This window comes from Ascaphus truei, chromosome 3 (genome assembly GCF_040206685.1).
Source record: "Ascaphus truei isolate aAscTru1 chromosome 3, aAscTru1.hap1, whole genome shotgun sequence".
Taxonomy (NCBI): Eukaryota; Metazoa; Chordata; class Amphibia; order Anura; family Ascaphidae; genus Ascaphus; species Ascaphus truei.
The window spans coordinates 215088307-215376664 of NC_134485.1; positions in this window are offsets into that span (position 1 = coordinate 215088307).

Genomic DNA, 288358 nt, shown 5'->3' on the forward strand with positions numbered 1-288358 from the left:
TGGAGATCCTAAAACACGTGATGTTCTAAAAAATGCAAGTTCGAGCTCTTTTTGAGCTCCTGCTTGGTGTGTTTGAGCAGGAGCGAGACCCTTCTGAGAGATGCACTTCCCGAATGAGTTTGGTAGATCATCAGAGCTATCTGAATAACAACCTTGCTAAATCGTTCGGAAAGTGCTCAAAAAGCTTGATGACTTATTCATCAAAGCTACCTGAATAAGCCCCAAAGTATGATGTAGTGTATGTTTCCTTAAATTCCTCCATAGTGCCTCTTACTGATATGCCAGGAGTTGCAAGTTGAAGTTAAAACACGTTAGCTCTCTTAGAGCTCGTCCAGGCTGAGAGCGAGCACGCATGCGCGCTCGCTCTCAGCGCGATCAAACACATTGAGACAATGTTTGACCAACGTGCGTGTGCATGTGAGCGCACGGTGCTCAGCTGCTTTGAGAGAAAAATCAATTTGATTTGGTCATTTGCTGGCGCGTCACGTGAGTGGTTCGCCCAATGAGGGCGAACCAGCTCTGTGACATAATAGCCACACACCCCCGGCACAGCCCCGAGCATGCAACTAGCTGGCCAGGAATCGCCCTGCATCTGACGTCACAGCGTTTGAGTGCCAGGGAGTGCCCTCCCACCCTGGACGAGGCCTTAGGTCCTGATTTACAGAGCTCCGTTATTGACTTAACGGCAGGCTAACTTAAGTTAATGCATGGTTAAGTGCTAACTGGTACCTTCAAAGTTCACTGATGGAGTGTTAAGTGCTGTCTTCAGAGGGCATTGCGTTAAATGCAATAAATGAATAAATAAATCCCGCTGTTGTTAAAGTTAACGCAGGGATTTAACAAGACAGTGAAGGGAGACAACCAATGAATGTAGCTCTGAGTTATATGAATCTAAGGCACAAGCTGTGATGGGAGAAACAAGCAGGATGCTAATGCAGAGATTTTGTGAAGACAAAAGAAACATTAGAGAGCAGCGCTTCCATCTCAACACAGCTTGTGACTGCTGCAGAATGGGGCACAAGGTGTCCTACAGCACCGTAATGTGTCTTGAGACTTGGCAACACTTAAATATGGTCCCAAATGTTGATTGAGGAGAGTAAATAGAGACAAATTGTTATTGCAACCGGAACATGGTTTCAGCAGCTTAACACAATGGCCCCCAAGGATCTTGCCGAGTTACAAGACTTAGGTGCCTTCTGGTTGAGATGTGATACTATTAATTTCCCATGGCACAGTGAGAAAACAATAATTTAAATGTCTATATCACCAGCTCACTTATAACTGGCCAGTTCAATTTATTCAAGTGCCTGCGATGAACAAATATTTGCTCCTTCAATCATTGTAGCATCACAGCAGTCATTTCCTCATATTCTGTATCTTTGTATAAACACACTAGTATATTTGGCAGAACCTTTAGATGTGTTTTTTTAATAGAAGTGTGTCAATATGTTTACATATATTAGTAAAAATGTCAATTGCAAATAATATGATCCAGAAATATAACAAATTTCATATACAGTGCATTTGTTTTCATACATATTGAATTTTCATGGTATCCAGGTTGAAATAACATATGGAGAACAATAACCAAATATGTGATTGAATATATTGTACATATGTTCAAGGACTGTCCCTTACCAGATCTCTCATAGTCACATTACTGCCTTGTACATAACATACAAATCCCTTTGTCTCATTTTCATAAGTGTTTAGTCCCTATGGTACAAACTTTCATTGTCTCTTTCTCAGTGTTTTATATTTTCACATACAGTACTTGCTATGCACATCAATTCTGTTTAGACAATATTGCTTAGATTTTGAGACACCTACTATATATGTTGATGCCAAATGATAATTCCTATGTCTTCTCTGGTTTAAAGGTTTGTGTGTTTATTTCCTGAATGTGATCCTTGTTTTATTATAGCTGTATCACAATTGGATCATTGTGTTAACATCTTTATTGCATACTGTACAGTATTGGAGGCTGCCGAAAATTGTTTGCTTATATTAGCTGCAAGTGCATTTTTCACAGCTGTAGAGTTTTCTAACTGCAAACCAATTCAGAATGGCCGTCTTCCAAGGCTGAAATTCTTTGCAGCATTTTTATCATTCTCATAACACACAAGCATTACTTAAAGCACCATGGATTGGAAACATTTTTGGGTAGTCCTGATGATAATAATAATTGTTTGTTCTTGTATAGCTGCTAGTTTTACGTAGCGCTTTACATAGACATTTCTGCACTGCTTCAAACTCATGCCAGTCAGTGTCTTTACTGACTGAGTCACTCCTTCTGGTGGTCTTTATTAGAACTACTACACCCTGTCTCAATAAAACCTTTTTGTGTACTCACTTTATTGTGAGTGTTGCTAACTGTATTTGTTCAGCTGAATCCCTACCAAAATAACTGTGCAAACTAAAAAGCGTATACATATATTTTTTTAATTATATCTAGAAGTACATTTAGTGAATTTAATTTTGTATTTGATTAACGAGTCAGACCAAACTGCACTTATTAAAACAAAAACAGATTTTTTTTATGTGCAGCTATTCATTATCTTTATTTAAAATGAATTCCCTGAGCTCCTGTTTGATTCATTCTCCCGTGATTGATTGGCAAAGAAACTTTCAGTTTCAATCAATCTTTCAGTCAGTGTAACTCTTGAGGAAGCCGTTAGAATGTGAAACGCGCAGGGTTGGGTATCTGCATTTGTGCAGAACATGATTTTTTTTTGTCATTTGACAGATTTTATACAATATATGCAGTGCGACACGTCACTGATGTTTGCTAGTTTTCCACTTTTGGGTGTAATATGAAAAGGTGTTCGCGCTTCTCTCCAAAGCAAAGGAAGTTGAGTATATTAAAACTCATTAAAATGGCATTGAGTTTAATACACTAAATAAAAAAATGCTGTAAGTATTATCTAATACTACAAAACTGATTCATTTAAAAAAAAAACACACACATATGATATTGTTTACATTGCTCCTTTAGTGCGTTTCTGTATGCCACAAATAAAAAGTGCACCAGAGGAAGTAGTACACTTCCAAACACTAGATGGCAGTGATGATTTATTCAAATATAAACAAAGTACAAGTTACATTCTACAGTATGTTACATTTTGCTTACTGGTCTTTAATTACCTAATATTTATATCCAAATAACTGTTATTATTATTTTCATTTATTTATAGGGTGACAGCATATTTAACAGTTTCACAATGGGGCTGAAAGACAATAATATAGGGAAACACAAGCCCAAAAGAATTGTACCAGATTTATAAAAGGAAAACCTCACTTGCTTACAATAGAAGCCCTTTAATTGTCCTATTTGGAAATATGGTGCTCTTCTTTACACTGTTTTGTGCCAATTTTGTAGAAAAGGGACTCTGCATACCCCGATAATGTTAGAAATGAGGAAGATTTCTCCCTCTTATATATTTTTGCTTGTTCGCTATGTACACTATTAAGAATGATGCACAAGTGAGTACATAGTAAAGTAATTGCCTTTTTGCTTTTATTCTGTTTATTGTAAGCTCCATGGCAATGAAGGACAGCGGGCATCCATCTCCTTGATCAAATTTTTGAATTGGCATTGATTTAGTGACTTTCCTGACACAAGACACTGATATGATGACACCAACGGGACATGCTGTGATTTTCACTGACAATAAAGTTGAAGGGACCCGCCAGGTGAATTTAAAGGACACCTAGTGGCCATATTTTTTAAGCCCTGACGATGTCCCAGCTGGGACAGAAATGCGTTGGAAGGAATGATGTTATGAGTCAATAAACCAATCTTTCACCATTTTTGAGTGCCCACATTTCTACTTCATGCTAGATATGGGGAGCACCCTGATCCAATACTGCACATATGGGTGTGTTTGTGTCATGGGCTGTGGAAATGCGCCAGAAACATTAATGCGTATCAGATGTATTTTTGCCCAGTAGACTTTTCTTTAACTTATTTTTTTTAAACAATGCGTGTTTTGGTAGTTTTTTTATTACTAAGTAATATGCACACATATGAAGGCATCATAATTTTTTCTTAAAATAATATACAAAAAGCATGTAACATGCAATACACTCATGTTTCTTCTTTATATTTGTTTATTTTCTGCTGGGGTTTTGAGTAATATGAAGACAAAATGTATGTCTGTATTAATAAATAAAACAACATAACTCAATACAAGCAAATGTCAAAAAGGGGGTCTGTACTGCATCCATTTGTACTAGACTCAGAAAGCAAAGAGGCTGTGAAAGAAAGATGCAAAATAAATCTAAGGTGTCAATTTGCAAGTCACAAAAAATGCAAGCTAAAGATACAAATCTGCTGAACTCTTAGAACTGGAGTAAACTTCAGTTGGCAGCTGTGAAGACTAAAGCTGCTTAATGAACTTTCACAAGCTTCATTGCCTCTCTGGGAGCCCAAAATATAAAATCTCACATTCCTATTTTTGGACAATACTTTAAGGACACATTAATGCAAATGGTAACAAGTCTTTGTTATTGAAAAAGGAATACATAAACTGTCTGAGATTTTTTTACAATATGACACAAAGTAAGTTATGGTGAGTAAAAATGTAACAAAATCCTTAACTGTACAGCAAAAAAAAAACTATTATGAGCACATTCACATCTCCGACCGGTCCACAAACCTGCTTTCCCCATAGTCCCTCAGCATAAAATGCTTCAACTGCAGCCAAGGTTTCTGGGTAATGAGATGCAAATGAGCACACACATTGTGTCACTTTTTGTTTCTTATCCATTTTAATATGGAAACCAATAAGCTTATGCTTGCTGTTTAACACAACGTATGTGTCTTTGCAGTATATCTACAGATGTAGCAACACTTACTGTCCTTGGCTGGACCGCCGACAGGGGGGGACAGCCGGTATTGCTGTCCCGGACCCGCCCAGTCAAGGGGCCCAACCTCCCTGTCGGCAACACTACAGTTTCAACTCTGTATAGGCAAGCTGGGACATCCCTTTCCTGACTGCCACCCCCTCCCTTCTCCTTGCAGGACTGCAAGGCCCTCCCCTTCCCTCAGCACCTCTCACCTGTCTCCTCCTCTTCTGCAGGACCCTCACCTTCCCTCAGCACCACCCATTCCCACCCTCCCCAGGCCTCTGCGGGCCTGCTGGTCTCTGCCTTGTGCTGGCCATACATGCTCCAGCAGGGCCATCCAGGACCCCAGGAAAGCCCACATGCCCCAGGCCCCACTTATACCACCCTGTCAGGCCCCTTACCCTCCCAAAAGGGGGAAGAGGGTTTATTGTTATGTGTGTAAAGGGGAGGAGGGCTTTATGTATGTGTGTGTGTCACTGTGTGTGTGTGGCTGAGTGTCACTGTGTGTGGCTGGGTGTCACTGTGTGTCACTGTGTGTGTGTGTGTGTGTGTGTTTCAATGTGTGTGTGCCCTGTGTTTGTGTCACTGTTTGTGTGTGTATGTGACACTGTGTGTGCGTTTCTGTGTCACTGTGTGTGTGTGTCACTGTGTGTGTCACTGTGTGTGTCTCATTGTGAGTGCGCATATATTGGGAAGGGAGGTTATAGAGTGTGTGGAGGGGAGAAAAATACATGGGTGGGAGAGGTGGAGGTGTATGGGAAGGGGGGAAGGAAAGGGTGTCCGAGAGTGTGAGGGGTGAGAGGGAGGAGGTGTGTGAGAAGGGGGGGGTTCTCGTAAGGCCGCTGACACCTGGGTGCGGGTCCCCGTTGGAAACGTTAGTTCTGGGCCCCGGGAAAGATTTCTGCAGCCCTGATCCTTGGTGCCACGGACGAACAAGTCTGCAGTGCTGGCGACAGTGTCTGCCATGATGGAGCTGTGGCGGGTCCATGCTTCTGATGGGGCCCCCTGCAGCCTTAATCCTTTGGTGCTGTGACTGGCAGCAGCACTAAAGACACTTAGGATGGCTGCATCTGTATGTTATGTTACCCACTCGTTTTGTTGTGCACTGTTATTTATGGTACAATATATATAGAGTAGACCGCACTTTCTAGAATATAAAAATGAAATTGCAGGGTGCCAACGGGACTAGGGGGACCCAAACCCCCTAACCAATACTACCACACAAAAAGCCCCGGCACACACTGTCTGACCTCCATGCTGCCAAAGACAGAGGTCATTACACTCTGCTCATGTTACTCGACCTCTCTGCAGCATTTGACACCGTGGACCACCCTCTTCTCCTTCACATTCTCCATACTCTTGGTATTCGGAACAAAGCTCTATCCTGGATCGCATCCTACCTCTCCCATTGTACTTTCAGTGTCTCTTCTGCTAACACCTCCTCCTCCTCTATTGATCTCTCTGTGGGGGTACCCCAGGGCTCTGTCCTGGGACCTGTTCTCTTTTCTCTGTACACACTCTCTCTAGGTGACCTAATAACATCTTTTGGGTTTAATTATCGCCTCTATGCTGACGACACACAAATATACTTTTCAACACCTGACCTTACACCTGCTGTACAAACCAAAGTTTCTGAATGTCTCTCTGCTACTGCTGCGGCCGAGTTTATTCGAGCATTTGCCCGTTCTCGGCTGCAGCAGTAACCTGGCGCGTGCCGGAGGGTGCCGGGCGCGCGCCGAAGCCTCGGAGGAGAGGCCGCCGATCGGGGCTTCCCCCTCTCCTTACCGGGTCCGCCGAGTCCCCCGGAACGTCCCGCCGCCGTCGTGACATCCACGCGACACCAGGGCTCCCTCGGGGAGCCCTGGGCACGCGTACAGGCGGCACAGGCACCCGATGATGCGTGACCGCGCATCGGTGATGCGCGGCACGCTGAGGGAGTGCGGCTTGCAAGCCGGGACATTTCCCGGCTTGCGGAATGAGCCGCACTCAGATAAAGTGTGCCGCCTGTGTATATCATCCTGGATGGCCCTCGTCGCCTTAAACTCAACATGGCTAAAACAGAGCTCCTCATACTTCCTCCAAAACCTGGCCCTACTAACTCCTTCCACATTACTCTTGGAACTACGATCATTCACTCAGTAGCCCAAGCACGCTGCCTAGGGGTCACACTCGACTCCTCTCTCACATTCGCCGCTCACATTCAAAACATTTCTAAAACCTGTTGCTTTTTCCTCCGCAATATAACAAAGATACGCCCTTTCCTCTGTTGCTCGACTGCTAAAACTCTGACTCTGGCCCTCATGCTCTCCCGTCTTGATTACTGTAATTTCCTGCTGTCCAGCCTTCCTGCCTCTCACCTGTCTCCCCTACAATCTATCCTAAACTCTGCTGCCAGAATCACTCTACTCTTTCCTAGATCTGTCTCAGCATCTCCCCTCATGAAATCCCTCTCCTGGCTTCCGATCAAATCCCGCATCTCACACTCCATTCTTCTACTCACTTTTAAAGCTTTACACTCTTCTGCCCCTCCTTACATCTCAGCCCTAATTTCTCGTTATGCACCATCCAGACTCTTGCGTTCTTCTCAAGGAAGTCTTCTTTCTACCCCCTTTGTATCTAAAGCCCTCTCCCACCTTAAACCTTTTTCACTGACTGCCCCACACCTCTGGAATGCCCTTCCTCTCAGTACCCGACTAGCACCCTCTCTATCCACCATTAAGACACACCTTAAGACACACTTGCTTAAATAAGCATATGAATAGCACTGTGGATATTCTGAACACGATACATAAAGCTTAGCCCCCTGCAGACGCACTTACCAGAAGTCCCTCCTACTGTCTCTGTACGTTCTTCCTACCTAACAATTAGACTATAAGCTCCTCGGGGCAGGGACTCCTCTTCCTTAATGTTACTTTTATGTCTGAAGCACTTATTCCCATGACCTGTTATTTATATTATCTGTTAATTATTTGATTACCACATGTATTACTAATGTGAAGGGCTATGTACATTAATGGCGCTATATAAATAAAGACATACTATACAATACAACGAAGAATGGTACTATGGATTATGTCACTGAAAGATATTTAATGTGAACAAAAGATAATGCAGAGAGTGATGCAATGCAGTAGTAACATAGTGCAACAACAATGATAATGGGGTAAATACAATAGGGAAAAGGGACAGGGGGGTGGAAACAGAAACAGTAACAAATAAATACACCAGGGGTAGGTTCACAAGGGGGCCACGTAACATTTCGGGGGGATACCCTTTTCTCAAGCCCGTTCCCTCAGGTCTGGAATGACCATGAGGTACTTCCCTTTATCCCTACTGCCCCAATGTCTAATGAAGAACTCAGAACAAAAGTCAGTGGACTGCTATAAACTAGCAAGGTAAGTCCTGGCTACACCAATAGTAATGAGCAAAAAATGAATGAAGATCAGACCATCAGGTGACACGACCCTTTCTCTCTCTGAAATCAGCTCTCCTCCTTCAGTGGTGTGCTGCTGACTGTCAGTATGCCTGGATATAAAGGGCTCCTCTCCTGATGACATCATCAGCATGGGACCGCCTCGGAAGTGGTGATTGGTCTGTGTGCTGTGATTCAGAGCTCTCCAGCTGATCCGAAATTACCACCAGGGAATGTTAATCAGGACATCAGTTCCATCACAGGGGCTATCACAGTGTGATTGTGATGAAATAAACTTGTAGTACCACAGTCTGACCAGCATTTGTGTCTTCTTTCCCAGTGATCATCAATTAGCAGTCACCAGGTTGGTGGAGGATGAGCAGGTGTAGTCAGCCTATAGTGACACTGAGTATCTCAACAATAGAGAGAAAACACACATATGTAAGTGAAAATAAAATACACACATAATAAATATGAGTAAAAAACAGTATATAGTAATTACATATACCTTAGGGGTGACAGATTCCAATTGAGAGAAAACCATACTAAGCCAAATTAATAGCAGAGACTCTGAGTACCAGAAGGTGGTGTAAGAATAGAGGTGATTAACATTAGACAGTGTGTGCTGGGACATTTTGTGTGGTGTTATTTATGGTATCCAGGCAACAGTCAACGCTTGAGAAACTGTACATATGTTTCAAACTTAGGTATGCTAAAGGGATGTTGTATTTCCGGTGACATCTCTGGTGCGAGGTACATGAATTCTAAGATACGTTCCATTAGCAGAAGAAAGTGACATGGTAGTTCCGGTCATGTCACCACGTCAGGAGTGGTTCAAGCCCTGCTTAAGGGGCTTGGGGATCCTCCATCTATAAACACGATGAAGGGCCCAGGGAGCCGAAAAATGTGGGTTCTTCTAATGTGTAAGTTAATTCACTAGATCAGTGGTTTCCCATCTCCAGTCTTCAAGGGCTGCTACTGTAACAGTCCAGGCTTTAATGATATCCTCTCATTAGCACAGGTGGCCCAATTATTTTGACTAAACCACCTGTGCTCATGCAGACATATCCTTAAAACCTGGACTGTTAGCAGTCTTTGATGACTGGAGTTGAGAATAGGGATGGGCGTAAATGTCAACATCTGTTCCCTGGAATTTCCTGGGCTTTCCTTGCAAAATCTGTTCCGTGGTGTGAAATCTGTTGACAGATCTTTGCAACTTCAATCCATACAGATTATTTCAAATCCCCCTATACAGCTCGGTTGTGCGGCTTTAAAGTGATCCCTCCCCTTCGGGATCTATGTAAATCCGTTCTGCGGATTATGTTTAATTCTAATCCGTCGTTGTATGCTAAAAAAAAGAAATGTGTGTGTGCCGAGCACGCACCTTTTAAGTGAAACTTCTTTGTTTTTTGTCACTGTTTTGTCACAGGAATTATATTTGTGATGGTGATGTTTTTCCTAAAAATGTAGACACAATTTTAGGGACAAAACGCAAAGAAGTTTGACTTAGAACGCGCGTGCTCGGCACCCCCCCTGCTTTAGCTATTTGCACTTTTATATTTATACTAACTGTGAATTCCTCGTGTTTGTTTGTGTGTGTGTGTGTCCCTGTGTGTGTGTGTGTCGGTGTGTGTGTCTGTGTGTGTGTATGTATCTATGTGTGTGTCTGTGTGTGTGTGTGTCTGTGTGTCTCTGTGTGTGTATCTCTCTGTGGTGTCTGTCTCCGAGTCGGCAGAGTGGTGTTGGTGCTGCGCCGAGAGCCGAAGGCCTCTGCTCAGGCACGCCGAGCGCCAGAGGCCTTAGGCACACTGAGTGCCAGAGGCCTCTGCGCAGGCGCGCTTGGCCAAGAATCCTTCTGCGCATGTGCAAAGGCCCGAGGACCCTTTTTCCGACATCATGACGTCATTTCTGTGATGCGTTTTCATTACCACATATGACATTTTTCCCATCAAGACTCTGTAAGAACCAGCAAAGATGTTTCACTTAAAAAGTAAGCAATTTGTCGTTAAAAATCACAGCTATCTGTAACGACAGCATGCCAAGCTTCTATTTATAAAATAGTGAATATGCAGGGTTGTTGTTATTATTATTATTTTTAACACTTGTGTTGATCCCTTAAATGGTCATTCAATCTGAATTTTCACAATCATGAAGAACGATCACAGTGTCATCATTTTTGTCAGAAAGATTATCCCGTTCATCTTCATTGCCCAGGGTACCACCACTAATGCCACTTCAATCACAGTCTTTAACATTATCAGCAACAGCCTCATAACCAGAATCCTCCTCATTCATAACAAATGATATTTGAACAGTTGAATAAATCAAATACACCCCCTGCACCTCAAAGTCACCAATTCCATGTGATTTAATTTGTGATGACTCTCCCTCTTCAACATCTGACTGTTTTATCAGCTCTTTAGGGTCTAATGATAACAATGTCGGCACTTTTTTGGCACTAATTGCTTTTTTTGGACTGTGACAAGAAGGATAAGCCTTTTGAAAATGTCAATAGTGGCAGCGGGCATGATGTTTGTATTGACAGCTGTGAATTTATTGCTAATAAAGTGATGTTTAGACCTCAACAGGCTTTTTCAAGAATGAGATGCCACTCATTCTTGAAAAAGGCCTGTTGAGGCCGAAACGTTGCAATTAGATTGTAAGCTCCTCGGAGCAGGGACTCCTTCCTTAATGTTACTTTTACAGTATATCTGAAGCACTTATTCCCATGATCTGTTATTTATATTTGTTATTTATATGACATGTATTACTACTGTGAAGCGCTATGTACATTTTATGGCGCTATACAAATAAAGACATACATACATACATACATTTGCAATAAATTCACTATCTAAATCTGTAGTGCCCTGCTTCTACTATTTATCCATATTGATTTGAAATACCACACAGATCCCTGGACCAGGAGCACCGATAGTTGCATCCATTTCTTTGATTTGTGTTTATACACTGGCGACACACTTTATTCGAGCTCGGCTAGTCCCCCGAATTCGGGTATACCCGGGTGTATTGAGGTTTGTGACTGTTTTCTGCCCGAGTGCATTGAGGTATTTTCCAGGCAGGGATTGAAGCATTTTATTCCCGCTGGCTGCAATACTGCACAGTATATATATATATACTGCATTATAATTCATGAATTTATGCCATCTGGTAGACACGCGAAGCATTGCAGCCTATTAAATCCTAATCATTATCATTTAACAGATCAGCCGCCCGTCAGCCAGGCATGAACCCAGGCTGGGAAGGCAAACGCAACGGGGCTTGTCAGAGGTGAGAAGCGGCGCATTCCAGGTATCTGCCAGGTACATACTGGGTATTTGCTCGAATAAAGTATGTCGGTGCAGTAGGTGTGCAGCATTCCCCAATTTTACCCAAAAGGGGTATTTCATGGGAGGTCGGACTTCTGCAGTGAGATTATTGTGAATGTCATAAATTGACAGTCTCATAAATGTCCTTCCGCTTATACTTGCTTTGACTGTTATTATGATGATGACTTTGAGCACTACCTGTAGCTGGATAATATCACCAGTATCAACAGCACCCCTTTTAATTAATTTAACTTGGTCAAATTTCGTACCGCCATCCCCACCATAATGACCTCCACCAAAATTATGTTCCCCACATCTTTGTCTACTTTCCAAATATTTATTAAAAATACTATAACTGGTATTTCTACTATTACACATCCTAATCTAATTATTTTGTTGCTGAGTGTTAAACCAGCGCCATCTGTCGATCTCCAATAGTGAATGGGTAGATAATGAGTAATTACTAGACTAGAAAAAAAAAAGATACAGAACATGCACTGGATACATTTGATATCTTATTAGCGCATAATTAGCTCAGAATTACTCTGAACATGCTCTAGAACTGCAAGCTTAATAGTTTATTCTTGGGACGAGTTTTTCCACACAAATATCACGACTTGGTCTTATAATAATAGTATAACTGCTGCTCTCTCCATATATCCCAGTGAATAATAGACTATTGTACAATCAAATCAGTAATAATAATCACTGAAAGTAAATCATTTTTTTTAACTTTCCAAAATATAACATAATAGGATAATACAGCAGCAACACATCCACCCACCAGCCCACTCCTAAACCTGCAGTAAATGGCTTCAGATTGAGTCTGCACAACTATTTATAGTCCTCCTCGGCTCCTTCTTCTTATCCAGGGATTGCAGATTACGGATTTTGGTTCAAATGATTAATCCGACCTTTGGATCTGTCTGTGATAGAAAAATAGTATCTGGGAAAGATGTATCGCCCTTTTTAAAACTGCAAACCAAATGAGGCGACCGATCTGAGGTGGATCGAAATCTGCTAGAATATCTTGCCCATTTCTAGTTCGGAATCATTGCACTAGATCATCCATTGCAGTACTCTGGGTTCCTCATACATGGCAGTCTAACAGTATTGGCAAAGTCCACACAAAACAATCACTTTTTAAAGCAGCTATTCAAGCTGGCGATTTGTAAAAGTTTTTTTTTTCAACTTCAATATTTTCATCAATACAATTAAAACATACCATGTGAATAGCAAAGCTGCCGATTGATCTGTTCTCCTGTGATCGATCGGTGAAGATCGGCGACATTCTACCAGGGAGCGATCTAATCCTCTGTGTTAATTCATTCAGTAGAACGCATATGCATATTCATATGCGTTCCACTGATGTGTGTCTGCTCCCGATCCCAATCACATGGTGCAGCAGGAGGAGAAGCAGACAATGAGTATCAGCATAGATCGGGGGAAAACAAGCGCAAAATACTGTGAGTAAAAAGGATACTTATAGTCCCAATAGTAAATATAATTTCCTCCGATGGGTGCCGCACCGGGTTGCAGGTGGGTTCGTTCTAAACCACTTGAATAGTAGAAGAGGAGTATTCCAATGCGCACAGTCTCCTCCAGATTGGAAATATATAAAGAGAAGAAGAACACAATAGTGTGATACTGTATAAACCGATACAAGGAAAGATGGTATTACACTCACGTTTAATGAGATCAAATGGGCATTTCGGTTAATGAGTTTAACCACGCTGATATTGCAGACTCTTCGTTATCAGGACACCTCCGATGATGTGCACACTCTCCAACAGCAGGACTCCCGATGCTGTGCAGGCTCACCGATAGCAGGATTTTCTCAATAGAATAGATAGAGCACAAATAGTGTGATACTGTATATATACGTATTAAATGTATACTAAACAAAATATACACTCACATTTTGTGTTATAATCATTCGCTTGTGGTTGTTCAAGTAACCAACTTTGAAGGGTTTTCTGGAGTCACAGGATACTTCCAGTAGAAAAAGGGAAAGGCCGCAGGAAAAAGGAAAATTAATCTTTATATGAAAAGCAGATTGCAGAGCTGCACACAGACAGCCAAAAAGATGCACTGAAACGACTGAGTCCCCACTCTCAATAAACCCCAGTGATGGCCATACACCAGGGGATATCACATGGAGGGGGTACAGAGATCCAGACCGCTCCAAGGGGTCTAGTGCAGTTCTAGCAAGAGAGAAATGTGAGTCCCAACGCGTTTCGTCTAATAACACTTCTTCCATCGCTTCTCATCTCCCTGTAGTAAGTTGTCTGTGTGTGTTTGAATTATGTATTGAAGCACTACGATTGGTCCATCCCTCTGCCGAATCAGTAGCTCAACTGCAGCGGCAGTACCTTGACAAAACTGCAGCGGCAGTACCTTGACAAAGCGCTCTGTGCAGCGTGAAACCTTGGTGGGGCTTTCTGGCCCTCTTTTTTCTACATGACCATTAAATAACTATTTTTTTATGGGACACACACTCTCCTGATAATTTATTTGCTGGGTACTTGTTGTAGTGCTCTTCCTCTTCTCCTCCTTTTTGTTACTTATGAACATTGTGAACTGGAGGCTTGTCATTGTGCTAAGTATTGCCTCAGCATTTCTACAAATAGATTTGACTGTTCTTATATCTGTGAGCACTTGTTGCTGCCACAGCCTTGACCACACTTATAAACGGATGTCAAGCATATTATAATCTGTTCCCATCTCATGTACACTGCCGCTAGGCAGACCAACAGTGTGACAGTTTTGCAGCATTGTTTTCAGCATTTGCCTATATATTCATAGAGGCTGTTATCTCTGACATCATTGTTTCTTATGTTAAACTTCTGTGTAGAGCTCTTCTCTGTCATTAGATGGGATTATATACATTCATCTCATGTATATTGTTCACAGGGTGTATACTCCTGGTTTCTGCAGGGCCCTTGGTATAATTGATTATTTGAGCTAGGGTTTATCATCAGTTTTTGCTAGTCTAGCAGCTTTGATTTTCTGACCGGCCGGTCTAACAGGTGGAAGGCTAATTACATGCCTCACCACTCTGTGGATACTGTGTTTTATTATAAATAGGGCATTTAATACTGATTATAGCTATTGGCGTTTATTTATACCAGGGTTTTTATGTGGTTATGTTCCACACTTTTGAAGTATATGAGACTGTTTTATTATGTGTTTTCTGTGACGTGTTCTTTAATAAATTTGTTATACTTTTTGTATATCAGAAAAAAGGGAAGGGAAAACACAAAATGGATGTGCCCCCTAAAAGAATTCACTTAAATGCACACCAACAAAGTGTAAAAATTAACTTTTAATAAATTCCTTAAAACATATATTACCAAAGTAATGTGTAATGTGAATTAAAAATGTATTAAATCATCGCTATCAAGCAACCGTGTCATTAATTATAGAATCATACTATCCCAATAAACCAGTGAATATTGGTGGGATGTAGAGGACAGGGGATGCTATGAGTCAGGGTATTAACCCCTCTGGAGCAACGGTGAGACCAGATAGTAAATAGTATATAGATATACACAAGTAAGTGGCCAAAGGATTAAATACCCTGCTTTCCTGCTAGGTATAACTTCACTGCACACTTACATAGAGATTAATCTAAGTAGTAGAGCTGGCACATGCAGTGATGATGATGGTATATTAACTGCGTCATGAGACTACCAAGCACAGCAGTGCTGGGGTGAATTCACAGTAATAGACTGTGAAAAACGCCTCACATGAAGTGCAGGGATTGCAGGCACACTGACTATGAAATAAAATTATTAAGTAACTAACTCATACTGTATGGTCTACACAGTTAGGACCAGGAGACTGCAAACACTACAATAAAACAGCTCCAAGTAGGAGACTGACAACATTGCGCGACCAACGCGCGTTTCCCTCCAGCAAAGGAGCTTCTTCAGGGACAAATTTTACTGGGGGAGAGAAGTCTGAACCCTTTTATACCCTTACAACACCCTAATTACAAAATCAATAGATATCAGCTGTTGCACATGCGCATCAAGGTCACATCCAAACTGACTCCAAAAATTGCTCAGATGTTAATAAATACAGTTTCTGGGGAAACCTTAGTGTTATACCTTTATTTTGCCGCATCCGCGTCATTATCCAATCGTTTATAAAGCTTATAAGGCCATAAATCATAAGCGCCGCATAAAGTATCTAATGCGCATGCGCACGGACTTGGAAAACATTTCGGTTAGCCCGTACAAACTGCGCATGCGCGCGAACTTAGAAATAATTCCAGTCAAGTATCTAATGCGCATGCGCAGGGACTTAGGAAACATTTCCATTATTGCCCGTGCATATGGCGCATGCGCGGGAACTTAGAGGTAACTCAGTATAGTTGGATGTGAATCGCGCATGCGCAGGGACTTAGGAATAATTCCATATATGACCACATTTGTTGCGCATGCGCGGGAACTTAATCATTGAGCCATCCTGTCACATGCGTATTGCGCAGGCGCGGGGACTTAGAAATTTTGACAATTTCTGCCCATTCTTTACGCGCATGCGTGGGGACTTAGAAATAATTTCATTCGAGCCCATTCGTATTGCGCATGCGTAGGGACATAGAAATTTGCCGCGATTTCTAGCCGTTGATATTGCGCATGCGTGGGGACTTAGAAATCTTTCCAGTTCGGTCCGTATGAGTGGCGCGTGCGTGGGGACTTAGAAAATCTTCGCGATTTCTGCCCGATGGTATAGCGCATGCGCGGGGACACAGAAATTTTTGTGGTATCTCCCCAAACACAGGCATTATACATTATGCCCAGGTAAAGGCATATAATCAGCAGGAGTGGACTGATGCTGACAAACAGTCACAAACCTGCTGATGGCACAAGAATATAATTGTAATACAACGAATATACCGGGTGCTGGCTATAAAGAGAAGGGGGAGAAGGGTATATACGACCTATGTTGCACATTTTTTATATAGGGTGATTATACAAATAAAGTTGGTTATATACAATCCACCATAAATATATTTTATTACACAATGTGTCAACTTAAAATGCAGTGAAAGATAAGTTGATTTAACAGTTCATGGGGCATAAATGTATATATGTACAAAATTCATTATCTATAATTATTATGTACAGCACATATACACACCTCACACAAACACTAAGCCCACTGTTGGGCTTAGGACTTTAGTATTATAGTCACTAATCTAAATAATAATAATATTGCTAAAATCTATTTAATTATTTCAATACCAAGCGCTGGAAACTGTCATAGTGGACAGTGAAAATGACATAGCTGGTTGTCAGAGAGACCAGTAAACTATATATTCACAGTATGTAAGAGAAGGATACTCATGTCCAAATAAATGACCCCCAGATCAAATAAAGGGCATAAAAGTGAACCCCTCATTGAGGCCATTGGGACTCCTGGTTTTTAACTTATAGATCCATTCCGCTTCGATACGAAGCAAGGATTGGTCAGTGTTTCCGCCTCTCATGGGACATTTCAGTTGATAAATGCCCATGAATTTAATTACACTTGTATCGCCATTATGACATTGTGAGACGTGTCTAGCAACCGATGTCTCTGCAGAGTGTTTGATGGAGTTAATGTGTTCAAGAACACGTCTGCGTAATTGTCTGGTTGTTTTGCCAACGTATCTCTTACCACAGTTACATGTGATACGATAGATAACGTTGGTAGAGCGACAATTAATGAAGCTGTCCACGCAAAATTGTGAGGTATTGTCATGATTAGCGAATACTTTGCCAACGTTGATATGTCTGCACGCCTTACACCCCGGGCAGCGGTACATGCCTTTAACGGGACTCAACCAAGTTGTGGTCCTAGCCCGCTGGAAATGGCTATTCACTAAAGAGTCCCGTAGGTTCCTAGACCGTCTGCTGGTGATAGTGGGTCTAGGGCCTATAACTTTCACCAGATCGTCATCTGCCTGAAGAAGATGCCAGTGTCTAGCAAAGATCTTTTTAATAGCCCACCATCTCTTATTAAAAGTGCCAATGACTCTGATTGTCTTGTCCTTAGCTTTTTCCTTATTGTTGGACAGGAGTGAGACCCTATCGCTATGTAGTGCCCGATGATAAGCCTTATTCAATGTTTTGATGCTATACCCACTGTTGAGGAACCTGGAACGAAGTTCTTTAGATTGAATAATAAATTCTTCGATCGTAGAGCAATTTCTCTGGAGACGGTGGTATTGCCCTATTGGGATACCCGCTATAAGGCTACTGGGATGCTGGCTCTGTGCCAATAGCAAACTATTGGTTGCTGTGCTTTTCCTGAACACCTTAGTTTGGATGTTTCGTTCACAATCAATATAGATATTCAGATCTAAAAATGTTATTGATGTGGTACTCAGCACAGTCGTGAGCCTCAGATTGAGCGTGTTTGTATTCAGCTTCTCCACAAATTCGTGCAGAAGTTGACTGGGTCCTTCCCATAGGAGCAGGATATCATCTATGTATCTGATCCACATGGAGATGTGGTCAGTATACATAGATAGTTCCTCATTAAAGACGTGGGTACGCTCCCACCAGCCCAGGTACAGGTTGGCATATGTGGGTGCACAGGCCGTGCCCATAGCCGTACCTTGGGTCTGGTGGTAATAGAGCCCGTCAAAAACAAAGTAATTATGTGTTAGAACATAATTCAATAGGTCTAACACAAATGAGTTATGTCGGTTGAATCTACAGTCCCTAGTAGTTAGAAAGTATTTGACAGCAGTAAGACCATTCTTGTGAACGATGGAAGTGTATAATGACTCGACATCTAGACTTACAAGAATGGTCTGGGATGTAACGTGGATACCGTCCAGTCTCTTCAGTGTGTCTTTCATATCCTGAACATACGATGGGAGACTGATGACGAAATCCCTCAGGACCTTGTCCAGATAGATACTGCTGCCTTCGGACAGACAATTATTGCCCGAAACAATTGGGCGACCGGGTGGGGACTGTAAACGTTTATGTACCTTCTTTGATTAAATTCATCCTTTTCTACACGTGAGTGCTGCGGATTCCATTTCTTATATATACACATACATACATACATATATATATATATATATATATATATATATATATATATATATATATATATATATACAAATATATATATATATATATATATATATATATTATATATATATATATACAAATAAGACTGCGCCTTGTGATGTGAACCAATCCCCAGCTGAATGGTATATCAGCCAACAACTATATAAACCAATTAATGTGGGGTGTGTTGGATACCAATCAGATGATGTGACAAGAAAGATCCAATTTTTTTTTATAAAATTATAAAATATTATGAAAGTAAATATAAAGTAATAAAAAACTTAAAATAAATAAAAAATAAATGTATGTCTATATGTTGCTGTGATAAATGAAACTGAAAGGAGCAGCATATAATACCAAAGGAAGGGTTAAGGGAAAAACAGAAAACAGAACAAAGTGGGACAAAAAATAAATGATAAATACAAATGCATAAACTGATGAAAAAAAGTCCAAAGTGTATGGATCAGTGGTAAGATCTTGCTGCAACCAGGAACATGCTGCTTTCCACGGGGAACCAATGAATTCCAAGCCAATCTGTACAAAAACACAAAAAAGAAAGCGCCCGATCCTAGTGCAATATGTCCAAAAAAAAATCCATTTATTTCCCTAAAAAAAATCCAACAAAATGCTAACTCACAAACAACAGATTAAAACAAGCGTTTTATGAGATATACTCATGCACCGGACGAGGATACAGCTACTCAGCTCACTCCGTGTCGTCACCGCATGAATCTGCAGGGCTCCACTGGGTCTCCATTCAGCAGGAACTCAGGATCGACACTGTGGTTCAGATAGTCCTCCGGAAACAAGGCTGGTGTAAGACAAGTTCCGGGTGCAATTGTGTACTGTGTCTGAGCTGGAAAATAGTTGCCTATTTCATATATTGAATCCAAGATGCAGAAGGTAAGTGTCCACTTCAGCAACGCAACATACACCCTACGCGTTTCTTCACATTACGTGATTTCATCAGGGGATGGATCTAGGATGTAGCATCATTAGTATATATAGATAAAACAGTCCAATCAGAAGAATCTAGCTGATTAATTTGATTAGTACCAGTTGAGGAAGACTCATGTTACATAACCCTTTGTATACCATACAAAGATCATGCTAGTGGGTTCACAGCAATATAATGTGACAAACAATGAATGACAAATAAAGAAATATACATTAAATAAAAAATATATAAATAAAATCTATCGTTATATAACCAGTCAAATAAAGGCAAAAAAATATATAACAAATATAAAGATATGGAAAAAGTGTAATAATGACTCCATAGTGTTTGTATGGAATCTATATAAAAACTCTCCCTCTCTCTCATGTGTTTGAATGTAACTAAGCAATATCTATTTAGTCTGTGATAAATTACATTGCTGTTAAACACAGAGCTATATGAAGGTACAGTATATATAAAAAAGGAAAACCTCTTTAGTAAAATGAATATAAAAAATAAAAAAATATAATAACAATGGCAACACTATTTAAAAGCAGCAACATGCCAAAATGAGAGAGAGAGAGAGAGAAAAGGAAAGGGGGAAGGAGGACTAGAATGAAATACAAACATGTATATAAACACAAAATTTGTATATTAAAAAATGTATGAATATATAATGCAAAGAATATTTTCATATAACAGACATTTGTATTTCGTAGTAAATAATAAATATAATAAATGTAGATTAGAACAAATTGTCAAATTTGGTCAGCTCAAATATAAATTAAAATAACTAGATGACAATAAATACTATTCATTTGAGAGGGGCTTGTATGAGAGAACCAAATTAGTATAACCAACCAGGATAAGATAGACAGATGGTCCTAAACTGGTTCCAAGAGGTTTAAGAATTAACAAAAAACCTACTTTTGAAACTGATGATCAGTTTAAATTAAATTAGAACCAGACTTTAGAAAACTGTTCCTTTTCTTTAATTCGACTTCTTATCACATACCGTGAAGAAAAGTTGATAACTATTGCAAAGGAAATTAAGGAAGTACAAGAAACCCTCACTCCATTTGTGGAGAGTGAAGAATTTAAAGAATTGGACAGTTTGGTTGACAAAGGAGTACTTAAATATGAGGAGGAAATTTTGGAACGTAAGGATAACAAATTTGAAAGAGTATTAATGATTACGCCACAGATAGAGTGAGAGATTGGAGGGGTAACAAAAGGGATGGTTCTTATCATCATACTCCACATAGGCAGGGACGTAAATCAAGTAAGAAAAGAGATAAAAGCAAGGAATCAAGTTATACTAACACCTCCAAACCCAAAGTTTTTAAACACTTTGTAAGGGCTAGTAATAGTACGAATTCCAATTATATATCTCCTAAACCTATTATAATAGAGAACAAATTTGAGGTTCTAAGTGAGGAACTATCCTCTGCAACTATGGGCCCTGAATCTAAAGATAAAGGTCATACCAGTGGGGCTATATCTAAATCATTACCCAAAGATTTGAGTAGACCATTTAATAGCTCAAAAAAAGAAAGAAAGCTCCCTATTAGCCGCACAAGAGAACACCTATACCTATATTAAAAATGACTATTTATTAATAAATGATTAAAATATATTTATTGCAGCAAAAAACAAACGTGAACCAAAGTGATTAAAATAAAATAAATTAAAAAACGGAGGAGGTAACTATATGCCTAGTTCAAACTAACAGTGTATGCAAGGAATAACTATTTTGAATCAGAGTGTCCCACTGCTATATGATTATACTAACAGTGGTAGTTATACCAATACAGTTCTATGTAGTTTGAGGACTACACCTAAATGGAGAGTATAGCTTAATTTAGTGTGTGCGCTCAAAATAATGTGGTATATTTGTTGAGCCAGCTAATGCTAGTATACGGATATATACACACACATATATACCAGACCAACAGGTTCAAAGGTAAATGAACCTAGAGGTCTGTCATGATTAGCAAACAGCTATTTCAAGATCACAAAGTATGTGTCTTGTACTCGGAACCATACCAAATAGGAGAGTAGTCAGAGTGTTGTGCTTCCTTTAGGAGGCTCCGAAACACTCTAAATTAGAAAAGGCAACAGACCTCTCCGTTATAGCCAGCGCACTAGGTGGTGATGACGCTTAGCCTGCCTAGTAGCACACCTGAGAAATTTAGTCTTTTTGTAGATCTGAATAGGTATGTAAGAAAGATAACCCTCATGAGACATTTTGCAATGAAAAACAAAGAAAAAGAAATCATTTTTACTACACAGGAATTAAACTGTATCAGAATTATGACATCGCAAATGTCAGGCACCACACAAATGAGTGGAGACGAGTTGTCATTGGATGTTGGTATCTTGGATGTTCCTATGGTGCCACAACCAGATTGTAACTATTTTTCACAATATTCCACACAGAATCTGGGTACTGAGGATTTCGTTCCTATGGTGCAAAAACAAAATGTGGATTGTGTTTTACAATATTCTACACAACTGTCAACAGGAGTTTTGAATCCTCCATTGGCACTAAATCTAGGAAGTCTAACTACAGATAATCCATTGCCAAATGAAAATACATACGAAATGAATACACCTAAAATTGTACATTCTCCCTTTATTCCCAAATCAACTTTTTCCCTTACCACTCTAAAGTTGGTTTTATAGACACATTCTATACTTTAGTTGTAAGGGATTTCGAAAAATTATGCACAAATGTACCCACCTTACAGAGAAAAAATCTACATAAAAATGAGTTACGTATTTTAAAAGATCTTAGTCAACACAGTGACATAATTATTAGACAAGCGGATAAAAGAGGAGGAATCGTATTGCAGAATAGGGAAGATTATGTGGCGGAAGCCTACCGCCTTCTAGATGATAATGCATTCTACATTGTTTTGGATCCGGATCCAATACTAGATTACCAAAAACAGTTTAAATTACTACTATTGGAGGCACAGTCCCTAAGCATAATTGATAAAATGGAATTTGATTTTTTGTTTAAACGACATCCTAGAACACCGGTATTCTACCATTTACCAAAAATCCATAAGGATCCGATAACACCACCGGGCAGACCGATTGTGTCGGGGGTGGAGTCAATGACGTCCAGCGTGTCACAGTATGTAGATTATTATCTACAGCCAATTGTGGCAAAACAAAGATCTAATATTAAGGACACGCTGCACGTCATTGACTCCATCTCTGAAATTCCATGGAAGTCCACATACATCTGGGCCACATGCGATGTGGCCTCTCTATACATGTGCATAGATCACAAAAAAGGAATACAATCGGTCAGATATTTTTTGCAGATGGAAACAAAACTGGACATCATTCAAAGAGATTTTATTACAAAAGCTATACGGTTTATTTTGGAGCATAATTATTTTTTATTTGAGGACAAATATTATTTACAGGTCTGTGGTACAGCCATGGGCACCAGGTTTGCCCCCAGCTATGTGAACCTATACATGGGGCTGTGGGAGAGCACCCATGTGTGGGGGAATGCTAGGCTGGGGGCTGGACTGGTGTTCTATGGCCGCTACATAGACGATCTTTTGTTTATTTGGGATGGAGAGGAACAAGAACTAATAGATATTTTTCAAACTTTCAACATCAATAATATGGGACTAAAATTCACATTTGAAGTTAATAAACACATAATCAATTTTCTCGACTTAGTTTTGAGTGTAAATTTGGAAAATAAAATCCTAACTAAAACTTTTTTTTAAAAAGTAGCCACCAACAGTTACCTACATAACACGAGCAACCATTATAAGAGCTGGTTGGAGAATATCCCCAGGGGCCAGCTTCTCAGAGTCAGGAGAAACTGTTCCCTTGACTCTGATTATATAATCCAGGGGGCTAGTCTCGTTGATAGATTTGTGGCCAAAGGGTACAATGGGGCCACTGTGACAGATACTTTTAGGCAAATAGGGCTACTTGACAGGAAAGAACTGTTGGAGAAATCAAAATTAAAAATTAAAGATAGAAGTAATAAGTGTATTGATACAACAACTAACAACTATAAATCTCTGTGCTTTATTACTCAATATAATTGTGCTCACTCCAAGATTAAGTCTATTTTGAATTCTCATTGGAACATCTTGCTAAACGATCCCATTAATGGTAACAGATTACCTTCCAGGACGCCAGTCGTGTTTCAAAAAGCTAGGAATATCAAATCCCAGTTGGCACCTAGTAGACTAAAGGCCGCTGATCAAAAATTGATTACAAATAAACAACCATCTAACGGCAATTTTCTTTGTAAGCGTGCAAGATGTCTAACATGCAAGCATTTGAAAACATCAAATTCCATCTCATCTCATTCCAATGGTTCTTCACACTTAGTCAAAGGACACATCGATTGTCTAACCTCCTTCGTGGTCTATGCCATTTCATGCCCATGTGGTATTCAGTATATCGGAAGAACTGCACGCCCCCTAAGTACACGGTTCCTAGAACATCGGAGAAACATTCTACATGGGTTAAAAATTCACAGCTTGTCTCACCATTATCTATCCAAACACAATCAGGATCCTACATCATTGGCAGTTATGGGTATTTGTCAAGGATTGGACTTCGGCTGAAGTGGATCCCAGTGGCAGGAACAGCAGGGAGCGAAGTAGGGGTCACAAGCAGAGATCAGAGGCAGGCGGCAGGTAGTGAAGTCAGGAAACAAGCAGGGGTCCGAGGCAGGCGGCAGGTAGCGAAGTCAGGAAACAAGCAGGGGTCCGAGGCAGGCGGCAGGTAGCGAAGTCAGGAAACAAGCAGAGGTTGGCAATGAGGAAACTGGAACAGGATGATAGCAATAGCTAGCACAGCAGTAAACACAGGAACCTTGCAGGAGCTAAGGAACCAGTATAAACAGGCAAGGAGGAACAGGAAAGGGAGGTTTATATAGGCAGGCTGGGAGGTGGAGCACAGGTGCAGAGGTGTCAGGTATCAGGGTCAGGAATGTTCCTTAGTTTAGCAGCAGCAATCCCAGTGGACAAGTATAGGTACTGCAGGCTAGAACAAGACATTGAGAGTGGCAGCAGTCCCGGTGGCCAAGCATGGGTACAGCAGGCTAGAGAATATGACATTACTCCCCCCTCCCAAGAGCGTTCTCCGGACGATCCTTGCTAGGCTTGTCTGGATATCGTCGGTGGAAAGCTTTGACTAGTCGCGGAGCATGTACAAAATCTTTGGGTTCCCAAGATCTCTCCTCTGGGCCATAGCCCCCCCAGTGAACCAGGAACTGTAGTTTCCCTCGGTGTAACCTGGAATCCAAAACTCTTTCCACAATGAATTCCTCTTCGTTATCCACGAGGACGGGTTCAGGGGGAGGAAGTCTCCATCCAGGAAACGGGTTCTCACTGAAAGGTTTCAGCAGAGAAGAATGAAACACAGGGTGTATTTTGATGGTCTCACGAAGCTCTAATCTGAAGGACACTAGATTTATTAGTGCTGAGATGCGAAATGGCCCGATGTATTTTTGGCTGACCGAATTCTTTCCAATAGTTCAAGAATCAGAGGTAATGGGTACCTGTTCTTCACCGTAATCTTATTTAGTTCCCGATAGTCAATGCAGGGGCGTAGAGAACCGTCTTTCCCATGAAGAAGAGCGCAGCGCCTGCTGGAGAAGTAGAGGGTCGGATAAAACCCTTTGATAGGTTCTCCTGTAGGTAGTCATTGAGGACCTTCAATTCCGGTTCTGAGAGGGAATAGATTCTTCCAAACGGAATGGCAGCACCCGGTAATAATTCAATGGGACAGTCATAAGAGCGATGTGGGGGAAGCGTATCTGCGTTCTTCTTGTCACACACATCTAAAAACTCAGAGTAAGGAGCCGGCAGAAGATTTTCTTGAGACGAGGAAATCTTATGTATTCCTACACACTCTGGTATAGGAGTTTTAGGTAGACAGGCTAGCTGACAGTGCTCCGAGGGAAACGTGAGGGTCTTTGTCTTCCAGTCAATTAGTGGGTTATGGATCATGAGCCATGGAATTCCCAGAATCACTGGAAACAAAGGTGATGGAATGAGACCAAAAGAAATCTTCTCCTGGTGATTGGGCTCCCTGATTAGTGTTAAGTTACCGGTTTCATGGGTAACAGGTCCAGAGCTCAAGGGAGAACCGTCAACGACTTCCATCCTTTCTGGCGATTCCTTGGCTACAAATGATACCGAATTGTTCTTGGCAAATTCTATGTCCATAAAATTCCCTGCCGCCCGAGTCGACCATTACTGTGGTTGAAAAACGATGTGTTCCTTCCTCGATTATAATAGGAACCAGGAGGTGAGGGTGTAGCGAAGGAGGGTTATCTTTCCCTTGAGAAGCAGAGAAAACAGTCTTTGAAATAGGGTGCAGCTGATTTCTCCTAGGGCTCTGGAAAGAAGACCGCCTGGACTTGTTTGGGCAATCAGCGAGATAGTGCCCATCATTTCCGCAATATAAACAGAGATCTTCTGTTCGGCGTCTATTCCTATCCCCGGTTGAGATGGGTCCCCGCAGTGTATTTACTTGCATCGGCTCCTCCTCAGTCTCCCTGAAACGTCTTGGGGTACTGACATCTCTAAACCCGGGGTTGCTTGGCATGAACCCCTGTCTCTCCAATCGTCTTTCCGTAAGCTTGCAATCAATTTGGATGCATAAACGGACAAAGTCCTGAAATCTCTCTGGGGTCTCCACCCGGGCTAGTTCGTCTTTAACTTGCTTCGAGAGACCCTGCCAAAAATGATATTTCTGCGCGGCCTCATTCCAATCAGTATCGTTAACCCATCTGCGGAATTCAGCGGAGTATTCAGCTGCCGAGCGTCTTCCTTGACGAAGATTGTTCAGAGTTGCCTCAGCGGTTGCACTACGATTTGGGTCATCAAAAATAAGACTCATGGCTTCGATGAACTCCTCCAGGTCCCTTAGTAGTGGGCTATCTTGTTCTAACATAGGGGAGACCCAAGCAAGGGCTTCATCCTTGAGCAGGGTTATGATCAGTCCAACCTGGGCTTCTTCGGTATAATAAATGATGGGCTGAAGCTTGTCTGCATTGATTAAGGAAATTCCGGAAAGATTGTTTTATCCCCCCAAATTTTTCCGGAAGCGATATACGGTCTGCGGTTAGCATAGGCACAGTGTTTTGACCAGACAAGGTGATTAAGGCTGCACATAGTTCACGATTCTCAGCTTCCGCGGTGGCGGCTTGTTCTTCCAAGCGGCCAAGACGATTAAACATGTGTCTTTGTTGTTCCTGGTAACCAACCATGATATTTTGTAAGTCATGAAGTGTCTGAGCCTGGGCCGGGTCTGTTCCAGCGGAATCCATGGTAGGGCCTGTTTATTCTGTCAAGGATTGGACTTCGGCTGAAGTGGATCCCAGTGGCAGGAACAGTAGGGAGCGAAGTAGGGGTCACAAGCAGAGATCAGAGGCAGGCGGCAGGTAGCGAAGTCAGGAAATAAGCAGGGGTTCGAGGCAGGCGGCAGGTAGCGAAGTCAGGAAACAAGCAGGGGTCCGAGGCAGACGGCAGGTAGCGAAGTCAGGAAACGAGCAGAGGTCGGCAACGAGGAAACTGGAACAGGATGATAGCAATAGCTAGCACAGCAGTAAACACAGGAACCTTGCAGGAGCTAAGGAACCAGTATAAACAGGCAAGGAGGAACAGGAAAGGGAGGTTTATATAGGCAGGCTGGGAGATGGAGCACAGGTGCAGAGGTGTCAGGTATCAGGGTCTGGAATGTTCCTTAGTTTAGCAGCAGCAATCCCAGTGGACAAGTATAGGTACTGCAGGCTAGAACAAGACATTGAGAGTGGCAGCAGTCCCGGTGGCCAAGCATGGGTACAGCAGGCTAGAGAATATGACAGTATTCTGAGTCATTAATCACAATTTACTAAATGGAGATAGGCATAAATTTCTCAATTTACGGGAGATCTATTGAATTTATGTTTTGGGGACTTTGGCTCCAGATGGCCTAAACGACTGCATTGATATTAGTACAGTAGTGTAGCTGGCGATGGTAGCCATAAGTGTTGACATGACATAGAGGTCTGGTTTGGACATGTTCCCATGTCCCCTCTGTGTCAGTCTCGTGAGGGTCTCATCTTGCACATCTATTCAGTATCAATATATATTTTTATGTCACTTACACTATTCATGTATATATATATATAGATTATCTCTTCACCATATATTCATTTTTTTGGCACTTCTTATTATTTTATAACACATGTAAATTTATAGTCACACTTATCCTTCACATATCTAATAACACATCATTAATTATACACATTATATATATGGTCTTTAACTTCATTTATAATATATAAGCACCACTACTATAGTCTCTTCCAGCATCTATGGGTTGAGTGGACTGTTTAGTATGGTCTGGATTTACTTTAATTTACTTTTGATCTCGGATACAAACCCTCGGTTCATTTACCTTTTTCTTTCCCTGTCCCCCCCCCCACTCCCCTCCCCCCTTCCCTGTCTGACCACTTTTATAATATTCTAGTGATTATACTTATATCCCCTTTTATCTCTTTTCATTGCCTGTATTTTCGGGTTTTTGACATCCATACATTCATGTGATCTCACTATTTGACATCATCTATATTAGATTATATATTTAGTCCCTTTCTGCAATAATGGTCTCTCTTTCACTTGACAGATTTACGTAAACCATCTGTCTATCTTATCCTGGTTGGTTATACTAATTTGGTTCTCTCATACAAGCCCTCTCAAATGAATAGTATTTATTATCATCTAGTTATTTTAATTTATATTTGAGCTGACCAAATTTGACAATTTGTTCTAATCTACATTTATTATATTTATTATATTTATTATTTACTACGAAATACAAATGTCTGTTATATGAAAATATTCTTTGCATTATATATTCATACATTTTTTAATATACAAATTTTGTGTTTATATACATGTTTGTATTTCATTCTAGTCCTCCTTCCCCCTTTCCTTCTCTCTCTCTCTCTCTCTCTCTCTCTCTCTCTCTCTCTCTCTCTCTCTCTCTCTCTCTCTCTCTCTCTCTCTCTCTCTCTCTCTCTCTCTCTCTCTCTCTCTCTCTCTCTCTCTCTCTCTCTCTCTCTCTCTCTCTCTCTCTCTCTCTCTCTCATTTTACTAAAGAGGTTTTCCTTTTTTATATATACTGTACCTTCATATAGCTCTGTGTTTAACAGCAATGTAATTTATCACAGACTAAATACAGTAGATATTGCTTAGTTACATTCAAACACATGAGAGAGAGGGAGAGTTTTTATATAGATTCCATACAAACACTATGGAGTCATTATTACACTTTTTCCATATCTTTATATTTGTTATATATTTTTTTGCCTTTATTTGACTGGTTATATAACGATAGATTTTATTTATATATTTTTTATTTAATGTATATTTCTTTATTTGTCATTCATTGTTTGTCACATTATATTGCTGTGAACCCACTAGCATGATCTTTGTATGGTATACAAAGGGTTATGTAACATGAGTCTTCCTCAACTGGTACTAATCAAATTAATCAGCTAAATTCTTCCGATTGGACTGTTTTATCTATATATACTAATGATGCTACATCCTAGATCCATCCCCTGATGAAATCACGTAATGTGAAGAAACGCGTAGGGTGTATGTTGCGTTGCTGAAGTGGACACTTCTGCATCTTGGATTCAATATATGAAATAGGCAACTATTTTCCAGCTCAGACACTGTACACAATTGTACCCGGAACTTGTCTTACACCAGCCTTGTTTCCGGAGGACTATCTGAAACACAGTGTCACTTCCTGAGTTCCTGTTGGACGGAGACCCAGTGGAGCCCTGCAGATTCATGCGGTGACGACACGGAGTGAGCTGAGTAGCTGTATCCTCGTCCGGTGCATGAGTATATCTCATAAAACGCTTGTTTTAATCTGTTGTTTGTGAGTTAGCATTTTGTTGGATTTTTTTTAGGGAAATAAATGGATTTTTTTTTGGACATATTGCACTAGTATCGGGCGCTTTCTTTTTTGTGTTTTTGTATATATATATATATATATATATACAAACATGTGTGTGTATGCGTGCACCCCCGTGGTCTGACACAGAAGTATTCTCTTACTTCCGGTGTCTGCCACTACTACTGCGCAACTCCACCCTCATGCCCTCATGTGCCGCTCCTGCTCCGTTCACATGGTCCTCTTCTTCCTCCTCCACCAGCTGCTGTTCTCTGCCGCTGCCGGCTGCTTACCTTAGCTATTGGATGCTGTCCTTCTCTCCCTTCGCAGCCATTGACAGCTACACAAGCGTATTCGGCGATGACGGACGCTCAGTCCAATCAGAAGGGAGCGTAGCCTGGCAGGGCTGATTCGTGATTGATCAGGGATGATAAGGGGGTGAGGATTACAAAAAGAGGAGGAGGCGATCGGTGGCTAAGCAAAGGGCGAGCCTGGGATTTGGGAGGAGGGTGGGTTGGCCGGGGTCTCTTAGCAGGCATCGGTAGCAACAGGTTAGCACGTGTTACTGGCCAAAGTGCTGTGGTGCCAGGCAGTAGATTATGTATATTAGGGGCACAAGACTCTGTGCTGGTCATAGAGTGATCAATGTTAATCCTTCAGTCCTCACAAGGAGAAAGGAAACTGGACCCATCTTGGCCGATTTCACTCTTCATGCCTTTAACAGAGCTTGGCACAGTACTGGCAACATGAGGGCCCTGAGAATATGTGCTGGGCACATGATTATGACCACGAGTTTTGGATGCAGGGTGACGGATAGAAGGCCGGGGGTGGGGGGAGTCAGGAGTGAGGGGGGGGCAGGACATGGAGAATAACACACACACCACACAGACAGAGAGAAAGACACACACACTGACTGACACACATATGCACACTGACTGACTGACACACAGACTGACTGACTGACTGACTGACTGACACTGACACACACACACACACACACACACACACACACACACACACACACACACACACACACACACACACACACACACACACACACACACACACACACACACACACACACACACATACACACACACACACACACACACACACACACGCACGCACGCACGCACACACACACACACACACACACACACACACACACACACACACACACACACACTGACTGACACACACACACACACACACACTGACTGACACACACACACACACACACACACAAACACACACACACACACACACACTGACTGACTGACACACAGACACTGACTGACACACACACAAGGAAATCAGTTACTATAAATACAGAAGTGCAAATAGCTAAAACACGCGTTCTAAGGCAAACTTCTTTGTGTTTTGGCACTAAAATTGTGTTTTGATTTTTAACTAAAAACATCACCATTACAAATACAATTTCTGTGACAAAACAGTGACAAAAGACAAAGAAGTTTCACTTGAAATGCACGTGCTCGGCCCACACACATTTTTTTTGTACATTATATTGCACTATTTATTTTCATTTGCACCTTGGTTGTTTAGTTTAGTATAATGGCAGCACACTGAATAAAAATCCTCAACAGAGGTAAGTGTGGTGCACGGTAAAGGGTAAATAGTTATAGTCTGTGAGGATCCTTAGAGATCCAATATACCAGCACAGTACGAGAGATTATCACATAAAAGTGTTTTTTTTGGGTCCAAAATGCACACATATGCCCTAAAATAAAGGTAAATGGAGGGTGCATATTGTCCCAGAAAAGATTATTAAAAAAAAATAAAAAAAGGAATACAAGACAGGCGATACTCCTATACTCCGAAAAAGGGGATACATTTTACTATTATGCATATAGGAGTGCCTGACATACATATATACATACATACATACATACATACATACATACATACATACATACATACATACATACACTTCCACTGCAGCTAAGGATTCTGGAAACAGATTATATATTATATATAATCTATCTATATCTATATCTATATATATATAATTTTCCAGAATCCCTATCAAGTGTGTGTAAGTGTGTGTATATATATATATATATATTTATTTATATATTATATATACTGTATACAATATTTATATTTATATATATATATATTGTGACAAACAGCTTACTCCGGGGCTCCGCCGTTTGTCCGGGACTGTTAGAACACGGTCTTTTAGGGTAGGTTAAATGATGAGGCGTCACATGCTGTTCCTTTAAACAGGCTATGACTGGTTTATTCAGTCCCAGGCACTGAGACTGCCACAGTGCATACAACAGAAACACATCAAAACAAAAAGCTGCTCACCTGAGCGATAACTTAACTTAGATTTTCCCTAACTCAGGGTGGAAGTGGCTTTTCCACTTCCAACAACAAAACAAGGTACTTTTCAGTTTTAGACAAAAAGGAACAGAATCATTTAACCTGTTTAGGGAGAGGCTTTTCCCCTCTCTGCTTCCAGGAGCCTTCCTGTCTCCAGGCTCTTGGGGAGAGGGGAGAGGTAACAGGAAATTAGTCTTAAATACCTGATTTCTAATTAGCATGACAGGTGACAGAAATCAGGCAGCAGACAAACTCTGGCTCCCTCATCCCTCAGTTCCAGCACTGCCAAACTGTGGGATGGAGTGCATGTATTATGAGGCTGCACTCCCAGGCCAAACAGGATAGAAACTGTTCAGTATCCTGGGAGCCCTATATATGGAATTTATTACCATCCCCTGGTTTCTGTCACATATCCTCCCCCCCAGCTCAGACCTCGGGGGATGAGCGACCATGGATATTAGGGAGTGCATCCTTGACAACCCGTCAGCATTGCCATGTTTGAGCCCTGACCTGTGTTCCACAGAAAATGTAAAGGGTTGTAGGCTTAGGAACCACCTGGTCACTCTAGCATTCTTCTCTCTGTTTTGACACATCCAGGTAAGGTGTGCATGATCTGTGACAAACCGGAATTTTCTCCCCAACAGATAGTATTTGAGCGTCTCTACAGCCCACTTTATTGCGAGACACTCTTTCTCGACTATGGAGTAATTTTTCTCCTGGGGATTTAGTTTCCTACTTAAATAAAGGATGGGGTGCTCCTCAACTTGAGACTCCTGGGAGAGTACCGCCCCCAGCCCTACCTCAGATGCGTCGGTTTGGACTACGAACTCCTTGGAGAAGTCAGGTGTGACCAACACTGGTTGGGCACAGAGAGCTTCTTTCAGGCTTCTAAAGGCCTGTTCGGTTTTGGGGGACCACTTTACCATTAGCGGTCCTCTTGCTTTTGTGAGGTCGGTTAGTGGGGTTGCCTTAGTTGCAAAATTGGGAATAAACCTTCTATAGTACCCAATTAACCCCAAAAAGGTCCTTACTTGTTTTTTTTGTAACTGGACTTGGCCAATTTTGTATCCTCTCTACTTTGAGTGTTTGGGGTTTGAGTAAACCTCTGCCAATAGAATACCCCAGATACTTGGCCTCCTCCAGACCAATAGTGCATTTAGCGGGGTTAGCAGTTAGTCCAGCAGACCGAACTGCGTCGAGCACAGCTTGGACCTTTGGAAGGTGGGATTGCCAATCTTTACTATGGATTACCACATCATCCAGGTAGGCGGCAGCGTACCGAGCATGTGGTTTTAAAATTTTATCCATCATTCTTTGGAATGTGGCGGGAGCCCCATGTAAGCCAAAAGGCAGCACCCTATACTGAAAGAGGCTGTCTGGGGTTGAGAAGACTGTCTTTTCTTTTGCCCTTTCTGTGAGGGGAACCTGCCAGTACCCTTTTGTTAGATCTAGGTTTGTGAGATATCGGGTTTTGCCCAGTCTCTCTACAATTTCATCTACCCTGGGCATAGGATAAGTATCAAATTTTGACACCGCGTTTAGTTTCCGGTAGTCATTACAAAACCTTGTTGTACCATCTGGCTTTGGGACTAAAACTATAGGGCTGTTCCACCCACTTTGGGATTCCTCAATTATGCCTAGTTTTAGCATTTTTTTAACCTCTAAACTTATAGCCTCTCTTTTGGCCTCTGGGATTCGGTACGGTTTAAGGTTAACTCGGACACCCGGTTCAGAGACTAGGTCATGTTCAATTACGCTAGTTCTACCTGGCTGTGTAGAGAAGACTTCTTTGTTTCTTCTCACTAAATTCTGAACCTCTCGTTTCTGATGAACGGACAGGGTTTCAGCTATGCTAACCTCTGTGTCAGTTTCTCGATTCTTTGACTGGCCTGGGGGTACTAGGGTTAACAAGACCTCTCTATCTTTCCAGGGTTTATATGGTAAATTTGCTCAGGTTTCCTCCTACCTGACTGTCTCAGCTTATAATTTACTTCTCCCACTCTTTCCAAGAACGCATATGGCCCATGCCACTTAGCAAGGAATTTGCTCTCTACGGTGAAAACCAGAACTAGCACCCTATCGCCTGGAAAAAAAATTCTGACCCTAGCACCCTTATTATACGAATTCCTCTGTGCTTCTTGAGCTTTTTCCGTGTGTTCCCTCACTATAGGTAGGACTGCAGCTATGCGGTCCTGCATCTGGGCAACATGCTCTATTACACTTCTGTAAGGGGTAACCTCGTGTTCCCAAGTCTCTTTGGCTATATCCAGTAAGCCCCTTGGGTGTCGGCCATACAATAGTTCAAACGCGGAGAAGCCTGTGGATGATTGGGGAACTTCCCTAATGGCTAATAACAGGTATGGTAACAAACAATCCCAGTTTTTCCCATCCTTATCGACCGCCCAGCGTAACATGCTCTCTAAGGTTTTATTGAACCGTTCCACTAAACCATCTGTTTGTGGATGATAGACTGAGGTTCTGAGATGCTTGATTTTTAGGAGTTTACATAACTCTTTTGTTACTTGGGACATAAATGGTGTTCCTTGGTCAGATAAGATCGCTTTAGGAATTCCGACCCGGGAAAACAGAACTATTAACTCTTTTGCTATGTTTTTTAGCAGAGGTGCTACGTAGGGGAACTGCCTCCGGATATCGGGTGGCATAATCTAATATTACCAATATATGCTGATGTCCCCTAGCGGACTTTATTAGGGGTCCTACTAGATCCATAGCAATCCGGTCAAATGGCACCTCTATTATGGGAAGGGGTACCAATGGGCTACGGTACGCTTTGAACGGGGCGGTGATCTGACATTTGGGCATGAGGAGCAATCATTTGTCATTTCTGCAAGGACCCCAGGCCAATAGAAGCTTCGGAGAACCTTTTCTTTTGTCTTTTCCACCCCTAGGTACCCCCCCCCAATGGGTGACTATGTGCGAGGTGTAATACTACATTAAGGAATGTCCGTGGTACCAACAATTGTTTAGTTGTTACTGATTTCCTTTTATCAACCCGATATACTAGGTCATTCTCTACCTCGAAGTAGGGGTAGGCAAGTGACCTATCTGGTTTGCCAGGAGTACTATTCTGGTCCCGTATATTCCCCCTTGCTACCGCTAATGTGGGGTCTTCCCACTGGGCCTTCTTAAAACTCCCAGGACTTACCTATAGGTCAGCAAGGGTCTTATCCTGTTCTGGAGTGGTAAGTGCCTGTTCAACATCTTCATTTGGGGTATTCCCTACCAAGGTAGCCATGGGGAAGGGAATTTTACAGCACTCCTCCTTTTCCCCCTTCTTATTTGGGCCCTCGTCAACCTCTATTTCTGAAAAAGAGAAAGGATTTGTTTCTTCTGTTACTTCGTTATGGTCCGCTATTGAACTCTGGGCGCTATTCTGAGAGGAGGACCACATTTTTAGAAAATGGGGAAAGTCGGTCCCCATTAACACATCATGTGCCAGTTTGGGTACAATACCCACTTTGAAATCTGAAGAACCAAACTCTGTTTCAAAAAAAACATCAACAGTGGATTATCCCTACATGATTATCCCCATGTATACAACAAATTGCCACTCTTTGTGAACTGTTTACCTGTTTCTTCTTAATGGGCAACAGGTATTCGGACACTAGTGTGACTATGCTCCCAGAGTCAAGAAGTGCCCGAACCCTCTTACCATTAATCTTTACAAATGCCCACAGATGGTTATTCAAGGGGTCCTCTGGGCTAGGGCCCATACATTGGGACCACAGCGAATAAGGTTCAACGCTGTTGCATTGCATGGGTTCAGCATTTAGTGGGCAGACTTTTGCGGTGTGGCCCCTCTCATAACAATTTAAACATTTAGGTACATAGTCTGTGTCCCACTTAGAGCCTTTTTTTGGCTCCCCATGTTGGCTGTTGCCCTTAGTGTGCCAGCCACTGTTGCTGGTGCTGTGTGAAGGCGGTCATCGCTCTTCAGCCCCCCTTAACCCTGGTACCCTTTTACCGTCTCTGGAAGAGTCCCGGAACCTTGGGTAGTGGGGTTGCTCCATGACTATGGGTTGCGGGTGCTCTTCTGCTGCATTGTACCTTTCTACGAGGGCCACAAGCTCGTCTGCATTGTGGGATCACTCTGACTGACCCAACGGCGTAGGGCAGAGGGAAGTTTCCTCAAGAACTGGTCCATGACCAACCGTTCCACGATGTGGCTTGCTGAGTTGATCTCGGGTTGTAGCCACTTCCGAGCGAGGTGGATGAGGTCATACATCTGGCTTCGGGTGGCTTTATCCATCGTGAAGGATCATGCGTGGAACCTTTGGGCACGAACAGCTGTGGTTACGCCGAGGCGGGCAAGGATCTCGAACTTCAATTTTGCATAGACGTTAGCTTCGGCTGGCTCTAGATCAAAGTAAGCCTTCTGGGATTCGCCGCTTAGGAAGGGTGCGATTAGACTGGCCCACTCAGCTTCTGGCCATCCCTCTCTCTGTTCCGTGCGTTCAAACGTGAGAAGATAGGTTTCCACATCATCCGAGGGCCCCATCTTCTGAAGGTAGTGGCTTGCCCTGATCATTTTCGGGACTGGGGCTGCCTCTGCCAGTGGAAGGTTACTGATAGTCCCCCTCAGGATCTCGAGTTCCTGCTGTAAGCCATGAGCGAACCGTTGTTGCTCCTCTCTCAGCAAGCGGTTTGTCTCTTGCGGGTTTGCATTCGCCTCTTGCAGGGCTGCATTCGTCTGTTGCTGGTTTGCATTAGTCTCTTGCTGGGCTATTAACAGCTGTTGCTGGGTTGCACTCGCCTCTTGCAGGGTTGCATTCGTCTGTTGCTGGTTTGCATTAGCCTCTTGCAGGGCTTCATTTGTCTGTTGCTGGTTTATTAACAATTGTTGCTGGGTTTCATTCGCATCTTTCTGGACAGCGACATTGCGTACCAGAGCACTCACCACGTCTTCCATCTTGTTTGGAGAGAAAAAAAATCCTTTATTTTTTTTTTTTTTAAAGTTCTTTAACTCGTAGACCTTTTAGTGTTCTGCCCGCATTCTCCACCATATGTGACAAACAGCTTACTCTGGGGCTCCGCCGTTTGTCCGGGACTGTTAGAACACGGTCTTTTAGGGTAGGTTAAATGATGAGGCATCACGTGCTGTTCCTTTAAACAGGCTATGCCTGGTTTAATCAGTCCCAGGCACTAAGACTGCCACAGTGCATACAACAGAAACACATCAAAACAATAAGCTGCTCACCTGAGCGATAACTTAACTTAGATTTTCCCTAACTCAGGGTGGAAGTGGCTTTTCCACTTCCAACAACAAAACAAGGTACTTTTCAGTTTTAGACAAAAAGGAACAGAATCATTTAACCTGTTTGGGGAGAGGCTTTTCCCCTCTCTGCTTCCAGCAGCCTTCCTGTTTCCAGGCTCTTGGGGAGAGGGGAGAGGAAACAGGAAATCAGTCTTAAATACCTGATTTCTAATTAGCATGACAGGTGACAGAAATCAGGCAGCAGACAAACTCTGGTCTGGATCCCTCATCCCTCAGTTCCAGCACTTGCCAAACTGTGGGATGGAGTGCATGTATTATGAGGCTGCCCTCCCAGGCCAAACAGGATAGAAACTGTTCAGTATCCTGGGAGCCCTGTATATGGAATTTATTACCATCCCCTGGTTTCTGTCACAATATATATATATATATATATATATATATATATATATAATCAAAAAATAAATAGATGATACCGTTCTGTGGCTAACGAAATGCTTTTATTTGTGCGAGCTTTCGAGATACACTGATCTCTTCTTCCGGCGATGTTACAATGAATGAAGCAAAAGGTATACTTAAAACAGTGTCTCTTGGAATGTTATCTGTGCTGTTCCTTCCCCCGGTGTGGATGTGTTTTATGTTTTATGGCCATAAAACACATCCACACCGTGGGAAGGAACAGCACAGATAACATTCCAAGAGACACTGTTTTAAGTATACCTTTTGCTTCATTTATTGTAACATCGCCGGAAGAAGAGATCAGTGTATCTCGAAAGCTCACACAAATAAAAGCATTTCGTTAGCCACAGAACGGTATCATCTATTTATTTTTTGATTATTGAAGCTCGGCTAACACGGTACTGATACCTCTACATGTACTGTATGTATATATATATATATATATATATATATATATATATATATATATATATATATATATATGTGTGTGTGTGTGTGTGTGGCCATGTGTAAAAATGGTATAAATCTCTCATGCTGGCAGTAAACATGGTAAGTATGCAGGGTTGCCAGCAACAATCATGGAGCTTTGCCCTCACACCCTGGTGAGGTGTCATATGTAACAAAGGAACTGACAACATGCTTTGTGTCCACTGTTAGTGACACAGAGGTGGGTCTGCTTCTAGAGTCTATATAAGACACAGAACTGCCTAAAGTTAGGGGTTCGGTGATGTTCTAGTTCAAGGTGAAGTGTCTGCAGTAGTTCAAGGCTGTCAGATTCAAGTGCTAGCTGACTACACACTGTGTTCAGGGACCTGACAAGATGGTGACCTCCCTTAGGGGAGAGGTGAGCCAACTCTATTGAGAGAGGAGGAACCTTCTGAAGGGGGTACTTCAACAAGATGAGCGGCTGAGCACGACCGCGATGAGGGACAGTCTTCTTAATCAGATGCAAATAAAGATGCCCTTGTTCACTACATCCCTTCTGTGTGAGTGTGGAGTCATTCTGCAGAAGGAGGTACCACAGAGGAGTTCCCCATCAGATACATCCCCCTGCGGCCGCAGAGATCCTGATGGGGTGGAGGCACTGCATCGAATGTGAGTAAGACTCAGAGACACTACCTCAGATGCCTGTCATGGTGATATTCCCCATACCAACCAAGCGGGAGACTCAGGAGTCCTGTAAGCCAGCAGGTGCACCACAACATACACAGACATGTAATGGGGGGCAGTAGACAACAGGGGCCAATGTGAGATTGGGGAGGTGTCTAACCGTTACACACATATATATATATATATATATATATATATATATATATATATATATAAAAATTACACACAAACACACTTAATTTTAATAACACATCGAATTCCACACATTCACAGATACACAAAATTAAATATAAATATTTTTTACAATATGATATATTCACATTTAATATTAAATTAGTTGTTAATATTTAACACTAAATACACACGTACAATGGAATAAACACTGGCATAAAGTTTAATTTAGCTATCTGAGCTACTCTGCATCTTTGATCGTATTCTTCTGCGCTGACAAAGTTCTGTGGGGAAGATCATGTGACCAGGCAGTAACTAGATACAATTGAGTTAGTGCACTGCTAGAGAGAGGGCAGGCCTCAAAAAGGGCGTACCAGAGTTTATTACAGAAAAGGGGAGCTGTTGTGCCTTTGTAAATGGTTGCAATAGGAACAAAAATGCTCGTTACATTAGAATACATTAAAAAGGGTCTTTCAAAATTGTTAAAAAAAAAAAAGGCTACATGTATTTTCTCATAGTACAGAACTGATTTATTTTAAAAAGCACACATGCAAGATATTGCTTGAACTGCAGCTTTAAAAGTTGAGTGCCCAGAAGCTTCTACCAAGTGAGTTTCAAAGAGACTCTTTCAATCTCCTTACGAATGTGAACTTTAATTTTAACAAACCAATGGCACTCTGAAAAAAGAACACATTTTAGTATAATGCCTTCAGAAATGTTCAATTGTCTTCATTGACACATGCTTTTACAGCCTTTTAATGATAGTTAGAATAAGAACATACAACATTGTACAACTTTTAATATGCAACAGTGAACCATAGCAAGCAATGACTAGATCAGGCTTCATTTCAGGACAGGAGAGCTGAAATGAAAGAGAATACCTCTCTTCCATAGTGCTCCAACATCTATATGTACAATAATGGCCAGAAATCTTACTATGCACAGATAATGTTATTTTATTAAAGTTATTTTGATGAAATGTTAAAATAAAACAAAATGTTCCTCCCTCCCCCCGACCCCCCTTTTTACAAAGAAATTACAAGACATGAAAGAGGGTGTACGCTGTTGTATGGACATTGAAATAACAAGATATCAAAGAAACCAAATAAATTATGAAAGTCCTAAACAATAATTCAACATAGGAGAAGTTATAACCACAATAAATCACTATTTTGACGAGTAACATCAGTAATTGATCGAATAGAGTGATTAGTGAATCCACATTATTTTCATGTTGAAGGTTGATGTCTTGTGGTGCTTATTTACTGTTCTCTTCTGCACTCATGGTCCAGCTTGAGGATAAAAATATCAAAAGTATGTCTCAGATCTGAGATCCCACAAGTGCAGTTTTTAGCTTTAAACAAATATATAGTAAGTTTATGTTACTGAAAGATCATTTTTGCAGTTACTAAACAAGCCACATGATACACCATTTGAGTTGTTTTCGTCTCCTAAATAAACTAACTAAAGCAATGGCAATGAGAGAATACTGTTAATGCATTCATTACTACTAGATTGAACAGGTCTCAGTTGAAGAATTGATTATTTATAGATTTTTTCTCTTTAATGCAATAACTAATTACCTTTTCCTTCCAACCCCCTGGTGGCAGGATCATATTCTTTCACCTTATGAATGACTAGGGTTTTAATGAGTAGTATGTTTTTACTTTGAAGTATCTGGTCCTTCTAAAATAGCTGATTGCATATCCATCTGACCTTCTCCTTACCGATAGATGGCAAGGAACCCAAATGGTTGGCATTTCTTAAACAAAAACAGACTAATGTGCCTTAAAACTACCCAGTGACATCTCTCTTGCTTTTCTCTCTCTTTTACTGCAAGCTAGAAAGGAGATTGTTTTAAAAGTGCCCAGAACAAAGCTATGATGTAGGTGAACTGACAGTGACAAGTTAAATGTAGCTGATTGACGGCTTAAAAAAAAAATCAGACCGTAAGTGTAGTTTAAAATCATTTTTAAACTTTTTTCATTTGCATGATAAACAAAGTGTTTGAAGGTTTTTCTACGATTTTTGACACATTTTCGTCTCCCCAAACAACACTATATAGTTATCATACTTGTTACCTTAGCAGTGTTCCTTTGTTTACAAAAGTAAGTATGGGGCCATCATTAGTCAGAAAGATAAACATCAGAGCTTATATGCTTACATCCATATTCACTTTTACAAGGTAATAAAAATACCACTTATGGGTACATTTGCATGTCTCAAACAGGTCAACAACCCTATCTAGACCAGACATAAATGCAGGAACAACACTTAATTTTGTTGCGGAAAAGGCATACATGTTTGATAAATGTACATCTCTGTATGGCTATACTGTACTTCTGTACAAAGACACTTGTATCCAGGCTTCGAATGGTGCTCTCCAAAGAAACAGGGACTAGGGGCTAGATTGAATAAATTCTAATGTTGATATCTCTGTGGGTTAATGTTCCAAAAAAAGGTTATTTTTATTGTCATGCTTTTGAAAGTTTTAATGCTTACATAATGCAGCGATACCTCTCATTTTATCGCAGCAATAAGTTCGGGCTAAATGTATAACATCAGGATTGCTAATTAGCATGCAAATGAGTATGCATTACCTATTTACATATGCAAGAGCAAACAATTTAATGACAATATTGCAAGTGCTGCACCGACACACTTTATTCGAGCAAATGCCCAGTTTGTACCTGGCAGATACCTGGAATGCGCCACTCCTCACCTCTGACAAGCCCCGTTGTGTTTGCCTTCCCAGCCTGGGTTCATGCCTGGCTGACGGGCGGCTGATCTGTTAAATGATAATGATTAGGATTTAATAGGCTGCAATGCTTCGTGTGTCTACAAGATGGCATAAATTAATGAATTGTAATGCAGTATATATATATATACTGTGCAGTATTGCAGCCAGTGGGAATAAAATGCTTCAATCCCTGCCTAGAAAATACCTCAATGCACTCGGGCAGAAAACAGTCACAAACCTCAATACACCCGGGTATACCCGAATTCGTGGGACTAGCCGAGCTCGAATAAAGTGTGTCGCCAGTGTGAGTATGCAACTGAAGAATTAACGGTTATTTATCTATTCACATGCCACTCACTAAACCTCGATACCTGGCCATATTGGGCTTCCATCAAAAAATATGATCAATTTTTATTACCTACCCCAAGCTGGCGTTCGGCTGAGTGTTGCGCGATCAAATTACAAAAAGAAAATACTCTTAAATAGTGTGGAAATACATGACTAAATAGTGAACTAGTGAACTAATAAATATTGATAAAAATAAAAGTTAAAAAAGGAGAATGTAAAAAATCATTATAACTTATAAAAATGCAATTACGTATAAGTCAATTAGCTGTAAAGTAGTCCAAGCCTAAAGTTGATAAAAATTCACAGTATCCAAACTGTCCAAGCAATCCAATAGATTTCAAAAGATTGGAATTCCAATCCAATAATTGGCTGCTGCTCTCCAAAAGAATTACTTAGTTTTTTCTTACCAATATGATCTTAAGTAAAAAGCAGACAGAGGCACACGCCATGGTGAAGTATGTCTTTACTATTGTAATGGAAAATAGGGTTAGCGATGATGCACTGACAAACTTAATCTGTAAACTCACATATAACATGATAATTGTGCCTTCATACGACTGGGACTGAGAGCAGAACGTGCTTCTCTCAAGAACTCGCTGGTACAGTAAGTGCTTTGTGTTTAGTGATACCACATGGTGCTGTGATAACTTATATGGCCAAAGGGTACGGGAGCCTGAACAGTTATTAATGCTTTTTGCGCCATACACAGTCGCTTCTTCAGAAGTGAATTAACTGCTGGTTCCAAATTCCTCTCTACAGTATATACACTGGTGATCACCATGACAACTAATTGTTAATTTAAAAGAGTAGTATCCAGATATTATATTTCTTCTGTAAAAGATAACAATTAAATATAAATTGATAGATATGAATGTAAATATAAATGATGACCACAGTGTATATATGAGAAACATACCAAACAAATATAATATTAAACTTATGCGTCCTTGGAATCGTGTGTGGAACAGCGTGTGGCTTTTTATCCATCTGGAAAAATTTATATGACCGCACAATTCTCATGTGAGTTTAAAGATTGTTTGTGAGTGCATCATCACTAACCCTATTTTACATTATAATAGTAAAGACATACACTTCACCATGTCATTAGACATCTTATATATATATATATATAAATATATAAATATAAATATATATATATATATATATATACATACACACAGTGGTCGACAAATCACCAAAAAATCTACTCGCCGAACAAAAAAATCTACTCGCCACCTAGTACCACATTAGCAGCCCCTGACGAAGCCCAAGTGGAGAAACGCGTAGGGCCAGCGTTTTTGGAGCAGAAAGAGAGACGCCGAGGCACCAAGCAGAGAGACATTCTCAAGGAGCTATGGCAGTGATTCCCTGCACTGACAGATACCAATTCCCGCGAGAGCCGAGCCGCGTCAGACCGCGTCACATCACGTGATACGGAAGTAACCGTGGACGCGAGGAGGACTGGTAATCAGCGCCTCTGTACACGAGTGTGAGAGACTCGCTAAATCACTCTCTACTGCCCGAAATTCACTCACAGAATGTGAGTTGACTACCTGTTTTTACTGTGAGTTTATTTTTATATTAAATATGTTTTACACATATTTGTTCCTCCTTATATTCCCTTCCTACCCCCCCTTGTGAGATCCATCCATAGAGACAAGTAGTTTCAAAAGACCAGACCATCCGTGATTGCTGCAGCCGCTGCTGAGTCCCGTGGACTAGTATTCGGAAGATCCAGAGGCCAAGGAGAAGAGCTGCAGTAGCTGTGTTCGTGAGTCCCATAGAGGATTAAATGCTTTGAATTCATTTACCTGTGTAAGCGCATCCCTTACCTTAATATAGTCTATATATATATATATATACACAGTGGTCGACAAATCACCAAAAAATCTACTCGCCGAACAAAAAAATCTACTCGCCACCTAGTACCACATGTGTGCTGCTTGGGCCAATAGGAGCTCGCCACGATGTTAAATCCACTCGCCCGGGGCGTGCAAATGTATAGGTTTGTCGAACACTGTATACATATATATACACTGTATATATATATATATATATATATAAATCAACATTACCATTCTCACGTCTAGTAAAAGAAGGGTGCACTCCGATCAATGTAAACAAAAAAGTCTGTATTAGGCATAAATACAAGATAAATAGGCCGCCTAGTCCGACGTTTCAGTCCCGGAGTGCAGTCTTCCTTTACCCGACGTGAGAATGGTAATGTTGTTTTATTATTATTAGAGACTGGCACCTGTTGATGTTCCTGAGTACATTGAGTGCAAGCTGTGAATTGTTTATATATAGTAAGCTCTTAATGGGAACCCCTGAGCCCCATCAGAATATATATATGTATATGAGTGTCAAAAAGGAGAGCAGTTGAGCGTGGCACATATATATATAGAAACAACACAGAAGCCCAATGCTACATCCTAATGACAAAAATACACAGTAAAATACCTATATACTCTCTTGAAGTAGAGTCATTTAGTTTAACCCTTTGGCCAAAGCGTTGTAAGCTTGCGAGCCGCGACAAGGCAGACACCGTTCGCACGTCCTAACACTACCAGATACAATACTAATATATATCTCTATTAGGATTAAAATTCTCATTTACCTCGATTAGGAGGGAGAAAGACCAACATTGGATCTGTATCCAGCAAACTGAAAGGACCTGCTCACTTGGAAAACCTGGGAAGGAGGAGCCACTAACCTCCATCAGCTGAGACAGCTAAGAATAAATGAACACACAACTCCAATAAGCTCTTACGTCATTGTGTGTGTATATTTATATATATGGCCAGTGTAAACATACAAGATGAGATAAGTCAACCTAGAATGAATGATAAAAATACATAATATAAGTAATCTTTAACTTATTAATATACAGTATTAACTTCTTAGAAAGTTACAAGGAGCTTAAAATTTGCACATGTGGATTTTGTGCTTTTTGTGTGTGTGTGTTTTTTTTAGAAGGTATTTATCTTGTATGTTAAACCCTTTGGTGTCTGAAGGTTTTCCTTTGCAATAAATTTGTAGCCCCAGGCATCAAAGGGGTTAAATAATTGTCTGCCATAAGGGTTTATTAAAATGCCTATTACTATTACTTAACCCTATGGCGGAAAAATGGTATCTCCAATCCACAGCCCTCTTCTCCTCAACCCCACACAATTAAATATCTAGCGCTGGTTAACGATTATCTGTATCGCTAGTGTTATTTAACACTGAGTTCCCGCTTTTTTGGTGTATGCAAATGAGATCGAATATTCCAACCCACTTATGAATAATTGTGAGTTAACACGGCGGAATTCCCCAATAATATTGCGGCTATCTCAATATTTTCTAACGCAAATTCTTGATGAGGCAATATCGACCTTTAGTAAATTTAGGCCTTGTTGGGAATAAGTAGGTTCTTTTGGTCCAAAAATGCCGTTTTACTGAAAGGCTCCAATAGTCTCACATATAGTCTCACACAAAGCCTTCCAGTTATCTGGTTAAATTCCAAACCTTCAAAATGAACGAACCATATACACATCCTGCGTGATTAGCCAATTGCTTTTTCTTACTGCGGGCATATAAATAGATTACAGGCATACCCCGCATTAACATACGCAATGGGTCCAGAGCATGTACTGTATGTAAAGCAAAAATGTGCTTAAAGTGAGGCACTTTCTTTTTTGAACTTATCGATGCTTCGGTACAGGTAGGGAGCCGGTATTGCTGTTCAGGATGTTCTGACAGGCGCATGTGCGAGCTGCCGTTTGCCTTTTGGGGGCGAGGGGAATCAGCGCATCACTACTATGGCAGTCTGTAGGGCAGGATAAGTGTCCGTATTTGCGAAGCGAGCGTACGGACACAGGGGTATGGTGCTATTGAAAATATGTCCTTACTCGCGAGTGTACTTAAAGTGAGTGTCCTTAAACCAGGGTATGCCTCTATACTATCTTCTGCACAGCACACTATGAAAGAAATATGAGAAATGTGTATTATATGATTTTAACTTTTAGAATAGTCTTATAAAGTAACGCATTGCTGTTTATAGCTTTATTCACTTAGATTTGATGTACTGTACTGTAGGTGGTGATACCTGTTCATGAACCAACAGCACTCTCATAGATTAAGTTACAGTGTACTGGGGTTTCAAAACCTCATAGGTTTATCTTCAAGTGTACACTACATAGCCTTGTTCACAGAATAAATAAAACAGTGTGTTTAGGACTAAGTATAAGAGTTTATAGGTTAGTCACATTGAATCATTTTATGAAATGCATGTTAAATTTGCAATTTTTTTAAATTATTTTCTCTGATTGCAAGTTGGTTAGGTACATAATCTTTTCAGGCTTTTTAGATGCATAAACTAATTAAAGCTTCCGGCAGTGTTAAATGAATCCTTTCTATGTTTTCACCTTGAGATAGCATCAAAGTTCCATGTAATTGAAAGGGATTTAGCAGGGCTGATGAGATTAGGATGTACAGTACATATTACTTAATTAATTAAAATTGTTTATTTCTTTTTAACAAGTTAGAAATGTTTTATTTTTTTTAATTATCATCTCCCTCAAGGTTTTGTAACATTAAAGACAGATTGGCTATTATAGTGCAATTAAATTTATCATACAATATTACATATGACACATAATAGAAACACAATTACGTTTACATAATAGGTAACAGAAACTGATATTGAAATCTAGCAAAAACAAAAAAAAATTGTTGTACTAATGGCAGAAAATATATACAAGTCAGACAGCACTTCTTAAACGAAATATGGTATTTAAGAGTTGTGGTGCATGAATCAAGGGTCCCCCTTGAGTCCAAAATAGTCAAAGGAAGAAATAGGTGGGGTCCCAGCACTCAATCAACACAGTAATGAAGTATAGAGCTATACAGTTTGAAAGAATGCCTTCACTACCCCTGTCCGCTAAGCCAGAGTGAATGGGGTTAACAGGATGAGGAAAAGAGAAGCTTCAAAGACACCTGGAGCTCATCAGTCCCTTCCCCGTGCATGTCTGCCGTGAGGTCCAGTACTGTGCTATGCTGCTGTTTCATTCTACCAAAGAATCTCTGGGACATAACATTCGAGTTGCCCCACAGGTATCTGCCTTTGCCGGCAGCCGCAGGGCAGCCAAACAGTGTCAGCATTTGCCTACAATAAATGATGTGTTATAATGCTACAGTTGTTCTATTGCATTTTGAAACTAACCAGTCGTCTAAACCCCGGTGCCCAATGTTTCAACCTACCGTGCCTATAGCTTATAAGCTACTTGAGGCAGGGCCTCTTCTAACAGCACATTGCAGGCGTATCCTACCTCTTCTAACACAATTGTAATACTTCTGTAAATCTTACTTATGCCGATAATCATATCTCTAACTGTCCATGAGATGTCTGTAAACTGAATGTATAACCTTGATTCATTTATTGCAACCATGTACTTTTATAATTCTGGCTTTTCCTGTCTTTCTCATGTGTAACAAAATAATTATATTTAATTATACTTGTTCTCAAACTGACTATAAAGTATTGCGATGCCCGCATAAGTGGAGGCCTGCATTTATGTAAAAAAGAAATGATGATGATGATATACCTAGAACATGAAAGCCCCGATTTATAAACTGATCCGTCTCCAGTCTTCCTAATCTTTTGTCTACAGTCGGGTCGAGCAATTCGATCTTAGTTCTATAGAACGTCATGGTGATACTAATGGTCTCAAGTGCCTGATTGAGATGTTCCACAAATGTAATCAGCGGCCACAATGCCTGATCATACTGTAGTAGGAACACATCGTTAATATATCTCACCACATACAGTATGCCCATCTGCTTCCTACAGGGAAGGCAGGGAGGGATTTGAGGGGAAAAAATTGTCAGAATTATTTGGAGGGGGAATATCTTTTTTTTTTGGAGGGGGGTGTCCTTAGTAATGATTGCCTAAGAGCAGCACATAGCCTAGGGATGGGCCTCGTTTATAATATAGATTAAGTACCTGCCACTGTGGAATGTCCGGAGGGATGCTCCAGATTTTAATGGATCTTTGAGAGAGTATAAAAGACTGGGGTTATAGTGTCTTTTTAAGTAAGGTACTTTCGTTGTTTGCTGATGATGACCTGACCCTCGTCTGCCTCTTTCATGAGTCATTCAATTTAAAAAAAAATCTCTGTATAAGGGATTTGTGGGAAAACAGGTTCCACTTAATATTTAGAGATTTATTATACCCAGGGGCTCATTGCCATCTAGTTCCATTGGTCCCTCTATGGCTATGGCCACAGTGGTCACGGCTACACGCGGATTGTCTTGCGCCGTGTGCACCCGTTTCAGCTGCAACCTATGGTCTGTGGCTGTGCTTGGAGTGGAGAGGAGATTTAATGGGGGGGGGGGGGCTGGTGGCTATGACCTCACGTGGCTGGTTCACCCTGATTTGCCATGACTTGGTCAATGCTCGGTCGCCATGCCAAAAGACAAAAATCTTGTCTTTTGGCCAAGGCAGTCGTGTATTGCGGCTTGTGTGCGCAATCATACACGCTGACTGGGGCCTGTCCCATAGAGTGCTGTGTCTTGTGTGTGGTGCGCACACAGGCCTGGCCTTAGGCTAAGGCCCCGCTCCCTCAGTCAGCGCGCCTGCACTGCAGACAGGCAGGGCGCTGACAGACACAGACCGCGATATGCGGTCTGTAGGGAGCGGGAGCCGGAGCGGGAGGGGGGGGCATGGCTTGAGCAGATTGACCCGCAATTCCCCCCCCTCCCTCCACGGGCTCGGGCTGCAGGAGGGAGCTGCTGCTGGAAGTACAGTAAGCAACAGCAACAAAACACACACACACACACACCCTACCTAGCTTCCTGACAGCTCCCACTCCCGCCCCCACCGCTGATTGGCTCATCAGCGCACCACGTGACGCGTCACTGCTCGGGATCACAATTTTCTTGCATCTCCTGGTGGCTGACACGTCACAGCGTGTAGTTAGCCAGCAGCGAGGGGGGACTGGGATCGGCTCGGGAGGATTCACCTGCTGGTGGGGAACGCTCACGCGGCTGCCCGCGCTGCCGGGCGCAGCGGGTCCCAGCCCTTAGTCTGTTCGTATCTTGATATTTTTATTCTGACCACTAGTGGATTGTCCTCTTGAGAACATCTTATATTGTTCTCAGTAGAACTGACCCGCATTTGTTTTCCATTCTCTTTTTATAGAATTAGTCCTCTAAAACAGATTCAGCGGGAGATGTCGTTAGATGCAATTGTTATAGCATCTAACGACATCCCCGCTGAAACTGTTTTAGAGGACTAATTCTATAAAAAGGGAATGGAAAACAAATGCGGGTCCGTTCTACTTTTGTTATAGCATTTAGTGCATGCATTATACAGTGGATGCACTTTTCTTTCGGTGTTTCGCATATTTTAAATTTTTATATTTTTCTCATGTATAGATGGATCAAGTGCCTCATAAGTGGCTCTGATGAGATTTACTATGTTCTTGAGGCCACACAAAGTCGGAGTAGAAACTCCTAAACGCCTCCTGACTCTTCCACTGTGGCACTTCCTATTACTGGCAGGGGATACTGTGGATACCACATGAACACCTGAGGTTTCCGTTGTCATGGGCATTAATGAGCAAAAAAACAGACTTGCAATTTGCAGATTTTGGTCTTCTTACTCATGGATAAATTAAAAAGGCTACTATATCAGGGAAGTACCACATTTCTTGTTGTTTTTTTGTGGGAATTGGCCGGAAGAAGGACTAGTAGTGCCCTAAAAAGTTTGCCCCTCTTCATCACATTATTTTGTATACCCTGCACCATGTCATTGGTGATAATTCACGGTGAACTTTGTTTTCACCTAGATGCACATATAATTCGGGACTTGCTCTTGGCACATACTACATCAGGGGTGTGCAAACTTTTCTGTCTACCCCCCCCCCCCCTGCCTGCTCTCCCCCCTTGCATGCGCCATCCCCATATCTTTTCTCCTGTATTTTCTGAAATCCCGACGTCATGTGATGTCGCATTGCCATGGCAATGCGTCGCCAGAAGCCGCCAGAGACAAGTTAAGGGACTTAAAGAGACCTTGCGTTCTTTCCCAGAATTTAATTAAAATGCTTTGGGGAAGAGCGCAAGGCTTCTGTAAGTGCTGCACCCCCCAGTTTGTGCACCCTTGTACTACATATTGCCTCTTCATTATATGCTAATTTCCCCATAATGCATTTTCATATTTGAATTTGGTAAATCTACAATGCAGATGTGACATATCTCTTATCTTTGCATCATTTCAAACTGTATAGCTACTGTATATACTTCATAATACTGTATCTTTAATGCAACATACTTGATTTACTTTGGATCAATCGCTTTATGTGTTGATTGAGTGCTGGAACCCCACATATTTCTTCTAATTGCAAAAAATGTTTGTCCCAAAGGTCTTTTATAAAATTGTCCAGTTGCTATAAATAATGATTTACTTTCAGTTAAAACAAAAATGGCACAATAAAGTTCTCAATGTAAAGGTTTCGATATATAGTTTTGACCTATATAAATACTCAACACTCAGGCTGATTTATGGAGATAAAGTTTATAGTATTGAGCAGGATAATTCATTTAATAGCCTATGTACTAAGATTGTCCATAAAACGGACAATGACCTTAGAAGTTCTATGAACAAATGTATCCATTACAATTTACAAAGGTACAGTATGTACTAGCCTTGCCTGTGATGTGATGTGAGAAGTATTGTGTGGCAACAATCTTGGGTGCCTTAGGTCTGACAATGAGTGCTGGTACAAAAAGAAAATGCTCTAAATAATTATTGATTTAAATGTGGTCTAAAGATAGGCCTCCTAAATGGACAAGAAGATTAATTTGTGATCCCTGTCACATGCCATCCTCGGATGGGGGTCCTCACTGTGCACTATCCAGATCTATTTACCAGCTAAATACAAAAGAAATTGTCTATAGTTTACAAGTTACCAACCAGCAGTCCCTTATCGCCCAACATCCCTCCTACCAGATCCTTGCAGATTGCCGAAATAGCCTTCCACCACTTGCCTGTGATGTGAGAGCTAATATAGTGAGCTCAGGATCAAGCACCATACTGTAGATCCAACCATGCTTTAACACAAAGTTGTTGGTACTGGATCCTTGGACGACTAAGTCAATTTGTTCCCATAGGAACTGATCTCTCAATCTATTTTTACAATAAAAATACATTAACTGAAAGTATAAATATGAGGAAACATCAAAGTTTTTATTTTGTACATATCAAGTACAAAGATTACTTCAGCTTTGTACTGGGGACTTTTTTTTTACTTGTAATTTTATTAACATGTTCAATATTAACAACAAATAATAATACAAATAAATAAGGGATCAGGAGAGAGGGGGGATACAGACATTAAAAGGGATAGGAGTGGGGACATAGGGGAAAGGGTTGGGAATTTTACTTTATCATCTTTACATTCAGATATTAGATATCATAACAATCTAATCAAATCATATTCTTAAAATTACCCTTGAGTTTATAATAGTAATAATCCTAATGAAACCATATTGTATCTCATCCCCTTTTCTCCGTATAGACTCTACCATGATTAATTTCTGGTTGCCTTTGGGTTTTAAGAAAAGGGAATGGACTTTTCTCAGTTCTAAATATCTATCCAAGGATCCCACGTCTTATTAAACTGTATGTTTTAGAAAAATAGTAAGTTTCTCCATAGTCATAATTTCCTCGATTCTCTGTATCACTATTCGTTGAGATGGGGCTGAGTGACTCTTCCATTCGGTCGAGATTGCACACCTAACTGCTTTTAAAATGTGTGATATGTCTTCAAATGTTATGATCTATATTCTCTATAGGTTTAGCTAGTAGGTATATTAGTGGGTCTAGAGTTATTGTGATCTTGAATGTATCTTTTATACGTTTTTAAATCATTAGCCAGTATTTTGTATTTTTGTATAGCATTCCTGCGGCTTTTCTAGGCAGGGGGGACAGTAAGCCTGGCTACAGCTGCAGGTTTGTCTCCTAATATCAAATTAAGATGACCATCTGACTTAATTAAACAGGCTAAACAGACTGAGGCTTACCTTTTAATATGGAAGAAGTGCAAAGACCATATGTTGATATGTCAGGCTTTTAATTTACCTATTCCAGTGTGCAAAACATTAATCTTTCACTCTTGAGCCAGGTGAGTCTACGTGCAAGAGTCAATAGAATTTATGTATTACGTTAAAAAAGCCTTTTTGGTCTGAGTCTGTATGAAATATATGAACCTTAAGCGTGTTGCATTTTTCATTGATCATCATTCACGGGGTTTACACCAAGTCAAACTTGACAGAGATTTTTAATATTAAGGAAAGGGAAAATAATTTCAATTTGTATGTGTCACGCCTGTATGCCCGCAGACCTGGCAAGACCCCAATACTGAGGTGGGAACGGTATTACCACAAACCCACAGCAGTGGGGGCAAGCCCGGAGTGTGGTATGGCGTTGCTGGGCCTGTAGAAAAATAGTTATTATACTTGTGTAACCAGGTCCCCCGCTGTGGTGATGGCCCCCCCCCCCCCCTCGCGACACTCACCGAGGTAGTAGCCGCTTGTGGGGAGATGCGGGGGCGTATGCGCGGATAGCGCGACTCCTTGCAGGAACCGGTTGGCAAGGACCCCGTCGGACACGTTGCTAGGGCCCTGTCGGGTCCCGGTGCAGGGTGCCGCCATAGGCGATTGCGCACGCATCCGCAGAGGACATTCCGGAGGGTGGGGGCCGAGGAGGGAGCAGCGCCTCTTCTCCGCGAGCGGGCCGGTTGCCGGGGACGCGATCGGGCCGTCGCTAAGGCCGCGGTCGCGTCCCTAAGGTCCCGGCGGCCGGCGAAGAGGGTGCCCCCATTACCCAGCCAGTCGCGCATGCGCAAGGGAGCCTTGGGAGTGTAGGAACAGGCCAGGGAGATCGCGCATGCGCGAGAGGGGGGATGACAAAGCCTGCGAAGCCCTAGCCTACCAGGGAAGGCTCTTGAAGAGGACTACAAGTCCCATGAGCCCCAGCAGCGCCCCGTGACGCCAGGGAGCCAATAGGGCTGAAGAATCTCCCTGGAGAGGAGATTGATACATTTCGCGGGCAGAGAGCACATTGGCAGTTGGTGACCGGAGCAGCTAGGGGAAGGAGGTAGGGTGCAGGAGTCAGTGACTCTCTGCACTAGGCCAGCAATTCCCCTAGGCCCCAGATAGCCCTGAGTCACCCTAGTTGAGTGTGGTAGGGACAGGCCCTAGGTTAGGGACCCTGCCCCATTAGTTATTCGCTAGTTAGGGATCCAGCGGACGCTGTGCTTCCCGTCACGAGGCTTGGGCTTAAGCCCTGGCTGTTAAGAGAGCTGGACTATCTTCAAGGAGGCCAAGCAAGCCGGGACTCGGCCTGCTGGCAGCAGACAGATCCTCGCCAAGGTATAGACGGTGCGGAGCTGTGGTGATATTATCCACGCCGGAATTCACCCCACGCGTAGGCGGATATCCCGGCGACCCAATCCCCGTGGTATAGCAGCACCCGTGGCTGGAGCCCGGGCAGGTAACCCACAACCTCACGTGCACCAACAAGGCCTATCATCAGACATAGTGACTGCGCAGTCATACACACACTGGTATAGGAATTGGGAGTGCGAGACATTGGGCTGGGTTTACTGGACACGGGGTGGGATCCCTCTGTGATGGTGTTAGCGTCCGCCGTGACGCATAGAGGTTAGCGTCCGCCGTGACGCATATGGTGTTAGCGTCCGCCGTGGCGCATAAGGTGTTAGCGTCCGCCGTGACGCATAAAGTGTGGGCCCCCGCCGTGGTGCAAGTTAGCGTTAGCGTCCTGCGAGATGCCGTAGTCAGGTTACCCTTAGCGAGGGATACTTGTTGCTATGTGTTGATGTTACCCGTTCTCTGTGCATGTTAGTAAAGGCATTAGTTATTATCCAATCTGTAGTACGTGGTTATTGTGTATTGTCCTGCGAGGAACCACTCCCCCTATAGTGGGAGCCATCGCAGGTGGAGGCGCTGTACCGAGTAAGTTGTTGTCCATAGCATTGTAATTGCCCCAGGTTCCCTTAGCGGAAGCTCAGCCCTCCTGTGAACCAACAGGTACCGCACCACACACATATGGTAACGTTGCATGTTCCACCGCTCCCACACCATATCTGCGATTGGGGGGGAATACCCGTTACACTTGCAACGTCCTTGATGGTAAACGTAAGAATAGTCATGTCCGTGCGCCAAAGTCCAGGGGGTACAGAAAGCAGAGTAGTCAAAGTTCGTAAGCCAGGTCCAAGGGTTCCAGAGGTCAGCAAGGTAGAGTTCGTAGCAAGGTTCATGGGGTACAGAGAGCAGGGTAGTCCAGGACGAATAGAAAAAATAAATAAGTGGGCACTAAAATATATACTTAATACAAAGTGTTAATTGTGATGTCAATTTAAATTAAAAAAAAACACACCCCACCATGTGGAAAAGGTAAATAAATATATACCAATGTAGATGAGCGTCTGCTGCTGTGTAAAGGGTAGCCCAAGACCCTAGAATCTAGTAACAAAAAAACAAACAAAGCGCACAACACTCATCGTGAAAAATGTAATAAACTATGTTTATATATAAGGTGTTTCAAGGTTATGCGTACATCAAGGTAGATTAATCAAGCATAGAGCCACAGAGTGGCAGTTACCAGCGTCTACAACAAGGAACCACCAGAGCTTCACTCTCCTTTCCACCTACAGGTAGGTGAAATGCCAGATAATTGATGACTCTGCCACAGTCTCAATGTCCTGTAAATAGCGTCAATACGCTTAGTGGATCCTGGGGAGTGGTTGTCCTTTGCTCGCAAATAGTACACAGGTTCCTCTGCAGACCTCACTGTGTTTCCCGATCAGTCAGGCAGCGTGACGGCGTGGTCCCGCGAGCCCTTCTGTGACGTCAGAGCGCCCGCTCTGCTTTGAGTAACAGCGTCTGCCAGTAATGATTCAGACCTCACTTGGCAACCACAGAGGCAGGCAACAGCGCGGCACATGCGCAGAAGAAGAAATCAACTCGGTGTTCAGCAAACCGTTTGACAACAATAAAATACATCTTGGAATATGAATAATAAAAGTATATAGGTTGAATGTACAATAATGCAAAAAAGATATGGTGAGAAATAAAAAAAAAAACAAGGATTTGCGCCTCTTTTTTCATCACTATACAAATGGTGAAAGAAACCTGGGTAGTCAGAGCAGCATTCCCAACAGGATATGTATTGATTTCATTTAAACTTATTATTAGAATGTGTGTTTTTGCATTTTTGGTTTTGCCCTTACTGCTTTTGCTAGGGGTTGTTGAAGGCTTATACGTATCTTAATCAAGAATACAGCAGTGAAATACAGTGACATATTTAAATTGATGGAATATGCATCTTTATACTTTGTCTCCGATTTTTGTATTAGAGGACTTTCCAAACTTCCATAAACTCTTTTGGAGGGGAGAAAGTCCACATGACTTCTGTATATGGTTAGATGAAGATTATTAGCTTTACTGCCAATAAGAGTGCTATCTAATTTGGTTACAGGAGATAGACATGCTAATATAGTGCACCCTTTAACTAATTATACATCAAAGCTACAATTGAGGCTATGCATTGTATGCTAATACAAATAGCTTCAAAGTGTGTTCAATAATTTAATATATCCTTTAAAGAATTACCTGGGGACAACTCTTTCTTTTGCCTTCTTTTCCATTGGTAATAGAAGCAGAAAAGAGATGCTTTTATATCAGTGTTTCTGATGCAAAAACAGGGGTAATATAATAATTAGAAAAGGTATTCACATTCAAATATATAAAGCCTTATTCAAAGAAATATAAACAAATCTTATGGGAGCAGCTCCGATGGCAATTTTAGTTAGATTGAAATTAGGACATGATTTAAACAAGGAGCGAGAGAAAAAGATCTTGTAGAGAACCAGACACCTGGGAAGAGTTAATTAGCAGATAATGGAAGATCTGCATGAACTTGCTGTTTGAGGATTATAAAATGTCACCAGCAGCACTGAGATAAATGCTGAGGCCTCCTGGGAGAAGTTATTATCAGAAGCTGAAGAGATTGGCCTCTAGTCATTTCTTGCTGTTTAGTGTATTCTCTTTAGCCAGTATCAGTACACATTGTTACCCAATGTTAGACAAATTCTCTTACCTTAAAAAAAATGTTGTTTGTTGTTTTCATTGCCTTACGTCTGTTGTATTTTACTTCCACAACATTCTAGGTTTGCTTAACATTTGGATTGGTCCTGCTTTAGCACATCATTGCATTCAATGTAAAGTAGCATTCTCTGCTGCTTATTTTTTTTTATTTACTCCCCGTTTTTGAACCACACTATTTTCAACTCGATTCCCGAGATACTGACTGGTTAAGGTACTGCCATTAAGTCCGTTCCAAGAGCTACTGCTGGTACCTTGAGCGGTGGGAATCTCAGGAATTGGAGATCCTTTTAGTTGAAAAAAGTGTGGTTCAGGTCTGGGGACCCCCTGGCTCCCATCCTTTAATAGAAAAATGGAGGCAACAGGGCACCATTGCTGCTTTAAACTTGTGTTATCTGGACAGGGAATGGAACAGATAAGCCTCAGTGCCTGGAAGGTTTCATTCCATGTGAGATATTTAGAATGGAAAATAATAATAATAATAATAATAATATATGTCCCTTTGCTAGCAAGCACTATTTGGTGCCTTTATACGTATGAAGAAATCTAGATCGCTAATAGACTCCTCTCAAAGCACTGTCTTATCCCAAGGTTGTTGGGTACAACATAGAAAACTTTAAGGCAATGCAATGCCAGTTATGATTTATGGTCTCGGATGTTAATTTACAAACAACACCTATAAGGAACGGTCATATTAGTTTTATAAATGTATAAAAACTTCAAAAAATAATTCAAAGCATTTCTACTTTTACAAGTCATGATGCCACTTTTTTAAAACTGTTTTTCTTGATTGTAACTTTGTTGATAAGGGAAACTGAATAATACATTGATGGTAAAATGCTTCAATATTTTTTTATTTGTTGATTTACAAAGGGGCAGAGCATGCATTGCAACAAGACAATTTCCAAATACCTTATTTGAACAATGCCCTTAAATTACAGCTACCCTCAGACTTCCTATGCCATTGAGACTAATGCCGAGAATTGTTTTTCTATAAAATACACACACCTGGTATTGCCAGGAAGAAACACGAGATGTCCTATCTCATACAGGTGGTGAGTACCGTGACTAGAATTGTGGGATTTAGTAAATCCTCCCTATAGTAAATTATTACCTTCCTTATAAACTCATTATTTTAATGCAATCCAATATTATTTTAATAGATTATATTTCATCATGCAGAACTGATTTACATTGTTTGCAAGTTGACACATACAGTATTTACTAAGTTGTGCTGTTCTATAAAAGAAACCCCTGGCCCATTCCTTTGAATATGCCAGAAACAAAAAAAGGGTCTTACAGAATATCACTACTTAGTATATATGGCCCATTGCATTTAGGGAAGCATTGCAAACATTTTAGTCCGGCATTAAGAAATTCAATTACATAATGTCACCATATAATAAATCTCAGTGTCAGTCTGAGAGCCAAATATTGTGATACATGGAAACCATAGACAGTCAGTGGGAAGAAAATGGATCTTAAATCCAGGGCTGGAGAATCACCTTGTGTCTGTACGAATTCAGATACCGTTTGTAATTAATTGGCACATAGCTCATAAATAATAGTATTGCGTTATATTTTTCAAGACAGTTATAATGAAACAAAGTAACAATATTTATATGGGGTTCTAAGCCATAAGATTCTTTACGGCCCTGAAAGACACCTTCTGACTCTTTCACCATGTGCCATTAAGTTCATTGATGGGCAGTGTAGGGTCACAATTACTGTATGCAAGGTGTGCTATTTCTGTAGCAATGGCCCCACTGCATTTTTTAAATCGCAAGTAAGGTATCTCTGCACCGCTTAGTCAATGTACGTATTATTCTTACAGTATCTACTATTCACTTAATCTTCATACTGTGCAATATTTCTTGTACAGTATTGCTGACTTGCAGAGCTAGTTACAAAGTCAATATGCGAGAAGCCCTTGTAGGAAGTCTCAGTAAGTGCAGGGACAGTGGGGACGGCAAATGGGAACTGCATATTCAGTCTCTATACACTTTTGCAACAATGAGTGAATAAATTACAACCAATTGACACATTTTTCATTTGATTAGTGAAGTGTGCCCTAGTACTACATATAGCTAATGGAACATGGAATTGAAATAAGGAATATAGATTTTTATAGTCAAAAAATTACCCTGTAGACTGCAGAAAAAATATGAAAAAAGTACTTTACTGGAGAGAGCTACCTTTTCTAAACCAATACAGTTCTAATTAAAATTCTACTCATGATTGTAACAAGATATCTCCTGCTCTGATTAAATGATTAAAGTAATTACTCATCATCATCCAATCTGCGGCATTGTACATACTGAGCATGTTCTTAAAGCATGAATTCCCCTTTTTGTACCTTATCTTTTATTATTAATTGTAGGACCCGTTACACACTATAGATCCTGGTTCAGAATGATTATTGATTTTGTTTTGCTTGGGAGGTTATGCCAGCACAATATGGCCGCTGCCAGAAGCAACAACAGTGAATTTGTTAGAAGATTTGATCACTGAATGGAATATATTTGTGTTCTACAGACAGCTCCAAAAACATTGCTACTAGCAATTTTGTCAGCCATTTTAGCCACCCTATCCCACGAGGGAAACAAATGCAATTATTTGCTACAGTGTGTTTCCCACATGCAGTCATGCAATAGTAACCTCCCACTGGGATTTTATGAAAATAATAAAAAATAATAATGTACATTACTGCCCTTAACTACTTTTTTTTTGGAAGAATAAGCTTGCTGCAGAATTTAGTTAATTTCCCATGTTCAATAATGTATAAAATAAATATTGACTGATTCACTAGTAGAGAGGTGTGGACCTGCCAAGATTCACTTTGCCATTGTTTGGGTTGAATTTACCTTGATTTCCATTCCTGGGAAGCCTGGGATTATATATCTCGAGGTACAGCGCCTCCACCTATGAGGATCCCAGCGTAAACGGGATTACTCCACATAGGAAACAATAACTACTATACAACTTGTATGGCTTTACTGTATCACAGTATAACACAGATAACAATATGCAAATATCCCATCAATACACCACAATAACATCAATGGTGTCCCCCAAAGTACTGAGGGTGCCCTAGGCACATAGAACCCCGGTGTCCGCTGAAAAATTCCACTCAAATGTGAGAGCGCTCTACCCCCTGTGAGTGTAGGTGCACGGTGGTACCTTCCTGGTCAGCGGTCCTGACCAGGGAACACTTGGGAGGCAAGGTTGGATCAGGTCCCACATAGCCGGGCCTCCAACATAAATCCCCTCACACCTTACATCCAGGCCATGCACGCAGTGCAGTCTCCAGCTGGAAGGTATTACTTCTGGCTGCCACATGCGGCTCCATTTGACGAGTGTAGGTCATCATGCGGACGTCTGTGCTGCGGTTTCAGTTCTACTTGGAAGGGTCTCAATCTAGGGCCTTCCCGGAAATACTACTCTCAAGGGTGATCATGGCCTTGGAGCAAAGTTCTGGACTTACTAGCACCCTGGATACATCCGTTCCTTTTGCTTACTCTGTGCAACGCTTGCACTCACCACGAACAAGGCTGGAACCCAGTACTTAGGTGTAAACTTAAACATTTACTTAAACATGAGTAAATAAGTATCATCTTCGGGTAATGTCATAAAGGATCTAAGAGTGCTGGCCCTTTTAATGTTGTTGGCATGTCATAAGACTATGGGGTAATCTGATATCTTACATTTGACACCAGTCTCTTAGGAGCTGAAGTTAAAAGTCACATAAAACTGGCACATTTAATTGACACCATGAGAAAGGTAATGAGAAATCTATATATTGTTGGACCTGAAACACCCCTGGACTTTACCCTAAGTTAATTCTGGGTAAAAAGAGAGACTGTTTGTTTATAAGAAGAACATACTGTGTTTTGCTTTAATACTTGACCAGAGGAACCAGCAAAGAATTGTTTAATATTCCAAGACCAGGAGCATGGACAGAGAATGCTAGAAGTTAGAAAGATGTACAGTAAGTATAACGCCCTGAATAAGATTCCTTTGTCCATCACGAGAAGAGAGCTATAATATTTATCCTAATTGCTTGCTGTTTAAATCAAATGAAACCTACTATGAACTCAACTTCCTTCATAGATGTCTATTTTAATGCTGGTCGTAGTATAGTGTTGACTATCTCCCACCCTAAATCCTCCTGTAACCACTCCCTAAATTGCAATAGTCAAACAAGAGCAAATTGACATGAAGGGGGTTATGTACGAAAGTGAAAGAAGGGAAAAAGAGAAAATGGTCTAAAAATCCTAGAGTACCTTGTGCAGTCGCCAATCGGCATTAAATGCACCAACTTCTGCGTTTGCGTTGCTGTGCATCAGGTAACTCTTCTAAAAACATCAAGGTGTTTACATCACACAAAAAAAAAACACGTTATTAATAGCTACAAAACTGATTAAAGCTCACACCTATTATTAGGAAAAATAAGGGATGTCCCCATGGGACTGATGCTACAACTTTGTAGGTATAGTGTGGACAAGTGGAGAGAGTCAGTAAGAAACCACCGCAGCAACAAGATAATCAATAAGTCCATAAACATATGATTGTAGACCTCTATCATTGATGGGGGGCGTTTAAAGCACGGCTGGTAGAGATACCCCGGAGCCCTATCTGGACAGAACTCAGGAGTAAATCACAATTCCAGCTACTGCTAGCCTCACCTGCATCTTGTGATCGAGAGGTAAATCCTGCCGGTATACATCATTCCTTGAACTGAAGGACTGCCGGGTGCTGCTGTGAAGGAGCGTTGCTTGTTGCTGTGTGATGCGGTGGTGTGCTCCTGCTCGCAAATGGTGTAGAGAGGTAGGCAAATGGTGAACTGACGGCGGTCACTGCTTAGGCAAATTCCAGGAACACGTTGCTCAGGGCCAACAGCAGCCATCCACGCTCTCTTCTAAATAGCATACCGAAAGCCCAATTTATTAGGCTTAAAAGACTCGGTTCTTGTAATGATTCATTCATCAAACAATCAGGGGAAATGGCAGCCAGGTTTAAAGCTAGAGGCTATACGGAAGAGATCATCAATACTGCATTTACATATGCTGACTCGATGGATAGGGCCAAATTATTGCATAAAAATATTAATAAAAAGCGACACACTATGTTTAATTCACCTATTCATGACGGGTGCCCCACTTTTGTGACAACATATAGTAGACAATCGAAGTCTATTCGTGATATAATCAACAAACATTGGGCAACAATAAGCCTAGATAAAGACATTTCAGATGTTACTAAAAAAAGACCTAGATTCAGTTATCGTAAAGCAAAAACATTAGGTACATTTTTATCACCCAGTCTCTTTGACTCCCGCTCCAACTACAAGATTCGAAATATACCCCAAGGGTTCTTTTCATGTGGTCACTGTTCTATGTGCTGCTATGCCCAGCCCACTAAAACTATTATGTGTGATGTTGATAAGAAGAAGAGTAAGATCACGAGCTTTATTAACTGCAATAGTAGTTATGTGATTTATATGCTGTCATGTGGGTGTAAAAAGTCTTATGTGGGTCAAACCATCAGACCTTTAAAGACCAGAATAGCAGAACATGTGAGGCTTATCAAGAAATGTGATAGTGTTCATCCAGTTCCCAGACATTTCAGCCTTTGTCCTAAGGGAGGTATAGCGAACTTTTCATTCTGTGGAATTGAACATGTACCGTGTCACCCGAGAGGAGGCGATAGGGTTAATAGACTCAATAGACAGGAGATGTTTTGGATCCACACCTTAGGTACACTTTATCCCACAGGTATGAATATAGATTGGGAGCTAAAACATTTTCTGACTACGTAGCTTTCTTTCTTTATTTCCTAAGGGTTACACTTACACTTAGTAAATGATGCTTTAATTAATAGTGATGTGAGTGGATAGCTTGTTCAGATAATTCATATTAGTATCCTCAAAACATTACATTTTAATTAGAGATAGTTTCTGCGTCCTGTCCATGGTTCAACCTGTTTTTATAAACGTGATTTAGATGTTAATTAGTCCATTATGCATTTAGGGTAGATGTTACTTTGTATGTTAGTCCTGTGCACTTACAGAATCAAGAGTAGTTTTGACTCCTCTAATAAATGATTATGATATTTGTAGCTGTAATAGCTTTCTATATATGTAGTAATAGCTGTATATTATAGTATTAAGATATTGGTGCCCAGGCAGGATATACATTGTGGCAACTGCCCTTTAAGACCCACATGTCTTCTTGCTTTTAACTCCGTTTGTCATTAATCATTATGTTTCTATTTTGTAATATGTTGTATCAGCAATAAGTTTACATTGTTGCACTATTTGTTTATTGTTAGTATCCCTACGCCCCCCCTAGGATTGCGGATGTGTCTCAAATTTAAGTGGCACTTAATTCGCTGGTGGGAGTGTTTACACGTGACGTTGTTCAGCCAGTGAGGATCATTTATGGTCTATATACAGGGGGGAGTACGGAGTAGAAGGCACTCTTTGATAAAGTTCTGTTCCCAGAACGAAACGCGTCAGAGTGTCACTGACATGAGGTTGTTCGTTTTGATTCATTAAAGTTTTTTTGTTTTACACGCCTGGTTGGAGAGTTTTTTCAGTGGAGCAGTGACCGCCGTCAGTTCACCATTTGCCTACCTCTCCACACCTATTATTAGTCCGGTTTTTTGTCCGCCACCTCAGAGATGGTAGTGGCGGTAGTGGCTCATTAGTCCCCAAAGCATTAGCCCCATAGATTAATATCAACAATTAAAAGGTATGATTGCATTTATTAGTTTAAACAAATTGGAGACAAGAGCATTGCTTATGTTATATAACAAAGACGCATGCCTCAGCATGTAGGCATGAACGATAAAACTGCCTCTAAGTTAGTAGCGCCCAAATCACCTTGATACATTGGGGGCTTTGTATTAAAGTCTCCCAACTGCAACATTAATGAAGTAAAACTGCACCACCAACCATTTTTCCTTGATAAATCTGGTGCTTTTTTGTGCTCTAGATTTGCAACCTTTCCATTGATGGAAAATGCTGGGTAAAAATGATGCAATCTTGCACTATTTTGGAGCAGTGATGCTGCATTTCTAAGCACTGAAGATACAGTAATTTTAAACTCACAAGCACATGGAGTAGAGGTGGTAACTTATTGAAGTTCCTTAAATGCAAAGCAAATCCAAACACAGTGTCCGATTTGCTAAAAGTATAATTATTTTTGTTCTCATTTAAATACATTTCTTTAATAAATCAGATGCTGTTTATTACTGTTTTGCTACTGGATATTCCCACATATGGTTTATGAGATCTAGTATTGGACTCGTGAGATTTGTTAGTCACATACGGTACGTGTCTTTAACTATCTTGTAATTGAAAAGTTATCTAATAATCATAGACAAATACACCTTATGTTGTTCATTCAAATGTTAAGTTAAAAGTCTGTAACTCAAAATGTCAGTATCATAAAGATAATACAACATTCCATTAACAGGGATTTTTCATTTAATCATACCGTTATAGAAAACTAATTAGCGAAGAGCTTATATTGCTTGCTGAAGGCTGTTATATGTTGAGTCTAAAAAGTAGACAAAACGCATCTTATTTCATCTGCTAATTGGTTTCATTTATTGATTAAAAGCTATACAAATAGTTCAGATGAAGAAACAATTGAAAATAGAAAACATTTTATTCCAGTTTGAGTTTGATTGCAAAACTTATTTAAAAGCTTAGGATCCAATCGATTGTTTACCAGAACTACTCAGGCAAGAAAGGAAGGTAATTAGAGCTTGGCAAAAGCCACCTGCTAAGCAAGCTCTTTCTTCTTTTGTGTTGCAAGCTTTCACCCCTAAGGAAATGAGAAAACATAGAGGCATCATGATTGTGACCTTTATAAAAGATAACACCTATGATCACTTCCTAAGCTGCTGGTGAGCAGTTCATGGCTATGCATGCAATTCAATTTTTTCATGCTTAAATACGCCTGCTTTTTCTCATGCATACGTATTAACTGGAACGTTGCACAGCTTCAGAAGTTCTTACTCTGATCACACGAAACAAGTAATTTTGAACGTACCGGGTTCTTTAGAATGTTCCATCCAGGATGGACAAAATATTCACTATTTCCATCCCATGTTAAATTCTGCACTGAAGTTGTTTGAGTATCTTTGTACACTGATGTAACCCCAAACCATTTTCTTAGTTAGGGTAAGTTTATAGACCTTGCTACAGCAACGGCGACCCTACAAGTGATGTCACTCGTCACCGTCGCTGTAGCAAAAGTTGCACTCTGGGGTGCGATGTAGCTTGCTGCAAGAGGCGGCGACGTCAGGTAGGGGGGAGGCAGAGGGGCGGTGTCAGCAAGGAGGAAGGAAAGGGGGAAGGCAGAAACGGACTGTTGCAGTAAAGGCAGCAAAACTATCTCTAAAGACTTGATATTAAGATCGATATATTTGTCAAAGGGCTGATACCCCAAACAAGTAAACAGAGTCATAGAATGGCTTTATACAATGACTTTGAGAGGAATATGAGATCCATGTTTATGATGGATAAATCCCTACCTCGGGATGATTTGTTTTTTGGAAGACAAACATATGTCCACCAAACATACTTGACACATACACACAAGACACACACACACACACACACACAAACAGCACAACTTGACACACATGCAGCACACAGTGTCACACAATGTCAATTTAAATGCAAGTACCCAGAGATAAGCAACTACAATGTACCACAGAAACCAGTCCTGTTTTCCCCAACAACATCGGTGGAGACACAGATCTAATGTGAGCCAGCAGGTATGCACCAACCTACACAATGTAATGGCAACATCTCCCAAGGGGTGGGAGAGACACGTTACACATATAACACAACTGAGAGAAAAATATGGAGTATTCGTATCAAAATAAATGTTTCTTTGCAAAGCTACATCTACACCATAGTTGAAAATGTATTGTCTTATCTTCAAAATACAATTGGAGCATCTCTCCATACCACAACTGGAGCTACAGTACATGTTAATCAAGGAAACTATGCCATTGATAGAGATTGTAGGCCATATTTACAGTACTAGGCACCTTTCTAGTTTCTACTGGAAGCGCTGGAAAGTATCTACTTGCCTAAGACTGCTTAGTGAATATGAACATTTTTCTTTTTTTTATGACATATTTTATTGAATTTCCAAAATAAAACATTTCAGTACAGTCAAAGATGTATACAGTCATTTGTATATAGTTGGGCAGGGAGGATATAGGGGGGGGCACAGAAAAAGAAAGCTTGGGGCGGTGGGAGGGGGATGAAACTTTGTTGCAATGGCTTCACAAGGTATTTTTGTTTTAAGTTGAGGTCCTCATAGTAGAGGCTCCCATGTCCTCAGAAATTTGTACCACATGTCATTAATATAGCTGGTCATCCTCTTAATTTCTATAGCAAATAAAACCCGATTTTTAACAACTGAGAAGGTGAAAGGGTCCTGTTTCCATAATCTGGCGATTACATGGTAACCAGGAAGATTTGGGAGAAAAATCTATTGTGCGCCCGATTTGGGTTAGAAGTAGAGATGGGTGAATCTGCCCAAATGTGTTCCCAGATTTTCTTGCATATATCCCCCAAAATCCATTTTGCTGTGTTAAATCTGCAAACGAATTTGGTTGGTTTTAATCCATGCGGATGCATCAAAAACCGCCATTGAGAACAACCTGTGGACGGATTTGTAGAGCACAATTCATGGATTCAGCAATCCGTTGATTGGATTCTACAAATCCACAGGTTGTGGAATCCGCAGAGTATATTATTAATAATGATAAAAGATCCACAAAACACGAATCACCCTTTTTGAGATTGTTCCGCTGAAATACGCAGACTAAAGGAATTTTACCTAAGATTATTATTAATGGGTCTATGGCAAGAGTGATCATGGTTGGAGTATGTATTGTATGTATCTAAGTACTTGCGTCAACAATTGGTGGAGCCCAGGACACCTATGCAAAATGTGTGAGTGTTCCACGTTAGCCTTAATTTTTCCAGCACAGAGGTGAGGATTTTGGATATATTACCTATAGCATGGTCAGGGTCAGGTACGAACGGTACTGTACATTTATTTCTCCTTTATTATTGTCTATAATGAGCTGGTGGCCGTTTTTTACCTCAGGGTTGAGCAAACTTTTTAGGCCGAGCCCCCCTTTTCATCCATGAAATTTCTCGGTCCCCTCCCCCCCGCCTGATGTAATCAAAATCACATGACGTCAGCGTACGTGAGCTGGTTCAGCCAATGAGGGCGAACCAGCTTTGTGACGCCCCGCCACGCGTCTACAAAAAAAGTATTTATAACACAATACATCACTTAAAAACAAATATTATGATATTTGTCTAATAGCGTCTCCATTTATGCTGTATTATTAATCTCTCTCTTCCCGCCACATTAGGACCTCTTAGGACCTCTCTCCCCTCTTCCACAGTCTCACACTCCTCTCCAAGTCTCTCCCTCTCCCAGTATTTATCACTCCCCCTCCAGTGTCTCTCCTTACCTGTTGCTATTCAGCCCTCCATCTTGGCACCAGCGCTTGCACACGCAGCTCTTCTAGAGTTGCCTCAGAGCTTGGCTCCGCCCCCCCTTCATGCACCGCGCATCTCGCGTCAGCGGCGCGCTCACGTGATGACGTGCACCGCTCCCCAGCTGCGTGACAAGTAACCAGATTGCCACTTGTCTCCTGTGTCTATCGTGGCTTCCGCTGAGGCTGCGCCTTCGCTCCGCCCCCTGTCCTATTGGCTGCTATGCCCTTCTTATACCTTGCTCGAACTCTCTAGCATTGCTCAGCATAATCTCTTGTAGCCTTGTGTGCCTCACAGTTCTGTTGTGCTTTGCTCCTGTTCCTGTCTTGTCTTTCAGTTTGTCTCCTCGTTTACTGACCCGGCTTGTTAGTGAACCCTCTCTGGATATTGACCTCGGCTTATCATCGACTACGTTTACCTCTCCAACCCAAGATCACGGCTACACATACTTCGACGATTCTCAACTCTACTATCCCAGACCACGGATTAACGACTTCAACTACGCTGCTCTCTATAACTCAGGACCCCGGAGAGTATATGGACTAACCCACTCTCTCCTACCCAGACCCGGCTATGCTGACAATCCGCCTTCCAGGCACGCCTCCGCTGCTGTCGGTGCGTGGTTTCATACCTTCCCACCTCAGTACCGGGGTCTTGTATTGTTTGTGGGAAGCGCAAGCGTTACAGGTATATAATGGAGGGGAGCTTAGTTTGATCAACTGGATTCTGGCACAGATGCTCAAAGAAGGAGCCATAAGGGAGCTCAACCACTTTGAAGTCTCTATTAATAGCAGCAAAGTTTTGGTCTGTGCTCATGCTTCCTAGAAATCCTGAAAAAAACACATAAAAGGGGGAGCAAGGGATTAGATGGTCAATAATAATAAATATGAATATATGCAATCTCGACCAGTGGGGGTAGGGAAAATAGCACAAATATATGATCTTACTACTCACACGGCCATGTGTAAGTAAATACACAACAGAGGTATCTTTACTTGTCTTTACTTGTCTTTATCTTGTCTTGTCTTTGTCTTTACTTGTCTTGGCTTTTGACTCTTCTATGGAAATCCTTGTCCAGATGGTCCTCGGATCCTCCCAATATCATATACACAATGTGTAGGGAGCAAAAGATTAGACTAAATACTTTTGCAATATAGCAGGGGGATCAGTCAGGGGAGGTTTAGAGTGAATAATGCTAATAATATCACAATACTCACACGGGCATGTGTAAGTACATACACAATGAGGGGTTTCTGTTCCTTTAAAGTGGATCCAGAGATCTCTATCCCTTCAGTAATGATATTCCTCCAGGTGCCAGACACAAGATTCAAGCAATGTAACTTCAATACATAGTTCTCTCCTGGTTAGCATCACTAGAGGTCTAACCTCCTAATTTAGAGCTAGGGTTAGCCTCAAAGTCAGTAATTCAAAGGCTCACTGGGTCCCGAGAGTGTATGGTGGAAAAGTGACGTGAAACACTATGGGTTAACATCCCCCTAATGATCGCATGGTGATGTTCGAGGAACCTGATACACAGTGAGTGTTTAGTACGACCGACATATTGAATATTACATGCACAAGACAAGACATAAACTACATGTGTAGTTAAGCAGTTGATGGAACTTTTAATCGGGTATGTGGATCCATGGATGAGAAGGACTATGATAGAGTTAGGTGTTTGTACATAAGACACCTGGACCTTCCACAACTTTGACTGCCGGTAAGGGCAGTCCTAGAATTAGTGACAGATCCCTTAATCTACTGGGAGCCAATACATTTTTAATGTTGGTGGCTTTACAAAAAACAACCGCCACCTTGGGTGTCAGATATTTTTTCAAATATGGATCATACATCACTATACTGTACTCCAGTGTCGATTCAGCCCTTCTATAATCGTATTAGAATAACTATTATATTTAGTGGTAAATTTAACACCGCTATTGGCTGATGGATGTGGATCCTTCTTTTTGCCAGATTCTTTGTCAAGAGATCTAATCTTGGATTTGTTCATAAGATCTTTTCTATCAATTGCCCTCACTTTGTTAAAAGAGTCTTGGATTAGATCAGTCATATCCCTTTATAGTAAACTGGGACATCAGTCTGCGTGATTGATCTTCAAATATGGAAGTGGAGGAGTAGATACATCTGAGTCTATTAAATTGACTCAGGGGGATGTTTTGTATCCATTTAGGATGATGGCTACTCCCTGCATGGAGGTAGCCATTAACTGCCACATCCTTAAAATGCACTTTGGTCTGAATAGTGTTATTAATGTTGACTGATGAACCAGATCTAAAAATACTATTTCAATTGGGTGACTCTGAAAAGTGAATTTAAATCCAAGATCATTATTATTGAGGTCATCAAATACCTGTGTGAGACTGTCTTCATCTCCATCCCAGATGATCAATAGATCATCAATGCAGCGCCCATAGAATAGCAGGCTCGCCCCCAGCTGCGCATTGGTCCCAGAACCCCATATAGAGGTTCGCGTAGCTGGGGGCAAACTTGATACCCATGGCCATACCTCAGGTCTGGAGATAGAAGACGTTGCCAAACAGAAAATAGTTGTTGTTAAGAATGAATTGAATGAGAGAGAGAACAAATTTACATTGAATCGGCTGGAGTATCATCAGCCAAAAGAAAGTGCTCTATTGCCCTGAGACCCTTTTCATGCTCAATGCACGTATATATAGGTTGTACATCACAGGTAGCCCATCTGAAACTGTTTCCATTCAGGAGAGGAGATGGAGTCAATGACATTGAGGGTGTCTCTAAGATATGAGCGAAGTTGGACCACATACAGTATGGCTGTAAAAAGTTGTCAACATATCTTACCCCCAACGTCATTGAATCCACCCCTGATACGATGGGTCTACCTGGCGGGTTCACAAGGCCCTTGTGCACCTTAGGAAGATGGTAAAATATGGGAATCCGCGGATTGGATATATATATATATATATATATATATATATATATATATATATATATAAATATATATATATATACTTAATTTCATCTTTATTCAAGATGTTATCCTCTAATCCCTGTTTTAATAGGGAAAGGAGTTGAGATTGGAATTGAGGTGTAGGATCACTGGAGAGGATTCTATACTGTATGAATTAGAATCAGACAGAGGCCTCATAACCTCAGAGAGATAGTCACTTCGGTCTTGGAGAACAATTCTCCCTATCTTATCGGCCTGTCTGATTACTATGTGATCAAGCTTTTTAAGCTCGCCCAGAGCCTTATTTTCACCGTGACTTAGATTACTCCAGATAAATGGTGATTCACTACATAATTTTTCTAGGGCCCCTGGACACAACAGCTGCATGCTAAACTACAGATGAGTATCCGTTTGTTGACAGCAGCCACCACAGTTCCTTTGTGTACTAACCAGTTGATGCGTCCCTCAGCTGTTCTGAACAGTCTACAGATTGTCTCCAATGTGAGTGCATGTCCTGTTGGCCACTCCAGCTTGTAATAAAGATTCTACTTTTTATACAGTATTATGCTATGCAGCTGGCGTTTCTTTTCTTTTTTGTATCTATAAATGTTTGCGTACTATCCCAGCTTGTTGATTTATAATGAACCCTACTTGATGTGGAGGAATAATCGTTGGTAAGATTGGGTTCAATTTATTAGCTAGGATTTTAGTATAAATCTTAACGTCTGTTTTCAACTGAGATATGGGCCTGTATCTACCATAGTCCAAGTTATCCTTGCGTTCTTAAGGAACCATCACTATGTGGGCCTGTGTCATAGATTCCATCCCATCCATCCCATGTGGATACCGGCACCCCATTCCGAGGCCTGTATCTTGGGAAGGAGGGGTTCACCGAGGCTAAAATCAACTTTGTTCAGCTAAGAAGACCTCCTGCGCACGCAGACTATGACTAAAATTAAAATGTAAGCAGCTGGTAATGATTTTTTCTTTGGTGGGTGGGGGGCTGATACTAGTGTGCGGAAGCGGGTGGTCTTCTGAACTGAACAAAGTTTATTTCAGCCTCATGGACCCCCTACTTATTAAAATTAAATAAAACCCCTGTGAACGCCTGTTAGAGGTGTGCAGGTAGAGTGACTGATTCAGCCTCTCTCTTACTGCGTGTCCCTTCCAGACAGGTACAACCCGGTAGGATTAACATAGCAGGGACCCCTGCTGTGTTAATCCAATGGGCCATTTAGTCTGCAGAGGACCATCTCGGACCACCACGCACTATAGTACATTTTTCAAACTGAAAAATTGTCAGATAACGGCCGCTTCATCTGTATCACTTTAATCATTAAGAACCTTACTACTTGTGGCGTGGTCCTGGCAGTGTTATGATTGGCAGCTGCGGTGCCACGTCGTTGTGTGCGTTAGGTTCAGTGAGGACCGTGACAGGAGGTTCCTGGTTGAGTCAGAGATAAGGAGACTAGCGCTGCCCCCTCCCCTCCTGTCCTCCCCCCAGTGTTGTAACTTTCCCTCCCGCTTCATAATACCAAATATCATTACCTGTATGAAATTGCAATGTACCAACATGATTATTGTACTAATCCCCTTGTCCACCCATTTTCCCCCTCTACCCTGCTAAATATGCTAAAAAATAAACCGACATTTATATGAGCCATAATATATATCTTTATATCTAACATTTGTAATGAGAGGGTTAAATCCTATACTCAGTACATTACTTTTAGGCTATTCCCAGAAATAACTGGATGTAGTCAATGTCAGCTTTTGGAAGATCTTACATTTTGCAGCATTTTTCCCCATGCGCTAACATGACCGGGCGGTCTGAGGATTTCCGCTGTTAGGTAAACGACTCATTACCATATGATTTACATATGAGTGAGCCAGACATTTGTTAAAATGTCTCGATGCAATATTTTGGGCATTAACTTGAGACTATCATGACGCAATTCCCCTTTGAGGATACGAGTTACGGATATCGATACGTAAAATGGCGATAACCTAACAATAAAAAATGTACGTCATTCTGAGGATTTATCCCCGTGTTTACAAACTAACTTTAATCATTATTTTATAATACTTACAATTGTCAGATTTTTATAACAAATGCATCAATAACTCAGATTGAACCCTTTAAACATGTCACTGCCATTAGTTCACTTTGGTCCTAGGACTCCTTGCCTTATGTATTTGTTTAGCTAAATGTACTGTAAATGGTTGTTGGAACCAATCAGTGCTATGCTTTGAAACACTATTCCAGGTGCCGTAATGTTTTTTTATGGTCTGAATATGATAAGCAAACATGTAGTCATAAACTAAGTTTATACTTCCTGTACTTTGAAGAAAAATAAGCTAAACTTTTGGTTGCTTGGAGCTACAGTATATATTATAATTTATAAAAAAAAAACATAAGCAAAAATAAAGCATTTCATTACTTACTAAAATGCCACTTACGCTGCATGAATTTCTAAACACTTTGATCTGTGAAAACTGTTTCCTGCTGTATAAGATTTCATTGCCAATCTTTTGCTATTTTTATAGATTTGTGTGCACGCTCTGCAAATAAAAGTCTTTTTTGATTAAATTTAAGCTTTAAACCCTTACCCATAATGATCATATTACTAGTGATTCTTAGGCATCTTAGAGATTTTTAGACATGAACCCTTCTGAAACGTATGAAATGTGATTCATATTATATTTATTATCAGTAATTCTTGACTGCCCTATTTCACCAGCTGTATTTCCAAGAATCTCTTTACTTTCTAAGCGAAGCAGTTATGGTGTTGGCCTAGATTAATACATTCAGATGTTTTTAGTAAGAGTGGTATAGATCTAGCTAGTAAGTTTTGCGAATTGTTGTCAGGTGCATTTGATTAGTAGGGTAAACTTTTTGTCTGACAGCGTAGTCCATTTATAATTCAATGTTACCTAATCATGTAAAGTCTTCAGCTTTTGGACAGGTTTTCAGAAATGCACTTCTACTATTTCATCAGCTCAAGCATCGCATTTCTTCAAGATCCTTCTTTATTTATTCATCTACTTTGAAGATATGTTTCATTATCTGTGGTTTCAATGGGTGAAAAATGAAGACAAGGGATGCAATTTAATGACTTACTGTAACAAGATATTCATTAATGCTTTTTCTTCCTGCTAAAATATTTTTAAATAAACCATTTTTTTGTGCCATAAAAAATAAGATACAGACTAAGACAGCTTTTTAGTAAATATTATATTTATGTTCAAAAGAGTAAGGAAGAATCGTGCCAGTCATCAACATAACTATTTGTTTTCAAATACTTGATTGAAAGTTGCTGCAGCTGCAACATAAAGTTTAAACATTATTTTGAGAAGACTCCCCCCGAGTTTCTCCCGAGGCACATTATTGATTATTTCATGTCAGGTTGCATTAGTCAACTAGTTTGGACCAAGACATCACGGAATCTCAAACAGCATGGATCGTACCACCTGGTGTGATGTGTCACATTTAAGCACTTCACAACTTATACAGAAGTATGAAAAAAAAATTGCGAGGAAAAAGTTTTATTCCAGACACGACACTAACAGGGACGCTTTACAAAACAATTTAAAAGGCCATTAGACTTTATTAGCTATTCACATATTTCAAAATATGTTTCCCCCACCATTGTGATTACATCTGTATGTCCCTACAAGCAATGTCTATATATTAGTTATCCCTTACAACATTCAGCAGCATGTATATATTTAATCCTTATTAAGTACCACTTTATTAATACCACCAAATACTTTATCCCCATGCTTTGTTTTTATTCAGCTCTTGTGATATATAAATGACACTCCCAAATATAAAGGACATGCCATAACTTGCTATTGGTGGCAACTGTGCAAGATACAAAATGGATCCCTCACCTCCAAATGATGCTGACTCAGCCTTTATCTTGGCACCACATGTAAAGATAAACCATCATTTAATTTGCCCTATATATCACTCCGTATGGTTCACTCTGAACCATGTGCTCCATGATAAATGAATCGAGGGAATACAGCTTGACACGTGCTGTGTCAAATATTATAGTTAAATCAGCCTAAGAAAGTCAATACACTGGATACAGCACTTCATCTTCAACTCTGCAGCTGTTAGTATTTACCTTCTTTAATGCTCTTACAATATACAGTGGTGTGAAAATGAAAGGACGCCCTCTTTGAATTCTATGCTTTTACATATCAGGACATAATAACAATCATTTGCTCCTTAGCAGGTCTTAAAATTAGGTAAATACAACCTCAGATGAACAACAACACATGACATATTACACTGTGTCATGATTTATTTAACAAAAATAAAGCCAAAATGGAGAAGCCTTGTGTGAAAAACTAAGTATACCTTATGATTCAATAGCTTGTAGAACCATCTTTAGCAGCAATAACTTGACGTAATCATTTTCTGGATGACTTTATCAGTCTCTCACATCGTTGTGGAGGAATTTTGGCCCACTCTTCTTTACAACGTTGCTTCAGTTCATTGAGGTTTGTGGGCATTTGTTTATGCACAGCTCTCTTAAGGTCCAGCCACAGCATTTCAATTGGGTTGAGATCTGGACTTTGACTGGGCCATTGTAACCGGGGCTCGATGCCAAACTTTCTTCTTCCAAGTAATGCCTCGTGATAAGTTATATTCTGCACTAAGCAGACGCACAAATCGCGATGTTTTACTTGTAGACTCTCGGATTCACACCCTTATGGAGGGGTATTGTGAGATTAATTTAAAGAAAGGTCACTCAGAGTTTGTTTAAGATAAGGTTTGTTGTTTATTGTATTACAACAAAATAACCAGAAATATCACAAGCAAAATTGCAAAGATAACAAGCTAACTTTATGACCGAATAGCTAACAGTAACAATCCATTTCTAACTATGCAGAGATTATTATTTAGTTAGTATGCCTGTCATACTCACGAACCCAAAGATATTATGATAGGTCACGCCAGTCTCAGCTAGGTCTCGTCTCAGTGTGGTCTTGCCACTTCGGTTCCAATCAATAAGGTGTCACGCTGACTTATATTGTGTCTATTGTTTACTGCGTACGTGTCGGAGGTGTGACATGTGACAATCTTCTGTGGCTACTGACGTGTGTTACTGGCATTTACAGTTTGACCACGGCGTGTTTACAACTTGACCCACTTCTGCTTTTATGCGTAAGTCCCTGTGTACCAATGAAATATGTTTCAACACTACATCCTTGCCATTTCCCAGCAAAAATTCTACTAACCTGAAAAATAGCTAACATTCTGATAGTATACTCTAAGCTGTATTAAGACATATGTACCTGTAACCTATAAAAATATGCTATATATGTCGTAAACTACCTATAATCCATAACACCCTGTCCTACACATAATTATCATATTTTAGCTAATGCAGAAAAACAAACAAAGCAGAAAATATTAATTATGTGAACTTTTGTATGACAGTGTCACTGCTCTCTGATATTGATGAGCCTGAACCTACAGGAGTTTGTGATGGAACGCCAAAACACCCACAACTGCGCATATGTGCACAAGTGATCCCACGATGGGAAGGTGTCAATCTGTAAAAATCACCAAGTTGCAAAGCAGGTTGATTTTTTCGTTCATACATACTCAACATAGTAGTATTCCACCGTGCCCCAAAACAATTTTGATGCTTATTACCAGAACACGCAAACAACGTGGTACAATTATATGACCCGTGGCAACTATGCTGATATGACCTTCTTCAATTGTATAAAAAGACATTTGAAATATTTGACGCTGAATGTCTCTGCACTTGAAGTTGGGTTGATCACCAAAGACAGTAAAGATTTCACTTGCCAAAAATTACATAACATCAGCAAGCTACGCAGAAGCAATGTCACATTAGGAGTTAAAACTGTAAACGGTCCTGAGGAAACAAGAGAGTCCTGAAACATAAAGTCTCTCATCGAATCATGAACTCCATGCACTTTGAGGGGCTTCCGATGTGGCATAACAAGTTCATCCAAATACATTCTCATGGAGGTTTGATACGACCGTGGTAGACGCAAAATTTGTGAAGTATCTTTTTTTTCGTCTGTATTCTTGCAACAAAGCATGCTGTAGCAGCTTAGATTTGACCTGTGTGCTTAAAACAGTTTATTAGTATCTAGGTAAAAATATACTAGAAGTAAAAATGCGATTAAGCTAATTGCCTCTTCATCTTCGGAAGAAAAGAGAAAACACGAAGTAAAATAACAAGGATTATTATCCCTAAAATAAAAAACAATAGTGGTTTCAAATACCCTAGGATTCCAAACACATTTCCTAGTCCACTAAAAATACCTTTACCAGTAGTTTGTAGGCTGGTGCCTATTTTTAATAAAAAATTACCTGTCATTGGCCAAAAAGTTTTCAGTGACACACCTAGTGTAGTTAACCACTGTGGAAAATCACCTGGGTGTAAATCAACACGTAGTAATTCACTGTGAACTCTTTGTAGGAGAGTATGCACCATATCATGTGTGAATCCTATGGTTATCTTCATTTTCTTTAAATGTGCCAAAAAGGCTGTCATGTGAGGAAGTCTCAGTGTGATAGCTGGTACTTGGAAATGTACAGCAGATGTAACTGTCTTATGTAACAGAGGTGGAATTAAGGTAGTACCAAAACACCGTATACTTCTATTAACTGTGACAAGTGATGCCTGAAAAGGAGGTATGTCGCAATCCTCTTCTGTAGACAATACTATGTAACTCCCATTATCTAGACTGTGAATTAATGTAAAATGAGTTTGAATTGGTGTCGCAGTTATTGGGCAATTGCTACCTTGCATTTGATCATTGCAGGGCATGTGCTGTATGATGTCGTCACATACTAAATAACCTTTATCAACACATCGTATAGTGCTGATGAGAAATTCATGATCACATTTCACAGACATGTATTGAAATGGTTGAGCAACTTGCACCCTTGCGAAATAAGAACCTGTGTGTGTTAAGTGTCCAAAATTAAGCAGTTCCCAATTTCTTGTATAAACATCTCCTGGGATAAATAACTCATAGTACAGAAAAATTTCCCATAAAGAGTCATCAGGATTAGGAACTCGTCTGTGGTTTCTTTCTCGTATGTCATAAACTGTGGTTTGTGAAACATATGCTAGGATCTCAGATTCTTTCAGACTTAAATTGAGATTCTGTGCGATCCATGTGAGATTTAAAAGTGATATGTCAACCTTGTGACTTTGCAATGTTAACCTTATAGAAGTGATGTGATTAAGAATAACCAAAGCTTTGATATCTTCAGATAACACTGTAATGTCTGAAATTGTGTATGAAGCAAATGTTATCAGATGATCCCTTAACACCAAAATACCTCTCCTCAATTCATCATCATTTGAGTCTGAGATTTGGCTTATAACAGAAACAGAATCACTCAGCAGGTGTCCTGTGGTAATAAGAATATCATCGTTAGTAAGCAATTTCATAGTAGATGATTTACTTGAAACCTTACATTCATTCATGAAATAGGTATCATTTTGATAATACACTATGGTATTAATTGTAGCATTTGTACCCCACATTGCCTCTGAGTAGGGCATGTTAACAATATTATGTGTGGTGCATGTGTCATATTCACAGGGTTTATCATCTGGAGCTATTTGTACATTCATCAAATCGCTCATTGCCCTGATTACCGTGTCTACATTAATATGTGACGACATCATACAGCACATGCCCTGCAATGATCAATGGTATTTTACCAGTTGTTGTATTAGGAATATTATTTAGACCAATTTGGACCGTAACCAAAAGTGGGTACCACTGTGTAGGACGATTAGATAGCATTTTGGTTAAAAGTCGTTTCACCTCGTAATTTTGACGTTTAACCATTCCAGATGATTCGGGATGGGACGGCGAGCTGTAGGCCCACTCAATACCTAATATTGCGGCCCATTCCTTGGTTTCTGTTGCTGTGAAAGCAGGTCAACCATCGGAATGAAAGGCCTTGGGCTTAGCTACGCTTACTAAGGAGTTGAGACAATTAATCGTAGAGCTAGCTGTCGTGCTACGAATGGGGTATAACCACGTAAACCTTGTACAAGCATCAACACAAACCAAAACATGTTTGTAGGAATGTGATGGAGGTAATGGTCCAATATGATCTAAATATATTAAATCAAACGGCTTGCTCGGTATTGCATTAATAATAAATGGCGGTGTCTGATGATTAGGACTGTTTACCAATTGACATGGTTTACAGTTTCTTAAAACTGACTTAACCGTTTTTCTCAAATTTGGCCACCAATATTTGTGTTTCAGTGTCAACAAAACGTTTTCTCTCCCTAGGTGAGGGTGTCCCACACTGTCATGTGCTTGTGTAGCTATCTGCATTCTGCTTTCTACAGGGGGAACAATGAATTCATTAGTATCAATTATAACCATGCAATTATTGTTGACCAGTTTAAATGAGTATTTCTTAGGATAACCAGGTGGATTAGGCCTGGTAGTATCCAGACAAGCATACAACTCTGCATCGAGACTGGCTGACTTTGACTGTGCCCTTGTCAACACTTTGTTAACGGCAAATTTTTGACTTACAGTTTGCGCGAGACTATTTGCAAACTGCTTATCCATAGTATGAACCGAGGAACCAAGCGATCTATGCGCTGGCTCATGTACAATTTCAATATCAGGCTTTTGATCAAAATAGGCAGCAATGGCCTTCCACTTAGCTATGTGAGTTAGTGGTTTTCTTTTGGCATTCAAAAATCCATTTGATTTCCATATTGGGAGATCCTGCAGTGCCGACCGTGCTAAGTATGCGGAATCTGTAACTATAAGTACATGTCATTTAACTGTAAGTGCTTCTTTCATAGCAAAAGCTAATGCGTGAATCTCTGCAAAATGTGCAGAGTGATCTCCTATAGGTAATTGCCAACTGTGCAGCAGATTCATATCTGCATCATATTTAGCAATTCCTGAACCTGCAGATTTGTTTATTCCTTCTTTGCTTGAGTCTACAGCTGAACCATCTTTGTAAAAATCGTTTGGATGTGTTTGTGTTTCCCACGTCACTCCTTCAAAAGATAATGGCAAATCATCCAATGTCATTAATGTTTTGTCATGCACAAAATGTATTTGTGGATCTTCTATGATAGTATACCACTTCAACCAGAGGCTTCTTAACGCCTTCCTGTCCGGAATGGTCTGTTTCTGTAATGTTGCTAGTGAAGCTACTGAAGTGTATATTTGGATATCCTGTCCCTGTGCCAAGTCTCTCGATTTTAACATAGTAAGTGTAACCTATTTTCTGAAATACTACCAGTGCCATGCGCTACCGCAGGGAGACAGTCAGAGATCAGGGAGGTTAATGCATGGCTAAGAAAGTGGTGTAGGAAGGAGGGGTTTGGGTTTTTAAAGCACTGGGACTCCTTTTCTGAGAGGTGCCATCTATATTCTAGAGACGGATTGCATCTCAATGAAGTGGGATCTTCTGTGCTAGGGGGGAGAATGCTAAAAAGGTTGGAGGAGATTTTAAACTAGGATGGAGGGGGGAGGGGAATGAAACAGATAATGAACTAAATGGAATAGATGAGGATACAAGGTGGTATGGAGGTAGAATGGGGGCAAGTGCAAGTTTGACAAGCAGTGAGATACCCATAGTAAATAAAGATAATACTAGAAAACTTCTAAATACTAAACCAAGTGGGAGCAGAAAGGAAGGAGCAGATAAGATAATAGTACAGGCTGAAAAAAAACTTAAATGCATGCTTGCTAATGCAAGAAGCCTGACAGATAAAATGGGGGAGCTTGAATTAATAGCTACAAGGGAGCAGTATGATATCATAGGCATTACTGAAACATGGTGGGATGGAACTCATGACTGGACAGTTAATTTTAATGGGTATTCTCTTTTTCGGAAGGATCGAACAAATAGAAGGGGAGGTGGAGTAGTTCTATATGTTAAACCAGATCTAAAACCTATTATAAGGGATGATGTCTATGAAGGGAATGATGAAAATGTAGAGACCTTGTGGATAGAAATTAGCAGTGGAGGTAAAAGTATAAAGAAAATGTTTGTGGAATATGCTATAAACCACCAAATATCTGTGAGATTGAGGAAGCTAAAATGCATTTGCAAATGGAGAAGGCATCAAAACGGGGTCATGTTTGCATAATGGGGGATTTTAATTATCCAGACATAGACTGGGGCAATGAGATTAGCGTTACAACAAAAGGAAACAGGTTTTTGGGGGTGCTTAAAGATAATTATATGACCCAAATTATTGAGCAACCAACCAGGAGAGGGGCAGTTCTGGATTTGGTCATATCAAACAATGTAGAAGTAATAACAAATATTCAAGTCCTGGAACATTTGGGTAACAGTGATCATAACATGGTCTCATTTGAAATAAATTATCAAAAAACAGATTTCTTGGGTTCAACAAAGACTTTAAACTTTAGAAAGGCAGATTTTAATAAACTGAGGTCCAATCTAGTAGTAATACAATGGGATGATGTTTTTGCAGGGAAAAATGTAGAAGATCAATGGGCAGTCTTTAAAACATTGTTAGAAAAGCACACTTATCAGTGTATACCCTTGGGTAATAAGTATAAAAGAAATAAGTCAAAACCAATGTGGCTAAATAAACAGGTAGGGGAGGAAATGGACAAGAAGAGGAAGGCGTTTAGATTCTTTAAGTCAGAAGGGACAGAGACATTGTATCAGAATTATAAGGAATGTACCAAAAATTGCAAAAGGGCAATTAAATTAGCAAAAATGGATAATGAAAAAAGTATTGCAATAGAAAGTAAGGTCAACCCTAAAAAGTTCTTTAAGTACCTTAAATAACAAAAAAACGAGAAAAGAAAATATAGGACCCTTTCAGTGTGAGATGGGTAGGCAGATTATTGGAGATAAGGAAAAAGCAGAGGTATTAAACAAATTCTTTGCCTCTGTGTTTACCAGGGAAGAATCAAGTTCAATAGTAGCGCCAAAGGAGGAAGCCACAACCTCCATATTAATGACCAATTGGTTAACTGAGGAAGAAGTTCATAAGCGATTTGAAAAAATTAAAGTAAATAAGGCACCTGGCCCCGATGGCATACATCCAAGAGTTCTCAAGGAGTTAAGCTCAGTAATAGCAAAACCATTATATTTAATATTCAAGGACTCCATTTCCACAGGCTCAGTACCACAAGATTGGCGTAAAGCAGATGTGGTGCCTATATTTAAAAAGGGAGCTAGATCACACCCAGGGAATTACAGACCTGTAAGCCTGACTTCAATACTGAAGGTTTAATACGGGATAATATTCAGGAATACCTAATGGAAAACAAAATTATTAGTAATAGTCAGCATGGATTTATGAAGGATAGATCTTGCCAAACTAACCTTATTTGTTTCTTTGAGGAGGTAAGTAGGAATTTAGACCAGGGTAATTCAGTTGATGTGGTCTACTTAGATTTTGCAAAGGCTTTTGATACGGTTTCACACAAGAGGTTGGTGTACAAAATAAAGAAAATTGGACTCAGTAATAATATATGCACCTGGATTGAAAACTGGTTAAAGGACAGACAACAGAGGGTTGTCATAAATGGAACTTTTTCAGGTTGGGCTAAAGTCATGAGTGTAGTACCTCAAGGATCGGTACTGGGACCCCTGCTTTTTAACTTGTTTATTAATGACCTTGAGGTTGGGATCGAGAGCAAGTCTCCATCTTTGCTGATGATACTAAATTGTGTAAGGTAATAGAATCAGAGCAGGATGTAATTTCTCTTCAGAAGGACTTGGAGAGACTGGAAACGTGGGCAGGTAAATGGCAAATGAGGTTTAATACAGATAAATGTAAGGTTATGCATTTGGGATGCAAGAATAAAAAGGCGACTTACAAATTAAATGGAGATATATTGGGGGAATCCTTGATGGAGAAGGATTTAGGAGTGCTTGTGCAAAGGCAAACAAGATCTTATCTTGCATCAAACGGGCAATGGATGGAAGGGAAGTAAACATAATTATGCCCCTTTACAAAGCATTAGTAAGACCACACCTTGAATATGGAGTACAATTTTGGGCACCAATCCTAAGAAAAGACATTATGGAACTAGAGAGAGTGCAGAGAAGAGCCACCAAATTAATAAAGGGGAGATGCTGGTGTAGCCCTGGTGTGTATCAATAAAGTTTATTTGGAACTAGCCATCCGGGAGCCTTTCTTTGGACATGCGCAGTTGCGCCGCACTTCTACCCATTCTCTGATGGACAATCTAACTTATGAGGAGAGGGTAGCTAAATTAGATTTATTTACATTAGAAAAGAGGCGTCTAAGAGGGGATATGATAACTATATACAAATATATTCGGGGACAATACAAGGAGCTTTCAAAAGAACTATTCATCCCACGGGCAGTACAAAGGACTCGGGGCCATCCCTTAAGGTTGGAGGAAAGGAAATTTCACCAGCAACAAAGGAAAGGGTTCTTTACAGTAAGGGCAGTTAAAATGTGGAATTCATTACCCATGGAGACTGTGACGGCAGATACAATAGATTTGTTCAAAAAAAGGTTGGACATCTTTTTAGATGGGAAAGGTATACAGGGATATACCAAATTAGTATACATGGGAAGGATGTTGATCCAGGGATTAATCCGACTGCCAATTCTTGGAGTCAGGAAGGAATTAATTTTTCCCATTAATGGGGTTTTTTGTTTGCCTTCCTCTGGATCAATAAGTAAGTATAGATATAGAATAAAGTATCTGTTGTCTAAATTTAGCATAGGTTGAACTTGATGGACCTATGTCTTTTTTCAACCTCATCTACTATGTAACTATGTAACCGCTGATAACAACTTCTCAAGCGGCAAATATCTTTTCTCTGTATTTGTGAATACATAAGATAGAAGTGTTATTGGTACAGTTTCCATGGCATTGTAAATTCGAATGTATGCAGCTAGTGGTGAAATGTTTACATATGCTGACAATGATTTTGTTGGGTCGCGCTCGCTAAGTAGGAAGCATCATTTACTGCTGCTAATAACTTTCGCAATGCCTTATCCTCAACAGTTAACCATTTAAAAAGTGTTTTCGGCCTAGTCTGTTCTGACTTGATCTCGCGTGATATTGCGTGATGCAATGGTTCAATCAGTACATTAAAATCTGGGATAAAAGTCATTGAAAAATTCAGTAACCCAATAATGCTCCTTAACTGTTTCAGTGTTTTAGGAACACTGATGTTAGAAACGTTCTCTCTGTAATTACTAGAGAGGCCTCTGCCATTTTCAGCTATTTCAAAGCCTAAAAATGTCACAGTTTCTCTTGCAAGCTGTGATTTTTTTTTAGGGAAACGAGGTAACCAGCCTCTGTCAATGTAAGCAATACTTCTGTCAGGACTTTAAAATGTTCTGATTCTGTGTCATGTGACAAAAAGACGTCATCAACGTAAATTTCAATATTGTCAAACTTAGACAATAGTGAGACTACGTCTGCTGTGAACAAAGCTGGACTATTTACGAAACCTTGTGGTAAACGTGTAAAAATTAATTGTTTACCTTTCCAGGTAAATGCCGTTAGCCAATAACTTTCAGGCGTTATTGGGTGCGACCAAAAGCCATTACTCAGGTCACATGTGGTTTTAAAGCGTTTACGCTGTAATCCGCTTAAGATTGAGGGTGAATGTGTGTTCTGTGCTGTCACTGAAGGTGTCACTTTATTAACTTCCCTATAATCTAATACCATTCTCCATTTTCCATCTTTTTTAGGCACAGGATATACTGCAGTATTCATTTGACTGAACTATTCAATCAGTACTCCTTGTTTAAGCAAATCATTGATTACAATTTGTATGCTTGGTAAGGCGGCATGATTAATTTTGTATTGGGCCTGTATCTTTGGAAGTGTAGAACATGTATTAATGTCATGTACAATACCTTTCATTAAACCCACTTGATTTTCCCATTGTTGAAAAATATACTTGTGTGTCATTAACCAATTATATAACTTTGCTTTATCAATAAAAGCACTGTTATTAACTTGATCTGTGATGATTGCGTCCAAGTCAAATTTCACAGTCAACTCTGCTTGAGGTTTTGTTGCCACTTCCTCTTTTATTTGAATGAAGGAAGCGACATCCTTAAAAGCTATTAGAAAATCACAATCTAATTTAATATGTTCAACTAATTCAATAAAAACCTTTCTGCCATTGATTTTTAATTCTAAATAATATGAAGGATAAGTACCCTGTCCTTCAACTGTCTGTATCGTGATGTCTTGTACATAATCCTCATCAATTAAAATATCAGTTCTTACAAGGGATATTTCTGCTTGTGTCTAAAAAGCCGTCATAATCTTTTCCCTTGTATTGAATGAGTAATTTTAAATTACTCATTCCTCGTAAGGCTCTGTTGGCAGTTGTGTAACTTTGCCAACAGATTTCTTTGTGGTTGCGGGAGTGGCAGCCTGCTTTTTAACCTCGCGTTGACTGTTAGTCAGTCCAGAGGTCTGTGTACTATAACCTGTGCGTTTGTCACGAAATCTGACTTCGCTAGCTTTGTTCTGACCGTACCTGTCAGGAGTTCTAGTGTACTCTCTCAGATTATATCTGGATGCTCCACCCTCATAACGATGTGGCTGTTCATAATGTGTAGTTTGTGGTGTTTGTGCAGTAGGAGTGTCCTGTCTCTGCGTTTGAGCTTGATAACCCCTATTTTCTGACTTCCAATCTCTCTGAAAATTACTTTTTCTGTCCCACTGTTCGTCTCTAGGATAAACTGGAGCCTGATATTGATTGTATGATGCTCTCCACTTCCTGTTTAGTTTAGGAAAATTTCTCTCCTTGTCTGTATCAGTTCGCTCAGACTTTCTGTCACTGGTTTGCGATTTAGGCGCTCCTGTGGTCTCTCCGGTTAATGTTTTACCTACGAGAATATACCTATTCTTTAATATTTCAGGAGCCCTCTCTGCTTTTTGTTCTACTGGTAAACCTTGTATCTGTCTCTCAAGGTCTAACAGCAGGCCTTGGCCCTTAATCAATGCCTTAAGACAACCCCAAACAATCTCATGGTTATCTTGTGTAAAACGTAATCCTAAAATATAAGCAGCTACAATTCCACTAGTCTTATTAACTTGTCCTAGCGTATCTGCCAGTGATGAAATACTAACCTTCACGTGGGTTTTCTCATACACATTGCTGATGACTGAATCCCAGTCTCGTGCTTCAGCCAATGTGATTGACAAACCTGCCAGGAGCAAAGAATTTACCATTTGTTGTGGTGTGGGTGTTGGATAAACTCCATCTAATGAATGTGTTCTTTCATTAAGCCACAATGCAATGTCTTTTGGATTAGTTGGTAATTGACCAATTGTTGCTTTAATATTGGCCATAGGGATACAGATTTGTACCCAAGCTGGCGCGTCAATTAACGCTTGAGTTCCTCTTGTTGCTAAGAAGACATTAATAATTTCTCTTAGCAGTGTGATTTCTGCAATAGCATTAACACGCTCTGTTGCTACATCCCGTGCAGCTTGTGTTAACTCAAGTAATGTAACTGGTGTAAATAAGTGTGTGCGATTCTCTCCCCATTTTGAGCCAGAATTAATAGGACCGTGTCTGTCTATGCCTGTAGCAATTACAGGCTGTTGGCCCAAAATGACAGTCGCTGCATTATATGTCAAATTAATGATCGTATGTGTCAACGGGTTATATGCCTGTTGTATGTATTGATATGTGACTGGGTCAGCTGTGGTGTCTACTGTTAGATAGGAGTATCTCGCACCAGGTCCCCACAGACCAAATTGAATTTCAAATGCCAGAGTTTCACCATCAATCAGATCTCTATGATACTGATTTCTCATCAAAACATTTAGGTCTGCAACTAGTGCAAAATCCATAACAGCCATGAAATACGATTGAAATTTGTACCTTCTCTATTATAAAGAGGAAATAGCATACACGTGTACTTCAAAGATTAAATGGGTAACATAAGATTTATGACTTATTTATACAACTCATGAGTATCATTCACGATTTGGGCGCCAAATAACCTGGGCTCGATGCCAAACTTTCTTCTCCCAAGTAATGCCTCGTGATAAGTTATATTCTGCACTAAGCAGACGCACAAATCGCGATGTTTTACTTGTAGACTTTACTGTAAACAAAATAACCAGAAATATCACAAGCAAAATTGCAAAGATAACAAGCTAACTTTATGACCGAATAGCTAACAGTAACAATCCATTTCTAACTATGCAGAGATTATTATTTAGTTAATATGCCTGTCATACTCACGAACACAAAGATATTATGATAGGTCACGCCAGTCTCAGCTAGGTCTCGTCTCAGTGTGGTCTTGCCACTTCGGTTCCAATCAATAAGGTGTCACGCTGACTTATATTGTGTCTATTGTTTACTGCGTACGTGTCGGACGTGTGACATGTGACAATCTTCTGTGGCTACTGAGGTGTGTTACTGGCATTTACAGTTTGACCACAGCGTGTTTACAACTTGACCCACTTCTGCTTTTATGCGTAAGTCCCTGTGTACCAACGAAATATGTTTCAACATTACATCCTTGCCATTTCCCAGCAAAAACTCTAGTAACCTGAAAAATAGCTAACATTCTAATAGTATACTCTAAGCCAGCGGTGCGCAATCTGTGGGGCGCGACCCCCAGGGGGGGCGCGAGAGTGCCGACGGGGGGCGTGGGGTTTACAGAGGCCCCGCGCGCTTCCCGAAGGCACTTAAATTAAGTGCCGGGGGAGCTGCAGGGCCTCTGTAAACCATACTTACCCGTGGCTCCGGCGGCTTCCTCCCGGCGTCGCCATGGCAACGCGGCGGCAAAATGACGCTGCGAGGTCATGTGACGTCACGTTGCTATGGCAACGTGACGTCATTACGCCGGTGCGAGGGTAAGTTGGGGTTGGGGGGGGCGCGGGAGTGAGGGGACAGCCGACAGGGGGGCGCAGGGAAAAATGTTTGCGCCCCACTGCTCTAAGCTGTACTAAGACATATGTACCTGTAACCTATAAAAATATGCTATATATGTCGTAAGCCATAACAATTGCAACACCTTGATTCTTTTCTTTTTCAGCCGAACTGTTGTAGATTTGCAGGTGTGCTTGGGATCATTGTCCTGTTGCATGACCCAATTTCAGCCAAGCTTTAGCTGTTGGACAGATGGCCTCACATTTGACTCTACAGTGGCGACAAACTTTATTCTCGCTCAGCTAGTCCCGCGAATTCGGGTATACCCGGGTGTATTCAGGTTTGTGATCGTTTTCTGCCAGAGTGCATTGCGTTATTTTCCCGGCAGTGATTTAAGCATTTTATTCCGGCTGGCTGCAATACTGCAATGTCATGTAAAAACACATGGGGGCGCTTGCGAGCTGTTCTCTTTGAAGCCGTCCCCTATAATGAATTGTAATGCAGTATATATACTGTATATATACATATACTGTATAACAACAACCCCTATAACCCCTAACATACAGTACTGTACACATACAGTACTGTATATGCACATACATAAATGATACTACTGTATGGGCGGCGGGGGCGAGATGTGTTTGCAGCAGAGAGAGATCCGCTGCTCTCTCTCTGCGCAAACATCGGCACATTAAAAATTATTTTAAATACATTTTTATTGATAGTGTAGATGTGCAGGGGGTCTCCGGAGCTGAACCGCACTTAATTCCGCTACGGTCGTGAAGGGGTTAAGTGCACCCGCTACCCCCCGCAAGCCCTAAACAAGCACCTTTGGGGCTAATACCCCATTCACCCACCCCAGCTACCCACAATAAAAAAACTCACACACAGCAGCCGCCAAAAAATAAATAAATAAATCTAAATAAATAAATGACAATAAATACATTTGAAATACATTTTTATTGATAGTGTAGATGTGCAGGGGGTCTCCGGAGCTGAACCGCGTTGGTTTCAGGTCTTGGGACCCCCTGCTCCCCGATATACAGCCCCCTTTATGAGGTGCCGGTATCCCTCTGCTTGGTTTAAAGGGCCCGATCACGTGATCGCGGCCTGTAAACCAAGCAGAGCAGAGGGATACCGGCACCCCCTAAAGGGGCCTGTATCTCGGGGAGCAGGGGGTCCCCAGACCTGAAACCAACCCGGTTCTGCTCCGGAGACCCTCTGCACATGTACAGAATAAATAAAACACATATATAAATAAACACTCGTTCTTTATCTTAGCGGCTATGCGCTAAGGTAAAGAAGCAGCATTTCTGTATTTTAATAATATTGCACAGTGAGCAGGGGGTTCCCTGAGCCAGAAATTAATGCTCAGGGACCCCCCTGCTCCTGCTCAATATGATTAAAAATACAGAAATGCTGCTTCATTACCATAGCGGATAGCTGCTAAGGCAATGAAGGGGTTAACCCACCGTGCCCGCTTTATTGTGGGTAGTGGGGATGGGTGAGGGGGGTATTTGGCCCTTGGTGTGAGTTTAGGACTTGCGGGGGGTTGCGGGTGCACTTAACCCCTTCACGACCGTAGCAGTTAATACCGCTACGGTCATGAAGGGGTTAAGCCCTCCCGCTATCCCCCCGCAATCCCTAAACAAGCACCGTTGGGGCTAATACCCCATTCACCCACCCCCGCTACCCACAATAAAAAAAAACTCACACACAGCAGCCGCCAAAAAATAAATAAATCTAAATAAATAAATAAATAAATGACTATAAATAAATACATTTGAAATACATTTTTATTGATAGTGTAGATGTGCAGGGGGTCTCCGGAGCTGAACCGCGTTGGTTTCAGGTCGGGGGACCCCCTGCTCCCCGAGATACAGCCCCCTTTATGAGGTGCCGGTATACCTCTGCTTGGTTTAAAGGGCCCGATCACGTGATCGCGGCCTGTAAACCAAGCAGGGCAGAGGGATACCGGCACCCCCTAAAGGGGCCTGTATCTCGGGGAGCAGGGGGTCCCCAGACCTAAAACCACAGCGGTTCAGCTCCGGAGACCCTCTGCACATCTACACTATCAATAAAAATGTATTTTAAATGTATTTATTTATATTCATTTATTTATTTAGATTTATTTATTAATTGTGCTGCTGCTGCTGTGTGTGAATTTTTTTTATTGTGGGTAGTGGGGGTGGGTGAAGGGGGTATTAGCCCCATCGGTGGTTGTTTAGGGCTTGCGGGGGGGTAGCGGGTGCACTTAACCTCTTCACGACCGTAGCGGTATTAACTGCTACGGTCGTGAAGGGGTTAAGTGCACCCACAACCCCCGCGCAAGTCCTAAACTCACACCAAGGGCCAAAGACCCCCTTCACCCATCCCCGCTACCCACAATAAAAAAAATTCACGCACAGCAGCCCCACAATTAATAAATAAATCTAAATAAATACATGAAGAGAAATAAATAAATACTGTATATATATACTGTATATATACAGTATATATAATAACAATCCCTATACATATACAGTATATACTGTGTATATATATATATATACTGTATATATACACACATATATATATATATATATATATATATATATATATATATATATATATATATATATATATATATATATACATACACACAGTATATACACACACATGATGAACCAATATACAAATACATGTAGAATGGTTATCAAAATCATACTGTCCTACAAATAACGTTTCTCCATACAGACAATAATAATAATCCATTTAATAATCCTAACTGATCTTACAATATAAAACATAACATTCCAATCCACACAGTACATTGCATTTACATTGTATAAATGATGCATAAAATCTATGCACCATATACATTCTGCAAATGAATGTTAACAATATCATTGCAAGCTACTGTACCAGTAAATACAAACACATCAACTATTTTAACCAATCAAGTAAACAAAAATCAATATATACTGTAAGTACCAACCAGAAAACACAATTTAAAACCAAAGCTAACCCTTACAATACCAAGGATTACATCTATCTAATTGTAAAAAACATTATACATTATACACACATTGAAGCATTGCAATAAACAACATACAGTACAGTACATCCCCTGAATCTCCCTGCCTTCAGTGTAATCTGTTTAAAGCCCCCTCCCCCCTAATGTTTCTGTTAAACAGATTACACTGAAGGCAGAGAGATTTAAAGCCCCCTCCCCCCTAATGTTTCTGTTAAACAGATTACACTGAAGGCAGAGAGATTTAACAGAAACATTAGGGGGGAGGGGGCTTTAAACAGATTACACTGAAGGCAGAGAGATTTAAAGCCCCCTCCCCCCTAATGTTTCTGTTAAATCTCCCTCCCTGCCTGCATTGCTGTGAGTGCAGTGTATGTAAATGTGGGGAGGGGGGGGGACCCAATGTGCATACTGTGAGGTCTAACCACCCTCACCCCCTATCCACATACCGTTACCCCCCCCCATCCTGGCCATGGCCCCTCCGCTTCTGCAAAACAGACACAAAAATGAAAACATCCAAAGTAATGTCCCCTAACCCCTTAATCACCATAGCGGTTATTAACCGCTACAGTCATTAAGGGGTTAACCCACCCTCACCCACCACTCGGGATGCCTACATACCCTCCCACACTAACCCCCCCCGTGAGGCCTAACCACCCAGTCAGTACCCACAAGGGAGGCCTACCCAGATACCGTTGGGTAAACACCCCCCCCCCACCCCCAGTACCCACAATAAAAACAGTACAATGACCCACAATAAACAGCATTATATTTATTAAATACATTACCCACCCCCTGTGCCCCCCCATAAATACAAGATTTATTCTTTTACATACAGGGTTCATAACGCAGCCCCACGCGAGTCCCCGGTAGGCTGGCAGGGCACCCGGACAGACCTACAGTTTACCAGCAGCCCTTTTTACACAGGTTCTGGAGGCCTGCTGGTGGATCCTGCCAGCACCATGGCCCCCAGGTGGTCTCCTTGGGACACCGTGGGCCACAATTGGGTCCCCATGGTAGGCCCAAGGATGTCTGGGAGCCCCGGGTCAGACACACAGGTGTCTGCGGGGCCTCGGGTGGTTCCCTCGGGGGTTTGGGGAACTCATGGGTGCTCACTACGGGTCCGCGGTGCCCCCACAGAAGTGGGACTACACATCATCATCCCCGCACCTACGGGTCGGCGGTGCCCCCACAGAAGTGGGACCACACATCATCATCCCCGCAGACTACGGGTCCGCGGTGCCCCCACAGAAGTGGGACCACACATCATCATCCCCGCATGTGTCACCCGTGGAACCACCAGCCTGATACCCTTGGGATACCCGAGGATACCCACAGGTGGTCTCCAGAGGTCCCACGCAGAACCACGGAACCAACCCTGAATGTAAAAAAAATAAACCTGGCCTATACATTCAATACATACACCCTCCCCCCCAACACCTACAGTACAATAATGTGCAAAATAACTATTATCCAGATATGGATAATAGATTAATTGCCCATTATTAAAAACATTAACTAGCATATACAAATAAATAAAGTACTACTGACCTCATCAATACGAAGTGTCCGTCGCCAGCGCCTTCCTTCTCTTGCCCACACAAGACATAGCCAATACCAAGCCAATACATTGCAAGTACATTCAGATATCAATTAACCCCTTAAACACCTTATCGGATAATAACCGCAAAGGTGATTAAGGGGTTAAGCCACACAGGCCCGATACCCACCCTTCACCCATGAATTTGTACTGTGGCTTCATCATGCAACTATATATATATACTGTATATATATACAGAGAGACAGAGAGAAAGAGAGAGAGAGAGATATATACAGTATATATATATACACACGTTATATACACACCCATGATAAACCAATATACAGTACAAATAAATGTAGAAGGGTTATCAAAACCATACTGTCCTACAACCAAACACTTCTCCATACATACACACTAAATTAAAATCAATTTCCTTTAATATTCATAACTGATCTCTCAATCTAAATCATCACTAAACCTCTGAAAAGCCATTTAAACAACTTACATTCCAATATAAATGATGCCTAAATATCTATGCACCATATACATTCTGCAAATTAATCAACCAAGTAAACAAAAATCAATTAGCAATCATTATTTACATCCCTAAACAATTCACACTACATCCCGAACATGTTGTAATATTGGTTTATCATGAGTGTGTATATAACGTGTGTATATATATATATATACTGTATATATCTCTCTCTCTCTTTCTCTCTGTCTCTCTGTATATATATACAGTATATATATATATAGTTGCATGATGAAGCCACAGTACAAATTCATGGGTGAAGGGTGGGTATCGGGCCTGTGTGGCTTAACCCCTTAATCACCTTTGCGGTTATTATCCGATAAGGTGTTTAAGGGGTTAATTGATATCTGAATGTACTTGCAATGTATTGGCTTGGTATTGGCTATGTCTTGTGTGGGCAAGAGAAGGAAGGCGCTGGCGACGGACACTTCGTATTGATGAGGTCAGTAGTACTTTATTTATTTGTATATGCTAGTTAATGTTTTTAATAATGGGCAATTAATCTATTATCCATATCTGGATAATAGTTATTTTGCACATTATTGTACTGTAGGTGTTGGGGGGGAGGGTGTATGTATTGAATGTATAGGCCAGGTTTATTTTTTTTACATTCAGGGTTGGTTCCGTGGTTCTGCGTGGGACCTCTGGAGACCACCTGTGGGTATCCTCGGGTATCCCAAGGGTATCAGGCTGGTGGTTCCACGGGTGACACATGCGGGGATGATGATGTGTGGTCCCACTTCTGTGGGGGCACCGCGGACCCGTAGTCTGCGGGGATGATGATGTGTGGTCCCACTTCTGTGGGGGCACCGCCGACCCGTAGGTGCGGGGATGATGATGTGTAGTCCCACTTCTGTGGGGGCACCGCGGACCCGTAGTGAGCACCCATGAGTTCCCCAAACCCCCGAGGGAACCACCCGAGGCCCCGCAGACACCTGTGTGTCTTGACCCGGGGCTCCCAGACATCCTTGGGCCTACCATGGGGACCCAATTGTGGCCCACGGTGTCCCAAGGAGACCACCTGGGGGCCATGGTGCTGGCAGGATCCACCAGCAGGCCTCCAGAACCTGTGTAAAAAGGGCTGCTGGTAAACTGTACTGTAGGTCTGTCCAGGTGCCCTGCCAGCCCACCGGGGACTCGCGTGGGGCTGCGTTATGAACCCTGTATGTAAAAGAATAAATCTTGTATTTATGGGGGGGCACAGGGGGTGGGTAATGTATTTAATAAATATAATGCTGTTTATTGTGGGTCATTGTACTGTTTTTATTGTGGGTACTGGGGGTGGGGGGGGGGGTGTTTCCCCAACGGTATGTGGGTAGGCCTCCCTTGTGGGTACTGACTGGGTGGTTAGGCCTCACGGGGGGGATAGTGTGGGAGGGTATGTAGGCATCCCGAGTGGTGGGTGAGGGTGGGTTAACCCCTTAATGACTGTAGCGGTTAATAACCGCTATGGTGATTAAGGGGTTAGGGGACATTACTTTGGATGTTTTCATTTTTGTGTCTGTTTTGCAGAAGCGGAGGGGCCATGGCCAGGATGGGGGGGGGTAACGGTATGTGGATAGGGGGTGAGGGTGGTTAGACCTCACAGTATGCACATTGGGTCCCCCCCCTCCCCACATTTACATACACTGCACTCACAGCAATGCAGGCAGGGAGGGAGATTTAACAGAAACATTAGGGGGGAGGGGGCTTTAAATCTCTCTGCCTTCAGTGTAATCTGTTTAAAGCCCCCTCCCCCCTAATGTTTCTGTTAAATCTCTCTGCCTTCAGTGTAATCTGTTTAACAGAAACATTAGGGGGGAGGGGGCTTTAAACAGATTACACTGAAGGCAGGGAGATACAGGGGATGTACTGTACTGTATGTTGTTTATTGCAATGCTTCAATGTGTGTATAATGTATAATGTTTTTTACAATTAGATAGATGTAATCCTTGGTATTGTAAGGGTTAGCTTTGGTTTTAAATTGTGTTTTCTGGTTGGTACTTACAGTACAGTATATATTGATTTTTGTTTACTTGATTGGTTAAAATAGTTGACGTGTTTGTATTTACTGGTACAGTAGCTTGCAATGATATTGTTAACATTCATTTGCAGAATGTATATGGTGCATAGATTTTATGCATCATTTATACAATGTAAATGCAATGTACTGTGTGGATTGGAATGTTATGTTTTATATTGTAAGATCAGTTAGGATTATTAAATGGATTATTATTATTGTCTGTATGGAGAAGCGTTATTTGTAGGACAGTATGATTTTGATAACCATTCTACATGTATTGTATATTGGTTCATCATGTGTGTGTATATACTGTGTGTATATATATATATATATATATATATATATATATATATATATATATATATATATTGTGACAAACGGCTTACTCCGGGGCTCCGTCGTTTGTCCGGGACTGTTTAGAACACGGTCTTTTAGGGTAGGTTAAATGATGAGGCGTCACGTACTGTTCCTTTAAACAGGCTATGCCTGGTTTATTCAGTCCCAGGCACTGAGACTGCCACAGTGCATACAACAGAAAACAGATCAAAAACAAAAGCTGCTCACCTGAGCGATAACTTAACTTAGATATCCCTGACTCAGGGTTGGAAGTGGCTTTTCCACTTCCAACATCAAAACACGGTACTTTTGCAGTCTTACACAAATGAACAGAAAGATTGAACCTGTTTGGGGAAGAGGCTTCTCCCCTCTGTAGTTCAGCAGCCTTCCAGCCTCCTGGCTCTTGTGGGGAGACCAGAGCAAACAGGAAATCAGTCTTTCATACCTGATTCCTAATTAGCATGACAGGTGACAGAAATCAGGCAGCAGACAAACTCTGGTCTGGATCTCTCATCCCTCAGTTCCAGCGCTTGCCAAACTGTGGGATGGAGTGTATGTATTATAAGGCTGCACTCCCAGGCCAAACAGGATAGAAACTGTCTAGTATCCTGGGAGCCCTATATACGGAATTTATTACCATCCCCTGGTTTCTGTCACATATCCTCCCCCCCAGCTCAGACCTCGAGGGATGAGCGACCATGGATATTAGGGAGTGCATCCTTGACAACCCGTCAGCATTGCCATGTTTGTGCCCTGACCTGTGTTCCACAGAAAATTTAAAGGGTTGTAGGCTTAGGAACCACCTGGTCACTCTAGCATTCTTTTCCCTGTTTTGACACATCCAGGTAAGGGGTGCATGATCTGTGACCAACCGGAATTTTCTCCCCAACAGGTAGTATTTGAGCGTCTCTACTGCCCACTTTATTGCGAGACACTCTTTCTCTACTATGGAGTAATTTTTCTCCTGGGGATTTAGTTTCCTACTTAAATAAAGGATGGGGTGCTCCTCACCTTGAGACTCCTGGGAGAGTACCGCCCCCAGCCCTACCTCAGATGCGTCGGTTTGGACTACGAACTCTTTGGAGAAGTCAGGTGTGACCAACACTGGTTGGGCACAGAGAGCTTCTTTCAGGCTTCTAAAGGCCTGTTCGGCTTCGGGGGACCACTTTACCATTAGCGGTCCTCTTGCTTTTGTGAGGTCAGTTAGTGGGGTTGCCTTAGTTGCAAAATTGGGAATAAACCTTCTATAGTACCCAATTAACCCCAAAAAGGTCCTTACTTGTTTTTTTGTAACTGGCCTTGGCCAATTTTGTATCGCCTCCACTTTGAGTGTTTGGGGTTTGAGTAAACCTCTGCCAATAGAATATCCCAGATACTTGGCCTCCTCCAGACCAATAGTGCATTTAGCGGGGTTAGCAGTTAGTCCAGCAGACCGGACTGCGTCAAGCACAGCTTGGACCTTTGGAAGGTGGGATTGCCAATCTTCACTATGGATTACCACATCATCCAGGTAGGCGGCAGCATACCGAGCATGTGGTTTTAAAATTTTATCCATCATTCTTTGGAATGTGGCGGGAGCTCCATGTAAGCCAAAAGGCAACACCTTATACTGAAAGAGGCCGTCTGGGGTTGAGAAGGCTGTCTTTTCTTTTGCCCTTTCTGTGAGGGGAACCTGCCAGTACCCTTTTGTTAGGTCTAGGGTTGTGAGATATCGGGCTTTGCCCAGTCTCTCTACAAGTTCATCTACCCTAGGCATAGGATAAGTATCAAATTTTGACACCGCGTTTAGTTTCCGGTAGTCATTACAAAACCTTGTTGTACCATCTGGCTTTGGGACTAAGACTATAGGGCTGTTCCACCCACTTTGGGATTCCTCAATTACACCTAGTTTTAGCATTTTTTTAACCTCTAAACTTATAGCCTTTCTTTTGGCCTCTGGGATTTGGTACGGTTTAAGGTTAACTCGGACCCCCGGTTCAGAGACTAGGTCATGTTCAATTACGCTAGTTCTACCTGGCCGTATAGAGAAGATTTCTTTGTTTCTTTTCACTAAATTCTGAACCTCTCGTTTCTGATGAACAGACAGGGTTTCAGCTATGCTAACCTCTGGGTCAGTTTCTTGATTCTCTGACGGACCTGGGGGTACTAGGGTTAACAAGACTTCTCTATCTTTCCAGGGCTTGAGTAGGTTTATATGGTAAATTTGCTCAGGTTTCCTCCTACCTGGCTGTCTTACCTTATAATTTACTTCTCCCACTCTTTCCAAGACCTCATATGGCCCATGCCATTTAGCAAGGAATTTACTCTCCACGGTGGGAACCAGAACTAGTACCCTATCACCTGGAGAAAAAATTCTGACCCTAGCACCCTTATTATATGTATTCCTCTGTGCTTCTTGAGCTTTCTCCATGTGTTCCCTCACTATGGGTAGGACTGCAGCAATGCGGTCCTGCATCTGGGCAACATGCTCTATTACACTTCTGTAAGGGGTAACCTCGTGTTCCCAAGTCTCTTTGGCTATATCCAGTAAGCCCCTTGGGTGTCGGCCATACAATAGTTCAAACGGGGAGAAGCCAGTGGATGATTGGGGAACTTCCCTAAAGACAAATAACAGGTACGGTAACAAACAATCCCAGTTTTTCCCATCTTTATCAACCGCCCGCCGTAACATGCTCTTTAAGGTTTTATTGAACCTTTCCACTAAACCATCTGTTTGTGGATGATAGACTGAGGTTCTGAGATGCTTGATTTTTAGGAGTTTACATAGCTCTTTCGTTACTTGGGACATAAATGGTGTTCCCTGGTCAGATAGAATCTCTTTAGGAATCCCGACCCGGGAAAACAGAACTACTAACTCTTTTGCTATGTTTTTAGCTGAGGTGCTACGTAGGGGAACTGCCTCCGGATATCGGGTGGCATAATCTAATATTACCAATATATGCTGATGTCCCCTAGCAGACTTTATTAGGGGTCCTACTAGATCCATAGCAATCCGGTCAAATGGTACCTCTATTATGGGAAGGGGTACCAATGGGCTGCGGTACGCCTTGAACGGGGCGGTGATCTGACATTCTGGGCATGAGGAACAATAATTCGTAATTTCTGCCAGAACCCCAGGCCAATAGAAGCTTCGAAGAACCTTTTCTTTTGTCTTTTCCACCCCTAGGTGTCCCCCCAATGGATGACTATGTGCGAGGTGTAATACTACGTTACGGAATGTCCGTGGTACCAACAATTGTTTAGTTGTAACTGATTTCCTTTTATCAACCCGATATACTAGGTCGTTCTCTACCTCGAAGTAGGGGTAAGCAAGTGACCTATCTGGTTGGCCAGGAGTACTATTCTGGTCCCGTATATTTCCCCTTGCTACCGCTAATGTGGGGTCTTCTTAAAACTCCCAGAACTGACCTCTATGTCAGCGAGGGTCTTATCCGGTTCTGGGGTGGTAAGTGTCTGCTCAACATCTTGATTTGGGGTATTCCCTACCAAAGTAGTGATGGGGAAGGGAATTTTACAGCACTCCTCCTTTTCCCCCTTCTTATTTGGGCCCTCGTCAACCTCCATTTCTGAAAAAGGGAAAGGATTTGTTTCTTCTAATACTTCATTATGGTCCGCTATTGAACTCTGGGCGCTATTCTGAGCGGGGGACCACATTTTTAGAAAATGGGGAAAGTCGGTCCCTATTAACACATCATGTGCCAGTTTGGGTACAATACCCACCTTGAAATCTAAAGAACCAAACTCTGTTTCAAAAAAAACATCAACAGTGGAATATTCATGATTATCCCCATGTATACAACAAATTGCCACTCTTTGTGAACTGTTTCCCTGTTTCTTCTTAATGGGCAAGAGGTATTCGGACACTAGTGTGACCATGCTCCCAGAGTCAAGAAGTGCCCGAACCCTCTTACCATTAACCTTTACAAATGCCCACAGATGGTTATTCAAGGGGTCCTCTGGGCTAGGGCCCATACATTGGGACAACAGCGAATAAGGTTCCACGCTGTTGCATTGCATGGGCTCATCATTTAGTGGGCAGATTTTTGCTGTGTGGCCCCTCTCATGACAATTTACACATTTAGGTACATAGTCTGTGTCCCACTTAGAGCCTTTTCCCGGCTCCCCATGTTGGCTATTGCCCTTAGTGTGCGAACCACTGTTGCTGGTGCTGCGTGAAGGTGGTCGCCGCTCTTCAGCGCCCCTTAACCCCGGTACCCTTTTACCGTCTCTGGAAGAGTCCTGGAACCTCGGGTAGTGGGGTTGCTCCACGACTGTGGGTTGCGGGTGCTCTTCTGCTGCATTGTACCTTTCTACGAGGGCCACAAGCTCATCCGCATTGTGGGGGTCACTCCGACTGACCCAACGGCGTAAGGCAGAGGGAAGTTTCCTCAAGAACTGGTCCATGACCAACCGTTCCACGATGTGGCTGGCTGAGTTGATCTCGGGTTGTAGCCACTTCCGGGCGAGGTGGATGAGGTCATACATCTGGCTTCGGGTGGCTTTATCCATCGTGAAGGACCATGCGTGAAACCTTTGGGCGCGAACAGCCGTGGTTATGCCGAGGCGGGCGAGGATCTCGAACTTCAATTTTGCATAGACGTTAGCTTCGGCTGGCTCTAGATCAAAGTAAGCCTTCTGGGGTTCGCCGCTTAGGAAGGGTGCGATTAGACCAGCCACTCAGCTTCTGGCCATCCCTCTCTCTGTGCCGTGCGTTCAAACGTGAGAAGATAGGCTTCCACATCATCCGAGGGTCCCATCTTCTGAAGGTAGTGGCTTGCCCTGGTCATTTTCGGTACTGGGGCTGCCGCTGCCAGTGGAAGGTTACTGATAGTCCCCCTCAGGATCTCGAGTTCCTGCTGTAAGCCCTGAGCAAACCGCTGTTGCTCCTCTCTCAGCAAGCGGTTTGTCTCTTGCTGGTTTGCATTCGCATTTTGCAGGGCTTCATTCGTCTGTTGCTGGTTTGCATTCGCCTGTTGCTGGTTGGCATTCGCCTGTTGCTGGTTGGCATTAATCTCTTGCTGGACTATTAGCAGCTGTTGATGGGCTGCATTCGTCTGCTGCTGGTTTGCATTAGTTTCTTGCTGGGCTATTAACAGCTGTTGCTGGGTTTCATTCGCGTCTTTCTGGGCAGCGACATTGCGTACCAGCGCACCCACCACGTCTTCCATCTTGTTTGCAGAGGATGAAAAAAACTTTTTTTTTTTTTTTTTTTTTTCGAAGTTCTTCAACCCGCAGACCCCCTAGTGCTCTGCCCGCATTCTCCACCATATGTGACAAACGGCTTACTCCGGGGCTCCGTCGTTTGTCCGGGACTGTTTAGAACACGGTCTTTTAGGGTAGGTTAAATGATGAGGCGTCACGTACTGTTCCTTTAAACAGGCTATGCCTGGTTTATTCAGTCCCAGGCACTGAGACTGCCACAGTGCATACAACAGAAAACAGATCAAAAACAAAAGCTGCTCACCTGAGCGATAACTTAACTTAGATATCCCTGACTCAGGGTTGGAAGTGGCTTTTCCACTTCCAACATCAAAACACGGTACTTTTGCAGTCTTACACAAATGAACAGAAAGATTGAACCTGTTTGGGGAAGAGGCTTCTCCCCTCTGTAGTTAAGCAGCCTTCCAGCCTCCTGGCTCTTGTGGGGAGACAAGAGCAAACAGGAAATCAGTCTTTCATACCTGATTCCTAATTAGCATGACAGGTGACAGAAATCAGGCAGCAGACAAACTCTGGTCTGGATCTCTCATCCCTCAGTTCCAGCGCTTGCCAAACTGTGGGATGGAGTGTATGTATTATAAGGCTGCACTCCCAGGCCAAACAGGATAGAAACTGTCTAGTATCCTGGGAGCCCTATATACGGAATTTATTACCATCCCCTGGTTTCTGTCACAATATATATATATATAAATATATATATATATATGTAGAGGTATCAGTACCGTGTTAGCCGAGCTTCAATAATCAAAAAAATAAAAAATAAATAGATGATACCGTTCTGTGGCTAACGAAATGCTTTTATTTGTGCGAGTTTTCGAGATACACTGATCTCTTCTTCCGGCGATGTTACAATGAATGAAGCAAAAGGTAAACTTAAAAACAGTGTCTCTTGGAATGTTATCTGTGCTGTTCCTTCCCCCGGTGTGGATGTGTTATATGACTAGAGGTGTCAAAAGGTTACTGTGAAAGCAAGTGAAGATAGAGTGTGTATGTGTATCAGTGTGAATAAAAATGAATGGAGAGTCCACAGTATATACAGTGCTTTACACAAGGTGTGTGTGGAGTGGGACTGGATATAAATGGTGTGGGTGGGTGTGGAAATGTGAGAGTTAGTAGCACAACTAAAAGTGTGTGTGGATACTTAGTGGTCCCTATTGGTGTATAGGGATGGAAAAACAAGGAGTATTAGTATGTGTGAGAGACAGCTGTGTGTGCATACATATAGCACAGTATGTACAGACATGGCCTTTAGCGCTTATGGGACGAGAGTTCACTACTGTCAGTAATGACTCATAAAATTTCGATCTCTATTTAGGCCACTGCTAAGTGTCCCGAACAGTTGCATAAATTTGTATTCATGCAACCGTCTCTCTTTCGGGGTTTTAAGATTACCTTTGAGTATGGCAACCCTCAGATCGGAGACAGCACATAAAACACAGACAAAGCTCAGTTTTAGCACATCCAGTGAAAATCATACACGGTACAGTGCCTAAATATATATGTATAAATATCTATTAAGTAAAATGGTCTTTTAGTTTGACATTTTTGGCCAAAATTGTTGTAAGCCCCTGAGCCAACGTCACGGCAGACCACAATTCAGGGGTCTCTAACGCTAATATAAATTCTTAATAACCTGTGTAATAACAGGAAGAATGATTTATAGTAAATCTGTCAATATTAGTTGCAAAGTTCTAAGTCTGATTGAAGCCTTTATTAACCTGTACATTACCAGGAAAAGCACTCTGTATTAGAGATGTCACAACCATCCTGCAAGCAAACAAGTTCCCCTGTGTGGAATCGACCTGATACCAGCTAACCAGCTAACCCAGCTAACCCAAAACCTGGCACATTCTACATGCTCCCTAAAATTCACAAAGAGGGCAACCCTGGGCGCCCTATTATCTCTGGACTCTGACTCTGGCCATAAGATGAACGATCTGAGGGTTGCCATACTCAAAGGTAATCTTAAAACCCCGAAAGAGAGACGGTTGCATGAATACAAATTTATGCAACTGTTCGGGACACTTAGCAGTGGCCTAAATAGAGATCAAAATTTTATGAGTCATTACTGACAGTAGTGAACTCTCGTCCCATAAGCGCTAAAGGCCATGTCTGTACATACTGTGCTATATGTATGCACACACAGCTGTCTCTCACACATACTAATACTCCTTGTTTTTCCATCCCTATACACCAATAGGGACCACTAAGTATCCACACACACTTTTAGTTGTGCTACTAACTCTCAAATTTCCACACCCACCCACACCATTTACAGCACCGACAAAGTTTATTGCAGCAAATGCCGCCGGTTCACTGGGATTTACTCCGGCTGGTGCTGAGGAAAGTCAGCACATCAGCCGCATCCAGCCGCGTCCCCTCCGTTCCCCCCCCCCTCCAATCCGCGCGCAATTTAAACATCTTCCCGACCCTCTAGCTGCACCTGCTGTGCCCCTCTGCTTCCCCGCTCCCCCGCTTACCTCACTTCAAACCTTCAGGGGAGTCGGGGAAGCTGGGGAAGCCGGGGAAGCCGGGGAAGCCGGGCGCTCGCTTGACTGTGACGTCACCGACGTCACGCGAACGAGCCGCTTCCCAACGCTTCTCCACGCTGCCGCCACGCATCCTGCCGAGCGGCATTTGCTCGAATAAACTTTGTCGCTACTGTATATCCAGTCCCACTCCACACACACCTTGTGTAAAGCATTGTATATACTGTGGGCTCTCCATTCATTTTTATTCACACTGATACACATACACACTCTTTCTTCACTTGCTTTCACAGTAACCTTTTGACACCTCCAGCCATATAACACATCCACACCGGTGGAAGGAACAGCACAGATAACATTCCAAGAGACACTGTTTTTAAGTTTACCTTTTGCTTCATTCATTGTAACATCGCCGGAAGAAGAGATCAGTGTATCTCGAAAGCTCGCACAAATAAAAGCATTTCGTTAGACACAGAACGGTATCATCTATTTATTTTTTATTTTTTTAATTATATATATATATATATATATGTATATATACAGTATATACTGTATATGTATAGGGATTGTTATTATATATATATACTGTATATATACAGTATATATATACAGTATATATTTATTTCTCTTCATGTATTTATTTATTTATTTAGATTTATTTATTATTTGTGGGGCTGCTGTGCGTGAATTTTTTTTATTGTGGGTAGCGGGGATGGGTGAAGGAGGTGTTTGGCACTTGGTGTGAGTTTAGGACTTGCGGGGGGGTTGCGGGTGCACTTAACCCCTTCACGACCGTAGCAGTTAATACCGCTACGGTCGTGAAGGGGTTAAGTGCACCCGCTACCCCCCCGCAAGCCCTAAACAACCACCGATGGGGCTAATACCCCCTTCACCCACCCCCACTACCCACAATAAAAAAAATTCACACACAGCAGCAGCTGCTTGGTTTACAGGCCGCGATCACGTGATCGGGCCCTTTAAACGCAGAGGGATACCGGCACCTCATAAAGGGGGCTGTATCTCGGGGAGCAGGGGGTCCCCCGACCTGAAACCAACGCGGTTTAGCTCCGGAGACCCCCTGCACATCTACACTATAAATAAAAATGTATTTCAAATGTATTTATTTATAGTCATTTATTTATTTATTTATTTAGATTTATTTATTTTTTGGCGGCTGCTGTGTGTGAGTTTTTTTTTATTGTGTGTAGCGGGGGTGGGTGAAGGGGGTATTAGCCCCAACGGTGCTTGTTTAGGGCTTGCGGGGGGGTAGCGGGAGGGCTTAACCCCTTCATGACCGTAGCGGTAATAACTGTTGCGGTCGTGAAGGGGTTAAGTGCACCCGCAACCCCCCCGCAAGTCCTAAACTCACACCAAGGGCCAAATACCCCCCTCACCCACCCCCGCTACCCACAATAAAGCGGGCACGGTGGGTTAACCCCTTCATTGCCTTAGCGGCTATCCGCTATGATAATGAAGCAGCATGTCTGTATTTTTAATAATATTGTGCAGGAGCAGGGGGTCCCCTGAGCATTAATTTCTGGCTCAGGGAACCCCCTGCTCACTGTACAATATTATTAAAATACAGAAATGCTGCTTCGTTACCATAGCACATAGCCGCTAAGGTAAAGAACGAGTGTTTATTTATATATGTGTTTTATTCATACTGTACATGTGCAGAGGGTCTCCGGAGCAGAAACGTTTTGGTTTCAGGTCCGGGGACCCCTTGCCCCCCGAGATACAGGCCCCTTTTTGGGGTGCCGGTATCCCTCTGCTTGGTTTAACAGGCCGCGGTCACGTGATCGGGGCTTTAACGCAGAGGGATACCGGCACCTCATAAAGGGGTCTGTATCTCGGGGGGCAGGGGGTCCCCGGTCCCGAAACCAACGCGGTTCAGCTCCCGAGACCCCCTGCACATCAACACTAGGAATAAAAATGTATTTCAAATGTATTTATTTGTATTTATTTATTTATGTATTGCGGGGATGTTGTGTGTGATTATTTTTTATTGTGGGTAGCGGGGGTGGGTGAAGGGGGTATTAGCCCCAACGGTGGTTGTTTTGGGCTTGCGGGGGGGGGTCGCGGGAGTGGTTAACCCCTTCATGACAGTAGCGGTATTAACTGCTGCGGTCGTGAAGGGGTTAAGTGCACCCGCAACCCCCCCGCAAGTCCTAAACTCACACCAAGGGCCAAATACCCCCCTCACCCACCCCCGCTACCCACAATAAAGCGGGCACGGTGGGTTAACCCCTTCATTGCCTTAGCGGCTATACGCTATGGTAATGAAGCAGCATTTCTATATTTTTAATAATATTGAGCCGGAGCAGGGGGCCCCTGAGTTTAGATTTCTGGCTCAGGGAACCCCCTGCTCACTGTACAATATTATTAAAAATACAGAAATGCTGCTTCTTTACCATAGCGCATAGCCGCTAAGGTAAAGAACGAGTGTTTATTTATATATGTGTTTTATTTATACTGTACATGTGCAAAGGGTCTCCGGAGCAGAAACGTTTTGGTTTCATGTCGGGGGACCCCCTGCCCCCCGAGATACAGGCCCCTTTTGGGGGTGCCGGTATCCCTCTGCTTGGTTTAACAGGCCGCGATCACGTGATCGGGACCTTTAAACGCAGAGGGATACCGGCACCTCATAAAGGGGTCTGTATCTCGGGAAGCAGGGGGTCCCCGGACCTGAAACCAGTGCGGTTCAGCTCCCGAGACTGCACATCTACACTATAAATAAAAATGTATTTAAAATAATTTTTAATGTGCCGATGTTTGCGCAGAGAGAGCAGCGGATCTCTCTCTGCTGCAAACACATCTCGCCCCCGCCGGCCCATAGTATCATTTATGTATGTGCATATACAGTACTGTATGTGTACAGTACTGTATGTTAGGGGTTATAGGGGCTGTTGTTATACAGTATATATATATATATATATATATATATATATATATAGTATATATACTGCATTACAATTCATTATAGGGGACGGCTTCAAAGAGAACAGCTCGCATGCGCCCCCATGTGTTTTTACACGGCATTGCAGTATTGCAGCCAGCCGGAATAAAATGCTTCAATCCCTGCCAGGAAAATAACGCTATACACTCCGACAGAAAACGATCACAAACCTCAATACACCGGAGTATACCCAAATTCGCAGGACTAGCCGAGCGAGAATAAAGTGTGTCGCCACTGTACACAGTGGGACAGACTTCACTCAAAGCATCTGTACTTTAGTTCAGGTGGGCGGCCATTTTAAAGCCCCGCATTTATTTGCAAACCCACAGACTTTTTAGTGTTGACCCGCATTCTCCACCATATGTGACAAACGCCCCTCTTTTGTAGTGCTGACATCTGTCTTGGTTCTTCCCGACACAGTCTTCTAGGGTTAATTATACAACAAACAGGATCATGCAAAGTATTATATTGCTTAACTCAGGCTTCTGCCTGCTTTATTTTCATCCCAGTAAGGGACTGCGGCTTTAACATGTGTAGGTTAGAGGCACTCAGATATTTTCATTCAGCGGTTTACTCATATCAGGTTATAGCATTTCACACAGTGTCACTTTTAAGAAATAAAAACCAAATCATATAAAGAAATCCTATCCCTTTCAGGGATCTAACTACACATTAGAATCAGCCTCTAACTACTGCTGGCCAACTAACCTGGTTCCCCAGCTTAAAACAATGCCCTCTCATTTAGGGTCACTAGATACAGCACAGTCTTTTAGCAACAGCAATAAACATTTGTTTTGTCTTATCTGTTTGTGGTGGGAACTCGGTCCCAAGTGTCCAGGCAAATCCTCTGGTACTGTGATACTTGGAGGGACCGTCCACCCCGAACTCGATTCCGGGGAGCAGCGATACCCCCAGCCTCCAGGCTTTAAGGAGAGAGACTGAAATGCAAACCTCTCTGTTCTAAATACCTGTGCAAGTGATTAGAAGAGCAGGTGAGGGAGAACTAGACCCATTGTAATCTGTGGTCTGGATTTTCCATCCAGCAGTCTGAGTTAATGTGAAGCTGTGGAATGGATCATTTTTAACTATTCCTGCACTTTCTGACCTAAAACGGGGCAGAAAGCTGCCTAACATCTTTGGACTATGTCACAATATATATATATATTATATATATATATATATATATATATATATATATATATCTATATATATGTATGTAGAGGTATCAGTACCGTGTTAGCCGAGCTTCAATAATAAAAAAAAAAATAGATGATACCGTTCTGTGGCTAACGAAATGCTTTTATTTGTGCGAGCTTTCGAGATACACTGATCTCTTCTTCCGGCGATGTTACAATGAATGAAGCAAGCAAAAGCTATACTATAAACAGTGTCTATTGGAATGTTATCTGTGCTGGTCCTTCCCCGGTGTGGATGTGTTTTATGGCTGGAGGTGTCAAAATGTTCCTGAAAGCAAGTGATGAAAGAGTGTGTATGTGTATCAGTGTGAATTAACATGAATGGAGAGCCCACAGTATATACAGTGCTTTACAAAAGGTGTGTGTGGAGTGGGAGCGGATATAAATGTTGTGGGTGGGTGTGGAAATGTGAGAGTTAGTAGCATAACTAAAAGTGTGTGTGGATACTATGTGGTCCCTATTGATGTATAGGGATGGAAAAACAAGGAATATAAGTATGTGTTAGAGACAGCTGTGTGTGCATACATATAGCACAGTATGTACAGACATGGCCTATAGCGCTCATGGGAAGAGAGTTCGCTTGTGTCAGTAATGACTCATAAAATTTCGATCTCTGTTTAGGCCACTGCTAAGTGTCCCGAACAGTTGCATAAATTTGTATTCATGCAACCGTCTCTCTTTTGGTGTTTTAAGATTACCTTTGAGTATGGAAACCCTCAGATAATTCATCTTATGGCCAGAGTCAGAGAAATGTTCGCCAACAGGACTGTCTCTTGTTCCGCGTGTGATGCTGTAGCGGTGCAGGTTCATTCTCTTGTTTAGCCCCTGCCCTGTCTAAACTATGTAGTAGCAGCCCCCTGGGCATTTCATGCACATGATGAGGTACACGACATTGCTGGAGGAACAGGTGAATCTTCCTCTGATTTTGTATTCCTGATTCCTGTGTGGTATTTGTATTGTGTCCGCTGTGTAGAGCATTGCGCAGGTTTTGCATCTTGGGTCCTGGCATGGTTTTGTCCCGCATTCAGTTGTACTGCTGAATACTTTACTCCTCACCATAATATTCTTGAGATTATGGGGTTGTCTGTATGATAATAAGGGTGCTTCAGGGAAGACCTGTTGCAGTCTTGTATCTTCCTGGAGGATGGGTAATAGTTTCCTGGCGATCTTGCGTAGGGCTCCTAGGTGTGGGTTATATGTGACCACCAAAGGTACCCTGTCGCTTGTCTCCTTCTGTTTGTATTCAATGAGATCAATTCTTGGTATTCTGGTGGCTTTGTGAATTTGCTGTTCTAAAATTCTGTGGTTGTACCCACGGTTTATAAAGTCTGATCTCAAGGCATTAATCCGCTGGTCTCTGTCTGCTGTGTCGGAGCATATCCGGTTGTATCGTATGGCTTGACTGTAGATGGTTGCATGTTTGGTGTGTCGGGTGGAAGCTGTTGTCCCTCAAATAGCTGGCTCTGTCTGTAGGTTTGCGGTATACAGAAGTCTGTAGTTGGTTGTTCTTTATAGTAATGGTGGTGTCTAGGAAATGTACTTCATCCAGAGAATGGGTGAGTTTGAGGTTGATGGTCAGGTGGAACGTATTGAAGTTGTCATAGAACTGTAGGAGGTCCTGTTCGCCAGAGGTCCAAATCAGGAGGATGTCATCGATTTAGCGAAGGTATGTAAGGGGTTTCAAGTGACAGGTGGAAAGAAAGTCACTTTCCAGTTTTGCGCAGAACAGATTGGCATACATATAACCCACACCTAGGAGCCCTACGCAAGATCGCCAGGAAACTACAACCCATCCTCCAGGAAGATACAAGACTGCAACAGGTCTTCCCTGAAGCACCCTTATTATCATACAGACAACCCCATAATCCCAAGAATATTATGGTGAGGAGTAAAGTATTCAGCAGTACAACTGAATGCGGGACAAAACCATGCCAGGACCCAAGATGCAAAACCTGCGCAATGCTCTACACAGCGGACACAATACAAATACCACACAGGAATCGGGAATACAAAATCAGAGGAAGATTCACCTGTTCCTCCAGCAATGTCGTGTACCTCATCATGTGCATGAAATGCCCAGGGGGCTGCTACTAGATAGGTGAGACAGGGCAGGGGCTAAACAAAAGAATGAACCTGCACTGCCACAGCATCACACGCGGAACAAGAGACAGTCCTGTTGGCGAACATTTCTCTGACTCTGGCCATAAGATGAACGATCTGAGGGTTGCCATACTCAAAGGTAATCTTAAAACACCGATAGAGAGACGGTTGCATGAATACAAATTTATGCAACTGTTCGGGACACTTAGCAGTGGCCTAAACAGAGATCGAAATTTTATGAGTCATTACTGACACAAGTGAACTCTCTTCCCATGAGCGCTATAGGCCATGTCTGTACATACTGTGCAATATGTATGCACACACAGCTGTCTCTCACACATACTTATACTCCTTGTTTTTCTATCCCTATACATCAATAGGGACCACATAGTATCCACACACACTTTTAGTTATGCTACTATTTATCACATTTCCACACCCACCCACACCATTTATATCCGCTCCCACTCCACACACACCTTTTGTAAAGCACTGTATATACTGTGGGCTCTCCATTCATGTTAATTCACACTGATACACATACACACTCTTTCATCACTTGCTTTCAGGAACATTTTGACACCTCCAGCCATAAAACACATCCACACCGGGGAAGGACCAGCACAGATAACATTTCAATAGACACTGTTTATAGTATAGCTTTTGCTTGCTTCATTCATTGTAACGTCGCCGGAAGAAGAGATCAGTCTATCTCGAAAGCTCGCACAAATAAAAGCATTTCGTTAGCCACAGAACGGTATCATCTATTTATTTTTTGATTATATATATATATATATATATATATATATATATATATATATATATACCTTGTATATATATATTGTGACAGAGTCACTGACTCAGTAGGCTGGAATAGTGAATGGAGAGACGCTGCAGCCAGTTCACAGAGTGTTAATCTCCTCAGACAGAAGGAAGCACACCTGCAGCCTAATTACGCAGGAGGCCTGAGAGACTGCAGGTTTAAAAGCAGGAAGTGACACACACACAGGGAGCTTGTTTTTCCACAGGAAGGTGGAGAGAACTCTCCCGGCTTGGAAGCCGTAGCAGCTGCTGCTGCTCTGGTCCCCGGTCCTGCGAGGAGCTTTGCTGCTGGGACCAGCTGGGACCCCAACCCAGGATAAAGATAAACATTGCTGCGAGGCTGGACACAGCCTGCTCCCCGGAACCGTGTTCCTGTTTGCTGTTTGGAGCTGAAACAGATAAGACTTTATTCTTATTATGCTTATTGGTTATCGTTTGTGTAGCATGTTTTGGGCATGACCAGATTAGCTGGCTGTCCAGTTAGTCTGGGCTCAAGAAGTGAGTTAGTTTCCCTAACAGGACTAGGCTTTAATTTGCAAGAAAGTAGTTTCTTAAAGGGACAGTGCACCCGTATTTATTTTGGTTGTGGCTAATAAACCACTAGTGTTTAAAGTTTCCCATCATGTCAAGCGTCTTACTGACCCCGCCGCGAGGCCGTCCTGCCACAATATATATATATATATACTGTGTGTGTGTATGTGTATGTATATATATATATATATATATATCTATAGACATATGGAGACCAGGGGACCCTGATAGCCAAAAAGAGACAGCACACTGCAGGTATGGTATCAAAAAAGTGTATTCAGTAACACAAGGCCGCCAACGTTTCAGTCCTCCCAATGGGACCTTCCTCAGGGCAGTGCGCACTGCCCTGAGGAAGGTCCCGTTGGGAGGACTGAAACGTTGGCGGCCTTGTGTTACTGAATACACTTTTTTGATACCATACCTGCAGTGTGCTGTCTCTTTTTGGCTATCAGGATCCCCTGGTCTCCATATGTCTACATACTCTCTATGGGACAAGCATCTGCCTCCTGCAACAAAACTGTGAGTGCTAATCTCCATACCTGACTATATATATCTATATATATATAATATATATATAGATATATATATATACTGTGTGTGTGTATACTGTGAGTGTGAGTGTGAGTGTGTGTGTGTGTGTGTGTGTGTGTGTATATATATATACTGTGTGCACATCAGTGGAGAGCTCATGAATATTCATAAGCATTTCACTCACACTGAAAAAGGGGGCGTTTATAAGTCACCAACTTGTAATAACGTCACCAATCTTCACTGATCAATCAAAGGAGAAGGGATTGACCTGCAGCTTTGATCTTCAGTAGGTAAATTGGTATTACACACATTTAACTATTAAAGTAAAAAAACAACACTTAAAAAAAAAAACGGCAGCTTGAACTGCAGCTTTTACATGCTAACTGAGGCCTGTAGAGTCTGAGATGTAACTCTTGGGTTTTTTGCAATTTCTCTGAGCATTGCATGGTCTGACCTTGGGGTGAATTTGCTGGGACGTCCACTCCTGGGAAGATTGGCAACGGTCTTGAATGTTTTCCACTTTTGAATAAACTTTCTCACTGTAGAATGATGGACTTTAAATTGTTTGGAAATGGCCTTATAACCCTTCCCAGATTGATGGGCGGCAACAATTGTTTCTCTAAGATCATTGCTGATGTCTTTTCTCCCTGGCATTGTGTTAACACACATCTGAATGCTCCAGACCAGCAAACTGCTAAAACTTCAGCTTTTATAGAGGTGGTCGCACTTGCTGAATATCAATTAATCAAGGGCATTTGATTAGCAGCACCTGTCTGCTATTTAGCATCTTAATTCCTATGGAAGCAGTAAGGGTGTACTTAGTTTTTCACACATAGCTTCTCCATTTTGGCATTATTTTTGTTAAACAAATCATGATGTCATGTGTTTTTGTTCATCTGAGGTTCTATTTACCTAATTTTAAGACCTGCTAAGGAACAGATTATTGTTATTATGTCCTGATATGTAAAACCATAGAATTCAAAGAGGATGTACTTTCTTTTTCACACCACTGTATATAGAACTTTTAATATTAGAATATCTTAACTGCTGTGTAACCTGTTGTGCTATATTGTCTTCTCAGGTCTGATTTATTCATTTACTATCTAAATTCATCCTAATATCTTCCATTACCTGTGTTCTCGTTCCTCCTAACTTTCTTTCCTTACCACCTGCACTGCATCTCATTTTGCCCTCCCTATTGCTCTGTTTGTTGTTACCTCACTCCTTCGTAAACTTTTCTATTCTTTCCAACTTCTTCTATGTCCTCCTATTCACATCTCCTCATCTCTCCTCCCCTCCACCTTAGCATGTGCCCACACACTGCACCATTATTTAAAAAAACTCTATCCCAGCTACTTTTGCACAGCTCAATAAAAACTCTCAACTGCCTCGACCTTGGAACTGTGACATGACCATACTTGCCTTTCTCCTGCCTCGAACCCAGAACTGGACCTGACCACTCTTGTCTGTCAACTGCCTTGACCCAGAACTGAACATCACTACCCATGTACTTCTAGGACTCTGATGTCAGGCAAAGGTCAGCATATCACTCCCAACCTCTGCCCTGCGGGTTCGTCTCCTAACTTGCTGACAGCAACGTTACACGTTGCACGGCCATGCAATAGATCCCTCTGAGGTAGTGAAGGCAGTGACCCATCAGTGCCAGCTCCTGGGGACGCATGACACTCACCTGGCTATGTTTGACCAGAAGCTGAATACCATCTCCTCTATGCTGCAGAACCTTTGCGGTCACTTCAGTGCACCCAGGTTGGTTCAAGTCCCTCCCACGTCTGTGCCTTCGGGTGCCAAACTCACACCAATGCCCGTGGTCCTAAAAGAAACCAAGACTCCTACCCCAGTCCATTATGGACTCCCCTCAGCCTGTAAAGGGTTCTTGAGCCAGTGCCAAGTCAAGTTTGACATGCAGCCTTCGTCCTTCTCTACCCATCACTCTTGGGCAGCATACATCCTCTCCGTCCTTACAGATGTGACTCTGACATGGGCTTCACCCCTTTATGAACGACACTCTCCCCTGCTGTTGCTTTAATGCAGTCTATCCGGACAATCTTCGACACCTCCAGTCATGCGGTCTCTGCCGAGTCTGCACTTTGGCAAATCAAGCAAGGTTCCCAAACCATGGGTTTATATGTAGTTGAGTTTAGGACCTTGGTAGCAGAGACAGACTGGAACTAAGGAGCTTTAAAGTCTGCATTCCATCAAGGCATATGGTGAGAGGCTGAAGGACAAGCTAAGCTATAGGCATATCCCTGCGGATCTAGAGGGCCCTTTGCAATTCTCTCAGTCTCCGAATGAGGGAGAGACATCAGGAGCAAGAGCGCTGTCATAAGCTCCAACCTGTCCTGTTGACCCTTGTGAGTAAGTCTGAGGAGGTAGTGGGGGAACCAAAGCAGTTGGGCAGTTTGCACCTCATATAACAGGAGAAGCAGCGCCGCCACTCTATGGCAAATCTTTGGGAATGAGATTTTCAGAGATATGTTAGACTCATCCGTTATTGTCTACCTTGATGATATCTATTCAAGAACCATCAAACAACATCATAAGCAGGTGATGGTAGTTCTTCAGCATCTCCTAAAGAACAGTCTCTTTGCCAAATTTGAGAAATGTTAATTCGACAAATCTAGGCTTTCCTTTTCTCGGATACATCAACTCAGCTCAAGGTCTTCAAATGGATCCTTCAAAAATTTCTACCATTCTGGATTGGCAGTTGCCTAAGATATTAAAACCTCTCAAAAGGATTTTTGTATTCTCTCATTACTATAGAAACATTATTGTGGCCTTTTCTAAAATTGTTGCACCCATCACGGCCGTGAGCAAGAAACAGGCAAATCATGTGAACTGGTCTTCAGAAGAATAGGCAGCTTTTCTAAAGCTTAAAATATGTTTTTCCTCTGCACCGATCTTGAAGCACCCTGATCAGCTTTGTCCATTCATTTTGGAAGTCGACGCCTCCGATGTTGGACCGGATGCGGTACTGTCATAGAGAGGCTGTCATGGTCGATTTACATCCATATTCCTTCTCTAAGAAGTCCTCATCTTCTGAACGCAGGTATGATGTGGGCAATTGAGAACGCTTAGCCATGAAGATGGCCCTGGAATGGTGGAGGCACCTCCTTGAGAGAATTTCAGTAGCAATCCCTATTTTAGATGACCACAATAATTTGGAATATCTTGAGGGGGCGCACAGGCTTTAGTCATCAGGCAAGATGGGCCTCTTTTTTAGCTGCTTTAATTATATCATTTCTTATTGACCGGGATCCAAGAACATGAAGGCGGATACCCTATCCCAACATTTCTCCATGGATGACATGAACGAAACGGACACCTTGGATAAGGGGTCCATCATCCCCCCTGTCTAAACTAATCTCTGCTGTGACCTCTACGGTCCTTCAACACATCATGAAAGCCCAGGCCAAGTTACCTATTGGGATTTCCATTCCCCCAGTCCAAGCTTTTAATTCTCTCTACTGTTCGGCAGGTGGTCTTAAGATGAAGACATGAATCCAAGGTCATAGGCCATCCAGGGGTTCATAAAACTCTGGAGTTCCTGGAGAGGACTTTTTAGTGGCCAAAGTTAAAGACGGATGTCCGGGACTTTGTCTCAGTGTGCAGAGTCTGTGTCTGAAACAAAGTTCCTTGAACAGTACCTTCTGGGCTTCTGCAACTGCTGCCTTTCAGTCTATGGACAAACTTATCCATGGACTTCATCATGGAGCTTGCCCCCTCTCATGGCATGACAACCATCCTCATCATCAGCGATCATTTTTCAAAGAAGCACATTTTATACCATTATATTTAAGAAGTAGCTTCCCTACTGATCAGAGCTGGCAAATAAGTGTTTGTTTGCACGGTCTGCCAACATATATTGTCTCGAACAGAGGGTTGCAATTTATATCCAAATTCTAGAAGGTGTTCTGTAGGCGTTTGGGGAGTGATCTCCATTTCTCCACAGCATACCATACTCAGTAGCATGGTCAAACTGAGTGCACCAATCAATCCCTGGGGCAGTAGTTGAGATGCTACATTAATGAGCAGCAGAACGGTTGGACAGAGCTTCTACCATTAACAGAGTTTGCAAACAGTTCGATATCACATGATTCCTTGTGCTGATCTCCCTTTTTCACTGCATTGGATTACCATCCCTGTACTTTTGCCCTTCATTCCACAATGATAGGTGTTTCAGTGTCAGACACCAGGCAAAGAATTTGCATGATCTATGTAAGGGGATTCAGCCTACTCTTCACTTGGCTTCAGAGAAATAGAAGAAGTCAGCTGCCAAACAAAGGCGGTAATCACATCCTTATGTCTTCGGGGATGAAGTATGTTTGTCCACACACAGAATATTCAGCGGTGCCAACCTTAGAACAAATTTGAACAATGCTTTATTGGTCATTACAGAATCATCTGAAAGGTAAATGAGGTTGCCTTTCCAGTGGAGCTTCCTCCATCCTTGAAGATTCCTTTGACCTTCCACGTGTCACTCCTGAAGCCTGTCATGAGGAATAATGTTTCTACTTTTTCACCACCTCCTAAACTGATAGCCACTGGTGGGCAACTAAAATATGAGGTGCGGCAGATATTAGACTCAAGTAAATCTTGAGGCTCTCTGCAATATCTGGTGGACCTGAAGGGGTCCAGTCCTGAAGAAAGGAGTTGGGTAAGGGCTATAGATGTGCACTCCTCTACCCTAGTCAAGGCATTTCATCAGCACCTTCCTGACAAACCAGGTTCTGGTTGCCCAGAAGTCCAATGGTTGGCTAATGTACCAGGACGCTCTCACCTCAACTAACATGACCACCAAATCAGAAAGTCAACCTCTCTCTGACTCTAATTGTTAGCACCTGCTCCATGGCTTTAAATAGCTTCCAGTTGCTCTAAGTCTGTGCCCATGCAAAGTATTATTATACTGGATGTGCTTCCTTGTCCTGTGGCTTCCCCTGTCCTTGTTATTGATCTTCTTGTAACCTCAGAAATTTTACCTGACTATTCAAACCTTAAACTCTGCCTGCCTTGACCTCGACCTGACCATTCATGCCTGCCGCTTGACTCGACCATGGAACAAGACCTGACCACTCTTGCTTGCTGCTTGCCTCAACCCCAGAACCGGACCTGACTACTCTTGCCTGCTGCCTGCCTCAACCTGGGACTGGATTACTGCATTACCCGTGCATTTCTAGGACTCTGATCCAAGGCCAAGGTCAATGTTTCACTCCATACCTCTGCCCTGTCGGTTTGTATGCTAACTTGCAGACAGCATAGTTCCACCTGCCTCCTCTTTCCCTGCTAAGAGTGCAAACCCATCTAATTTACTACCTATTACTTGTCTCCCTTCCTTCTCTGTTTCCTTCTCCTGTGCTCTGTGGAAAGTCCCCTGTATCACTATCAAGCCTCTGGTTGTACCAGACATCTTCTGCTCTTGCTCTCTTCACTATTTGCTCTAACAGAAACCTGTCTCTCACAACATGGCTCAGCTGTGGAGGCTACTGTCCCCTATGGTGGTCTCTCTTTCTCACACACCACACCCCAATGGCCAAGGTGGAGGGATTGGTCTCCTTTTCTCCTCACACTGCCAATATTGGCTCTGCCCAATGCCTCCATCTGTTTCTCTCTTTTCCTTTGATGTTCACGTGGCCCAGGTTTTCTACCCTCTTTCTCAGCATGTGGTAGTCATCTACAGACCGCCAACCTCTACAGCCCTCTGATTTGAAATCCTGAGTTTCTTTCTTCATTTCTTCTGACTCTCCTATCCTTTTACTGGGGGACTTCAACTATCATATTGATGATCCCTCAGTCTCCTGGGCAACTCACCTTCTCTCTTTAACCTCCTTCTTTGGTCTCGACCATTGGCCCAATTCAAGCACACACAAGGATGGTCACTACCTGGATCTGGTCTATACTAAAAACTATTTCCTTTATAAATTCAACCAACCATCACCTCCTATCATTCACCACTACTCATTCCCTTCACCCACCTACTACCTACCCTACGTGCTACTCTCGAGACCTCAGTTCCATTGCCCTCTCTGCTGATATCTACCCTAAATGCTATCCTCTTGTCTATCTCTCCTTGTCAACTCCTACAACTTTATCCTTTCTTCCTTGCTTGATATATATGACCCTTCTTGTTTCCAGTACACTAGTCCTTCTAACCAACGTCCTTGGCTAAATTCATGAACACGTTCCCTTCAGACTTGCACTCTGAATGACTATTGAAGAAATCTCACACTGGCTGATTTTCTGCACTATAAATTGTTCCTCTCCTGTTTTAACTTTTCTCTCTCTAAGGCCAAACAACACTACTTTTCCTCACTCAACACTCACAAATCCAATCCACATAGTCTTTTCTCTGTATTTGACTCCCTCATCCGACCATCACCTCCCACTTCCCATCCTTCCTTCACTTCTCGTCAAGCATAATCCAACTACTTTATAGGCAAGGTAGATGGTATCCACAAGAGATTTCGTCTGTTCCTTCAGCCTCCTCTCTACCTAAACCTCCTTCTTACACTCAATTCCTTGTCTTTGGTTACAGAGTTGGACGTTTCTAAGCTGATCTTCTCTTCTCCCTCTACCACATGCCCTCTTGATCCCATCCCCTCACACCTTATCAGATCTCTCACTTCTGTCTTAGGCCCATGCTCACCCACATTTTCAATTCTTCCCTGACCTCTGGCACGATTCCTTCTTCCTTTAAGCATGCAGTGTTCACACCTATTCTCAAAAAGAACCTAAACCCTATGTGCCTTACTAAGTACTGCTCTGTATCCCTCCTGCAATTTGCCTCCAAATTACTATATGTCTTGTGTTCTCCCATATGATCAACTTGCTTAATTCCCGTGCCCTCCTGAACCCTTTACAATTGGGCTTTCATAAAGTTTACTCCACAGAGACTGTGCTTACTAAAGTAGCCAATGACCTACATGAAGCTAAATCCCGAGGTCACTTTTCCTTACTAATCCTACTCGATCTCTCTGCTGCTTTTGATAGGCGATCACTCTCTTTGCCAGACTCCAAAAGACTATTCATGGTCCCAAGGCTCAACAAAGTAACCGGACGTTCCTCCTTCTCCTTCCGTGCACCCCAAAACTGGAACAACCTACCAGAGACTCTCAAATCCACCACCAGCTTAAGTTCTTTCAAATCTGAGGCTGTCTCACACTTTAATCTGGTCAGTAACTGTTTCATACGCTCATAATATATATTTTCTTTAACTGTGCACGCAATGTCATGTATATAATGTACACCTTGTTCATTTATGTAACTATACTTGTAACCATGTATTATTTGTTTTACTCTGTGCCCAGGACATACTTGAAAACAAGAGGTAACTCTCAATGTATTACTTCCTGGTAAAATATTTTATAAATAAATAAATAAATATTCTAATCTCTCTTGATATCTGCAACATAGCCCTATCCTGGTTCTCATCTTACCTCTCTCATCGCACATTTTCTGTCTCTGTTGCTAACATGTCTTTGTCTCCTGTTTACCTATCTGTTGGTGTACCTCAAGGCTCTGTTCTGTGACCTTTCCTTTTCTCTCTCTACACACTATCACTTGGTGACCTCATCAACTCTTTTAGCCTTAGGTATCATCTCTATGCAGATGATATACAGATATATCTCTCCACCTCTACTCTCACTTATGCAATCCAGTCCCAAGTGTCGGATTCCCTCCTGGCTATATCCTCGTGGATGGCACTCCACCACCTTAAACTTAATTTCTAAAGCTGTGCTCCTCATATTTCCCCCTAAATCTGGTCTAATACCACCCTTTTCCATCACAGTAAATGGTACTACCATCTATCCTGTCACCAAAGCACAAAGCCTAGGAGTGACATTTGACTCGTCTCTTTCATTCTATATTAACAGCATGGACAAAATTTGTTTATTCTTCCTCCATAATATTGCCAAGAGCAGCCCTTTCCTCGGTTATTCTACTAATTAATGTATGCCCTTATCCTCTCCCGTCTCTTTTATTATAACATACAACTAATATGCCTCCCTGCCTTACAACTTTCTTCCTATCAATCCAAAATTCAGCTGCTAAAATAATTTCCCTTTTTCCCAAAACAGTATTCACTCATCTCTTTCTTAAATCCCTCTGCTGGTTTCCCATCAAATTTCAGATCACCTACAAAGCTCTCCTCCTTACCTTTCAGGCTTTCCACTCATTTGCTCCTTCCTATATATCGGCTCTGATCTCTCACTATGTCCCTCCTCGTCTCCTGCACTTTACCGATTATGGTCTTCTTTCTAGCACTTTCACCTCTACAGCTTTCTAACCTTAAACCCTTTTCCCTCACTACCCCCTACCTGAGGGAGTACCCTCACACTCAGTATACGCCAAGCACCTTCCTTCCCCACCTTCAAAATAAACCTGAAAACCCACCTCTTGAATGAAGGATTCCAATAGCCTGAGCACACTAACTCCTACCAACCATTGTAGCCAAGCACTGACATCTACTGCACTTATTCCCTCACCTACTGTCTCTGTAAATCTACCAACATTCAACTTAGATTGTAAACTCTCCAGGGCAGGGATTTCCTTTCTTATTGTCGGACTTTGTTGCGCTTATTGTATTATAATTCCCTGCGCGGAGTATACAGTGGGCGCTATATAAATACAGATATACATACTGTACAATTGAATTTTACATACAATTGAATTTTAAAGTTGAAAATATACAAAATAAAGCATAATATAATAATATTTTTGTGAAGTATGCAGCATGGATCAGAAAAAGCTTATGTGGAACAATAGATATGTTGTGGACCTTCGGAATAATGGAAATCAATATGGATCTTTTAACTCTTCATTGTTGGAGAGAAAGTATAATGTCGTGGTTCAATATGCGGCTTAGTGAATGGAGGACTGTGTATTTTTTTCCCCCTTCTTTTTATGTATTTAATAAGTAGTCCTAAATAACTTTTGTGGAAAGAAACCACAAAACAAATAGAGCACAAAAAACAATCTGATGCAAACAGATATGTCTGGAGCACCATAGCTATGCTGGGACTTACTAACCATGTATAAATGCTTGATAAAAAATGACACCAGCAAGAAAATCTCTCCATAATTGAGTACAACGCATTGCTGCTTTACCAAGTCAAGTTCTCAAAAAAGGCACATTTAAACTTATGGTCTGGAAAAACTGAAAGTATATTCCCTTGTCTCACATTGGTCTAATAAAAAAGAAGAACATTCTTAAATTGCTCAGCAGAAAGGGCTATAAATCTTTTAAATGCAATGAAATAAATGTAGTTACTTATTTTTGGGAAAAAAGAAGAATTTTCTATCTGTGTGATAAAACATTATTTTTAAAATGGCATACCTACTCCATGTAATAACCTTACATTTTGAGTTCAGATGTTAATTAACACGTTAACGTTGGTTAATATGCATAAATGTATATGTATTTATCTATAGAATATTTTACCCGGAAAAAAAAAACACCTCTCGTTTTCAAGTAAAGTTGACATCTCAATTTACTGTTACAAACATGTTTAAAGTAGGAAACAGCAGAAGTTTATAATGAACTTAGAATTTGAGGTATTCAGGTAAATTGTTCCAGCAAGGTCGTCATTGGTACGTTAAAGAAGAGCGATCAGATTCTTTATTGAACCTTGTGACTATATGCAGGTTTCTGGAGGCAGATATTAGGAGATAAGAACTGTGTACATTAGGGCTGAGCAGCTTGCTTATGTAATTGGGTAAATTGTTACTTAGTATCTTCTTATCTCTTATATACATATTTTCTAAACAGAACACTGCTATATTGAAGGAAATGTATATTTCCACTAAAACTCCTTTGAAACCACCTATTAACAAAGAACAATATGGCCCAAATCCACAAAACTCAGTCTATATTGTCTGCAGCATAAATTCTATATACAGTACACCAAAGCTGCCATTTGGACCTTTTTTGGACATACTGCACCGACACACTTTATTCGAGCAAATACCCAGTATGTACCTGGCAGATACCTGGAAAGCGCCGCTCCTCACCTCTGACAAGCCCCGTTGCGTTTGCCTTCCCAGCCTGGGTTCATGCCTGGCTGACGGGCGGCTGATCTGTTAAATGATAATGATTAGGATTTAATAGGCTGCAATGCTTCGCGTGTCTACCAGATGGCATAAATTCATGAATTGTAATGCAGTATATATATATATACTGTGCAGTATTGCAGCCAGCGGGAATAAAATGCTTCAATCCCTGCCTGGAAAATAACCCAATGCACTCGGGCAGAAAACAGTCACAAACCTCAATACACCCGGGTATACCCGAATTCGTGGTACTAGCCGAGCTCGAATAAAGTGTGTCGCCAGTGTAAATCACCATTTCATAAATTGGGTATTTCCTTCTGAAACAGCCTGATCTACAGCTTCAGAGTATATAGAACTTACCTCTTAATGTGACATTAACCCAACTTAACGTCATATTAGGCACAATAATGCAATGTTAAGTCATGTTTTCTCCAGTAAAGACCATAGCGTTAATTATAACAATGTTTAGTGATAATGACATGCAAATTGTATGCAAATGAGGCATTAGAATAACAGCGCATATCCTAAAAAATGCATTAAGGTTACGAGGCCTTAGACTTTCAATAATTCTTTTTGCACTAGAATTTTGGTTGAGGAATTGTTATTTTGCTGCTGTGATCACGCATGTTGATTAACATAATTTTAACAAGTATTTTAGTGTTGTCACAAAAAGATTATTAGTTATTTTGCAATCAAAATGTTTCCAGATGTATCAATATATGAGGAATGTTCCAATCTGTAAGTGAATGGGAGTTATGGCTTAGAATTGCCAAGTAAATATCGACCCCTGACTTTTTTATCCTAATGAAAAATGTGTGGTAGTATTTACAGTATATTGTGTGCCAGTTAATAACAAAAAAATGAGAAAAGAAAATATAGGACCCTTTCAGTGTGAGATGGGTAGGCAGATTATTGGAGATAAGGAAAAAGCTGAGGTACAGGCATACCCCGCATTAACGTACGCAATGGGACCGGAGCATGTATGTAAAGCGAAAATGTACTTAAAGTGAAGCACTACCTTTTCCCACTTATCGATGCATGTACTGTACTGCAATATTCATATACGTGCATAACTGATGTAAATAACGCATTTGTAACAGGCTCTATAGTCTCCCCGCTTGCGCACAGCTTTGGTACAGGTAGGGATCTGGTATAGCTGTTCAGGACATGCTGACAGGCGCATGCGTGAGCTGCAGTTTGCCTATTGGGCGATATGTACTTACTCGCGAGTGTACTTAAAGTGAGTGTACTTAAAGCGGGGTATGCCTGTATTAAACAAATTCTTTGCCTCTGTGTTTACCAGGGAAGAATCAAGTTCAATTGTAGTGCCGCAGGAGGAAGCCACAACCTCCATATTAATGAACAATTGGTTAACTGAGGAAGAAGTTCATAAGCGACTTGGAAAAATTAAAGTAAATAAGGCACCTGGACCCGATTGCATACATCCAAGAGTTCTCAAGGAGTTAAGCTCAGTAATAGCAAAACCATTATATTTAATAGTCAAGGACTCCATTTCCACAGGCTCAGTACCACAAGATTGGCGCAAAGCAGATGTGGTGTTTATATTTAAAAAGGGAGCTAGATCACAACCGGGAAATTACAGACCTGTAAGCCTGACTTCAATATAGGGAAACTACTTGAAGGTTTAATACGGGATAATATTCAGGAATACCTAATGGAAAACAAAATTATTAGTAATAGTCAGCATGGATTTGTGAAGGATAGATCTTGCCAAACTAACCTTATTTGTTTCTTTGAGGAGGTAAGTAGGAATTTAGACCAGGGTAATGCAGTTTATGTGGTCTACTTAGATTTTGCAAAGGCTTTTGATACGGTTTCACACAAGAGGTTGGTGTACAAAATAAAGAAAATTGGACTCAGTAATAATATATGCACCTGGATTGAAAACTGGTTAAAGGACAGACAACAGAGGGTTGTCATAAATCGAACTTGTTCAGGTTGGGCTAAAGTCGTGAGTGGAGTACCTCAGGGATCGGTATTGGGACCCCTGCTTTTTAACTTGTTTATTAGTGATCTTGAGGTTGGGATCAAGAGCAAAGTCTCCATCTTTGCTGATGATACTAAATTGTGTAAGGTAATAGAAGCCGAGCAGGATGTAATTTCTCTTCAGAAGAATTTGGAGAGACTGGAAACGTGGCCAGGTAAATGGCAAATGAGGTTTAACACAGATAAATGTTAGGTTATGCATTTGGGATGCAAGAATAAAAAGGTGACTTACAAATTAAATGGAGATATATTGGGGGAATCCTTGATGGAGAAGGATTTAGGAGTGCTTGTAGACTGCAGGCTTAGCAATAGTGCCCAATGTCATGCAGTAGCTGCAAAGGCAAACAAGATCTTATCTTGCATCAAACGGGCAATGGATGGAAGGGAAGTAAACATAATTATGCCCCTCTACATAGCACTAGTAAGACCACACCTTGAATATGGAGTACAATTTTGGGCACCAATCCTAAGAAAATACATTATGGAACTAGAGAGAGTGCAGAGAAGAGCCACCAAATTAATAAAAGGGATGGACAATCTAACTTATGAGGAGAGGCTAGCAAAATTAGATTTATTTACATTAGAAAAGAGGCACCTAAGAGGGGATATGATAACTATATACAAATATATTCGGGGACAATACAAGGAGCTTTCAAAAGAACTATTCATCCCACGGGCAGTACTAAGGACTCGGGGCCTTCCCTTAAGGTTGGAGGAAAGGAAATTTCACCAGCAACAAAAGAAAGGGTTCATTACAGTTAGGGCAGTTAAAATGTGGCATTCCTTACCCATGGAGACTGTGATGGCAGATACAATAGATTTGTTCAAAAAAAGGTTGGACATCTTTTTAGATGGGAAAGGTATACAGGGATATACCAAATAAGTATACATGGGAAGGATGTTGATCCAGGGATTAGTCCGATTGCCAATTCTTGGAGTCAGGAAGGAATTAATTTTTCCCCTTAATGGGGTTTTTTGTTTGCCTTCCTCTGGATCAATAAGTAAGTATAGATATAGGATAAAGTATCTGTTGTCTAAATTTAGCATAGGTCTAACTTGATGGACCTATGTCTTTTTTCAACCTCATCTACTATGTAACTATGTAATACATGGATATAGGAAACATCATTCGTGGCCTCAACACCTCTAACATTGTTTCTTTATACAAAAAGTTATGTTCAAATAGAAGTGTATTTTTTTTCTTATCACTGAGCAGGCTTTAACAACCAAAAGCACAATTTCTATCACTATTGTCAAGAGTTTTATTATTGCTACATTGACGTCTACCAACTCTAATTAAATGTTTGCTTCACTCTCAAGTGGTTAAAGGGTTATGAAGATCTGTCATTGTCACCCACTGATGTTACAGTACAGCATATTGCACGTTACAGAATGTCAAAAAACAGATCTTATAGACTAGAGCATGCAACGCTTTGCTTTATTGTATTAGAGTATTTTCAGTAAATGTTGATTTGTTTGATGTTAAGAAATCTGAGATGTAACATGAAAGATATATCATAATGGGATGAGAACTTTTTATTCTTGCAGCAATATTCTCAATTTTTTACACAAGGTCTGTTCTAATATTAATTTTGTCTAAATAAAAAATTAAATATTAAATGTGTTTAAATAAATAAAAATGTTAACAAATCTGACACAGACTCTGAATGGAAAAAACATTGAACAGCTGTCAAGGTACACGAGCTATTCGCCTTTGAAAGAAAAATCTGCACTCACAAAATTTTAGTACAGCTAAATATTATGATGAATTCCAAAAGATAATCACAAATTTGACCTTGATTTCCAGCTATTTAACAAAAATTGATTCCTGGTGAACCTGCTCAAAGAACCTTTCAGGACAAAATATTTCTCAGAATGCACACATTACCCCCACCAATTTGTTGTTTCCCCAATAAATTGCAACTCCGTTACAACTCGCATGTGATTGACAAAGCATTTTCTACTCTCCAGAAAACCCCCTCATACTCGGGGTGGGAGTTCGCCTCATTAATTGAAATGCTTGGGTAATTTTTATTATGCTCGGACTAAGCTCTGACCGACTTACGACTTGTCTTGGGGAAAAAAAGGAGACAATTTTGTATGGTTGACTAACGCTGTCGAGATTTGCCTATTCAGAAGAGAAGTGTGTTGTTTGGCTTTTAATTTATAGAGCTATACCTTTTGAACTAAACTATAAAAGACATGACCACAATTGTTAAAGAAAATGGATATGTATGTACCATTCTAGCACACAGTTGTAACTAAACGATTAGCTGATGAATTTCAATATGGATTTTTTTTTAAATTATACAGTTCACTATATACAGTATAATTTTTTCCCTAAAGAAGTAATACCCATGTTTGTTGCCGGTTACTGGCTGTCAGACATTCCTGTAATATGATTCATTAGACATTTCTTTCTCTGACATAGGCTCCATTGCTAAGCAGAGCACATAATTGTTTCAAGTGAAACACATGCTTTCAGGTTTAAAAATAGTCTGCTTCTTCCCAGTAACTCTTAACCAGCAGAGCAGTTGACCTCTGAGCTATGAACAAGGGTAGTGATTTCCATCAGTAAAGATAGGGTCAGGACAGGTTAAACAGTAGGAAAAGCCTTAAAGAACAATGGAAAAAGTAACTATTAACTGCACCATATATTTTTCTGGGTCAAAAATGTGTGATCAATCCATCTCCATGGTCAATATAAACTTTGATTTAGCCTTTAAACACTAGCATTTAATCCAATACCCTTTTACAGGTTATCTCAGTTTTGTTCCAATTAATTGCAATGAGAAATGCTGTGTCCAAGCTAAACTGCACTTTTATAACCGACCAGGTATGACGAAACTGTAAACATTTCTCCTTCTGAAGTATATAAACTTTGTGTAAGTCAGACATGTGTACAAAAATTGAGTGAGTATTACAAATTTCAGATAAATATTTGGTGTTGTTACTGCAATAGCTCATGTTTAGACCATTTGTTTGAAAAAACATAGGATGGTCTCAGGAATATATAGGGTCCTATGCGAGTAGCTTCGATGTTATCACTGCCAAATCAAATGGTTTGGCATGACCCTACCAATCGGTCTGACATTTGTGTTATCATGTATTCAGAAAGAGTTATCGCGTCAGAAACTGTTTGGTAAGAAAATGCCATATCGCTCGGGATAGCAATGTCTTTAGCTGTGTCTTTTTCTAAGTTCTGTCCGTGCGATCTGCCTGCAGTCTGTGAGAGCTGCACAGAGATAGCTGTATCTTCCTGCACAGCTCTTAAAGGCGATCACACTGTTTTTATTTCATTTTAATAACACAGTATTGAAGCAGGGGGCTAATGCTAAACCGCATTCATTTCAGCCTCGGGGACCTCCTGTTTCCCCAGTTACAGGCCGCGGTATGGGGTGAAGGTATCCCTGCAAAATGTTAATGTTCCGGTCACGTGATGTAGGAGGTTTAAACAATGCAGGAAGATACCGGCACGCCTATACCTCAGGAAGCAGGGTGTCCCAAGGTTGAAATGATTGTGGCTCAGGTCTGGAGAACCCTTGCTACAGTACTGTGTTATTAAAATAAGATAAAAACATTTTCATAATCTTAGTGGCTAGGTAATGAAGTGGTTAAACTAGAGTACCTAGTTTGTTGGGGGTAGAGGGGGCGGGTGAAGGGGGTAACTTCCCCGGAGTGGGTGGTTAAGCCACCCAGGAAGGTTGCAGTAGGAGTTAATGCCTTGATTATCTTAGTGGTTACTACCCCCATCTCCCACAACCCTCTACCCCCCATAAACACCAATACTATCCAATACACCCATTGATTGCCAGTATGGTTACCTATGCTCTCAATGGGAGAAAAGATAACCCCAATATTAATAAATGGGCAACCTATTACACACACCCTCTACCTGCAACAACCGCCTGTCCAACACATATAGTACAGTAATGGGCAAAATCCCTATTATCCAGATCTGGATAATAGCGCAATGAATGGGCAACCTAAATAAAAAAACAACCACCAAATAAAATACATAACATTTTAATAAAAACAAACAGGGAGGGAAACATGAAGCCCATTATTCCTCTGACAACTTTTACTAGTGTAGCCAGGTTCCCCTTGTGCCCCCTTACCTGCGCTCTCTTGCGGGCACCCCTCTGACATGTCAGGAAGTTGCGGGGGCGATCGCGTCGCCGGGGGCTCCCAGTGGCATTAGCTGCAGGGCGCCGCCATGTTTAGCTGGCTCGCACATGCGCAGAAGCAACGCGGTGGCCATATTGAGATTGGCGCGACAGTTTGCGCATGCGCAGGAGATTGCGTGACGCAGCGGCCATTACAAGGTTGTACATGTGAAGAGAAGACTAGCGGCAACCATACAGGATCGCGCATGTGCGGTAGAGATCGCGCACGCGGTTCCAATAGTAAAGAGGTCCCAATGGGACTACATTACCCAGAAGCCTCTGGGGACTGCCCTTTCGTCTCTACCACCTGCTGCATTACAGCCAATAGGGCTTACAGATTCTCCTGCTGCAAAGGAGTTACATTGTTGCGCGCTGAGTCAGTGAGTCAGTCGGTGCTGGGACAAGGTAGGGGGAGGTTGTGTGTGCAGGGAGTAAGTGGCTCCTGCACTAGGCCAGATTACCCCCTAGGCCCCAACTAGGCCCCGACTCATCCTAGCTTGTGGCTGTTTTAGGGAAGGCCCCTTCAGTTAGGGAATTTGCCCCTTTAGCTGTGGGTTAGTTCAGGGACACAGTTGCAGTGTTGCGTGGCCCTGACAAGTGAGGTCTGGGACCAGACCTATCTCACTACAGATTAAAGACTATCTGTATGGGGAGATCATCCAAAGGGAGACTACCCTGTTTGGAGCAGGACATCATCGCTGATGCTTCAGCGCTGGACGCAGACGGATCCTCTTCCTGTTGTTCTGCTTTAGTGGTGAGAGCTCCTACGGAGCCTGAGGAAGCCCCAAAAGGGGCGAAACGCGTCGCTCTCACCACTAAGCAATTTTGGACTAACACAGCCACTGTCAAGGAGTGGATCAGAAGGGAAGCAGCACTATACCCGGACGCGGAGCCAGTTAGCTGCGTACCACAAGATCCACGAACAACATCCTACAGACGGGCTGTACTATTTTCTGTATTTTTCATTGTATATGTATTTTTATGTAGTGCATTTTTTAGTGTTTTAATGGTTCAATAAAATCACTTGTAGTCCATTTAGACCAAGACATTGCTCTGCTTTGCACCGACATCAAGGAGGGGCTACTTGCTATTCTTCCTACTTTTGGAAGTTAGCACCACTATCTCAAATAGAACTCAAAGATACTTTAATGTTTATTTGCTCACACGAGGCCGTGTGAGTATTATTTTATATTTATATTTTCATTTATATTTTATACCAGACCCCTATCATCCCTGTAGGTTACAAAATATGGAGATCCTATAAGAAAGAAAAGACACTTTCCCTAGGATTGCACTCACACTTGCCCGTGTGAGTGTTTGCAGTCTTTGCTGCTTTTTTATTTACAACAGTCTGAGATTTAACAATATTATTTGCATTTTCCCTTAAACATTTGTTTTTACATCCGTTCACTCTGAGGGGGACATCCTAACTGAAAACTGCCGGTGAAAACCAGGAAAAGATCCGGACCTGAAAAGGAGAAAAAAAACCACTCCAGGGAATACAAAGAAAAGAAAACCGCAAAGAAACCTTGCTGTGATAGCATTTACACAAGGCCGTGTAAGTGTTTTTTTAAATATATTTTGATTACACCCACCTTCATCTATTAGATACCATACACACCCCAAATTCCTCAACCTGTGCTCCTCCTTTTTTTCTGTATCCCTTTACCAATAAGGATCCTGGATAAGATCCTATTGGGGTCAGAGCCATAGGACAAGACGACGAAACTGAGGGGACCTTTGTTTTTAAGGTTGTAAAATTCCTTGTTATATTTCCCCGGTCACACACTTCCCAGGGAGCGCCCGGGTTTTTCCCTGTTCTAACATTTTATTCTGGTCTGTAATTGTTTCATATGCCTAAAATATAAAATATGTTAAAGTGTTCATGCAATGTCTTTGTACATAATGTATAACCCTGTTCACCTAATGGAGCGTTTCCCAAATGGGGTTCCGCGGAACCCTGAGGTTCTGTGGAGCAGTCCCAGAGTTCCCAGAAGGGAACTCCCAAAACGACAAAAACAAAAATGCACACAGAGCGCACCACGGATTCATTATAAAATGATATTTTAATACAATAAATACAGTCCAATGGACCACAAAGTAGTGTCACTAAATGATATATGCAGTCCAAAAGAGACCATAAAAAAACAAAGTGAACAAAATAAAATGAAATACAATAAAATAAAACACAGTCCCACACAGGAGGGGGAAAGCACCCAAACAGGTGAAAAAACCCCACAGAAAGTTCTGAATAAGAACAAAGCAACAGGGCACACAGATGCCAGAGAATGCAGCTAAAACAGTCACAGTGAGAGTTCTAAAAGCACCCTGGTAAGAAAGCACAATGAGGGGAATGGATACTGACCACAAGTGATAGTAGATGGCGCGTGTGATCACGGAAAAGTCCGGACAACGTGAACACACTGCAGATCTCTCCTCCACTCGCACCTCCTGTTAGTTCCCTTCTAGTCAATATGCACACGCGCAGAGCAGCCTCCCGTGACCTCTACGTGTTTCGCACCATGTGCTTCAGCAGGAGGCCACGTTAGAGGCTGCCCAATGCGCATAGAAATACCACTCGCAGCCAATGAGGCTGCTCATAAAGAAACAGGCACAGCCACTACATACTAATGCTCAAATTGGCAAGTCCTCAGTGCTAATGCAGAGCATATGATTGCCAGCAACACCCAAATTAATCACCGAAATAAACAATTAACCTGTGCTCAATATGATATATGCATACTGTACATAAGTCAGTATAATACATACATAAAGTGATAATAAACAAGTGAACATATATATAATTAAAAACCACTAAACTATTTATGAAATACATCTTAAATGCAATTAAATTGCAGAAATATATAAAGTGCATTAATAATACAATTAAAGTGCCAATGTAGAAATGTCAATATATAATGTGTGATGAAGTGATAAAGTATTAATCAAATGTTTAGGACAAATCTAAAATAAATGCCACTAAGAATATAATGATATAATGAAGACTCACTGCAGGAATACTTACATATTATATATAAATATATAATATGTAAGTATTCCTGCAGTGAGTCTTCATATATATATATCAACACATTTGGATCAAACATTTAATAAAAATGGAATAAAAATAGATACAACTAGATAAAACAAGAAAGCAGATAATAACAGAAAGGTTGTGACAAATTCATTGCTTATCTCAAAAAGGGATTGAGTTCAACCATTTCATTAGGGTATCTGGACTCAAATGTGTAGGGTATCTGTACTCAAATGTGTATATCCAGAATTGTTCTTTTTTTAATAAGAACAAATCTCTGTCCCCTTGTCTCTCTGATCTGGGAATACACTCTATTCCCATTAATCTCAAGGAATTGGGATCACATTTGTGAACATCCTGAAAATGTTTTAATAATGGTGTCAATGGCATACCTTTCTCCACCAATTTAGGAATGTTCTTAATACTCCCCAGATGTTCCAATATCCATAATTTTAATATCCTTTTAGTTTTCCCAATATATTGTAAGTTGCACTTACATTGCAGTAAGTATACAACATGGGTTGTCAAACAATTAATAAAGCTGTGAACTGGATAATTCTTTAGTGTAACCGATGAAACAACCTTTTTATCTGTTTTCATATGAAGGAAAGCCTTGCATTTCCCGTACTTATAGTTTCCAGTGATTCCATAGCATGTTCTAATATCACTGGGTACATTCTTTTTATTTTTAACCTGGCTCTGGGCCATTAATCCCTTTTAATTTTGGGCCTTCCTAAAGACTACCTCTGTTATTGATTTAATTAGTGGTCCCAAAATAGGATCTAATTTCAATATCCTCCAATATTTGCTCAAAATCTTTTTAATTGAGCCATGTGCCTTATTAAACTGTGTGATGAAAGCTGGGATTGTTTTTGAGGAAACAGCTTTCTTAGCACTAATTCCTACATAGCCAATCATTGACTCACTACATGTTTTACTTTATATTGTAAAATGGAAGAGCGATTTACTTTTCTTACTTTCTCAATAGCTGAGTCAACCAAAGTGTCTTTATACTTTTTTTAAATAAACCTATCACTCAAAAACTGAGTTTTGAGGTCAAAATTCATTTGAATAGTTCTATTTCTCTTCAGTCATAAAAACGAATTGTAGGGAATGTTTGAAATCCATTTTTGGTCATGGCAGCTTTGTAGTATACAAATAGGAGTTCACATTGGTGTTTTTAAAATGTGTCCTTGTATGAATAACAGCGTCCTCAATGAAAATCTTAAGATCCAGAAATTCTACAGTATTGATACTATTTGTACCACTGAATTCATTGTCATTCAGAAGTGATACAAATTCCAAATATGAATCTTCACTGCCTTCTCAAATAATCAGTATGTCATCTATGTACCTCCTCCACAGATTCAGCTGTGGAGGAGATACACCGACGTCATACACTGGCGACACATTTAATTGCACTGCGGCCAGATCCGCAAGCCGGGAGATTTCCCGGCTTGCTAGTGGCCGCCCCTCGGCGTGCCGCGCGTCATAGACGCGCGGTCACGCGTCTTCGGGAGCGTGCGCCCCCTGCACGCACGTCCAGGGGCTCCCCGAGGGAGCCCTGGTGTCCCGCGATCGCGGGACAGCGGCAGGGGGTTCCGGGGGACCCGGCGGACCCGGCAGCGGGAGGGAGAGCGCCCCGATCGGAGGGCGCTCTTCCGCTGCTTCGGCGCGCGCCCGTCACACTCGGGCGCGCGCCAGGCTACTGCTGCGGCACAGAACGGGCAAATGCTCGAATAAACTGTGCCGCAGCAGTACATCGACTCCCACTGTTCCATATACAAATTGGCAAACAAAGGGGCAAATGTTTTATGGGTTTTTTCCCACCTGTTTGGGTACTTTTTCCCTCCTGTGTTGGACTGTGTTTTTTTTAAATTATATTGTATTTCATTTTAGTTTGTTCACTTTGTTTTTTATAGTCTCTTTTGGACTGTATCTATCATTTAGTGACACTATTTTTTGTTCTATTCGACTGTATTTATTGCATTAAAATATCATTTTATAATTAATCCGTGGTGCGCTTTGTGTGCATTTTTGTTTTTGTCTTTTAAAAATGTATTGGGACAGTGGGGATCTTTTAAAATGTATTGGGGCGGTGGGGGTCTTTTAAAAATGTATTGGGGCGGTGGTGGTCTTTTAAAAATATATTGGGGCGGTGGTGGTCTTTTAAAAATGTTTGGGGCAGTAGGGGTCTTTTAAAAATGTTTTGGGGTGATGGGATTCTTTTAAAAATGTATTGGAGCAGTGTGGGTCTTTTTAAAATGTTTTGGGGTGGTGTTTTTTTTTTTTTAAATACCCTGGTGTTTGGTGAGGTAAAATTCAGTGTCCTGCGAAAAAATAAAACATTTTAAATTTTTTGCCACTGCTCCTGCTTCTGGCAGGCTGGGGTGTCTGTCGGGGGCCCTTCCGGTTGGTGAGGTGGTAGGCTGCAGGAGATAGCGGCGTCTGAGCAGCCGCCGGGGTTCACAACAATTCAAAAATGGCCACCGGGACCGCACGGAGGGCCTAGGCAGGGGATCAGAGGAGACCGGCAGAAAGAAGATTGGGAGCTGGGTTTCCCCCCTCCCACCCGTGCAAGATATATCCCCAGAGGCAGTACTTTGCAGCCACCAGGAGGGACGAAGACACCAACACCACTGCAGGCTCCCTTCCCCCCTATACCACGGGGAGAGAGGTAATACGGAGCAGCACAGCAGTGAGAGGCTGCAGTAGCATTGCTGTAAGGACCAGCAGCCAAAGCAGGCGAGGGGCCCCTCCAGGGCTTAGAGAGAGAAGCAGGAGAAATTATTGACATTTAAATTCACCATGAATTTGGACAGTTGGTTTAAAGAAAGAACTTTAAAGAAAAAAATTACTACTACTTCAAATTGTTCGGCATTTACAGCAAATGAGAAAGAAGATACAGTAATAAATCAAGTAAACAGGTCTGAAGCAGTTAAATCTCCTGTTCCCAAATTTGCAGAGAAAAGGGTCAAGTCGAAGGAAAAGCGAGAAGCACCAAAGTTCTACCCAATCTTCTTCTCAAACTAAGAAACGAAAATATGATGACAGGTATTTGTCATTTGGATTCACAAGTGTCGGAAATGAACATTGTCCTGAAGCACAATGCCTACTTTGCAAAAAAAAAATTGCCAAACAGTTTGTTACCAATTACGTTGCCATTTTGAGTAAAACCACTCAGAGTACAAAGATAAAGACATTGCATATTTTAAGCGAAAGCTTGAGGAATATGACAAGGCTAAACTATTCATAATTTTTTTTTAAAACTGAAAACGAAAACGCTACAGTGGCTTCTTACAGAGTGAGTTATCGCATAGCACTCGCCGGAGAAGTACTGTACACACAATTGGGTAATCACTAATAAAACATGTGCAAAAGATATAGTGTCGTGTATTTTAAGTGAGGAGTCGTGTAAAAAAGTTGAAGCTGTGCCACTTTCCAACAACACAGTTTTGCGTCGTATTCATGATCTTGTTAATGACATCCAGGCAGAACTATTTTCTTGGCTGCATCAATGTGATGGGTACTCACTGCAATTAGACAAGTCCACTGATGTTGTAGGTCTTGCAATTTTGCTGGTTTTTGTAAGATATGATTTTGACAAACGGATTGAAGAAGTCTTGCTTCTACAGTATGCAAAAGTTTACAAACTCATACCACTGGAGAGAACATCTTTAACTGTATCCATAATTTTATGAACGTGCACAGTATAAGTTGGAACAAATGTGTTGATATGTGCAGTGATGGTGCAAAGCAATGGTCGGAAAAGTGTCAGGTGTGTGACACGAATAAAAAATGTAGCTAAAAACTGCACCAATAGTCATTGTGTTCTTCACAGACATGCACTGGTAGCTAAAAATATTTCAATCTCACTTAAAACTGCTAGGCAAAGCGGTCCAGATTATTAATTTTATTAAAAGTCGACCATTACTGTCATGATTATTGAAAATTATATGTGAAGATATTGGTAATCACCACTTGGCTCTGCTTTTGCATTCAGAAGTTTGGTGGCTATCACGAGGTAAAGTCCTCGTTAGAATTGCGGCAAGAGTTGTTGGCATATTTTTGGGATCATAAATTTCAATTATCTGATCGATTAACAAACATTTCATGGTTATCCAAAATTGCATATCTTGCCGACATATTCACATAATTAAATGAAGTATGTTTCTCACTCCAAGGAAAAACGTAAAAAAATTTAATGCGAGAGATAAAATATTTTCACTGTCTCGTAAATTGCGGGTTTGGATCTCAGCTGTGGAGCAAAATAATTTGGACTCTTTTCCAACACTTAAGGATTGTATTGAAGAAACTTGAACTTGAAAATAAATTTTCAGCGACATTGCAGATCATCTTCACAATTTACACACCTATTAATTAGTTTTTTCCGTCCTTGAATGAAAAAAATAATGACTGGGTTCAAAATCCATTTGTACAAGATAAATCAGCCAGGTTTTCTGATGTAGATTTTGAAAATCTGATCAATATTACTTCTGACAGTCAACTAACACAAAAATTTAAGAAGTTTCTCGTATTGCTTTTTGGTGCGATTTACGCGAAGAATATCCAGAGTTGTCGCGGCGGGCAATCAAAGTACTAACAAACTAAACAGAATGGAAGCGATTGCATGATACATCCACGAATCGGATTGGGGGGGTGTAACATTTTTCTGTCAAATGTGACATCACAGCTTTTATACAACATAAGGGCTGTCACGTCTCATTTGAGCCACAAGAAACCGTCAGATAAAAAACACCTGTCCTGGACCTGACCTATTGGTTTAGAAAGAAGATAAGAAAGAATTTACCGGAGATTCCTCTGCAGTCAACTGAGGACCATGGACTTCTTTGCATCATGGTGTTGAGGATCATTGCATTGTGGGGCAAGAGTTGGTGCCTCATTTGGATGAGGAGCGTAAATGTTCATGCCGGCAAGGGTGAGAAACACATTGATTGGATTTTATTTAATTGTGTATTTTTTTTTTTAGGATGCACATTTACTGGCAATGTGTTTATCTATGCCCGTTTTAGGGTATAGATAAGCATTGTGACAATCAATGCATATTTTGACATATATGTTTTTATTCAAATGTCATGTATTTTATTTGGTGGTTGTTTATTTTTAGGTTGCCCATTCATTGCCATTGTGGCAATTCATGCCCATATTGTGGTGTCTCAAGAGCTGCCCCACATTAAAAGAGCACTAGAAAAACATTGACATCATGAGATTTTACTCTGGTCCTACAGTTCTCTATTTTTTTTTAAATAGAAATTAAGGTACTTTGATCAGAATTTGAATGTTAGGCCTATTGCATTAAAATATGAATCATTTCCTATTAAAATGTTTGATACTGCTCTCAGATTCATTATTGTGGTTGTCGATATATAGAGGTAAATGAGAATTTTAATCCTAATAGAGGTATATTAGTATTTTATCTGGTAGTGTTAGGACCTGTGAACTGGGTCTGCCTTTTCATGGCTCACAGGCTTACAATGCTTTGGCCAAAGGGTTAAACTAAATGATTCTTATTCAAGAGAATATATACTGTAAGTATTTTACAGTGTATTTTTGTCATATTGGATGTAGCATTGGGCTTCTCTGTCGCTTGTTGCATGCAATTGCCACGCTCAATAGCTCTCTTTTTTGACACTTATATACATATATGTTTTGTGGGGTTGTCACCTCTGTATTTTAGCAAAATAGACATATACTCCATACTTGTACAATGTTATACACAATGTACATACTAACTTTAGGTAGCCCATCTCCTCTGTAACTTGCAGTCATGTTAGTATTAAAAGTACACGATTTTTAAATAAGAGCCTGCTTAATTGTATTCATTCCCCTCCCGTCATTACCCACAGCACTAATTGTTATTGCTCCTATCCTTAACACCAGTTCATATCATTTACCATTGTTTATTGTCAATGCAGAAACCCACTCCAAAAAATAACAATTAGCAAAGAAACGAATAATTGCATTACATCACAACTAGTTTGGTTTATAAATAAAGGACAAGAAAAATAACATCCCAAACCACCACATAAATACTAAATGTGGGTCTCCCACATTAATCTAGTAGACCTGAGGAAAGAACCTCACAATTGATGATGTATTTGTACATTTTTTTCTTTAATGACATTTCTGTAAATTAAAACAATTTAGGAAATTCCATATTCACAAAGCTCATTTAAACGTTAGTGGCCATACTCTGGGAAACCAATCATATTTAGGAAAGTAAAAAAATAAATACAATTTGTAGTTTATTTCTGCTTTAAATACCAATTATGATCAGCGACTTGGCAGTAACAGGAAAGCAAGTTCACTTGCCAAATTGCATTTTATTTCACCTGAGGGTCAAATATTGTATTTCAGTTTTATTTTAGTTCCAAACTAGGAGAAATCATGTAATATGAGTGCCTTGAAGACTCCTGTGCATGAGTCACAAATGAGATGTGGAACAGGGCTAGCTACCTTTCAGAGCTATGTGACAAACTGCAGCTGCGTGTTTTCTGTATCATCCACATTTAATAATGACTGTACAAGGTTAATTATACATTCTAGCTGATATCACTGGAGTGATACAGTCACGGGAGACCAGGACAATTCACCAGGATCAAGCACCTGACAAAATGAAGGTGTTAAATAACGCAAGTTTATTTCGACCGGAATCAACAGGTACAGCACAAACACATGAAAAAGAGCTTATACTGAACAAAACAGTTGTTACAGGGGAAAGCTAGCTAGCTAGGTGATAGGATCTACTTTGGTAATCTTACCCAGGAGTACTTCCACGTCCGCAGGTGTTCCGGTCTCTCAAGAGCTCAGGGATGCTATTTGGAAAATAGCACTTTCAAATCTCACCCTCTGATCAGCATTGAGCCTCGTTCTGGGGTGTCTCAGGCAGAGCCTCGGAACATACCACGTAGATAGTTTACACTCTAACTCCAGGAATGACTGTGGAGCTCAAATCGGCTACGCTTTACATATTTTCCCCTCTCCAAAGAAAATCATGGAGTACGGGGTGCCGACCAATCACAGCGTGAATGCTACATCTGGCTAATCACAGAGCCTTTATTAGTACACTATGGAAGCATAATAAATAAACCCCCCTATTTCAGTCTTGAGAAAGCGTTTGTATGCGAAACGCGCGCATAGACTACGGGTGCACGCACGGGTCCAAAGCTTACAGCAAAGGAACAAGCTTGCAACATAGTTGCCGGCACCAGCGATCATGCTACCTATTTGCCCCTCTATACTAGATTGTCGGTTTAAGGGCGCATTCAGGGTTCACCTTATCTGAGCTGACATATTTTTAGCTATCCTTTATCATCTGCGTTCGGTTCACTACTTTGACTGGACACATTCTGGCTATTACAGTGCACGCGCTGGGTCTTATGCTTACAGCACGAAACAGACTTGCAACATAGTTGCCGGCGCCAGCGAACGTGCAACCTAGCTGCCCTTCTATACTAAAGTGTTGGATTAAGGGCGCAATCAGGGTTAAACTTATGTGTGCTTACTATCTTCACAAATAACGTTCTGTTTATTCTGACTAGACACACTCTGGGTTGTGTACACCAGGACACCACGGTCATCAACTCCGCTAAGTACTTCAACAGTGGCTATTATACTATCGTTTAAGGTTACTTCAGGTCAAGAGGTGTTTACCATACCAGTTCCAGCAGTGTATCGATCTGACAGCATACATTGTTGATTTCTCTGACAAGGGCACACACCATTCACCCGAGCAGCTCACATCTGCACAGTGGCTAGTGAGGGACTCAATATAATTGTTAACCTCTTGACTGGAGTTTTCTTCAGTGTTACCATAGCAGGTTAGTCCTGGCAAATAGAGCTTTACTGAGCCTGGATCGTGAGTATACCTACCTGCTATTATCACACCATTCTCCACTGTGGTGGACACAAGCAATCTTCAACAGCACAGCTGCAGTTCCCATCCAGATTGTTTACCCCGGAGGGACCTGTATACATGTAGGTCATCAGTTGTTTGCAACCCTGCACTGCTGGTACACTTACCAGACAACATTCATTGCCAGTTCACGTTACCCTGTTGTGCCGAGTCTAACAGCACGGTTTTTGCTACTACCTTTAGTGTTCAGTGTTAATGACTCGTCATATGGGTCATCTCTATATGCTACTGAGTATTCCGTTACTCAGGTTTATTTTACCATACCTACTGTACACAGGCTGCTTTAACACCGCTGGTTCCCACACAGTGCTTCACCTCATAATACATGGTCTAGTGTATGGTGTAACTAAGCACCACTATACACTTTGGCGATCTGACTACTGAGTTTGCCAGTGGGGAGCGCAAGGCATTTGGTTAGATTCATACACCAGCTGTCTGGCCCCGCAGCAATCATTAAAGCTGCAGTTCAATCTCCCGTGTTTTTTTTTTTTTTAGGTTTTTTTTTTAGGTTTTTTTTTTAACTTCAATAGTTTCATGTGGGCAATCTCTACTTACCTAAAAAACGGCATAGATGCTGGTCAATTTGTTCTCCGTCTATTGATCGGCAAAGTTTGGCGACATCTTTAAATATGGGGAATGTAAATCGTTTCTATAGGAACAAGCATGCTTGTTAAAATAGAATACAAGAAAATTGGTGTTTCAAAGTTGTTTTTTTTAAAACAGAAAATGCTAAAAGTATTTTTTCTTACTACAGAACTGATTTATTAAAAAAAACACACATGCAGGATATTGCCTGAACTGCAGCTTTAATACACTGTATATGTGTCATCACTAGGCACAACAGAGTGAGGGTCCAGACTTCGGCTAGGTACTGGTCCCACACATGAACACTATCAGCAACATTTAGGAACCCTTTTGTTTTGTTCTCATTTAAAGACTGTGGATATTATTTCTACACTACCAAACTGTGGACTATCTGTTCTACAGTCGAGCAGGTGATAGATTCTGTTTTGATCTATCGCTTCTACTTTGGATCCTGGACACATTAACAGTGTCTATATAACAGGATCACAACTTTGTTTAATCATCATTTTAATCACCTATATTTTAATTGGATATCATTAAAGTTATTGTTTTAATTTACTCACAAATCAACCAGGTGATGCAAGAGTGCCCAGACTAGGTTACATTTTCTCTTTATTGTACCTGTTCATTCACTTACCTAGGGAGCACCACCATCACATACTATGTATTATTAGGGGTCACCTTCTCAGTTTCTAATCAATAAACCCATTAATCTTTTTCTTCCACATCTTGATCAGTTCAGTTACTTGTGTGATAAAATTACTGCAGCTGGAACAAGGACCAGCAGTCTTTTTGAGCAATGGTTCCCAACCTTTTAAACCGTGTGCACCCCCTGCTAGAAAATATTTGTTCGGCAAACTCCTAATTAATAAATCTTTATGCCTACTTATCAAAGAATTTGTAACCAAACTGTTTGACCATCCCAGGCAATATAGTGTCCTGATCTCATGAGGGGAACATACACTTAATATGGCCCCAAACCGCATCTGTCAATTACTGCAGAGCTTCCAAAGTCACGCCTCACAATGCCTTGCAAAGCATTGTGGCGAGTGACTTTGGAATCTTTTTCTATAATTGACTTCTATGCCACTCCCACTCGGGTGCAATTTGGGGCATTACTAAGTACACATTCCCCCCAGAGGCTCAAAAACTAGCTACAGTATACTGCCTGGAATTCACCATTACATATTTTTTGGGGTGAACCCCTTGGAGACATCTCACAAACCTTTAGGGGTTTGTGAACCGCCTGTTGAGAATCACGGTTTTATATTAAAGAAAGCAGCTTACAAATTGGTTCACTGCAGCCTATTCCTAAATAGGCAAAAGTATCTGACAGCTATTATATGTAGCTCCTCTTCATATCAGACAAGACAAGGAACATTTCACATTCTAGCTCATTTACTTACGCTTTCAGTTGTTTTATTGCTAATGTCGCCTCACTCTTATGACTCATAGTGATGACAGTACAATATATTTCTCTTTATCAACTGTAGTGATACTGTAGTGGTTAACTTGACATGTTTTAGTAACATGACCAGTGGATAACTACAGTACAGTATACTGAATGATGACCAGGAAAAGGATGCAATGTCATTATCTGAAGTGTCTTAGGGGCATTGTCACTGACTGAAGCACTAGAATCATAAAACAATACAATTATCCTTTAGTATTTACTTGTAACAGGAAAAGTTTACAGACATTTTACTACAGTACTGTACATTTATTTTTTTACTGTAATTGCTTTTTTTTTTCTTTTGACCTAAATGTTACTACTGTATGTGGATCATTTACTGCGGGACCAAAAAGATAAAATCACGTTTTCCATTTTAATATTTGATGCATCGATTTAAAAATGAAGTGTAACCTACAAAACGAGATGCATCTTTTATTTTGCAAATTGCAATAAAGCATTGACATGCAGCAACAATGTGAATTATATTAGCATCAAAACTCTATTTTTGATTGAAATTAAGGGATATTTAGGTTTTGAAATGTTACACTGGCACAACACTTTGACCAGATTTTTTGTGTTAAAAAGTTTTATTGGACAGATTTAGACAACGACATAGTGATTTTTCAATTTTGTATTATAGAAGACAAACATGTTGTAGAAATAACATAGACAATGACTTGCAACCAAGTTAGGACTGTCCCACTAATTACATTGGGGAATCCCCGGTGGGCCAAGGCATCAGATAACCCCTCAAAGTCTAGACTGGCCAAATCTACCTGTAATGACTGGGAGACTCCTGAAATCGTGGGTAAAGTAGAGTGGACAAATCTCCTACGGCAGTCTGTCAGTGAGTGTGGCTGCAGAGTCAGTTTGCGCTGTGCCTGTCTATATTAGAGTGTTTATGTATGCATAAGTGCATGCATGTATAAGTGAATATATCTGTATGTACACAAGTGAATGCATTTGCAAATCTGTGTATATATACATTAGTGCAAGTCCTGTTGGAACTTTGCTGATGTTATTGCTCTATTGTGGACCCCAACAACCTGTTATCCCTTGTGGGTCCTTGATAGCAAATCCAACACTGCTCAAGACTTCCCACCTGAGGAGATTGCACAGTGTCCACAAATATTATACTACCCAACTCAATTAGATGAAGCGTCTGATAGGCTTTTTGTTTAATTGACTGCTGTGTACTCAGTAAAATTAGTGTCAACATGAGGTGCTGCAATAAACAATTATTTAACTTATCTTTTTCAAGACTTGCTTGTCTGCAATTAATGAAAACATTGTCATGATGAACATTTAGAAGTATGGATTCATGTACAATCATGGCTTCATGGTGTAGCACGTTTTATTGTCCAATTGACTGTCTTAAATTATATTGCTCTTTTACACTAATAGAGAAGGTGAACTATATATACTCCTTTGTCCATATTCCACCACCATCATATTCTGTGTATAGAAAAAATGCTATTTATGAGCACATTCACATGTTTCAGACAAGTCCACAATCCTGCCTTTCCCCATTATCTCTTAGTATACAATGCTTCCACTGCAGCCAGGGAGTCTGGGTAATAACATTCAAATTGGCATTCACAGTGTGTCACATGCTGTACACAAATCCATACTCTGTTCATGACAGAAGGTTTTTGCCACTTTTTTACTCACCATCACTTACTTACTCTGGTTATACTCCAAGTGGAATATACAGTACAGAGACCTATGTACCGTATAAAGCTGTGCTAAAAGCAATAATGTCAAAAAAGTGATGCATAGAAGAGTAATAAATGAATGCGTCTTGGTGTGCCAATGTAGAAACAGATTCTAATATACTGTGAGCAACTTTATTTTACTAAGAAAAAAATGACACCAGGGGTTGGAAATAGAGGTGGAGTTTGGAGGTTGTTTGTGGCTTAATGTGTGTAAAAAACTGCATGCGTGCGCTACTTTTCTGCGCCATACTGTAAATATGTCAAAATAGTCAGTTAGTTTTTTCTTGGCATAAAAATACATACATGCAAGTAGACGTAAACAATTCCTCATGCATTTATCATGGAACAAGAATCACATTTCTGCCTGACCCCCCTTCTGCTTGTCAGCTCCTTAAAGCTGCAGTTCAGTCTTTTTTTTTTTTTTAATTAATTTTTTTACTTCAATAGTTTCATGTGTGCAATCTCTAATTACCTAAAGAACTGTATAGCTGCAGGTCAATTCGTTCTCCATGTATTGATAGGCGAAATTTGGTGACATAATTAGAGCTGGCATATGTTTTTCTTCTGCTTCTGTGTCTCAGTGGAAGCTCATGAATATTCATGAGCACTCCTGCACCGACATGTGCTAGAGGGAGGGCAGGGCTGACAGAGGGGTGTGCCAGGGCTTGTGACAGGACATGAAGGGGCAGTGCCTTAGCAAATGGCTGTTAAAATAGAATACAAGAAAATTGGTCTTTCAAAGTTGTTTTTTTAAAAACAGAAAATGCTAAAAGTATTTTTTCTTACTACAGAACTGATTTATTAAAAAAAAACACATGCAGGATATTGACTGAACTGCAGCTTTAAGTTCAGCTGCATGCATTTGTTCCACACACACACACACACACACACACACTGTGCCTGTGTGATGTATCAATATGTTGCCCTTTCTGCCTGTGAGCAGGTGGCCAGTGAGTTGCTACAGCAACCTCTGAGATTCTTCTCAGAATGGGCTATTCTGCCCTCCCCTCTTGTTTGTTTCCAGATTGTCTGTCCCAAGACTATTCCCTTACCCACATTCCCCCTCACTTCCTTTTCCAGCTAAGATCACAGCGAGTACAGACCTGTCTGCATCCACCCCTGGCAAGGCCTTTCTGTCTTACCGTAGTCTAACCTCACGCAAGCATTTCTGACAGAGAAGCACTCTATACTCACACTACACCTACAAGTATCCGTTGTTTTCTACTTCTGCAATAAAGTTAAGAAAGACATTAAGGACTTGTGATGCTTTGGAAGAGGGAAGACATGAGTTAAAGCTAACTGGAGCTATTCATACTTCAAACGTGACCCTAGTTCCAGGATAGCATTCATACATATGAACTTGGTGCATACCATACAAATACTAAGAAAACACGCACCAATTGTAAGCACATGATGAATGCCACACCAGGACATGGCGCCAATGATTTAATGTGAGAAATTGATATTTTTTACACAACACACTCTTTTGATTAATTTTCAATAAACAATTCTTTATACATGGCCTTTATTGTTTATTTCTATCTAGAAAGCATTGCAAATGGTACCATAAGCTTTAGAATTTTTCCTGATGAGTCACTTAAATTCTAAATTCTTTTCAGCTTACCGACAAAAATCAAATAACATTTATTTTTATGCCTTTGGGTAAAATGTGTGATGTATAGTATGAATTGAAATAATGATAGTTAGATATTATAGGTTAAACTTAGATGACTGATGCTTCAAAAATATGACTAGTCTAAGGGGTCTATTCACTAAACTGTGATAAAATCAGAATATTACAAGTGACTTTGCATTGTTTTATAGCGCTGTAAGAGTTGTGCGCAGAAGTATGCGATGGAGACCATTTTTAAGGTGAAATTAAAGTAACGCTTTTATTGCGCCTGTTCCTTTAAACACTTCAAACACAAACATAAAAGAAAAACCTATTCCACTTTGGAGAAAATCACTACACATTTTACTCCAGCCCTATCCAACTGGGTGGGTAGCTAAACAGTGTACACACACACACACACACACACACACACACACACACACACACACACACACACACACACACACACACACACACACACACACACACACACACACACACACACACACACACACACACACACACACACACACACACGTCCAAAACTAAAGTCTCTTATCTGTATCTGGGGTTTCTGTAGGGGAAAGCCTCTTTGTTCTCCTGGGTCAGTATCCTTGTGTGCACTCTCGTGTCCAGGTATAGAGGTCTTGTCCCCTTGTCTTGAGAATGCAATTAAGACCCTCTTTTCCTTGTGGGCTAAGGAAATCTCTGCATTCTTCCTTTTCCTTGGTAAGCTCCCTTGTGAGCTAAGGAATCTATCTCCTGTTTGAAACAGGAGACTGCTGCACTTAACCAGATCCCTGCTGGATTTTAGAGAGAGTTTCTTCAACAGTGATATGTCCCTGTTACATAACTCCCTGTTTGTGGGAAGCTCGGGCTTACCACGGCCGAAGCCAAAGATATCTCTGTGGCTCGAATGAGGTGGATGGAGGAAGAGAACCCTCCGTCTCACGGAAATTGGAGCCCTTTCTCCAGGTTATTAGTGTCTCCTCCAGAAGGTGCTTGAGGTCAGCACTCTTCAGTCGCTCGAGGAGGACTTTTTCCAAGTACAGTTTTTCTACTGACCACGTACGTGGTCATGAGATTTCCCCTGCGTCAGGCGATTCTCTCTTTGTAGGCAGACTGTATGGCAACAGTTGCTGAACGTTTACGCAAATAACTTTCTCTCGCCATCTTTTCCATGGACACCAATTTAGCCCTAAATGTCCATTCCTTGCAACCCTTGCTCAAGTCTTGCAAAGCCTCTGTCAGCTTACTTTTGAATTCTGTCTGATGTCTGGAATGTATTTCTACTATCCTAGACTCGTGCCATTTCATGGTATCACTTAAAGAGTATTCAATAAACTATTTTAGTTTTTTAACTCTTGAAGCTCCCCTTCTGCACTTCATTTCCCAATCAATGCAGTTATCAGTTCAGCTTCTTTGGAATTGAGTTGCGATTCCACATCTATTTCCAGAGAACATCCTATCTGTTCAGCTTCATCAGATAAGGATTCTTCTGGTTTTGATTCTGCACTCGTACCTTTTCCTGTAGTGGAGACACTTGTAATTACTGGTCTTGAGAGCCTCAAACTTTTAATCTTACAATAGTTTCTTTAATTTTTGTAGCTCGTGCAGCTTTTCCTTCTTTTCTTTGACGTTATCTGTCAAATCAGAATTTTCTTCATTCAGCCTTGTATTTTCTCTTTTTGCAGCCTCTGTAATATTCAGGGCCTTCTTGTAGTCCAAAGAAAAACCTGTCCTGCTCTTCGGTGATCAGCAATAGCACCAAATGGTGTCAATATAGTCATGTGGGTTGGGAAGGAGGGAGCCAAGTGTGGCCACTAGTATGACTGGAGTGTGTGGAAAAGGTAATGACCCTTACCTATATCTCAACTCCGTTCTGGGTCCTGCTCTCCTCTGCTCACCAACTCCCGCGTGCAGCCTTCAGTAGTAGTACATGGAATGGAAGGGCTCCGGCGCAACTGCGCATGACAGACTCCAAAAAGCTCCCAGATGGTTTCAACAAACTTTATTGGCACAAAGAACACACTGGGGCTACACCACGATTTCCCCCTCTACGTGTTTCACCCTCTAAGAAGCCCTATCCTAGAGGGTGAAACGCGTAGAGGGGGAGATCGTGGTGTAGCCCCAGTGTGTTCTTTGTGCCAATAAAGTTTGTTGAAACCATCCGGGAGCTTTTTGGAGTCTGTCATGCTCATTTGCGCTGGAACCCTTCCATTCCTTCTTGTAGTCCTCCTTCCATTTACACACTTCTGATTTGAGACTTCTGGTCTCCTGGTGTGAGACTTCTATCCCTAGTTTGAGGGTCTGAAGCTCCTTCTGAGAGACTTTGAGATCCATATTAAGCCTGCTGACCTCTTTTTAAGAGATGTCCAGCTCCTCAGCGAGATTGTGAAGTTCCTTTTTAGAGACTTCCAGTTCTGTGCGGCAACTGCTGATCTTGTGGTGTTAGGCATTCAGTGTTATGCGGAGAGTATGAATCTCATTCTGCAATATGTCCACCTCTGTCCGGACACTGTTGACCTCCTGGTGTGAGGCATTCAGTTCTATGTGGAGAGTGTGAACCTCATTCTGAGAGACTTCCACCACTCTATGGCAATTGCGAACCTCTTGCTGAGAGACTGTAATCGCTTTCAGTGCCTCCTCATACTTCTTTTTCAGATTAGCAATCATTCTATCAGATTGGCTCTTCTTTTCATCCATGGCGGTAATAGTAGCGTTTGCTGTATGTAGATCTTTCCTTAGATTCTCAAATTCGGTCCCGGATTCAGAGTACATCGTGAGAACAGTCTTCTGTAGCTCAGCATTATCTTCCCTCTCCAGTTTCAATTGTTCACGGAGCAGATCACAGTCATGCCTGGCATTTTGCAGGGCATCTTCAGGGCTGGTCAAGGGATCGTTACTCATTGGTTCCGGCTCCGCTTCCCTGATATTGTTTGAGGGGTTCTCACTGTCAGCACCAGACAGACACTTCTTTGGGGAACACGACTTCTGCGTTTGGGCTGTCTGGATATTCGTCATCCGCGGGACTAACTCTCAATTTCCTCTAGGCTGCAGGACATCTTGGCCCCCCTTTTCTTCTGCGGAAGTATCTGATCCTTACATGGTAACTGGAGAACTTCATTTCTTTTTCCGCCTTTTTGCTTTGAACGACTCCGTTCCATCAGGGGTAATGGGGTATATGTCTAGGTTTGAAACTTCAGCAGTTTCACAGCATCCACCATGCTTTTCTTGCAATTGCTTTAGCTGGCAGGAATTTTCAGGATCATAGAGACCTCTTTGTTCAGTGCGTACCAAGTTTAAGCAACTCCACCATCCTAGGGGTGTTTTGTGGGTGTGTCTCTCTTTTCAGGTTCCCCATAAGAGATGTCTTCAACCTCATAGGACCAGAAGGGCCACTCTTCCGTGGGATAGGGTTCATTACAGGAACGCCGCATCTTGTACTCCATTTTGATGGTATCAGGTGTATTTTTCTTCCTGACCGTAGGAGGCGCTATTGCAGCTGTTTTCATTGTATTCGCTAGATCTCCATCTGGTAGTCCTACAGGTGTGCAGACTTTGCTTGTAGAGTTTGTAGCTCTCACAGGTGTCTCTGTAGATTTTTTCTTCTTGTTTACTTTGGTATGTTTTAAAACATCAGTTGTACTGTGCACGCATTCATTCTCATCAGTGATATTGGATGTGCACTTGCGAAGTAAAACCTCTGTACCTTCTTTGTGACCACAGTGCATTGCTTGCTGCTTCAGTTCCTTGGCTCATTGAAAAAAAATATTCCTCTGGCTGTTGCACTTTTTCTGGGCCACCTGGGGATCTTACTCATCATCCTAATAAGATCTGAAAGGACAAGTGGTGGGGTAGACTCTGGTCACAGCATCAGTCCCTTGTGTGGGTCACCGTCTATCACAGTCCTCTCAGTCAAACTGTGGCATTGTGGATTTCTCCAGTGCAGTGTAGTTTTCCTGCCTGGATGTGTAGCCCTTTAATTCTGGTCACTTCTGCACGTGATTCTTTTTTTTGTTGCTCAGGCTGTTTGTAGGAAAGCACAAAAAAATTCACAGGCAGTCTCCGGGGCCCCTTTGAAATTCAAGGGCCGCCTCTCATCTCTCTTCTGACACCATATGTAAGAGGTGTGCAGAGGTATGCAATGGAGACCGTTTTTAAGGTAAGATTAAAATAAGGCTTTATTTTGCCTGTTCCTTTAAACACTGCAAACACAAACATTAAACAAAAACCTACTCCACTTTGGAGAAATCACTACACATTTTACTCCAGCCCTATCCAACTGAGTGGATAGCTAAGCTGCTTACCACCCCAAACACACACACACAAAAATATATAAATATATATATATGGAAAACACAAAAGTATACCGCATCAACACAGTATATCACTGTTGCCCAGGAACTGTCTTAATGTATGGTATAATAACAATAGACAGTGGTGCTAAAGGAGAGTGAATATATGTAACAACGAGAAAAACATCCTTGTGAAAAAGCACACGGGCATAACTGGGAATGAATAACAAATGAATTTTATTACTGAAGGTTTAAAAACAAGGGGAGAAATTTTAAAAGAGGAGGGGGACTCACATCTACCAAACATGTATTCCTAGAGGCAAAGGTACATAGATGAGGCAAATAACACACCAAAAATATTAAACAAACAAAGGCAGCTCAAAGTCAAGCATGCCTATGTATCATGGGCACAACCTGCAGATTTGTGCACATTCCAAGGGGAGATAACTGTTTGTTGCAAAATAATACTGTAGCTGCAAAAAATGGAGGCAAAGGTTGCACAAGTATTAACGATGTAAATACATCACAATTTGAATCAAGGTGTCATAAGCCAAATAGAAAATGACCAGAGCCTCTTATCAGGGAAAAGGTAGGGGTCCCACTCCACAGACTCCCACTCCAACTCGTTTCAACTAAAACGGTCTTCTTCGGGGAGTGGTGAGGGGAGAAGTGAGCTAGCATTATATAGGGAGAGTTAATGAACAAAATTCGCGTCAAAACTGATTTGAATTAAGACAGCTGTGACAAAGGGGAGGATTCTCCTTGTATCTCAGCGTCCTAGAGTGAGTAATAACATTGCTATTGCTTTCATTGGTCTAACAAAGTCATGTGGCATACATTATGTAATTCCGCGTAAAAAATGGAAAATTACGCATGTGATGTAATTGACGCATGTGACGCATGTGCATTGCGCGTCATTGCGTACGGTTGCCATAGTGACCATGGGGGCATATGCAAAATGGACACTGGCAGCTGTGTCACTATTAAGTATTCTCATAACATATCGATGTCCCAGGTTATTAAATAACCATACTAATCCTAATAGGTCTTACACATTATTACATTACGTTTTAAAATCGCAAAATGATGCGTCTGACGTCATCACGCAATGTACCTCATTGCGTACGGTTGTCATGGAGACCGTATAAACATATACAAAGCGGCCATTAGCCAGGGGAAGATAACCAAACAAAAGCATAATTAATACATAAATTGAGATATCTCAGACATTGAAATATACAGTTCTCATGGTGACCACAAAAGTGTTTTGCTGAACAGCCATAGGCCTGGGAAAACCCCCACTTGCTATTAAATTGCACGAGACACAGTATTTACGATAGCTATAGATACAGACAGAAATAGTAAATGTCAGCAATCTGGAGTTTAGGATGGTACAAAGAACTGTCGTAACAGAACAGTGTCTAAATACATAGACATATTATGTTGTTACTTGGGTTGGCGTGTAAGGATTTTATAGTCCAAAGTTCTTCATCCAAAAAAGATGGAATAGCACAATATACCATAGAAGTGTACTAAAAATACACCAGAGTATTTCTTTCTGGAAAAGAATGTCCTGAGGGGACAACATTGCTGAAAACATGGAAATAGCTTCCATCACATAATTCCTCCTTGAAAAAATTATCTTAAGAGTACTCCATGTTATGGCAAACGTAAGGAGCTTCCATCAAATTGTCCAGAATCACGAATCTTAGTTGATAGTTGAATCTTGTATGGCTCGCACATAAAGGAGAACGATATCTCAAAAGTACCAGGAAGTCGAAAACATGAGGCGAAGTATCCCAAAATGAGATGCTGGTCCGTAGTGTATGACATAGGAAAAAGACAAAAAGAGAGAGCCATATATTAGAGCATCTCATGTAAAGGCAGAGTAGTGCAAATTATGACAAGGGAATCATGCTATAAAAACATGGCAAAGCCCAGGTAATCATTTAGCCCCTGCAGGATCATGGTACCAAGCTGCACGATCCACCAACATTCCCTCCTCAACAGAGCCCTCTCAATGTCACCACCACGGGCACCAAGAGAGACTCTGTCAAAGGCAAATGCAGTGAGGACCGCACAGTCGGATCCATGATGGCGCAGAAAATGACGGGCTACAGAAGTGATTTTTTTTTAATGAATCTAAATCACGTTGTGCATTCTTTATATTGTGTGTGTGTTCAAGCACACGAAAACGTACTTCCCTTGTGGTCATGCCCACATAGACAAGACCACAAGGGTAAGAAAGGTGGTAAATTATTCCCTTACTTTAACAATTCAGGAAGGAATTTTTTTTATAAGTGCGTGACTTGGCAGTATTGATAAATGATGATGTTTGATACATATATCTGCAAGCTGAACAAGTCCCGCACTTAAAAAAACCCGACTTGCGTTGCTGGGATAAAAAAGTGGGATTGACCTGAGGGGTATAGTGGCTGCGGATTAATTTATCTCGCAGATTCGGATATCTGCGACTGGCAAGACTGACATGGTTGCCTAATACATTTTTAAGTTCTGCATCTGTCATCAGAATACCCCAGTGTTTCTGTAAAATGCCCCTCAGGTCAGGCCACTGTTGGTTAAAAGTACTAACAAATCTAATTTGTTTTCTGCCTCTATACTTAGGTTTGGGTCGCAATAAACTCTCGCGGGCCACGTTAAGCAGTTGGTATAGCCTTTTTTGATTTGTTTTTTGCTATACCCGCGTTTTGAAAACCTTGTTTTAAGTTCCGTGGCTCTTTGTTCAAAGATGGCTTTAGATGAACAGTTTCTATTGAGTCTGAGAAACTCACTGCGTGGGATACCTGAAATTTGGTGTTGAGGATGGGAACTGGAGGCATGGAGGACAGAATTTGTAGCCATCATCTTGCGGAAAATATCTGTCTCAATCAAGCCAGTCTGATCAATGCTAAGTTTAACATTCAAAAAATCTACGGATGTAGGACTGCACAAAAAGGTTATTTATTTATTTATTTATAAAATATTTTACCAGGAAGTAATACATTGAGAGTTACCTCTCGTTTTCAAGTATGTCTTGGGCACAGAGTAAAACAAATAATACATGGTTACAAATACAGTTACATAAATGAACAGGGTATACATTATATACAAGACATTGCGTGCACAGTTAAATAAAATATATATTATGGGCATATGAAACAGTTACAGACCAGATTAAAATGTGAGACAGCCTTAGATTTGAAAGAACTTAAACTGGTGGTGGATGTGAGAGTCAGTTTAGTTTAATGTTGAGTTCATTGTGGTTGAGTACATCGATGAAATCTGCAAATGCATCACTGGTGCCACGCCAAACCACCAGGATGTCATCGATGTATCTCAACCACAATAAACCCAAATCGCTAAGATGACGATGTTGATCCGAAAACACTACCTTTCTCTCCCACCAGCCCAAAAAGAGATTCGCATAGGAGGGTGCGCAAGCCACTCCCATTGCTGTGCCTCTTACTTGTAAATAATATTTATTTTTGAAAATAAAATAATTATGAGTAAGAATAAATTGTAATAAATCTATTATAAAATTAACCAAATCAACTGAAAAATCTTGCATTGATAAATAAAATCTGGATGCTTGAAGATCCTCACGATGGGGAATACTTGTGTACAGGGACTCCACATCACAGGTCGCGAGGATGGTATGCTCGTCGACCGTGATGCAGTCGACCCTGGACAGAACCTCCATTATGTCTCTCAAATAAGATGGTAAATTAGAAACAGCTAGGCACTGGAATGAGTCAATAAAATGGCAAGCAGGTTCGCACAACCCCCCTACGCCTGAAACAATAGGTCGGTCTGGTGGGCGAGAGGAATGTTTATGAATTTTGGGCAACAAATAAAAAGTTGGAACCACAGGGAATTTGGGAATCAAACCATCATAGTTGCGTTTAGTAATGATGTTATTATCCAGGGCAGAGCGTAATATGCGATCCAAGTCTGACCTATACCGCAGAGTTGGATCACATGAAAGCTCAGAATAACATGAAGCATCATGTAGCTGTTTATATGCTTCACGTTCATACATGTGCTGTGGCCAGATTACAACATTGCCCCCCTTGTCAGATTGCTTAATTTCCACGGAGGGAATTTGTTGCAACTCCTTAATAGCCAACCACTCTTCCTTACCTAAGTTCGTAGGTCTATGTACGATGGGTAGTTTGAGGATCTCCTCCGTGACGACTGTGGCAAAAACGTCAACTGGCGAACAGCTCTGGATAGGTTTATGTATATTATGTATGGTATATTGTGTTGGTATATGGTATGTATGGTATATGCTATATTGTGCTATTCCATCTTTTCTGGATGAAGAACTTTGGACTATAAAATCCGTACACGCCAACCCAAGGAACAACGTAATATCTCTATGTATTTAGACACTGTTCTGTTACGACAGTTCTTTGTACCATCCTAAACTCCAGATTGCTGACATTTACTATTTCTGTCTGTATCTATAGCTATCGTAAATACTGTGTCTCGTGCAATTTAATAGCAATTGGGGTTTTTCCCAGGCCTATGGCTGTTCAGCAAAACTCTTTTGTGGTCACCATGAGAACTGTATATTTCAATGTCTGAGATATCTCAATTTATGTATTAATTATGCTTTTCTTTGGCGATCTTCTCCTGGCTAATGGCCGCTTTGTATATGTTTATGCGGTTTCCATGACAACCGCACGCAATGAGGTACATTGCGTGATGACGTCACACGCGTCATTTTGTGACTTTAAAACGTAATGTAATAATGTGTGCCATACTACTGTGTAAAACCTATTAGGATCAGTATGGTTATTTAATAACCTGGGATGTCGATATGTTAAGAGAATATTTAATAGTGATACAGCAGCCAGTGTCCATTTTGCATACGCCCCCATGGTCACTATGGCAACCATATGCAATGACGCGCAATACGCGATGACGTCACATGCGTCACTTTCCGGTCTTTACACGGAATGACAATGTATGCCACAGGACTTTGTTAAACCAATGAAAGCAATAGCAATGTTATTACTAATTCTAGGACGCTGAGATACCAGTAGAATCCTCCCCTTTGCAATACACTTTTGTGGTCATCATGAGATCTGTATATTTCAATGTTTGAGATATCTCAATTTATGTATTAATTATGCTTTTGTTTGGTGATCTTCCCCTGGCTAATGGCCGCTTTGTATATGTTTATGCGGTCTCCATGACAACCGCACGCAATGAGGTACATTGCGTGATGACGTCACGCATCATTTTGCGATTTTAAAACGTAATGTAATAATGTGTGCCCTATTACTGTGTAAGACCTATTAGGATTAGTATGGTTATTTAATAACCTGGGACATCGATATGTTAAGAGAATACTTAATAGTGACACAGCTGCCAGTGTCCGTTTTGCATATGCCCCCATGGTCACTATGGCAACCGTACGCAATGATGCGCAATGCACATGCGTCACATGCGTCAATTACATCACATGCGTAATTTTCCATTTTTTACGCGGAATTACATAATGTATGCCACATGACTTTGTTAGACCAATGAAAGCAATAGCAATGTTATTACTCACTCTAGGACGCTGAGATACAAGGAGAATCCTCCCCTTTGACACAGCTGTCTTAATTCAAATCAGTTTTGACGCGAATTTTGTTCATTAACTCTCCCTATATAATGCTAGCTCACTTCTCCCCTCACCATTCCCTGAAGAAGACCGTTTTATTTGAAACAAGTTGGAGTGGGAGTCTGTGGAGTGGAACCCCTACCTTTTCCCTGATAAGAGGCTCTGGTCATTTTCTATTTGGCTTATGACATCTTGATTCAAATGGTGATGTATTTACATCGTTAATACTTGTGCACCCTTTGCCTCCATTTTTTGCAGCTATTAATTTGCAACAAACAGTTATCTCCCCTTGGAATGTGCACAAATCTGCAGGTTGTGCCCATGATACATAGGCATGCTTGACTTTGAGCTGCCCTTGTTTGTTGAATATTTTTGGTGTGTTATTTGCCTCATCTATGTACCCTTGCCTCTAGGAATACATGTTTGGTAGATGTAAGTCCCCCTCCTCTTTTAAAATTTCTCCCCTTGTTTTTAAACCTTCAGTAATAAAATTCATTTGTTATTCATCCCCAGTTATGCCCGTGTGCTTTTTCACAAGGATGCTTTTCTCGTTGTTACATACACACATATATATATATATATATATATATATATATATATATATATAACACAACAGAAAGAAAAAATGGCGCCAACCTAAACCACGATATGAATGCACATAAAATGATGAAAAAAAAAAAAACCTATACTATACAAAGTGGGGAAAATTGATAATACTGTACATAAACAATGCAATAAAATAAAAATATGAATAAAAATAACAGATGAAAAGTCCAGAGAAAGATATGTATAAATAACAAATACAAATCCTAAAAAATGCTCCAATTGCTATCCAAAAGAGTCTCTGCAGCCCGAATGAAGGGAACACCACTTCCTTGGAGATATCTATAGAAACACAGAAAAAACAGGCGCACTCATAGCGTAAAAAGGTATAACAATATATTTATGGAGTCAAGGATTTAAAAATGCACACTCACAAACACAGCTTAATAAAAAGCATTTTTGAGTAAAACTCAGCCAGCCAGACGCAGGAACCCGGTAACGGATAACTTCAGTGTAGTGTCCGGTGTAGATACACTGCAGCAGCCTCTGTGAACGCCTCCGGAGCCCGGGGAGCACGAGGGATGCCGCCTTCCTCTCAATCCGGCGTCACACAGTGAGTTATCAGCTCCAGGTACAGTGAGAACTCAGTGACGTCAGTGGATTCAACCGGAGAAAGTTTCCATGAAAACAACGGGTGGACGGCTGAGATAAATGCTTCAAAAGAAGCAATAAAATGCTGCAGCAAGCCAGTGAGTGGAAATATAATAAAACTGGGTAGTACACCTCCACAAAACACTCTCTACGCATTTCGTCTCAAAGAGACTTCATCAGGAGTTACTCAAAAATGCTTTTTATTAAGCTGTGTTTGTGAGTGTGCATTTTTAAATCCTTGACTCCATAAATATATTGTTATACCTTTTTACGCTATGAGTGCGCCTGTTTTTTCTGTGTATATATATATATATATATATATATATATATATATATATATAGTCAGCCGCTATTTTGATGCTGAGATTTTTATATTGGGTAAATTGCTTTTTTTAGCATCCCGGGGAACTCTGGGTTATTAAATATGGGTGTAAGCTGGGATGGGGAGGATGCTAATGCAAATGTCTTCTTATTTTTGGTCCATATGTTCCACGTGCACCTCTTCAATCCCAAGTCAAACTTTCCTATCTGAGTCTCCCCGGTTCCTGAGGACCACAAAGCCGCTTGAAGAGACAAAGACCTCGCATAAAAAGCTTAAATTCCTAGCCAGCAGCACGTCTCTGGGTTATTATTGCATATTACTACTTGTTTTAGTCGGGCTGCTTGGTAGTATTTTATCATATTCGGGACTCCCAAACCTCCTCTCGCTCTTGAGGCTACATTATCGATCTTGCCACTCTTGGTCTTTTATCTTTCTATATGAATTGGAATATCCGATTTGGGATATTTTTAAGCTTAGGCAGGGGGACATTTATTGGGAGGGTTTGAAAATCATACAGAAGTCTAGGGAGAACATTCATTTTGGTTGATGTAATTCTCCCTATCCTGGATATTTGGAGTTTATTCCATGCTAGTAAGTCTTTTTTAATTTTATCAAAAAGTGGTGGGAAATTACACTGGCATAGAGATTTATAGGAGTTTTCAATCTTAACGCCAAGATACTTGATATATGTAGAGCTCCATTTAAAATTAAAATGTGATTACAATAGTTCAATCTATTAGATTTAGATTTAGGGTTTCAGATTTGTCATTATTAATTTTATAGCCTGAGACTATGCCGAATTGATCTAGACTCCTTTGAAGCTTTGGAAGGGATATCAGTGGGTTGGCTGAAGTTAATATGACATCATCCGTAAATAAGGAAATTTTATAGTTTATTCCATTGATAGGGATTCTTTGTATATTGACTTCCTCTCTAATTGTGGTTGGTAGGAGCTCGATTGATTAGGCAAAGATCAGCAGAGACAAAGGGTATCCCAGTCGGGTTCCATTTTTGATCGGAATAGAGTCTGTGTCATCTCCTGGAAGTTTGACATGTGCTTTGGGTGACTGGTATAGTGCTCAAACACCCTCAAGAAATGGACCCTTAAATTTGGTGCTTGTTTTGATTTAATTGTTATGTCTCTTTGGTGCTTGGTTTGAGTTAATTTTGAATTTTTGCTGCATGTTTTTATTTTTTGGTTGCCCATTGACTGCGTAGTGGCAAATCATGCTCATATTATATGGGCATGGTGTACCAATGTGCCAATCAATTGGTAGAGGGTGGGGTAGTTGTCCTGAGGAGTGTGGTTAGGCATCCCGAATGGGTAGCGGGGGTTAACCCCTTAATTACTTTAGCAGTTACTAACCGCTAGGTCATTAAGGGGTTAGTGGCCATTATTTTTTTTATTATTATTGTAATGTTCCTGCCCACAGAGGACGGAGAGGATGGGAAGGAAGATGAGGACAGCCTTCATGCTGGTAGGGGTAAGTAGAACTTTTATTTACTTTATGGTGGCTGATTTTATTTTTAATGGGCAAATGCACTATTATCCATTTCTGGATAATAATAATTTGGCCCATTACTGTACTCTATATGCTGGGGATGTGTGTAGAGGGGAGGGGGTCTATTTATGTATTGCATTGTAATTTTATTTTGAATGGGGAAAAGCACTATTAGCCATCTTTGGTTAATAGCATTTTTTACCCATTCCTGTTGTTGGTACAGGGAGTGTGTGAAGGTAGTAGTTACTCCAGGGTGGTGTTTAGGCCTTGCAGGAAGGTAGCGCACGGGATTAACCCCTTCATTGCCTTAGCGGTTGTAACTGCTACGGTAATGAAGGGGTTAACTTCTACTACCACCCTCCTGCAAGACCTAAATACCCACCCTGGGGCAACTACAAACTTTACCCACCTCATGTACTAACAACTATGCAGTGTCTGCTATTTAACCCTTTCATTACCTTAGTGGTTAGCCACTAAGGTGAAGAAACTGTCTGCAATTTAATTTTTATTGCACAGTATTGATACCGGAGATTGGCGGTAACCCCGGGAGACCCGCAGGGACCCTGGAGACCCCTGAGGACTATGTATCTCCGGGGGCCCTGCAGGTTCCCAGGGGGGGCACCGTTCTCTGGACTGCAGGTCTCCGGGGGTCCCCACCGACCTCCGGTATCAATTCTGTGCTGTAAAAATAAAAGAAAATGCTTTTGTGCATCTTGCAATATCTTTAGTGCCAGGCTTTAGCTGGCGCCAAAATATTGCAAGATTTTAAAGTACGATATGCTTATCACTGCTTAGTAAATAGCAGTTTCTGGCTTTTTTTGGCTTGTCGTATGACTTTTTTGGGTCAGAGTGTTAACGCTTGTTAAAAAGCCATTAGAGCGCGATACTGCCCTGTTATCGAAGTTGAGTGAATAACTAAACAGGCAACATTGCACTTCAAGGGCATTTAATGTGCATTAAGCCACTTATCAAAGTTTAGTGAATGAGCCCCTTAGTATTTTTAAATATTTATTTACGTTTACTCTGATAATGTGTGTAAATATTGCAACCTTTTGGGATGGGCTATATTTCACTTATTTATGTCTCTTGAGTGTCTTGTCCCCTGACTTTCAAGATCGCTACTTGACATACACTTGTACTGCAGGGGGTGCGCATACAATCTGTTTATGTTATTATTGAGATGGAGAAAACATTTATAGCTCAGTTATTTGTAAGTGAAAACTATGGAACATTTCTAGTTTTTCAAAAGTTGTGCCAGCTATCTCAAGATTTCAACCCTCATAACATCAAAGAGTTCTTGCAAAAATGATTGAAATGTGCTGCATTAGTAAATGTCGGATACATCTTTTTTTTTTCATCTTCTTAGTATGATATTTGACATATCTGTAAATCAGTCTAAGAAAATATGTTGAATATCATATCTGAAAAATATCTGTCAGAAATGTTTTGCATACAGTATTTGTCTAAAATCTTTTTTTACCTAATGTACCACTTAATTTTTTCCATACTTTTGCATTAAATCCAAGGATTATTAATGAAGATACGTTGCACACTTTACTGATTTTTATTCATGACCGTATCAATTCTGAGAATCCCCAATCAACATTGTAATTTTTCTGAAATTTATAAATGATATCCTTTGGTTTATCACGAATAAGGCATAATGTTTATATTTAAGAAAACCTCATTATTATTCTGCTAGCGGTGACCAAAAACTGTCAATGAAATTAGACAGAGTGAGTTTGAATTAAGATTTGCTAGTATATGCGGAATACATTGAATGTAGTAAACATTCATTAGTCACCACCATTGACTAAGGTCTCCTAAAAAATGTCTGACAGTATTTCAGCTTCCAGAAGAAGCCAATTGATTTCCTTGCCACTAAACTAATCCTGAAGTAAAAGACTTCCTAAGGGCCATATCCACATCATTGTGGATGTAATTAAACCTGACATGTAATTTGTTAGAAAGTCAGACAGTCTAAATTGGGCATTTTGCCTGTAAGGGAGCCGGGAGAATTCCTATGCTTGTCATAATGTGCATTTACGGTTTCTGCAGTGCTTGTCTCGCCACCAAGGAGGCTTCTTTTAACTAATTCTGTTCTAAAAATGCAAGAGATAAAGATTGTGAGCAGATTAACTTCATTTTGTACAGAAAGTGATTCTGTTGAAACAAGAAATGAACATATTGAAGAAAATAACTGGTTAAAAAGCACAGGAAGTAACACTGATAAATAATGATTACAAATAAAAACCGTGTAAAAATGTGCAAATGTTACTTTTTCGATGGCTTCCCTTTTGACTTCTTAATAAATAATAAGTGCACATTTTCAAATAAACAAAATGAATGGGGGCTCTGACCTGGAGTCACTAAGCTCCGATACCAAACATCTCACCTCAATCCCGAGATACCCGTTATCGTAGATTAGTGGATAACCCTCCATGTGTTTAGCTAAAAAAAAGATGATCTAAAAAAAAGCTTAGAAGCCCATTCTTCAAAGTATACGTCAAAGTATAAAGGTACTTGATAGCTATCAAGCTGTGCAATACAATGATAACGATATTTACACATTGCATCATTAGACTACAGATTCCAAAGCAAAAAAGGGGCGTAATAACTCAGAAGGTATATGAAAAAATGAGAAAAACACAAAATAGTGCAATATTGTAAGACAAAAAAAATGCATGACTAAAAAAAATAAAAATTAAACATTTTTAAATAATCCGGCGCCTAAAATAAGTCCGCAATAGCAGATATAGCAATTTGACTAAATAGAATGTTCAGTCCTGTTGACCTGGGAACCTTCAGGTATATCTTGAAGGATGACTCACAATATGTGGAAAGAAACACACAAACCGATCATAGTGTGTAGCTTAATGACTGTTGATATGACAATAGATACACAAACAACAACAAGTACGACAATACTAACAAGCAGATAAACCAATTTATACTAACATAAAACTAGACAACACCTACTGATGAGCTAAAATAGACTAATTTAATAGACTTATAAAAATAACAATAATAACAAAGTGTCTCCTACACAGGGAGTGATGACGTGGAATATTCTGCTGTAGTGGGGGGAAAAATTGGAATCCTACTTTCAGCAAGCAGGAATTAGAAGAGTGTAATGGATAGTTTCTACCCTTGCTGGCAGTTCTCAAGAAAAGGATGTCAGCTGCGCTTGCCCCAAAGTGTTGGTACCGCCGTCGCTTGTACCGCTGCTACGGTATCACTTCCGTTGACCCACCAGTAAAACGGAGCTTCCTCTCACAGCTGTCATAGATGCCAAGTCCCGTATAATGTTCTCGTGTTTTTCCTGGCTGCGCGCGCAGACGTGTAGGTGATAATTCCTCTCTGCTTTAACACAGCACTAGCCGTTCCACTCTCTGCAGTTTCGTCAACTCCCAGAATACCCTATGCGTTTCATGAAATAATTCACTTCCTCAGGGGTTTCCACTTTTCCCTGACGAAGTGAATTATTTCACGAAACGCGTAGGGTATTCTGGGAGGTTTTTTTCACAAAACTGCAGAGAGTGGAACGGCTAGTGCTGTGCTAAAGCGGAGAGGAAGTATCACCTCTGCATCTGTGCGGGCAGCCAGGAAAAACGCGAGGACATTATACGGGACTTGGCATCTAAGAGGAAGCTTTGTTTCACTGGTGGGGTCAAAGGAGGCGATACCGGAACAGCGGTACAAGAAACGGCGGTACCAATACTCTGAGGTAAGCGCAACTGACATCCTAGTCTTGCCAGCAAGGGTAGAAACTATCCATTATGCTCCTCTAATTCCTGCTTGCTGTAAGTAGGATTCTAATGTTTTCCCACACTGGAGCAGAATTATCCACGTCATCACTCCCTGTGTAGGAGACTGTAGACGGACGTTCACAGAGGTACACAATTTGGAGACGTTTATAAGGTGAAATTATAATAAGGCTTTATTGTGCCTTTTCCTTTTCATCAGGAAATCCATCCAAACACAGTGGGGGGGGGGGGGGGGGGGGGAACAAAGCTTCTATTCACTTGGGAGTATTTCTAGTGAAACACTATTCAATTAATTCACATTTCCCTTAGTCAAGCATTTCTCCCAGCCCCAAACATATAGCATGAAAATAAGCAGATATAAGCAGTCTATTAATAATGAAAGTCTTATCTGTTAGCTGCTGTAGAGTAAGCTTCTCTGCTCTCCTGGAACCGCACCCGTGCGTGCACAGAAAATATCAGCATCCAGGTTTAGAAGTCTTATTTGGTGTCTTGCAATCAGCTATGCTGGGCAGAGCTCAAGACAAGTGCTGTCTCCAATGGTCAGCTCTCAGTCAGAGCTAAGGAGTCACTTCCTGTCTCAAAGGCAGGCTTTTTCTACCACCTCTAATCAGGCAGGTGGTGTTAGTTAATTTGCTACCAGCAGTTAACCACCACACTGCTGGATTAGAGGCACATTTGTGAACAGGGATAAGTCCCCTGTTACATACCTCCCCTGATTGTGGGAAGCTCGGGCTTACCACAGCCAAAGCCCATCTTTCCACTCTCATTCGAGATCTTTCTGAGACTTGAATGAGAGTGGATGGAGGAAGAGAACCCCCTGTCCCGCTGGGATTGGAGCCCTTTCTCCAGTTTATTTATGTCTCCTCCCGAAGGTGCTTGAGATCAGCACTCCTCAGTCACTCGAGGAGGACTTTTTCCAAGTAAAGTCTTTTTACCGAGTTCGCGGTCATGAGATTTCTGTTGCGTCGGGCACTCCTCTTTTTGTAGACAAACTGTATGGCAACAGTTGTAGAGCAGTTAGGACTAGCCCTTAGAGTTTTCTGCTCTTGAAGCGGTCTTTCTGCAGTTTCTCCACACCACGGAGTTGCCAGTTCAGCTTCTTTGGGACTGAGTTGCACCTCCACCTCCTTTTCCAGAGAACGTCCTATTTTTTCAGCTTCCTCAGCTAAGGATTCTTCTGGCTTTGATTCTGCACTCCTACCTCTGTTTGTTGCCTGTTGGGCAGCTGTAGGTTTGGCTAGTGCTCTCTTAGGTGGCTCAAACTTCGTAATTTTGTTTTGAAGTTGCGTGGAGTCCCCAACTCTCACTGTACCCTTGTCCTCACGGGCATTAGTTACTGTGGGATACTGGTGCATGGGCAGAGCCAATACCTTTTCCCGTATTGGAGGAATCTGTAAGTTACTGGCCTGCAGAGTCTCAACCTGTTTGAGTGCATCTTGCAAGTCTCTTCTCAGGGAATCTATCTGCGCACTTTGCTTCCTCTGAGTCTGTTTCAGAGTCTCCTTCATATTGTGGAGCTCTGTAATTTTTGTCGTCAAGGTTGCCGCTGCGTCTGTTTTCTCCTTGGTGTACTGACTCAAGGGAATGGAACAGTCTCTCTGTCTCTCCAGCTCTTGCTCCAGTTTCTGAGCCTTCTCAAGCTCCCTCTCATACAGAGTCACCTGGTATCGAAGCTCCGCTTCCAATGATGCTCTGAAGACATGCAGCGTGGCCTTTAGCTCCTCATACTGCTCTGTGGGGATGTACTGGGTATTCAGACGTTCCTGCAGCACTTGTACCTCTTTAGCAGCCTGCAGTTTTTCTTCCTGTAGCGTTTGCTGCTTCTCCTCAGCATACTGGAGGTGTGTACGCAGACCTTGCAGTTGGTTCTGCAGTCGGTGCTCTGCTTCAAACTTTTCCTTGACTTCTTCTGTCAACTGAAAATTTTCTTCTTTCAGTTTTAAGTTTTCTCTTTTTATTCTTGAATTTTCTCTTTTTTCAGTCTCTGTATTCTTCAGGGCTTCTTTGCAGTCCTCCTTCCATTTACGCACATCTGCTTTGAGAATGACACTCTCCTGGCGTGAGACTTCCTTCTCTAGGTTGAGGGTCTGAAGCTCCTTCTGAGAGACTTTGAGATCTGTATCAAGATTACCAATAGTTTCTTTAGCAATGTCCAGCTCCTCAGTGAGACTGTGTAGTTCCTTTCTGGAAACTTCCAGGTCTGTGCGGCAGCTGTTGGTCTCATGATATGAAGCATCCAGTGCTCTGCGGAGTGTCTGAACCTCTTTCTGAGATACGTCCACTTCTATTCGGACACTGTTGACCTCCTGTTGTGAGGCATTCAGCTCTATACGAAGAGTGTGAACCTCTTGCTGGAAGACTGTCATCTGCTTCAGTGCCTCCTCATACTTCCGCTTTAGCGTAGCCACCATTTTATCAGATTGGCTCTGCTTTTCATCCATGGCGGAAATAGTAGCCTTTGCAGTATCTAGCTCAGTCTTGAGATCCTCCAATTCGGTCTTGGCCGCAGAGTAAATTGCGAGCACAGTTTCTGTAACTCAGCATTATTTTCTCTCTCCCTTTCCAATTCTTCACAGAGCAGATCACAGTCATGCCTGGCATTTTTCAGGGCATCTTCAGGGCTGGTCAAGGGATCGTCACTCACTGGTTCTGGCTCCATTTCCCTGTGATGGTTGGTTGAGGGTTCCTCACTGTTGGCACCGGACAGACACTTCTTTGGGGTACACGACTTCTGCCTTGGGCCCTCTGGATATTCGGTTACCCGCGGGACGAATTCTCCATTTTCTCTAGGCTGCAGGGCAACTCGGTCCCCCTTTTTCTCCACAGGATCTGCGGACGTGTCTGTTCCTTCCACGGTAAGTGAAGAACCGCTTTTCTTTTTCTTTTTCCGCATCTTTGTTTTGGATGACTCTGTCCCATCCGGAATACTGGGGTCTCCTTCTTTATTTGATACTTTAGCAGCTTCATTATATACGCCAGGCTTTTCTTGCAGTTGCTTTAGCTGACAGAAATATTGGGTAATCTGCTGCTCCCGCTCTGTCTCCTGCTGATCATATTCGTAATCAAAGGGAGCGGTCTTTTCTGTTCGTGCCGAGTTCAGGCACCCCCACCATTCTTGGGGTGTTTTGTGGGTGTGACTCGGTTCGGGTTCCCCGTAAGAGATGTCTTCCTCTTTATTGGACTGGAAGGGCCACTCTTCCGTGGGGTAGGGTTCATTACAGGAACGCTGTATCTTGTCCTCCATTTTTAGGCTAACAGGTGTAATTTTCTTCCTGACCTCAGGAGGCGCTATTGCAGCTGTTGCCACTGTATTTACTAGAACCCCCAATTGTGGTAGTCCTACAGATGGGCATATTTTGCTTGTAGAGGTCATAGCTCTCACAGGCATCTCTGTAGACTTTTTCTTTCTTGGGTAATTTTTTTTTTCTTTCAATATCAGCAGTCCTGTGCATGCATTTTCTCTTATCAGGTATACAAGATGTGCAGTTGCTAGGGAAAAAAAAGTCTATTTGCTTTACACCATTTACACTTGCTAGGTGTAATATCTCCGCTTCAGCAACAGAATTTGGTTTTCTGCCTCAGTTCAGTAATTTTCAGTCTCATCTTTGGGTATTATGGCATTCACACTTCACACTTTGGGTTTTGCTCCCAAGATATATATACTGTAGGCAGACTTTTTTACTTGCAGAAAAAAAACATTCTTTGCAGTGGACTATTTCTTTCATTCCCGGCAGGGTGACTCAACACTCAGCATTTGTTTGCTAAAAATTCCCCTGCTTCAGCACAGTCTTGAATCAATTTTCACACTTTTCTGCATATACTACATTCACAGCTGGTAGCCCTATACGGTGTGGCAACCTTTATTTGCAAAATCAGTACCACTCGTGGGTCACTATCTGTATTCACGGCTTCAGCGAAACTTTTGAAAACAACAAACACCTATCCCTTTTTAAGGGCTGACTCACTTCTTGAACCCTGACTATGGCTGAAAGGCAAAACCCCTATTTCAATGACCATATTACACTTTGTGATTGGCAAAATAAGGTTTAGCTACTTCAGCAGTCTCTTTCCTCTAGGGATTGGGGCAAAGAGTCCATCTGTGGTTTTGTAAGTTTCAGTGCAGTGTGGTTTCAGTGGTGTGTATCCCTTTAACTCTGATCTCTGCTGCATGAGGTTTTATTTTTTTTTTTCTCAGACTGTTTGTAGGCAAAAAGCATAACAAAAAAATTTCACATAAAAATCTCCGGTCCTTTTTAACTTCAAAGACACCTCTTGTCCCACTTCGGACACCATATGTAGACGGACGTTCACAGAGGTACACAATTTGGAGACGTTTATAAGGTGAAATTGTAATAAGGCTTTATTGTGCCTTTTCCTTTTCATCAGGAAATCCATCCAAACACAGGGGGGGGGGGGAACAAAGCTTCTATTCACTTGGGAGTATTTCTAGTGAAACACTATTCAATTAATTCACATCTCCCTTAGTCAAGCATTTCTCCCAGCCCCAAACATATAGCATGAAAATAATCAGATATAAGCAGTCTCTTAATAATGAAAGTCTTATCTGTTAGCTGCTGTAGAGTAAGCTTCTCTGCTCTCCTGGAACCACACCCGTGCGTGCACAGAAAATATCAGCATCCAGGTTTAGAAGTCTTATTTGGTGTCTTGCAATCAGCTATGCTGGGCAGAGCTCAAGACATGTGCTGTCTCCAAAGGTCAGCTCTCAGTCAGAGCTAAGGAGTCTCTTCCTGTCTCAAAGGCAGGCTTTTTCTACCACCTCTAATCAGGCAGGTGGTGTTAGTTAATTTGCTACCAGCAGTAAACCACCACACTGCTGGATTAGAGGCACATTTGTGAACAGGGATAAGTCCCCTGTTACAGAGACACTTTGTTATTATTGTTTTATTTTTATAATTCTATTAAATTAGTCTATTTTAGCTCATCAGTATGTGTTGTCTAGTTTTATGTTAGTATAAGTTTGTTTGTCTGTCTGTTAGTATTGTCATATTTGTTGTTATTTGTGATAGTATTGTCATATCAACAGTCAAGCTTCACTATGATCATTTTTTGTGTTTCTTTCCACATATTGTAAGTCATCCTTCAAGATATACCTGAAGGATCCTAGGTCAACAAGACTGTCTGCTATTCTGCTAGTGTGGACTTATTTTAGGCGCCGGATTATTTTTTGTTTTGTGTTATGTGTGATCTGATTGGTCATCTTCCTTGCAGTTTATCTTATATATATATAAAATCTATTGGGTATTCACTGCTAGTGGTAAATTACACTAATTATTAATTACTGCATTAGTGCTATTAGCACATTGTCATTTCTTCACAAAACAATAAGATGATAAACTCATACGTGTAGCAAAAAAATCAGGCAGTGGTTATAAAGTTAATTTCTTTGATACTGGGTTGTTGCTGGTCAGGTGCGATATCCTCTATGTACACTGGCGACACACTTTATTCGAGCTCGGCTAGTCCCACAAATTCGGGTATACCCGGGTGTATTGAGGTTTGTGACTGTTTTCTGCCCGAGTGCATTGAGGTATTTCAGGCAGGGATTGAAGCATTTTATTCCCGCTGGCTGCAATACTGCACAGTATATATATATATATACTGCATTACAATTCATGAATTTATGCCATCTGGTAGACACGCGAAGCATTGCAGCCTATTAAATCCTAATCATTATCATTTAACAGATCAGCCGCCCGTCAGCCAGGCATGAACCCAGGCTGGGAAGGCAAACGCAACGGGGCTTGTCAGAGGTGAGGAGCGGCGCATTCCAGGTATCTGCCAGGTACATACCGGGTATTTGCTCGAATAAAGTGTGTCGGTGCAGTAAGCTCAGAAAGAGACATAGTGCAATAGAAAACTTTACTGAAGCCAGTTAAAAATGATTAGTAACACTGACAGACATCTCTGCAAAAACACATGGGGTAACAGATTTTGGAGGGTCTTGGACGTCTCAGATGATATCTAGATGTTCAGACGATCCCTTGATGCTCCGGATGTTCTTGTGGCACCTCCGTTAGGTTTGCTCAGATCTCGGCTGATCAGGGAGGATGCCACTTCAGTCGTCTGTCATATATCTCTCTCTTAGATTACAGAGCCTGCAAAATTAGCATTTATTTAAGTGCCATTCAATATAAGATATCTTTATTTCCCACATTGGACAAAATATAGATCATATTTTGACCTAAGAAGTGTTTTGTAAAATGAAAATACTGTACAGCATGCGTACGTATATACAATTTTGTAAACTCTTACATATAAATACAAAATTACAAATGTATCTCATTTGTTTCATATTTGTTTTACTTCTTAAATACTAGTTTTTAGTAATAAGTGCTCTTTTATTCTTGTAGTTTCAATTAAACTGCTTTTTAGAGAAATTTGTTTTACGAAACATTATAAAGAACTTGATTAATCACATGTTTTCCCTGGAGCTCTGTTTTGCGACAACCACTGAGCTCTGCAGTAGGAAACAGAGGGAGGGAAAACCTCTCCTTTCATGTGTCATGCAGTATATTATTATAAATTGCTATGAGTAGTTACTGTCCATGTAATCGAACTGACACTTCATTGCTTCCACTTTGATCAGAAGAGATAGTACAGGTAAGGTTGGCAAGTTCGTAGGTTCGAAATCCAAACATTGAAAATTTGGTGTTTGTTCAAATGTTGAACCAATCGAGTCCTGTCAAAACCAAACCATTTTTAGAACTATACTGTAACCAAAACACCAGTGAAAGTGTCCTCCACTATAGCACATTAAACGTGCAGGCCAAGCAATATCCTACATGTGTGTTTATTTTTAAATAAATCAATTCTGTACGATGAGAAAATACTTGTAGCGTTTAAAAAAAAAAAAAGCAACTCTGAATTACATTTTGTATGTATTATAATTTAACAAGCATTTTTTGTTTCTATAGCAACCATCAACAACGTCACATTCCCTTCCTCTTCTGAAACAGGCTCTGGCACACCCATTTTTGAACCCAGCCCTCTCTCTAGCAGTGCATCAATTGCATCTAGTGACTGCCGGGTCACATGATCTTCCCCACAGAACTTTGCATATTTGCTCCTCTTTGTCATTTATAAATTGCTTGGACTTTGGAAGTGTCCACCATTACAACATGTTAAAGTAGCAGTCTGCACTGCTAGATTTTTTTTTATCTGGGGAGGGGTATTTTTTATATATATGTAACCCATATTCCCCCCCGCCCCCAATCGCAGATAGGATGCATACTGTATGAGGAGAATCTATATGTATTACCAGGTGTGGTGCTTTACCTGTTAGGCTCACAGGAGGCCTGAGCCTCTGCCAATGAGAGCCTGGGGTGTATCCTCTGGAACAATACTATCTGGTGCAGTGCCTCTACCTGCGATGGCTCCCAGCAGAGCGGGAGTTATTCCTCGCAGGACACATTCAAATGAACACATACACTAGATGTAAAATAGCAACGGTCTTTACTATAACATCTCACTCTATAAACTCTTATCACTCTATAATAGTAATGGCACAACTACCCAAAGCGCCAATGCAGGGCGCAACCCTCCACTGTGTCCCCACACCGTGTCCACTGTCCCATAGCCAGACCCCAAGTGTGTGGTGACCATATGGCCCACAAGTATGAGGATGTTATAGATGGTGCACTTAGGTGTAGGGTTACCTGCTGAGCGCTCCTGCACTCGGACCAGCAGACAATCTTCACAAAGGCTCCACCGCCGCGATGCCTTCCACGACGCTCTTCCAGGGCGATCCCACCTGGATAGATATGACGGTCTCTGCACTGGCAGAGAGTGATTCACTGCAATCACTGACCAGGATATTCCTCTTCCTGGCTGGACCCTCACTTGTCTGGGTTCTACAGGACCCTATCCCTGTCTAAGGGGAGTCCCTGTAGTAACCACAAGCTGAGGTGATTGGGGCCTAGCTGGGGCCCAAGGGAGGAATGTCTGGCCTAGTGTATGAGTCACTTGTGAAGATTCTCCTCATATGCATCCTATCTGCGATTGTGGGGGGGGAATATGGGTTACATTTGGAGGCGCTGCTGAGATCAGACCTGGGGTGCCCCAATAGTTGTAGAGTACTAAAAGTACGCAAGGAAAGATGTTACCAACCACAAGCCACAAAGTCCATATCTGGGCCAGTACGATTCGGGAGCTGCATAGTAAAGTGGAGGCATTGGGGAATGTTCCTGCTCATGTGGAGGGGCGTGCGATTCTGGAGTCCCTGAAGGAACACTTTAAAGGGAATGAGACTGCTCATCCTATTAATACACAATTAATACATAAATAAGCAGGTGCTCGGAAGGGACAAATGTATATATATATATATAACAGGTTCTAAACCATATGGTACAACCTTTATAGGGATTGCTAAACAGCAAACATTAAGGTATGATGGAATTTATCCACATATATCTACACATGATCCAGCGTGTCTAATTGGCTATCCCAACTACACTATATATACAAATAGAATACTAATCAGTACAAGGCTATGCTACACTAACAAGCCTGAATAAATATAGTGTGATAATAATTAACCTATCATACCAGGCACTCTCTACAGGATTATAACATTGTATCAGTTTTATATGAATCACTAATATGGATGTATAAGAATCAGCAGAGTTCCTATCGATGTAGATAGTTCACAGAGCAAATACTTAATATACTAGCCACCTCTGGATGGGGTATTTTAATAGGTTTGAATGATATGTATGTGTTTTTAATGAGTTTTTAGACTAATAAAACTTTATTATTTTCTTTGGACTTATTGGTATTATAAGGGTCATTAATTCCCTATACAGTTGACAATACAAGTAATTTTTCCTGTCGGATCATTGTTGTCCAGTATATTTCTTTCCAGCATTGAGTGCCGTGTGCTTTGAGGATACTTTTTTGATCCCTCTTGGATCACACTGTTATATATGTCCCTGAAGGAACTCCTGGGCCTAGACCGAATGTTGGCAGATCAGGAAATATGCAGGGAAAGTGCCCCACCAGAAGGCTACCCCCTTATCTATGCAAAGAGCCCTAGTGTAGTTAAAAGGACTGTAATCAAAATGGAGGCTCCATCATCAGGAAATGTTAACAGTGAGTCACACCTAAAATGGCGTCTCCCGCCAAGTCAGGGGTGTGCCCATGTTGCATGCCACCAGCCGGCACGAAAATGTTTTGCAGAAACTTGTCTGGGTCTGACGGGAAAACCCGAGCCCCACCCCTGCGATGTGAGTGGCTCAGCACAGAGACAGAATTCCCCCTTGATAGAATGTGTCCCTCCTTTGGATTCCACCAGGGGTTGGAAGCACAGTGATCCCCAGTCAGTAACTTCTGCCGCAAACAGCATCCTCAGTTGTATGGAGTCTGGAGAAGAAAGGGAGGGGACATATCCTTTCTGTTGTGCCCATGTTTACAAAAGGACTTACAATTGTCTGGTGGTATGGACTTTGACCGCTTTAAGCTACCAGCAGAATATCAGGTGGCAAAAGTGGATGATGAGGGATGCATACGATGTGTCTGTAACCAATGTGACTTCCCAGGTGGCAAATTGACCTGGTGACCAAAGTGTGCCTGTTGCGGAGCACAGTTCCTGAAGCCTGTGCTGCTGCGGCCTACGAAACTCGCCAAGAAAGGAGTGACTGACTTCAATACTTGGCCAGTCAATGCGCATTGCCGGGGCGGGGCTCGGGTTTTTCCCGCCAGATCCAGACCTACCTCCCTCACAGAAGTTTTGGAGGGCTCATGCACCCTAACCGTGGTTCCAGATCCGGTTCCAGAGTCGGTTCCAGAGCCGGAACCCACAGAGGAAGATGCGAATGACCTCTCTACTGGGGTGGTCAATGCTGATAACCCATCTACCTCAACCACAGAGGTTTCGGAGGGCCCGTGCGCTCTAACCATGGTTCCAGACTCTGCTCTAGAACCGGAATATTTTCAAGCTATCTTGATCAAAATGGACAGCTGCAACGCTGTGGTGGCCCCGAGTCAGTGTGCTGTAGCAGATGTTCCAGGGGGTCCGTGCATCCCGGTTCTAGACTCGGTTCCACTCTCAGGACTGCAGATTCCAGAACCGCAGATTCCAGAATCACAGGGTAAGGTGTCTATACCCCCACGTTCTCTTCATGATTGCAGCGACCAACAACCAGCCGTGGTGATGCGCCAGCTGGCGAACCACACAAGTGAAGTTGAAGTTAAAGAGACATTTATCCCATCTGCTGTGGGCCCGTGTGCCCTACAACAGCCAGACCAGCCTACAACAATGGTACCATCGGTCCCAGGCTTGGCATCAGTACCTGCTAACGATGATAAGGGTGAGTTGACTGCCCCAGGGGTGTCGGGTGTGAGCTAGCAGGTGACTGCGGAGCACGGTAGCTCCTTAAGTCTGGCCACCAGGGCAATTGGTTCACATCAGCATCGCGTCCTGGTGGAGGTATCCCCCTTAGAAGATTGCTGTCCAGTGGTGCTAGTGGACCAGTGCCCACCGCCTATCGTCCAGGTGAAGAGAAAAGTCAGCCCCAGTGCCGCGGAGATGGTACCTGACAGCGTTCCAGATTAACTGATACCCGTCAGCAACCAGCGGAGCGGTGAGGCACCAACCCTTTACTCCCTGCAGGATGTGATGGAGATATCCGGTAAAGAGGCCCTACTCGGCGCTTACTTCCACGCAATGGATCACCAAGTTCATCTGTCTCAAGACCCAGAGCTCGTGATGTATCCAGGAGACGTCAATTCAGAAGTGACTGATGGAGCAAACCAAAACTGTGCTGTGACCACTCTGGTAACTATTGCCTCCTTCGTGCGCAACATGGAGCGCTTTTTTCATCATGTGGTAGACAGAGGAAAAAGTCAAGGCCTCCCTGTATACAACATACGCGATGCGGATGGCCGGGTAAAGGTCTGGCCAAGAAACACTGTGCTGTTCCTTCCACCAGGGGGAGGAAGTAGTATGGAACCAGTGACTGTTGAACCTGAGCATGATCTCCAAGAGATTACCCAGGTGGAGGCTCACAAAAGTCAAAGTGAGATACCCCCACATTATCAGTTAGGGGCACCCCAAAATTTGTCTCAGCAAACAGGTAACACTCAGCTGGCCTCGGGTATTACTGTGGTTGTTATGTTGTGTACCATTGATGTTAAAGCACCTGTGATAAGTTGTATATATCCTGCCCTGCATTTTTATTAATTATATTGTGCTGTGTGACGCTGTCCTCCAAGCGGCGTCGTTGGTATTTTCACCAGTGGGAGAGTGTAGCTGGTCCTCACTGCAGCAAACAACAATGTATTTTTCCTCTCAGGGAAAGCTGTAAGCTGTATTGGCTCCCTGGTGTCAGGTGGCCTGTCTGCCTCTAAGCATTCTGGGGGCTGTAGTCCTCCATGGCCCTCTTTCCTATTGGGACCACGTGCGCAATCTGTAATTGCAGCCAATACTCTCCGCTGAGCCTGCGCAACCCTGTAATGGCCACCGCATCACCCTAACTGCGCATGCGCGACTTCTAGGGGTCCCTGCACTACGGAGCGCCATCTGGATCCTACCTCCCTTTCGTTAAGGGCCGCCGCATCGTGCCTACGCATGCGCGAGCCTAACGCCAAACACAAGATGGCCGCCGTGTCGCTTCTGCGCCTGCGCGAACCTCCGCGCATGCACGGACACAACCAAGATGGAGGCGCCCTGCCTCCGACGCCACCGGGAGCCCCCGGTGACGCGATCGCTCCCACAGCAGCAACAGCCCCCACCGGAGCGAGGGTAAGGTGGACCAGGGGGAACCCTGCTACATATACTACCTGAATTCTGAGCTTATTCATAGTGTGCCAACCGCCGAGTACCTTAAAAAAACTAGTTTTGCCCACAGGGCTGCAGGGACAGGCTCTCTCCTGCAGTCAATGAAGAGCTGCAAACTTAATGGGAAATGATGTTGCACCGATCTATTGTTGACCCCACAGCTATATTTGTAGGTTTACTTGTGTTGCACACTAACAAAAAAGGAAATATCTCAGGGTTCAGGTGTTTCCTGGGGGGTCAGGGACCACTAATTGGCTCCAGGGGACCCTTCAATTCATGTTAAATAATATAACATTTATATAACCATTAGGAATGGTCTACAACATTTGTGATGCTCTTTTTTTATAAGATACTGTACCAATATACTATCACATTGAATAACAATACAATTATGTTGCTAATCCAATGTATTTATCAATTTTTTATTTTCCTATCATTTTGGAGTACACCACTTATTTTAACAATATAAAAAGGTGTGACAATAGTTTCTGCGTACTGTTTAACTGCTTATCTGTACAGTATATTAGTACTAAATCTTACTACTGTAGTAGAAAACTATAATACAAGATAAGTAATATTTCACAGATGGTTCTGATCACGACAGAATTATTAAAGCACTTTATGAGCCTCGAGTTAAAAGTAGAGAAATCCTAAATAAAAGATCATAGATTAAAGGCAATTGGAAATAATCTTTGATCTGAATATTATTCTGCTTCCTAGTTTAATGCATAATTAAATGAGTAAGAAATGACAGTCAGGACCAGTCTGACAAATAGTAAGATTACAAAGGAGAAAATGATAATACTATGAAATCTGATGATAACTCAGAAACACAAATTTTAACTTCTACATAAAAAGCAATGTTGTTCTTTATACTTTATATAAACAAAGCAAATAAAGAAAGCAGTATTAATCAACAGTCTGTGAAAAGAAATAGTTTAGCTATCAGGATACCGTAAAGAGTTAGTGGATAAAAAGTGATAGAGAATCCTCCACCAACGACAATAAAAACACCTATTAATAAAAATCCAAATCTCCTGAATAGCGGTGTGACGTTTTCATTAAAGTTTGCAAATTAGGCACATATCTGCCTTTATTCTCTAGTGCAAATTTTTGCAAAGCACATCTGAAGATATTTGCACAAGTGGGATCAGGTGACCTTGCGAGTGTTTGAGTATTTTCATGAAGTTTGAGTAAGGGTAAAATAGAATTAAGAGAAATGTAGGGAATTTTGTTTTTGTAAAACACATTTGCGGACCATTTCAAGTTTCTTCTCCTAAACATGCTGCCGTATTCTGACTTCAGAGTTTAGGTGCCTTGCAAACAGTCTCATTAATGGTTGTACTTTGTAGCATTCTCTATGAGGCTGCGGTCCCAGTCACTGCCACAACGCACGGCTCGGCGTGCGCTGTGCGTGCAAGCACCGCCCCTCAATGGGGGAGGGCCCAGTACGCACCTTCCCGCTGAAGGTGCAGCCGCGCCGTGCTGCAGTGTTTTTTTCAACTCAATGAAATTGAGTTCAAACCCTGCGATGGAGGCGCGTGACGTAATGGCCACACCCCCGCAAATCCCCGACCACGCCCCCTCCCGTCGCAAGCTCCCTCTCTCCCTGTCTGACCGCATATCGCGGTTAGCGCTGTGCACGTGCCGCCCCCCTCCCGCCGGGTGCTCGTGTCACAGACATTACTGGGACCGCAGCCTCAGGCTGAGCTCAGACAGCAGGCGATGCGGCGTGCGCCGCTAACGTGCGCGCACGTCCGTCGCAAATTTGGGTTGTGCGGTGGGAGTACTGAAAACTTCACCGGCGGCAAAGTGCAGCGTTGTCGCTGCGATATTTTGCCGGCACAACCCAAATTGTAATTTGGGGCTACAGTCGTGTGACGTGAGCTGGTTCAGCTAATAGAGGCGAACCAGCTTTCTGACGCGTTCGTTACACGGCCCCGCCATGCCCCCAAACGCTGTGATCTGGCTCCTGCTGTTTGAGCACAGATCGCTGTGCTGCAGGAGCGAGCGGCGGGGGCGCGAACGCTAGCAAGCTGCCGTAGCAGCCTGTCTGAGCGAGCCCTTACTCTATTACTTCAAATTTTCAGAAGAAAAAAATGGCAAGGAGCCAAAAAATAGCTCCGCACCACGAGGAAAAACAAGTGAAGAGGGTGTAATAAAAACGATTTATTCTCAACAGGAGAAACACATTGACATGTTTCTCTTCTTCGAGCTTTCTCAAAGTGTGACAGGTAATAAAAAACACTTCATTTTTGTATGCTTTGCGAACCAGGAAGTAACATCTCGTTTTCCCGCTGCATACTAATGAGTGTTGACGTCACCAGCGTCATCCAAGACTAAAAACAACAATAACTTAATTTAAATAAACGGACACATTAAACCAATAGTCAATTGTAAAACAACAAGTTAGAAAGGCTACTTCAAATGAAATTTGAATGCTAAAACTTAAAGACATCTGATATTTAATCTAATTAAAGTGTTTGAAAAGAACTTTTACAACTAATCCTAAACAAATGACTCATCCAATATCCATAGTGTGACAAACATTGCAACCTACTGTAGTGCAATACATCACTACTATAATGATAAGTCCCAAGCATATGTCCAGAGGAGAATATATGTACAGTATTAGATAAAGTATATATTGTAAATTTACTGAAATCCATCTTATTGAGCAAAATTGCTCTAAATCATGAGTTATACATTAACTATCTCCTGTGGGAATATACCAATTATAACCTATAGCATCAGAGTCAAAAACATATAATACTTTCATATCTGTGCCATATGAACTAAAACATATTTATTTGTAAACTGCTAAAAGATGATATAAGTTCATATATGCACAATCACACTATACCAATAATCAGTTTTGAGGAAAAAGAATCGAATTGATTACAATGCCCATAAAATAAACTAATTCATAATGAGGCAAACTATAATCATAACAAATATATATCATAAATGCACACCATATACAATTAAGGATTGTAAGCTCTTCGGGGCAGGGATTTCCTTTCCTATTGTCTGATTTTGCTGCACTTATTGTATTATTATAATTCCCCGTACTGTATTGTGAAGCTCTGAGTACACTTTTGGCACTACTGCTGCGGCCAAGTTTATTCGAGCATTTGCCCGTTCTTGGCCGCAGCAGTAGCCTGGCGCGCGCCCGAGGGTGACGGGCGCGCGCCGAAGCAGCGGAAGAGCGCCCTCCGATCGGGGCGCTCTCCCTACCGCTGCCGGGTCCGCCGGGTCCCCCGGAACCCCCTGCCGCCGTCCCGCGATCGCGGGACACCAGGGCTCCCTCGGGGAGCCCTGGACGCGCGTGCAGGGGGCGCAGGCTCCCGAAGACGCGTGACCGCGCGTCTATGACGCGCGGCACGCCGAGGGGCGGCCACTAGCAAGCCGGGAAATCTCCCGGCTTGCGGTACCGGCCACACTTTAATAAAGTGTGTCGGTACTGTAACATCTTTGGACTATGTCACAGTGTACAGGGAGCTAGTCTCAACCGCGAACAAATCCTCCCCGCTGTGGGTGGAAACCGCCCCTTTGTCTTTGCGCGCTTTGTGCTTTACCTTATCTATCCTACTTCGCTTTGCCACCTTGCTCAATGCTTCTACCTGTTTCCTTATGCGTTTTACCCCTGGGGTCTCGTCGCTGTCTGCGCCGCTTCTTGCGTCTCACTCACTGCTCGCTCCTGCGCTCTCACTATCTTCACAGTCTTACCTCTGGGACTCACAGTCCGACCCTGACCTAACCGACCCACCATCACTAACATCAACATCAACATCATCATCCGAATTATTTTCCAATGCTGCATTATCATGCTCACCTGATCCTGCGGCGTGGGCACCTGGGTGACCGGTCCTGGGTCATTTGGTCGCTGCACGGCTCTTGTTGCTGCTCCCCGGATCGGCGATGCTTCCCAGCGCCATTGGCGCTGGTGCATCCGCCGGGGGAGAAGCCCGGGACACTGGGGGGCACCCCGGAGCCAGGGGCAGTGGGGCTGCCATTGACGGATCCCAGGCTGGTACCTCTGCGCCAGACGTGTATGGCGCAGGGGCGGGTGCGTGGTGCGTGGGTGCATAAGGAGCAGGGGCATGGTGTGTGGGTGCATGTGCTAGTGGTGCCGGTGGGTATGGCGCGTAGGGGGCAGGTGCGTACGGCACAGGGGCATAGTGTATGTAATGTGCCGGTGCATACGGGGGGGCTTGGGATGTGTGGGCGTAAGGCACGTGGACATTAGGTGCTAGGACGCGGCTGGGGAACTCTGATGTGGCAGTGGGTGGGGTGGAGGACAGTGTGGTGTGGCTCGGTCCAGCCATGGGGGTGTGGTCAGGTCAGCAGAGGGGGCGGGTGGGATGGGAGGCAGAGGGGGGGATGCACTGTACAGCGGGAAGGGGGGGGCAGGACAGCAATGGGGAACAAAGCCGCAGGGGTAGCGTGGCCCAAAGCAGCAGGGGCAGCGTGGCTCAAAGCTGCAGGGAGAGGGGGGTTGAAAGCTGCAGGGGGAGGGGGGGTTGAAAGCTGGAGGGGGGCCGTTTCTGCAGGGAGGGGGCATAGCAGCAGGGGGAGCTGGGACCGGAGCGGCAGAGTGAGGGAGAATGCGATCTCCCATGAAGGGGGTAGAGCAGCCTTCCCTTCCCTGCTCTGCTGTGAGCAGGCACCAGAGTGAGGCTGGGGGGCGGAGCTAGCCTGCCGAGCTGCTTGCCTCATTCTCCAGCTGTGAGAGGGCTGCTGCTGCTGCTGCTGGTCGGGCCACTGCCTCCGTGGGGCCGCCGGGCGGGATGTCCGGCGGTCGGGTGCAGGAGGCTGGATGCTGCTCGGCCTCGTGCTGCTGGGCTTCATTCTGCGATCGGAAGCCACACACAGGTACCTGCAGGGATTAAAAAAACAGGATTAGTGAACGCTCCTCGCGCGCGACGGGTTTAAATAGCCCGCCCTCTTCCTCCCCCCGCTGCTGCGCGCGCAACTCCACGCCACCTCGTGGTGAGTGGGAGTGGAGGAGAAAGCCAACCCCTGCAAACCCTGGAAGCCCGGCGGCCATTATGTGGGCGACAGATCCATTTTGGAGCCTCTGCCCTTCTTTATCTTTCTTTGTTTCTTTTTGATGATTAAGTACTTTAACTTGGCCGCAGCAGTAGGCAGCTTTCTGCCCCGTTTTAGGTCAGAAAGTGCAGGAATAGTGCAAAATGATCCATTCCACAGCTTCACATTTACTCAGGCTGGTGGATGGAAAAGCCAGACCACAGTTTACAATGTGTCTAGTTCTCCCTCACCTGCTCTCCTAATCACTAGAACAGGTATTTAGAGCAGAGAGGCTTTTCAGTCTCTCTTGTTAGAGCCTGGAGGCTGGGGGTTTCGCTGCTCCCCTGCATCCAGTTTGGGGAGGACGCCCCTTTCAAGTATCGCAGTACCAGAGGATTTGCCTGGACACTTGGGACCGAGTTCCCACCACGAACAGATAAGACAAACAAACGTTTATTGCTGTATCTAAAAGACTGTATGCTGTATCTAGTGACCCTAAATGAGAGGGCATTGTTTTAAGCTGGGGAACCAGGTTAGTTGGCCCAGCAGCAATTAGAGAGGCTGATTCTGCTGTGTAGTTAGATCCCTGAATGGGATAGGATTTCTTTATATGATTTGGTTTTTGTTTCTTGAAGTAACAGTGTGGGAAATATTATAACACTGATATGAGTAAACCGCTGAAGGTTAATAGCTGAGTGCCTCCTGTCTACACATGTTAAAGCTGCAGTTCCTAACTGGGATGAAGATAAAGCAGGCAGAATAGAAATTAAGGTACTTTGATCAGAATTTGAATGTTAGGCCTATTGCATTAAAATATGAATCCTTTCCTATTAAATGTTTGATACTGCTCTCAGATTCATTATTGTGGTTGTCGATATATAGAGGTAAATGAGAATTTTAATCCTAATAGAGGTATATTAGTATTTTATCTGGTAGTGTTAGGCCTTGCGAACAGGTGTATGCCTTGACGTGGCTCGCAAGCTTACAACGCTTTGGCCAAAGGGTTAAACTAAATGACCCTATTTCAAGAGAATATATAAGTATTTTACTGTGTATTTCTGTCATGTTGGATGTAGCATTGGGCTTCTCTGTCGTCTGTTGTATACATATGCCACGCTCAATAGCACTCCATTTTTGACACATATACATATATATATTTTGTGGGGGCTCAGGGGTTCCCAAAAAGAGCTTGCTGGGGTTCTGTGTTTTGTTAACCCATTCTCAGCTGTTCCAGCTGGTGGAAGTTAGTGGCTCCTCCTTCCCAGGTTTTAAGCCCGCCCCTCCCCACTTCCCTGGTTTGCAAGTGCCTCATTCTGCTGGATATAGACCCACTGTGGTCTTTCTCCCTCCTAATAGAGGTAAATGAGAATTTTAATTCTAATAGAGGTATATTAGTATTTTATCTGGTAGTGTTAGGCCTTGCGAACAGGTGTCTGCCTTGACGTGGCTTGCAAGCTTACAACGCTTTGGCCAAAGGGTTAAACTAAATGACCCTATTTCAAGAGAATATATAAGTATTTTACTGAGTATTTCTGTCATGTTGGATGTAGCATTGGGCTTCTCTGTCGTCAGAAGCCTGAGTTAAGCAACGTAATACTTTGTATGATCCTGTTATTTGTATAATTAACCCTAGAAGACTGTGTCGGGAAGATCCCAGACAGACGTCAGCGCTACAAAAGAGGGGCGTTTGTCATAACACACACCTGCCTAGGAGAACACAGAGAGACATAGGTAGCAGGAAGTATGTGGATATGTTTAAGCTGTCTGTAAAGGGGCGAGCAGAGAGGAAACGCGCGCGAGAGGCGGGCGAAAAAAAGGCAGGTAGTGAGGAGTAATGCAAACTGGATTCTGGGTTTCACTGTGTTAGGGACTGTTTCCTTTCAAAGCATCCAAAACAATTGCATAATGTGATGAAATACCTGAATGTGATACAGACCATACATGACGAACACGGGGTGTCAGCGTGGCGAGATTATGATGAGCAGTTCAGGCAGAGGTGGCAGGGGGATACACGGTTGAGTCTGGGGAAGATGGACATGGAATTGTGGATGAAGCTAGTGGGAAACACGAAACAGGGGGGTAACGCGCCCTTTCCCAAGGGGCTGGGCGGTCGGCCTGGGAGTCATTCATCAAGCAGGGGCAACAAAGGGGAGTGTTGGGCAAACGGGGGGCGAGTTGCACATTCAAACATGTGTGTAGCCAGTGCGGGGGTAGCCACCCCGTTAAGAAATGCTTCAAAGCCTGGGGCAACCGCAACCAGGGTAGGGGAGGCACCTAACACAGGCCCCAACACTGGTCAGCCTTAGCAGTCTGAGCTATTGGTTAACGGGGTACCCCCACCGGGAGAAAGCAAAGTTCATGGAAGGGGGGTTTAGAAAGGGGTTTCACATACCAGTGGGGGGGGGATACAAGCTAGGGGAGTTAGCCAAAACTTGAAATCCGCTACAACACACAAACACATAGTTAAAGAAAAAATAGAGAAGGAGATAAAATTGGGGAATATGGTGGACCCATTCACATCCCCCCCATCGCCCCGCTGGGTGTGGTGCCAAAAAAGGACGCGGGCAAATTCAGGCTAATACAACACCTGTCATACCAAAGGGGGGGGAGGGGGCAGTGAATGATGCCATAGACCCGGAGCTATGCCGGGTACAATACCAATCATTTGACACCGCCATAGGGATAATTAAAACATATGGGGAGGGAGCACTATTGGCAAAAAATCGACATAGAATCAGCCTTTCGGCTGTTACCTTTGGCCCCCAGCAGCTTCAGATTCACAGGGTGTAAATTTGAGGGTGTGTATTACATTGTTAAATGTCTCCCCATGGGTTGCGCCATTTCATGCGCCTACTTTGAGGCATTTAGTACTTTCTTGCATTGGTGCATAGTCGGTAAGACGGGGAACAGCACAGTGGCGCACTATCCGGATGATTTCCTGCTGGTGGGTCCCCTGGGTTACAGAGCTTGAACAAGGCAGCAGAGTCAGTGTAGAGGGAGAGGGGGGTTGGCCCGGTATTAAAGAGGTTGCACCCCATATGGCCACCCCCTAACCTCACCAGAGAGGCAAGGGGTTAACTGGACTGCGGTCCAGGAATGTGGCTTACACCTTGTCATGTCAGGAAAATGTATGTTCCCCTGTTCCCATATTTCATTATAATCCTGTATTTTAATGTTTTAAAGTGCATTTCTGTATCTCCAGTTCTGGAGGTCGCAGAGAGTTGATATTTGGCCAATGTGTGGAGTCACTGTAGGCATTAAAAACTGGCAAATTTCGACCCACTGAGCCCACCAGAATGGAACTTATTAATATGTGTAGCTATTAAAGTGTATATGTATGGTATTTTGGATCTGCTCTGACAATGCAGACTCCATCTGCTATGCTAAAAGGTCATGAAGGGCAGCCGGCTGATTGAGCCTAAGCACTGTGATCAAAAGTTAACTGCCTGATTGTTTACACTAAGTACTAATCAACAGATCAAGTACTAATCAACAAGATTCTGCCACTCTAATTGTTACCTGAGGGCAGAGAATCATCAAACTGGAGTGGTTTGTAAGTGTTATGTCTACACCTACAAACAATGCAGATACTTCATTTGGTAAACTGATTTAACTATGGGGCTACCCATAGAGTCCCAGTACACATGGGCTAATTAGCTGGGGGGCATGGGTTAATCTGTGTCTCCTCGTTAGGGATTGGATGCAGATAATTGTTCACCAATAGTCTGTATTCTATGTTAAGAATAGGGTTACACAGGTATATAAACTTTGTCAACCCTAGTTTTTAGTTTTTAGTTCTTCTTCTGATACCATCTTGAATGTCACCGGATTGCTGGAAAATTGCTAGCTGATACTTCTCCATCCCCCAACCCTAAGTAAGTGTTACCTTCTGGCCTGTTAATTGTACTATTTTGCTGTGTTCACCTTTTTTAAGGAATAAATATATTTTATTATATCTAAGCCTCGTTCAGTTCAACCCAGATATTTGGTGTTCATTATATCTTGTCATAAGCTACCGTGACAGTCAGTATGCGCAGGACCGTTCGAAATAAATTTATTTAAAGCGGCTTTCACTTTTGCCTTTTTTGGAGCCTTTAGAGTAAGGGAACTGGTAGCAGCGTCAAAAACTAGCAGGGACACTGGCCTGTTGCTAGGAAATGTGATTATAGGGGAGGAGACAGTGGCATGCCACATACACAGGTCAAAAAACTGACCAAGCAGGGAAAGGGGCCTGGGTGCACATGAGACAGCATGAGAATAGGAAGATGTGCCCTGTGAGGGCGGCAAAGCGCTACGCCAGGCAGCGATCGCAAAGGGGCGAGGTTTTCCTGACACATAAAGATTCAACTCCCCTAACCAAGTTTCAGTTCAACAGGATTTTTAAGCGTTGCCTGGAGGCAGGAGGCATAGATGCCATCAATTTTGGGACCCACTCGTTTCAGATTGGGGCTGCAACGGTAGCCTCCGAGCAGGTGCTGCCTATAGCGCAGATTAAGGAACTGGGGAGGTGGAATTCAAACGCCTACAAAGGGTACATTAGGTCCCAGCAGGGGAGTAATTAGACAATCGTGCAGTACTAACATGTTTTCTGTCTTCACAGTGGGAGAAGCAGGCGCAGCGTGGGAAGTCTGGCTGATTGGTCATTCTTTCATGTACTGGGCCCGGGAGCGGGCGGCGAGCATGCTGGGTCTGCAGTTGGGAATCCACAGGAGAGCATGAAAATACGATGGCTGGGTAAGAGAGGAATGTGCTGGAGAGATTTGGTGCCAACCACCACAAGCACGGTAGCAGTCGACGGCAGGAAGCCCTACGTGATAATTATCCACCTGGGCGGGAACGATATGGTGGCCACCAAGTCTTTAGACTTAATCCTTCAGATCCACGCCGACTGCGCCAGACTTAGAGCCCTCTGGAGAGACGCAGTCATTATTTGGTCAGAGATTATACCTCGGCTGGCATGGAGGGGCGCGCGCAGTTGGGTGGGCATTGAGAAGGTAAGGCGAGAAGTTAACAGAGACATCCGTAAGTTCATCCTCTCTTGTGGGGGGCTGACTGTGAAGCATGGGGAATTCAAAGACAGGGGGCGCAGTTGGCACAGGAGGGACGGGGTGCACCTGACGGACGAGGGCCTGGATAATTTTATTAATAACATGCGCAGGCCTCTGCAAGCGATCAGCAGTCAGGGTTTAGGGTCACAGCTTTGTGTGTGGGGTGAGTCCCCAGTAAGTGGCCTTAATGGGTCCTCCAGGTGGCAGAACTGTCAGGCCAGTCATCGTAGGGACACCATAAATACCCGAAATGGGGCTCCACCCAATGCGGATGGGCCGCCAGGTAACGGTCCCCCGGAGAAGATCGTGTGGGCTGGAGGCGTCGACACAGATGGTCAGTCGCTGTACCCCTGGCACCAATCTTAGGTAGCTGGGCTCTATCCTATGCGGGTAGGCCCAGGCGGCCATGAAAATGGTGACCTAGGGTGAACGGATGACGGGCCGTGGTAAGGGGCGATAGTGTCCCTCGCGGCGGAGACTGTGTCTCCCGGTTGACAGTAGAATAGGGCGGGCGGAGGAGGGCTCCTCCCGCCAGAAGATACCGAGAATAAGGACGCCAAAGGACTAAGTTTATGGCTGACAGTTATTTGATAGTATTGTTAAGCAATAAAGCTGTGACCATTTTTACTTCCACAAAAAACTGTGTCGTCTAAGTTTGTAGGGTGGGGTAGGCAAACCACGCAGTAGGCCCTCTAGGCCGTTAAGGAAAAGATAATGTATTTGACACAGTATACAGTGTGTTCTAATTTGTATCATCACTTCTTGTAATCCTGGACATCCTATTTTACATAGTTGCCACAGCTAATACAGTCTGTGAAAGCATAAATGATGCACCTACTGTACACTTAAAACTACAAAGAACAGTATAGTGTTAATGCAATAGCTGCTTATAAAATAATATTTGATTTAGTCGGAGCTTGTGATAATATTCATTAACTAAAATGCATGTAACACAAAATACACACGCGCATTTCATTTTTTTAGTGACATGCACATTATTCATTTATGAAAGAATTATTAGATTAAGAAGTTACCATTATAATGTTAATAATTATATGTATTTATTAATTTGTGCATGCATGGAACAAAATGCAAATGGATTCAAAAGAGCAATCCAAGCAATATCCTAAATAAATCAGTTCTGTAGTACTAGATACAGCTCAACCCCGTTATAACGTGATCCGTTACAACGCAAATCCGCTTATAAGACGATGCAAGCGTGGCTCCTAATTTTCGTATTTATGAATACTTAACAACACAATTATTGATATCTTAAATACTTTCTTTTACAATGCATACAATTGTACATTATTTCTAACGCGATCCACTTATAACACGATGTGATTCTTTGGACCCCAAGCACAGCGTTATAATGGGGTTGAGCTGTAATACTTTTTTTTTTAATTTAAAAATTTAACTCAATGTAATGATTAATGAGTTTTAATATACTGAGCCTTCTTTGATTTTTATAGTAGGCTTTAGCCCACCTCCCCAGCAGTGCAAGATATTTTTAACACTTTCCTGTTTGTGATAGTTTGTTGCCAATATTCCCAGCAGTTTGTGCTGCAAATTTTAAGAACTATAAGAATACATTGTAGTTGCTGAATTACACTGACTAAAGGACTGATTGAAACTGAAAGGCAGCCATTTTGTGAAACTTGAGAAGCAGGATCTTTGCTGATCGATCACAGGAGAACTAATCGATCGGCAGCTTAGATAATTAATTTTTAATAAAGGTAATCAAAGGCTGCAAAAAAAAAGTGGATTGCTTGATAAGCATCTTTGTTCCTTATACATTTTTTTATCAATAACAATTTATTTTCCCAGGCAGTGATACCTTTTAATATGCCAGCATGTGAAGTCTTTATAGGGGCTTATTCACTAAACATCGATAAGTACATTAATAATAATTATTAATAATAATTGATTGACACGTATGCACTATAAGTGCCCTTTTATAGCGTTATTGCTATTCATAAAGCTTCAATAACAGGGCAATATCACACTAAAACAGCTTTTTAACGAGCTATAACACTCTGGCTGTAACAAGTAGTGCGGTATGCCCAAACTCACATTTTATGCCAGCAACTGCTGTTCACTAAACACCACAATATATGCATATTGTACTACAAAACCTTGCATTCTTTTGTGGCAACCCAAAGGGTGGTGAGATCAGAATTGCAGTTTGCATATAAAGGAGTTTCTTTTATTTTTACTGCATAGAATTGGTACCAGGGGTCTCCGGGGGCCTCCGGAGCTGGCCTGCATATTTATTTCAGCTCCGGAGACCCCTGGATTCAATCATATGTAATAAAAATATAATTACAGCCAGTTTCTTCACCTTAGCAGCTAAAGGCTACAGTAATGAAGCAGTTAAATAGCAGGCAATGCTTTGTGGTTGGTTCAACGGGTGGGTGAAGGTTGTAGTTCAGAAGAAGAAGTTAACTCCTTCAAGTTACAATACAATCACTAAGGTAATGCAGGAGTTAACCTCTCGTGCTACCCTCCCACAAGGCCTAAACACCCACCCTGGGGCAACTACCACCTTCACCCACCTCCTGTACCAACAACACTACACCGCAATGGGTAAAAGTGGTATTAGCCAAAATGGCTAATATCACTTTTCCCCGTTCAAAACCATTACAGTGCAATACAATACAAATTAATACAATCCCCCTCACTCTCCCTCCCCCTCTCCCCCCAACCCCATGTCATGCTGTGCTCACCACAAACAAGGCGGGACCACGGTGCTGAGGTGGGAAAGGATATTATGCCACCCACAGCAATGGGGCGCGTCTGGAGTGTAGAGTAAATCGGAATAGCCGGGTCGGGGTTGGAGAGGTATGTGTCGTCGTTATACTTGCCGGTGTCAGAGGAGGAGAGGTACGGAACATTGCAGGTACTATTATCCAGGTCCAGGATTGGAGAGAGTAGAGTCGTCGTGGTCCGTTTGCTGAGGTCAGGTTTGGAGAAGAGCGGATGGTCGCTGAGAGCCGGGTCGATACACAGAAAGAAGCAGCAAGGCAAGACAGGAGAAGACTGTGGAGGCAGAGAAGAGGTGCGTTCAACGCACAGCCAAAGAGCCATTGGCACAGCTGAGCATATGTGTAAGGGATCGGGGGACACGTGCCTCTCAGCGGGGTCCCAGTCACCCCGGCTCCCAGTGCATCTGCCAGTTCTGGTCCCCCTCCCCGTCGGCTCCTTACCTCTGCCTCTCGGGCGCCGTGCCGCTCCTCCACGGCGCACGCCACATCCCTCCACACGCGGCCGGGGCACGCGCACGGCAATCTTACAGAGTGCGCGCGCACCCGATCTTCTTACCTGCCTTCCCGTGCCGCTGGCTCCGCCCCCCATCGGCTGCAGGCGATTTCCACTACTCATCTATCTAACTCCCTCCCTGCTCACCTGTACCTATCCCTGGGCTTACTCAGACAAGCCTCCGCTCCACCCCTTGCTTCCATTGGTCCTCCTGCATTTATAACCCCTGTCTGCCCTCTCCTTCCTCGCTCTGCATTGTTCCTCTGTGACTCCTGTGTACAGCTGTCTATGCCAAGCTCTGTTCTCTGTTACAGCTCTTGTTCCTGTCCCAGACCCTGTTGGATACCTTTGGATTTGATCTCAGCTCTTGTTTGACTACGTGTACCTCGCTACCCCTGGACGCGGCTTTGGACCTCATTATGCTGCTATCTCCTGCCCCTGACCCATGGCTCTTGGACATTACCTTTAGACTTCTGGCATCTCGGACGCAGCAAGTATATCGTTAACCTTTACTCACCAGGCCCGGCAACGCACCTTACCACACTCCGGGCACACCCTCACTGCTGTGGGTGCATGTTATACCCTTACCCACCTCAGTACTGGGGACTGTCCAGGTCTGCGGGCATACAGACGTTACAATATGTAGGTAAGAGCATCCAATAGGAAAACTGCAGTGTGAAGGTGTATGAAAAGTGAGGCTATGATAGGAGGCAGGCTAACAAGGCTCAGGTGGGCTCCCTGGGATAGAGCCTGTGTGTGCTGTTTGCGTGCCCACCTGCGTGCGTGAGTTGTGTGTTCCCCCTTCCTTGCGAAGGGACGGCTTTAAGGGGCTGGAGCAGGTGCGCAAAAAGTGAGATGGCGGGGCACGCGGTGGCAGGAGCGGGACTCAGAAGAGTATGGGCCACCAGAGCGGGGAGCACGCAGAGGACAGCGTGACTTCCCGAACCTTACACTACCCCATCTTCAGAAAGGACCTCCGGCCGATTCCAAGCCGGCTTGTGGGGATGCTTCTGATGAAAAGCCTGAATGAGTCTGGGGGCGTGAAGCTGGTGGTTGTGAACCCAGACCGTTCTTCTTGTTCATAGCCCTTCCAGTGGACTTAGTACTGTACCATCCCTCTAGAGATCTTGTAATCCACAATAGATTGGACCTAGAACTCCTGTTGACCATTTATGAGTAGTGGAGGATGTGGTGAGGTTGTATCAGGGAATCGAGGGATCTGGAAGCCAGGTTTCAGCATTGAAACATGAAAAACTGAGGGAATATTAATTGAGGGTGGAAGACAAAACCGGTATGCCACCGAGTTGATTCCTTTTATCACGGGAAACGGACCGAGGAACCTGGGTGCCAGTTTAGGTGTAGCCACTTTTAGGCGGAATTTTAGGCGGACAACCATACCCTGTCTCCTGGACTGAACTCTTGGATCTCTTGATGGAGTCAGTCTGCTTGGATCTTTTGCCTACTGGTTGCGATTCTAAGATTCCCCTGAATCTTCTTTCATAAATCCTGAAGGAAGCAAATTCGATTATCGAAGGCTGGTACCAAGGAGGAAGAAGAGGCCAATGGGAGTTGGGAAGGGTAGAATCCATAATTGATAAAGAATGGTGACCCTTGGGTGGACTCTGTAACGCGTAGCTCACCACAAATGAAGCGCGACCATGGTGCTGAGGTACGGAATTGAGAAACGCCAACCCACAGGAACCGAGTATGCGTTCTGGACCACGGGTTTGAGAAGAGAAACATGAAACACAGAGGGAATCCTCATGGAGGGAGGGGGAGCGAGTCGATACGCAAACGGATTGATCCTCTCAGACAGAGAAGGGTCCAAGAAATCTGGGTGCGAATTTCATAGAAGGGACCTTCAGCCTGATTTTCCTGGATGACAGCCAGACTTTGTCGCCAGGTTTGAGGTCCAGAGCAGGTCTACGGTAACGATCTGCCTGAGTCTACTGCCTATTGACTGCTTGCCTGATATTAACCTGAATCTTTTTCCAAAGGTCTTGCAATTCTCTGATCCTGTCACCTGCCGCTGAGACCCCTGAGGAAGGTAGAACGAGAGGAAGAGTAGAGTGGTTGAATCCGTAATTCCCAAAGAAGGGGGACTACAAGGTTGAACGGCTACGTGTGTTGATGTGGGCGAATTCTGCACAGGGTAAGAGTTCAGCCCAGTCGTCTTGGGAGTCAGACACAAAACAGCGTAAATATTGTTCAAGAGACTGGTTGGTCCTCTCCGTCTGACCATTAGTCTGTGGGTGATATGTCCTGAGGAGAAATGAAGAGCGATACCCAACTGGAGGCAAAACGAGCACCAGAAGTGGGAAATGAACTCTGAACCTCTGTCTGATACTATTACCATAGGTACTCCATGTAGGCAAAAGATCTCCCTGATGAAGATATCGGCTAGTTTGGGAGAATCAGGGCTGGGACCCGCTGCGCCCGGCGGCATGGGCGGCCGCGTGAGCGTTCCCCACCAGCAGGGGAATCCTCCCGAGCAGGTCCCAGTCCCCCCTCGCTGCTGGCTCACTACGCGCTGTGACGCATCAGCTGCCAGGGTATGCAAGAAAATTGTGATCCCGAGCGGTGACGCGTCACGTGGTGCGCTGATGAGCCAATCAGCGGCGAGGGTGGGAGCGGGAGCTGTCATCAGGCAGCTTCCTACACAAGGTGGGGGGTGTGTGTGTGTGATTTGTGGCAGAAGGGGGAGGGAGCTGCTTACCTTACAGCAGCCCGCAGCAGCTCCCTCTTGCAGCCCGAGCCCGTAGAGGGAGGGGGGGGGGAGTAGTGGGTCCCTCCGCTCAAACCACGCCCCCCTCTCCTGCTCCGGCTCCCTCCAGACCGCTTATCGCGGTCTGTGTCTGTCAGCACCCCGTCTGTCTGTCCTTAGGGAGACCCTTCAGGGGTATGAAGTGAGACTGTTTCGAGAATCGGTCCACTACCACAAGAATTGTGTTCATACCCTTGGAAATAGGTAAATCAACAATGAAATCCATGGATAAGTGTGTCCGTGGCCGGTCAGGAACAGGTAGAGGTTGAAGAAGACTCAAGGGATGGATTTTGGGCGTATTAGTCCTGGCATGCAGCCACGAATTTTTTTACGTCCTTTTGCATCCCCGGCCACCAAAATGTGCGAGAAATGAGGTCCAAGGTTCTCCTGGTGCCGGGATGTCCTGCAGATTTGGAAGAGTGGCTCCACTCGAGGACTTTCTTACGATGCAGAGAAGAAGTGAAGAGACGTCCTGGGGTGGCGAGACACCAGGACGAATGTGACTTTGTTGGCGGACAATGTCTTTGAGTGCTCCGAATGAAGTGACCAAAAGGATACATTTAGGAGACAGGATGGGCTTTTCTGATCATCTGACTTATCGTCCAGAGAGAATTGATGAGATAAGGCGTCGGCTTTAACATTTTTGTATCCAGGAAGATAGGAAATTATAAAATTAAATCTAGAGAAATATTAGGACCATCTGACTTGACGGGCTCCCAAGCGACGTGATTCTTCAATGTATAACAATTTCTTGTTATAGATCTCGTCAGGATGGTTATTGGATCTTCGGTACCCTCCAAAAGATGTCTCCATTCTTATAAAGCTAATTTCATGGCCAAGAGTTCCCGATTCCCGATATCGTAGTTGCATTAAGCCGGAGACATTTTTTTGAAAAGAAAGCACAAGGATGCAACCTGGAGAGAGGATTCTTTCTCTGGGACAGAACAGCTCCTACACCAATGTCCGAGGCGTCAACTTCAAGTGTAAACGGAAGTTTAGGATCAGGATGAGTGAGAACAGGGGCGGACATGAAGGCCTTTTTGAGAAGTGCGAAAGACTGAAGCGCAGCAGTAAACCAGACAGCAGTGCCTGCTCCTTTCTTGGTTAATTCGTAAGCGGAGCCCCTAAGGAAGAAAACTTTTGGATGAACCTGCGATAATAATTTGAGAATCCAAGAAATCGCTGTACTGCTATAAGAGTTGCAAAAGTGGTGGTTGTGGCCAATCCAGAACTGCTTTGAACTTGGCGGGATCCATGGTGAGGCCGGTGTCTGAAATGATGTATCCTAGAAAAATGGTAGATATTTGATGAAAATGACATTTCTCAAGATTGGCAAAAAGTCTGTTCTCGCGTAGGCGAAGAAGCACTTGTTTCACATGATCAATGTGTTCTTGTATGGATTTAGAAAAGATTAAGATGTCATCGAGATAAATGATTACAAAGGAGTTGAGAAGGTCCCTAAAAACTTAATTGACGAAATCTTGAAACACGGCTGGGGCATTGCACAGACCAAAAGTCATGACCAAGTACTCATAATGTCCATCTCTGATGTTGAAAGCAGTCTTCCATTCGTCACCCTGACGGATCCTGACAAGATTGTAAGCACCTCGTAAATCTAATTTAGAGAATTGTGCAGTTCTTATTGCAGAAGGAGCTCCATTGAAGGGGTTCCTTGTTGAGCCAATCCACCCGGGGGTTATGAATCTGTAACCAGGGCAGGCCGAGGATCACGCTAATGGATAGTGTGAATAACGTTGAATTGAATCTTTTCCAGTTGTTTATTCTCAATCTTGAGCGGAAGTACATCCGTCTTAAAGGAGATAAAAGCCGGCTGAAGAGGTCTTCCATCTATGGCTTCAAGAGCAATGGGTTTCCTTCTGCGCTTGATAGGAACCAGATGACATTCTGTGAGTGCTTGATCTATGAAGTTTCCTCCTGAAACTGAATCAAGGAAAGCAAGCGTAAATACTTGGAAGCCCCCCCCAAAGAGAGTGATGGGGATAAGAATGTGAGAAGGGTTGTCAGCAGAAATGGGAGAAAGAAAAAGCGTTCCCAATGAGACTCCCCCAGGTCTTATGGGAACTTTGCTTTTCCCGACTTTTGGGGACAAAAATATGCAAAATGTCCAGAAGTACCGCAGTAAAGGCATAGACCGGCATTCTTGTGCCGTAATTTCTCGGATTTGGAAAAACTAGTACCCTCTAATTGCATACACTACCGACACACTTTATTAAAGTGTGGCCGGTACCGCAAGCCGGGAGATTTCCCGGCTTGCTAGTGGCCGCCCCTCGGCGTGCCGCGCGTCATAGACGCGCGGTCACGCGTCTTCGGGAGCCTGCGCCCCCTGCACGCGCGTCCAGGGCTCCCCGAGGGAGCGATCGCGGGACGGCGGCAGGGGGTTCCGGGGGACCCGGCGGACCCGGCAGCGGTAGGGAGAGCGCCCCGATCGGAGGGCGCTCTTCCGCTGCTTCGGCGCGCGCCCGTCACCCTCGGGCGCGCGCCAGGCTACTGCTGCGGCCAAGAACGGGCAAATGCTCAAATAAACTTGGCCGCAGCAGTAGGTTCATCTGACCGGGAGTGATCCGGGATGGAGTGACACGATGATGAACCCTCTCTGATCTCCTTTCCTGAGGGCGATGATCCACCTTGATGCAAACGGTGATAAATTCTTCCAAGTTGGTAGGACGTCGTAGGTTGTCAGCTCATGCTTTAAAGCTTCGGATATCCCCTGCCAAAAAGCCGCGGACAGAGCTTTGTCGTTCCAATCGGTCTCGGCAGCTATAGTTCTAAACTCGATTGTGTATCTAGCAACAGGGCGATTGCGTTGAGAGACATGAAAAAGCACACAGGCAGCAGAAACCTTACGGCCGGGTGAATCGAACACCATCCGGAATTTCCTGGTGAAGGCACCGATATCCTGTGTGAGGTCGGGTCTTCGTTCCCAGATGCTAGAGGCCCAGGCAAGAGCGTTATCAATAAGAAGACAAACAATTTACGCCACTTTGGTGTGGGGTGATGTGAAGCGGGAGGGATTCATTTCGAATTGTATAAAGCATTGATTAAGGAACCCCCAGCATTCGTGCGGATCACCCCCATAACGGTTAGTAGCAGGTAACCGCAGTACTTGGGAAAAGTGTGAAGAGGGCATAGTGGCTGGCTCAGGAACAGCAGGAGCAAGAGAGGAACGAGGTTCTTGAAGTGAATGAGAGAGAGACCTGAAGTTCTCCTGAAGGGAGCGCATACTTTGGTCACTGGCAACTAATTTCTCCTCAATACTGGACAGGTAGCTTGCGTGTGTGCTCAGGACTCTTCCTACCTCAGCTTGGTCGAAGTTTGTGTGGCTGAGCATACTGTAACGCACCACAAACGAAGCACGACCGCGGTGCAGAGGTAGGGAATTGAGAAACGCCAACCCACAGCCACGCGGGCGCGCCTATGATGTAGATTTGTCGTGCAAGCCAGGTCAGGATTATAGATGTGAGAGTAGTAGAGGGTGCTTGCCAAATCAGGAGTGGAGAGTTGCAGATCGTCGTGGTGCGTAGCCAAGTTCAGGATTGGAGCGTAGCGGATCGTCCGGGGATGTAGCCAGGTTCAGGATTGGAGAGTAGCGGATCGTCGGAGAACTAGCCAAGGTCAGGACTGGAGACAGAAGAATGGTCGTTCGTAGCTGGATCAGGAGTAGAGAGGTGCGGAGTCCAAGGAGAGTAGCAGGGTTAGGCAACAACAGGTAATCAGGCAAGGCAAGATATAAGGAACAGAATGCAGCAAGGCACAGCGTCACACTAGACTATGCTCAGCAATGAGAGTCAGGAACAAGAAGATATATAAATTGTGATCCACCAATGAGAAGGCAGGACGGAATCATGAAACTGAATCCCATAGGCTACTTGTGCACACAGGTGTGCCCTATGATGCAGCCTGATCAGTAAGGGAGGCGGGACTGAGTGCGTGCTGACCGGCGCACATCACGGTGGTCAGGGGGCGGAGTCCGGTGCGCAAGACACTCCCACGCCGGTCCTGTCTGTCAGCAGAGCGAGGGCGGAGACCGAGGAGTGTTTCAGAAGGGAGGCTGGACGAGCGCAACCGGCGAGCGTCAGAGCGAGGGGTGGGGCCAGGACCCGTAGCAGGACAGTCAGACCGCGCAAGATCCGCGGTTGCGTGTGTAGTGGGACCACAAGACTGCACTTATTGAGTGTCAGACACAGCAGAAGGTTTGAAGTGAAGAGATGTTCTGCAGCCGCCAGGATGGCGAATCCTCACAGATCATTGTGCAGAGAGTTATGAGCAAATTTGGCCCATGGCAGAAGGTCCGCCCATTTGTCCTAGGAGTTGGAAATGAAACAACGCAGATACTGCTCCGGAGTTTGATTTGTTCTCTCCATCTGACCGTTTGTTTGTGGCTGCTATCCCGATGAAAAGTGTAACGAGATGCTCAGCCTTTGAGAGAAAGCATGCCAGAACCTGGAGATAAATTGTGATCCCCGGTCGGAGACTATGGTCTGAGGAACCCCATGTTGACAGAAGATCTCCTGAACAAATATATCTCGAGCTTGGGGGAGCTAGGAAGTCGTCTCAAAGAAATAAAATGTGTCTGTTTAGAGAATCGATTGACGTTGACGAGAATCGTGTTCATCCCTTTGGAAGGAGATAGGTCTACTTTCAAATCCATAGACAAATGGTTCCAAGGGCTGTCCGGAATCGGAATGGTTGTAGGAGTCCCAGGGGTCTACTCCGTGGTATCTTGTTGCGGGCACACGTAGCACATGCTTTAACGAACTCCTTGATGTCTGCCTGCATACCTGGCCACCAAAAGGTTCACTGTGCGATGTCGATGGCCCAACGAATGTCTGGGTGTCCAGATGATTTGGCGGAATGACACCACTCCAGGACCCATTTTTGGTATAGAGGTGCGGAGAAGAGGCGACACTCCAGAACTTTCAGACCCTCTGGGATATGGGATTGATCCTGGCGGATCTTGTACATAACATCAAAGGAGTTAGCAGAGATAATATATTTACAAGGGAGCACTGTCTCCAATAGATCTTCGTACTTCTCCTCAGCGAGGAACTGTCGAGAGAGTGTGTCCGCTTTGAGATTCTTGGATCCCGGGGAAAAGGAGATGATGTAATTAAAACGGGAGAAGAAGAGCGACCAGCGTGCTTGTCGGGCCCCTAGGTGACGAGTGCTTTCTTTTATATAAAGGAGGTTCTTATGGTTGGTTAATATAGTAATGGGATTTTCCGTACCTTCCAAGATGTGTCTCCATTCCTCAAGAGCCAGCTTTATTGCCAGTAGTTGCCGGCTCCCCACATCATCGTTTCTCTCAGCTGAAGAATTTTTTTTTTTAAATGCGCACGGATGCAGTCTTGCCAATGGAGATTTTCTTTGAGTTAAGATGTCTCCGGCCCCAGCGTCTGATGCGTCTACCTCCAGTGTAAAGGGTAATTTGGTTTCAGGGTGGGTGAGGATAGGAGCGGACACAAAGGCTTTCTTTAGATGGTCAAAGGCTAAGATGGCAGCTGTGGGCCACATGGTGAGATCTACGCCTTTCTTGGTTTAGGCCGTGATGGGAGCTACCGTAGAAGAAAACCCTCAGATAAATCTGCGATAATAATAGAAGCCTAAGAAGCATTGGATACCTTTGAGAGTGGTCGGATGGGGCCATTCTAGGAAAGCCTTGAGTTTATTTGGATCCATCGAAAATCCGGAATCGAAAATGATATATCCTAAGAATTCTGTGGAGGTCTGATGGAATTGACATTTCTCCAACTTGGAAAATAGGTGATTCTCTCGGAGGCATAACAGTACCTGTTTAACGTGGCTGACGTGTTTCTGGGTAGACTTGGATAAGATCAAAATGTCATCCAGATAGACGATGAGATTTGTTGAGGATATCCCGAAATATTTAATTGACGAAGTCTTGAAATACCGCCGGAGTGTTGCAAAGACTGAAGGGCATGACTAGATATTCGTAATGGCCACCCCGGGTATTGAATGCCGTTTTCCATTCATCGCCTTGGCGTATTCTCACCAAAGTCCAATTTAGTGAAGATAGTTGACCCTTGTAGACAGTCGAAGAGTTCCATAATCAAGGGCAATGGGTACCGATTCTTTATAGTAATCTTGTTGAGACCCCTATAATAAATGCACGGTCGGAGATACCCGGCCTTCTTTTTGACGAAAAAGAATCCGACTCCCGCTGGGGAAGATTTCCGAATAAATTCTTCTCAAGGTTCTCTTGGATGTACTCGCTCATAGCCTTGGTCTCCGGAAGGGAGAGTGGGTAAGATCTTCCTCTAGGAAGTACCGAGCCGAGCAATAGGTCGATCGGACAATCAAAGGGGTGATGTGGAGGTAGCACTTCAGAGCGTACTTTATAAAACACATCACAAAATTCTTCGTACACGTCTGGCAGAGAGTTCACCTGCTTCCCGGACGTGCACAAGCCCCCAATCTTGTGAACCGGGGTAAGACAGGATTCCACACAACGGGTACTCCACTGGATAGGCTTTTTATTGGTCCAATCCATGCAAGGATAATGGCATTGGAGCCATGGAAGACCCAAAATTACCTCAACCGCAGGGGTGTGAAAAACGTTGAGGAGAATCCCCTCCTTATGGTCTTCTCCCATCCACAACCCCCTACAAAGAAGTGAGCTCCTTTACAGGAGACTCACAAAACAGAGAAAATATTGGCAGAAGGCGCACTGAGAAGCTAAAACATATCTTTAATAAAAATACCCACAGGTGGTTAACACACACAATAAAACCAAAGCATAGGCAATGATTACAATGCAAAAGTAATAATAATAACAGTAATAGTAAATAAATAAATTAAACCTACAATTGCCCAAGAAAACAAGGGATGATGTCGGAGATCTCTGGTTATATAGCTAGGTGCAGTGGATGTAAATGGTCTGGACCAACACTGCTCGCTCATGCCGCAGACAACCTCGCTTCCCCAAACGTATCCCTCTCTACAGCTTGAAGTCCACGAAGCAGCCTCACATGACATCAGTGTGTGTATATATATATATATATATATATATATATATATATATATATATACTGCTGCGACACACTTTATTCGAGCAAATACCCAGTTTGTACCTGGCAGATACCTGGAATGCACCGCTCCTCACCTCTGACAAGCCCCGTTGTGTTTGCCTTCCCAGCCTGGGTTCATGCCTGGCTGACGGGCGGCTGATCTGTTAAATGATAATGATTAGGATTTAATAGGCTGCAATGCTTCGCGTGTCTACCAGATGGCATAAATTCATGAATTGTAATGCAGTATATATATATATATACTGTGCAGTATTGCAGCCAGCGGGAATAAAATGCTTCAATCCCTGCCTGGAAAATAACTCAATGCACTCGGGCAGAAAACAGTCACAAACCTCAATACACCCGGGTATACCCGAATTCGTGGGACTAGCCGAGCTCGAATAAAGTGTGTCGCCAGTGTATATACAGTGTTCGACAAACCTATACATTTTGCTCGCCCTGGGCGAGTGGATTTAACCCCCGGGCGAGTAAATATTGGCCCAAGCAGCACACGTTTGGTACTAGGTGCCGAGTAGATTTTTTTGTGTGGCAAGTAGATTTTTTTGGTGATTTGTCAACCACTATATATATATATATATATATATATATATATATATATATATATATATATATGCAAATATAGCTGTGTGCTCATCTGCATGTCTTAGGCTGTATATGTATATGTATATGTAAATGTATATGTATATATATATATATATATATATATATATATATATATATATATATATATATATATATATATATATATATATATTGTGGGGTAGTAGTATTATATCCTGTTATATTCTACTGGTGTGTGTTTATTATATTGTCCTGCACAGGGTTATCCCACATTGTTAGGATCCCGCGCAGGTGGAGGCGCTGTCATCAACCGGATCAGGTACACCCCAGTCTCCCAGTAGTGGAGCCTCAGGCCCCCTGTGAGCCACCGTTAATGCTTTACATACACTGTAGTTGCTATATCTCCTGCAGGGGGGGGGGGGTAGTTATTTTCAGACAAACGACGTTGAAGCTGTTTTTGCCTTTGCAATTTTTCTACTGTATGCACAATGTATTTTCAAAACATAGCAACACTTACAAAGAAATATGCCACATTCTTCTCCTTTTCAGAGATAGAGTGTTATATTCTGTTACATCACAACAAGTTTTCTCAAAAGAGACTCTGACAAAGAGACTGTAAAGACTTTGGAATTTACCTTGAAACGTCTCACTAACTATGAACTTCATACAGTATCTCCTTAGCTGAATACTGCAAGAATAAATGGAGCCCACGGAGACTGAGAATCCACCTACGTCCTTCTTTGTGCAGCAAGGGTAAAGAATTTTGTGAATGATCGGAAGGCATTCTCAATCAGTGTGTAACCATTGAGGCCTTACAAAAAGAGATTCCAACCCTAAGACAACACATCGTGGAAAGTGAAAATATCCTTACAACTACTTGGGATGGAGTTAAACTGCAGCAGCTAAAAGGTTAAATTGATTCAACTATTACTGTACATCTTAGAAATGGAGGAGAGGAAATTGAAAAATTCCAAAGTGATACATATAATAATATGAATAGGGCTGTGTATACTGTAACTTGCAGAAGAACTATCTTCATAGAGGTACTACAATATCAAAAGAAATGCAACAGATACCCTCAGATAGTTCACTTACTTAATCAGTTTGCTCAACGGACTTTTACATACCCCTCGATCACCAAAAGCTTCATCTCTAAAGAGAACATCAAGAAACCGGGAAGGGGTAGGAATAAAGGATAGAAATACATGACCACAGACAGATCGAATGATGATATCACATTGAACAAGAGGCAAACATGAATCTATAATATTTCCTCTAGACTTCTCATACCTGAGAAAATAGATGTATTGAAGAAAGTGAATTGCTTACCTACCTAAAACACTCGAGTGGCGTGAGTGTCTTCAAACAGAGGCTTGTAACGAACCCTTGGGCCTGAAAACACTGATCTGTATGAGTGAATTGAAGTGTGGTTCATGTGCAGTTGGATTAAGTGTGGAAACAAGGAAGGTGTGAAACTAGGTATATAGAAGTACAGTAAATTCTTAGTACTTAATACTCCATAGTTGCAACAATGAGCAGGATTGAAAAGGCCACTCAATGCACATCTTGCCACATATATATGCAATTGGAGCAGTTGTTAAAGGGAGCATATAATGTGGGAAGGGTGAGCAGGTGGTCTCTTTGGAGTCTTGCAACACTGAGGTATAGTATATTAACAAGCTTGACAATAGTTTAGTGCTCACTGAGCAGGCCCTGGCTAGGACAAGGGATGGAGCAGTGATTGAGGACCAGAAAGAGGTTAGTTGCCGGTGCAACAGTATAAAAAAAGGGAAGCAGGAAGAAGAAAAAAAGGTAGGCCAGTTCTCAGCTGATGAACTCAAATAGATTTGCATGATTGAGTTAAGATATTGGGGGAGTTATGGCAGGAATGACAAGGCTGGGGATACTGATACAGTTATTCGGGATACACAAAGACCAAAAAAAGGTTATGGTGTTAGGGGACTCCATTATTAGGAGGGCTGATTTGAGGGATCTAGGCCACAAGCTTAAGGAAAGGACCTCCAAGGTAGTATTCTCAGAAATACTGCCAGTACCATACAAAAAGTGTGGGTTATAGGCAGCACTCCACTGAACCATGGTGAAGTGTCAAGAAGAAAAAGGTGCACAGAAACGTGTGTAATGGTGTTTCTCTCCCCCCCCCCAGTCACAGATTGGGGCCATTATTGGGTGTTTGTGGTTCATGCCTGCTGGCAACAGGAGGGCCGAGTCGTCCGCATTAACCTTGTGATATCAGGAACAGGCTTCTGGGGTCCATACCCAATGATATACTTAGCAGTGCAGCGCCTCTATCTGCCGTAGGCTCCAGGGATATGGAGGCGATCTCCCACAGTAGAATCGTAAATCTCCCCCCCAGTTAGATCACACACCAGGCAGAAGGTATATTGCAAAACCGGAACGGGTTTATTACTACTCAGTGCAGTAAGGTACAGGTACTCAGCAGTCACCTGCCGGATCACAGTCTCATATCAGCTCTCAGGTATCACCGAAGATAGTCCCTGGACTGTCCCTAGGGGCCTAGGGCACCCACAGCCATCCTAGTTCTTCCCCACCTCCCTAGCGGAGGCAGAGGTATAGTCACTCTACTCCTCCCCGGAAGGAAGAGCACATGGGTTGGCCCCAATCTCAGGCTCCCAGTCGTGACCTGCCTTCTTCATGGGGAAGAAACACCACCCAATTTTAACGTGGTCCTGCCCTTAAGTACAGCCAGGTGGTGGGCATTCCGTTGGCCCAGCCACAGCAGGATATGCCATCCCCTGCTGTCACTCAAGCGCAGCACCAAGGATGAAGGGGGAAAACCCCATGATAACTACTGCCAAACCTGTGAAAGCCAGGGTTTACTGTGAGCCCATTGGGTAGATTTTGTAGCCAGGGGATACCCCGCTACACTTGGAACGACCTCAAACCTTCCTATCAAAGCAACACGTGGAGGGGGTCCCAGCACCTAAGATAATGAAACAATGACAACAGGTTTAATGCTGAATGGAAAATAATTTGTATTTTAAACAAAATCTGATGCTGCACACAGTGCCGAATACTAGGCTACAGGGAACCTGAGCAATCAATAAAATTATTGTGAAACTGTACAATATGGGAAGAGGGGAGGGGGAGGGGAAGGGGTACCAACTATACAAGAAAGACAAGACAAGGAGGAAAGGGAAAATGACTGAGCATAAATCAATAGTGGGATAATGGAGGTATAATAATAAAGAGGCGTAAATAATTTTTCATTAAGCATTAAACCTGTTGTCATTGTTTCACTACCAGTACCATGTGCTAACCCAAGGAGACGTTGGCACTTAGGGAGGTTAATGCATGGCTACAAAAGCGGTGTTCAATGGAGGGTTTGAGGTTTTTAGAGCACTGGGATTCCTTCTCTGAAAAGTGTTATCTGTTTAGTAAAGATGGATTGTGTTTTAATGAAGAGAGATCTTCTGTGCTTGGTGGGTGGGTGTTAAAATGGTTGAGGAGATGTTAAACTAGGAAGGAGAGGGACAGGCAAGCAAGAGGTAATGGACTAGACAGAATAGATAACAATGTGGAGATATCTATGAGTCATGGAGGTGGTGTGGGATGTAGTGGAAGTTTGGCAAGCAGAGAGGCACCCATATTAAATACAGATAATACTAATACACTTCTAAAGAATTAAATTGGAGTTGAAAGGCAGGAGAAGATAAGCTAACAATAATACAGACTGGTAACCCCCATAAGTGCATGCTTGGTAATGGAAGGAGCCTGACAGATAAAATGGGGGAGCTAGAATTAATAGTTAGAAGGGAGCAGTATGATATCATAGGCATTACTGAAATATGGCTGGGCAGTTAATTTAAAGAGTTATTCCCTTTTCGGAAGGATCAAGTAAATAGAAGAGGAGGAGGTGTACGTTTATATGTTAAACCTGATTTGAAACCTATTATAAGGGAAGATGTGTATTTAGCGATTAATGAAAATTTAGTCTTTGTCAATAGAAATTAGCAGTGGAGGTAAAAGTACTAAGTACAATTCCAATGTGCAGGGAAACAGTTTCAGGCAAGGAGAATAAACAATTTCTTCAAAGAACAGGTCTCCTCTAAGACAGTGATACAAAGTAGAGCTCTACCCACAAGTTCATAATGCAATTCTCCATTTAATGTGACAACCAAGAACAGTGGAAAAGCAATGTTTCAGGTCCCATATGGACCTTTCATCAGGTCTCTGATTCATACATTCAATAGAAAGGAACAGAGATGAATACAATATTAGGAGATAATTCAACATTCTCTTGTTGGGAAAGTGCAGTTTGACTATCATGACATGGGTGATTCTTAAGGCTTAATGATGACAGTTTACCAATTAATTGCGGCTACACTAATTAGCCAGTTTCCAGCTGGCTCATCAGTCAGGTAGAAAAGTCTCCTGCTTAAAGTGTAGGGGATCTCTCTAGCACTAAGGAAGTGGGTGCTGTCAGAGAGAGATCCCAGGAAACCAGACCCTCTATTTCAGAATGATGCATACCCTGGAATCTGTCAAAGGAATCACCCTGAAAAACAATGCAAAGTCTGGACTGAGGGAAAGAGCACCCTGATACCAGGTATCTCTTTTGGACTGTGGGGTCAGAGGTTGGCAAGAGTCCTAGCCTCTCAGTCCTGCAGATAGTGACTGGGAAGTGTGAGTCAGCCCATACAAAGGAATAGACCTGTTCGATTTGTTTATTTGTATGCTGCCTTAAAGCTGTATTGTCTGAACCTACAGGATGAATACAAGCAAAGGTTTATTTTTCCCAATATATGTCCCCCTAGTTATACCTATATCCTCGTCTACCACATATGGTGTGTGAAGTGGAATGACAGATGGCCCTCGAATTTTAAAGAGGCCCTGGAGATCATTCAGGAAAATTGTTGTGCTTTTGTTTGCCTAAAGTTCCCACAACAGCTTGAGCAAAAAAAACAAGAACCAATGAACCGCGTGCAGAAGTAACCAGAATAAAGGGCTACACATCCAGGTGGAAGAGCTACCCTGTGCTGGGGAAAGCCACAATGCCACTGTCTTACTGGGGAGAATGCGACAGACAGTGACCCACACAAGGTATGGACTCTGTAACCAAAGTCTACCCCACAATGTGTGCGGAAAAAAACCCATGATTTTTTAAAATGTCCGCTCAAAAACATAAACGTCTACAGAGACGCCTGCAAGAGCTATGAACTCTGCAAGTCGAGTCTGCTAAACCTGTATGCCTGCCAGTTGGGGTTCTAGCATAAACAGAAAATTGCTGAAATGGCACCTCTCGAGGTCAGGGTCAAGAATACACCTGATACCGCCAAAATTAATGTCAAAATGTGGTGTTCCTGTAATGAACCCGGTCACATGGAAGAGTGTCCCTTCCGGTCCATACTGATGATGATGATGTCTCGTATGTGGGCCCAGCAACGAGACACACACACACAAAACACCCCTAGGATTGAGCAGGTCTCTACGACTGTGAATATAATTGGTGGCAGGAAAAGCAGGACCAGCTGAACACCGAATATTTCTGCCAGCTAATGTAAGAAAAGCAAGGTGGATGCCGGGACATTGCTGAAGTTTCAAACAAAGAAAGAGACCCCAGTATCCCTGATGGGACAGTGTTGTCCAAAGCAAAAAGGCGTAAAAAGAAAAATACTGAAGGATCCCCTGCTTACCTTACTACTGCTAAGGTAATTGAGAGGTTAAGCACTCTTGCTACCCCCCTGGAAGGCCTAACCACCCACCCGATGGGTGGGTAGTGGTTACTACTGCTAAGGTAATGAAGGGGTTATTGTTTTGATAGGGTTGGTAAAGGGTGGTGAAGGGTAGTTGCCCCAGGGTGGGTGGTTAGGCCTCCTGGTAGGGTTGCTGGAGGGGTTAATCCCTTTATTACCTTAGCGGTTACTACCACAAAGGTAATTAAGGGGTTAATCCACTCCGTTACCTACCCAGGATACCTAGCCAACTGCCCCCTTCACACACCCCCTCAAGCCCCAATAAACCCCCATCCCACCCACAGGAATGAACAAAATCCCTATTAGCCATATCTGGCTAATAACGCTTTTTTCTATTCAAATACAGTATACAGTACAATACATTACAATAAAATAAAGTACAAATGCTGTACAGTACAATCAAAACATACACGGTATTTAATCCATTGATTGTCACTGTGGTTATCTATGCCTTCAATGGAGGCACGGAGCCACATTGGCAATCAGTTAGCACCCTAAAAAAAAACCACAGTGAAATAAAATAAACATTTCAATAAAAAAAAAAGACTAGCAAATACATCCATTGATTGTGGATAACCACAGTGGTTATAAATGCCCTCAATAGGGGCACAGATATCCATATTGGCAACACAATTAAATCAAATATAATAAATGTATATCTTACCCATGCCGGGAGGAAGGCAAGCCGAGGGGTTGACTGCTTAATTACCTTAGTGGTTGTAATGACTGTTTTTATTTAAATGTTGTGCAACTGAAAATGAGAATGAGGATGGCCTTCATCCTGGCAGGGGTAAAACACTAATGTAATTAGTATTTTATTGCTCTGTACTGTATATTTAAATGGACAAAAGCGCTATTAGCCATATTTGGCGAATAGGATTTTTCCCCATTCCTGTATGGTGGTAGTTTGTTGTGGTAATAAGGGGTGGATGAAGGGGGTAGTTGTCCAAGGGTGGGTGGTTAGGCCTCCTGAGTGGGTAGCAGGACGGGTTAACCCCTTAATTACCTCCGCGGTAGTAAATGCGAAGGTAATTAAGTGATTAACCCCTCCTACAATCCTCCCTGGAGGCCTAACCACCCACCCTGGGGCAACTACAATCTTCACCCACCCCCTCTACCTACCACCAACAAACTGATTACTTCATTCAAACCCCTTAATTATCTTAGTGGTTAGCCACTAAGGCAATGAAGCTAGTTTTATGTTATGTTTAGTACATAGGATTAAATCAGGGGGTCTCTGGAGTTGAGCCGAAATAATTTCAGGTCCTGGTACCCTCTGCATTTCGAGGTACAGGCCCCAGTATAGGGTGCCAGTATCACCTACAAGTTTAAATGTCCCTGTCATGTGGCCCGTGACGCGGTACATTTAAACTTGCAGGAAATACCGGCACCCGATACGGACGCCTGTACCCTGAGAAAAAGGGGTTCACTGGACCTGAAATTAATGCGGTTCAGCTCCGGAGTGTGACAAAGATTGACATAGGGAAACAAAGTGATAAATTAAGGAAAGAGTCGCTGAAGGAGTTGGAGGTTGGTGGTTTAATCACAAGGTTTTGCCCCCAGTGGTCATTATTGGAGATTATGAAGATTGTGGCAGGAAGAAAACCAAGTCAGTAAAGTGTCCTAAAGAAGCATAACATAGAGTATTGATCATGCTGACAAGATTTACTTGGACCTTGCGGCTATTTTACAAAGTAGGGTCTTCTTAATAGTTTATATTAAACAAGAAACAACAATGCATTAGACACCTTGTGTGTAATTCAAATAAATGCCAAATAATTAGTATTTTAATTTTAATCTTGTTTCTTTCTCCAGTATGTCCTCTTTAAATGAACAGGTTGTTATACAACAGCATCTTTCTGTTATATACTAGATATTGCAGCAATTATTCTAATTCATTCAGCAATTGAAGCATTAACATTTAATTCACATTTTGCATCTAGTATATTACTATTTCATAACACTTAACATACCCATAATGCCACATAAAAGTGTGCATTATTGCTATAATTGGAGTGAATTAAATTGTTAAGCCGTTTTCTAAATTAGCTTTATGACCAGGGTTACATACCCTTTTTTTACAGGCATAATTTAGTTACAGTGATCATTTTCTTTCATTTATGACAAAGGTATACTTGCCCAAAAGAGGAAAATACTGAGAATTTCTTACATTTCCCAAAAACCATTTTGATTAAATCTTACTGATAAATGTGTTATATTTTGCATTTTGCAATGCCTTTCAATAGATTACGTACATCTACCTACTGTATGATCATGGTACTGTACAGAGATGTACTGTAGATTCAGAAACTCACAAGTTTCCTCTTTAAATGTCACTAATACTATTATGAGACGTCTGAGTCTTCAACGGGGTTCTCTTATATGACAAATGAAAGAAACAAGCGCAAAACCGGTAATAGTATGCTATATTTTAATGCACCAAATAAGGAATAGTATCCACTTACAGGTAATATTGTACGGTATCAATAAATAGAGCAATTCTCCACAGTGCAGTTGTTTCAATATGTTCCATTGCATCCATGTTAGAACACCACTCTCAACCAGCTCATCCTGTGACCTGCCGATATGTCCCCGATGCATTCTGTGAACGTCCCCTTCCTCAGGGTTAATAGCAGTCAATACTGATCCATGGTAAGTGTTTCTTATAGACCTACATTCAAAAATATCCAACCCACCATTAATAGTTACATTAAAGCTGCAGTTCAGTCTTTTTTTTTTTATATTTATTTTTTTACTTCAATAGTTTCATGTGGGCAATCTCTAATTACCTAAAGAACTGCATAGCTGCCGATCAATTCGTTCTCAGTCTATTGATCGGCAAAGTTTGGCGACATCTTTAAATATGGGGAATGTAAATCGTTGCTATAGGAACAAGCATGCTTGTTAAAATAGAATACAAGAAAATTGGTCTTTCAAAGTTGTTGTTTTTAAACAGAAAATGCTAAAAGTATTTGTTCTTACTACAGAACTGATTTATTAAAAAAAAAAAAACACATGCAGGATATTACCTGAACTGCAGCTTTAAGGGATAATAATGAACATACCAAAAAAAAACCATAAAACTGTTATGGAGAAAAATAGCATGAAAGTGCAAAAAAAAATGTCAGCAAGAAAAGAGTTACTCCTACCTTAAGAATATGTATAAGGACCAATAAATTAAATACAATAAGTACATAATCAACAATTCATAATGGATAATAATTAGCATTAGTTGATATTAATAATTACTTAAAATAAGTGATTATTTGTGAATAATGTTAAATAAATACATATTCTGAATTAAATTATTAATAGTTCAGCCTAAAAGTGAATGTGAATATTATTTTAATTTTAAAATGTATTTAATATAATTGTATTTAATATATTGCTGTGTATAATGATATATATTATTTATATTTTTTTCAGTATAATTATACTGTGATATTTAGTACAGAAATAAACATCTTCCAGCACTAGAAGATACCTTAGTGCCTATTCCCATGAATTGGCTTGTAAGGTGTATTATGACATAGCCCGCTCAATAAATATGGGCAATGATGTTTCCTGATCAATGTTTTAAGTGCCTTTCAGCAATCTTCAGTAGGACTCATCAGCTTACTCTATCTGGGCGGCTTCACTGGAAATAGAATTGCTGACGTTGTTTATAATTAGGTTATCTTTTTATGAATCTTTCTTTTTATATTACCAGATGGACCAATGGTTCTACATAAACAAAATAATGTGCCGTGCCATATGAAATTCAGCTTTGTTAAATAAAAAATAAAAAAATGCTAGGCAGAATATGCAGTTTTGTTGCAGCTATTAACCGCGTTTTTCGCAATTGGTTTTATGCTCGTGCATCTGGAGATAGATGAGTATCATCAGCACAGAGGGGCTATAGTAACTTAAATAGTTGAGGTTATAAAAAAGTATATGTTCTTCAAGTTCAACCTTTTGTTAAATTGTAACACTGAAAACTAAAGCTCATAGCAGAAATAAAAGTGTCTCTTTTCAAAAAAAGTGAGAATGATGGTGAAGCTGCACTGCTAATATCAATGAAACATCTTTGCTGCTATAATTAACATGTACTGTAAACAAGTATGTTCTGACAAACGTATAATTCACATGCTATTCAATGAACTATGAAGACCGGAGATAATGAGATTCATCTATTGTTTTTCCACCTAGTTCACGCTTGCCTAATGGCCAAATGTAGTGCTGTAATGGCATGTAATGATATAGATAAGCAAGTATGGCATGAGATGTTCCATGACTCATTGATTACTAAGGCATGCACCATTACCAGGGTGGCTATGAGTGCTTTACTAACTGCTATGGCATACAAATGGTTAACCTCTCTCCCAATTATGGAAGGTCAAATTTCCCAACATGGTGTTATTTTTGCAATACAATGGCCTGCTTTATAGTACTTATATAATTATTTTTTCTAATGGCTCATGGCCTGCAGGTCCATAAGCCATTACTTCATTACACAACATGGTGCGGTAAGGAGATGTTGATTATAATGGGTTTAGGGGAAGTAGGGAATGTGAAAAGTGGTAGTTACATCATGGGCCGCAGACAGCTTTCCCGGGGGCCCAGTACAAGAGTTTCCACTGCCCTCCCCCTATCCCTGTTTCAGAAGCATCGTGAGACCCCAATCCCTTCCCTCTCCCATACCTCTCTCTCTCTCCATCCCTCTCCCCCACCTCTCTCCCTCCTTCTACCACACCCCACATTTCTCCCCCACCTCCCTCTCTCCCTCTATTCTATCTCTCTCCCTCTACTTCATCTCTCCCCCTCACTCCCTCCCCGTCCCTTTCCCCCACACACCCAACTTTCCCTCTCCCCCATACTCCCACCTCCCTCTTCCCCACACCCCATCACCTCTCATTCTGACACTGACATCTCTCTCTACCAAACCCCCACCTCTCTCCCACATCCCCACCTTTCTCTCACCCCCCCATCTCTCTCTCTCTCTCCCATACCCCACCACTATATCCCACACACCAACCTCACTCAGTCCCACACACACCTCAATACCCCCTCCCCCAATACACATCAACCCCTCGTATTCCCAATACACATAACTCCCCCACACACCCAATACATATAATAACCTCTCCTCTTCCGCAATACATATAATAATCCCCCAAAACATATAACCCCCCACATACACCCAATACATATAATAATCCCCTTACACCCTCCCAATACATATAATACCCTTAAACCCTCCAAATATATATAATAACCCTCACACCACCCCAATACTTATAACCCCTACTCCCTCAATACATATAATAGCCTCTCCACATCCCCCAATACATATAATAATCCCCTCAGATCCCTTCAATACATATAATAACCCCACACACACCCTCAATACATATCACTCCCCACACCCTGAAAACATATAATAAACTCCCCACACCCTCCTAATACTTATAATACCCCCACACCCTCCCAAATATATATTACGCCCAACATACCCCTAATACATATAATATCCCCAGCATTACATACAGTATAATATGCCCACACCCCAAATACATATAATAACCCCCACACACCACCTAAGATATATATTTATCCCCCCACAACCCCTCAATAAACATAATAATCCCAATGCACACACACTTACCTGGGGATAGGCCACCAGTGCTGTACTGATCCCGCGGGTGGATGCGGAAGTTCGGCACGACTTCTGGGTGGGCCTAAATTCCAGCACCTATGCAGGGGTAAAAGACACAGGAAGCTGCCAGACCGAGAGACTGTTTTTCCCAGTGAAGGGGGAAAGATAAAAGTGCTTTCCAGCTGCAGAAGCTGGTAAAAGAGGACCTACAGATGAGAATTTCTCTGGGCTCAGGTGGGGCCGAGTTCCCCTAAGAAGGAAAGGATGCAAGACCGTGCTGAAGCAGGGACATCTGCTCCTAAGTACTGACAGATAAGTCAAATTGTTGTATGCATGTATGTATGTTGTACTTTATTGTTGTATGCAGACTGTGTTACATGGTTGCATATGCCAGGGAATGTTTTGGCTTGGGAACCAGCTAAGCTGGCCATGCAATTAGTGAGGGCGAAAGCTATGGTATAGTTAGCTTTCCCTAAAGAGAATAGGCGTTTATTTTCTATGATTTGGTTTTCTTAAAGGGACAATTCACCCGGAGTTTATTTGTTTGTGGCTAATAAAACCCCTGCGGTTAAACTTTAAACAGTGTTTCCAGCCTTAAATTGGGACAAAAGAGACTGCAACGTGATCTGGGCATCTATATATATATATATATATATATATATATATATATATATATATATATATATATATATATATATATATATATATATATATATATTCAAAGAAAAGGAAAATGATTATGAGATCAAACTGATAATTTGCACGCAGGTATATATATATATATATATATATACGGTATATATATATATTTATATATATATATATATATATATATATATATATATATATATATATATATATATATATATATATACAGGTAAACCCCGTTATAACGCGACCCGTTATAACGCGAACGCAGTTTTCACGTGGCTCTCGTTTTTTTGTTTGTTTTTTGCACACTGCACACACTGCACACTCTCACTGCACACACTGCTCACTGCACACACTGCTCACTGCACACACTGCACACACTGCACACTATAACTGCACACACTGCACACTGCTCACTGCGCACACTGCTCACTGCGCACACTGCGCACTGCGCACACTGTTCACTGCGCACACTGTTTACTGCGCACACTTCTCACTGCACACACTCTCACTGCACACACTCTCACTGCACGCACTCTACACTGCACGCACTCTACACTGCACGCACTCTACACTGCACACACTCTACACTGCACGCACTCTACACTGCACACACTCCCACTGCATGCACACACTCCCACTGTACGCACACACTCCCACTGCATACACACACTCCCACTGCACGCACACACTCCCACTGCACACACCAGAATCACATGTCAGCAGCCCACCCCCCTCACATGTCAGCAGCCCACCCCCCTCACATGTCAGCAGAATCACATGTCAGGAGCCCACCCCCCTCACATGTCAGCAGCCCACCCCCCTCACATGTCAGCAGAATCACGTCAGCAGCCCACCCCCCCTCACATGTCAGCAGCCAACCCCCCCTCACATGTCAGCAGCCCACTCCCCCCTCACATGTCAGCAGCCCACCCCCTCTCACATGTCAGCAGCCCACCCCCCCTCACATGTCAGCAGCCCACCCCCCACCAGCCCGTTTTTCACACACACCCCCAGCCCGTTTTTCACACACACACACACACACACACACACACACACACACACACACACACACACACACACACACACACACACACACACACACACACACACACACACACACACACACACACACACACACACACACACACACACACACACACACACACACACACCCCTACCACCCCCCCTACCACACACACACATCCCCCTCCCCTACCACACACACCCCCCCTCCCCTACCACACACACACCCCCCTACCACACCCCCCCCCTACCACACACACACCCTTAAGCCTAAGCCCCGCCCCCGGCATGCCCTGACTTCTCCGGAAGAAGAAAAAAAACACACGGCTGCCGGGGGCTGGGAGGGAGAGGGAGGGGGCTGGGAGGGAGAGGGAGGGGGCTGGGAGGAGGGATGAATCGCCGCCGTTTTTTTAAACTTTTTTTTTTTTAATTTATTTAATTAACTGGCGCCCGGCCAGAGTCATTGCGGGCCCCACAGAGAGGCCAGACGGGCCGCATGTTGCTTCCCTCCTCACTCACTACCAATCAGGCGCGCGGCGGCCTTTTTTTTTTTAATTAGCGCGACCCCGTTACTAACGCGGTGGTTTCGGGGTGAACCCCGAGGACCGCGCTATAACGGGGTTTACCTGTATATACCGTATATATATCTATATATATATATACCTGCGTGCAAATTATCAGTTTGATCTCATAATCATTTTCCTTTTCTTTGAATACGGTGAACATTGTATGTTAACAATCATGAGCAGAAGTTAATTAAACGTGTCCCAGTGATGGAGAAGTGAACCAGAAGATGGGATGGCTGCTGAAACTTAGAATATACAAAACGAGGGGAAGAAATTGATCAAAACTGCAAAAGATGAAGTAAATTAATTAAAAAGAGTGATTGAAGAGGCAAGAAGACTGCATGCTATACCTTTTCCACCACTATATGGGTTTATTTATCAATCATATTACAAGTTTGAAAAGCTACAGTCCATGGTTATAAAAGTTTTTTTTATAGAAATGTGCATTTCATATGGGTATCCCAGCACTGCGGGCCTATTGTCACTTTAAAGTACTGTACTTCTAACTTTTTAGCTCAGGAAAAAAGATACTAAAGATCAAAGCAATTTTATCGTGGTTCTCGTATTTCAAAAATCGTGTCACTACACAAAGAGAAAAATTGTCAAGCTCAGAGCGTTTATATAACAGCAAAAATTGGTCTTTCATCTGCCTCTTTGATTAATATCTTTGGCCCCATCTTCAAGTCAGCAATCAATATCCATTTCCCAGAACATTTTTTTCAGACATATTTTATAGACAATTGGAGCTTGTCTACTCATATTTGTTTCTTGTTAAAATTGTTTTCATGTTGTAAGGTTATCTTTTTTTTTTTTTCTTGTGTGTTTTTTCCCCTTAACAATGAAGAATTGCTGTTCCTTAGAGGCACTGTGGACAAACAAGAATGTCATGTTTACATAGGTTACATAGGTTCAGTAGGTTTAATAGGTTTAATGTCAGTTTTTTTTACAAAAAACTTGTATAAATAAGTCAACATTTTTTTTTTTAGACTTTCCATGTTTTCATGTTTTCGAAAATATCTTGAAGGTTTTTACAATCTTTATTCTAATCTCTTTGTCTTTTTGCAGGCATATTGTTAATTGTCACTGTTTTCCTTTGCTGGTATATACAGTACATACTGTAGACATTTTGATACCATCTTCATTCAGGCTTGTTTCGGTTTGCACAGATTTTGCGGGAATTTTCTAAAAATTAGCATTAGAGTTTTTTTTGCTAGGAATATTTTAGCAAAAAAAATAAATCTATGTTTAGCTTGAAATTTTGGCACACTTGTGACATTTTATCATATATGTTATTTTTTAATATAAGTTGAATAAAACAAAAATCTTCAAAGTACAGGTCTCCTCTAAGATAACGTTGCAGGGCTCATATGGACCCTTCATCAGGTGGTGAAGGGTCCATATGGGACCTGAAACGTTGTCTTTCCACTGTTCTTGGCTGTCACATTAAATGGAGAATTGCCTTATGAACTTGTGAGTAGAGCTCTACCTTGATTCTTTGTCTTAGAGGAGACCTGTACTTTGAAGAAATAGTTTGGCTATGTTATGTTGGCTACACAATCAGGATTCTCCTTGTCTGGAACTGTTTCCCCTGTTGCCCCTGTTTCCCCACAGTTTGGAATTGTAGCATAAAAAAAAATAATACCACGGTCACATGACAAAATGTTTTGAGAAAAAAGTTTGACAGAATCCAGCAAAATCTGCAAAGTTTGTGAACTTTTGCTAAAAGTTTCTCCATCTCTACTCAGGAAAATAATAGTGAAACAAAGAAAATGTCAGATACAGTAAGATTACAATTACTGTACACGTTAATTTTTTACAGGAAGCAGAGAATTGTGAGGGTTAATTGCATAATTGTAAAAAAAAAAAGACAATTACATAAAATGTGTATTCATTTATTTATTGTTTTCTTTTTTGCTTGCAATGTCAAACTTCCCACTTAGGTACTGTATGCAAATTGTTGAATATCAAAGTCTCCTGGATGCAGAACTAGTGCAAAACTATACAAGCAATGGGATATTTTTCCTTCTATGTATCTGGCACAGGTCTTTTATACAAGTTTTTGCACTAGTTTTGTAGCGAAGTGACTTTACTTTGTTTTAAGAATGACTCCACTCACATGATGTTATTTGTACTGTAGGTAAATGAGTGAGGGAAATGCTGTTCACTAACAATAAGTGTATTAGATTGTAGAGGTGCTGTTGGGCGAACAGATAAATGACCAGATCAGAAAATAAAATCTAGAAAAAGGGAAATTATATTGCTTATTGTTTTTCCTCACCCAAAATACAAACTTATTTTATAAAAAGTGTTTTTTCCACCATTTAAATATCACTGCTACTGACCACCAGTGGGTCTGATCATTTTGTATGGCCATTAGATATTTTGCCATTTATACCCAGTCCAGATGAAACATAAAAGATATCTTGTGGTCAGCCCTCTTAAGACTCATGCAATTTGTGTGAGTCTTAGGCTTAGTCCCCACTGGCGCTGAGTGGGCGGCGCATGTGGCAGTTACTTACATATATAGATATATGTAAGTCCCCGCTCACGCGGTGTGCGTGGCGCTCGTGCACGAGAACACACGCTCGGCGCTTAGGTAAACAAAAAAATTATACTTTCAAGGGCGCTCAATGCCTCCCCCCCCCCCACGCGCAAATGCCAGGACACCCGGCGCTCATGCTTGGAGCGATCTCCAAGCATGAGCGCGCTCAGCACCAGCGGGGACTCATCCTTTTGCATTAGGATTTTGTCTCACAGTTTCACGCATCATGAGGCAAATCTCCCGCTGGTGGGAGACCCCGATACAGAGTCCTAAACTTTGTCCCTGCACCACAACTCGAAATCTGTTCCGTGGTATTTAGTAGTCTTTGTTGGTCATTTCGATCTGTGGCATGAAACCCAGCATCAGATTTCATCATCCGGAATCGTCGGTGCTTCTGTGCCGAGCACCTTCTGTGAAATCCGTGGCTGGAATGCAGTGAGAAGGTCCCAAATAAGTACTCCTACAGAAAATATTGCACGCATTATAGAGCATCCTAAAGTTCTATCAGGACCCACTTAAGAGATCAAAAAGTCTAAAGACTTTCAATCCAGAGTTCAGGAGTTACATTTTCCTGGTAATATGAAGCTCATTGCTGGGCTCATTTAAGTGTTACAAGCATCAAAAATGGAACATGTCTTATAGTTTAAGTAGATTGGGAACGAGAGCTGGGAGCCCTCAAGATCCCAGCAACTGGGAGGAGATTTAGGAAATTATATCAACTATTTCCATTAACACTGTGATAAAAGAAAAGAGTTACAAGTTACTTTACAGCTAGTACTACAGTCTGGAGAGGTTACATAAAGCATTCCCTGCAACATCCTGTTTTGTTTTAAAAACTGTGGAATGATTGGAACATTTATGCATATATGGTGGCAGTGTCTCTCTGTGGTCCAAATTTTTTATTTAGTTAATCTGATATTTAGATTTTCCTTAAAATCAGACCAAGCAATAGCACTCTTGAATAAGCACCCCCAACCCCCATAATAACAAATAAAACAGTATAAACGTTAGACACACATTTTGTCAACTACAAGATGCTGCATTGCCTCTGCATGGAAACATCTAGCCCCTTTTTTGAATGTAGTTAAACATAAAATCAATTATATAATGCTCTATGAAAAACTTACATTTTTCCTTAATGATACCACCAGCAAATTTCAGTCTTAGTGGGAACCTTAGATTGCTATGAATCCTATGATAGTTCAAAGTAGTGCTGTCGTAATACTATAAATTCATCTGGTGTTAACCCCTCCAACTTCATACCCATCCCCTCCCACCCTCCCTCCTCCCTCCCTTTCTTCTGTGCCCTTTGGAATCCTCGCTCCCTCTCTAACAAGTTCCTCTCTGTGCATGACTTCTTTCTCTCTCACTCCCTGCTTCTCTTTGCTATAACTGAGACCTGGCTCACTCAGTTTGACTCTGCTCTGAAAGCTGCCCTCTCTTATGGTGGCCTTTCTTTCTCCCACACTCCGTGCCCTGATGGCAGGGATGGAGGTGTACGGCTCCTGCTCTCTTCTCTTTGCCGTTACCGAACCCTTCCTATTCCCCCCTCTCTTGCTTTTCCCTCCTTTGGGGTTCACACTGTCCAGATCTTCTCTCCTCTCCCTGTCCATGTGGCGGTCATCTATCGCCCACCTACCTCTACTGATCCCCCTTCTGCCTTTCTCTCTCACATTGAATCCTGGCTCTCTTTCTTTCTCTCCTGAGACTCCCCTGTTCTTCCTCTTGGGGACTTCAATTGCCACATTGATGACCCCTCTCTCCCTTGGGCTTCCCGCTTTCTTTATCTAACCTCTTCTTTTGGCCTTCAACAGTGGACTGCAGCCAGCACCCACAATGATGGCCACTACTTAGACCTGGTTTTCACTAAAAACTTCACTCTCTCTGATTTCTCCATTTTACCTTTTTTCTTTCTCTGACCATCACCTCATCTCATTCTCTCTATCTCGCTTCTCCCCTTCTCCACCTCTATCTACCCCCCGGTTCTGCAGAAACTTGTGCTCTATTCACTTACCTTACTTTGAGTCCACTTTACGCTCCTCCCTCTCCTCTCTCAGCTCTGCTAAAGACCCTGACAACCTGGTCAGGAACTACAACTCTGCCTTGTCCTCCTCTCTTGATCTACATGCCCCGCTTTCTCTCCGCCGCACTCGCCCTTCTAACCCTAGACCCTGGCTAAATTCCCACATGCGCATGCTGCGTTCCTCCACTTGTTCCTCTGAACGCCTCTGGAGGAAATCTCATACTCTCGCAGAGTTCCTTCACTACAAATGTATGCTATCCTGTTTCAACTCTGCCTTCTCGCAAGCTAAACAAGCCTACTTTTCTTCACTAATTAACATGCACAAGTCTAACCCACGCCGACTGTTCTCTGTCTTTGATACTCTACTCAAACCACCCTCAGCTGCCTCTCCTTCCTCCATCTCTGCTCAGGACTTTGCTGACTATTTTAAGGAAAACGTGGAATCCAAACGTCAGAACATCCCCTCTGTCTCTTCCTCCCATCCTACACCTCTTCCTAACTCTCCTCCTGCTTTCCTTGACTCTTTTTCCACTGTCTCAGAGGAGGATGTGTTGCTGTTGATCGCCTCTTCTCCCTCTACCACTTGCTCTCTTGACCCTCCCATCTCCTAAAACCTCTTGGTCCTACTATAATCCCTACGCTCACACACATTTTTAACTCCTCCCTCTGCTCTGGAACCTTTCCATCCTCCTTCAAATATGCAAGAGTTATACCATTACTCAAAAACAGCAAGCTTAACCCTACCTGTCTTTCTAACTATCGACCTGTCTCCCTCCTGCCTTTTGCCTCCAAACTCCTTGAACGTCTTGTATTCTCTTGCTTGCTCCACTTTCTCAACACCTATTCTCTCCTAGACCCTCTACACTCTGGCTCGTACTGCTCACTCCTCGGAAAAAGCCCTCACTAAAATAACTGATGACCTCCATGCTGCCAAAGACAGAGGTCATTACACTCTGCTCATATTACTCGACCTCTCTGCAGCATTTGACACCGTGGACCACCCTCTTCTCCTTCACATTCTTCATACTCTTGGTATTCGGAACAAAGCTCTATCCTGGATCTCATCCTACCTCTCCCATCGTACTTTCAGTGTCTCTTCTGCTAACACCTCCTCCTCCTCTATTGATCTCTCTGTGGGGGTACCCCAGGGCTCTGTACTGGGACCTCTTCTCTTTTCTCTGTACACACTCTCTCTAGGTGACCTAAATAACATATTTTAGGTTTAAATATCACCTCTATGCTGACGACACACAAATATACTTTTCAACACCTGACCTTACACCTGCTCTACAAACCAAAGTTTCTGAATGTCTCTCTGCTATATCATCCTGGATGGCCCTCCGCCGCCTTCAACTCAACATGGCAAAAACAGAGCTCCACATAGTTCCTCCCAAACCTGGCCCTACTACCTCCTTCCACATTACTGTTGGAACTACGATCATTCACCCAGTAGCCCAAGCACGCTGCCTAGGGGTCACACTCGATTCTTCTCTCACATTCGCCCCTCACATTCAAAACGTATCCAAAACCTGTCGCTTTTTCCTCTGCAATATAACAAAGATACGCCCTTTCCTCTGTTGCTCGACTGCTAAAACGTTGTCTCAGGCCCTTATTCTCTCCCGCCTCAATTACTGTAACCTCCTGCTGTCCGGCCTTCCTGCCTCTCACCTGTCTCCCCTACAATCTATCCTAAATGTTGCTGCCAGAATCACTCTACTCTTTCCTAGATCTGTCTCAGCATCTCCCCTCCTGAAATCCCTCTCCTGGCTTCTGATCAAATCCTGCATCTCACACTCCATTCTTCTCCTCACTTTTAAAGCTTTACACTCTTCTGCCCCTCCTTACATCTCAGCCCTAATTTCTCGCTATGCACCATCCCGACTCTTGCGTTCTTCTCAAGGATGTCTTCTTTCTACCCCCTTTGTATCTAAAGCCCTCTCCCGTCTTAAACCTTTTTCACTGACTGTCCCTCACCTCTGGACTGCCCTTCCCCTCAGTACCCGACTTGCACCCTCTCTATCCACCTTTAAGACCCACCTTAAGACACACTTGCTTAAAGAAGCATATGAATAGCACTGTGGATATTCTGAACACTGATACATAAAGCTTGGCCCCCTGCAGACACACATACCAAAACTCCCTCCTACTGTCTCTGTACGTTCTCCCTACCTACCAATTAGACTGTAAGCTCCTTGGGGCAGGGACTCCTCTTCCTTAATGTTACTTTGATGTCTAAAGCACATTTTCCCATGATCTGTTATTTATATTATCTGTTATTTATTTGATTACCACATGTATTACTACTGCGAAGCGCTATGTACATTAATGTCGCTATATAAATAAAGACATACAATACAATGCAATGATCAACCCAGGATCTCGATATACATACAGTAGGTATAATTTTTTATTTCCTCGGTGACATAGCAGGCTGGATGATCAGTAGAGGCCTAAGACTTGAAACATGATTGGTCAGTAAATGTTAAGATACATCTTGTTTATTATAATTTATCATTTATATCCAATGATTTACTTTTTTTCTGCAAATCCCCCTCCCCCCCTCCCCACCACAACTGTATACCTCATAATAAAAATGGAAGTAATTATAAACTGTACACATTATTGGGATTGATGTGGAGCACCCACCACCGCTGGAGGGGTATTTTTTCTCCTATTGTGTGCCTCCATTTGCTCTATTTACATACAGCATGCAGAAATACACATTAAATAAAGCATATTGATGGTTTGCTAACATTTTGGATCATCACAAGGACTTAGATCAGTAGACCGTTCCAGAAACTACTTCATATGAAACATTCTACATTGATTGACATAGATATGTCAATGTATCGGTATCATGCAATATCTCATGTATGATTCCTACAGCTGTAGCATAAGCACTGTAGAACCCCACAAAATCCTATGTCCAACAGGAATGAAATGTATCATCACAGGATTGAGTATAAGCTTTACAATCATTCTAGCCAAAAACCAATACGATTTTGAAAAAAAAGTTACCCCCCCCAAAAAAAACCCAATAAACAATGTTTTATTTTTTAAAGAACAGTATTTAAAATACGTGGTGTGCAGTCTTTAAGTCTGACAACTGCATGCATGCCTACAAAGTTAACAGTTTTTGTTTACAAATTTGCAATCTGATAACTTCAAGTTCATTTGTCTCCCAAACTTCTACTGCTTCACCTTTTATATCACTCGTGTGGCGTCAATTTTGCTAATTTCCGTTTTTTAAATGGGCCATCTGTTCTTCTTTATTTGCAGTTTTTGTTACAATCTGCTGTGTAAGTACTTACAAAAGATATTACAGTATATGCTTCCTTAGTCCCATTCTTCATTTCTTTGCAATTATTATTTTATTCTCATAATTTAGGATTACTGTTTTTTTTGCCAATATGTACACTTTCAATATTATTTTGTCGGGGTAATGTTTATATTCATCATGCACCCTGCAAGTTTTTCATATTCCTCTACATTTTCCCAATTATTTCTTAATCAAATAAATTGCCACTTAGGAATAACTAAAATCACACAGTGGAGAGAGAGCGAAATAAGCAACTTATTATATGAAGCATACTTTTTTTTTTTTAGCTATTCCTTTATGAATCAAAGTGGTGAAGGTAGTTACTGAAGTAGAACATGACAGCTGCAGCAGACTTGCTTTACCTGATTTTCATTTCCGTAACAGCAGTAAGCACCTTATATGTATTCTCTGTGCAACTGTTTGGCATCTCTATTAATTCAATTTGAGATTATTACTCAAGCTTTTCCTGTAAAATAGGAGGAAGAATCCAAAAAGCAATAATTAAAAAAAAAACAATTACCAGGCTGCTTTATAACCACTAACAGCTTGTTAATTGCTTCATAGCACCTACAACACTTACAGTAGCACTTCCACACCTAACACATTGGCTGCTTCTTGTGAGTTTGTTTTCCCCGCTCTTCTGCTCACCCTATTTGTAATGTTTTGTTTGGGAGCTTTTCTTAGTCTGAACTTTTTGACTTACTCTGTCTGATGGAAATAAAACACACGTCGCTGAAATGCATTTTAAAAGGTGTAGAGCAGAGGTTCCCAGCTCCAGTCCTTGAGGACCACTAATAGTGCAGGTTTTAAGGCTATTCACTTATTAGCACAGGTGGCTCAATCATTTTGGATGAACCACATGTGCACAAGCAGTGACTGTACTTAAGACCGGCATTGTTAGTGGCCCCTGAGGACTGCCATTGGGAACCTCTGGCTGTAGAATACTTCAGCATACTGTCTAGAAAAGTATTTTGTTTAAAAGGGGGAAATCTAGAATATGTTTCTGCCGGTTTCCAATGTCCTTGAAATCCATAAGAACAATATGTCAGGAATCAGGGCACACGCCGCCCTCGGCGCTGCCCTTCCCTACCTGTCCAGGTAGCTGCGGTCTCCTCCGCTCCGGCTCTGCATCGTGGAGCGCCCCCCCGCTGCTCCCCCGCGGCACTCGCATACGCCGCCAACTCTACCACTGGACGCGAGCCCGCTCCGTTTACAGGGCGCGCGTCACACAGCTTCATTTATTCACTTCACCGGTCATGTAGCTCCGCTCACTGGCCGTCCCAGGACTCAGGCTCACGCCTCCCTGCCGCTCACCTGCAGCAAACCTTCTCATCACTTTCTGCCCTTTCACAAAGGGCTCCTTGTCTCACCTCTGCCCTGCCCCCTGCTCTAAATGGCTCTCCACGCTTTATTACCACTTTGGCTCCAATACATTCTCGCTCTGCATATTTTCGTTTGCCTTGTGCTTTTGGATACTGTGCCCAGCTCCCGCTTACATTACAGATCTTGTTACCGAACCAGCTTGTCTTCCTACCCTCTCTGGCTCCACGACCCGGCTTCCTCTCGACCTCGCTTACCTCCCGGACCCCACGAACTCGGCTCAAAGACCCCTACGACTCGAACCTCTCCTACCCACGACCCTTGGCTTCGGACTACACTACGGTACCTTCTCTACACTCGGATCTGGCAAGTACTATGACAAGTTCCTTGTACCTCTGGCATTGACCGCACTACCAAATCCACACTCTGGACACGCCCTCACTACTGCGGGTGCGTGGTTACTCACTCTCTACCTCAGTACTGGGAGTTAGTCTGGTCTGCGGGCAGCACAGCGTGACATTATGCGGAGCCCAACCGACACAGACACCCCTGACATGAACCAAATATTAACGGCCCTGGCACAACACTGCCAGACTCTCGGAAACCAAGTAGCCACCCTCACACAACAACTTACTAACCTTACCCTCCAGGAAAATCCCCCCCAGAATACCACGCACCCCGCGCCTTTCTTCGCCCATCCGTGATGGGGCTGCCGCCTCAGAACCTAAGATCCCTGCACCTAAATCATATTCCGGAGATCCACACGCCTGTCGAGGTTTCCTGACCCAGTGTGAGATCCAATTCGAGCTGGCCCCCAGCCACTTCACCTCTGACCTCTCCAAGATGGGCTATATCTTCTCAGTCCTGACAGGAAGTGCCTTGGCCTGGGCCTTTCCCATCTGGGATGTGCGGCCGGAGTTTACCAGGGATTATCCCCATTTCAAAAGGGAATTTCAACAGGTGTTCGACACTCCGTCCCGCACGGATACTGCGGCCTCTTCTTTGATGTACCTTTCACACTCAAGGTGGACGCCTCAGACTCAGGAGCTGGTGCAGTGCTCTCACAAAGAAGTGCTCCCCAAGACAAACTACATCCGTGTGGGTTTTTCTCAAAGAAATTTTCTCCGGCCGAGAAGAATTATCATGTCGGTAACAGGGAGCTTTTGTCCATCAAGATGGCCCTTCTAGAATGGCGACACATTCTGGAGGGTACTTAGGAACCTATCTCCATCCTCACGGACCATAAAAATCTTTTATATATCGAAGGAGCACGCCGGTTAGGGTCCCGACAGGCTCGGTGGGCATTGTTCTTCTCAAGGTTCAATTACGTCTTATCTTATATACTTGGTACCAAGAATGTTAAAGCCGATGCCCTCTCTCGGCAATTCTCCCCAGAGGAGAGGTCAGAAGAAATCCCTGAAACCATCCTACCGTCCAAATTCATCATTTCGGCAACCTCATTTGACATCTTGGACAAGATTATCAAAGTCCAATCCCACATTCCCAGAGGTCTAGAGGTACCGGAGGGTACTCTATACGCATCCCCGCAATTCCGGCGGAAGATCCTGGAGTGGGGCCATTCCTCCAGAACTGCTGGGCATCCCGACTTTAAGAAGACCCTGGATCTCATCGGAAGAACCTTTTGGTGGCCCAAGATGGGGAAAGAGGTTCAGGAATTCACCAGCCTTCGGGTCTTCTGCTACCGTTACCCATCCCCGAAACGTCCATGGACACCCATATCCATGGATTTCATAGTGGAACTCCCGCCCTCCAAGGGAATGACTACTATCCTCGCCATTGTGGATAGATTCACTAAACAGGCTCACTTAATTCCTCTCAAGGGTCTTCCCTCTTCTTCGGTTCTGGCGGACGTTTTTTCCAGGGAGGTGTTCAGACTTCACGGCATCCCCACATCCATAGTGTCCAACAGGGGTTCTCAATTCATCTAAATTCTGGCGGGCCTTCTCCAAGTTACTCGGTATCTCTCTCTCGTTCTCCTACGGCTACCACCCTCAAACCAAGACCGAGAGGATAAATCAGAATCTGGAGCAGTACTTGAGATGTTTTGTGTCAGAGACTCTTGACGACTGGACTGACTTACTACCCTGGGCCGAGTTCGCGATCCATTCACACAAAAACGAGTCTACCCAAGAGTCCCCTTATTTGTGAATTATGGCTTTCATCCCGCTCTTCTCCCCATCTCCAGCATTCCTTCAAGGGTACCAGCAGCCGACACTCGGGTGTCCATCCTACAAAATTCCTGGAGAATTCAGACAGTACTCACTGACGCTTCCCAAAGATACAAGCTTCAAGCCGACTGGCATTGCCAGGATGCACCTGAATACAAGCCGGGGAATTGGGTATGGCTCTCTGCCAAGAACATCCACCTAAAAAACCTACCCCAAAATTGGCACCTAAGTTCCTGGGACCCTTCGAAATCCTCGAGCACATAAACCCAGTGACATACCATCTACGATTACCCCCTACCATGAAGATACCCACGGCATTTCATGTCTCCTTACTTAAACCCTACATTCAGAGTACCCGCTTCCCGACTAACAACCAAAGGCCTAAACCCATCTCCATACAAGGACAACCTGAGTTCGAGGTTCTGGCCATCTTGGTTTCCCAGTTTACCAGGGGTCTTTTACAGTTCCTGGTACATTGGAAGGGGTACGGTCCAGAAGAACGATCCTGGATTCCATTGGACCAGATTCATGCTCCAGTGTTGCTCACACGCTTTAACCTCAAGTTTCCACGAATTGAAAGAGCCCGTGATATAGTCACGAGTGCCTTCAGAAGGGTACATTTTTGGTGTACATCACACTAACAATTTTTATATTTTATGTGAAATACATACAGTGAGAAACCAAGGTGAAAAATTAATCTAAAGTGATAATAAAATATTATTAAAACAGACACGCAGTGCTTCCTGCTGTAACCAACCAACTTGTATTTACACTCTGGTAGTTGTGACTTTACAACAGTGTGAGGTATAAATATTGCACAATACCAACACTGATATTATCCTCCTGCTAAATACAATCAAGTTAATTTGTACCTCTCACAGATACTCAGTTGAAGTCACTCATACAATTACATTACAGCTCTATCCAGACGTCACTACACACACAGCACAGACACACTGAGGAATAGGCTCTGCAGCCTCTAAGTCCCTTTTCCTGTGTCCCCCTCACATTGCCCACCCCCTGCTGCACAGAGACCTTCAGCCTGTGTTATTGGGGAGGAGCCTAAAGTGAACGTCAATCAGGACTCTCATCCACTCTCCGGTCAGTTCACTGAACAGTGACGTCAGCACGCGCAAGTCTGGATAGCGCGAAACACACGCGACCAGAGGCAGGAGCTGACAGAGACTGGGGTGTGCTGTGGGACAGCCGGGTCGGGCGTTTGAATTGTTTTTAAACTCACGGAACTTGTGAGTATATTTCTGCAGCTAGCTAGGATGCGTCATTAATGTTTTTTTACTGTATTGCGCAATCCTCTGTCTTTTGTATACCCCTATGCTGGAGGCACATACAGGAGAGCAGCACAAAAGGAGAAAGCACTTTCCAGAGACGGAGTTTCTTCATGGATCCAGGAGAGACAGAATCAACACGTGGGGTTCGGGTTAACCTGTGAACGTCTGGATTTGAAGAAACAAGGATACAGATTCTCTCAACTGCATGAGACCCACTTTATATCTAGTAAGTGGGCATTTCATTTAGAGGCATACAAGGGAGAACTTCATTTGCTGTTAAGTCAATACTGCGCAATGTGGTGTCTCTGTTCTTGTCTCAATCAATAGGAATATAACTTGCTGCAGGAGAGTGACTTTATTCTACCCAAGTCAAGGACAGAGTCCATTTCACTCATAGACTTTGAAAAAGACTTCACTTCACTGATATATCCTTTACATTATTTTATTAATATTAATATAATGTATTGTTAATATTATCACCATGGTATGTGCCAGGTATTTATTTCACTTTTGTATTATTATATTTTTTTTAGGGTTCACTTGAGATTGCACCCTTAGTAGAATCACCAGGCAGCTTCAGCACACGCTTATATGCACTGCACATATACACATTTGGTCTAGCGCTAATTTAAGTTTTCTTTGTTAACACTATAAATTGGAGATAGAAGGATGCACAATGGAGCGGTGGGAGTCCCTCAGCTGCTAAGCTATCATATAAATGCTGTTTGCTTTCAAACAGCACAGCTCCAACATCGCAGTCAACATGTACTGGGGGTCCCTATATCTAGTGATATACCGTGTGCATACTCAGTTGGACAATTGGCATCCTACTCCTCCATATAGTACCTCAGTACACTGTAATATACTTAGCTTAATAACCGCTATGACTCTGCTTCACCGCATATAAACAGTTCTGCTCAGACCTCATGCACCTCGACCGGAGGAAGCTCCGCCTGGAGAGAAACGCGTAGGGCGTGGGCTCAGTGACGTGGTGACGTCATTGACATGCAGTGCAGCTGATTCCGCCACAGCCGGTCGAGGTGCATGAGGTCTGAGCAGGGCTGTTTATATGCGGTGAAGCAGAGTCATAGTGGTTATTAAGCTAAGTATATTACAGTGTACTGAGGTACTATATGGAGGAGTAGGATGCCAATTGTCCAACTGAGTATGCACACGGTATATCACTAGATATAGGGACCCCCAGTACATGTTGACAGCGATGTTGGAGCTGTGCTGTTTGAAAGCTCTCCTCCGCTCCTGCTCTGCGTCGTGGAGCGCCCCCCCGCTGCTCCCCCGCGGCACTCGCATACGCCGCCAACTCTACCACTGGACGCGAGCCCGCTCCGTTTACAGGGCGCGCATCACACAGCTTGATTTATTCAATTCACCGGCCGTGTAGCTCCGCACACCGGCCGTCCCAGGACTCAGGCTCACGCCTCCCTGCTGCTCACCTGCAGCAAACCTACTCATCACCTTCTGCCCTATCACAAAGGGCTCCTTGGCTCATCCTCGCTCTGCATAGTTTTGTTTGCCTTGTGCTTTTGGATACTGTGCCCATCTCCCTCTTACATTACAGATCTTGTTACCGAACCGGCTTGTCTTCCTACACTCTCTGGCTCCACGAACCCGGCTTCCTCTCAACCTCGCTTACCTCCCGGACCCCTCAAACTCGGCTCACGGACCCCTACGACTCGGACCTCTCCTATTCTCGACCCTTGGCTCCGGACTTCACTGCGGTACCTTCTCTACGCCCGGATCTGGCAACTACTACGACAAGTTCCTTGTACTCCTGGCCTTGGCCACGCTACCAAATCCACACTCCGGGCACGCCCTCACTACTGCGGGTGCGTGTTTACTCACTCTCCACCTCAGTACTAGGGGTTAGTCTGGTCTGCGGGCAGCACAGCGTGACACAATATTAATGATTATTGCGGTTTATGAATTGGAATAGGATGGGATTGCAGAACATCTGAATGACATCTGGCCACTGGCGTAGCTAAACATAGGTGGGTCCACAGTTAAAAAAAACCAGGGCACCATTAATATTAACACTGACTGTAATTATTTTCTCCCTCCCCATCTTCTCCCTGATACTCTCTATCATCATCCCTACCCATCATCTCTCCCCCTCCCCATCATCAGCTCTCTCCCTCATCATTATCATCACCATCATCAGCTTTCCCTTTCCTTCATCAGCTCCCCTCTTCCCTTCAGCTCCTCCCTCTCTCTCCCACAGCTTCCCCTCTCTCCCTCCCTCTCAACTCTCTCTCCCCCCTCAGCTCTATCTCTCCCCCCACGCAGCTCTCACTTCCCCCTCAACTCTCCCCCTCAGATCTCCCTCTCTCCCTCTTCAGCTCTCTCCCTCTCACCCCAACTCTCTCTCACCCTCAGTTCTCTCTCACCCTCAGCTCTCTATCTCCCTCAGCTCTCACCCTCAGCTCTCTCTATCTCGCTCTCTCTCTCCCAGCTCTCTCTCTCCCCAGAGCTCTCTATCTCTCCCCCAGCTCAGCTCTCTCTCTCACTAATTGTAGTAAAGTATAAATGTAATACAATACAGAAGTGGGGATAGCATGTGGAGAGTATGAATCTCATTCTGAGAGACTTCCAAATCTCTATGACTGTAATCTCTTTCAGTGCCTCCTCATACTTCTTTTTCAGATTAGCAATCATTTGGTCAGACTTGCTCTGCTTTTCATCCATGGCGGTAATAGTAGCGTTCGCAGTATCTAGATCCAACCTTAGATCCTCCAATTCGGTCTTGGCCGCAGAGTAAATTGTGAGCACAGTCTTCTGTAGCTCACCATTATTTTCTCTCTCAAGTCGCGCCCTGATGGCAGGGGTGGAGGTGTTGGGCTCTTGCTCTCCTCTCTTTGCCGTTACCGAACCCTTCCTATTCCTCCATCTCTTGCTTTTCCCTCCTTTGAGACTCACACTGTACAGATCTTCTCTCCTCTCCCTGTTCACGTGGCGGTCATCTATCACCCACCTACCTCTACTCATCCCTCTTCTGCCTTTCTCTCACTTTGAATCCTGGCGCTCTTTCTTTCTCTCCTCAGACTCCCCTGCTTCTCCTTGGGGACTTCAATTGCCACATTGATGACCCCTCTCTCCCTTGGGCTTCCCGCTTTCTCTCTCTAACCTCTTCTTTTGGCCTTCAACAGTGGACTGCAGACAGCACCCACAAGGATGGCCACTACTTAGACCTGGTTTTCACTAAAAACTTCTCTCTCTCCGATTTCTCCATTTCCCCTTTTCTTCTCTCTGACCATCACCTCATCTCATTCTCTCTATCTTGCTTCTCCCCTTCTCCACCTCCATCTACCCCCCGGTTCGGCAGAAACCTGTGCTCTATTCACTTACCTTACTTTGAGTCCACTTTACACTCCTCCCTCTCCTCTCTCAGCTCTGCTACAGACCCTGACAACCTGGTCAGGAACTACAACTCTGCCTTGTCCTCCTCTCTTATTCTACATGCCCCGCTTTCTATCTGCCACCCTCGCCCTTCTAACCCTAGACCCTGGCTAAATTCCCACACGCGCATGCTGCGTTCCTCCACTCATTCCTCTGAATGCCTCTGGAGGAAATACTCTCGCAGACTTCCTTCACTACAAATTTATGCTATCCTGTTTCAACTCTGCCCTCTTGCAAGCTAAACAAACCTGCTTCTCTTCACTAATTAACATGCACAAGTCTAACCCACGCCGACTGTTCTCTGTTTTTGATGCTCTACTCAAACCACCCTCACCTGCCTCTCCTTCCTTCAACTCCGCTCAGGACTTTGCTGACTATTTTAAGGAAAAGGTGCAATCCATACGTCAGAACATCCCCTCTGTTTCTTCCTCCCATCCTACACCTCTTCCTAACTCTCCTCCTGCTTTCCTTGACTCTTTTTCCACTGTCTCAGAGGAGGATGTGTTGCTGTTGATCGCCTCTTCTCCCTCTACCACTTGCTCTCTTGACCCTCCCATCTCCTAAAACCTCTTGGTCCTACTATAATCCCTACGCTCACACACATTTTTAACTCCTCCCTCTGCTCTGGAACCTTTCCATCCTCCTTCAAATATGCAAGAGTTATACCATTACTCAAAAACAGCAAGCTTAACCCTACCTGTCTTTCTAACTATCGACCTGTCTCCCTCCTGCCTTTTGCCTCCAAACTCCTTGAACGTCTTGTATTCTCTTGCTTGCTCCACTTTCTCAACACCTATTCTCTCCTAGACCCTCTACACTCTGGCTCGTACTGCTCACTCCTCGGAAAAAGCCCTCACTAAAATAACTGATGACCTCCATGCTGCCAAAGACAGAGGTCATTACACTCTGCTCATATTACTCGACCTCTCTGCAGCATTTGACACCGTGGACCACCCTCTTCTCCTTCACATTCTTCATACTCTTGGTATTCGGAACAAAGCTCTATCCTGGATCTCATCCTACCTCTCCCATCGTACTTTCAGTGTCTCTTCTGCTAACACCTCCTCCTCCTCTATTGATCTCTCTGTGGGGGTACCCCAGGGCTCTGTACTGGGACCTCTTCTCTTTTCTCTGTACACACTCTCTCTAGGTGACCTAAATAACATATTTTAGGTTTAAATATCACCTCTATGCTGACGACACACAAATATACTTTTCAACACCTGACCTTACACCTGCTCTACAAACCAAAGTTTCTGAATGTCTCTCTGCTATATCATCCTGGATGGCCCTCCGCCGCCTTCAACTCAACATGGCAAAAACAGAGCTCCACATAGTTCCTCCCAAACCTGGCCCTACTACCTCCTTCCACATTACTGTTGGAACTACGATCATTCACCCAGTAGCCCAAGCACGCTGCCTAGGGGTCACACTCGATTCTTCTCTCACATTCGCCCCTCACATTCAAAACGTATCCAAAACCTGTCGCTTTTTCCTCTGCAATATAACAAAGATACGCCCTTTCCTCTGTTGCTCGACTGCTAAAACGTTGTCTCAGGCCCTTATTCTCTCCCGCCTCAATTACTGTAACCTCCTGCTGTCCGGCCTTCCTGCCTCTCACCTGTCTCCCCTACAATCTATCCTAAATGCTGCTGCCAGAATCACTCTACTCTTTCCTAGATCTGTCTCAGCATCTCCCCTCCTGAAATCCCTCTCCTGGCTTCTGATCAAATCCTGCATCTCACACTCCATTCTTCTCCTCACTTTTAAAGCTTTACACTCTTCTGCCCCTCCTTACATCTCAGCCCTAATTTCTCGCTATGCACCATCCCGACTCTTGCGTTCTTCTCAAGGATGTCTTCTTTCTACCCCCTTTGTATCTAAAGCCCTCTCCCGTCTTAAACCTTTTTCACTGACTGTCCCTCACCTCTGGACTGCCCTTTCCCTCAGTACCCGACTAGCACCCTCTCTATCCACCTTTAAGACCCACCTTAAGACACACTTGCTTAAAGAAGCATATGAATAGCACTGGGAATAATACTGGACACATGTTACATAAAGCTTGGCCCCCTGCAGATGCACTTACCAGAATTCTTTCCTACTGTCTCTGTACGTTCTCCCTACCTACCAATTAGACTGTAAGCTCCTCGGAGCAGGGACTCTTCTTCCTTAATGTTACCTTTATGCCTGTAGCACTTATTCCCATGACCTGTTATTTATACTATCTGTTATTTATTTGATTACCACATGTATTACCACTGTGAAGCGCTATGTACATTAATGGCGCTATATAAATAAAAACATACAATACAATACAAGTTTCAATTCTTCACGGAGCAGATCACAGTTATGCCTGGATTTGCAGTGCATCTTCAGAGCTGGCCAAGGGATCGTTACTCACTGATTCCGGCTCTGCTTCCCTGGTATGGTTGGTTGAGGATTCTTCAATGTTAGCACTGGACAGACACTTCTTTGTGTTACACGACTTTTGCCTTGGGCCCTCTGGATATTCTGTCATCCGTGAGATGAATCCTCCATTTTCTCTAGGCTGCAGGGCATCTCGGACCAACTTTTTCTCCGTGAGATCTGCGGACGTGTCAGTTCCTTTCACGGTAAGTGAAGCACGGTTTTTCTTTTTCCGCCTTTTTGTTTTGGACGACTCCGTCCCATCAGGGGTCTCCGTCTTTATTTGAAACTTCAGCAGCTTCACTGTATCCGCCAGGCTTTTCTTGCAGTTGTGTTAGCTGACAGGAATATTCGGGGTCATAGAGACCTGTTTATTCGGTGCGTACCGAGTTTAGTTTTGTTGGGGTAACTCAGTTCGGGTTCCCCATAAGTGATATCTTCATCCTTATCCATATCCTCATAGGACCGGAAGGACCACTCTTTCATGGGGTAGGGTTCAGTACAGGAATGCCACATCTTGTCCCCATTTTGGCGGTATTAGGTATATTTTCCTTCCTGACTTCGGGAGGCACTATTGCAGCTGTTTTCTCTGTATTCGTTAGAACCCCAGCTGGCAGTCCGACAGGTGGGCAGACTTTGCTTGCAGAGTTTGTAGCTCTCACTGGTGTCTCTGTAGACTTTTTCTTCTTTACTTTGGTAGGTTCTGAAACATCAGCAGTACTGTGTACACATTCTTTCTCATCAGTGATACTGGATTTGCACTTGCTAATATGCTAGTATGAAAATGGAGATCAATTTGGGTGAAATTATATCTTCGCTTTATTGAGCCAGTTCTTTTATCCAGGCAAAACATACAAAAACAACAAAATAATAAACCCCTATCCCTTTGTAAAGACTAGCTTTCTTTTTCCAGACCCTATCTGCAGGACTGAGGGATTTTCCCATTATTGAGAACTGGAGTTGAGCACCCTTGATAGATCACTTACACAGATGCAGCGGCCGTTATTCGAACAAATCACAGAGCCGTTTTTGTGTGCTCTGCTATATTCCACGCGGCATTAACGCGGTCAATCGCCCCAGGCACCCGTGTTTATCGCGGTTGCTTTGTTTGAATTTCATGGATTCTGTTTCTTTGTGTGCAATGAAATGCAATGAAATGAATGAATTGTAATGTGTACAGTACTATGCTACTGTGCTACTGTGTCAATTTCAGGTGTTTAAAAACCAGGACACTAAAATGCCATTTTCTGCACTCGCCTGCACTCACGTCTTAAGGCGGTAAGGTTTGAAGAAATCACGCGCCATGACGTGGGTATTACGAGGTATACAACACGTGAAGTCTTCGAATAACGGGCGTTGCATCTGTATGTAATGTGCTTCTGTATTGCATATTGTTATCTGTAAACATGTAACTAATAAACTATAATTTTAAAGGAGAAGCTTCTGGGCTGTTCATTTTGTAAATTCCTACTGTATTTAGAATAGTCTCAGCTCAGTCTCAAAGCAAAACTAGTGCAAAACAACTGATCCATTATTTTCTTTGAAAAATATGGTTGTTTTGCTCCACTTTTACAGCTCTGTGACTTTAATAAATAATCGATACTGTCTTGTATCTTTTATACGCTGCGTAGTAGATTGATAAAAGTCAATAGTGTTGTACACTGAAGCCACCATCTGTAGAAAAGAATTTACCTACAGATGCAGCCACCAGTATCCGATGACTTGCCTTGGAAAATGTGGGGCAATCTCCCAGTAAACTGCAACATTTCTGTGAGATTTCTGCAGCCAGACTAATGGCCCATCGGATTAACCTAGTGAGGGGTCCCTGAAGGTCCCATTCAAACTGAAAGGGACTGCAGGTACCCCCGCTGTGTTAATCCGATGGGCCATTAGTCTGGCTGCAGAATCTCACAGAAACGTTGCAGCATTTAATGTGAGATGACCACAGTATTTTCCCAGGCAAGTCATTGGATACTGGTGGCTGCATCTGTATTTGGCAGGGAATTCAGTTGTGCCCCATATTCTGTCTTGTCAATAAGTTTATACACATTATGAGTATATTGCATATTTTCATTTCTACATATAGATTTATTCACATACAAACGGTTAAATGAGTAATTAAACTTTCAAAGTTCACATCTGCTCCTAACCTGTTTAATAGGTATTAGAGCTTATGCCTTTTCTCCATCTAAATAAATTGAATGCTGCAGGGAATATTTTCCATTTAGTTGCTACAGATCCCATTGGATGTGACAGCAGATAAATTGCTCTGTGCTGGCCTTCTGGAAACAGACATTTAGAACTCGTTGGCATGGTAACTCAAGATGAGCTGTTACCAGTGTGTGTGACCATTACATGTTGTAAGATTTCTTTGAAAACTTTAGAAGAAAATGAGTTTTTCAATTGAAAACATGTTAAATCATGGAAGAAGGGAGACAGAAAGATGATATAAAATAATTTAGTATATTTGGAAGAATGGATGATCTCAAAATAATTTATATTCTGTAAATCAATTATACATGTAACACACCAATGTCTTTAAATATAATAATGTATACTGTGCAGTGTTGGATCTTTGGCTAAATAGATTTGGGTACATTGGCTGACTGACCAACGAGTTGGATAACAAGCAGAATTCTGGATCATTCCCACTGTATTCTTATTCTACTGCAACCAGAAAGTAGCAAACATATTCAATAAAATGGCTCTCTGGAATATTGTACATCAGGTATAAACAGTAAAGCTGTCTTTACAGCAAACTCAGGGACATAAATATAAACTGATTTGATAACCGCAGCACTAATGCATTACACACAAAAAAAGTCTTATACAGTTGTAGCCAGGTCCCCCCTTGTTGTGGCTGACCCCCTCCTCCCTTTGGCCAAACGCTGTGTGCGAGGGAGTGAGGGGGGGCCGGAGCGCGAGCAGAGGAATCCCTGGTAGCTAGGGACGCGAGCGGGCCGTCGCTAAGGCCGCGATCGCGTTGCCACCGGCCCGGCGGCTCGGGAAGCAGGGCGCCGCCATACATAGGGCTGTTGCGCATGCGCAATGGCAATGCACAGCGCGGGAGGCCCAGACAGCTCGCGCATGCGCGAGAATAGACTGCCAGCCTCCAGGGTGCTTAGGGGCAGAGACACCTGACGCCAGGGAGCCAATAGGGCTGAGGGATTTGCCTGGGAACAGATGGATACATTTCGCGGGGTTTGCAGCCATGCAGGCAGTCAGGATCCGGACCAGCTAGGGGTAAGGTGTGGATGCAGGGGTCAGTGACCCTCTGCATTAGGCCAGCAGCCCCCAAGGTCCCAGTTAGGTCCTGAGCCACCTAGTAGTTTGTGGAGCTTAGGGACAGGCCCTAGATAGGGACACTGCCCCATTAATTGGTTGCTTAGTCAGGGACACATTGCTGAATCCGTGCGGCCCTGCGAGGTGGGTTCTGGGCTCAGAACACCACCTACATCCCTGGGACTAAGGTGATATTATCCGCGCTGGAATTCACCCAACGCGGTGTAGAGGACAACGTCGGATCGGGCAGATCTCCAGTGATATCGCAGTACCCGTGGCTGGAGCCCGGGCAGGTAACCTGCAACTCACGTGCACCAACCAGGCCTATCACCAGACATAGTGGCTGCGCAGTCACACATACACATGCACAGTGGTATTTGACTTTGGGGGTGCGAGACATTTGGGTGGGGGTTACTGGACACGGGGTGGGATCACTCTGTGGGAAGTTAGCGTCCGCCGTGACGCCAGAGGTGGTAGCGTCCGCCGTGACGCCTAGTGTGATTAGTGTCCGCCGTGACGCCTAGCATGGTTAGCGTCCGCCGTGGCGCAGTGTGGTTAGCGTCCGCCGTGACGCCAAGAAGGTTGTGATGATATATGTTTTGCTATGCAGTAAAGCCAGTCCTGTTTTATATTGTTTGCTTTGTTTGATTGTTTCCTGTGAGGGCCTTCTTCCACTTCGTTGGGATCCCTCCCAGGTGGAGGCGTTGCACCACGAGATGTACCATATGCATGTACCCCAGGTTCCCCAAGCGGAGGCTTAGGCTCCTCAGAGCCACACAGGTTGCACAGCAGGTAGTAGCGGTTGTATTCATAGGGAATACCCGTTACATTTGGAGGCGCTGCTGAGATAGTCCTGGGGTGCCCCACTTTGTAGTTACCGTTACCCTGTCAGTTAGCATGTGTGCGCTCACGCCCAAACAAGTGGCCGACTGGGCCGAAAAGCTAGGAGAGCTTCTGCGACACGTGGTCGCCGTAGACGGGGTGCCTGCTGATGTCTCCATGTTTACTGTCTGCAGCGCAGTAAGGACATTACCTGGTCTGGCGGGCGCCCGCCTCATCAGCAAGCACTATAACATTGACCGGCAAGAGAACACCCTATTGCTAGCCACTGAACAAGCTATACTTCCTGATAGGGGCCCACGAGTAGTGCATCTACCAGAGACTTTGCCGCAAGGGTGCCCTCTAATTTACCCGGGAACTGTTTCCAGTCACGTCACTTCCCTCCCCAGACATGAGGGTTGGGACGACAGAGATATGGCCGCCAGAACACCCATCCGATCAGATATATCCCTACCCAGAGTGACCTTCTCTTCAGATGCTAGGCAAGGGGCCACCAGCTGGGCCGGTAGTCCACCAACATCACCGGTTAATAACAGGTCCGTGAACAGTTCTACCCCAACCCATAACAGGCAGCGAGCAGTGATAGCCAGTAGCTCCGACAATGATGGTTATCTGCTAGGAGTGACATTCCCGCAGCTAGTGGAAGCGATAACTACGTCCGCTCAAGCCCAAAATTATAGGAAATTGAAGGCGTTCTCAGGAACGGTTCTTGTCCCCACAGGCGAAGAAAGTATCGATTCTTGGAAGGAGCACACCCTCAAGGTGATCGATGAATAGCCCTGCTCTGAAACGGTCAGACGGCAGAGAATCCTGGAAAGCCTACGACCCCCAGCGGCCACCATGGTCAGTGCACAGCGTGACCAAGACCCTGATCTCTCTGCTCATCAGATGGTAGACTTGTTAGTCCAGATCTATGGCAAAGAGGAAGAGGAGAGTGATCTATGGTTCAAATATTACGCTCTCCGACAGAAGGAGAAGGAAGACCTGTCCGACTTCCTGCAACGCATCCAGCTGGTCCTGTGGAAATTGCGAACTTGCGGTCTCATCCTATCTTCAGAGATGGACGAATATCGGCGCAAGCAGTTCCTCCGAGGGGCCATCCCCACGCATCACATCATGATCATGATCAGGTGCTCACTAAAGGAGGGACCTCCCCCTACCTTCATGGAAATTCTGGGGATCGTAAAAGGGCATGAGGCCTATACCAAGCTGCATGCAGGCACCAAGGTCAGAGATCCTCCGGCCAGTGACACCCCGGGAGCCTCCACTCGCCGGACAAAGACACCTGTCAAAGAGGAAGATGCGCCACCCAAGTCGCCCTCAACGAAAGGGCGGGCTTCGGGGAGATCCTCCCCCACTTATGCAAGACGACTGGACCTCAAAGACGTCGTCTGCTATACCTGTGGACAGAAAGGCCATTTCTCTAGAGAGTGCCCTAATGGAGTCACCCAAGAAAAGGAAACGCCCCGTATAGGAAGCTCGGCCAGGGCTATGATCTGTCAGAGGCAGACCTCAGAAGCCAAAACCACCGAGGCCACCCCCACGCCTTCCGAAGCCCATCCTGACCTGAGCCCAGGCGAAGGAACTCCAGGGGGAGATGGTTACTGTCAGGTGGGCCCTTCGACCATTGTACGTGTGGTAGTAGAGGGAGTCTATGCTGCTGCTCTATTGGACACCGGGTCTCAAGTGACCATAATATACCGGCACTTCTACGACCAGTACCTGAAGCATTGTCCCCTGCGGTCGGCGGAACATATGAAGGTGAGAGGGTTGAGCAACGAGGATTACCCTATCGATGGGATTGTGAGCGTTCAACTGGAGATACTTCAATTGAATACCGGCAAGAAACATCCCATGAATGTGGAGGCAATGGTGTGCCCAATGCCTCAAGGACAGTGTCAGTACCCGGTCATCCTGGGGACAAATATGGATATAGTACGAGCTGTAATCAGAGCCTACCTGAAGGAGACTAATGAATTGCCAATGGCCAACACACGCCTGGATCCTGTACTGAGAGAGGAGTGCAACCGAGTATATGCCCTAGAACGTCACGGGGACCTCTACAATCGTCAACGCGGACTGACGACCATTTCACCAGGGGGAGTGAAACGCCTGGCCGTCTGGTGCTGTTATCCGGATCGGGAGGAGACCGATCATCTGTTCTCTCTGGAGAGTGACCCTGAGGAAGAGATCCAGAGAGGGTATCGGGTAATACCTGAAGTAAGAGTGTGGACGACCCGAGTTCCTCTCCGAACCCATGTGTACATCCAAAACATCTCTCCATTCCCAATGGACATCGATGTAGGACAAAGTCTGGCCAGTATATATCCCTTCAGCCTGGTAGAAACCGCGCCCCAGGTGAACGCCGCTGCAGTAGGTGAGCGGTTAGTCGACCTGGACTTCAACTTCGGAGATTCGACCCTGCCAACAGAGTGGAAGGATCGACTGACAGCCAAGCTGAAGGAAAGAAAAGCAGTATTTTCTACCAGCGAAATGGATGTGGGCCGCAGTCGCAGCGCCCAACACACTATTAGGCTGAGTGACGCCACTCAGTTCCGTGACCGCTCTCGTCGTATCGCCCCCATGGATGTGGACGATGTAAGGGATGTCCTGGAGGAGATGAAGACCGCTGGAATACTGACGGAGTCGCGGAGTCCTTATGCATCACCCATAGTGGTAGTAAGGAAGAAGAATGGATCTGTAAGATTGTGCGTCGATTATCGAACTCTGAATAATCGTACGGTACCTGACCAATACAATCTCCCTCGTATTGAAGAGATCCTGAATGCTCTGAACGGGAGCCAATGGTTTAGTGTGCTCGATTTGCGATCTGGGTACTACCAGGTACCCATGAGTGAAGAGGATCAGGAAAAGACTGCCTTCGTCTGTCCTCTGGGCTTCTACCAGTTCACGCGTATGCCCCAAGGTATATGCGGAGCCCCTGCTACCTTCCAACGGTTGATGGAAAAGACAATAGGGGACATGAACCCTCGGGAGTGTCTGGTTTACCTGGACGATATCATTGTCTTTGGGAAGACCTTAGAAGAACACGAGGAGAGGCTGCTGAAGGTGATAGATCGTCTTGGCCAAGAAGGATTGAAGCTATCACTCGACAAGTGTAGGTTTTGCCACACCTCAGTGACCTATGTGGGACACATCGTGTCTGCCCAGGGGATTGCTACTGATCCGGCCAAAGTAGAAGCGGTGGTGAACTGGCCGCGTCCCGATAATGTCGCGGAACTGCGATCCTTCCTCGGTTTCTGTGGGTATTACCGTCGGTTCGTGGAAGGGTACTCTAGTCGAGCTAAACCCTTGAACAATTTGCTGAAGATATACCCTGAAGATACTGGGAGAAAGGCCACGTCGGCCCGTCAACCATTTGGCGATAAGTGGACGCCTGAGTGTGAACGGGCCTTCCTGAACTTGAAGAAAAGCCTGACTGAAGCACCAGTGCTTGCGTATGCTGACCCAGAACAACCATATGTCCTGCATGTGGATGCCAGTCTCAATGGACTGGGCGCTGTCCTTCATCAGAAGAACCCCGAGGGTCTTCGGCCTGTAGCCTACATCAGCCGCAGTCTGACACCCAGTGAGCAGAAATATCCGGTGCACAAGTTAGAGTTCCTGGCTCTCAAATGGGCGATCACGGAGAAACTTCATAATTACCTCTATGGTGTTACGTTTGAGGTAAGGACCGATAACAATCCCCTCACGTACATCAATACTTCCGCCAAATTGGATGCAGCCGGACACCGATGGCTGGCGACACTATGTAACTACCGATTCTCCCTGAAGTACAAGCCAGGGCCTCTGAACATTGGGGCCGATGCTCTATCACGATGACCAGGATTGAGTGCTACCCCTGACGATGATGAATGGGAAGAGATCCCTGGACCTGGGATGCGAGCAATGTGTAGTATAGCGGCCGTCATCAATGATCAGGTCGCTTTCTCTGAACTAAGAGTTGCTGATTCGCTAGGGTGCCAGTCGCAGGCGATCCCTGCTGCCTACTGCGACCCCGCAGGGATGAACATAACCCAGGACAAAGTCATAAGATGGAAAGACTTAGTGGACTATCAATTAAGAGATCCCGTGATCAGCATAATCCGACAAGCCGTTCAGCGAAAGAACCCCGCTCTATTGAAGAGTGCTCCCCGAGATCTGGTCGCGTTACTCATGCGTGAGGTGGACAAGTTCGAGATAGATAATTGTTTGCTCTATAGGGTAGTCCAATATCATAACCACCCTGATAGGCGACAACTAGTTCTACCCCAAAACTTGAGATTTATGGTGTTGAAGTCTCTACACGATGAACACGGGCATCTCGGTGTAGAGAAGACTTTTGGGCTAGTCCGAGACCGGTTTTTCTGGCCCAAGATGCGGGAAGCGGTGGAACAACACTGCCGCCGTTGTTCCCAGTGCGTTCAACGCAAGACGTTGCCTACCCGAGCAGCTCCCATGGCCCATCTTAAGAGTTCTGGTCCAATGGACCTGGTGTGTATGGACTTTCTGTGTATCGAACCTGATAATCGAGGAATCGGTAATGTGCTGATCATCACGGACCATTACACCCGCTATGCACAGGCCTTCCCCACAAAAGACCAGAAGGCTATCACGGTCGCGAAAGTTCTATGGGAAAAGTTCTTCGTTCATTACGGTCTTCCAAACCGACTTCACTCCGACCAAGGGCGAGATTTTGAGAGTACTCTAATCCGAGAATTACTTAAAATGCTGAACATCGCCAAATCCTGGACGACTCCGTACCACCCTGAAGGAGATGCTTTACCTGAACGATTCAACAGGACCCTGTTGGACATGCTTGGAACCCTGAAGGGAATGCAGAAAACAGAATGGAGTCGTCATGTAGAAACTTTGGTACACGCGTACAACTGTACTCGCCATGAGTCCACTGGGTTCTCCCCGTACTTCCTCATGTTTGGGCGGGAGGCCAGACTTCCAGTAGATGTGCGTCTTCGAGTATCAACGGACGGGATATTCAATACCACTCATTTTAAGTACGTGCAAAGGCTAAAAGACAGTCTGCAACAAGCTTACCAACAGGCTGAGAAGTCTACAGCCAAACTGAATGCTGGTAACAAGAGACGATATGACAATAAAGTCAAGTATCGAGAGTTACGTCCTGGGGATGCAGTGTTACTTCGTAATTTGGGAATCCCCGGAAAACATAAGCTGGCAGACCGGTGGAGAGATGGCGTATATGAGGTAGAGTCACAGATGCCCGGCCTCCCGGTTTATCGCATCAGAGACACCGATGGCCGGGTAAAGGTTTGGCATCGTAATCACCTTCTCCCCATCCCCCAAGTGGGAGACGAAGAAGAGGAACTACAGGACACACCGCTCAATGGTGAGTTCGATCTATCAGAGGTGGGTCAAGAGACTGTAACTAACGAGACTCACTCTGAAACTCCTGAAGACCCTATGGAGGGACCCTCTCAAAGGGACCATCCCACAGAAGGGGCATCTCCCGAAGGAGCTACGGGTAAAGGGCCCCGTAGGCCAATGCCTACTAAGGTGGCACCAACAGGCCAGCCTTTGGATCCACAGAGCCCGTGTTTTGTACCCTCAGAGACATTTCTCCCCTCAAGGGAAGAGGCTAGGCCTCAGGACTATGCATATTACTCCCCCGAGGGAGTTGCTGAAGAACAACTCCGACGGAGTCAACGAGTCAGGTACCCGCCAACTCGGGTTACCTACGATCAAATGGGGGCACCCCATTATGAGGCTCAGCAGTGTTCTCGTAGTAAGATACAGTCTGTGATTGTGATGCTCACCGAGTTATGCAATCTTGTTTAGAGTTACATGTGCTAAGTTATATATATTACTGCATTTTTATTATATAATTTTTGTACATTGGTGGGAAGTATGTGGTCCAAGCGAGGACGTTGGAATTTTCACCAGGGGGAGGATGTAGCCATGTCCCCCCTTGTTGTGGCTGACCCCCTCCTCCCTTTGGCCAAACGCTGTGTGCGAGGGAGTAAGGGGGGGCCGGAGCGCGAGCAGAGGAATCCCTGGTAGCTAGGGACGCGAGCGGGCCGGTTGCCGGGGACGCGATCGGGCCGTCGCTAAGGCCGCGATCGCGTTGCCACCGGCCCGGCGGCTCGGGAAGCAGGGCGCCGCCATACATAGGGCTGTTGCGCATGCGCAATGGCAATGCACAGCGCGGGAGGCCCAGACAGCTTGCGCATGCGCGAGAATAGACTGCCAGCCCCCAGGGTGCTTAGGGGCAGAGACACCTGACGCCAGGGAGCCAATAGGGCTGAGGAATTTGCCTGGGAACAGATGGATACATTTCGCGGGGTTTGCAGCCACGCAGGCAGTCAGGATCCGGACCAGCTAGGAGTAAGGTGTGGATGCAGGGGTCAGTGACCCTCTGCATTAGGCCAGCAGCCCCCAAGGTCCCAGTTAGGTCCTGAGCCACCTAGTAGTTTGTGGAGCTTAGGGACAGGCCCTAGATAGGGACACTGCCCCATTAATTGGTTGCTTAGTCAGGGACACAGTGCTGAATCCGTGCGGCCCTGCGAGGTGGGTTCTGGGCTCAGAACACCACCTACATCCCTGGGACTAAGGTGATATTATCCGCGCTGGAATTCACCCAATGTGGTGTGGAGGACAACGTCGGATCTGGCGGATCTCCAGTGATATCGCGGTACCCGTGGCTGGAGCCCGGGCAGGTAACCTGCAACTCACGTGCACCAACCAGGCCTATCACCAGACATAGTGGCTGCGCAGTCACACATACACATGCACAGTGGTATTTGACTTTGGGGGTGCGAGACATTTGGGTGGGGGTTACTGGACACGGGGTGGGATCACTCTGTGGGAGGTTAGCGTCCGCCGTGACGCCAGAGGTGGTAGCGTCCGCCGTGACGCCTAGTGTGATTAGCGTCCGCCGTGGCGCAGTGTGGTTAGCGTCCGCCGTGACGCCAAGAAGGTTGTGATGATATATGTTTTGCTATGCAGTAAAGCCAGTCCTGTTTTATATTGTTTGCTTTGTGTGATTGTTTCCTGTGAGGGCCTTCTTCCACTTCGTTGGGATCCCTCCCAGGTGGAGGCGTTGCACCACGAGATGTACCATATGCATGTACCCCAGGTTCCCCAAGCGGAGGCTTAGGCTCCTGAGAGCCACACAGGTTGCACAGCAGGTAGTAGCGGTTGTATTCATAGGGAATACCCGTTACACAGTATTTGATGGTACATAAACAAGGTCATGTATGGCGATTATAAAAGTGACAAAATCCCTCAATAGTTCAAAGAATAGAAAGGACACTCATGAGCACATTCACATGTCTCCTTACTGTACCTCATAATCACACAGGTCAGGGACAATGGGTAATGACCCGGACTTTGCCTTTAAAGCTGTGTAAAACAGCAGTCATAGGGAAATTTCAGCCGCTTCTATAAGCTTACAGGTATTCCAAGTGGATAAAGAGCAAAATGTTATGCACAAAAAGTGCTAATTTTCATGTTATTACGAAGAATACCTGGCTCCTGGGAAAACACTGTATACTGTTGGAGTTTATCTTTACTGGCTTACATCAGCATTCAATTTGTTACATAGAGCAAAATAAGTAGTTAGTTACTTCACCTCATCTGTATAATAATGGGTTATTTAAATTTCTGCATCTCTTTTAACTGACAGAAGGTTGTCACTTTTAATACAAATGCAAAACAGAATATTTTTCCACTGACATGCTTCATAGAATTAAAACTTAACTTAGTACGTAGCTCTGAATGAGCAAATTAGCAGAAGTCCTTCCACCATAGTGAATTGCATATGTATTCACACCTGTTTTCTGATTGACAGTAGGTGGTTGATTACCTACCATTGGGTTTTATTCGTTGAAACTCCTGCAGGGCAGATTCCATTCTCTTTTTGTATTAAGAAATGGATGGGGTATATACACTGAGCATTTTGTTGAAAATAAATCACCGAGCTAAAACAAAAAATCATAGATTTTTAGAACCAAACCCCAAAATGATTTAGAACCAACACTAGGCCAAGTGTTCTCTAGGTATTTCTCGCCATATGTGTTTCCGTTATATTATTTTCGTTTCCTTATTTTTTTTATGATTATACTTATTTGAAGCATTTTACATGCTTTAGTTTGCTAACTTATGATTTTCTGTCTTATTTGGGGTATTTTCCATAATTTAATAAAAATTCAAAAAGCAAACAAATCATGTTTGGGCAAAGCCAGAACCAAAACACGAGTGAAAGTGCCCACAAAGAAGAGCCCAACTTAGGGGAGAAAGGGGTAAAAAATAACCACACAAAAAAACTTGAATTATTATTAATTATTTTAACTTTAACATTATTGTTCAAATTGCATACATTCACTGGAGACAAGTATTGCACCAATTGCAGTGCCAAAACAACTATTACCGGACACACATGGCCTAAAGCTAGGAGCACAAAAGGGCTCAGGAGAGTCAGATCTGGAAAACATATTCCATCCAATTAATTTAGGATTACTGCTATCTCCAGCAAATAAGAAATACATCCTCAATATCTAGTTTATTGAGCAAGGCATCAACTTCGTATCACATATAACAACCATGATTCATTTTTCTGTTAGTCAATGAAGAGATATTGCAATCTGCAAAGAATTTGTGTTTCATCAACATTGTTAACAAAGATGCTTTTCTACAAATAATATTTAAAAAAAAAAATATACACAGTATATATATACACAGTATATATATATACACAGTGTATATATATATATACACAGTGTATATATATATATATATATATATATATATATATATATATATATATATATCTATATACTGTATATATATATATATATATATATATATATATATATATATTTATATATATAGATAATCAAAAAATAAATAGATGATACCGTTCTGTGGCTAACGAAATGCTTTTATTTGTGCGAGCTTTCGAGATACACTGATTCTCTTCTTCCGGAAGAAGAGATCAGTGTATCTCGAAAGCTCGCACAAATAAAAGCATTTCGTTAGCCACAGAACGGTATCATCTATTTATTTTTTGATTATCTATATATATAATATATATATATATATATATATATATATATATATATATATATATATATATACAGTATATATACAGTATATATATATATATATATATATATATATATATATATATACGTTTTAAGTTATGGTGGGTGAAAAGGGCAACAAGAAACCTCCACCGTATTGCATATAGCAAATAAAAAGATCACTTGTGAGCACATTCACATGTCTTAGGCAGGTCTGCAACCCTGCCTTTCACCATTATCACCCAGCATACAGTGCTTCCACTGCAGCAAGGGATTCTGGGAAATGACATGCAAATGAGCACACCGTGTCACCTTTTGTCTGAAAAAACATTGTTACATGGAGAGGGAACGGGGAAGGAATAGGGAGTGATCACAAAATCATACTAATTGAATTGATGTTTGAATGAATTAATAAATATAAATTGATAATCGTGAAGTGGGTGCAGACTATGAACTGAAAAGTGAACCAGCAAAATAAAGGAGTACAAAATGATTGGACTCCAAACAAAATTCACTTAATTGCACACCACTAATTAAAATATAACTTTTAATGAATTATTTAAAACATATATTACCAAGTGTGTATATAACGCAAATAAAAAGAGATTAAATCAAAATTCACTAGCACCAGAGTCACCTTTGTAATTTAGATGGAAAATCACCTACCAAATATTAATAGTAGGGTATGGGGGACTGGTGGTACAAACAGTCAGGGTGGGAACCCCACTGGTTCAGATTGTAGAGCGGATGGTAAATAAATGGTATTAGCAGTGAGGAAGGGAGTGAGATAAATAAATTGAATTATAGCACCACCTAATGTTAATGTGTGCTGCTCAAATCACCCTAATAATTCATCAGTTAATACAAGATACAGGGTGTGGGCTCCATAAGTGCAGCCAAAATTGACTAACACTCGTGCCCATATAAGCTAAGGCTCGCTGTTAACACAGCTCCTTTTGAGAGACGTTAAGATCAATACTAAGACTGTAGATAGCTTTTGAGAGATGTCCAGCTCCTCAGCAAGACAGTGAAGTTCCTTTTAAGAGACTTTCAGTTCTGTGCGGCAACAGCTGAACTCTTGGTGTGAGGCATACCAGTGCTACGCGGAGATTATGAACCTCATTCGGCTATTCTTTCCGGACACTGTTGACCTCCTGGTGTGAGGCATTCAGTTCTATGCAGAGAGTGTGAACCTCATTCTGAGAGACTTCCACCTCTCTATGGCAATTACGAGCCTCTTGCTGTTCCTTCCACAGTAAGTGAAGAACTGCTTTTCTTTTTCCGCCTTTTTATTTTGTACGACTCCATCCCATCAGGGAAACTGGGGTCGTCTTTATTTGAAACTTCAGCAACCTCACTGTATCCACCAGGCTTTTCTTGCAGTTGCGTTAGCTGGCAGGAATATTCGGGGTCATAGAGACCATAGAGAGATTTATTTACAGAAGTAATTTGTCAGTTGAACAAACGTGTTGACGCGTTTCACATTACAGTATGTACAGTTTGAAAGGACTGTTCAAGTAAGACTGAAAGACATCAAAAGTGCTAGGTCACATAGAAAAAAAGAACCGAGTTTAGGCACCTCCACCATTCTTGGGGTGTTTTGTGGGTGTGACTCGGTTCGGGTTCCCCATAAGAGACTGCTTTTCTTTTTCCGCCTTTTTATTTTGTACGACTCCATCCCATCAGGGAAACTGGGGTCGTCTTTATTTGAAACTTCAGCAACCTCACTGTATCCACCAGGCTTTTCTTGCAGTTGCGTTAGCTGGCAGGAATATTCGGGGTCATAGAGACCATAGAGAGATTTATTTACAGAAGTAATTTGTCAGTTGAACAAATGTGTTGACGCGTTTCACATTACAGTATGTACAGTTTGAAAGGACTGTTCAAGTAAGACTGAAAGACATCAAAAGTGCTAGGTCACATAGAAAAAAAGAACCGAGTTTAGGCACCTCCACCATTCTTGGGGTGTTTTGTGGGTGTGACTCGGTTCGGGTTCCCCATAAGAGATATCCTCATCCTTATCTGTATCCTCATAGTACTGAGGACTGAAAGGACCACTCTTCCATGGGGTAGGGTTCATTACAGGAACACCACATCTTGTCCTCAGTTTTGGGGCTATCAGGTGTATTTTTCTTCCTGATCTCGGGAGGCGCTATTGCAGCTGTTTTGACTGTATTCACTAGAACCCCAGCTGGTAGTCCTACAGGTGGGCAGACTTTGCTTGCAGAGTTTGTAGATGTCACTGGCGTCTCTGTAGACATTTTCTTCTTTACTTTGGTAGTTTCTGAAACATCAGCAGTCGTGTGCTCACATTCTTTCTCATCAGTTATACTGGATGTGCCCTTGCCAAGTAAAACATCTGTACCTTCCTTGTGACCACAGTGTATTGCTTGCCGCTATAGTTCCTTTGCACATTGAAAAAAAATATTCCTCTGGCTGCAGCCCTTTTCTGGGGCCACGTAGGAATCATCCTCATTGTCCGAATCAGGTCTGAAGGGACACTGCTCCATGTGGCTGGGCTCTTTACAGCAGGAACACATTTTGTTCCCCATTCTTGCAGAGTCTGTCTTTGAATTCAGCTGGGTGGCCATTTTAAAATCCCTGTTTTTTTCACATAAATGGTGGGGTAGACTCTGGTCACAGCATCAATACCTAGTTTGGGTCACCATCTGTTGCAGTCCTCCCAGTCCAACTGTGGCATTGTAACTTTCTCCAGTGCAGTGTAGTTTTCCTGCCTGGATGTGTAGCCCTCTAACTCTGGTCACTTCTGCAAATGGTTCTTTGTTTTGTTTCTTAAGTTGTTACAAGAACTGTATGCAGGCAAAAGCACAAAAATGTTCCCAAGCAGTCTCCAGGGCCCCTTTGAAATTCTAGGGCCACCTCTCATCCCACTTCTGACACCATATGTAAGAGATGTGTGCAGAGGTACATATAATGGAGACTGATTTGGGTGCAATTATATCTTGGCTTTATTGAGCCTGTTCCTTTTTCTAGGCAAAACATACACAAACAACATAACCAGTGTTTGACAATGCTATACATTTACACGCCCGGGGCGTGTGGATTTAACCTCCGGGCGAGTAAATATTGGCCCAAGCAGCACACATGTTTGTTTTTTTAAATTTCCCTGCTCGCGATGATATTTTCCCTGCTCGCGCTGAAAAAAAAACCCTCCCCCTAATGTGTCGATTTGCAGGTGTTTAAAAAAATACCACAGTGGTCTATTGTAAATTGACCTTGGTACTGAAGAAGTTACAATAATGTATCAATTTATATTAAAAACTAAATGCTCAGTGTCTGGTGTTCTATTGTCCTGAGAGATCCGAGATGAGTGCACCGCTGCAGTCTGTGTACCAAAAACCCGATATAACATATGCTTATTTAAAATGGGCCGCGATTAATGCAACAGATGATAAGATGGCAACAGTTGGTCAAATTTATAAGTATTTTTTCGAAAACTATGACTATTACAAATTTTCACCAGATGCTCATGTGTGGAAGCGTGCAATAAGGAAAAAGTTATGTATCGATCCATGTTTTTTTCGTATTGATCCCGGTGTTAATGGAGGGTATTGGTGTGTAGCACCAGATTTATCCCGTACCTTTGATCATGGAGACTTCAAAAGGCGAAAGGTCATGTTAAAACCAACTAAAAAACGTCAGTCACTGGCAAGCAATGCGCCAGCGACAGTGCCAGCTTCCAATAACGGTCCAACCGCCAGTGAAAACCTGGTGACCGGCAACCCTTGCTGTCTGTCCCTGCCCGGATACCTGCAGCCTGAGCCGGATTTCGCGTACAGATTCCAGCAAGCTTGCATGTACCAAAGCGATTTCCAGCCTCATAAGCTGTCAACTACAGGTGTAGTAGTCCCGCTGTCACCTGTCAACTACGTGTATAATCGAGAATACGGGACAGGCAGTGGCTCGGCGCCAGCTGATTGGCAAAGTCTATTGTGAGTAATGTTGCCGTATTTTATTCTGTTTTTGAAATATCAATGTCAATGCACAGTCAAGCGATTCTCCTGTAAGCAATATCATTGGCTGAGCAGCTTCTATAGTAGATACTGAACAATTGGTGGAAAGCTAGGCGCATGCGAATTGTAACCTTCTTGAAACAAATATGCGTGTCATCACATCGACAGTAGGCGCATGTGAACAGGAGACGCCCCCCGAGAGAATTATTGGTGAGACTGACTGTGGGAACTTCTTTAGGGGACTGTCTGACCATTACAGTAAAACTTTTACTTTTGTTTTTCCTCAGAAAAGAAAACTTTGTCATCTCATGCGGAAAACGGCACATGGAGGGATTCGCTTTGTGTAACAATGCCTGCACATTGCTGAATCGGATTTAAAAAAACCCGTAGCGGAGTCAACAGTTTAGTGGCCATTGCTACTGATTAGGATAGAATACTGTAACTGAGAGCTTCATAGAAAACCTGAAACAGTATGCTGTTGTTTTCAGACCGTATACAATACTTTTTTTATATATATACTGTATAATAAACCCGAAAAATAAAAAGTATTCATTTATTCTACATGTATTCCAGTACATATGTGTATTTTACTACCCGTACAGCATGTATTGTTTTAATACTTTTGTGATGTACAGTACTGAGCATGCCTACAGTATACAGTACTTTATTAAAGTACAGAAAGTCAAAACATTTACAGCACAACAGTATGGTGTTAGTAAAACTCATTTCTTTATTAATACAAGTTAAAACACGCAACATCTCCTATATTAAAGTACAAAAAGTCAAAACATTTACAGCACAACAGTACAGTATGGTGTTAGTAAAAAACATTTCTTTATTAATACAAGTCAAAACAAGCAACAAGTCAAAAAATAAACAACATTTGAACAGTCACGCAAATTCGATCCCCACCAGATTGTTCTTCCAGGGCCGATGCCTTGTATGACGCAAAATGCCATTAATGGAGTCTCTCACGATTTTCATTACAGGATCTGTAATTGAAAAATAGCGCCGCAATTTCTCCACAATAGTCCTTCTTAAATTTTCAGGAAGCGCCCTTTTTTCGCGATTTCCTTCGTAGTTTACATTCTTGCACACTTGCAGTACACCAAGTAGGACAGGTGGTGCTTGAAAATTAACATGGCATACTTGTGGGGTAAACCAGCACTCATCACCCTATACTTCTCCCTGATTGGATTGGGCAGCTCACGCAGGATGATGTCGGGCACCGTATCGATGCAAACGTATGTGGGTTGGATTCTGGGAGCGGGTGTTCTTCTGGGAGTGGGTGTGCTTGTGGCTGTGGGCGAGGGTAGGTTGTCTGGGAGGATGCTTTCCTCCTGTCTTGGTCGTCGTATTGTCTCCTGCCGTGGTCATGACGGGGTTGTCATGTCATCCTCGTCAACGGCATACATGTACAGGCATACCCCGCATTAATGTACGCAATGGGACCGGAGCATGTATGTAAAGCGAAAATGTACTTAAAGTGAAGCACTACCTTTTTCCCACTTATCGATGCATGTACTGTATGGCAATCATCATATACGTGCATAACTGATGTAAATAAGGCATTTGTAACATGCTCTATAGTCTCCCCGCTTGCGCACTGCTTCGGTACAGGTAGGGAGCCGGTATTGCTGTTCAGGACGTGCTGACAGGCGCATGCGTGAGCTGCTATTTGCCTATTGGGCGATATGTCCTTACTCGCGAGTGTACTTAAAGTGAGTGTCCTTAAACCGGGGTATGCCTGTAAACACATTCTTCTGGTGGAGGGGTGCGCTTGGTGGTGGAAGGTTGAAGGTCCCATTCATCCCATCCATGCCACCCTCCTGCTCCGGTGTCGGAGATACAGGGGCATGAACTCCGAGCAAATTATGTATCCCCGCTATGTCAGTCTCTATCTTCTCCATCCGTTGATCCATCTTCTCCATCCGTTAATCCATCTTCTCCATCTGTTGATCCATATTTAGCATGGTCTCTAAAAGAAGATCTATCTTTACTAGCATAGTAGAGTTCCCGGGGATATCGACACTTAACCCATTAAGCATGCGGTCTAATGAGCTGAATCTTGTGCATGGGGTGCTGTGGACATCTGGGTGGATGGTTGCTATGGAGGATGAGATGGGGGTTCCCTGGAGAGAAACGGCAGCGTCATCGAAGAAGGATGGATGATGTGACCTGTGGGTTTCCGGGAAAGAAGCGGCAGCGTCGTTGAAGAGGGATGGAGAAAGTGACCTGTGGATTTTCAGGAGAGAAGTGTCAGAGTCGTCTAAGCATAATGGAGAAAGTGACCTGTGGATTTCCAGGAGACCAGCTGCAGCGTCGTCGAAGAGTAGTGGAGAAGATGGGCTGTGGGTTTCCGAGAGAGCAGCGGCAGCGTCGTGGACGAGTAGTGGAGAAGATGGGCTGTGGATTTCCTGGAGAGCAGCAGCAGAATCGTCGAAGCGTAATCGAGGAAGTGGCCTGCGGGTTCGATGGGTTGGCTGCCATTTGTTTTGCCTTGAGTGTACATCACCAAATTTCTTCTTGACATTATAAGGCTTACATGTATTAACACTCTTAGCCTTTGGGGTCAGCAGAAGTTTTTCTTTATTAGCCTTAGCCTTTCGCTTTGGCTTGGAAATGGCTCCTGCCTTCCGCTTTTTCTGCGTGACATGCATGGCAGAAGCGAGTGGGTTCCTGCATCCGTAGAATCGGGGTTGATCCATGGAAGCAGATGGCACAATGCAGTATCTGGACAAGGTAAAGTTCAGATACAGATCATCGAGTGGTGGACTATGCAAATTGTGTAACCTTTTATGCATGGCGACGAGGTACAGGTGTTAAAAGTGGTTGTTCTCTAATGTGAGTCATTAATACACCATCCATTTTGTGGATTCACTGCACATTGAAAACACATCGACTAAACATCGAATATACATTCTTGTGCTTGTATTTCTTTCTACTCGCAGCAATGCCTGTTAAAAAGATTTCAAAGGATCTCAGCATGAGAATTAAGGAGATGTACACGAGCGGACAACAAATTGCAGATATCCAACGCTGTTTAGCTGCTTCTGGCCTCATTGTACCAACAACCACCGTGTATTATCATGCACACGGTAAGACCAAACAACGCACGAGGACACCAAAGGTAACTAACGCGTAAGTATATTTATATAACTATATAATGCAGTATATCTATCTATTATTGTTTATATTGCTGCATATTAATATAACTATATAGTATAGATCTATCTAATATTATGGTTATTTCTGTTTATTTATATTACTATATACTGTAATACAGTATATTTATCTATTATTGTTTATATTGCTGCATATTAATATAACTATATAGTATAGATCTATCTAATATTATGGTTATTTCTGTTTATTTATATTACTATATAATACAGTATATCTATCTATTATTGTTTACTGTAAATGATGTGCTGTACTTGTGGCCTACTGCACTATAACTTACCGGATTGTTGTTTTTCTGTACACTGTAGGGAGACAACTCTTCTGGTTGACAAAATAAGTGAAGAGAATGATGAGAAGAGTGCCTTAAGGGTCAAATACACTCTGCAGAAAAATCACAATCTCACTGTATCCGAGACCAGCATAAAGAAGATGAGGCGCAGAATTGGATGGAAATATGGACATGTGAGGTTAGGACTGGACAGTACAGGAGGTTAAAGTGTTGTTTAAGAAACCGTACTGTACCTATAAAATTATTCCTTGTCATTACAGAGCGTACCCTATGATAAGGGACGTTAACAAGATCAAGAGAGTGGTCCAGGCCCAGGCATGGATCGACAGTGGAGAAACTTTCCAGGATTGCATCTGCACTGACGAGTGTACTGTATCGCTGGAGAGATTTGCCACGTTTGCATTCCACAAAAAAGGTCGCATATCTTTGATTAACTGTACTGTAGTTCAAAGACATGACATATTTTCAACAGGCAAATTATTTTCATCATAATAATTTGATACCCACACCCCCAAATACATAAAAATCACACAAATCAATCATGTGCAGTCAAAAGCTACAGCACAGATTGAATATCGTAATGTCAAGATGGTTAAGGCAGGAACATGTTCATTCATGTTGAGAAAATAATAATAAAAAAAGACGAGAATTTTTTTTTTTTTTTTTGGTTACTCTTGAACTTTGCAAGCAATTCACGCATGCGCAGTAATAAGCAACTACAGCTCCTTTCCCAAAGAGGATTACACGCAGGCACAGAGAAGTGACTCAAAGCCAACAATAGGAAAATTAAAATATTTTTTTTTTTTGGTCACTCTTGAACTTTTTTTCCCCCAGTGAGCATTAATAATCAACACAGAAGAATACAGTAAATCAAAACTGAATGTTATACACACAGGAATGTGATGACAGGAATGTGATTGAAACCAGAAAGCCATCCGTTCAAAGGAATGGCGTGGGAGAGGTGTACTGTAGATAAGAAGTTGAAATACTGCAGTGCAGTAAATTATCCTGTGCGTGTGTACAGGGACGAGCGAGGGAAGTGCGCTATATACGCTGAAATGTGATACTGTTACAGTACATGCCTATGCGTTTCACAATGTTCAAATGAGACATACATGCATGTATAAATATGCAAATTTACAATTACTGCGCGTGCACACGCAGACTGTGTACTGATGTAGGTTGAACTGCTACAGTATCAGACTTTGAAGACAACAGTTCGCGAACGCCCACATGAGTTTTTAGGCGGTATTGCAGTATTGCAGACAGCGCTAAGAATATGCTAATATTCCAGAAAAAAATATATATACTGCATCTGCCCGCGGTTATCAGAGTTGCACCACTACAGTCGCATTAGGATAAAGGCGGCCGCAGCTGTAATGTAGACCGCACAGACATTCCAGAAGGATTTAATACATAAGCAATTCATACTGGTGTCAGAAAAAGTCTGTTCCCTAAAGATACTAGGGACTAATTGATTTTTTAAATTTGGTGCCTTGGTATAGATAATTTGTCGATGGTTAAGTAGACATGGACCTAAAAAAGGGTCTGATTTTAAAATGCTCCAATGTTTACTTGCAATTTCTTTAATTCTAAAAGATTCTTTATTAAATTGGGTGATAAATTGCAAACATTCTATATTTTTCTCTGTCTCTTATAGAACCTGAGGTATGCTTTTAGTTCATTGTATTCCCACAAGTAGATTTTTTCTATCTAAAGCCTCAACCCTATCCCTACTTAGCTTCTTTTTTTTTTGTCTAAAAATCTTCTTTCTAAAACAATAAAATAATCTTGGTAGATTTTGTCACGTGCAGTTCCTTTTAAGTCTTCTCATCTTACATATGGTATATTCTTAAGCCAGTTTAGGTGATGGCAACTACCCAGGCCAATAATAAAGGTATTATACCCGGCTGGTGCCCTTGACCCATATTGGGGAGTTTGAACTGTCAGCTCGTCAACCCAGTTATGGCATGTGAACTGCCTTGTAATAAAAGATTTCTGTGTGTTTTACTGTTCCAGGGGTGCCAACCAGTGGAGATTCGCAGGGCGTCCGTTTCATGGAGGATTTTAAGGTAAAAATGTTGTCAGGGTGTGTTTGGGTAGAAGGGGACCAGAGTTGCTGGCTACCCTGAAAATGTGTGATACAGTTTAATGAATACTCAAATATACAGTGGGAAAAGGTCACACTCAAATTTTCCCAATCTTTACAGGCATTGAGTGCTATAAGGGCACACTCACACCTCTCTGGATCGTCCGAAAGTTCCCCGGAACAGAGTCTCCTCTTTGGCAAGAAGCCCCACGCCTGTAACCTGGATCCTCCGATCCTCGTGACTGTTGGCGGCGTCAGCGGCACTTCCGTGTCTGCGCGCTGCAGATACGGTGGCTCACTGGGGACAGGACCCTTTGTTGCCGGCTACGGGATCCTCAGAGGGTCAAGAAACCCTACGCGTTTTGCCTTCTGTTTCTTACGGCTTCCTCAGGGGTTGTGTGTTCTCTACTCTGCCCTTAAAGTACTTATAGGCACAAGCGTCCAATAGAAATGTTTGTCCAATATGGAAAAGGGCGCCAAAATAACTTTCTACTTGCCTCTAATTGAATCATATTCCGTTTCTTACTTTAACTGTAAAGCTTTAAAGGGACTATATAATAAACATTCTTTACTTAATAAAACAACAATTTTAATACACCTTTTTGTCTGAAATCCTTCCTAATAGAAGTACAAACATATACAGACGAGCCAACGAGTTTTCTAAAACTTGCCTTAAACTGGGCATGGAGGGGCAGTGGGAGCAAATGGCAGGGAGGGGCAGGGGGGCAAAGGGCAGGGAGGGGCAGGGGGCAAAGGGCAGGGAGGGGCAGGGGGGCAAAGGGCAGAGAGGGGCGGGGGGCAAAAGGCAGGGAGGGGCGGGGGGGCAAAGGGTAGGGGGGGCAAAGGGCAGGGAGGGGGCAAAGGGCAGGGAGGGGTGGGGGGGGGCAAAGGGCAGGGAGGGGTGGGGGGCAAAGGGCAGGGAGGGGCTGGGGGGCAAAGGGCAGGGGGGGGCAAAGGGCAAGGGGGCAAAGGGCAGGGAGGGGTGGGGGGCAAAGGGCATGGAGGGGCTAGGGGGCAAGGGGGCAAAGGGCAGGGAGGGGAAGGGGGCAAGGGGCAGGGAGGGGCAGGGGGGCAAAGGACAGGGAGGGGTTGGGGTGCAAAGGGCAGGGAGGGGCAGGGGGGGAAAGGGCATGGAGGGGTGGGGGGCAAAGGGCAGGGAGGGGCATGGGGGCAAAGGGCAGGGAGGGGCAGGGGGGCAAAGGGCAGGGAGGGGCAGGGGGGCAAAGGGCAGGGGGGCAAAGGGCAGGGAGGGGGGGCAAAGGGCAGGGAGCGGTGGGGGGGCAAAGGGCAGGGAGCGGTGGGGGGGCAAAGGGCAGGGAGGGGCAGGGGGGCAAAGGGCAGGGAGGGGCGGGGGGCAATGGGCAGGGGGGGGCAAAGGGCAGGGAGGGCAAAGGGGAGGGCAAAGGGCAGGGAGGGGCGGGGGGAGAAAATGGCAGGGAGGGGGCAAAGGGCAGGGAGGGGGCAAAGGGCAGAGAGGGGCACGGGGGGGCAAAGGGCAGGGAGGGGCACAGGGGGGCAAAGGGCAGGGAGGGGCACGGGGGGGCAAAGGGCAGGGAGGGGCAGGGAGGGGGCAAAGGGCAGGGAGGGGCACGGGGGGCAAAGGGCAGGGAGGGATGGGGGGCAAAGGGCAGGGTGGGGCAGGGGGGCAAAGGACAGGGAGGGGTGGGGGGGCGCAAAGGGCAAGGAGGGGTGGGGGGCAAAGGCCATGGAGGGGCGGGTGGGGCAAAGGGCAGGGAGTTGCGGGTGGGCAAAGGGCAGGGAGGGGCGGGGGGCAAAAGGCAGGGAGGGGCAGGGTGGCAAAGGGCAGTCAGGGGCAGGGGGGCAAAGGGCAGGGAGGGGCGGGGGGCAAATGACAGGGAGGGGGGCAAAGGACAGGGAGGGGGGCAAAGAACAGGGAGGGGGGGGCAAAGGGCAGGGAGGGGGGTAGGGGGCAAAGGGTAAGAGGGGGCAAATGGTAGGGGGGGCAAAGGGCAGGGGGGAAAAGGGCAGGGTGGGATGGGGCAGAAGACAGGGAGGGGGGCAAAGGGCAGGGAGGGGTGGGGGGGGGAAGGGGCATGGGGGGGCAAAGGGCAGGGAGGGGCTGGGGGCAAAGGGCAGGGAGGGGTGGGGGAGGGCAAAGGGTGGGGGGGAAAGGCCAGGGGCAAAGGGCAGGGAGGGGCAGGGGGGGCAAAGGGCAGGCAAAGGGCGGGCAAAGGGCAGGGAGGGGTGGGGGGCAAAGGACAGGGAGGGGGGCAAAGTACAGGGAGGTGGGCAAAGGACAGGGAGGGGGGGCAAAAACTGGGAGGGGGGGGCAAAAACAGGGAGGGGGGCAAAGGACAGGGAGGGGGGTGGGGCAAAGGACAGGGAGGGGGGGCAAAGGACAGGGAGGGGGGGCAAAGGGCAGGGGGGAAGGGGGGGCAAAGGGCAAGGGGGGCAGGGGGCAAAGGGCAAGGGGGTCAAAGGGCAGGGGGGGCAAAGGGCAGGGGCAAAGGGCATGGGGGGGAGTCAGGGACGCGTGAAAGAACCCATTCCCCTGAATTTCCTCACCTTGCACCCGGCCACGCTCCTCCTCTTCCTCCGTGTACCATCCACCCTCCTCCTCCACCTTGGGCTCCTCAGCGGTGTCCGTGACCCCCGGTGAGGCTGAGACGCTCCAGTGAGGAGGTGCTGTGCCCTGCCGTTGAATATGCCCTTCACGAGAGAGGCACTGGATCTTTGCCCTTGGGACACTAGCACCCAAGGGCATGAATCAAGATTGGGAACTAAAGCATTTTTTTAAATAGTTTTATATTCCCATTTTTATACATATCTATGAATATCTGTATCAGTAACTATCTCCCCAAAAATTTAAAATAAAATTATAATAAAAAATAATAACAAAAAATTAATAGTTTAATACTTATGGTTATGATACACTTATAATAGACAGATGCATATAGGACAGCACTTATTGTAGTATTTTATTGATTCTTTAATTGCATTTATGTGTTCTCATAAATATATATTTTTTATGAAAGTTGCAACCATTTCAACAATTCTTATTGTTCCTCAACTATTCAAGAAACGGATTCGCAGATTTATTCTATTTGTTTTTAAATGAATGTTATTGTTTCTTTTCTTATTTCTATTGATATTAGTGTTTTTGCTTTTTCTATGTTTATATTTTTGTCCCGCTCTCAGTTTTTATTAGACTCCTCTCTTTCACGAGACGCATCTATTTACTCTAGAGATTTGATTGGAGGAGAGTTCTACCAATGAGATGCTCGTGCTTTTAATTCATACAGCGTCATCAGAGCCTGTGGGTGGGGAGTTGTCTGCGAGGCCGCGAGGTCTGTATGATACTCCTCACTTCACAAGAGATGCACCTACTAACCTAAGGGATCTCATTGGAGGAGAGCCTTACCAATGGAATTGATCTATATATTTTCGCGCCAGATTTGACGCTGCGTCACTGATGTTTGTGGGCGGGGAGCCTTCTATAAGACTGTAGGGGGGACAAGACATGAATCATCTCTTTGATAAAGGGCGTTTTGCCTGAAACGCGTCAGAGTGTTTTGTTTTTGTTCCTCGTTACCATGTTTAACAAATAAATTAATATTTTTAACCCACACCTTGCTGGTCCCTCCTCGATTTGCTGTGCTCCGTTTCTATCCCAGGATTCTCCTTTGCCAAGACTATGGCGTGATGCACGCACTAAAAGAAGCAGCTGTACTGTGAGTATTGTCTCTCCCCTATCAATATTGGGGAGTTGCTGACCAGTAACAGTGTTGCAGTGACATTCTTGTTCTGTGGAGTATTGCATGAGACTGTTGTATGCTGATGCTTATATTTGTTTCCACTATATGGACATTTATGAATTATTGAAAGGTCACTGTTTATTAATACACTGGGTCCAATTTCTCCTTCAGCTTTATGTGGCTTCTTTTAACATCATTATATGTGTGCTTTGATACATGGATTACCAATACATGTTTTAACCTTACTGAGCACTGCCATTTGGACTTGTCCTAAACTACCTGTGTGAGGGAGAGCGCCGGGGAAGGGTGAGAGCCGTGGGGAGGTGAGAGCCGGGGAAGGGAGCGGCATGTGGGTGGTGAGAGCTGCAGAGAGCGTGCTCTGTGTGGGGGGTGGGGGGAGATTTGGAGTGGGAGCGGTGTGTGAGAGGGAGAGCACCGGGGAAGGGTGAGAGCCGGGGGAGGGTGAGTGCCGGGGGAAGGGAGCGGCCTGTGGGAGGTGAGAGCCGGGGAAGGGTGAGAGCCGGGGGGAGGTGAGAGCCGGGTAAGGATGAGAGTCGGGGTGATGTGAGAGCCGGGGGAAGGGTGAGAGCCGGGGTAAGGGAGCGGCCTGTGGGAGGTGAGAGCAGGAGAGAGCGTGCTCTGGAGGGCCAATGAGAGCCGTGGGGGGTGGGACAAAGGGGGGGGGGCAGACACACCGGCCAATGAGAGCCGTGGTAGGGCGGGCGGACTGATGGACCAATCAAATGGTCTCCAGACACTCACATCCAAGATTTTCAAAAATATATATATAGATATATGTGTGTGTGTGTGTGTGTGTGTGTGTGTGTGTGTGTGTGTGTGTGTGTGTGTGTGTGTGTGTGTGTGTGTGTGTGTGTGTGTGTGTGTGTGTGTATATGCGCATAATGCATTGTTTTCTATGAATACATTGGGTTAAATTGTGATTAACCAGCATTGAGGCTGCATAGAGATCATTTAGCTCATTTTAGGATATCTGCGCACTTGATATAGTAATATATAAACACACACACACACACACACATATATATATACTATCAAACAGCCTAACTTTATGTAATACATTTATCAAATACAATACAGTAAATGGCACTAAAATATAGAAGAGACGATTGTTAAAAACAAATACAAAAATCACATTGCCAGAAATTTAAACATTGGAAAATGTTTTAAAACCAAACCAAAGGATTTAAAAATGATTAAATTTGACTATAGGATTACAATGGAGAAACAAATCTTCAGTGTAACAAAAAAATAACAAGAAACTTATAATTATTCTAAAAAAGGACTAAGTCCAATATCAACATTTAGACCCAATGGTTTTAAGGTTTTAAGCCGCTAAATCCAGAGGGTATCTCTTTTAGACAAATCTTTTTCTCTGTCTTCTCCTCTCCAATTTTTGGAGACAAAGGGCCTCATGCAGTAAGCGTTGATAAGGGAATTATCACCATTTTATAGCCAAAATTGGGTTTGAGATTCAGTAAGCGCCGATAAGTGCTTGATTTCGCCAGGTTTCGGAGCCGATTATTTTGTTATGGCCAGTCGGCTGCCGATAAGCCTGTTTTCGCCACTGATCGCCACTTTTTTAAATCGGCTGGATTCAACAAAAAAAAACAGCTTATCGGGGCTGATCGGCACTACGAAATTGAGATGTTATGGCCGATTTCTCCCGCCAACTAAAGTTGGCAGTTTGGACGGGAGAACGATCGCTAAGGCTGCCGGAACGGCACTTAGAAAAAAAAAATCTTCTGTACATCAATGGAGTCAATGGAGCGGGGACGTATAACAGTATAGTACTGTTTACGTTTCATTGCTCACAATACAAACGTCATTTGCATTACAGTGTGGGGGGCATTCCCTGCATTGTGTCACGGCTGACGTGTATTATTTGCATAACATTATACTTTTACATGTTTGCAGCATTTGCGGGTCACATTACTCATCATGTGATGATGTGGCAAGGGAAAATACTATACTCAACTCTTAAAGGAGAACCTCACATCATAGCACACATTTTACTGCATTGATCGACAATTGTTTACATGATGTTACACATGTCACACATGTCACACATACACCGTATATTCATGTTCCTTTACATTACACAATGCTTGTAATGTGTCACGCATCTTTAAACGTTCATGTACATCTAAATTCTCATGTTTACATCTACGTTTGGTCCTCCCTATTTTCATGACGTCACTTATTGGACGCGCAATCACATTGCATATTTACATTATAACCGTTGCATTACAAGCACTTCAACCTAACTTATACGCACATGTACAGTAATTCATCATTGGGACACCTTGTAAACTCATTCTATAGCAACTATCCTCATTACACAAATGCATGCATATGCACACGACTATTCATTGTTGGCAACATGTCACAATAACATGGATAATTACACATGTTACACAAAACTTTTCCCACATCAATCTCAGCCTTTTTGTCTCATTACATGACTGACTCTTGCGTTCACAAGTTTTACATGCATTGCACATGCAACTATTTATTTGCAAGCAATGTTTCTACAAAGCATCACGTCACATCATTGGCAAATATCATCATTCCCTGCAGAATACACACAACAACTGCACACAGCTTGCCACACAAGTACTTTATTATGTTCATGTAAAACCTTGCATTTTACTATGTCACCTGACATCATTATACCTATTTAAAGGACGCCCATTACCTGCTCATTCACAGCTACTCATTTCAAAATGTTGAGATTGTTTAGGAGACGGAGGAACATTCTTTTCTATGACATGCTTGATGATGAAGACAATCATATAGGGTAAGGGAGGGACACACCGAGGGACAGTGACAGGGACAGTGACGCGGATACGACAGGGACAGGGAGAGGGACAGGCCGAGGGACAGGGAGAGGGACAGGAGATCAGAGGAGAAGACAGAGGAGACAAGTTGTGCCTCGTCCGCGTCTGTACAGGGAGAGAACCCTGTTAGATGGGATGAGTGAGGAGGAGATTGTAAGTCGCTATCGTTTGAGTTCAGCAGCAATCTTAGCTCTTTATCAGGAGTTAAGGGGAGATTTAGATTTTTTCACAGCCAGAGGTCGTGCAGTCCCTGGGCTTGTTAAAATGCTGTGCTCATTACATTATCTTGCTTCCGCGTCATACCAGACAACTGTGGGCATAGTGGGCGGGGTCTCGCAATCTACATTCTCGCGGGCCTTGACCCAGTTTCTCTATGCACTCAATAGACGCGCTAGGAATTATATTCATTTTCCTACAGAGGCGACAGAGTGGCTGGAAGTCAGGACTGGCTTTTATAATATAGCAGGGATACCATGTGTGCTGGGTGCAATCGATTGCACACATGTTGCTTTGATTGCACCTAGTCAGAGTGAGCATGTGTACCGCAATCGGAAGCACTACCATTCACTCAATGTACAGGTGGTATGTGATGCCACGATGAGGATAATGCATGTGGTACCCAAATTCCCTGGTTCCAGTCACGATTCCTCTATCCTGAGGAACTCTTCAGTCTTCCATGCGTTCGAAGAGGGACATTTTGAATATGGTTGGCTGCTGGGTGAGTACACATTTACATGTTATAACACAAAACACATTTTTATTTAGGAATGTTGGCATTGTAGAATTTGATCACTAATGTAAGCTTATGTGTGCTCCATTCATTATAGGTGACTCAGGATACGGAATTAGGCCGTGGCTCTTGACTCCGGTGCTAAACCCTCAAACTGAAGCAGAGGAGAGGTACAATGCAGCCCATATATCTACAAGATCTGTTATAGAGAGGACATTTGGCCTACTCAAGACCAGATTTAGGTGTCTGGACAGAACTGGTGGGGCTCTTCTATACAAGCCTCAAAAAGTCTCTGATATTATCCTTGCCTGTTGCATTTTGCACAATGTTGCACTCAGGCACAATGTACAATCAGACCTAGCTGAGCCTTTGGTAGACGAGCATCCCACCCATGTAGCTGCTGAAAATGAACAAACAGCCAGTGGTGGCCAGACACGCCAGAATCTCATCAATTCATTTTTTTCTTGTAAGTAAAAACAGATATGTTCCAAGTTCCACTTTTATACTTACATTATGTTATCTTAACAATAATTTTTTTTTATATAACCTTCTGTTAGGACACAGATGAATATGGGTTGCACACCTTTCTTTTCTCTGCTGTGTGCACAAAGGGATGTGGCACCGGTATGTTATTGTTGCACAGGTTATATAATCCCTCTTCAATTGTACTTTAGTTGTGTGTATGTGAATACAACTGGGGTAACAAAGCGCTAATATTTTAGCATTGTGTTGTTCCTTATGCTAACACAATACACATATTATGCCCATACTCATTCATGCTTCTAGTATGCTTACATACAATGTTATTGGTGCAGTGTAACATGTACATCCATATGATGTGTACACCAGGCTCATTTACATTTTGAATGTCATTAAATATACATGGTGTTGCACATTTAACACCAAATACACACTTTGATGTGTTGTTTACGGTACTGAAGATGGCATGTCAATGTTTGCAATTTATATATTGTTCCTTTGCATTATAGGTATATTTGCAGTATGACTGATCATGGTATGTATATTTGCTGACATCTCTCATAAGATGTGGCTACCTCAATCTTCCTATAATTATTTGAACTAAAAACCCAACATATTGGTTTAAACACAAATGTTACATATATGTACTTTCTGTATCATGTATATGCATTTAGCTACTCTTGAGGTTTCATGTGCATTGTATTACAAAATGATTACTCACATTTCATCACATTTTATGTATGTTTCCTTATAATTTCCATTAATGTAATATAGAGGTGTTTGGAGAAAAGGGGATAACTGTACTTATTTGTTTACTTACGGGAGCACATTCATCACTAGCATAGACACACTTTTTAAGACAACTGTTTGTGTCTCTATCAATTGGTGTAGGATCCATGTATAACACCGACAAATGATAACACCAGCTTTATTATGGTAGCTTATATCATCATATTGACTATACTATGTATTTTTAAACGATTAATAAACACCGTAAACTATAGTTAGTTAGGTTAATGAAATATACACAGAAACGTACTTCATAACATGATGGTGATGTCATATTCAGAACATCATGCATTGGAGGGGACCATAACATCTGGCCAGTAACATTATTTGCTACAGTCCCAAACCATTTTATCTACATACCCATGTAACAAGAGATTTTAAATATAAATGGCTACTTGGTTGTAAGTGTCCTTTACATTGGGAGAAGGAGTGGCTCAGTGAGTAAAGACACACACTGGCACTGATAGTTTGAAGCAGGGGAGTCTGGTTCAATTCCCGGTGTGGGCTCCTTGTGACCTTGGCCAAGTCACTTTATCTCCCTGTGCCTCATGCGGCAAAAAAACATTTGTACGTTCCACGGGCCAGGGACCTCAGGCTGAAACATGTGTCTGTAAATCGCTGCGTACAACTAGCAGCCCTATACATGAACATGCTCATATTATTATTATTATTATTGTTACATAGTTTCGACAGTCATACGTTCCATTACACAATAGAATACACAAATGTGTTAGCAGAGTGGGAATGGTTGTTATATAAAAAACACACCATGTCATAAAATGTTAGTAGTCATTAAAGAACACTCAAGAAAAATTCAAGAGGCACTATTTTGCAACATCATTATGTTAATTAAGTGCTTATGCAATATAGGCATAAGGGTATCACTTTTTTAATTGTTTGTTAATAAGCGCTGCAAGCAATATAAAATTAGTTCCATATGTAGTATAGTAGTCGGTGGCTCCTCCTCACAATCATCTCATATAAAGGTAGACTCTTCTGAAATCATACATTGATCCGATTGTATCTTCCCCGACATCTCTGAAATACAGCAAACACATGATGGTCAAATATGGCACCTTACTATATATGTATCCGTGACAACGCGTTACACAGCTCTATATGATTGTGTACATACACACGTCACTCATTTATATGTTACAACTACAAGTGTACATCAGTATGTAATTTTTATTATCATTTGTAGCAGCCATAACTATGTATATGAAGTGAACGTTGCCTGTATACTGAAAAATGTGCGCGCACATCTTAGTGTGCGCACGCACTTCACGCTTGGCTCCACTAACTGTTAGCGCATGCGCAAAACAAAGCGAACGTTGTGCGTTCAATACATGTAGAAAATACCAGTAAACATCACATCTTTATTTCAAATACAATGAAGATGAAACTAAAATCATTCTAAACGAGTACATCTGTATTCTTTTAAACCAGACGTGTTTGGACAGAAAGGACGGCCGATAACACAATGCGCAAATGCAATACGTGTGACGTCATGTTAAGCCAGCGTGAAACGCACGCTAACACTCCTCCCACTCAATTAACATTCGGCTAACGCCCAGGGTACGCCTACAAACACTGAGCCGCACGCATCACACACTGCAGTTACCGTTACTATAACAAAACATGACAGCCAATAGGCTTTGAGGCGCGCACGTCGCTTGGGGGCGGGACTTACATCCGTAATCCTTTTTAAGGACGCCTTGGCCCATGACAAGGGTCCCACGTCATACGTGGTGGACCCGGTTTTCAATGTTGTAGATGTTGCATGATAACAAAACAGGTATGTGTTAGAGTTATGGAAAAATGTTGCTAATATGTTTAAAGGGATAGGAAAGTACGTATATGTATACCGTCAGCAATGTGTACTACTCTTTCAGGTTCTACTATATTGTATTAGGAAACAATTTGTTTGTGATCGCTACATGTTATGCAGTCTGCAATGTTACGCTGTATCCACGCATTGAAAGTGAAAATGGTGGATAAAAAAAAAAAAAAATTTAAACGCAGAGTCAACGCATAACGATTGTTATATTTACCATTCTTCTAGAATTAACTCTTCGCCTGGCTGCAACTGGTCGCTCCAGAAATGCAAGGCATTTTCATCCACGCTTGACCCAACCGCTGAATCCAGTATGACACATATCTCCTCCAGGAAGCGCTCATAGGAATCGCCACTGCTTTCTTCAAATAATTGGTTGGGAGGTAGGTTCATTTCTTCGGGTTCCCATTCCAATGCATTTTCAGCTGAAAGGCTTGGTACATAATCATAGTACTTTTGTTCTTGTACAATGTGGGTTTCAGGAATGGAGGCTGCAGATATTGCAGCACGTATCGATTCAAACGGATCAGTAGTAGCGGATACATTGCTATTGCCATTAGGAATAAATATGCCTTTCACGACAATATAAGTGCCGTCTTTCAGGAGAAATTGTTTTTCCTGGGCAATCTTCCAGAAACCATAGGTGTGTTGTAGCTTATCCTGGTCACGTTCAAAAAAGTCATTACTTGATAAAGTGAATCTTATTGAGGAATTAAAATTCCGTGCATGCTTACGGTCTTGGTAATAAGGATATTTTGCTCGAATGAAATCATCGATTTGGCGTGTGCTTGCTTTCTGTCCGCGACTGTTCAAGATGGCTTCACAGATCATGTACTTATACCCTAAAAGGGGATTAATATTGGTAACGAATTCATCAGCCATGTCTGAGTAGCACAAAAGCTGTGTGCAGGTCTGTGTTATTTGCTCATCAAAATGAATGTGCTGAATGGCTAACAAACTCCTGTTTTTCCTTGTCAAGGTCATCAAAACTAACTACTTTGACTCCTTATTTCAAACGCCAATTGGCTTTGTAAATCTAATTGGGTTAACAGTTGTGGTTAGTGATATGGGACTGTGGGAGAAACATTTCTCCTTCTTTTATCTCGTTTCTGAAAAACATCCCTAGACTTTGAAATCGTTCACATAGTGTTTTTTTGAAAACTAACAAAGACCACTGTGTGAAAATAGTTCTTAGCCAGGCATATCAGTACAAACACACACCTGCAAAAAGAAATGTTTTTTCCCCGCTTACATTTCTGTGTGTATGTGAAAGTCTGGTTAACTCCCTGTCTGCATGAGTTTAAATACGTGTGTATATATATATATCTAAATATATCTCTCTTATAAAAATATATATATATTTATATATTATATTTTATTTTTTTTAATATTGCAGGAGTACACACAACATTGATGGCAGTAAGTATACCTTGTATGAAACCTATTTAAATGGTGAGAAACATGATTGAATGAAGTAATAAACATTTGTTTAAGCACAATACTGTTAGAGTCTCATACTTAGGATATTTCTCAAACATTATGCCTGTATTATTAAAATAGTGTGCTTTCACAAGGAAGCATGAAGTGTATTAGTTTGTAAAATACATGTATACCAGTTTATATAGTACTATATATGTGTGTGTGTGTGTCCCCATAGACAAGGCTCTTCCATACAGGTCAATGTCGTTGATCCAGGGGCCCTACCATCTCTGGCAGCAAAGCATATATATATATATATCTCCATTCATTTTTATTCACACTGATACACATACACACTCTTTCTTCACTTGCTTTCAGTTACCCTTTGACACCTCTAGCCATAAAACACATCCACACCGGGGGAAGGACAAGCACAGATAACATTCCAAGAGACACTGTTTTCAAGTTATCCTTGCTTCATTCATTGTAACATCGCCGGAAGAAGAGATCAGTGTATCTCGAAAGCTCGCACAAATAAAAGCATTTCGTTAGCCACAGAACGGTATCATCTATTTATTTTTTGATTATTGAAGCTCGGCTAACACGGTACTGATACCTCTACATGAAAATATGGAAGATACCACATTGTACCGCACCCAAATGAAGCTAAAGGATTTACTGAAAAAACAGGCACAACTAGACAGCGATATCATCTTCCTCAGCAAATGCAAAAAGGAGCATCTGATCCTGAAAGGACTCGTCCTCAAAAACCCACTTGCTACCACATACAACACAAAATTCTCCCAACAACTGTGCACCAGGAACTCAGAAAGATTAAGGAACCATCTCATCAGCATCTGTTACAGCAACAGGAGAAAGACAAATGTGACAATAGACAGCATCCTGGATATAGGAGAAATTCACACAGACACATGGAGAGGACTCCAAACATTCCATGAAAAACTCCTGAAGGGTCTAATTAGCAATAAGGAAAAGAAACTGCACAGACTGAGGCTAAGAATGAGATACTCTGCAGCAGCCAGCAAAACAACTAATAATACAAACATTGACAGTCACCAAGAACAGGACTGCACTGTTAACCTCTCAGATTACACACCTAATCAAGCAGAGTCCTCAGTATTATCAAAGGGTCTCGCATTCTGCCCTACCAAGCCTATGGACAAGATTGAGCTGTGCAGTGACCTAGAAGAATACTTCAGAAGGCTGCGTCTTAAGGAGTTCTTCCATGACAGACACAACCAAGATTATGCCAACACTGCAGAAGGAGAGCCGCTGCACATGAGCAGGGAGAAGCAAAAATCAAACTGGATCCCACAAACTGGGCGCAACCCCACATTGGACCGGTACATTGAAAGCTTCAGACACAGCGCCAAAACCACCATCCTGGACAAAGTAAGGAAACAAACATATAATCTGACACTGATGGAGAGGAGAGCCATAGAATCGCTAAAGGCCAACCACAACATAACAATCAAACCTGCGGACAAGGGAGGAGCAGTGGTCATAATGAACACCACAGACTACCTGCGGGAAGCACACAGGCAACTCTCTGATTCAAAGTACTACACCCAACTGCAGGAGGATCCAACTAAAAAATACATGCGAGAACTCAACAGGATCATTAAAACACTCCCGATCCACACAAGAGAACAAATTCTGGACCTGATACCAGCTAACCCAAAACCTGGCACATTCTACATGCTCCCTAAAATTCACAAAGAGGGTAACCCTGGGCGCCCTATTATCTCTGGATCTGGCACACTTACCGAGAATATTTCTGGCTGGGTGGAGGGCATTCTAAAACCACTTGTCAGGAACACACCCAGCTATATCCAGGATACCACCGACCTGCTAAACAAACTGAATGCCATTGGCCCCCTCCCTACAGGAACACTACTAGCAACTATGGATGTAGAGTCACTTTATACAAACATCCCCCACGAGGATGGGATTTCAGCCTGCAGATACTTTCTGTGATCGCAGGAGCCACTCACAGAGACAGTGACTAAATGCATTGAATTTATTCTGACCCATAACTACTTCACATTTGGAAATGACACATACCTCCAGACAACCGGGACCGCTATGGGTACTCGGATGGCGCCACAGTATGCCAATCTGTTCTGCGCAAAACTGGAAAGTGACTTTCTGTCCACCTGTCACTTGAAACCCCTTACATACCTTCGCTACATCGATGACATCCTCCTGATTTGGACCTCTGGCGAACAGGACCTCCTACAGTTCTATGACAACTTCAATACGTTCCACCCGACCATCAACCTCAAACTCACCCATTCCCCGGATGAAGTACATTTTCTAGACACCACCATTACTATAAAGAACAACCAACTACAGACTTCTGTATACCGCAAACCTACAGACAGAGCCAGCTATTTGAGGGACAACAGCTTCCACCCGACACACACCAAACATGCAACCATCTACAGTCAAGCCATACGATACAACCGGATATGCTCCGACACAGCAGACAGAGACCAGCGGATTAAAGCCTTGAGATCAGACTTTATAAACCGTGGATATAACCACAGAATTGTAGACCAGCAAATTCACAAAGCCACCAGAATACCAAGAAGTGATCTCCTTGAATACAAACAGAAGGAGACAAGCGACAGGGTTCCTTTGGTGGTCACATATAACCCACACCTAGGAGACCTACGCAAGATCGCCAGGAAACTACAACCCATCCTCCAGGAAGATACAAGACTGCAACAGGTCTTCCCTGAAGCACCCTTATTATCATACAGACAACCCCATAATCTCAAGAATATTATGGTGAGGAGTAAAGTATTCAGCAGTACAACTGAATGCGGGACAAAACCATGCCAGGACCCAAGATGCAAAACCTGCGCAATGCTCTACACAGCGGACACAATACAAATACCACACAAGAATCGGGAATACAAAATCAGAGGAGGGTTCACCTGTTCCTCCAGCAATGTCGTGTACCTCATCATGTGCATGAAATGCCCAGGGGGCTGCTACTACATAGGTGAGACAGGACAGGGGCTAAACAAGAGAATGAACCTGCATCGCCACAGCATCACACGCGGAACAAGAGACAGTCCTGTTGGCGAACATTTCTCTGACTCTGGCCATAAGATAAACGATCTGAGGGTTGCCATACTCAAAGGTAATCTTAAAACCCCGAAAGAGAGACGGTTGCATGAATACAAATTTATGCAACTGTTCGGGACACTTAGCAGTGGCCTAAACAGAGATCGAAATTTTATGAGTCATTACTGACACTAGCGAACTCTCTTCCCATGAGCGCTAAAGGCCATGTCTGTACATACTGTGCTATATGTATGCACACACAGCTGTCTCTCACACATACTAATACTCCTTATTTTTCCATCCATATACACCAATAGGGACCACATAGTATCCACACACACTTTTAGTTGTGCTACAAACTCTCACATTTCCACACCCACCCACACCATTTATATCCCTCTCACTCCACACACACCTTGTGTAGAGCACTGTTTATACTGTGGGCTCTCCATTCATTTTTATTCACACTGATACACATACACACTCTTTCTTCACTTGCTTTCAGTTACCCTTTGACACCTCTAGCCATAAAACACATCCACACCGGGGGAAGGAGAAGCACAGATAACATTCCAAGAGACACTGTTTTCAAGTTATCCTTGCTTCATTCATTGTAACATCGCCGGAAGAAGAGATCAGTGTATCTCGAAAGCTCGCACAAATAAAAGCATTTCGTTAGCCACAGAACGGTATCATCTATTTATTTTTTGATTTTATATATATATATATATATATATATATATATATGCAAATATAACTGTATGCTCATCTGCATGTCTTAGGCAGGTCTGCAACCCCGCCTTTCCCCATTATCACCCAGCATACTGCACTTCCACTGCAGCAAGGGATACTGGGAAATGACATGCAAATGAGCACACAGTATATATATATATATATATATATAGTGTGTGTGTGTGTGTGTGTCCCCATAGACAAGGCTCTTCCATACAGGTCAATGTCGTTGATCCAGGGGCCCTACCATCTCTGGCAGCAAAGCATATATATATATATCTCCATTCATTTTTATTCACAATGATACACATACACACTCTTTCTTCACTTGCTTTCAGTTACCCTTTGACACCTCTAGCCATAAAACACATCCACACCGGGGGAAGGACAAGCACAGATAACATTCCAAGAGACACTGTTTTCAAGTTATCCTTGCTTCATTCATTGTAACATCGCCGGAAGAAGAGATCAGTGTATCTCGAAAGCTCGCACAAATAAAAGCATTTCGTTAGCCACAGAACGGTATCATCTATTTATTTTTTGATTATTGAAGCTCGGCTAACACGGTACTGATACCTCTACATATATATATATATATATATATATATATATATATATATATATATATATATATATATACACACACACACACACACACACACACTCACACTCACACTCACACTCACACTCACACTCTGTGTGTGTGTGTGTGTATATATATTTTTATACATTCTGAGATGTTATTGAAACAAGAACACACAAATGATTAAAGGACAAAATTAGAATGCCCAAGCAAGGCAAAGGTAAGTAATAATTTACACATAATCCTGCTGTACACGTACAAGAAAGATGTTTGCAGTTACTTAGGTGTTTTTATAAATGCATGTGACTAATATGCATATGCAATTCTTACATCAATTAACACACCCAAATGCAATGTTTTGCTGCAAAGTCAATGGCAGCTTCTCTAAACTTTGCAACTGGTTCCAGGTGGACCATTACTGAACAGACGATTAATACATAAATATTTATAACACTATTCATTAATTGAGTGTTAACATTTCCAAAACTTCACGTGTACAAGAACATACTTGAAAGTTTGGAAACAACACAGTCTTCAGCATACATACAATAGTAATTAGATAATGTGAAGTCAACAAAACAAGGCCAAAGACATATTTTCTGAATTATAACATTTATTTTTTTTGTTCCTTTTGCGAGCGAGTAACAGGCCTGCTTGTTGTCTCTTGAATTTTCCTTTTTCTTTTGCCACCAACTTTAGGCACAGCAGAGCCACTTTGAGTGGCCTCTGGCACTTCACGGGCAGGGCTTGTGGGCAGTGACTCACCTACAGGGCTTTTGGGCAGTGACTGTTCACCTACGGGGCTTGTGGCCAGTGATTCACCTACAGGGCTTTTGGGCAGTGATTCACCTACAGGGCTTTTGGGCAGTGATTCACCTACAGGGCTTTTGGGCAGTGATTCACCTACAGGGCTTTTGGGCAGTGATTCACCTACAGGGCTTTTGGGTAGTGACTGTGAGCAAGTTGGTAGACACTGCACAAGTGATGGTTGGTCTGTTTCATGTGTGTCTTTTGTTGTTTTTGACCAAAAACTGGTCAGTAGTAACTGCTTGTATTTTGTTTTTGTGGGCTCCTTTGTAGGTGTCAGCTGCTGATTTTGTACAGATGGCAGTGGTAGTATGTCGTCAGGAACCTGCACAGCAATCTCTGCTACTTGACCGGTAACATTTGGGCCTGGTGAATGAATATCAGATGAATGTGGTGAAAACTGACCTGCATGAACAGATCCTGGCTGGGAGGTGTTGAATTGTGGTACATTAGTCATTCTCCAGTAATTAGCTTGTGTTTGCTGAACAACTAATGCTTCGAATGAGGTGTTGATTTTTTGCAACTGTTTCGGCACTTCAATGAAGACTCTGTGGAGATGTGCCAATTGTGAAACTGTTTCTTCCTGCAGTGCAATCATCCTTTCCAGCACTGTCATGAAGTCAGAATGGCGACGATTTTCTGCTTCCACAATTTTTCCCTCAGAAGCTACAATTGCATCGTATGTCGTATTTGCTGGACGATTTGCCGGTAAAACAGTTTCAATTGGAACGTCTTCATGGTCACTTGCTTCTATTTGTGTGTGTATGGCGGTGGCGTCATCATCATCATCATCATAATCCTCTTCATCATGTTCTACAAATAAATGTACAAATTATTAAATGTCATGTTAATCTCTGCTGTGTTACTATGTAATTGTACTGTGTCATAAGTAACAACTAACATGTTTCCATACGTTTTATAACCTCACATTAAAAACTACCTTGACTTAAGAATAATGTTTGGACTCAGTATGAAATATGAGTGAATGAAAACTTGCTGTAAACTCACAACTCCTACATGATAGTTAACATCACTAACACAATACAAGTTGCCTTACACTTCATTTTCACTGACACTAAGTAATCCTATTTAAAGAAGATGTGCAAAACAAATAATGAACATGACAACATAACATATAGAAGAGCACATATTATATGGCCACCAACTGATACACTCACCTTCTAGGTGTGTTGAGCTGGCTGACCCAGGTGAAGACACTTGTTCAGTCTCAGGTGACACATGTCCTTCAGGGGCAACTATATATAACAATAACATAAGTTTTACATTTACATGTGTAAATATTGAACAAACAGTTATTGTATGTTCTGTATTTATGAGTATCTAACAGCATCATTTCCTTAACCCAAAATGTGTGTGTGAAAGTGAACATAAATAGTTGTAATAACAATGTACATGCCTGTGTACTTAGAAGTTTTGAGTTCCCTAACATACAACATACTATGGTTCTGCAGTAATGCGTGAGGAAAAATACATTAAATTTGTACATAAAAATCATATGTTGTGTAGTGATATCAGTATCATAATGTACATAACTATCATGAGATGACCATTCACAATGGTTATCATGAAGGTGGTCATATTGCAAAAAGTGTTGTTTTTGGTAGAGGATATGTGTGGTACATTATTATAAGATGTGGCACACCTGAATGTGGCTGTGACTAAACAAGACAACACATGCAGTGTGTGATAATGTGTCGTTGATAGTAGTTCAACTATAGATATGAGTGAACTAATGTGTGACGTACGGTTTGATAAGTAATGAGTTGTTGGGGCATTTAGTAGCTAAAGTGAAGCTTTCCAATGAGTGTGATTAACTTCAGTTGTGCTAGTGAGGTTGTAAGAACGGTTTTCTCTTCCCCAAAAAGCCTAATCAGCCACACCTTTCAATTACTTGAAACAGGTGAAAATGGTGTGAACTAAGTTGCCCCTAAAATGAGGCTGTAATTAGTGTGTGTGCTGAACCCCACCCCCTCTGTTGAAGTGTATGCTGTGATGAGATATTAATTGCAGCTGCTTTAACACAATGGTAGATGAGCTAAATAGTCGTGTGCAGTTTTGAAGTTATGAAAACAATGACATAAAATATGATACGTGTGCCTCATTATGCTGTCTGTATATGACTTAAATCAAAAATGGACCTTTTCATTAACAACTATAGATGTGTTAGTGCAAGTGATGTTTGTAGGCCGTTGCATGCAATATATTTGATGCATGCTTAAAATAGGCAGTAATGTCATGTTTGTCGGAGTAAAATAAATAAAATACACAATAATATTCTACATATTTCTGTTCTGTACCTGTAGCTAGTAATAATTTCTGATTAACATGTGTTACACATGTGTACTACCCTGTTGTTCCCCATCTTCGCCCACCATCAATTGCTTCCACTGCAGCAATGCATTTTGGGAATTCACATGTAAATGAGCACGCAATGGCACGTGCTATATTAGTTACTGCTTTTAGTAGGACTACAACATATATGTCTATTTTGAGATATATATGTATACAGAATCAGACATATACATATATAGATGCAGGTATGCTTATATTGTGAAGACAGTATAAAAAGCAGTGTAACTATGCAAAATAACTGTAAGCAACGACACGCCTAGTACAGTAATATTTCTCACCTGGTGGAAATTGTGAGGGGTAAATTCCTATATCACGGTCACCAGGTAAGCCTTCCACGACGACGGGAAGTAATTTTGCCCGAAGCAGCTCCTCCAATGGACTTAATATGAGACGTTGTGGTGTGGGCCCACCTCCAGTGCCAGTAGCATGCACGCGTTGGTGTTGTATTTTCTTTTTCAATTTGGACCTAATATCATCAAATCTCTTGTGACAATTCCGCTTGTCCCTCACATGATTCCCACACGCATTGACACCAATGACTATTGTGTCCCACATTTCTTTTCTGCTTGCTGAACTTGTCCGCCCTTGAAAAACATATCAAATATATGAGGTAAATTAATAATAATATAAGCACCAGTTTCCTACACTGCTAGCTGTTCCAAGAGATAGCAAACATGCTGTTTTATGTGTAATATGTGAAGCACATGAGCATTCACTACTAAACCTATACATGTAAGCAAGGTTGCATTCATATTGTATGCAGTTATGGCAAATTGACCGCCTGTGTTTAGTTGTCCTTGTAAGGCATGATAAAAAGCTGTGTTTCCAGACTAATTAACATAGAAAGATATTGTGAAGCCATATTTGCATATGAACAAAACTCAGATGACCTAGGATCACATGTATTTGAATAATAAATGTAAATGTACACTTACCTAGTAAATGTCCATATATACTGTCATAGTGCTCCAGAATGCCAGTGACAAGAGCTGTATTTTCCTGGTCATTGAAGCGAGGATTACGTGGCTTCTCCACACGTTTCTTCCGAGCAGGTTTAGGGTCAGAGCTTGGCTGGTGCTGACTGGACTCTCCTTCTGCCTCCAAAAGCTGCCCACCAGCAAGCACGCCACCACCATCCACCCCATCAGCAACTGCGCCACCAGCAGCACTCCCAGCACCAGCACTCCCACTCCTAGCACCAGCACTCACACTCCTAGCACCAGCACTCACACTCCTAGCACCAGCACTCACACTCCTAGCACCAGCACTCCCAGCACCAGCACTCCCACTCCCAGCAACAGCACTCCCACTCCCAGCACCAGCACTCCCACTCCCAGCAACAGCACTCCCACTCCCAGCAACAGCACTCCCACTCCCAGCAACAGCACTCCCACTCCCAGCAACACCACTCCCACTCCCAGCAACACCACTCGCAGCACCAGCACTCCCACTCCCTGCAACACCACTCTCACTCTCAGCAACATCACTCCCCTGAACAGTACGTTCACTCCGACGCGTACTCGCACGAGTAGCACTCCCACTCCCACCAGCATCACTCTTCCCACGCTTTGCGGGCATACTTCCAGCACTCACAAAAAACAGACAAGAAATGTACAGGCAATCACACGAAACACTTCCACATATAAAACAAGACAAAGATGTAAACAAAACAACAATGGACAAAGCTCACCCAATACACAACAAGTCTCTCAGTCAATATGCAAATCTTCAATCAGCCAGCTCTGTGCGTCTCTCTCTCTCTCACTCCCAACAACACAGAGAATGATTAGCAGTACACGTTGCCTTTAAATATGGCGCGCAATCCAATACATGCTTGTTTCGCCTGATTCAGCAAGATTTGTGATTGGGCAACCTAACAGCACCCCGCCACGCACGCTGATACACCTGTGTGTGATCGGCTAATCATCGTGAGAGTGGGCGGATTTGTTTTCGGGTTGATTTTGAATGTATTCGGCACTTACTGCATACGGAGAGGAAAAAACGCCAATAACATGACTAATCGGTAAGATTGCCGATTTCACATAATCGACGCTTACTGCATGAGGCCCAAAGTCTATGTCCTTGAAGAGAAGACCCCCCGGATTTGACTGATGATACAGTTTAAAGTGCAACGAGACGTTATGTGTTTCAAGCCCTAATTTGATGTTCCGCAGGTGTTCTAAAACTCTGATTTTCAATAATCTTATTGTCCGGCCTACATACTGTAGGCCGCAAGGGCATTCCAGTAGATAGATGACAAAACTTTATTACAGTTTATGTGTGTACGTCTTTATTTATATAGCGCCATTAGTGTACATAGCGCTGCACATTAGTAATACACATGACAATCATATAAATAACAAATATTACCAATAACAGATCATGGGAATAAGTGCTTCAGACATAAAAGTAACATTTCGGAAGAGGAGTCCCTGCTCCGGGGAGTTTACAATCTAATTGGTGGGGAGACAGTACAGAGACAGTAGGAGGGCATTCAGGTAAGTGCGTCTGCAGGGGGCCAAGCTTTATGTATCGTGTATAGTATTAGCCACGGTGCTACTCATATGCTTCTTTAAGCAAGTGTGTCTTAAGGTGGGTCTTAATAGAGAGGGAGCTAGTCTGGTATTGAGGGGAAGGGCATTCCAGAGGTGCGAGGCAGAAAGTGAGAAAGGTTTAAGGTGGGAGAGGGCTTTAGATACAAAGGGGGTAGAGAGAAGACATCCTTGAGCAGAACACAAGAGTCGAAATGGTGCATAGCGAGAAATTATGGCTGAGATGTAAGTAGGAGCAGAAGAGTGTAAAGCTTTACAAGTGAGGAGGAGAATTGAGTGTGAGATGCGTGATTTGATAGGAAGCCAGAAGAGTGATTTCAGCAGGGGAGACGCTGAGACAGATTTCGGAAATAGTAGAGTGATTCTGGCAGCAGCGTTTAGGATTGATTGTAGGGGAGACAGGTGAGAGGCAGGAAAGCCGGATACCGTGAGGTTACAGTAATTGAGGCGGGAGAGGATGAGGGCCTGAGACAAAGTTTTAGCAGTTGAGCAACAGAGGAAAGGGCGTATCTTTGTTATATTGCGGAGGAAAAAGCAACAGGTTTTAGATATGTTTTGAATGTGAGGGTCGAATGTGAGAGAGGAGTCGAGAGTGACACCTAGTCACCGTGCTTGGGCTACTGGGTGAATGATGGTACTTCCAACACTAATGTAGAAGGAGGTAGTAGGGCCAGGTTTGGGAGGAAGTATAAGGAGCTCTGTTTTTGCCATGTTAAGTTTCAGTCAGCGAATGGCCATCCAGGATGATATTCCAGAGAGACATTCATAAACTTTGGTCTGTACAGCACGTGTAAGGTCAGGGGTTAAAAGGTAAATTTGTGTGTCGTCAGCATAGAGGTGATATTTAAACCAAAAAGATGTGATTAGGTCACCTATGGAGAGTATGTAAAGAGAAAAGAGAAGGGGTCCCAGGACAGAGCCCTGGTGAACCCCCACAGAGAGATCCAGGATAGAGCTTTGTTACGAATACCAAGAGTATGGAGAATGTGAAGGAGAAGAGGGTGGTCCACGGTGTCAAATGCCGCAGAGAGGTCAAGTAATATGAGCAGAGTGTAATGACCTCTGTCTTTGGCAACATGGAGGTCATCAGTTATTTTAGTGAGGGCTGTTTCAATCGAGTGAGCAGTGCGGAAGCCTGATTGTAGAGGGTCTAGGAGAGAATAGGTGTTGAGAAAGTGTAGCAATCGAGAGAATACGAGAGTTTATCAAATGTCTAATCGGAAATGTCTCTTTTGTTACATTTGAACTGAACTCCTTGACCCTATTTGACCCATTAGGGCAGGCTTTACAATGTAAACAAGTAAAGAAACCATTTGGATGGGTTTCTAGCCACATATCTTTGGCACCTAAGTTTTCTATTGTGTCCTGTTTAACTCTGAGGACACTTGGTGCTAATTTTTCTTTCAAAATGTATGCCCTAGAGAATATTAATTGAGGTCTTGAGGGTAAAAATTCTCCTAACAAAGGATCCTGTTGTAAAATCTTCCAATGTTTGTTTAAAATGTTTTTTATTTTTCCCCACTGGGTATTAAACTGGGTTACAAATGGGATCCAATTGTCCTGACATTTTTCTAATTTTTTCCTCCTAGACTCTTTGTTAGATATAAGAGACTCCTCTCTTTTTAAATTACTGACTCTCATAATTGCATTGTCTAATAGATCAGAGTTGTATCTTTTCTCCAAGAATCTTTCTTTTAGGAGAAGGGATTGCTCTCTACATCTTGTGTCTGATGTATAATTTCTCTTGACATGCCTTAGCTGTCCATAGGGGATGCTGTTTTACCAATCCCTATGGTGACAACTCGTGCAGTCTACATAGGTGTTACAATCTATGGACTTAAAATGTGTTTTACACTTAACCTTATTTTCTTCACCATATAGGTGTAAATCTAAAAATTGAATGTTGTTCTTATTATAAATTCAAATTCAAATTCCAATCATTTTGATTTAGATTATTAATGAATTCTATGGCCTCTTCTTCGATGCTACGCCATATGAAGATCACATCGTCTATGTAGCGATGCCACCAGACCAGGCCCACCACAAGAACACCACCCCTCCAAACATGCTCCTCTTCCCAGGCCCCCATGAATAGATTAGCATAACTGGGGGCGAACCTGGTCCCCATGGCCCTGCCACATAGCTGTAAGTAAAAACAATCATTAAACCAGAAGTAGTTATTTTTCAGGATGTAATTGATCCATGAGATCATCTACTCCAATTGTTCTTTTTTAAGTGAATCGTCTCTTGTTAGTACTCTCCTTATTGCTTCTAAGCCTTTGTCATGTTGTATGCTTGTATACAGTGATGTAACATTGCATGTTACAAACACAAAATAATCTTCCCATTCAAGTTGGTCAAATATATTTAGAACTTGTGTTGTATCTCTTAGATAAGAGGGGAGTTTTACCACATATTTCTGGAGGAAATAGTCAATATATTATGACAGATTTTGGGTTATTGATTTTATTCCCGATATTATTGGCCTGCCAGGAGGCCGCTCTAGGTTTTTGTGTATTTTTGGGATAAAATAAAAGATTGAAAGTCTGGGGTGCTTGTTATTTAAATATTGATATTCCTTTTCATTAATTATCCATATACTTCCTTTATCTAGTAGCTTTTTGGAAGCTTATCGTTGGATCGTTCCCTAATATCTTATAAGTTGAAGTGTCTCCCAAAATATGGTTGGCCTCACTTATGTAATATTCTCTGGACATAATCACTATTCCTGCACCCTTATCAGCTTGTTTTATAACAAGCTGTTTATTAGACTGTTGGTCTAAAATTGCTTGATGTTCCTTCTTGCTTAAATTGAACTTTTTTACTGCAATTTTTTGTAATTCCTCAAAATCTTTGGTTATTAGCTGGAAAAATGTTTTGAGATACTTACCTTTACAGTGTTTTGGGGAAAAGTGGATTTAGATTTTAGGCTTGAATGTTGGTAGAGTACCTGGTTGTCACTAATAACTACCTCTTTTTCTTCTTTTTCTTTGTCTTTAAAATTCTTTTCTTCCGCATTTTGTTTTAGAAAAAAGCGTTTGTTTCTGAGGTGTTAGGTTGGGAGGGATAAATCAAGTACCCCCATTCTAGTGTGAAGTCCAGGCCATTTGGCAAATGGTTGCCCAGCCCAGATTTACTGTCGTCAGGTATAGCGGTTGGGTTCCATATGCTAAGTGGCAAAGGTGCTAGGTTGGCGCATGCACTTAGCAGAATAGGAAGCCACCCCTGCCATGTTTCTGAAGTATTGGCAACTCTGGGATAGGCGGGAAAAGTTCTGAACCCTATAAGAATTCCTACAGCCCATTGGGAATCAGATTCATATTTAGATTCATCAAGCTTCTGAGATTCAGAGTGCCAAGAAACAACGGCAAGAACGAATGGTGTAAGCAGTGGCTGCGACTGGCACCGCTGACCAAGGCTTTTGCGAGTAACTCCCGGTCCTGGAAAATTACTCCTACAGACTTAATTTCCCAAGATTTTGTTCTGGAAACAAATTATTTCATGTGCCCCTGTCCTAGTAAATGTATTTTGACTGTAATTGTGGAACATTGTGTGTATGTCTTTTCGTGAAATAAATTAAAATTTATTTTACTTCCTTGCTTTGCTCAATTATATGATCCCGGTATAAATGTGTTGATAGACCTGGTCTCCCGTGACAAGTAAGCTTCCTTAGATATTTGTTAGCATCTATAAAACGTTTAAAAGAATTCAAACCTAATGTTACAGTAGATCAAAAGGTAGCCTTTTTTTTAAAACCGAAATGTGATCATTGGTTAAAACCGTGTAACTTATATTAAAAATGCCGGCTGAATTCACAACCTCTTTTTAAATCATTCATTCTGATTTTTTTAAGTATTTATAATTTTATTTAATATTTATAATCTTATATGGATACTTATAATGAAATTGGAGATTGGTGATAGGCTATTTGCCCCCCTCCAATTATTTTAAATGTTTTTACCCCCTGGTTTAATTTCAAAATATTTACCAATGTTTAAATTTCTGGCAATGTGATTTTTGTATTTGTTTGTTTTTAACAATTGCCTCCTATTTTTTAGTGCCATTTATTGTATTTGATCAATGTATTGCATACAGTTAGGAAGTTTATTAGTATATATATATATATATAAATATATATATATCTCCATTTATATGTTTGTACTTCTATTAGGAAGGATTTAAAACAAATATGTGTATTAAAATTGTTGTTTTATTAAGTAAAGTATGTTATATATGATTCAATTAGAGGCAAGTATAAAGTTATTTTGGCACCCTTTTCCATATTGGACAAACATTTCTATTGGATGCTTGTTCCTATAAGTACTTTAAGAGCAGTGTCTGCAGCAAAGATGCTACAAAGAAATGAAGAAATCTGCTGGTGTGATTCAATCCAGATATAGGTTCTAAGTCACAATCAAGCAAGCTGTGCGTGACTATAAGCGCACCTTCAATGCCGTCTCAGTGCTACAATCGGATTTCCACACACTTCAGGAAAGGACTGAATTACGACTGAGAAGCGTAATACAAATCCAGTAATTCTACCGCACCCACATGATTCAGAACAGATTCCTCACAATGAAAATAGCCGCTATAAAGATTCAGTCTTTTGCTAGAATGAGACACAACTATGAGTGTGTGTGTGTGTGTGTGTGTGTATGTATGTGTGTATGTGTGTAAATATAAATGTATAAAGCGCCCAAAGTGTATAAAATGCTTTACAAAGGTGTGTGTGGAGGGGGAGTGTATACCAATGGTGTTGGTGGGTGTTGAAATGTAAGAGGGTGTTGCATTACTATAAGTGTGTGTGGATATTATGTTGTTTCTATTGGTATATAGGGATATGACAATTTAACACCTAAAGTCATAAATCGCATACTGCACAGGGGGAACGGATAGGTTTCAACTACAGATAACATTCCAGGCTGTTTTAAAGTTAAACTTTTCTTGCCTTATCCATTGTAACATTGCCCGAAGAAGAGATCAGTGTATCTCAAAAGCTCGCACAAATAAAAGCATTTCGTTAGCCACATGGTTTCTAGTATTCGTTTTGGAATAAATATATACAACAAAAGACCAATGCTACATCCAGTTGACAAAACATATATGGTAATAAGTATAAAGTTTAAATACTTCAATAATAATAATGATGACTTGGTTATTTAGTTAAACAATTTGGGCAAAGCGTCATAAGCCTGCACACCAATGTCAAGGTATAACCAAATTAATGCAGGTTCTACACTACACTTTGAACCCTTCCTTTTACCTCTGTATGAGGGGAAAGAACAATAGTAGATCCTGTTCTTGCAGCAAAGTGAAAATACCTGCCAAGTTAAATAGGTGAGGAGGAGTGAGCACTGTGGGGAGGTGCCACCTACCTCCATACAACTGTTGCCACTCAGAAATTGATTAACACACACATTCCCAGCAAGCACAAACTCCTACACATATATATATATATATATATATATATACCTCATACAGAGGTAAAAGGAAGGGTTCAGGGTTTAACTAAATAACCAAGTAATTATTATTATTATTGAAGTATTTAAACTTTATATTTATTACCATATACAGCTCAACTCCCTTATAACGCTGTGCTTGGAGTCCAAACAACACATCGCGCTATAAGCAGATAGTGTTAGAAATAATGTACAATTGTATGCATTGTGCAATAAAGTATTTAAGATACCAATAATCGTGTTGTAAAATACTCATAAATACAAAAATTGGGAGACACGCTTTCATCGCGTTATAAGCGGATTCGCGTTGTAACGGATCACGTTATAACGGGGTTTAGCTGTATGTTTTGTCAATTGGATGTAGCATTGGGCACCCCTGTCTTTTGTTGTATACATTTGTTGTATACATTTGCCACGCTCAGTAGCACTCTTTTTGACATAAATATATATTCATGATGTGGTGGGTGTAGAAGTTTAAGCCAGCTGGGAATGTGTGTGTTAATATATATATATATATATATATATATATATATATATATATATATATAAATATATATATATATATATATATATATTGTGACAGAAACCAGGGGATGGTAATACATTCCATATATAGGGCTCCCAGGATACTGAACAGTTTCTGTCCTGTTTAGGCAGAACATGGCAGCCTCATAATACATGCACTCCATCCCACAGCTTGGCAAGTGCTGGAACTGAGGGATGAGGGAACCAGATCAGAGTTTGTCTGCTGCCTGATTTCTGTCACCTGTCCTGCTTATTAGAAATCAGGTACTTAAGACAGATTTCCTGTTTTCCTCTCCCCTCTCCCCCAAGAGCCTGGAGGCAGAAAGGCTGCTGGTAGCAGAGAGGGGAAAAGCCTCTCCACAAACAGGTTAAAACATTCTGTTATTTTTGTCTAAAACTGCGAAGTTACTTATTTTGTTGTTGGAAGTGGAAAAGCCACTTCCACCCTGAGTTAGGGAAATACCTAAGTTAAGTTATCGCTCAGGTGAGCAGCTTTTTGTTTTGATGTGTTTCTGTTGTATGCACTGTGGCAGTCTCAGTGCCTGGGACTGAATAAACCAGTCATAGCCTGTTTAAAGGAAAAGCACGTGACGCCTCGTCATTTAACCTACCCTAAAAGACCGTGTTCTAACAGTCCCGGACAGTAGGCGGAGCCCCGGAGTAAGCTGTTTGTCACAATATATATATATATATATATATATATATATCTATATATATATATATATATATATATATAGAGTGATGGAGTCACTGTCCCTGTATACTAGAAAACTGGCAGGGTGTATGTTCCAGCATGTAGGAGGTTAAATTCCTCTGTTGGATCTTGCTGAACCTGCAGCTAATTAATCAGTCCTGAATCAACAGGGATTTAAAAAGCAGGAAGTTGCCTACATTGATTTTTCAAAACCAGGGGAGAGGGAGACTTTGCCAAACCAGGAGGGACCCCTGTTGCTCTAGTTCCTTAGCCCTGCAGGAAGCTGGATCTGCTGGGACTCACCCCCAGGCAGAGGATTGCAATGATGGCCAACAATCTGCTGGACAGATGTACTAGGAACCTGTGTTCCAATCCTGCTGAAGGAATTACCTGTGAGGGATACCCATCAACTAAATAGATAAGGACTTTTATATTGTTCATTGAATTCTGTTTGTAAATAGTATTGTATGTTTATGGCTGGTAATTGGCATTGCTGGCCAGCCAGATCAGAAAGGGCCGGAGTGTTTAGTCAGTCTCCAAAGGGGAGTAGGTTTTTATTTTATGCTTCGTTTTCTTAAAGGGACAGTGTGTTGTTATTGTTGACTAATAAAACCACTGCAGTTCAAGCCTAGCCCCTTGTTGGACTCTTACTGACCCCACCGTGAGGCTGTCTTGCTACTATATATATATATATATATCTACACACACACCATACATACCATGCTGTATACTTATATATTAAGGATGGGTCCAAAATGTCAAAAGTTCAGATTAAAAAAAATACCTTTTTTTCCACAAAACCATATTTCATTTTCCTACTATTCCTGCTCCTAAAAAGTGGATAATTCTCTTAACTAACTAATGACATAAGAAGTCTGAAGTTACCTTTTTATTTCTCCTAGATTATAATCCTAATCTAGTACAAGAGGGGCCCTTATGATGTACAAGGTACATCATGGGCCTAATGGAGCGGTTAGCCCAATCCGACATCCCAGCACCAGTCATGTCATGTGATCGCTCACTTGATGCAGAACTGCCATAGGTCTGGTTACATTCTATAGGTTAACACAGTCATCCAAAAACATGTAATACTAAATCTTTAGAAATTATCAGATAGTTAAACTGATTACTTTTAAGGGATCTATTCGATACCTAAGATGGACACCATGAAGTAACCTTATCCTCACTGAAGTAATCGGGACAATCTCGCTTCCTGGCAATTCCTGCCCTCAGTTCCCGACAGGAAGTGACTTCATCCTCATGCAAGCAAGCATGGCCATCTTACTTCCTGGCAATCCCTACCCTCACTCCCTGACAGGAAGAAAGCTTCTCTATGGCTCTCATTGCCAGCAGCTGCCTCTGGCCTTTAAATAGCAGGCAGTTGCTCGTGAAAAGTACTCATCACTCATCTGTGCTTTGTCTGTCTGTCTTGTCTGTCTGTCTGTCTTTATTTATATAGAATTTAATTAATGTACATAGCACTTCACAGTAGTAATACACGTGACAATCATATAAATACCAAATAATACAAATAACATATCATGGGAATAAGTGCTTCAGACATAAAAGTCACATTTTGGAAAAGGTGTCCCTGCTCTGAAAACTTACAATCTAATTGATAGGAGGAACATACAGATACAGTAGGAGGGCATACTGGTAAGTGCGTCTGCAATGGGCCAAGCTTTATGTATCAGGTGTATAGTGTTAGCCACGGAGCTACTCATATGCTTCGTTAAGCAGGTGTGTTTTAAGGTGGGTCTTAAAGGTGGATAGAGAGGGTGCTAGTCGGGAATTGAGGGGAAGGGCATTCCATAGGTGTGGGGCAGTCAGTGAGAAAGGCTTAAGGCAGGAGAGGGCTTTGTTCCAGTCTGGTTTTTCCTGAGTCCTGTTCCCGAGTCCTGTTTCCGAGTCCTGTTCCCGAGCCCTGTTCCAGAGTCCTGTTCCCGAGTCCTGTTCCTGAGTCCTGTTCCTGAGTCCTATTTCCGAGTCCTGTTCCCGAGTCCTGAGTCCTGTTCCCGAGTCCTGAGTCCTGTTCCTGAGTCCTGTTCCTGAGCCTTCCCCTTGCCTGTGCCTGTCCCTTACCCGGAACCAGACCAGTCTACCCCTGCATCACAGGCCTCAGATCCCAGGCCAAGGTCAGTGTACCACTACCTACCTCTGCCTTGCAGGTCTGTATCCTGTCCTGCAGTCAGCAGAGTTACATTACCTTAAAGGAGGCAGACTTAGCTAACCATTGTATACTGCACAATACGTCATTAACATTATTTTATTTATGTCTAAATGTAATTTTATTAGATAACTTGTCAGTTTAGAAATACATATTATTTCTACTTACCCACTTCAATCTAAATTACATAACCCATTGTAGAAAGAACATTCCCAGGAGCTAAGCCCCTTTTCCCATTAATTGATACCTGCATATCAAAACAAATTACTTTCTTTAAAGCCTTTTATATTTTTACAAACTGTTTATATGCAATTTACAGCTGCTATATATTTTTTATAGATTCCATCTCTAATATTTACTCAGATACATAAAACATGTTTATTGCGGCAATAAAGGACACTTTTCTCCTCCTAAAAGCTACAATATCCGAATTCTAGAGAAACTGATCAAAGAATGCCCATGAGTGTTGTACAGTTGTGAAAAATGAGTGCACTTAAATCATCTAAAATATGTGGCACAGGATTAAGGAATTAGTAGAGCTTTAGCTTCAAATTACTGCAAAAGTCAAAAGATTGAAGTGAATGAATGAACAATCCAAATATATCTGCAGAATGAAATGATACAGACTGGGGAATACAATTATAGTTATCACTTTGTAGATAAAAAAAAGGCAGTACAGCTGCAATAAAGACTGCTACATCTGTAGGATAATGTGCTATGATTTGTGTGGCCAATTATGCTTCTAGCAGTTGAAGGTATCCATTAGTCATTCCTATAACGCGACCTCCTTGTACTATGTTATCACAGCAATACATGACAAATTATCATGGGTATAGCCAAGTGCTCATTTTATGATTTTTTCTGTTTTAGATTATTTTATTAACAGTTTACAAGGGATCGTGGAGATGAGATTAAAAAAAAAACAACATCTTTATGCTGTTCTGTTATCCTGGTTATTTAGTGTTTTATCTGCGTCTACAGTAAATATTGGGCAACATTTTTTGCTTGTTAAGATAGGAGTTTTTTTGACTTGTAAAATGTGTTAAAAGCAAAAACAAATTGATGGGATTCTTTAACTTTAATGTTTATAGCTCCAATTAGTCTAACAAATGTCTGCTGATTTTGTTTTGCTCTTCCTATGCTGTAACTGGTCATTTATTAAACTAGGATCTCATGACTATGGTCATTTGCAATTGCAAATTGTCTAGTGGGCAAGCAGAGAATTGTGGAGCTTTGGAAAAGAAAGGACAATAAAAAGCACTTACAGTACTGTAGTAAATGTATTTCTACTGCATTTATGTGTTTTATGGACCCAGGGTACATTATTTATTGACATCATATACTTGTGAAATGCAATAAAATGATAAACACTCATACTTCTTTGTGGCATCCAACCGCTCTTTGAAAATCTGTTTTTAATTTCAACCAAATCATAAATAAAGATAAACTTCATCATTGTGCTGCTAATAAAAATCATACAGAAATGTGTGATCCATTCAAGAAGGATAGATGAAGTCCCTGCACTTTGTGAACTTCTGGATATATCATTATTACATCCAGCAGTAGTTATGCTGCGTGCTGTAGGTAGACAAATTGGAAAAACATTTTTCTTGACATTACTTTAAAAGGACTTTAAAAATCACAAGCATTAGGAGGAAAACAGAGAAAAAAGGGACCATCTGACTTTAAGTGGGCAAACATAGGTGTTTTAATTAACTTCCTTAGAACCATAAACCTGTCCTTAGTATTTTTACATATTTGGCTCCTGAGAAAAAATGTGTTTCTTTCCTTTGGGTTCTTGAGAGATACAAAAAACATTATGGTGAGTCAAAAAGTGACAAAAAACTTCCATCGTACAGTGTTGAACAAATAAATATACCACGTTTGAGCATATTCACATGCCTCAGACGGGTCTGCAACCCTGACAATTATCTCTTAGTATACAGTGATTCCATTGCAGCCAGGGATTCTGGGCAATAACATGCACTTGGGGTATGTTACTTTTTGCTTCTTGTCCTTTTTAACATGAACCCCTATAAGCTAATGCCTTTGGGTTCTTGTAATTTTAATCTTATCTGGTACTGTACGTACGGCTCTTTCACTTTATCTCCAGTGTGTACTTCCAGAATCATTAATTGACATGTAGCAACAGTGAAAGATTGTAAAAAATACTCAAACAATTTAGGCATAAATATATATATATATTACAAAAAAAACAATACCTGTCTTGTTTTTAAGGTATCAGACACACACACCTAACCTGATAAACATGTCACTGCAATTTGTTCAATTTGGTTCTATGGGGGACTGTCCCTTTTACAAAGCATGGCATTATTGTACATTAAATGTAAATGAGCTCATTATAGCCTAAAATATAGTCATTCATATACACTAAGTTAATTTAAAGTTAATGCCGGAAAATAATATTATGTTATTTAAGTCATACAAGTGTAGCAAATGTTACTGCTGGCGTGCGTTTAAACATGTTATCATAAGATTTGCAATTAAATTCAATTGAGTCCCAAATTGCAAATTTGCACGATTTAGTGTCTTACCGCATGGTAGTGGGTGAATATCTAACTAGTACTTAACTCTAAAGTAACTACTTTCCAAACACCGAAGAAGGGTTTTTGCTTCTCATTTGTATGTGCCAGAGCTTGGTAAATATTTCCAAAGTGCACTTATTTAAAAAAGTTGTTTAAAAAAAAGTTTATCTCTAAAATGAAGTGTGGAAGCACAGTGTATATTCTTGATCATTATCTCAATTAGGTAAAACAGTGCAGCATTCGAAGACTAGCTGACTGACCGTAATGTGCACAATGTCAATTCCCTATTGCATGTTCAGTAACCAATTTGGCAAATGCTACAGTGATTAAAGCACTGGTGGAAATGAAGGTGAAGGATCAGACGTCCCCCCCCCTCATTCGCTCAGGACAGATATACAGTATAATTAGTCTCACATTTTAACAGATCCCAGTATTTAAACAAGATGAGCAGTTTATTGCAGCAGCTGATCATGCTAAATGTAAATATACAATGACTCAGATTTAGCTTTTATGGTTTATTAATTTTATAGAATTAAAAATGTGCAGATGGAGTATTATTTAAGTTAATTTTGGACCAAAGGAATCTGCCGTTGAATGGAGCCTTACCGCGGTCCGATCGCAGCTTCCCCTTGCCAAAAACTCAGAACACTAATTTCATAAGGATTAAGGCAGCAGGGGTCTCTGTTTCTGAGTGAGACTCCTGTTCTGTTAATCCTACAAAGCTGCAATAGCCTTGAAGAGCTGTGCAGAAAGAGCAAAGAGATGGGGTCCCTCTCTCTGTGTCTCCATGGACTGCTCTAAAAAATGTAAAATAAATTTATTTTTAATAAATAGAGTAGCATTGAAGCAGGGGGTCTCCTGAGCTGAAACGCTAATAGAGCTATTGCCCATTAATGTGTGTTGTGGTGGTGGTGGGGGGGGGGGGGTGTGGGAGTTTGAGGGTAGTGGGGGGGGGGGGGTGTGATGCAGGTAGTAACGTACCCATTGATTGCCAGTGTGGGTATCTGTGCCTCCGTTCTATGGATATATTGAATGCAATGTGTATTTTATTTAATATTTTTTTATTCATCACAAATGGGCAAAAGCCATATTTGGCTAATGGGGTTATTTCTCATTTGTGTGTGGGGTAAAGGGGGTGGGTCATGGGAGTAGTTCCCCTGGGGTGAGTGGTTAGGCCTTACGGGTGGGTAGCAGGAGGGGTTAACCCCTTACTATTATTTTCCGGTAAAGAGTGTTTTAAATGTTAGTGCCACTGAGGAGGATGAGGACAGCTTTCATTCTGGCGGTCATGCGACTGAGACATTTAAACTTGTAGGAGATACCGGCACCCAATACAGAAGCCTGTACCATGCAGTGATTCTGTGTTTTCCTTTGTCACTGTCATCCTGCAGTGATTCAATGTCCCTTCTGTCACTGTGTCATCCTGCAGTGATTCAGTGTCCCTTCTCTGTCACTGTGTTATCCTGCAGTGATTCAGTGTCCCTTCTGTCACTGTGTCATCCTGCAGTGATTCAGTGTCCCTTCTGTCACTGTGTCATCCTGCAGTGATTCAGTGTCCCTTCTGTCACTGTGTTATCCTGCAGTGATTCAGTGTCCCTTCTGTCACTGTGTTATCCTGCAGTGATTCAGTGCCCCTTCTGTCACTGTCATCCTTTACCTCGGGAAGCATGGGTTCCCTGTAGCATAAAGGAATGCGGTTCAGCGACACCCTGCTTCATTTCTACTGTATTTATTACAAATAACATTTACAGTACATTTTTGAGATTTTTAAAAGCTGTGCGGAGAGACAGAGAGAGGGATCGCTTCTCTCCGCTCTCACTGCACAGCTTTTCCAGACTGGTGCAGTCCGGTAGGATTAATGCAGCGAGAGTACCATTCCGAAGCAGGGACCATATCTATGTTAATCCTTATGGGAAATTCCCCCTGCACTGCGCCATGATCTTGCCTGGCCGCAATCATGGCTGCACTTGGACTGCGACCCACACGCTCCAAGTGATGCTTAGGGTAAAACTGTTTATTGTAACTTCTATATAAGCTATGACTTTCAGACTTGACTCATTTACCTATTTAAAGATTTATTGTTTACCCCCTTCACTGCCAAGGCAGTTTCCCTGAGGCTGGCCAAAAGTATTTTTGCAATAACTTTACTAAACAATCGTTTGTTTGTCCTGGTAACCCATACACCACTTTCATCTGAGTTATATTGCTCCACAGGACTCCCTGCAAGTCCTGAGGAGCAGATTCAGCCAGTGAAAGCAGAATCCGAGCCTCTTCCCCTCAGCTGCTGGAGGGAGAGGGAAGGTGGAGGACTGGGCAAGAGAGGTGACCATGGGAATCCCCAGTGAATTATTCCTGCGCTGCAGTAAACCCAACTTATAAAAATCAATGCAAGGAATTATGCTTTAGAACAAAAAGTTACTGGCATGGTAAAATATTAGGGAATAACCAGTTATGGATCGAGGGCTCTCTCATGGGCATTTGACATATACTGTATGAGTTAAGCACACAATTTGTGTCATTTTTTCTCCATGTCATTATCCATCAGGATGTGAGGTATTGGTCATTTGGCTGCAGCAAGTTTAGGACTCACTGATTCATGACTAAAAGGCCCCGGACAAAAATATTCCTAATAAGAAACAGTTATTGAGATCCCAAAAAGACCATGAATAGCCACAAGAGCTATGAAAAACTTTCATTAAGGGTAACGACAAGGTACTGGAGCAAAGCATATTTCAGAAAAAGAGCAGTGCTAGAACAATAAGTTATGCCCTGAAGCCAGAAGATGGGAGCTGCAAAAGAAATGTGTGAATAGCACTTCTTGATGTGACCAAACACCTCCACCATACAGTGTACAGCAAACAAAAATTTCACTTGAGCACACCATGTATCACCTTATACTTCATGTCCATTTTAATATGGAGTCCTATAAGCATATGCCTGCCGCATTACTCAGCTTTTCAGCACAGCTTGGGTTAAAAAAAGTGCATAGCCAATAAAACCTATTCACAGACACCTTTTTTTTTTTTTTATTGTGCTCAAGCCGCTTCAGCGGCTTGGGTGCTTCCACTAGTGACTATCCTCCCGAAGTCGGACAAGTCCTTGTTCCTTTCCCCAAAAATCTTCAGCCGGTAGGCTTAGGTCTTTGGGGTCTTTGGTGTCGTCCTCCATCAGGATTCGGAACGTCCTTCTCTTCCTCTCTCTGGCCAAAAGGCCCACAAGAAAGTCCAAGTCTTTTGGTTGTCGGCCGGAGCCTAATCACCCTGTCATTTTCCCTCTGAAGAGAGACGGTGACCAGCCTTGCAAGGTTTGTGCCAGAACACCCCGACCCCAAATATGCCGGGTGGGTTAAAAAATGTTGATCCCCTCTAGCCAGAAGGCCTAGGGAGCAACAGGAATGAGGGAAGTAAATCCTTGACATCAGGTGTCCATGCTGGTAACAGTCTGAAGTACTAGTGTGAAACTGCATCAGGACATAACCTTGCCCACTGTGAACTTCACACAGACAGCACTCTACTATGAAACCTCCCCTCCCCCTGGAATTCTCCAGCCGGGGTTGCAGGGACTCATGAAAATCTTGGACTCATCCCACCTCTCGACCAGGCCATAGGACCAAATGTGTGCCACTGTCCATCCTACTCCTGCCACAGGTAGGATAGAAACTATACTTGATCGTAGCCAAAAGGCAGAGAAGCGATCCGCTGTTTTAATCTTTTGGGTTTATCAGTGTGAGGCTGGCCATACTGACTTTGCCATGTGACATTGGAATGGATTTCAACCGCACATTATTTAAGTTATGGGGAGTAAAAAAGTGACCAAAACCCTTCACCGTACAGTCTAGAGCAAATAAACATATCACTTGTGAGTACATTCACATGTCTCAGACAGGTCTGCAACCCTTCCTTTCCCCCATTATCTCTTAATATACAGTGCTTTCACCCATCATAACTTTTATAATGTGTGGTTAAAACCTATTCCAACTTAACATTGCAAAGCCAGTATAACCTTAAAGGTTGAAATAGCTGTGAGTACGTTTTACTGGCTATGCACTTCTTTAACCCAGGCTGTGTTGAAAAGCTGTGTTATAACTGAAACCAAAAATTAATTTTGAATACAAACTAACAAACCACATTTAACTAACTGTTGGAATTTGATTTAAATGGAGGTCAAAACTATTTCACCTAAAGTTTACAGACCCATAATTAAGGCTAAATGAAGCTTCCAAACTGCTCAGCTACAAAACAAATAAAACAATATATAAAATGTAGAAAGGATATTCTGTTTGAGCGAGTTTAATTAACTTTTCATCCAGCTGTACTAATTTGCATATTCCAGGCGCTCATTTACTCTTCATGTGTTGATAAGCTATATTGATTAAATCAAGAAATGTGATTTCAAACATTCTATTCCCAAGTCTTCCATTAGCCCCTCTTGTTTGTTTAGTCGAGTCACATTAATCACTGTGAAACAGTATGAAATTCTCTTTTTTTTTTCCTGGATATTTTACTAGTATTCCTAATCATCACAGCAATTATTTTAACAAGATAGCAAGGATGACCTTGCCAGGTGAAACATCAATTATGTATCAAGTATCATGTGCTGCCTACACACCTGATTGAGCATTCATTCTGGCTTTCCCCTGTTTTGGACAAATTAACTGTGTTTAAGTGGACACCCGCAGTCAAACATTCATATTTTCACTTCTCTTTGAAAGCAACATGGTGTTGATTTTTGTGCTGAAGCATCTTCATAACACGTTCCCTATATTTTATACCTTCACATATGTTTACATTTTACTAGCTTGTATTGTTTCATTTAAATGCAAATTTTCCTAAATGTCTTTTGATAACTCCCCATTTCTGCCCCTCTTCTTTAGCTTTTAACACATTTTTATCTATTCCTTGGTTGTCGTATTTATCAAGTTACAATTTTGCCCTTCAACCTACTTTTAAAATGCATTTATGTCTGTCCATAAATGCACAATAAAAATGGAAATGCTATGCTTAAGTGTATTGGTTATTATTATACTGTTTTGTATTCGGATGGAGATGGCTCAGTAAAAGTTTGCCCTTCTGGTAAGTTCATCTGAAAGAAATGACTGTGCCATTGGCTACTCATAAAGTGACTGTAGAATGAAGGCATGCAGATCTATTTATTAAGTTTCATATTTGCACAGCACTAGGGAAAACCACGTTCGCCATTTCTGTAATAGTTTCTATTTATTTACCACTCCGGTGTGTGAAATGTTACACTGAAGATAGTCATTATTAAAAGGGGGAGTCCACGCAATCAGTCAGAAAACAAACAACATCACTTTTTTTTTTGTAACATGCAGCATTAACTGTTTTATTTTTCATGTGAGTGAAATAATGAAGTTGTGTTCTTTAGTGGACAAATATTCAAGTCAAATATTCTATACCGGTCTACTAAACATGGCAGTCCCTGTGATTTTCTAAAATCTACTAAACAACTGAGCATGCATCGCTGATACTTTGCATATTACAATGCAGCCTTTCTCTCTTTCAGAAGATAAATGACACATGTTCATAACTACTTTAATTTGTCCTATGCTTTTGTTAGCTGATGAGCATAAATTGTA